This window comes from Lepidochelys kempii, chromosome 2, assembly GCF_965140265.1.
Source record: "Lepidochelys kempii isolate rLepKem1 chromosome 2, rLepKem1.hap2, whole genome shotgun sequence".
Taxonomy (NCBI): Eukaryota; Metazoa; Chordata; order Testudines; family Cheloniidae; genus Lepidochelys; species Lepidochelys kempii.
Window position 1 is genome coordinate 1,703,943 of NC_133257.1, and position 225,648 is coordinate 1,929,590.

Consider the following 225,648-nt stretch of genomic DNA (forward strand, 5'->3'; position numbering starts at 1 on the left):
TGCACTTAATGCACTTAGAGCATTTTCTGTGGGGACACACACACTCGAATATATAAAACCGATTTCTAAAAAACCGACTTCTATAAATTCAACCTTATTCCGTAGTGTAGACATACCCTAAGTTAGGCCCATGTACAGCCACCACAGTAATTACTGTGGTGATTCATGTCCACACTATGTCCCCCTGTCAGTGGTACATGTCCTCCCCAGGAGCACTTCCACCAACTTAGCTGTGTGGGGCATTGTGGGACACTGGAGCCCCCGGCCCAGGGATGTGTGGGTCAGGCTGTGAGCCCTGGGGCGCTGGGCTGGGCTCCCACTGAGAGCCCCGTGCAGGGCTGACAGCCAAGAGGCGATGTAAGTAAGGCAGCGTCCACACAGACGTTGCGTCACCCTAATGACAGCGACCTAAGCACTACGCCTCTCGCGGAGGGGCGTTATTAGGTCAGTGTAGTGGGCGACGGACATCAGCGGGAACAACGCTGTAGTGGAGACACGGATAGAGTTAGGTTGACGCAAGATGCCTTACGTCCACCTAACTGTAGTTCAGACCAAGCCCAAGGAAATCTGTGGGAAGAGCAGAAAACTAGACCTAGATCTCCCAAGTGGCCCCCTTAACCACTGCACCATCCTTCCTCTCAAAGGCGAGCTTCTGGCTAACATGCTGCTAGCTTCTAGCTAACATTATCAGCCCTCGGGCTCTTTCAAGATTCCAGCCTCCCAGGTGCTCCCTCCGGGTGAGTATGCTAGACATGAGCTGGCAGTGCAGGAAGGCACGAATGCAATACTGGGCTGTGTGTCACCGGACAGGGAGAAGATAGCTCCCGACCTCACAGTATGTGGAATATTGTGTTCAGGCCAGAGCCCCTCATTACTGGAAAGATGTTAGGATAGAGATATTCAGGCCTGTCTGTAAAGGCCCATACTCTAAGAATGTAGGTGTGTTCTTATCACTTGGTTAGTTAGAGGTATAAAAGAAAGAATCAAAATCACTGTCAGTCAGTGTAAGGTCCTTCTCCTACTGTGACAGTCTGAGGCCCAGTGCTTAGGCTAATATCTTTGGCTAAGCAGCAAAGGCAGCCATGAGCTGGGAAGCGACCGGTCACCTCCTCACATTGCAAACTAGTCACATTGAAATAAGGTGCCATTGGGCTGTTAGGGCTGACAAACCTGTCCTGATAGTGCCTGTCGCCTCCAGAGAAAGGGAAGTGCCTAGAAAATGTAAAAGGAAACTTAGTTTGATAGCATCCTGTCTGGCAAGAACTCACTTATCAATAGCTGGAATGTGAAATCCTCACTTCTCTATTGTTTTGTCATTATAGTTCCCACTTTGCCATTGTTTGTCTGTATCATCTCTGTCTGGTTCTGTGATTGTTTCTGTCTGCTGTATAATTAATTTTGCTGGGTGTAAACTAATTAAGATGTGGGAGAAAATTGGTTAAATAATCATGTTACAATATGTTTGGATTGGTTAATTAAATTTCAGTCAAATGATTGGTTAAGGTATAGCTAAGCAGAACTCAAGTTTTACTATATAGTCTGCAGTTAATCAGGAAGTGGGTGGCTGTGTGGGGGAGAAATGGGAACAGGGAATGGGGGTGGGGAAATTGGAATCATGTTTTGCGAAGGGGGAAATGGGAACAGGGGCACAGGCGTAAGGCTCTGTGGTGTCAGAGCTGGGAAGGGGGACACAAAGGAAGGAAACTGGAATCATGCTTGCTGGAAGTTCACCCCAATAAACATTGAATTGTTTGCACCTTTGGACTTTGGGTATTGTTGCTCTCTGTTCATGCGAGAAGGACCAGGGAAGTAAGTGGGTGAAGGCATAAGCCCCCGGAACAAAAGATAGTAAAGAATTGGAGGGAGCTCTGAGAAGAGGAACAAAATTAATCCAGAGGCTGGAGGGGGTCTGGTCTCTGAGGAAAGACTGGAAATGTGGTTCAATACATAGAACTGGGCTAAGGGAAGTCTAAAGTGGGGTGGGTGGGCATGAGGAAATGCTGCTGGTATCTGAAGGGTGTAAACCCCAAGGAAGGAAAGGGATTATTGAGCACAGTAAACAGGGAACACCCAGAGGGCGAGAGGAGGAAATTCAGAAGAGGAACGTTGGGGCTGAATATCAGTCAGTGGGAGCTGGGGATACTCAGCACCCTCGAACGTTAGCCCGAGGTGTTGCAGGATTGGTGCCCCAAAATGGCAACACCCCCCATCCGGGCACTTTGACAGTGTCTGGAGCCCCAGGCCCTTTAAATTGCCTCCAGAGCCCTGGTGCTGGAGCCCTGGGGAGCGGCTGCAGGGCTCCAGCGGCTGTTTAAAGGGCCCAGGGCTCCCCTGCTTCTACCACCCAGGCCCTTTAAATAGCCGCCGGAGCCCTGGGCTAGCGGGGGCTCCAGCTGCCTCTGCCGCCCCGGTCCTTTAAATAGCCGCTGGAGCCCACCGCTTCTCCTGGGCTCCGACAGCTAATTAAAGGACCAGGGCAGTAGAAGCAGGGGAGCCCCGGGCCTTTAAATAGCCCCCGGAGCCTGGTGCTGCTGCTGCTACCCTGGGGGGAGAGGGGTAGGAGGAGAAGGAGGGGGGGCACTTACCTTACAGGGTGGGCTGGGGGTGGCTCTGACCCTCTTCAGCCCCGCCCCTTCCGCCCTAGGCCCACACTGGAGTCCCTAGAGACCAACAGACAAACAAAGGGCTTTTGGACAAATAATCTGAATTTAAACTGACTTGGGGCCTTCTTTCTGATCCACCAACTGGCCAGGACCGTCTGACCAAGGGAGGCCCCAATCCTTCCTGAGACGGATTCGAAGGACTTGACCTATTGACCGGGTGGGCCCCACCCGGAGAGGCCGAAAGAATCACTGTATTATCTTTTCCCTCTTGCTTGCTTTACTTTCCAGGTAGACTAGTCCCAGTGGGACTTCGCCACACCAGCCCAGAGACAATCTGGAGGCTGCTCGGCATTCTGAAGTCCGGCTTGCATCAGTGGCGAGCTGAAAGCACTGGAAGGATCAGGCCCTATGCAAAGCAGTAATTGTGATAAAGTGGGATTATGTTCCGAGTATAATATCTACCGGGCAGAGGCAAGTGTGTATACCTCCATCCATTCTGAGTACCTGCTACCATGCTCCCTCACCACGGTCATCTACCACAAGCAGTGATATAGAGCTGAGCTATTTGAGCCATAATGGGGTCCCAATGATCTTGTATAGGCAGCAGGTTTAAAACGAACCAAAGGAAGTATTTCTTCATACGACACGCAGTCAACCTGTGGAACTCCTTGCCAGAGGATGTTGTGGAGACCCAGACTATAACAGGGTTCAAAAAAGAACTAGGTAAGTTCACGAGGGAGAGGTCCATCAATGGCTATTAGGCAGGATGGGCAGGGATGGTGTCCCTGGCCTCTGTTTGGCAGAAGCTGGGATTGGGTGACAGGGGATGGATCACTTGATGATTCCCTGTTCTGTTCACTCCCTCTGGGGCACCTGGCACTGGCCACCGTTGGCAGACAGGATCCTGGGCTAGATGGACCTTTGGTCTGACCCAGTCTGGCCGTTCTGATGTTCTTAAGTTGTATTTCTCCCACATTCCCCAGTCAAAACTTCCTACTTCTTGTGCTGTTCTGCCGTATGTGAATGCTTTTCATGGGCGGACGCAGCTCCACCCACGGATGGAAGAAGGAGAACTCCAGCACACCCCGTACATGTGACCTTACCCCCTCCCACCCGACTCACAACTGGGAAGTGGGATGGAGTTGTGCAACTGAGCAGGAGCCATTTACTCTGTAATTGCAGAGCTGTAACCCAGTGCTCATCTCCCCCCCTCATCGCATGATGCCTGGTCGTCCTGTGCCCATGTCAGCAGTGTCCTGTGCGGGACTCCGTGAACACCTCTTTGTAGGTCAGCGCGAAAAGCACTCAGTCCGTACCATGTGCCACTCCTCCACCATACTCAGTCTCATTCAGTCTCCGGAGAACCTTTCTCTGATTCGTCTTATTTATCCCCGGCCACGCCAAGCTTTCCTGTTCCAGCCTCGGTGGCTCCTGAGTTTTGGTATTTGCAGGGATGTCTTCCAGCCCCAGGTCGTTCTCATTAGATACACCTGAGAGCTCAGTTGCTCCGCCCTTAGTTGGTATCCAGCCAACAAGCCAACAGGCTCCTGTAGTCCAGCCGAGTGAAGTGGCATCTTCCTTTGAGTGTTTCTCACAGTAGGGAAGGAGCAGGATTCAGTCGTGATGACTATAAAAGGGATTCTTTGTGAGGTTCCTGGACACAATCAGATACTGTCGTTCTCTCTAGCTTCCAAGCGGGGGCTCCAGCTGCCTCTGCCACCCCGGTCCTTTAAATAGCCGCTGGAGCCCACCGCTTCTCCCGGGTGGCTCTGGCAGCTAATTAAAGGACCAGGGCAATAAAAGCAGGGGAGCCCTCTACCCCAGTAGAGGATGGGGGAGGGGAAGAAGGAGGGAGGGGCACTTACCTTACAGGGTGGGCTGGCTCTGACTCCCCTCAGCCCCGCCCCTTCTGCCCTAGGCCCCACCCCTTCCAGGGGCCAGAGCTGGCCCCAGCGTACCAGTAAGTCACTCAACTTACTTTCACCCCTGAGTTTATGTTTCATTGTGTGCCAGGGTCTGTGTTTAATTCCCTGGGGGAGAGGGACCACAGCCCCCCAGGAGCTCAGAACAGTGGGGACTGATGGGGCAAATTCACCTCCCAAGAGGTACCCCCACCTGGACAGGCTTACGTATACTGGTTCACACTGGAGTCCCTGGAGACCAACAGACAAACAAAGGGTTTTTGGACAAATAATCTGCATTTAAACTGACTTGGGGCCTTCTTTCTGATCCAGCAACTGGACAGGACCGTCTGACCAAGGGAGGCCCCAATCCTTCCTGAGATGGATTCGAAGGACTTGACCTATTCATGGGGGCTCTTGTTCTGAGCTAACAGCTGTTATGAACTTGTAACCATAACCCCCCCCTCCTCCCCCTATGGTGGAGTTTGAAGCACTGACTCTTCCCAGAGCCCGAGCTGAAGTTGGGGGTGATTTCTGGTCAGCTTATTGGCATGCATGGAGGTTCTTTTATTGTTTTAAAGTCTTTTCTCTGTCATGCTTTCACCTTAAGAATAAATGTGCTTGCTTAGAAAGAGCTGTGTGGTAACTTATAACTATAGGCAATTACACGGTGCATAGCCTCTGGAGGCAAAGCAGAGTAGCCTGTGTCGGCCATCTGACTTGCTCGGGCATTCACAGGATAGGCAGTGGACTGTGCCTGGAAAAACCCTGATCAGAAGGGAGAGAGACACAAGGAGGTGAAAGCTGAGGAGACGGTGCCCTTGCTGGACCACGAGTGAGGAATACAGATGTAGTTCGTGACACCTTGCACCACACAGGACACACAGGGTCCTGACTGGAACCATTAAACACTAACTCTGAATAATCCCAGGCAGGCCGTGTCTGCCTTACTCCCTGAAGCCCAACGGTCGATATCCCTAATACATGTGTGTCCTAACTGGTGGAACCTACACCCATTGTGTTACACGAGCATGTTTGGGAGTTATGGTGATTTGCTCCTGGAAAATTGGAACTTCCACCTCCAGGAGTTAAGATTCTTTTCAACCCTTTCTCTTCGTTCCCTTCTTGTCTGACGTCTGGCATTTAGGCTAAGCCCTTTGGACTTCTGATGGCAATTCCCACAGAGCGAGTTTTCTCCGTTAGTCTTTCCCATTATGGGGTGGCTCAATACTCTTTGGGAGAAAGGGTCTGATTTCCTGTTAATCTCCTTGAAACGGTTTGGGAGTGATGTAATTAATCCCTGGTACTGGGTCTCTTTTTTCATGTCCTCTGTGTTGTGAATCGCAATCACTGCTTGGGTAACTAACCCAACACTTGGATTTTTTCCCTCTCTCCAGTCCAAGCAGAACGAAGTGATGATCATCAGCAAATATGCACTCCGTGAGCACTGCTGTAGACACTCTTACTACCTGACCTTGCTTAAAGCTACTGTATGCGGCTGTTAAACACCTTTGGGATGATGACCCATGTGGTTATTTAATGATGTCACACTCACTTTGCTGTAACACGCAAGCTCCTCATGCAGCTGCAGAGAGCTTTGTAGACAAGCTGTGATGAAATAGAAACTTTCTGTAATATTTTTCTGCTTCCTATGGGTGCCTCAGTTTCCCTCTGTACTTTGCATTGTTACCCATTGCCGAAATGTTAAATCTGCTCTTGGGGCACGGCAGGAGAGATGAAGTGTTGGGTCACTGGGGTTGAACGAATGGGTGATTAAAGGGCTGGCTGCACCCAACCCTCGTCAATGGAGAGTCCACAAAGACAATGGAAGCCCCAAGGACTGAGCCACTGACACCTATCCCCAGGAATCTCCGGCAAGCAGAACAGGAGAGCTCAGCGTGGGTCTGCAGGACTTCGACGATGGACTCTCACCTGGGACTGACACAGAGAGGCAGGGCCAGAAATGGATTCCATAGCATCTTGGCTGGCTGATTATGCTGGCTTGGCGAGCATGGACTATGTTCCAGTTGCCTAATAAACCTTGCTCTGTTTTGAAAAAGCTGCCGGGTGTCACTGCCGATACTTAGAGCCCTGCAGATCTGTGGCGATATGCTCTATATCCGTGGACCATGTTTGCGGATCGGATGTGGACACCCATTTCATATCTATGCAGGGCTCTCCCAATACTTGCCGAGGTGCATTGGTCCCCGAAGAGAGTCAAAGTCTCTGTCCGGGAGTCTCTCTCAGTTGGGCTCACTGGGCAGAGCTCACGGTGTGAAACAGGAGTGTGGGAGCCCGCTCGATCTCGGAGGCATTGAGACCACACAGCCTCCCCTTAAGGGAGAGCGAGGCCCCTTAGGGGGCTGGCACACAGAAGGGGTTCCTCTAAAGGATTATTTAAATGCTGGGGCGTAGTACAGATCCTTTGGATGCATGACCTAGGGTGAATCATATTTCCGGATACAAGCGTATTATGTGGATCAGTTCTTCTTTTGCTCAGCACAGGAATTTGCAAAAAGGAATCGTGGGGTATATTAATTACAACTTCCAAACAAGGCCACGTGAGACCAGTGAACTGGTCCAGCAAAGCTCTGAGACGTGTGCTGAGCACATACCTTGTAGGCGTGGCCTCAGTGATGGGGGGCCCCCCCCTGTGGACTAAAGGTCAGGAAAAACAGGTGCTATTCCTCGCTCTGCCATAACCTACTGTACATCCTTGGATAAGTCACTTCACCCCTCTGGGCCTGTTTTCCCTCCCACCCTTTCTCTGTCTGGTCTCTAACAGACAGGGATTGTCTCTTATATGTGGATGTACAGCGCCTAGCGCCACAGGGTCCTGATCCTACTGTATTATGAACGATCAACTCTTAAAATCAATGGGATTACTCTTGTTCTCAAAGTTAAATGTGCTTCAGTGTTTTTCTGGGTAGGGGTCCATAACAAGTGCTTCACACGTGCTCTCAGAGAGTCAAACAGCATCTTACTCTGTAAGTGTTTGTGGAGTAGGGCACAACTCCATGTGGGTAAAGATACCACAGTCCAGTCTTATTCCACTGAGATCAATCCCAAGCTCATTTACAACAGGGGGAATGTAACGCGGACTCTACGTCCAATCCTCCCCTCCCTGCCCTATGCCCACTCTTACACTCTGTTCCTGGCTAAAATGTCGGATTCATTTCCCTGTAGGAAAACTGTATACCTGTGGATGTGGAGACAGTCTTGGAATGACAGATTGGGAGGAAACGAGTGCTGCTCGCCACCCAATGTTTCTGAATGCAGAGAAAGTCCTGAAGGATGCAAACAGAGTGAACATAAATACCCCGGCTGCTGGCATGTAAAAGATCCCCTGGTTTGCTCATAATCTTTGTGGCCAAGTATCTGGTTCTCCTCAGCAGGCCCAGTTCTTTTTAGCCTTGGAGACACAGGTTTGGGAAAGGCAGTCCGTCCAGGTGGCACACGGTCTGGCTATACCTTTCCACAGTCAGTCCCTTGGGCCTGTTTTCCTCTCCCCTCGGGGAGGGGATGCAGCCTCCCTTCCTGGAAAGGTTCAGAGTCTTGCTGCACCCAGCCTGCTGGCAGCTTCCCAGCTTGCTTCTTTCTTTTTTTTTCCTCTCTCTCTCTCTCACTCACCCCCCTCCCCTCCTAACAGGGGAGGGTTTAAAAAGGTCTCAAGCAGTTGGAGTCAGCTGAACCTCCAGCTTCAGATGTTCTCTCAACAGGTACCATTGCCGGGAGTGGCCCAGATGATACGTCTGGGGGAAGGGAGCAGAAGGAGACTCCACCGATTGGAAGGCATGAGATGCCCTTGCCTAAGGTTGGGGGTTCCACGACTGCCACTCCCAAGAGAAGGAGGCGGGTGGTGGTGGTCGGGAACTCTCTCCTCAGAGGGACTGAGTCATCTATCTGCCGCCCCGACCGGGAAAACCGAGAAGTCTGCTGCTTGCCAGGGGCTAAGATTCACGATGTGACGGAGAGACTGCCGAGACTCATCAAGCCCTCGGATCGCTACCCCTTCCTGCTTCTCCACGTGGGCACCAGTGATACTGCCAAGAATGACCTTGAGCGGATCACTGCGGACTACGTGGCTCTGGGAAGAAGGATAAAGGAGTTTGAGGCACAAGTGGTGTTCTCGTTCATCCTCCCCATGGAAGGAAAAGGCCGGGGCAGGGACCGTCGAATCGTGGAAGTCAACGAATGGCTACGCAGGTGGTGTCGGAGAGAAGGCTTTGGATTCTTTGACCATGGGATGGTCCATGGGATGGTGTTCCATGAAGGAGGAGTGCTAGGCAGAGACGGGCTCCACCTAACGAAGAGAGGGAAGAGCATCTTCGCGAGCAGGCTGGCTAACCTAGTGAGGAGGGCTTTAAACTAGGTTCGCCGGGGGAGGGAGACCAAAGCTCTGAGGTAGGTGGGGAAGTGGGATACTGGGAGGAAGCACAGGCAGGAACGTCTGTGAGGGGAGGGCTCCTACCTCATACTGAGAATGAGGGGCAATCAGTAGGTTATCTCAAGTGCCTATATACAAATGCACAAAGCCTGGGAAACAAGCAGGGAGAACTGGAGGTCCTGGCAAAGTCAGGGAATTATGATGTGATTGGAATGACAGAGACTTGGTGGGATAACTCACATGACTGGAGTACTGTCATGGATGGGTATAAACTGTTCAGGAAGGACAGGCAGGGCAGAAAAGGTGGGGGAGTAGCCCTGTATGTAAGGGAGCAGTATGACTGCTCAGAGCTCCGCTATGAAACTGCAGAAAAACCTGAGTGTCTCTGGATTAAGTTTAGAAGCGTGAGCGACATGGGTGATGTCGTGGTGGGAGTCTGCTATAGACCACTGGACCAGGGGGATGAGGTGGACGAGGCTTTCTTCCGGCAGCTTGCGGAAGCTACTAGGTCGCACGCCCTGGTTCTCATGGGAGACTTCAGTCACCCTGATATCTGCTGGGAGAGCAATACAGCGGTGCACAGACAATCCAGGAAGTTTTTGGAAAGTGTAGGGGACAATTTCCTGGTGCAAGTGCTGGAGGAACCAACTAGGGGCAGAGCTCTTCTTGGCCTGCTGCTCACAAACCGGGAAGAATTAGTGGGGGAAGCAAAAGCGGATGGGAAGGTGGGAGGCAGTGACCATGAGATGGTCGAGTTCAGGATCCTGACACAGGGAAGAAAGGAGAGCAGCAGAATACAGACCCTGGACTTCAGAAAACCAGATTTTGACTCCCTCCGGGAACTGATGGGCAGGATCCCCTGGGAGAATAACATGAGGGGGAAAGGAGTCCAGGAGAGCTGGCTGCATTTTAAAGAATTCTTACTTTGGTTACAGGGACAAACCATCCCGATGTGTAGAAAGAATAGTAAATATGGCAGGCAACCAGCTTGGCTTAACAGTGAAATCCTTGCTGATCTTAAACACAAAAAAGAGGCTTACAAGAAGTGGAAGACTGGACAAATGACCAGGGATGAGTATAAAAATATTGCTCGGGCATGTAGGAATGAAATCAGGAAGGCTAAATCACACCTAGAGTTGCAGCTAGCGAGAGATGTTAAGAGTAACAAGAAGGGTTTCTTCAAGTATGTTGGCAACAAGAAGAAAGTCAAGGAAAGTGTGGGCCCCTTACTGAATGAGGGAGGCAACCTAGTGACAGAGGATGTGGAAAAAGCTAATGTACTCAATGCTTTCTTCGCCTCTGTCTTCATGAACAAGGTCAGCTCTCGGACTGCTGCCTGGGCAACACAGCATTGGGAGTAGGTGGCCAGCCCTCTGTGGAGAAAGAGGTGGTTAGGGACTATTTAGAAAAGCTGGACGTGCACAAGTCCATGGGGCCGGATGAGTTGCATCCAAGAATGCTAAAGGAATTGGCGGCTGTGATTGCAGAGCCATTGGCCATTATCTCTGAAAACTCGTAGCGAATGGGGGAAGTCCCGGATGACTGGAAAAAGGCTAATGTAGTGCCAATCTTTAAAAAAGGGAAGAAGGAGGATCCTGGGAACTACAGGCCAGTCAGCCTCACCTCAGTCCCCGGAAAAATCATGGAGCAGGTCCTCAAGGAATCAATTCTAAAGCACTTAGATGAGAGGAAAGTGATCAGGAACAGTCAGCATGGATTCACCAAGGGCAAGTCATGCCTGACTAATCTAATTGCCTTCTATGACAAGATAACTGGCTCTGTGGATGAAGGGAAAGCAGTGGATAGCACCTTGGATAGTTCTTTTTGCAATTTCTGAGAACTGGGGTAAATGCGTGACAGGAAATGTGTGGATTTGCTTCTGAGTTAATGGCTGATGGGTTTCAACCAATTGGGTCGGTGGCCAAAGAAGCATCTGTGGTTTTGCGGCCTTTTCCTCATAGTGCCACAGTGAAGGGGGAGGGCACTTGATTGCACACGAGCAGGCCTGGTAGCCATAATTCACCGCCAGAGAGGCACCACTGGGAGTTGTACTGCAAACGGGACCCTGGTGTTTTCACCACCCTCCACGTCACCCTGCTGGAGCGAGAGACGACACGATGGTGAAAACCCCTGATCCCTGCTGCCACTGGCATTTTCCCATCGTTACCACCATGTGGCGTACAGGGGCCCTAAATGTGTGTGGCCACGCTATTCTCCTCCTGGCACCCCCAGCTTGCAGGGTGCAGGGCTCGGGCCAGGGTGACACCGGCCCACAGAGCACAGTCCTGTGGAGATTCTGGGCTGTGTTACAGCCCGTAGGCAGGCCAGGTGAGGGGATCCCAAAGGGGCCCATTTCCTACCGCAGACACAGCTTCGGCCAGCACGAAATCAGGGGGGCTGAGAGCCATCGAATGCCCTATAAACCCTGTATAGGATTGAAACCACTTCAAGCCAGGGGGTGTGGCAGCCCCCCAAGCACCCCTATTCCCAGCACCTGTGGGAACCCTAGAGCTGGCCCTGATCAGAGCCTGCCCCCCAGGCCCTCTAGTGCCATGGTCCCGATGAGGGAAATAAAATAACCATCACATTAAGGATACGCGTTGCACTCACCGCTCTGGGGTCTGTGCGGGAATCGCACCGTGCCCCGCACTCGGAGCGGGGGGGGGGGTCGAGGGGTTCCTCTCAGCGCCCTGGGGTGGGTCTGTGCGGGAATCGCACCGTGTCCCGCACTCGGGACGGAGGGGACCGGGGGTTGCTCTCAGCGCCCTGGGGTGGGTCTGTGCAGGAAACGCACTGTGTCCAGCACTCGGGGCGGGGGGAGGGTCCGGGGGTTGCTCTCAGCGCCCTGGGGTGGGTCTGTGCAGGAAACGCACCGTGTCCCGCACTCGGGACGGAGGGGGCCGGGGGTTGCTCTCAGCGCCCTGGGGTGGGTCTGTGCGGGAATCGCACCGTGTCCCGCACTCGGGGCGGGGGGGTTCCGGGGGTTGCTCTCAGCGCCCTGGGGTGGGTCTGTGCGGGAAACGCACCCTGTCCCGCACTCGGGACGGAGGGGGCCGGGGGTTGCTCTCAGCGCCCTGGGGTGGGTCTGTGCGGGAAACGCACCGTGTCCCGCACTGCGGCGGCTTTTGCGCTCCGCGCCGGGGCCCGGCAGGGGACAGCGCCCTGCAATGCGCTCGGGGAGAGCGGGCTGCACTCGGCGCCCGGGGCTGTGTATTGCACTCGGGACTCGGGCGTTTGCACTCCGCGCCCGGGTCTGTGCGGGGACAGCACCAGGCAACGCAGTGAGTGTGTGTGTGGGTGGGGGGGGACGGGGGGGAGACGTTTGCACACGGCGCCCTGCTGTGTGCGGGGCTCGCCCCACGCAATGCGCTCCGGGGGGCTCTGCGCGCGGCGCTGTGCGGGGCGCCCCGGGCCTTGTGCAGTCACGCAGCGCGGCTCTGGGCGGCGATAGGAGCCGCCCGCAGCCCCCGGCTCTGCTCGCTGCTTCGGGGCCCGTGTGCAGGGCGGCGGGGCGGGGGTTTTGCGCTCGCTTCCCCGCCTCCGCCGGGATAAATGGGAGGCGTCGGGCAGCTCCGCTCCAAGCCTCGTCTCCTCCCCTCCGCCTGGCTGAGCAGCGACCGCAGCGACCCGGAGAGCGATGGATCCCCAGGACTGCCCTTGCGCTGCCGGTGAGTGACTCCTCCCGCGGCGGAGCCGCCCGGACCCTGCTCCGAGCTGCTGCGGGGCCTTCGGGGGCTGCTCCCCCCTCGCTGGGAAACAGCCCCCCCCTTGCCGGGGAAGGGGAACGATCCCTGCGCCCGGGACGGCTCCGGCCCTGTGAAATCTCTGCGGCGGGAGCCTGCAAACCGAGCTCCCCGGCTCAGATGGCCCTGGCTTCTTTTGCCATGCTGGGGACAAAGTTCTCCCCTCGCCGCTGATCGTCCTCTCGGTTTTAGTCCAGCCGTGATGCTCATCCCCCCCCCTTTGCCCACCAGGTGGCTCGTGTTCCTGCGCTGACTCCTGCCAATGCACAAATTGCAGGTGCACCTCTTGCAAAAAGAGTGAGTATCCCCCCCCCCCCCCACAAAATGTTTCCTCCACAAGCGAGTTGCCCGCCTGGCTGAGCCTGCGACGAAGGAGGGTTTGTCACTGGCTCCCTGCAGCAGCCTGGAGACTGGAGACCAGAAGCTGGAATTTCTGGCCCCGATGTAGCAGAACCATTAAGCGTCTGCTCAAGTTGTGGTCTGGGGGAGTTAGGGCTGTGCTTTGTGGGCCTGCTGCAAAGCCCCTCAAAGGGAAGGTGAGTCTTGCCTCTCCTTTCGGGGGGATCTTGGGATCAGGCCGCAAGTGCTTTGCTGACTGGGGATGGATTTAAGCCTATGCTGGACAATAAGCAGGTGCTTTGCTGAAGCAGGGCCTCTGTTGTTAAACTGTATCCTTACTTTCCAAGTGTGGGCCTGAAAGGTGGAATCGGTGTCCTTTCCCTAAGAATAATTCCTAAAAACTTCTTCTGTTCTTTCCAACGCCAGCCAGTTGTTTCTTTTTCCTACGCTGAGTGTTCTTAAGAAAACCCTTGGGTCAGATGAAGGATTCTGACCTATATTAAGGTGGGAAAGGACTCAGGACTGTCCAGTCTTGACTTTTATGTGGCCTCTGTGAGGAATATGTATTAACAGTACAACTGAGATGTTGTAATATTTTATAAAGTACAGTTCACGGCATGGTTTTGCTCCTTGTCTCATCCATGTTGAACTTCCTTCAGTTCTGACGGGGGAGGGTTGTTTTTATTTTTTGTTGTCTGGCATCTCCAATAATCGTGTCTTGATTTTTATCTTTTCAGGTTGTTGCTCCTGTTGCCCAGCCGGATGCAAGAATTGTGCCAAGAGCTGTGTCTGCAAAGCTCCAGCATCCAGGAAATGCAGCTGCTGTTCCTAAAATGGCGATTTTCTGGTCTCCTGTAAAGATTCTGTACGAAAGGCAAAACTAATTTTGTTTGTAATGTCGCAATGACTGTTTTGTACCTTTCACGGAAATGTCGATTTGGGGTTGAATGAAAATAAAGGCCAGGACTGGAGACATGTAATGCCCGATTGACTCAGCCTGTTCATTCCATTCAGTGATTTCCCGCTTGCACGACTAATCCCCTCTTCCGAGTTTAGTTCTTGCACAGGGTGTTAGCAGCACATCTCATGGGAGCATCAACAAGAGCCCGGAGACTAAAGCTTCAGGCACAAGCCGCAGCACTGGCTTGGCTTTGCTTTTGCCAGCAGAGCTTCAGGCAAAAGGAGAAGTTTTCAAACACAATATTTCTTTAGTGGTGGCTCAGCGTTGTTTTTGCCTCTTGGTAGCAAGGGGAAGCAGCCCGGGAATCACTGTGTCTAGAACCCAGGGCCTAGTGCTGCAAGCTGCTGACCCTCAATCCATTGTGCCAAATTCAGATGTGAGTCCAATGCAGAGAGTTTATGGAGGGGAGGAGTGAAGTCTAAACTGCCGTAACATACCTTCATCCTGATTTCTTAACCCATATATTGCATCAACTTGGGGCCTGTCTACACTGCCACTTCCAAATGCATTTATAACCAGCTAGTGACAGGGCTGGCTCAGAACATCTCTTGTGTCTACATAACATGGGTAGTAGCTGCAGCAGCTTCCTCTGTCCCCCCAGGCTGGGACCGTGGCTGTCTTCCTGTAACCAGGCCGCAATGCTTTACAGTCTAGATAAGCTCCCCAGCTCTGCAGGGGTAACTGGTCTGGCTAGCCTTCCAGCTCGCTGCCCTAGGCCAGGATGTCCCAGAGGAGGTTGCTGTAGGTGTAGCTCTGTATGCATGTCCTGTAGGCACTCGATTCACATGAGGCCCCGTGGGCAAGCTGCCCAGAAGGCAACAACACAAATACAACCAGCCACAAGGGTAGACAGGGACATACAAAGGTTAAGGGAAAATAGCTGACTTAGCTACAGTCTCCCTAATTAAAAACCCGAGGCTCATTAGAGATTGTACACCTTTAACTGTGCTGGAAGGAACAGGGCTTAATGGCCCCTAGATCATCATATCAGGGCTTGTTGGCTTCCTGGTCGCTTGTCTGGGGCTTGCAGGCTCCGTGGGGGTCGCACGGGTACCCGTTTGTCAGCAGTGGGACTCACAAGATAAAATGACACAGCAAGTAGTTACCGTAGCCAGAGGAAAAGCCGTTCCCAAGGGCTGGTTTTTTACCGACATGGGAGAAATGACTTTGAGAATGAGAGGGGAGCTAGCTGAGAACGAGTGACCATGTGCAACGGCAAGGAATTGGAGGAGGGAGCAGGGCAGCACAAGGATATGAGATTTCAGGATGGCGGACTGGGGAATTAAGAAATCTAGTGAGGAGTGTGCACTGGGAGGAAGGATAAAAATCTACCACTTTAGAAAATGGCCAGCTAAAGAGTGTGCAGTGCTCAGATGCTCCAATAATGGGGGCCATAAAAGTACGTAAGATAAATAGAGCTTGAGCCTTGATGCTGCAGCAAAGAAGGCCTATGTCATTTTGGATTCCACATGTGGAGGGAGGCCGGGGCCTCCTTGCCCCCTCTGGGGCACTAGGAGTCTCTTGGGAAGCCACATTGTTGATTGTTGCTTGCACGCTCCCTTCTAAACTGTTAGATTTTAATACATCCTCCCATTGCACCTGGCCAGAATCCATCTCCTAATTCTTGCTGCTCAGCAATTCCAAAGCCTGGCTGGCCAAGCAAAGTGAGGTCTAACACTCAACTCTGGCATTGCTAGTCTGTTTATCTTCACAACATCCCTGTGAGGGCAGGGCTGTGCTATTATCCCCACTGTATAGATGGGAACTTGGGGCCCAGAGAGACAAAGTGACTAAGGCCTTGTCCACAGTAAAGAAATTAAGTCAACCTAAGTTAGGCCCATGTACAGCCAGATTTATGTCCACACTATGTCCCCCTGTCAGTGGTACATGTCCTCCCCAGGAGCACTTCCACCAACTTAGCTGTGTGGGGCATTGTGGGACACTGGAGCCCCCGGCCCAGGGATGTGTGGGTCAGGCTGTGAGCCCTGGGGGGCTGGGCTGGGCTCCCACTGAGAGCCCCGTGCAGGGCTGACAGCCAAGAGGCGATGTAAGTAAGGCAGTGTCCACACAGACGTTGCGTCACCCTAATGACATCGACCTAAGCACTACGCCTCTCGCGGAGGGGCGTTATTAGGTCAGTGTAGTGGGCGACGGACATCAGCGGGAACAACGCTGTAGTGGAGACACGGATAGAGTTAGGTTGATGCAAGATGCCTTACGTCCACCTAACTGTAGTTCAGACCAAGCCCAAGGAAATCTGTGGGAAGAGCAGAAAACTAGACCTAGATCTCCCAAGTGGCCCCCTTAACCACTGCACCATCCTTCCTCTCAAAGGCGAGCTTCTGGCTAACATGCTGCTAGCTTCTAGCTAACATTATCAGCCCTCGGGCTCTTTCAAGATTCCAGCCTCCCAGGTGCTCCCTCCGGGTGAGTATGCTAGACATGAGCTGGCAGTGCAGGAAGGCACGAATGCAATACTGGGCTGTGTGTCACCGGACAGGGAGAAGATAGCTCCCGACCTCACAGTATGTGGAATATTGTGTTCAGGCCAGAGCCCCTCATTACTGGAAAGATGTTAGGATAGAGATATTCAGGCCTGTCCGTAAAGGCCCATACTCTAAGAATGTAGATGTGTTCTTATCACTTGGCTAGTCATAGAGGTATAAAAGAAAGAATCCAAGTCACTGTCTGCCGGTGTAAGGTCCTTCTCCTACTGTGACAGTCTGAGGCCCAGCGCTTAGGCTAAGATCTTTGGCTAAGCAGCAACAGTCTGAGGCCCAGCGCTTAGGCTAAGATCTTTGGCTAAGCAGCAAAGGCAGCCATGAGCTGGGAAGCGACCGGTCACCTCCTCACATTGCAAACTACTCACATTGAAATAAGGTGCTATTGGGCTGTTAGGGATACAATCCTGTCCTATCGCCTCCAGAGAAAGGGAAGTGCCTAGAAAATGTAAAAGGAAACTTAGTTTGAGACCATCCTGTCTGGCAAGAACTCACTTATCAATACTGGGATGTGAAATCCTCACTTCTCTATTGTTTTGTCATTATAGTTCCCCTTTGCTATTAGAAAAGGAGGACTTGTGGCACCTTAGAGACTAACCAATTTATTTGAGCATAAGCTTTCGTGAGCTACAGCTCACTTCATCGGATGCATACTGTGGAAACTGCAGAAGACATTATATACACATAGACCAGGAAACAATACCTCCTCCCACCCCACTGTCCTGCTGGTAATAGCTTATCTAAAGTGATCACTCTCCTTACAATGTGTCTGATAATCAAGTTGGGCCATTTCCAGCACAAATCCAGGTTTTCTCACCCCCCCCCCTTTTTCCAAAAACCACACACACAAACTCACTCTCCTGCTGGTAATAGCTTATCCAAAGTGATACGTGGTAATAGCTTATCCAAAGTGTATCTCCTTACAATGTGTATGAAAATCAAGGTGGGGCATTTCCAGCACAAATCCATGTTCTCACCCAACCCCCCCCCACACACAAACTCACTCTCCTGCTGGTAATAGCTCATCCAAACTGACTACTCTCCTTACAATGTGTATGATAATCAAGGTGGGCCATTTCCAGCATAAATCCAAGTTTAACCAGAATGTCCGGGGGGGGGGGTAGTAGGAAAAAACAAGGGGAAATAGGCTACCTTGCATAATGACTTAGCCACTCCCAGTCTCTATTTAAGCCTAAATTAATAGTATCCAATTTGCAAATGAATTCCAATTCAGCAGTTTCTTGCTGGAGTCTGGATTTGAAGTTTTTTTGTTGTAAGATAGCGACCTTCATGTCTGTAATCGCGTGACCAGAGAGATTGAAGTGTTCTCCGACTGGTTTATGAATGTTATAATTCTTGACATCTGATTTGTGTCCATTTACTCTTTTACGTAGAGACTGTCCAGTTTGACCAATGTACATGGCAGAGGGGCATTGCTGGCACATGATGGCATAGATCACATTGGTGGATGTGCAGGTGAACAAGCCTCTGATAGTGTGGCTGATGTGATTAGGCCCTATGATGGTGTCCCCTGAATAGATATGTGGGCACGTTGGCAACAGGCTTTGTTGCAAGGATAGGTTCCTGGGTTAGTGGTTCTGTTGTGTGGTATGTGGTTGCTGGTGAGTATTTGCTTCAGATTGCGGGGCTGTCTGTAAGCAAGGACTGGCCTGTCTGCCAAGATCTGTGAGAGTGATGGGCCATTGCTATTGTTTGTCTATATAATCTCTGTCTGGTTCTGTGATTGTTTCTGTCTGCTGTATAATTAATTTTGCTGGGTGTAAACTAATTAAGGTGGTGGGATATAATTGCTAATAATCATGTTACAATACGTTAGGATTGGTTAGTTAAATTTCAGTCAAATTATTGGTTAAGGTATAGCTAAGCAGAACTCAAGTTTTACTGTATAGTCTGCAGTCAATCAGGAAGTGTGTGTGTGGGGGGAATTGGAACAGGGAATGGGGGTGAGGAAATTGGAATCATGTTTTGCTAAGGGGAGAATGGGAACGGGGCACTGGTGTAAGGCTCTGTGATCATAGAATCATAGAATATCAGGGTTGGAAGGGACCCCAGAAGGTCATCTAGTCCAACCCCCTGCTCGAAGCAGGACCAATTCCCAGTTAAATCATCCCAGCCAGGGCTTCGTCAAGCCTGACCTTAAAAACTTCTAAGAAAGGAGATTCCACCACCTCCCTAGGCAACGCATTCCAGTGTTTCACCACCCTCCTAGTGAAAAAGTTTTTCTTAATATCCAATCTAAACCTCCCCCACTGCAACTTGACACCATTACTCCTTGTCCTGTCCTCTTCCACCACTGAGAATAGTCTAGAACCATCCTCTCTGGAACCACCTCTCAGGTAGTTGAAAGCAGCTATCAAATCCCCCCTCATTCTTTTCTTCTGCACACTAAACAACCCCAGTTCCCTCAGCCTCTCCTCATAAGTCATCTGTTCCAGTCCCCTAATCATTTTTGTTGCCCTTCGCTGGACTCTCTCCAATTTATCCACATCCTTCTTGTAGTGTGGGGCCCAAAACTGGACACAGTACTCCAGATGAGGCCTCACCAATGTCGAATAGAGGGGGACGATCACATCCCTCGATCTGCTCGCTATGCCCCTACTTATACATCCCAAAATGCCATTGGCCTTCTTGGCAACAAGGGCACACTGCTGACTCCTATCCAGCTTCTCGTCCACTGTCACCCCTAGGTCCTTTTCCGCAGAACTGCTGCGGAGCCATTTGGTCCCTAGTCTGTAGCTGTGCATTGGGTTCTTCCGTCCTAAGTGCAGGACCCTGCACTTATCCTTATTGAACCTCATCAGATTTCTTTTGGCCCAATCCTCCAATTTGTCTAGGTCCCTCTGTATCCTATCCCTGCCCTCCAGCGTATCTACCACTCCTCCCAGTTTAGTATCATCCGCATATTTGCTGAGAGTGCAATCCACACCATCCTCCAGATCATTTATGAAGATATTGAACAAAACCGGCCCCAGGACCGACCCCTGGGGCACTCCACTTGACACCAGCTGCCAACTAGACATGGAGCCATTGATCACTACCCATTGAGCCCGACAATCTAGGCAACTTTCTACCCACCTTATAGTGCATTCATCCAGCCCATACTTCTTTAACTTGCTGACAAGAATACTGTGGGAGATCGTGTCAAAATCTTTGCTGAAGTCAAGATACAATACATCCACTGCTTTCCCTTCATCCACAGAAAGAACGAACGAACGAACGAACGAGCTTGCTTGTTTTCTTTTCTTTCCCCCCTCCCCTCCTAACAGGGGAGGGTTTAAAAAGGTCTCAAGCAGTTGGAGTCAGCTGAACCTAATTGGTTCTCTAGCAACCCCTTTTCAGCTGAACCTTATTAACCTGTGGTTACCTCTCCTCAGTGGATAGGGAGGGGCCTCATCCACAGAGCCAGTTATCTTGTCATCTAAGGCAATTAGATTAGTCAGGCATGACCTTCCCTTGGTGAATCCATGCTGACTGTTCCTGATCACTTTCCTCTCATGTAAGTGCTTCAGGATTGATTCTTTGAGGACCTGCTCCATGATTTCTCCGGGGACTGAGGTGAGGCTGACTGGCCTGTAGTTCCCAGGATCCTCCTTCTTCCCTTTTTTAAAGATTGGCACTACATTAGCCTTTTTCCAGTCATCCGGGACTTCCCCGGTTCGCCACGAGTTTTCAAAGATAATGGCCAATGGCTCTGCAATCACAGCCGCCAATTCCTTTACCACTCTCGGATGCAACTCGTCTGGCCCCATGGACTTGTGCACGTCCAGCTTTTCTAAATAGTCCCTAACCACCTCTTTCTCCACAGAGGGCTGGCCATCTATTCCCCATGTTGTGATGCCCAGCGCAGCAGTCTGGGAGCTGACCTTGTTCGTGAAGACAGAGGCAAAAAAAGCATCATGCTTGCTGGAAGTTCACCCCAATAAACATTGAATTGTTTGCACCTTTGGACTTTGGGTATTGTTGCTCTCTGTTCATGCGAGAAGGACCCGGGAAGTAAGTGGGTGAAGGAATAAGCCCCCTAACGAAAGACAGTAAAGAATTGGAGGGAGCTCTGAGAAGAGGAACAAAATTAATCCGGAGGCTGGAGGGGGTCTGGTCTCTGAGGAAAGACTGGAAATGTGGTTCAATACATAGAACTGGGCTAAGGGATGGCTAAAGTGGGGTGGGTGGGCATGAGGAAATGCTGCTCATGTCTGAAGGGTGTAAACCCCAAGGAAGGAAAGGGATTATTGACCACAGTAAACAGGGAGCACCCAGAGGGCTATAGGAGGAAATTAAGAAGAGAAACGTTCAGGCTGAATATCAGTCAGTGGGAGCTGGGGATGCTCAGCGCCCTGGAACATTAGCCTGAGGTGTTGCAGGATTGGTGCCCCAAAATGGCAACTATCCGGGCACTTTTTGAAAATGTTTTATATTTGATCCGTCAGTTGTGGCTTTTCCTTCATCATGCTGGGCAACCATGAGTAGGGTTACCACCTTTGAAATGCAAAAATCCAGCAGTTCCGCCACCCCCACAAAACAAGCCCTATGCAACCCCACCCACAAGGCAACTCCGCAATCTCCCTCCCCCTTCAACAGCCACTTACTGTGTCTAGAGAGCTAACGCATGTAGATAAGTTTGATGACATCATTTTCTTAAACTGCAGAAGTGGGAGCATTGCAGCATCATCAGCTGGACACAGAAACTTTTAATATCAGGTATCCCAATATACTGTGATAATAATGGAAATCTTTAGACCCATGTAAAAAAACCCCAGCAGATTAAATTATTTTTCTGCCAACTGGCCATGCCATAAAAAAACTGGCCAGACCAGTCAAATACTGGCCCTGCCAGGTGGTAACCCTAATCACGAGGGACTCAGTAATACAACTGTAAGAGTCTGGTTTCCTGTTCATCTCTCAGAATGCGGACAAAGGATGTAATTGGCTGGAGCAATTTATTTCCAGGTAATACAAGGTCCTCATTTTAATCCAGAAAGTCCATTCATTGGGATGGCTCCCGAGGAGTTCATTTTTCCACAGTGTCTGTGGATTTTAGAAACTTTGTGGCGACCTTTTCTGAAGCTTAGTGCTGTTCTTACTGGGACTCAGCTGTTGTAAGGCTTGTGACAGGAAACTGACCTCTTTGGGAGATCTTCCTGTGTTACAAAGTTTATGTATCATTGTGAGCCAGGGACTGGATGTAATTCCATTGGGGAGGGTGACCACAGCTCCTGCAGGAACTAAGAATGGGGGGCAATTTGGCAAATTCACTGAGGGTGTAACACCTTCAGAGAGGTGACCCCACGGGAGACACTCCAATATAGTAGTTCAAACTGGATTCTCCAGAGACAAAGAGACAAAGAACAGACTTTCGGATGAAAAGCCTGACTTTGAACTGACTCCGGGCCGTCTTTGCATTCACTGTTGTAGCCATGTTGGTCCCAGGATATCAGAGAAACAAGGTGGGTGAGGTATTGTCTTTTATTGTACCAACTTCTGTCAGTGAGAGAGACAAGATTTTGAGCTTACAGAGAGCTTTTCTTTGGGTCTGGGAAAGGAACTCAAAGTGTCACTGCTGAATACAAGATTTGAGTAGATTGGTTAGCAAAAGTAAACTCCTGTTGAACGGCCCTTTGAAATATATGTTACCTGCTTGTGCTAAACCATCTGTTCAAACCTTGTGACACTTTGAGTTAGTTTTCCAGACCTGAAGAAGAGCTCTGTGTAAGCCCCTAACTCAGGAGCAGAGGGAGGCCCAAGGAACAAGGAGGGGCCGCCAGGCCAGTTACTGTTTCCCAGGGAGTGCAATGCCCCACTGTGCCCGGATAGCCCTGGGGGGCGTGGGGCAGGGCAGCGTCCCAGCTCCCTGCACCCCGGCCCGGGGACTCTCCCCACAGGTGCACGGCTGCACTCGGGCCCAGGAGCCCCTGAGTCACGCTGGGTGGCCAAGCCCCGGGTTTGCGCATGGACCCGTAGACCAGCTCCTGGGGCTCAGGGCCCAGCTTCCACCCCGGGACAGGTCGGGGAGGGGAGCGATCCTGGCTCCTCCTTCCGTGCCCTGGGTGGGACGGGCTGAGCTTGAAAGGAGGGGCTAGAGGTGAAAGTAAGAGGGTATGCCCGGGTACGGCCTACCAGCAAGAGCAGCCCAGCTTCCCCGGGGGACAATTTAAAGGGCCTAGGGCTCCCAGCAGTGGCTGGAGCCCCAGGCCCTTTAAATTGCCTCCAGAGCCCAGCTGCTGGAGCCCTGGGGGAGCGGCTGCGGGGCTTGGCGGCTATTTAAAGGGACCCGGGCGCCCCTGCTTCTACCACCCAGGCCCTTTAAATAGCCGCCGGAGCCCCGGGCTGCTGCTGCTACCCTGGTGGGGGTGGGGGTGGGGGTGGGGGAGGGGGGGCACTTACCTTACAGGGTGGGCTGGGGCTGGCTCTGGCTCTGACCCTCCTCAGCCCCGCCCCTTTCGCCCGAGGCCCCGCCCCTTCTGGGGTCCAGAGCTCGCCCCAGCACACCGGTAAGTCACTCCACTTACTTTCACGCCTGGCCCCTGTGGGGTCTCGCTGGGCCCGTGTCGGCGGGGAACAGCGCAGCCAGCCGCCGGGGAGCTACTCGGCAGCGGGGCCAGCCCCGGCGAGCGGAGACTCTCCATGGAGACCCGGCCCCTTTGCCGGGCCACGTGCGCCGGCTCCGGGGTTTAGCCCCAATCCAGCGGGGGGGGGGGGGGGCTGTTGCCCTCTGGCTGCCCCCCCCGGGCTGCGTCCTCTGTGTGCCATCGGGACCGCCTGGGGCGAGCATCTCCGCCCCCTCCCCTTGCACCCCCATCTCCGCCCCCTCCCCTTGCACCCCCATCTCCGCCCCGCCCAGGAACAGCAGGGGCAGCCTGAGCGCAGAGCTGTGCCGGGGAATCTCATTTCCATATAGCCATGGTGCATTGCGTGCAGGGAAGCAAGTCCCTGGCCAAGGGGCTGATTTTGCTCCCAATGTCCCCGATTCCGACGATCAAACCCGGGATTTAAATCGGTTCAATTAAATCCCCCCCCGCGCCCACCCCCTGTGCCCACCCTCCGTGCCCTGCGCCCTGCACCCACCCCCTGTGCCCACCCTCCGTGCCCTGCACCCCCTGCGCCCACCCCCTGCACCCCCTGTGTGCACGCCCGCCCCCCGCGCCCTGCACCCAGCCCCCGCGCCCCCCCCTGCCCTGCCCCGCCCCGCCCCGCCCCACCTGGGCGCCCGCGCGCCCCCTCCCGGCTGCTGGGAGCGAGGCTCGTCCCGGGGCGGGTCCCCTCGGTGGCTCTGAGCTCGATTGCTCAGTGGAGCGGCCGCTCGGCGCTGGATTGAGCGGCCTGGGCCCTCGCGCCGCGGCCGGTAGGTGCGGGCCGGGTGCAGGGGACTGGCGGGGGGAGGGGCGCCCCCCCCCTCGGGCTGACCGCGGGGCTCGTGCTGGAGCTCGGCTCGGGGGGGGGGTCGCTGCGGCGCGACACCCCCCCCCCCGGAGACCAGCCGAGCGCGTCTCCCGCCAGGCGGGTTCCCGAGACCCCCCCCCGGCACTCGCCCCCCCCCCGGGGGCCCGGCCCCGCCCCCCTCCCGCCGCTCGGGGACCGGCCCCGCCCCGCTCTAGGGCGGAGCCCCCCCCCCCGTCCAGCTGCGGGCCCCGGCCCCGGCCCCGGCGAGCCACACGCCGCGGGGGCGGCGCCTGTAGGGCCCCGGGGGGGGCACGGACCGACCGGCGGCGCCTGTACGTCCCGGGGGGCGTTAAACGTACCTGCGGCCCCGGGGGGGGGGCACATGGACATGCCTGGGGGGGGGCGCGGCCCCGGGGGGGGGCACATGGACATGCCTGGGGGGGGGCGCGGCCCCGGGGGGGGGCACATGGTCATGCCTGGGGGGGGGCGCGGCCCCGGGGGGGGCACATGGTCATGCCTGGGGGGGGGGCGCGGCCCCGGGGGGGGCACATGGACATGCCTGGGGGGGGGCGCGGCCCCGGGGGGGGCACATGGACATGCCTGGGGGGGGGCACATGGACATGCCTGGGGGGGGGGCGCGGCCCCGGGGGGGGGCACATGGTCATGCCTGGGGGGGGGCGCGGCCCCGGGGGGGGGGGGGCACATGGACATGCCTGGGGGGGGGCGCGGCCCCGGGGGGGGGGGGCACATGGACATGCCTGGGGGGGGGGCGCGGCCCCGGGGGGGGCACATGGTCATGCCTGGGGGGGGGGCGCGGCCCCGGGGGGGGGCACATGGTCATGCCTGGGGGGGGGGCGCGGCCCCGGGGGGGGGCACATGGTCATGCCTGGGGGGGGGGGCGCGGCCCCGGGGGGGGCACATGGTCATGCCTGGGGGGGGGGGGCGCGGCCCCGGGGGGGGGCACATGGTCATGCCTGGGGGGGGGGGCGCGGCCCCGGGGGGGGGCACATGGTCATGCCTGGGGGGGGGGGTGCGGCCCCGGGGGGGGGCACATGGTCATGCCTGGGGGGGGGCGCGGCCCCGGGGGGGGCACATGGTCATGCCTGGGGGGGGGGCGCGGCCCCGGGGGGGGCACATGGCCATGCCTGGGGGGGGGGGCGCGGCCCCGGGGGGGGGCACATGGCCATGCCTGGGGGGGGGGGCGCGGCCCCGGGGGGGGCACATGTACAGCCCGGGGGGGGCACACGTACCTGCGGCCCGTGGGGGCGTTGTGCACATGTGGGGACGGTGCACCTAGGTGGGCAGGCAGGAGTCCGGGTGGGGGTCGGGGTGTCCCCGGGGGGGTCAGCGAGGGGCATGGGGGGGCTGTCGGGAGCTGGGGAGCAGGGGCTCGGCCCGGGCAGGGCCGCTGGCCGCATTGTGCCCTCGCCCCTCTGGCCGCGCCTGCCCCAGGGGGCTCCCGGGTCCCTGCCAGCTGGAGACGCTGCCCTATTCTCCGCAGTGCCCCCAGGAGTCCGTGGGCCCCGGCCGTCCGCCATGGGGCTCCTGTCGGACCCGTACCGCAGGCGGGCGCTGTCCCGGCTCATCCTCCGCCTCAACACCCCGCTCTGGTGAGTGCCCGGCCCCTGGCTTCCTGGGCTCCCTGCCGCAGGCTCTGTGGGGAGCTCTCTCTGTTTCCTCCCATCCCCACGCTCTGCTCTCTCCTTCCGTCCCTCTTCTCCTCTCCCTCAGGGCCACCCGTCAGCAGGGCGGGAAGTGGCACACAGCACGATCTCCCCCAGGGCCCGGACACAGCCCTCCTTGCCCTAGGAGTCCAGGGATGGGGGCCAGGCATTGAGCCAGCATTGCCTGCCTGGCAGTGCCAAGTGCTGCACCCCAGAGAGGGAGGGAGCCCAGCTGGGGCTCAAAGCCGTGGCCCCCACGTGCACAGATATCCTCCCTGTTAGACCTGACCCCTTCTCTCATGGGGCAATGGGGCCTGGGCAGGGAGTGCGGAGGGGAGCAGCCTGGGGTCTTCACCCCCTTGTGTTTCCTGTCTGCAGCATTCTCAGCTACCTGGCTGGACTGGGCTGGTTCTTGGGCCTGGCCTCCCCACCCTTCACCCTGCGCTCATACATGTCAGAGAACGCCATGGGCTCCACCATGGTGGAGGAGCAGTTCGTGTTTGGCGAGAGGGCACTCTCCTACGCCCGGGAGTTCGCTGGCCACAAGAAGAAGGTGGGGTGAGTTCAAGCCGCCAGTAGTCGGGGGAGCCCTGGCCAGGGTACAGGCCAAGCACTTCTCCGAAGGCCCCAGGCCAGCAGGGGAGGAAGGGTGGCACCCCGTGCCAGCTGCCTTTGTAATACACAGGAGTGTCCTGCCAGGGCCCAGCCTGCAGCACTCAAGGCAGGTGAACTGTATGCTGGGAGTTGTAGTCTCTAGGTGCTAATGGAGGGGGTGGCTCCGCAGGGCCCTGCAGTTTGCTCTCCTTGTGCATTGCGCTGGTGTGTCTCACTCTGCAAGGCCGGGCAGTGGCACTGGGCAAGTCTGTGCCTGTGGGTGGGTAGAGTGTGGCCCTGGGCTCTGAGAAGGACAATCTGGGGTTTGCTATGCGCGCTGGGCTCTAGCGTTACCCGTCCCCCCGGGCAAGAGGGCCCCGTTCCAGCCCATCATGCTTCCTGTCTCCTTTCCCAGGGGGATCCCCGTGGCCTGGCTGGAGAAGACCATGTGGAACCTGGGCCTGGAGGTTTATAAGCAGCCCTTCTCCCGCACTCTGCCCTTCCCCGACGAGACACGTGAAAGATACGTACGTGCCAGGCTGGGACCGCAGTCCCTGGGAGCTGCCCCATCTCTGTCCTGGGGGTAGGGCACAGATAAGCTGCAGGCACTGGGGGTTGGGGAGTTTCCCCCCTGGGCTGGGGGTTGGTGCAAAGGGACAGATGCAGCCCCTACGCCCCGTGGGCTAGCACCTCTCCACAGAGCTCTGGGGCTTCTCGCAGGATCCTGGCCCTTCCTCATCTCCATACCATGTGTGCTGATCCAGCAGGTCTGCTTCACAGAAAAGGGGTAGCAGAACTGAGGGGCTGACAGCACTTGAGGGGCCAGGGCCAGTCACTGGGCAAAAGGCAGGAGCTGAACTAGCTCGCTGCATGCAGCTCTGCACCCAGTCCCAACCCACAGCCTCTGCTATCCCAGTGCTGGGCTCCCCCCTCCTCAATCCCAACCTGAGCCCCCTGCTATCCCTGCCATGGACTTCCCCCCTGCCGCCAGTTGCTGGTGCTCCTCAGCCCCCTGCTCTCCCCATTCTGGGTCCCTCCTCAGCAGACACCACGATGCTGTGTTTGGCTCTGGGGTGGGAAGAAGCCCCTTCCAGGGCCTGGCTCCCTGCAAAGCCCACTTCTTTTGTGGGTGGGGCTCGGTTCCACTGTCCTGCTGAGCCCTGGTTCCCTCCCTGCAGATGGTGAAGGGTACGAATGTGTACGGGATCCTGCGGGCACCACGTGCGGCCAGCACAGAGTCCTTGGTCCTGAGCGTGCCCTGTAGCATGGGGCAGCACAACAACCAGGCCGTGGGTCTCATGCTGGCCTTGGCTTCCTACTTCCGGGGTAAGTGAGTACATGCCTGGGGGGTGGGGCCTGTGGGAGTGGCAGGGAGGTGCTGAGTCAGGTGCACCTGAGTGTGGCTTGCTGCTCAACAGTGCATGGGCCAGGCCTTTGTGTGACCTGGTGACGGAGGTCCTGTGGCCCAGGAATCTGGTGGGGTTCCTAGGGCTATATCAGGCTCCCGGGCAGGGCGAGGGGGGTTCCCGGGACTGTATTGGGCTCCCCCATGGCCTGACGAGAGGGTTCCCTGGCCCATATCAGGGTCCCTCCCACCCCTGGCCCAGTGAGGGGCTTCCTGGGGCTGCATTCCCCCCGGCCTGGTGAGGAGGGTTCCTGGGGCTGTCAGGCTGTTCAAATCAGACTCTCATGTCTCAGCCCCTCCCCTTGGCATCTGTGCAGTGTGTAGAGCACGGAGGCCTCTGCCCTGTTCACAGACGCCCGGGGGCCCAGCTGCAGGTAAGTGGCGGGTTCCTCCTGGGGCTGCTTCAGGCCAATCGCCCTGTGCAGGACGGGGTGTGTGGCTGACTAGGCTGTAGTCCCCAGGCATCTGCTGACACGGGCCCCGCCGTGGTGCATACTGCTCCCTGGGGCCGGCTGGCCTGGCCCTCGCTGACACGGGCAGTGCTTGTCTGCTTGCAGGTCAGATTTACTGGGCCAAGGACATCATCTTCCTGGTGAACGAGCACGACCTGATCGGCATGGAGGCCTGGCTGGAGGCCTACCACGATGTCAATGTCACCGGTGAGGCCAGAGGAGCTGTGGGGGCAGGGCTGGGTGGGGCGCAGCAGGGGGGCCCTGGGCTAGAGTGCAGCACTCTGGTGAGTCGCAGCCAAACACTCACTGAGCAGGCACAGCTGCTCGCTGCTCTGAGGGGCTGTTTCCAAACCGGGGAGCTGGCTGGGGCTTTCTCCCCGCAAGCTGGGTTCTGGGCAGTGGGGGCTGCCTGGTCTGAGCTGCTGCTGTGCTGGCAGAGGTGCTCTCCTCGGGGATGCTGGGCCGGGCCGGAGCCATCCAGGCGGCTGTCTCGCTGGAGCTGAGCAGCGACGTCATCACCAGCTTCGATGTGGCCGTGGAGGGGCTGAACGGGCAGCTGCCCAACCTGGACCTGGTCAACCTCTTCTACGCCTTCTGCCAGAAGAACGGGCTGCTGTGCACCATCCAGGGCAAGGTGAGAGTTGGGGGTGGGGAGCCCAGCACCATGCATGTCAAGGGGGTGGGGGGTGTTCCTGGCACCATCAGGGCAAGGAGGCAGGGGCAGCACCATCCAGGGCATAGTGAGATTGGGGGTGGGGGGAGTGTTCACAGCCAGACTCCTCTCCCTGCTGGTTTCTCCTGACCCCCTCCCCCACTTTCCCAATTGCACCCCCGGCCAGGCTCCTTGGCTGTCAGGGCAGGGGTGGGGTGGACTGCATGGGGGGGCAGGGGGCAGGCCCTGATGTCTCTGCCCTGCAGCTGCAGCGCACGGACTGGGACACGCTGCCGGCCTATGTGCATAGCCTGCAGACCCTGCTGCTCATGGTGCTGAAGCAGGGCTCCGGCCGGCCCCAGGGCGACCATGGCCTCTTCCTGCGCTACCATATCGAGGCCATCACTGTGCGTGGCATCAACAGCTTCCGGCAGTACAAGTACGACATGGGCACCATGGGCAAGTGAGTAACACCCCTGCGGGCAGGGGCCCCTGCTCCCCCAGTATGCAAGAGCCGGGACGGAGGGGCTGGCCTGGGCAGCAGGGGCGCTGCGGGTCAGGACTGAGGAGCACCAGCTGGGCTGGGGGATGGAAGGAGCCCAGGGTTGGGATGGCCGGGGGGCTGTGGATCAGGACTGTGGGCTCTTGGCAGAGCCAAGGCCTGGGGAGCCTAGGGGAATGCTGGTCTAGCTCAGTGTGGGGACTGGCCAGGGATGGGACTGAGAGGCTGTGCCCCCCGTTGTCCCACACTGCCACCCCTGGGCGAGGACGGTGCCAGCATCCACCCTGCTGAGGGCCTGCCCCGCAGGACGCTGGAGGGGATGTTCCGCAAGCTGAACAACCTGCTGGAGCGCTTGCACCAGTCCTACTTCTTCTACCTGCTGCCCTCGCTCGCACGCTTCGTCTCCATCGGCGTCTACATGCCGGCCGTCGGCGGCCTCGTCCTCGTCCTCGTCCTCAAGATATCCCCGGTGCCGCAGCTGCAGGGGGAGTGGGAGAGCTCTGGGCTGCAGCAGGGTCAGGCCTAGGGACGGGGGCGCAGGTGGAGTCTCTGCTCAGACTCAGGTTGGGGAGGAGCCGGCGTTTTCCACGAGGCCGCTGAACTGCGCAGCCCTGCCTGATGGGGGAAGGGGGCGCGTTCCCAAGGCTGACAGGAGGGGACCCCTCACCACTCTGCAGTGCCCCCTCTCCACAGCCTGGGTCCCGGTGAGGAGCTCGCTCTGGGAGGCAGGGGCTGCGCCTGTCTCTGGGGAGCAGGGATCTGCCCGTGGCTGGGTGAGGGTCGGCGCAGGGGCCCAGTGGGTCAGGGGGTGCTGTGTGGTTGGTTTCCTTGACTCTGCCCCACGCCCTCGACCTGTGGATGAAGCTGAGTAAATGTGATGCGGGTGCCGAGGAGCCGCTCTGCGATGGAGACAAGGGTGCTGCCCACGCTGCCGCCGAGGTGAGGGGTTGCAGGGCCCTGCCCTGGCCGCTCCTGGAGCTCTCCAGGCCCAAGGGCAGCTACTGCCTTCCTCCCCTATCCCCCATGGACTCCCCCGCCGTGGGTTCTCAGGTTCCTGGCCATCTAAAGGACGTCTATGGTACCTGCTACCGCAGTATGCAAGCGCCTCCCAATCTTTACCCTCATCACCCTGCACAGATCAGGACCGGGGACCTGCCCAGGGTCCCCAGGGCGTCTGGGGCAGGGCAGAGAGCTCCTAAGTCGAGCGATCACCCCACTGGGCTGCCCTGCTGTGTAACCCTCCCCACCACAGCTCCTGCCCCTTGGTTCGATGGGCCCAGCCCCTCAGGAGATGCTGCTTTGGGGCTGGGCTTGAAGTTGCCCAGGGCCCTTTCCCCGGGGCAGGGAGGAAGATTTGGGGTCCCCTTTGCCCCAGAAACTGGGATTCCTCCAAGGCTGAGGCCTGATGGGGTTGGCTCTGGCCCTGGTTCAGCTGCCCCTGCTTAGCTTCCTCCCTTCCCCGCCCCGCAGGAGTCGCGGCCTGGCCTGCTCACCCTGGTGCCACCTCTGCTGATCTGCCATGCCACAGGCCTCACCCTCTACTTCCTGCCTGTGCTGGGCCAGCACGTGGCCACCCAGCACTTCCCCGTCTCGGAGTCGGAGGCCGTGGTGCTGACGGTCACGGCCGTCTACGTGGCCGGGCTGGCGTTGCCACACAACACGCCCAGGTACGTGCGGGTCCCGGCAGGGAAAGGCAGGGCGATGCGACGAGATCCGGCGCTCACCCAGGGCCAGCAGCAGGTTGTGCTCTGGGGTGAAGTCAGTGGGCCAGCAGGAACACAAACAGGCCTAATACGCATACACAATGACTCCAGAGCTCTCTCCCCCAGCAGGGGGCGCTGTGGGGAGCAGGGCGCTGGCTGTGGGAGCCTGTCCCGGGGGGGGCCCTATGGCATTCTCCAGGGTACAGTCTGGACTGCTGAACAGCTGTCCCCCCTCAGTTCTCCAGCCTGGGGTGCCTCTTACACCGCCACTCCTGGTCTGCCCACACAGCCTCCAGCATGTAACTCACTCCCGGCTGAGTTACATGAGTGCTCTAGCCAGCCACTCCTGAATTATATAACAGAACAACACAAGCAAATTCCCAATCCCAGACTTTCCCCACAAATGTGCGTCTTGTACTGCCCAGCTCTTTACTCCTAGACAATACAAGCTCATAGAAAGTCTGTCATTTCATTAATAGAAAATGATATGCACAAATCCTGCTATCTCAAATGGAGTACCCCAGACACTTCAGTACAAGCACACACTGGTTTAGATAAAACAATAACACAAGTTTATTAACTACAGAAAGATTTTAAGTGATGAGGGATAAAAGTCAGAACTGGTTACAAAGAAATAAGATACCTAACTTAGCAAGCTATGCAAACTTAAAGCAAAAGGTTTTCTCTCACTATGTGTTCTAGCAATCTTACAGCCAGGATCTAGCTCCAGTCCAGTGATGCTTCCTTTGTCTTTCAGGTGTTGTTGGTGCTGTGAGTAGAGATGAAGGGAGAGATAATCTGGGGAGTTTGTTCCCCTTTCTTACAGCAATTCTCTTCTTTGAGAATCCTCTCCAGCTGGGGTCCAGGTGGCCAAGTCCCTGGGATGGGAGCTTCCAGCTGTGTCTGTGCCAAGATGTAAATTTCTCACTCACACCCTTTTTCCTGATAAAGAATGCCTGCTTAGCCAGGTGATAGTCCATTGGAGTTTGTTGACACCTGACTGAGGCATCAGTTGGCCTTTTATCTTTGAGGAACTGGTTTGTGCCTGCTTTTTTAAATTTGGAGCGTATCTCAGTAATGTCATACAGTAGAATTTTATAATCGGACTTTATATAAATGACTGCCTAGCAAGGAGTACTGCAGAAAGGGATCTGGGGGACACAGTGGATCACAAACTAAATATGAGTCAATAGTGTCACACTGTTGCAAAAAAAAGCAAATGTCATTTTGGGCTGTATTAGCAGGAGTGTTGTAAGCAAGACACACAACGTAATTCTTCTGCTCTATTCTGCATTGATTAGGCCTCAGCTGGAGTATTATGTCCAGTTCTGGGCATCACATTTCAGGAAAGATGGGGACAAATTGGAGAAAGTTTAGAGAAGAGCAACAAAAATGATTAAAGGTCTAGAAAACATGACCTCTGAGGGAAGACTGAAAAACTGGGTTTGTTTAGTCTGGAGAGAAGAGAAGACTGAGGGGGAACAAGAGTTTTCAAAAACACAAAAGGTTGTTACAAGGAGGAGGGAGAAAAATTGTTCTCCTATCCTCGGAGGTTAAGGAGAGGAAGCAATGGACTTAAATTGCAACAAGAGGGGTTTAGGTTGGACATTAGGAAAAACTTCCTAACTGTCAGGGTGATTAAGCACTAGAATAAATTGCCTAGGGAGGTTGTGGAATCTCCGTCATTGGAGATTTTTAAGACCTTGTCTACACTTACCTGAGGATCAACGCTGCGGCAATCGATGCATCAGCAGTCAATTTAGCGGGTCTAGTGAAGACCTGCTAAATCAGGGGCGGGCAAACTTTTTGGCCTGAGGGCCACATCGGGTTTCAGAAATTGTATGGACAGACAGTTGGGGAGGCTGTGCCTCCCCAGACAGCCAGGCGTGGCCTGGCCCCTGTTCCCTGATGGCCTCCTGCCCCTATTCAACCACCCCTTCTCCCTGACCGCCATCGGACCCCCCCGCCCCTAACTGCCCCCCACTGCCCCGTCCAACCCCCCCCGGACTTCTGCCCCATCCAAACACCCCTTCTCCCTGTCCCCTGCCTGCCCCCTGCCACCCCATCCAACCCCTCCTCTCATTCCTGACTGTCCCCCAGGGACCCCTGCCCCATCCAACCACCCCTTCTCCCTGACTGCCCCCCGGAACCCCTGCCCCCATTCAACCCCCTTGTTCCCCGCCCACTGATCGCCCTGACCCCTATCCACCCCCTGGCCTCTGACCACCTCCCAAACTCCCCTGCCCTCTATCCAACCCCGCTCCCTGCCCCCTTACCATGCTGCCTGGAGCACTAGGACAGGCAGCTGCGCCACCCAGCTGGAGCCAGCCACGCAGCACAGAGACCGGGTCAGGCCGGGCTCTGTAGCTGCACTGCCCCAGGAGCTCAGAGCTCCCCCGCCCAGAGCATCGCGTTGGGGGTGCAGTGAGCTGAGGCTGCAGGGGAGGGGGAACAGCGGAGGAGGGGCCGGGGGCTAGCCTCCCCAGCCAGGAGCTCAGGGGCCAGGCAGAAAGGGCCCGCAGGCCGTAGTTTGCTCACCTCTGTGTTAAATCGACCGCCAATCGCTCTCTGGTTGACTCCTGTACTCCACCTGATGGAGAAGGGTAAAGGGGAGTTGACGGGAGAGAGTGTCTCGTCAATGTTGCGTAATGTGGACCCTGCAGTAAGTAGATCTAAGCTACATTGATTTGAGTTACGCTATTCACATAACTCAAATTGCGTAGCTTAGATTGACTTTTCCCTTTAGTGTTGACAAGGCCTAAGAGCAGGTTGGACAAACACCTGTCAGGGATGGTCTAGGTAATACTCAATCCTGCTGTGAGTGCAGGGGACTGGACTAGATGGACCTCTCAAGGTCCCTTCCAATTCCATGATTCTATGAACTTTACCTACAATGTTGCCACACATTTTACCGGGACAATAATGATCAGCACATGATGAGTTTTCACAATACCTCATAAGGCATGCTTTATACAGAATTGTGTAAAAAGGGTGAACATAGCGCCCTGTGACAGTCTATAGAAAATGGTACCTTTGGTTCTCTGCTGTTTCTCAGCCCTGGCCAGAGCGGGGGCTAGGCAGGTGTCTGTGGGGCCTGACAGTCATTTCTCTGCTCTGCAGGGTGCTGACTGGCTGTGGGAGTGAACGCGGCTGGATGACCCTGAAGCTTCTGTCCCTGCTGTACCTGGCCATGCAGCTGGGCTGCATTGCCCTTATTAACTTCTCCCTGGGCTTCCTCCTGGCTGTCACCATGGTGCCCGTTGCAGCCATCGTCCAGCCCAAAGGCCCCAAGTAAGTGGCACCTGTGCATTTCCCATGGTATCCAGTGAGGCGGCCCAAGGTCACCTAAGCCAGGCCTGTCCATGAGTGGCCGGGGCTCCATGGCCAGTCTCATCCTTGGTGGGCTCGCTCTGCAGGTGCCAGGATCCTTATTCTTTATCCTTTATTCTTGCCAGTAAGTTAAAGAAGTATGGGCTGGATGAATGCACTATAAGGTGGATAGAAAGCTGGCTAGATTGTCGGGCTCAACTGGTAGTGATCAATGGCTCCATGTCTAGTTGGCAGCTGGTATCAAGTGGAGTGCCCCAAGGGTCGGTCCTCGGGCCGGTTTTGTTCAATATCTTCATAAATGATCTGGAGGATGGTGTGGATTGCACTCTCAGCAAGTTTGCAGATGACACTAAACTGGAAGGAGAGGTAGATACGCTGGAGGGTAGGGATAGGATACAGAGGGACCTAGACAAATTAGAGGATTGGGCCGAAAGAAATCTGATGAGGTTCAACAAGGACAAGTGCAGAGTCCTGCACTTAGGACGGAAGAACCCCATGCACCGCTACAGACTAGGGACCGAATGGCTCGGCAGCAGTTCTGCGGAGAAGGACCTAGGGGTGACAGTGGACGAGAAGCTGGATAGGAGTCAACAGTGGGCTCTTGTTGCCAAGAAGACCAATGGCATTTTGGGTTGTATATGTAGGGACATTGCCAGCAGATCGAGGGACATGATCGTTCCCCTCTATTCGACATTGGTGAGGCCTCATCTGGAGTACTGTGTCCAGTTTTGGGCCCCACACTACAAGAAGGATGTGGAAAAATTGGAGAGAGTCCAGCGGAGGGCAACAAAAATGATTAGGGGACTGGAACAGATGACTTATGAGGAGAGGCTGAGGGAACTGGGGATGTTTAGTCTGCGGAAGAGAAGAATGAGGGGGGATTTGATAGCTGCTTTCAACTACCTGAGAAGTGGTTCCAAAGAGGATAGTTCTAGACTATTCTCAGTGATAGAAGATGACAGGACAAGGAGTAATGGTCTCAAGTTGCAGTGGGGGAGGTTTAGGTTGGATATTAGGAAAAACTTTTTCACTAGGAGGGTGGTGAAACACTGGAATGGGCTCCCTAGGGAGGTGGTGGAATCTCCTTCCTTAGAAGTTTTTAAGGTCAGGCTTAACAAAGCCCTGGCTGGGATGATTTAGTTGGGGATTGGTCCTGCTTTGAGCAGGGGATTGGACTAGATGACCTCCTGAGGTCCCTTCCAACCCTGATATTCTATGATCCTTGCTTGGGTACAGGCAGGGTGCCTTGAGAACCAACAGCCAGTCCAAGGGATGGGCTGGAAATCCCCTCCCCAACCAGGGACCAGGCCCATATGCTGGTATTGGTAATCTGTCTACCACCAGCCTCTCCCAGCATGGGGAGCTGTAGGCATAGGCGTTCCCTGCTCCTCCATCCTCTCAGAGCACCCCCTGCTCAGGGGACTAGGGCAGGAGCACTGGGAGTTGTTGGGGAGCTCCTGGCCATTCCAGCCCCAGCCTCTCCCAGCAGGGGGCGCTGTAGGGAGTGGGGCAGGAGTGCTGGGATTTGCCCCTTTTCAGCCCAGCCCTGCTGGCTGGTGCGCCCCAGGCTGCCCCACTCTGATCCCTGCCTGCGTCTGTCTCCCAGGTATCTGTATGCAGTGCTACTGGTCCTGGTCACTCCAGCTGTCACCCTCCTACTCAGCATCATCCTGTACCAGGAGCTGATCGAGTACCCCGTCTCAGCGCTGGAGTGCTGGCAGCTCTTCCTGCAGGCTGTGTCTGAGGGCCTGCTGGACCACTACCTCTACGGCTCCATAGTCTTTCCCTTCATCGCCCTCTTCGTCTACCCCTGCTGGCTGCTGCTCTGGAATGTGCTCTTCTGGAAGTAGCTGGGCCCCTCTGCCTGGCCCTATGTCTCCTGGGGGAGGAGGCTGCTGACTGGGCCCCCGCCTGGCAACTGGATCCCAGGATCTGGGTCTTGCCCTGGAGCCATCCCATGTTCTCAGGCTGGAGCCTTGCACCTTTGTTCTGGAGGGAGAAGGCTGTTCTGGGGCCTGCAGCAGGAGTCAGTTCCCCTCCCTTGTGCTCAGTGGCCTCAAGAGGGCCTGGGGTGCCCACTGCCTGCACTCCACTGAACTCAGCTGTCCTTGGGCTTCGCATGCTGGGACCTTTGCCTTCGGGGGGCATCTGCCAGCTGGTGCACAGGGGAGGGGACACGGCACCGGGCTGCGGGCATGGGAGCAGTGATGCTTTGGCCTTGCTTGTTCCCACAGACAGAAGGCAGATGGCGGGGCTTAAGCTGGGAGAAGCAGGAGGCAGTACTGGAGAGGCAGGTCCCCTTGAGTCCACATAGGTAGGGGAGTGGAGGGTGCTCCCCACTCTTCCTCATGCATGGGCTGGATATGCCTTCCTCAGCATTGGGGGAGGAGAGGAGTGGGGCATTCAGGTTTGCATACTCCTCCACTGTATACAGGTGGGCCAGGCCCCCACAGCAGACTGGGCTGGGGGAATCCACAGGGATTGGAAAGGCAAGTGCGTGCCAGGAGTGTTCATCTTTGTAATAAAATAAGAAGAAAAGCCTTTGGCAAGTGTGGTGAGGGTGGTTCATAGCTGGTGCTGGCGGCACCCACAGGCCTCCATCCTTGGGCTGGGTCCTGACCAACTGTAGGTAAATAAGATGATCCAGCCTTGGGGAGCTTACGAGTTAGGAAGGGAGCTGCTCAGCAAGGGGGGAGAGAGTCCAATTCCGCGTACACTGCAAGTGAGGGGTAGGGGGTTAGGACAGCAGCGCTAGCTCTCCCCATCTGGCACGTGACAGCAGCATGGCAGAGGCAGACCTTGGAAGGACAGGTCAGGGAGGGGGGTTCCTGCGGGAGGTCAGGCAGAAGGCAAGGAGGTGGTTGTGGAGGTCTTGTGTCAGCAGAGGAGGCCGGGCCAGATGCAGTGAGAGACGTGGGGTGAAGTCAAGTTTAGGGGGCAGCCCAATTTACACTGCAAATCAACATCCCCCATGAAGCCACTGCTGTGGTGGTCCGAATGCAGCAACACCAATCTCTGTGCCCAGCTTCTCTGTGCCTGGTTGTGAACTAGGTCCACGCTGGGGAGTACAGGCCCCCCCTTCCGATGTTCAGAGCTTTCAAGGGCATTGGCCCCCTCTCCTCAGAGGACACCTTTCCCCCTGCTGCTGTGGCCTTCCCCCACCCTGGAACCACTGGCTGCGAGGGGGAGGTTCATGAGTGCAGGAGCCAGAACTTGCCCCGGAGTTGAAGCGAGGGAGTGGACTTCTCCCCAAGCCTCGGCGACACTGAAAACTCAAGTCGACCTTGAGTTGGTCAACTTACAGCCACTGCAGTTCGTGTGCGCACTGATGGTCTGTCGGGTGCCTGTCCGCACCTGGCGTGAGGGGGCAGTGTGGGGATGAGACCCGTGGCTCGCAGCTCCCCCCCGCCCCCGGAGCCTGGCTATCCCCCCCTGGCTGGCAGCTCCCCCTGGCTCATAGCTCTCCTCCTACTGTCCCAGGATCCTGGCTCTGCCCCCCGGAGCCTGGCTATCCCCCCCAGGTCGCAGCTCCCCCCCCCCCCCGAGCCTGGCTATCCCCCCTGACTGGCAGCTTCCCCCCCCCGACTGGCAGCTCTCCTCCTACTGCCCCGGGAGTCTGGCTCCGCCCCCCGGAGCCTGGCTATCCCCCCCCAGGTTGCAGCTCCCCCCCCCCCCAGAGCCTGGCTATCCCCCCCGACTGGCAGCTCCCCCCCTGGCTCATAGCTCTCCTCCTACTGCCCTGGGAGCCTGGGTCTGCCCCCCGGAGCCTGGCTATTCCCCCCCAGGTCGCAGCTCCCCCCCCCAGAGCCTGGCTATCCCCCCTGACTGGCAGCTCCCCCCCCCGGCTCATAGCTCTCCTCCTACTGCCCCGGGAGCCTGGCTCCACACCCCGGAAGCCTGGCTATCCCCCCCAGGTCGCAACTTCCCCCCCCCGGAGCCTGGCTATCCCCCCCGACTGGCAGCTCCCCCCCCCGGCTCATAGCTCTCCTCCTACTGCCTCAGGAGCCTGGCTCCACGCCCCGGGAGCCTGGCTATCCCCCCCGACTGGCAGCTCCCCCCCCCCGGCTCATAGCTCTCCTCCTACTGTCCCAGGAGTCTGGCTCCGCCCCCCCGGAGCCTGGCTATCCCCCCCAGCTTGCAGCTCCCCCCCCCAGCCTGGCTATCCCCCCCCGACTGGCAGCTTCCCCCCCGACTGGCAGCTCTCCTCCTACTGCCCCGGGAGTCTGGCTCCGCCCCCCGGAGCCTGGCTATCCCCCCCCCCCCAGGTCGCAGCTCCCCGCCCCGGAGCCTGGCTATCCCCCCCGACTGGCAGCTTCCCCCCCGACTGGCAGCTCTCCTCCTACTGCCCCGGGAGCCTGGCTCCGCGCCCCGGAGCCTGGCTATTCCCCCCCAGGTCGCAGCTCCCCTCCCCCAGAGCCTGGCTATCCCCCCCGACTGGCAGCTCCCCCCCCCGGCTCATAGCTCTCCTCCTACTGCCCTGGGAGCCTGGGTCTGCCCCCCGGAGCCTGGCTATCCCCCCCCCCAGGTCGCAGCTCCCCCCCCCCCGGAGCCTGGCTATCCCCCCCGACTGGCAGCTTCCCCCCCGGCTCATAGCTCTCCTCCTACTGCCCCGGGAGCCTGGCTATCCCCCCCCAGGTCGCAGCCCCCCCCCCCCGGAGCCTGGCTATCCCCCCCGACTGGCAGCTCCCCCCCCGGCTCATAGCTCTCCTCCTACTGCCCCGGGAGCCTGGGTCCGCCCCCCGGAGCCTGGCTATCCCCCCCCCAGGTCGCAGCCCCCCCCCCGCAGCTCCGCGCTCGCCCCCGGGCTCCCCAGCGGGGCAGCCCCTGGAATCTCCCCTCCCTGCCCGGAGCGGGGGCCGGGGCCGGGGGCAGGGAGCCGGGCGGGGAGGCCCGAGGACTCTGCTGGGGGGGCCGGGCCCAGAACGGCGCGGAGGGGGAAGGGCTGGGGGGGCGGAGTCCCATGGGGTAGGGGCGTGGCCCAGGCCCGACCCGGCCCAGCGCTGCCGCAAGGCTATGACCCCATGACCTCCAGCGCGGGGGCTGTTTCCGGTGGGGGCGGTGCTTCCGGCTCGGCGTCGCGATCCACGTGACCGGATATCAGTTGTGCCCAGAGGCGCTGCAAGCTCCGCCCTTTCCGCGTCTCCTGCCGAGCCCCGTCCCCTCCCCACTCGGCCGCCGTAGGCCCGGCCCGCGCGGTGCACCCTGGGAAGGAGGCGGACCCCGGCTCCTCTCCAAGATGGCGGCGCTGTCGGCGGCGCGGTGCCTGGTGCTGCGGACCCGGGGCGGCTCCCTGCTGCCGCCGCCACCCGGGCCCCGCCTGCGGCCCCCCCAGGTGAGACCCGCCGGCCGCGCCGCGCCCCGGGCCGCGCCCCCCAGGCTCTGCGCCCTGCCCGGCCCTGAAGGTCACCGGGGCGCGGCGCCCCCGCCCGGTCGGGCCCGGGGCCCCGCAGCTGGGGAGCGGCCGCTGGCCCTCGGGGCGCTCCGGGCTGGGTGTGGCCGGGCGGGGACCCCCGGCGGGCGCCTCTCTCGCCTCGGCAGGCCGCGGGGCGGGGGCGGGGGCGGGTCTCTCGGCGGGGGCCGCGCTGCGCGGATCTCGCCCCGCAGGCGGCTGCCGGGGGGCCCCGCAGGAGCGCGGCCGCCTCCTGCTGCGCGCTGGGGAAGCGGGAGCCTTCGGAGGGGTCAGGTCGCCGCCCTCAGCTGCGGGCTCCGGCTCCCTTTCCCTTCCTAAGCGTGTCTGCGAGCCTTGGCTGTCCCCTCCCGCACGGGCCTGGGTCTCCCCAGGGAGCGAGCCGCGGGGCTGCCCCTTTCCCGAGAGCCGCATCTGTTACCGGGGCATCGTCCCCTGTACGCTCCTGCAGCTCGTGAGAAGGCATTTGGCCTTCCCAGCACTGAGGAATTATGAACGAACCCTCCTCTCTCTACTAAGGTGTGTCAAGGTCATCACTCCCGTCTTCCAGTCAACAGGGTTTTATTGGAAACTGGATGTAATTAAACCTGAGTTTATTCTTTTCATCGATTCCAAGGTCCAAAAGGATTGTTGTGATCATGTGGTCTGACTGCCCGTGTAACACGGGCCAGACACCTGCCCCAAGATCATTCCTAGAGCAGAGCTTTAGAAAAACAGCCAGTCCTGGTTTAAAAAATCACCAGTGATGGAGAATTCACTGCGACCCTTGGGAAATTGTTCCAGTGGTTAATTACCCTCCCTGTTAAAAATTTACGCTTTATTTCCTGTCAGAATTTGTCTAGCATCAGCTTCCAGTGACTGGATCATGTTAGACCTTCCTCTGCTAGATTGAAGAGCCCGTTGTTAAATATTTGTTCCCCATATAGGTACTTACAGACTGATCAAGTCACCCCTTAAACTTCTCTTTGGGAAGTGAGATTGCAAGTTTGATAAAGGTAACTACATAGCTGTAATAGACTTAAATTTTTGTAAGGTTTTTGGCTAAGTAGCAGACAACATTCTGATAAACCAGCACTGTATGGGATCCGAGTACGTGTCCTGTGAAAACATACAGAGAAAGACAACAAAATGATTAGGGATATGGAACAGCTTCCATATGAGGAGAGATTAAAAAAACTGGAATTTAAAAAGTTAGAAAAGAGATGACTAAGGGGGGATATGATAGAGGTCTATAAAATCATGAATGGTGCAGAGAACATGAATAAGGAAGTGTTATTTACTACTTCGTATAACACAAGAACCAGGGGTCACTCAATGAAATGAATAGGCAGCAGCCTTAAAACAAAAGGAAGTATTTCTTCACACAACGCACAGTCAATCTGTGGAACTCGTTGCTTGAGTTGTTGTAAAGGGCAAAAGACTGACTGGATTCAGAAAAGAAAGAGAAGTTCCTGGAGGACAGGTCCATCGATGGCTATTGGCCAAGATGGTCAGGGATGAAACCGCATGCTCTGGGTGTCCCTAAACCTTTGTCTGCCAAAAGCTGGGGTTGGACAACAGGGATGAATCACTCAATAAATTGCCCTGTTCTGTTCATTCCCTCTGAAGCATCTGGCATTGGCCACTGTCAGCAGACGGGATACTGGGCTAGGTGGACCATTAGTCTGCCCCAGGATGGCCGTTCTTATGTTAAATGGACTAACAGCGGGCTAAGTGAGAGATCTAAGAAAGTAGTTGTTAGGGAGGGAACCACTCTTAAATGGGAGAGTCTGGTGGTGGTCCACAGGGATTAGTACTGGGCTTGATGCTATTCAACTTGTGGGGGATAGCTTAGTGGTTTGAGCATTGGCCTGCTAAACCCAGGGTTGCGAGTTCAATCCTTGAGGGGGCCATTTAGGGATGTGGGGCAAAAATTGGGGATTGGCCCTGCTTTGAGCAGGGGGTTGGACTAGATGACCTCCTGAGGTCCCTTCCAACCCTGATATTCTATGATAAGTGTAATATAAGATCACTGCTAATAAAACTTGTGGATGACACAAGGGTTGGCAGAGTGGTAAATAGTGCTGAGGACAGGCCAGTTGTACAGAGATCTGGATCGCTTGGTAAGATGGACCCATTCAAACAAAGTGCAACCAAATGGAAAGTTACACATTTAGGAAACAGCAATGCAGGCCTGACCTACAGGCTGGGGGATTGTATCCTGGACATCAGTAACTTTGGAAAAGATCACAGGGGATGAGCAACTGAACAGAAGTCTGCTGTGTCAGAAAGGGCTAATGCAATCCACGGATGTATAAATGGGGAGTAGAAGTGGGGAGGGGATTTTACCTCTAGCCATGGTGTTGCTGAAATGGACCCTGGAACGCTGCAGCCACTTCTGGGGGCTACGTTTTAAAAAGGATGTTGAAAAATTGGAGAGGTGCAGAAAAGAGCCACAAAAATGATTCACGGGCTGGAGAAAATTCCTTAAGGAGCTCAATCTGTTTAGTTTACAGAAGAGTGAGAGATGATTTGATCACAGTGGGTAAGGACTGTCACAGGAAAAAACACCAGGTGCTAACGTGCTCTTTGATCTAGTAGGGTGGCATCTGGAAGCTGGCGCAAGATAGTTAGATGAGAAACTAGGTACAGATGTTTAGCAGTGAGGGTGGTGAACCACTGGGACAGACTCCCCAGGAACGTATAGAGTCTCCACCTATGTCTAAGTCCTCACATCCATGCTAGTTGCCTTTCAGGAAGCATCAGCCAATCAGTTTACTGGGCCCAATATTGGGTAACTGGGTGGGATTCCCTGGCCTGTGCTATACGGGGGATCAGACTGGATCCCTTCTGGTCTTAAACTCAGAGAAGCAGCAGCATGGTGAGACACCATGACTTGTCCAGGTCCAGTGCTTAAATCAGCATGAACTGGGTTCCTGGCTCCCAGTCCCCATGCTCAGATTAGTGCTTTCTGCAGAGGTGTTGGCGTGTGGTGTGCTGCAACAGGCATCGCTGTAGTTAGTGTGGCTGCAGCTGGCTGTGAGGTGGTCCGAGTGGGTATTGAATGGTGCTGAACTCTGCTTTGTGGTTCCTTGTGTTGGCATGGCTGCTTCCCTTGCCATATTGGTGACAAGGCGCTGCAATCAAACAGCAGCAGCTGCCCCGGAGCTCAGTGGGACTTGCTGAGATGGGACCATGTGCACTCATGTGACACTCCCAGCGCTGGCCTCTCTGCCTGTGTCCACTGGCCTGCAGTCGGGGTGGGTAACAATCAGTGATGACAAACATTGGATTTTTTTATTTAAATTAAATACCTTTGTTTTAAAAAATCTATTTAAAATTAAATTTGAAATTGACAGTCTATGTTAAGGCTTAAACTTACTGTAATCTATTAATCGTTTAATCTAAATATAAAATATAGTGTTAAGCTGTACACATTTATCACTGAAGTTTTAAGGAATATCAAACCACTGAACTGGTGGAGTCTCTGGCTAAGCACTGGAAACCAGAGTTTGTCGAAGCGCTAAACCTGCTTTTGACAGCGGCAGCCTGTTTTGCAGGTGCAGAGGGAATATTGTCTTAATTTCAGTCTATTCCTCGAGTTCAGTTCAGTGACTAGTTCATTCAAAGGTAAGAAACCAATTGGGAGCTGAAAAAGCAGGAAAACTTTTCCCCTCTTCCAATCTATGAATAAAAACAAGGTGAGAGAGGATGAGATCTACTAGCTCTAAAATCCTGACTGTTTCTGGTCACCACATTCATCAGTTCAATTAATTAACTACAGATAATACGTCCTTTGTTTAACACCTGAGTTAGTTTTAAATACAACACATACATAAGGCAAACAATTGATCGAGGTGTCCACCACACTCAAGTTAGTTTTATTTAAACTAATAAAAAGATTAAAAGTACTGTTTTGTGCACTTCAATTAAATTCCAAATTCTATCCAAATCGAGCTTGATCCAAATCACAATACAAATGTAACCTAGTAAATAAATGCACCATTTGCAATTTTCTAATTTAATAAATCAGGAAAGGTAGGGTCTGTTCTGGGTCTGGCGTGGAGCATGGTGTAGTGGTTATAGACAATCTAGCCACTCCTGTGAATGTGGCACATGCCTTGTGAGAGGCTGTGTGGCTAAGAGTTGAGCCCGTCACCTGCTGTCCATGTCTCACCCCTTCACTCCCGCCGATGTGGAGGGCTCCACTGTGTGACACTGCCCACGAGATGCTGTGGGGCTGGGCCTGGTTACTGTCCTGCCCTGCTGTGGGAGCTCTGTGCCCCCTGCTCACTCCCACCATGGATGCACATGGGTCAGCTCCCTTGAGGGCTATTGGGCCTGGGCTTTCCGTAGTCCTGCCCACTGCTCCCCTTGTAGAGAAGAGGGGAAGTTGCTTGTCCCAGTGCCCCAGAGACCCCCATCTCTGTGAGGGGTGGGCTGAGAGGCCTGGACTCGCCCCATGTGCCTGGTCCTGGCTGGCTGGCTTAAACAGAATCCATCCAGCAGGGAGCTCTGGAGAGCCACAGCCCACCCACCTGCTGCTTCCCACCCGTACCCCTCCGGTGCAAGTGCTCCAGGGCCCCCGCTGGGGGCTGCCGCTCAGACAGCTGAAATTTCAGCTCCAGCTCCTGACCCCGCTGGGCCCTTCCCAGTCTGTGTGGAAGGGGGACTCTGCTTCCTTCTGCTCGGGCGGGAGCAGGCCAGTGTCTCCTGCCTGTCGGGGGAGATGGAGGCACCCGGCTGAGCAGGCTTGGAGGCATGTTGCATCCTGTGCGCCCACAGGCTGCTCCCCCACCCTCCTCTCCTGGGGCGTGGGAAGGTTCCAAAGGCCCCGCCGGCGTGGACTCTGGGGAGTGTGGCTGGGGGCGGGTGCCCCTTGCTGGAGCTGGCAGGCTGACCGGCGCTCGTCTGTGTTCCAGGCCAGCATGTCGTCGCTGTCGGGCATGTCCCGTGGCAGGAAGGTGGCGCTGTCCGCGCTGGGCGTGCTGGCGGCCGGCGGGGCTGGCCTGGCCCTGGCTCTCCACACGGCTGTGAGTGCCAGTGACCTGCTGCTGCACCCTCCCAGCTACGCCTGGAGCCACAATGGCCTGCTGGCCTCCCTGGATCACGACAGGTCGGTGAGGGGGGCGCCGGCTGTCCTGGGGATGGAGTGAACCCATGGCTGGAGGGAGGGCAGCCCGGGGGTGAGCTGCCAGCCCCCTGCAGGGGGTCAGAGCACAGGCAGGTGGGGAAGCTGCATCCCAGGGGTGACAGGTCAGCCCCACAACTCTTGGTTCTCGCTGGCCCTTGGCTGATGTTCAGGCTCCCCCAGGGAATGCTGGGGGCTTGGGGTCTGGCTATGGCACAGGGGCTTGCTGTGACTCTCCTCCTCCAGCCCCCTCCCACTCAGAGCCATGGGGAGCAGATAAGGTTAGGCCAGGCAGAGGGGCTCACGGCCTCCTCCCTCTTCCCAGCATCCGGCGCGGCTACCAGGTGTACAAGCAGGTGTGTGCCGCCTGCCACAGCATGGAGTACCTGGCCTTCCGCAATCTCATCGGCGTCTCCCACACCGAGGCTGAGGCCAAGGCCCTGGCCGAGGAGGTGAGACTGACAGCGGTGGGGACTCTCCGAGGGGGGATCCACACCCCAGTTCTGGCAGCTGGCTCTTGCTAGCTGGTGTGTGTTGGAAGTGGGGGGAAGAGCTGGACTCGCTGCCATGTGCCCTCCCAGGCCCTTGGTGATGGGAAGCTCGCCCCTCACAGTCATGCACTGTGGGCTGCCTGGGCCCCAGCCCAGTGCTCTGCGTCTGTGAGAGACAGAGGCCCCAGCCTGGTGCTCTGTCTCTGCGACCTGGTGGGATGCAGTGGGCCCCTGACCCCAGCTCAGTGCTCTCTGTGGGATGCGTGGGGGCCCCTGGGCCCCAGCTCGCTTCTCTCTGTGGGGTGGGAGGGCCCCTGGCCCCAGCTCCGTGCTCTCTGTGGGGTGGGCCCTGGGCCCAACTGTCTGCAGCCTGGTAGAATGCTGGGGCCCCAGGCCCTGGCTCAGTACTCTGTGGGGTGAGCTGGGCCCCAGCTCAGTGCTCTCTGTGGGACGCGGGGGCCCCTTGGCCCTGGCTCAGTGCTCTCTCGTGCCAGGCGGGACGCGGGGGCCCCGGGCCCCGGCTCAGTGCTCTCTGTGGGACGCGGGAGCCCCGGGCCCCGGCTCAGTGCTCTCTGTGGGACGCGGGAGCCCCGGGCCCCGGCTCAGTGCTCTCTGTGGGACGCGGGGGCCCCTTGGCCCTGGCTCAGTGCTCTCTCGTGCCAGGCGGGACGCGGGGGCCCCGGGCCCCAGCTCAGTGCTCTCTGTGGGACGTGGGAGCCCCGGGCCCCGGCTCAGTGCTCTCTGTGGGACGCGGGGGCCCCTTGGCCCTGGCTCAGTGCTCTCTCGTGCCAGGCGGGATGCGGGGGCCCCGGCTCAGTGCTCTCTGTGGGACGCGGGAGCCCCGGGCCCCGGCTCAGTGCTCTCTGTGGGACGCGGGAGCCCCGGGCCCCGGCTCAGTGCTCTCTGTGGGACGCGGGGGCCCCTGGGCCCCGGCTCAGTGCTCTCTCGTGCCAGGCGGGACGCGGGGGCCCCTGGGCCCCGGCTCAGTGCTCTCTCGTGCCAAGCGGGACGCGGGGGCCCCTGGGCCCCGGCTCAGTGCTCTCTGTGGGGCGTGGGGGCCCCTGGGCCCCGGCTCAGTGCTCTCTCGTGCCAGGCGGAGGTGGTCGATGGCCCTGATGAGAACGGCGAGATGTTCACGCGCCCAGGCAAGCTCTCCGATTACTTCCCCAAGCCCTACCCCAACCCTGAGGCGGCGCGAGCAGCCAACAATGGGGCGCTGCCCCCAGACCTGAGCTACATCATCAGCGCCAGGTGAGGCCCCCTCCAGTGCGCCCTTGGGGGGCTGAGCAGCTGGTAACAGGGCAGCCGGGGAGGAGCGCAGGGCCCAGCTGGCTGGGCCAGGTCTCAAAGAGATGCTGGAGCAGTGCATGCTGGGACTAACTCAAGCGGCTGGAGCTCCCATGCACAGATGGTGCTGGGGACAAGCTGAGCCCAGGTGGGTGCTCTGTGCTGCGGGCCCTAAGCACACCTAGTGAGGCCTAGGGCCCACCCCCAGGAGAATCGGAGGCTCCTTTCAGGCCCTCCCACTTCCTCCCCCATCTCGGGGTGTCAGTGGGTCGGAGGCCGGGATTTCACTGCCGAGGGCCCATCGCCCTGGCCTGAGGGGCAGGGCAGCCACACAGCATGGCTGCTCTGGCCTGGGGGCAGCTGGGTCTCAGCCAGGGCCTGGGATCTCACCTGGCCTTGTCTTTCAGGCACGGGGGTGAGGACTACGTGTTCTCCCTCCTCACCGGCTACTGCGACCCGCCCACTGGGGTGGTCATGAGGGAAGAGCTGCATTACAACCCCTACTTCCCGGGGCAGGCCATCACCATGGCGCCCCCCATCTACAACGAGATCCTGGAGTTCGAGGATGGTAAGAGGTGCTCTGTGCCGGGAGGCCCCCAGCCTGTCCCGGAGCGGGGTCCTTTCCAGCCAGGGGCTTGTGGAGGGTCGGCTGAGGTGCCTGTTGCCTGCACAGCTGCAGCACAGAGCCAGGGCCTCGTGCCCCAAGCAGCCTGGAGTCCCTTCCTTGTTGGCTGTGCTCTGTGCTTCTCCCCAGGGGCCGGCCCCAGCCTGCTCTGGGCCTGTGCTCGGGGCACCATGGACCCTGCTCTGGGCCTGCGCGCGGGGTGGGGCAGGGCAGAGCGCCCGCGGACCCTGCTCTGGGCCTGCACGCGGTGGGGCTGGGCACGGGGTGGGGCTGGACACCCGCAGACCCTGTTCCGGGCCGCACGCGTGGGGTGGGGCTGGGCGCCCGCAGACCCTGCTCTCAGCCTGCACGCAGGGGGTGCCCGCAGACCCTGTTCCGGGCCGCACGCGTGGGGTGGGGCTGGGCGCCCGCGGACCCTGCACACGGGGCGCTGCTGACTCTGCTTTGTCCCAGGGACCCCGGCCACCATGTCCCAGATAGCGAAAGACGTGTGCACGTTCCTGAGGTGGGCAGCAGAGCCGGAGCATGATCACCGCAAACGCATGGGAATGAAGGTCAGTGCCTGCCCCCAGGGTGCTAGGGACAGGGGCTCCTCTCTGGGGAGCCTGGGGAGTGCCCTGGACTGGAGGGAGGAGCCCAGCCTGGCCTGCTGGCAAGGCTGGGTATGTGTCTGAGCGATTCCTGCCGGCCCTCACCCTGGCCAGTGCCTTGGGTCCATGCACTACTGGGGGAAGGTGCTCGGAAGCAGGGCAGGGCCTGGCCTAACCCCTTCTCTTCCCTTCCCAGATGCTGATCATGGTTGGCCTCCTGGTGCCCCTCATCTACTACCTGAAGCGCCATAGGTGGTCTGTACTAAAGAGCAGAAAAATCGCGTACCGGCCCCCTAAGTAAGAACTGGACCGGAGCCTGCCACCCTGTGGGCCTTGGCCACCCAGCCGCCGCGCGGCACCTCCCTGGACAGGAATGTATGTACAGCTGGACAGACAGACGGGTACAGCCCACTCCTCATGACGTGTTACTCTTATTTAATGTCCTCTCCCTTGGACACAGCCGCTCGTCTGCTAGGCCTGGGAAAGGACTCTGGGAAGGGGGGCGGCTGCTGTCTGCACGTGCCCGCTGCGGGGGGGCAGAAATAAACCTTCAATCTTCAGTGGGGAGGTGTGGTGTGGTGTGTTGGCCTAGGCCCTGCCCGGGGGGCCCTCGCCTTCCCCTGGCCCTGTCACTCCCACCTGCTGCCCTGCCCTGCCTCCTTCCCACCCCCAGGGGAGCCCAGTACAGCCCGAGGGGAAGGCCTGTGCCCTGCAGCCCCAGCTTCCGGGGGGCCTGTGTGTAATGGTGGCATTTATTCAATGGTTCTGTCCCCAGAGCAGCATCTGTCTGAGTTGTGTGGGGGTCAGCGGGGGACGCAGCACTCACTTTACTGAGGGAGGTGCCTGATAGAGGCTGATTCTCCCCCCCCCCCTCCCCACACACACACATGGCAGTGTGGAGGGGCCCCTCTCCCTCCCTCAGGCTTCATGGAGAGCTGCCCTGTCCCTCTCCCTAGCATGCTGCATGGTAGGGCACTGCCCAGAGGCCTGGCTGGGGTCCTCCGTGCTCCCTCCCCGGGCAGTGTGGGTGGGGCAAATCAGTTACCCCAGCTCTTGGCCACTGCCGCTAGCATCTCAGGGGCTGCAGTGCCCTGCGGCATGGGCACCAGCTGCTGCCCCGGTGCCTCCAACAGATGTGTGTGTTGCTGTGCAGTGGCCCTAACTGCCTCCCCGAGCCAGACCAGCCTGGCACAGGCCCCATCTCCACAAGCGTGGGCTCTCCTGCCATGCCAGCTGGGGGTGGCACCGTTCACAGCCTGAGCTGCCCAAAGGGGCAGAGAGCCCAGCTGGGGCCTTTTGGGGCTGCTTCCTTGTACCAGCTCCGGCAGGCCACAGCCACCCTCAGGAAGTAAATCCTTCAAGCAGCCTGGCCATGAGCTGGGCAGTGCCAGGCTGCCCCCAACAGCTCAGCCCGAGGGGTGAGAGGGAGGCCAACCTGGAGCAGCTTGTGCTATGCTGGGCATGGGGGGACTGGGCCAGGGCCGAGGGATGTCTCTGCCCCCCACACATGACAGTAAGGGATAAGTGTGCAGCTTTCCTGGGCCCCGCGGGGCTGGTGGCTCCTGGACCTGCCCCTGCAACCCAAGGATCCTCCCAGAAGTGGGGAACAGCCAGCCTCTGTAAACCCCTGCCCCCCGAGGTTGTCACGGGGAGCTCCCTGTGTTGGGGGAGGCACTCAACAGCCACAGGAGAGGGTACAGGGCAAGTGAAGGCAAGGCCCAGGTTAAATTGCAGGGGGGCTGAGGACCTCTCTACACCAGGAGCATTTCCCCACCCCCAGTTACCCCAGCCCTGCATAGCTCCAGAAGCACAAATATAGCCCTGGGGCCAGGCAGGCAGGTGCAGAGGCAGCAGCTGCTCTGAAATCCTGACCCCAAACAGCTCCCTCCTGGGCCTGCCTGGAGCTGCAGAGACAGGTCCAGTCTAGGGCTCAGCAGGAAGAAGGCCCTGGGCCAGGTTCAGAGTGGGAGGTGAAAGCCCCCCAGAGCAGGGAGGAGCCCCTCAAGGCACTGCACGGGCAAGGGCTAGGCGCTCCCCCAGGAGCAAGGCACCTGCCTGACCTGTGCTGGGGCTAGGGGGCTGCTGCGTGGGGAGGCCCAGGCTTGGCTCCGCGTGCTCAGTGGCAATTCTGGCAGTGCGGGTGGCACCTCTGCCCATTGACGTTACAGCGGCATCCTCCACTGGTGTCACCAGGGCCCTGGAGGGGAGGAGAGTGTCAGGGGGGGACGCCGACGACGGACAACAGAGACACCTGCCCCCAGCTGCCTGTGGGGGGGAGGGTTCAGCAGCATCTCCCCACCTCTCCCTGGGGGGCTGCATTCAAAGGTAAGAGGAGCCAGAGCCAGCTGCCCCCCTCCAGCCCCCAGGAGCAGCATGCCAGGGCCAGGGAGGGTCCCACCAGCAGGAACAGCTCTGGAGCCAGGGTGGGGGCTGGGGGAGGGGAAGGCTGCTGCTCCCACATGCACGAGCCTCAGGGCTCCCTCCAGGGGGAGGGTTGGGGGCACCAACTCTAGTTCTGCCTGGCTCGAGGGGCGGCTCCCCTCCTGCCCAGAGCCCAGGCTTCTAGCCCATGTGCTGCCCTGAGCGCCCCTCTTCTAGCAGCTGGGGCAGAGCCTCGGGCACCGGAGCCCCATGGCCTGGCAGGGGGCCAGGTCAGCTTTTCCCTGCCTGGTGCAGTAGCTCACGGGAGGGGAAATCTCCCTCTGGAGCCAAGGGGAAGGGGCAGCCACACAGCCAGGCGGAGGAGCCTGCTCCTTGCACAACCTGCTACTCCCCCAGCCATGGCCCAGCTTCCCCCACATGAGCTCCTGGGGGAGGCAGCAGAGGCCCAGCCTGGCACGGCCGGTGCAGTTCCCTGCCCTGGGGACAGGCGCTCGGGGGCCAGGGCTGCCCGTCCTGTGACAGCTCACCCCAGGCCCCCAGCGTGGCCCCTTGGTCACCCAGCAGATCTCCGTCTGGCAGACGGTGCAGCGGATCCAGTCACAGCCGTCCTTCTTCTGCACGATGATCCGGCATACGGGGCAGTGCATGGCCTCGCCCATCTGCACCAGTGTCTGCGAGGGGAAGGCAGCAGTCAGAGGAGACAGAGCTGGGGGGAGCCCAGGGCTGGACAAGCAGGGGGCTGTGGGTTGGGATGAGAGGTGTTGGGAGAGGGGGGAGCCCAGGGCTGGGCTCGCTGGGGCTGCAAGTCAGGAGTGAGGGGCCCTAGTAGAGCTGAGTGACAAAGTGGGACTGTTCTTAATGTTTCCTCTGAATAGTGTGGGGGTGCCTCAGTTTCCCCTAGGCAGTTCTTAAGTATCTAGGTGGTGGGATAAGGGTGTATGATTGCTGCAGAGCCCTAGAGGGCAGGTGTGTGCAGGGGTCTGGACACAGAGAATGGCCGACAACCTGTTTCCTGACAATTGATGGCCTGGGCCCTTCCCCCTTGCAAGGTGAGAGCTAAAGGGTTGAAGACAGAGATCAGGTGACCTCCTGGCCCGAGAAAGGGACAAAGTCCAGAGGAGGAGGGGCTGGAGAGAGTCCGTTTGGGGCTGGCTGGGACATGGAGTGAAGGGCAGACGTGGTTGTCTGGCTCACAGCCCCCCAAAATGGACCCGGCTGAGGGGTCCTGTTCTCTGCACCTACAAGCTCTGTGTCAGACCATGTTCCTGTCGTCTAATAAACCTTCTGTTTTCCTGGCTGGCTGAGAGTCACGTCTGACTGCAGAGTTGGGAGGCAGGACCCTCTGGCTTCCCCAGGACTCCACCTGGGCGGACTGGCTGGGGGAACCGCACGGAGGGGCAGAGGAGGCCGAATGCTCCGAGGTCAGACCCAGGAAGGGGGAAGCCGGGTGAGCTGTGTGTCCTGCAGACAGGCTGCTCCCAGAGAGGAGACTTCCCCAGAGTCCTGCCTGGCTTCATGGGGGGCAGTTCCAGAGCATCGCCCGGGGATGCTGTGACAAGCTGTGGGGGTGCCCGGGGCTGGGCTAGCAGGGGCTGCGGGTTGGGAGTGAGGGGCACCGGCAGAGCTGTGGGGGTGCCTGGGGCTGGGCTAGCAGGGGGCTGTGGGTCAGGAGTGAGGGGCACCGGCAGAGCTGTGGGGGTGCCTGGGGCTGGGCTAGCAGGGGCTGCGGGTTGGGAGGGGCACTGGCAGAGCTGGTGGGGGTGTCCAGGGCTGGGCTAGCAGGGGGCTGCAGGTCGGGAGTGAGGGGCACCGGCAGAGCTGTGGGGGTGTCCAGGGCTGGGCTAGCAGGGGGCTGCAGGTTGGGAGTGAGGGGCACCGGCAGAGCTGTGGGGGTGCCTGGGGCTGGGCTAGCAGGGGGCTGCAGGTCGGGAGTGAGGGGCACCGGCAGAGCTGTGGGGGTGTCCAGGGCTGGGCTAGCAGGGGGCTGCAGGTTGGGAGTGAGGGGCACTGGCAGAGCTGTGGGGGTGCCTGGGGCTGGGCTAGCAGGGGGCTGTGGGTCGGGAGTGAGGGGCACTGGCAGAGTTGGGGGGCAGAGTGTAGGGCTAGGCTAGCAGGGGGCTGCGGGTTGGGAGTGAGGGGCACTGGCAGAGCTGGGGGGTGCCTGGGGCTGTGGGGAGCCCAGGCTGGGAGTGAGGCTGGGACCTGCTAGCCCTCTTTTACAGGTGGGGCACAGGCCTTCCCCAAGACCATACAGTAAACCATGCCAGAGCCGGGAAGAGACCCTCGGTGCCCCGCTCCCCCTTGACCTGCAGCACGGCCAGGGGGTCTCCTGGGCTGGGCCCGGCGCCCGGGGCCATGCTCCCACCTGCAGCATGTCGCTGGTCTGCCGGGCCGCAGCGTTGTCCTGGGCCTGGAGCTGCAGGTCGTCCTGGTACTGGCGGCAGTCCTTCCCCTCGTGGATGGCCTGGGCGGGGGATGAGATGGGCAGCAATCAGCCCCTGTTCCCCTGCAGCAGCCTCTGCGTGGGTAGGCCCTGGGCCGGCTGAGAGCCCCACACAGCAACCCCCTAGCTGGCCTGGCACTGCGCCATGGGCCCCTGCCTATGGTGCTTGGTGGGGGGGAGCCAGGGAGGCTGGGCTTTGACCCTGGGGCAATGGCCAATCCCCTCTCAGTCTCCAGGGCCCCCTCTGCCATGGGAGCTCGGCGCCCCGCCAGGGGATACAGCATTCTCCCAGCCACAGGGCAGGACCCAGGGCTTGGATATTAAGTGACTGACTCACCCCCTGCCCCCGCAACGCAGCAGCCCTTGGTTCTGCTCAAGCCCTCCCCCAGAACCTGCACCTCAGCCCCCCATGTCACCTCCTCCCATGCTGCACCCTGCCCCAGAGCAACCTCCCACCCTAAAATCCTGACAGGGCCCTGGGATGAAGTAGGAATTATTTGTATAATTTTATGATGCCTTTGTGTGCCTCAGTTCCCCTCTATACTTTGATTCACTCCCCAGTGGAGGAAGTGGGTGACGGCTGCTCATGCGGGGCAGCACAGAACAGGGTGGGGGTGATGCCTGGCTGTCTGGGCCAGGAACTGGACCTGCTGGAAGCAACCCCATGTCAATGCAGAAGCTCACAAGGCGACTAGGAAGCCCCAACGACTCAGAGGAAGGTGACATCTCCACTGCTCAGCAGGGAAGTGGAGCAGAGACCCCAGCTCCAGCCGTGAGCAGCAGGGGATGAAGCCTGGGGCTCTCCAGGGGCAGACTGAAGAGGTCAGAGAGAGACGGTCTGGGACGCAGCCCCTGCAGCTTGGCTAGCTGATTGCTCCAGCTCAGCAGACAGATGGTGCTTTTACCCTCAGTTCTTGGTGCTGAGCTAGGGCCAGCCCCAGCTGCGTCCCAGCTGACTAACAAACCCCGCACTGCCTGGTTACTGCAAACACTGGCTGGTGAACTCATCCCCCCCAGACTCTCTCCCAGGGTCTGTCTCAGTGGGACTTGCAGGCCAGCACTCCCGGCATGACGCAGCAGAGCTGGAGCCCCCCGGGAGCTCAGTCCAGGAGGTGGTGAGACTGCGGGGGACCCCATCACACTGAAGGGTGCCTCCAAGGGACTGTTCCCAAGCAGGGGCATAGCACAGAGCCTGTAGCTCCATGACAGTCCCAAAATCCGGAGATCACGAACCCCTCTGCGTTAGGAAAAAAGTCATTCTACTTTTTGCCCAACAGAAGGCGCTGGCGTGTTGTGTGGGGAGCCCACGGCTTTGCCCCGTTGGAGCGGCTCAGTGTCCCTGTTTCACAGCCGGCTGGAGCAGGCACAGCTCAGCTAGATCCTAAACTTGGTGGTCGTGCTGAGAGGACCCTTCTTGAACCCTATGAGCGTCTTGGCCTTCACAACATCCGCTGGCAAACAATTCCACAGGTTGACTGTGTGTTGTGTGAAAAAATACTTCCTTTTGTGTGTGTTAAACCTGCTGCCTGTTACTTTTACTGGGTGACCCCTCACTCTTGTGTTATGTGAAAGGGTAAATCACACTTCCTTATTTACTTGCTCCACACCAGGCATGATTTTATAGACCTCTATCATATCCCCCCTTAGTCGTCGCTTTTCCATGCTGAAAAGTCCCACTCTTATTAATCTCTCCTCATATGGCAGCTGTTCCAGACCCCGAATCATTTTTGTTGCCCTTTTCTGAAACTTTTCCAATTCCAATAGATTGTTTTTGAAATGGGGTGGCTACATCCGCACGCAGTATTCAAGGTGTAGACATACCATGGATTTATACAGAGGCAATAGGATCTTTTCTGTCTTACTCTCTATCCCTTTCTTAATGATTCCCAACTTTCTGTTCGTTTTTGGCTGCTGCTGCACAGTGAGTGGATGTTTTCAGAGAACTCTCCCCAATGACTCTGAGATCTCTTTCTTGAGTGGTAACAGCTAATTTAGAGCCCGTCATTGTATATGTATAGTTGGGATGATGTTTTCCAATGTGCATTACTTTGCATTTATCAACATTGAATTTCATCTGCCATTTGGTTGCCCAGTCACCCAGTTTTGTGAGATCCCTTTGTAGCTCTTCGCAGGCTGCCTGGGACTTAAGTATCCTGAGTAGTTTTGCAAAAAAGAAAAGGAGGACTTGTGGCACCTTAGAGACTAACCAATTTATTTGAGCATGAGCTTTCGAGAGCTACAGCTCACTTCATCGGATGCATACTGTGGAAAGTACAGAAGATCTTTTTATACACACACAAACCATGTATAAAAAGATCTTCTGTACTTTCCACAGTATGCATCCGATGAAGTGAGCTGTAGCTCACGAAAGCTCATGCTCAAATAAATGGGTTAGTCTCTAAGGTGCCACAAGTCCTCCTTTTCTTTTTGCGAATACAGACTAACACGGCTGCTACTCTGAAACCTGTCATTGAGTAGTTTTGTATCATCTGCAAATTTTGCCACCTCACTGTTTACCCCTTTTCCTAGATCATTTATGAATATGTTGAATAGGACTGGGCCCAGAACAGACCCCTGGGGGACACCACTATTTACCTCTCTCCATTCTGAAAACTGACCATTTATTCCTACTCTTTGTTTCCTATCTTTTAACCAGTTACCAATCCCTGAGAGGAGCTTCCCTCTTATCCCATGACAGTTTACTTTGCTTAGGAGCCTTTGGTGAGGGACCTTGGCAAAGGCTTTCTGCAAATCGAAGTACATTATATCCACTGGCTCCCCCTTGTCCACATGCTTGTTGAGTTCTCTGGACACCTCCCCTCCCCTCACTCTCCAGACCCCCTCCTCTCTTCTCTCCCCCTGTCCTACCCCCCACTGCTCTGGGCCACCCTACCCATCCTGTATGTCCCACCCCCACTGCTCTGGACCCCCTCCCCATCCCCTGCACAGCTCCAGTGCTCTGGACCCCCCCCCCATGCTCCAGACCCCCCTGCTTCAGACCTCCCCTCCCCAACCCCCTACTCTGCTGCCCTCTCCTCCCATGCTCCTGCTGCTCTGTATGTAGCCCTGGTACAAGGGCTGCTGGAATCTTGGGTCCAGTTCTGGTGTCCACAATTCAAGAAGGATGATGATACATTGAGGAGGGGTCAGAGACGAGCCATGGGAATGATTACAGGGTTAGAAACCTGCCGTACAGTGAGAGACTCCAGGAGCTCCGTCTGTTTAACATAACAAGGAGCTGGTTAAGGGGTGACTTGGTCACAGTCTATAAGTACCTACGTGGGGAACAGAGATTTGATCATGGGCTCTTCAGTCTAGCAGGAAAAGGTCTGACCCGAGCCAATGGCTGGACGTTGAAACTAGACACATTCACACTGGAAATAGGACGTACGTTTTTAACATAGAGGAATTAACCACTGGAGCAATTTCCCAAGGCTCATGGTGGATTCTCTGTCACTGGCAGTTTTTAAATCCAGACAGGCTGTTTGTCTAAAAGCTCAGCGCTAGGAATGACCTGGGCCTGTTCCCGGGCCTGTGCGAGGCAGGAGGTCACTAGAGCATCACAATGGTCCCTGCTGGCCTTGGAATCCCTGCTGCAGAAATGACCCATCCCAGCATGCACCGTTCCACCCAACTGCGCAGGGCCTGGCTGCTGGAGCACTGCGCGGCAGTCTCAACAGGATGGCAGCAGCTGCAGGCAGGGCCCCACGTCCATCCCCACCGGAGAGCAGAGCGGCCTGCCCCCCCGGGCCTCCCCCGCAGGGCCCCCGGGGGCTCACCTTGCAGAGCAAGCAGTTCAGGCCCCAGCAGATGGGGCAGCGGAACTCGTTGACGGCGTCCTCGTAGATGCACCAGCCCTGGCAGTCTGCGGTTTTGCAGTGATAGCTGTTCTGGGTGCGTCTCTCCGCTGCCACCAGGCCCCGCTCCAGGAACCGCTTGTACTCCTCTGCTGACACCAGCTGAGGGCCCAGAGCCCCGAGGAGGTCACGCCACTGCTGGCCATGCCCACCCCATCCAGAGCCGCCAGGGGCAGGGACAGGCTGCAGGGGCCCCTTCTGGGAGCTCTGCCCTGACAGAAGGTGGCTGTGGGGCAGGGGCTAGCCTGGCTTAAGTGTGCAGGTCCCCAAGATCCAAGGGGGGAGGGGAGAAGGGGGCCAGGCCTCTGGGATCTGATGGCGGCGCGGGGGGGTCAGAGCCTCCCAGCAAGTCCCTGGGGGCCCAGGCATTTGTCTGATAACATTTCATAGAATCATAGAATATCAGGGTTGGAAGGGACCCCAGAAGGTCATCTAGTCCAACCCCCTGCTCGAAGAAGGACCAATTCCCAGTTAAATCATCCCAGCCAGGGCTTTGTCAAGCCTGACCTTAAAAACCTCTAAGGAAGGAGATTCTACCACCTCCCTAGGCAACGCATTCCAGTGTTTACCCCACTCCCCCCATCTCCCGCTGTGCCTCCCCTCGAGCACTGGGGCTGGTCCTATGGAACCAGCCGAGATCCTGCCCCACACCCGCTCGCCCACCCGCTGGGGCCTGCAGGCCAGCTCTTGGAAGCTGGAGCCCTCCTTGCCCACTGCAGGGACTCACCGCCCGGACCTCCCGTTCCTGGAGCTTGCTGCTGCAGGCGTAGGTGTCATCGCGGAAGGGGCAGGACACCTGGGGTTCCTGGCTGTAGATGATCACCTGCCGCAGGCAGTCTCTGTGGGGACAGGGTGCAGTCACCCCAGGGAACCCCTCCCCTGACCCGGCAGCTGTGGCCCCATGGTCTGAGCTCTCAGCCCTCGCAGCCCCGCGAGGGCCCAAAGTCTGGCTCAGACGCAGGCTCCCAGCACAGGGCCTCAGGGATGGAGTCCAAGCGCTGCATGGCAGGGACCAGGGAATGGACACCAGGGAGGAGCTGGTGGCTCCGGCCCGATCCCACCCTCTCCATCCCCCGGCTCTGCAGCAGTCTCTGCCTCGCGGCGCCCACACACCGTGGCCTGGGGGTGCCGGCTGGGCAGCCGTACCTGCAGAAGTTGTGCAGACACTCGCGAAGCAGCACCCCGTCCCCTGGAGCCACGGGCAGGTAGCAGATCCGGCACTCCATGGCCTCCTGGCTGGGCACCAGCAACTCCTCCTCCAGCTGCAGCAACTGCCGGAAGTTCTGCAGCCGCTCGTCCTCCAGGGCCTGCAGAACAGAGCCAGGGAGAGGTCAGGGCACCTTGCCCAGCGGGGCCGGAGCTCCCCGCGAGAGGGGCCAGGCCGCCCAGCGGGGCCGGAGCTCCCCGCGAGAGGGGCCAGGCCGCCCAGCGGGGCCCGGAGCTCCCCGCGAGAGGGGCCAGGCCGCCCAGCGGGGCCGGAGCTCCCCGCGAGAGGGGCCAGGCCGCCCAGCGGGGCCGGAGCTCCCCGCGAGAGGGGCCAGGCCGCCCAGCGGGGCCCGGAGCTCCCCGCGAGAGGGGCCAGGCCGCCCAGCGGGGCCCGGAGCTCCCCGCGACAGGGGCCAGGCCGCCCAGCGGGGCCCGGAGCTCCCCGCGAGAGGGGCCAGGCCGCCCAGCGGGGCCCGGAGCTCCCCGCGAGAGGGGCCAGGCCGCCCAGCAGGGCCCGGAGCTACCCGCGAGAGGGGCCAGGCCGCCCAGCAGGGCCCGGAGCTCCCCGCGAGAGGGGCCAGGCCGCCCAGCGGGGCCCGGAGCTCCCCGCGAGAGGGGCCAGGCCACCCAGCGGGGCTCCCCACCGAGAGGGGCCAGGCCGCCCAGCAGGGCCCGGAGCTCCCCGCGAGAGGGGCCAGGCCGCCCAGCGGGGCCCCAGAGCTTCACCCCAGAGAGGGGCCAGGCCGCCCAGCAGGGCTCCCCGCGAGAGGGGCCAGGCCGCCCAGCAGGGCCCGGAGCTCCCCGCGAGAGGGGCCAGGCCGCCCAGCGGGGCCCGGAGCTCCCCGCGAGAGGGGCCAGGCCGCCCAGCGGGGCTCCCCACCGAGAGGGGCCAGGCCGCCCAGCAGGGCCCGGAGCTCCCCGCGAGAGGGGCCAGGCCGCCCAGCAGGGCCCGGAGCTCCCCGCCAGAGGGGCCAGGCCGCCCAGCGGGGCCCGGAGCTCCCCGCCAGAGGGGCCAGGCCGCCCAGCGGGGCCCGGAGCTCCCCGCCAGAGAGGGGCCAGGCCGCCCAGCGGGGCCCGGAGCTCCCCGCCAGAGAGGGGCCAGGCCGCCCAGCGGGGCCCGGAGCTCCCCGCCAGAGAGGGGCCAGGCCGCCCAGCGGGGCCCGGAGCTCCCCGCCAGAGAGGGGCCAGGCCGCCCAGCGGGGCCCGGAGCTCCCCGCCAGAGAGGGGCCAGGCCGCCCAGCGGGGCCCGGAGCTCCCCGCCAGAGAGGGGCCAGGCCGCCCAGCGGGGCCCGGAGCTCCCCGCCAGAGAGGGGCCAGGCCGCCCAGCGGGGCCCGGAGCTCCCCGCCAGAGAGGGGCCAGGCCGCCCAGCGGGGCCCGGAGCTCCCCGCCAGAGAGGGGCCAGGCCGCCCAGCGGGGCCCGGAGCTCCCCGCCAGAGAGGGGCCAGGCCGCCCAGCGGGGCCCGGAGCTCCCCGCCAGAGAGGGGCCAGGCCGCCCAGCGGGGCCCGGAGCTCCCCGCCAGAGAGGGGCCAGGCCGCCCAGCGGGGCCCGGAGCTCCCCGCCAGAGAGGGGCCAGGCCGCCCAGCGGGGCCCGGAGCTCCCCGCCAGAGAGGGGCCAGGCCGCCCAGCGGGGCCCGGAGCTCCCCGCCAGAGAGGGGCCAGGCCGCCCAGCGGGGCCCGGAGCTCCCCGCCAGAGAGGGGCCAGGCCGCCCAGCGGGGCCCGGAGCTCCCCGCCAGAGAGGGGCCAGGCCGCCCAGCGGGGCCCGGAGCTCCCCGCCAGAGAGGGGCCAGGCCGCCCAGCGGGGCCCGGAGCTCCCCGCCAGAGAGGGGCCAGGCCGCCCAGCGGGGCCCGGAGCTCCCCGCCAGAGAGGGGCCAGGCCGCCCAGCGGGGCCCGGAGCTCCCCGCCAGAGAGGGGCCAGGCCGCCCAGCGGGGCCCGGAGCTCCCCGCCAGAGAGGGGCCAGGCCGCCCAGCGGGGCCCGGAGCTCCCCGCCAGAGAGGGGCCAGGCCGCCCAGCGGGGCCCGGAGCTCCCCGCCAGAGAGGGGCCAGGCCGCCCAGCGGGGCCCGGAGCTCCCCGCCAGAGAGGGGCCAGGCCGCCCAGCGGGGCCCGGAGCTCCCCGCCAGAGAGGGGCCAGGCCGCCCAGCGGGGCCCGGAGCTCCCCGCCAGAGAGGGGCCAGGCCGCCCAGCGGGGCCCGGAGCTCCCCGCCAGAGAGGGGCCAGGCCGCCCAGCAGGGCCCGGAGCTCCCCGCCAGAGAGGGGCCAGGCCGCCCAGCAGGGCCCGGAGCTCCCCGCCAGAGAGGGGCCAGGCCGCCCAGCAGGGCCCGGAGCTCCCCGCGAGAGAGGGGCCAGGCCGCCCAGCAGGGCCCGGAGCTCCCCGCGAGAGAGGGGCCAGGCCGCCCAGCAGGGCCCGGAGCTCCCCGCGAGAGGGGCCAGGCCGCCCAGCGGGGCTCCCCACCGAGAGGGGCCAGGCCGCCCAGCAGGTCCCGGAGCTCCCCACGAGAGGGGCCAGGCCGCCCAGCAGGTCCCGGAGCTCCCCACGAGAGGGGCCAGGCCGCCCAGCAGGTCCCGGAGCTCCCCACGAGAGGGGCCAGGCCGCCCAGCAGGTCCCGGAGCTCCCCACGAGAGGGGCCAGGCCGCCCAGCGGGGCCCCAGAGCTTCCCCCCAGAGAGGGGCCAGGCCGCCCAGCAGGTCCCGGAGCTCCCCACGAGAGGGGCCAGGCCGCCCAGCGGGGCTCCCCACCGAGAGGGGCCAGGCCGCCCAGCGGGGCTCCCCACCGAGAGGGGCCAGGCCACCCAGCGGGGCCCCGGAGCTCCCCCACGAGAGGGGCCAGGCTGCCCAGCGGGGCTCCCCACCGAGAGGGGCCAGGCCGCCTAGCAGGGCCCCAGAGCTTCCCCCCAGAGAGGGGCCAGGTCACCCAGCGGGGCCCCGGAGCTCCCCACCGAGAGGGGCCAGGCTGCCCAGCGGGGCCCCGGAGCTTCCCCCAAGAGGGGCCAGGCCGCCCAGCGGGGCCCCGGAGCTCCCCACCGAGAGGGGCCAGGCTGCCCAGCAGGCCCCGGAGCTCCCCGCAAGAGGGGCCAGGCCGCCCAGCAGGGGCCAGGCCGCCCAGCGGGGCCCCGGAGCTCCCCCACGAGAGGGGCCAGGCTGCCCAGCGGGGCTCCCCACTGAGAGGGGCCAGGCCGCCTAGCAGGGCCCCAGAGCTTCCCCCCAGAGAGGGGCCAGGCCACCAAGCGGGGCCTCAGAGCTTCCCCCCAGAGAGGGGCCAGGCCACCCAGCGGGGCCCCGGAGCTCCCCACCGAGAGGGGCCAGGCTGCCCAGCAGGGCCCCAGAGCTTCCCCCAAGAGGGGCCGGACTGCACCGCCCAGCAGAATGGAGGAACTCCCCCCGAGAGGAGCCAGGCTGTCCAGCCAGATGGGGGAGCCTTACTGGCTGCTGGAGCACTGCTTGTCCTGTGCACGGGGACAGGATCCAGGCCAGGCTCTAGGGAGATGCTGTGTACAGGGGCCTGCCCTACTGCGAAGATATGGAGAGGACAAGGTAGGGCAAGTCCCCGGGGAACAGATGCATTTTGTGTGGGGGAAGCAGGACGTGTTGAAAGGCCCTAAGAAGAGCCTCACCTCTGGGCAATTGGACAGGAGCAAAGGGAAGTCTGGGGCCCCAGCAATAAGCAAACCTGGGGCTCCTGGGACATAGAGTCAAAAGTGGGAGAATGGCAGCAAGGTTTGAGCTCCCATTTGGCATGAGGAGGTACAACAATGCTGCTCTCAGCCCAGGAACCTGCCTGTCCAGTCTGGTAACAGGCTCATGACAGGTCCAGGAGGCAGCTGAAGAAGCCAGAGGTGCTCAGGAAGAAAAGGGTTCTCTGACTGTGGCTGCCGGGAAAGAACAAATTAGCCAAGAGGAAGACGCCAGGGCTCACGGTCCAGGCTGCAGAAGACAGATGAGGGACTGCATAGAGAGGCATGCAAGAAGCAGGATCTCAGGGCTGGGTGAAACACGGAGGCTGAGAAGAGCCACCTCGGAGAGCAGCTGAATAAAGGGAAGGAGAAAAAGAGGAACCCAGAGAACCCGATTTCTGCCCTTTCCCAGCGGGCAGCTCCAGAATAACGAAAGCTCAAGGCTGCAATGGCTCCGGCAAAGCACAGAAGTAGGTAGCCAGCCGCAGAAAGTCTCTAGCTCGGAAGAGAGGCAGAAAGAACTGGAGCTGTCACTAGCTGAGAAGACCCTCCCTGCCCAGTACACGGGGGGAAGACGACTGTGCTCAGGCAGAGGCTAGGAGAAGAAGCTACAGGCTTCTCCCAGAGCAGAGCAGGGAAGGAAGCTTTGGACCAGCCGGGAAGCTGGAGCAGCCCCTCAAATAGTGACAGGTGGGGGTCAAGGACTCAGCGGGGTCCAGAGCCTCACTGAGAGACAGCCCAGCAGCGAAACCGGTGAAATGGCCCCGAGGGCAGAGGAAGCCACACGGCAGAGAATGCTGGCCCTGAGCGGAGAACCGGAGCACACCCAGGGATGTACAGTGGAGCTGTGAGGCTAGGCTCAACGCCGAAGCAGCAAGGGACCAATAGGGACTATGGGAGACTGTTTCAAAGAAGGGACGTAGAGGGCCACCAATGGAAGGGGTGTCCCATAGCGCAATCGGGGAGACTGGGCAAGGTAGGCGTGGCCCCGCAGCCAGACTGGGGAGATCAGAGAGAAGGGTTAGTGTGGCTGATGAGCACTGGGCTGAAATCCTCTCACAAAAACAGCCAGACTCACTCGACAGAGTGCTGGCAAGCACAGGGAGGAACAAGGGATGAGATTTTGACCCAAGCCGTCCAGAGAGAGTAGGAAGTGACCTGCCTCAGAGGAGAGGAACAGGGGAGAGAGCAGCAGTTGCAAGAGGAGGTGCTGTCCAAGCTCCATACTGAAATGCTCCTGCAGAGCCAGTCCATTGCAGAGAAGAGGGGGCAGCTGGAGGGCAGGTGGCTGCCCTAAGGGAAATATCTGAGCTCTGGGGTATTTGCCGAGGAGGGGCTGTGCTGCAAGGCAGGTTGGCTGACAAAGGGGAGCCCCATTACACAGCTGATGCACATGCAGGGATCACATAGCAGGAGACCAAGGCCCCTTCCTGAAGTAGGACGGTGGAAGCCTGGGCACATCAAAGACCAAGAGGTCTACCACAACAGGAGAGAAGGGCAGGCTCAGCCCATGCCCGGGATCCTCGCGTGGAGGAGGGATGGCAGAGGGGTGTGCACATTCTGCAAACGTTAGGGCTTACACCCGCGCTTGACTGGGGGAGAAAATAAAGACCCAAGCATCTGACTCCAATTAACTACTCCTCTCTGATGCTGCTGGAGTGGGCAGGGTCTGTATACGCCAGAGCCAGCTCACTGCAGTGAGAGAGGAGGCTGAAGGTGCACCGAGGGGAAAACCACTCCAGAAGGGACAGGAGACAATCACCTTGAAAAGGGGCTGAGTTTGGGGAGCCTGGGTCCAGGCTGGGACCTGCCTCCCTAGCCACCTGGGGTGTGAGTGGTCAGGCCCACTAGTTGAAATGAGAGTTTGGCTACCAGGTTGAGCTGGCTCCAGGGTGGGCAGAGCCCTGGAACAAGCCAAAGGTCAGGGCCGGAGGGACAGAAGCCAGATCGGTCCACCTGGACTATAAGGTGGATAGAAAGTTGGCTAGATTATTGGGCTCAATGAGTAGTGATCAACAGCTTGATATCTAGTTGGCAGCCAGTGTCAAGCAGAGCGCCCCAAGGGTTGGTCCTGGGGCCAGTTTTGTTCAACTTCTTTATTAATGATCTGGATGATGGGATGAATTGCACCCTCAGCAGGTTCGCGGATGACACTAAGCTGGGGGGAGAGGTAGATACGCTGGAGTGTAGGGATAGGGTCAAGAGTGACCTAAACAGATTGGAGGATTAGGCCAAAAGAAATCTGATGAGGTTCAACCAGGACAAGTGCAGAGTCCTGCACTTAGGAAGGAAGAATCCCATGTACTGCTACAGGCTGAGGGCCGAGTGGCTAAGCAGCAGTTCTGCAGAAAAGGGGATCACAGTGCATGAGAAGCTGGATATGAGTCAACAGTGTGTCCTTCTTGCCAAGAAGGCTAACTGCTTATTGGGCTGCATTACTAGGAGCATTGCCAGCAGATCGAGGGAAGTGATTATCCCCCTCTATTTGGCACTGGAGAGGCCACACCTGGAGTATTGTGTCCTGTTTTGGTCCCCCCACTACAGAAGGGATGTGGACAAATTGGAGAGAGTCCAGCGGAGGGCAACGAAAACTATCAGGGACTGGGACACATGAGTTATGAGGAGAGGCTGAGGAAACTGGGCTTGTTTAGTCTGCAGAAGAGAAGAGTGAGGGGTGATTTGATAGCAGCCTTCAGCAACCTGAAAGGGGGTTCCCAAGAGGATGGAGCTCGGCTGTTCTCAGTGGTGGCAGATGACAGAACAAGGAGCAATGGTCTCAAGTTGCAGTGGGGGAGGTTTAGGTTGGATATTAGGAAACACTATTTCAGTAGGAGGGTGGTGAAGCATTGGAATGGGTTCCCTAGGGAGGTAGCGGAATCTCTATCCTTAGAGGTTTTTAAGGCCCGGCTTGACAAAGCCCTGGCTGGGATGATATAGTTGGGGATTGGACTAGATGACCTCCTGAGATCTCTTCCAACCATAATCTTCTATGATTCAAATGCCAGAGCCGGAGGGTAAACCAGAGTCATCAGCCAGAGACGGAGCTGCTGCTTTAGGAGCTGTGACCACTCTCAGTTCCAAGGCAGGGCAGCTGGGCTCATCAGTGGCCTATCAGGAAGCTAGTCAGGGAGCCAGCCAGCGGCTCCTGCACACCCAGGAATCTGCGGCCTTGCCTGAGCAGTAAGAGGCTTTATGGGGAAATGGGACTGAAGACGTGAGGTGTGTCCGTGTTCCGTTTATCAGTCGCCTACTGCAAGACCTCCTGCACTCTGGTGTCGTTTCCCCCCACCTCTCTGGGGCCTGCTGGCCTCCTGGCCCACCAGGCAACGGTGACACTTGAAGCTGTGGGATTAACTGAGAGTCAGTCACCTTAGTGACCATCTGCTAAATTCCCCAGGGCCGGTGAGAATCCATCAGGTCACAGGGGGAAGAACCCCTGGAGCTGCCCCCTGCTTGGAAGGGGACCCTTCTGCAGCCTACCACCCAGATCTGGGGGAGAGCCCCAAGAGGAGCAGAGAGGAAGCTGGGGAACAGAATTGCTGGAGGAGCAGGGGACAGGCAGATATGGGGGTGAGTGCTCCTGCAGCAGGGGCTGAAGTCCCCTTAGTACATTTGGGACCACTGGCAGCACTAATTGTCCCCCCCAAAATCATGACATCAACCCCTCATTCATCTCTTTCCATGAAGTCTCATGACTTCTGGGCCCCCCATGAGTCCTGGGGTCTGACTCGCAATCTTTGAGCCTTTCTGGTTGGCAGTACCATGTCTGTTGGGTCCCATAGGGCACCTGCCACATGATCAGCACTAGACATGGAGGCTTCCCAACAGAATGAGAGGCCAAGGAGCCAGGGGCTGAGACTGGCCCGGCAGCTCCCAGATCCCTTTCCAAGCCCCACAGAGCGCTGTCTTCTTAAAGCCAGTGTGGGGCAGCCTGGCCTTTCAAGGGCCAGAGGCTGGGAGCTGGCCAGCCCTGTCCAGTGATCCCTGCCTGCCACACCCGGGGTGGGGCCTGGGTTTTAATCAGTAGAGCCAGCTGGGGTCAGAGGAGCTGTTTCCCCTATAAAGAGCATCAGGAGGGGGGTGCTTAGGGGGAGAGACAGACAGAGTGAAGCCTCATCTTGCAACAACCTCCTCTTGGGACAATCCAATCAGGTCAATATCATGGGCGAAGCACAGCTGACTAGCTTGTTCACCTACGCGTACTCTCTCCTGGAGGTTTCCACCAGTGGGTCTTAAGATGTCTTCAGGATAACTGCTGAAGAGGATCAGTGATAACCAGCAGCCCTGTCTGACAGTTATCCTCAAGTTGAACCAACTACTTTGCTCATGCCCGGCACGCCCCAGAGCTGCTGAACTTCCACAGAGATTTTGTATCGGCCTTATTACATTTTCACCAGCTCCGAGCAGCCACCTCAAGAGGTTTGTGCCAGATGCTGACAAACGCCTTAGCAAAATCCACCGAAGCGTGGAGCAGCTTCCCATCATTCTCCATATCACATACGGACTGAACATTTGCTCCACTGTACTTCATTGGGATCTAAGTGCCGCTTGTTCTTCAGACAGAAACTGCCCTCTTCTGAGAGCCTTCTCTTCAGAATGATGCATAGCAGACTTTTTACTACGGGCGTCCAGAATGAGACTGTGCAGGAATTTCCAGAAGCAGCAGAGTTCCCAAGTCTTGGGCCATCTTCCAGGCTCCCAAATGGCACTGACAAGTTGGGATGGGGGCCGCTCCACCCCTTTGGATTTGTTCTGTTTGTATGTTGTCCACTTCAAGGACTTCACTGCTTTTCAGTGTCCACACTCCATCCACAACTTCTTCAGTTGCAGGAGGAGGTTCACAGGGATAAGTCAAACTTCTCACAGATATCCCCTCTGCTTTTTTCACTTCCAGCGTAACATTTGTTTGGGTTACAATATACAGTTCCTGGCACATGGGGGTGAAAAGGTGTGTTTCCTGTCAGAGAGAACTTTCAAGAGTGTCTTGACGTTTTGGCAGGCCTTCCTACTGGCATTTGCCACAAAGCCGTTCTGTATATCACTGCACTGTTGTTCAAGCCAATCTTCTTTTGCCACTTTAATCAGTGCATTTATTTCTGGCATCATAAGGGAATATTGATCTTTTGCTGTTTAATCCATCTTCCATTGTGCTCTTAGCTTCTTTCGTTGATCACACAACTCAATCTTCTCCGTGATCCAAGGTTTCTTCTTTAGGATCTGTTTCCCCAGGAATTCATCCACCATCTCTGTAGTGCAGCAGACGATGTACTCTATTTGATTTACGCTACTTGCGCAGAAGCTCAACTGTTTGCAGCTTTTGTTCAATTGTCTTCTTGAATTCCACTTGTTCATTGGACTTTCAGTTTGTCGACATTATAACAGAGCCTGAAGATACCTGCAGGTCATTCTTTCTTTGCTGTTTGATCTTAAGTTGGCTATTACTACGTTATGATCAGATCCTGTCTGCCTTCTAGAAGAATCAACTCCCCATCACACCGCCTGTTCGAAATTACAATGGAGTCAGTGTGGTTCTGAGTCCCCAGATACAGCACTGTCCACACCCACTGCCTGGACAGTTTGTGCTTGAACAAGGCATTTGCTAATTGCACTGAGTCGCAGTCCTCTGCTGCCTGGCCATGCCCAGCTTCCCGACACAGCGGCACCATTCTAGGGAACTCTCAGGACCAATGCAGGCATTCCAGTCGCCTGGTCCAATTAACTGGTCCGGTGAGCAGCTGCTAACACTGTCTCAGACTCTTCATCATCACAGTCAGTGGCAGGGCAGAACACTAGACAAGTCACATGATGAGGACAGGCTGCCAAGCTGAGGTCATTAACCTGCTGCTGATCAACTTATAGGGGCTGATCTACTTCCTCACCGGCAGTGCACCCCCATGCGCTCACATTCTGTCATCGCCACCCCAAATCAGCACATTTCCTTCCACTCCCAGTCCATCACAGCCCCTTACCAGGAGAGCTCATGTTGTAGTAGCAGGGGGCAGCCTGCTCTCAGGGCAAAAACATGCTACGGGCCAGTGGAGAACACTTGCTTGACCTCTTGCTAGCCTCCTAAAAGGGCTATTAGGGCCAGGATGGGGTTGGGGATAGGTGTCCAACTCCTATAAAATGTCCCAAATGGCCAGCGAAACCTCCGACCAACAGCCAAAGTCATCATCACTTGCCTTTGTGAAGCAGAGGGGTTTCTATTAAAAGCAGGGGTGTGAAAGGTCGGTGGCTGGCACCTTGAAAAGAAACCAGACCACTTCAGCTGGGTGGAGCTCTTCAGCCTGTGGGGGCAGCCCCCCCAAGCAGGAGAAACTCCAATTGCAAATCAGGAATGCCACATTGCTCCAGGCAGATGACTGTCCTTCAATGACAACCTCCGTGGATGTTAGACATGGATGCCACCAGCATTACTGTCCATAATCATTCACGACATCATCATTGGCGAATGCACCGAGGGGAACTGTGGTTTTGCCTGGGTAATTCCAGCAGTGCATTTGAGAAGGTGTCTGAACTACAAGTGAATTAAACTGGCCTCGCAAGTGTTCTCCACAGGCCCATGGTTAGTTACCCTCACTGTTAACGCCTTATTTCCAGTCTGAATTGGTCTAGATTCAAACTCCAGCCATTGGATCATGTTCGACCTTTCCCTGCTAGATCAAGGAGCCCATCACCAAATATTTGTTCCTGCAGGGATGGAAGCTCCGTGCGAATGGGGAGCCAGACAGATAAGAATGGGGAACAAGAGAGCTACTGAGCCTTGGTGGGGGTGGGGTGGGCAGCCTGCTCTAGGCTGGGAGGAAGGGTCCTGGGAGTTCCTACCCGCTCCAAGGCCTGTTCTGGCCTCTCCGGGTCCCACTTCCCATCCCAATACCAGATACTGCAGAGATAAAAGAACCTCTCCCCCCCTACTCAAGATTCCCTTTTATACACCCAAGTTAAGTATCCATCAGTGAGTTCTGGGTTTTGGTGTTTTATTCCCAGCACACATGCTGCTCAGCCTTTGCGCTGGCTGTACGACTGGCTCAAGGGCGAGGGCTGGTGGGTGAGATTCTGTGGCCTGCGTTGTGCAGGAGGTCAGACTAGATGATCATAATGGTCCCTTTTGACCTTAGTATCTATGAATCTATGATTTATTAACAAGCTTCCAAAAAGGATTGGGCATTTCTAGGGTTAACACAAACATCCAGAGTTAGAGTAGCAAATGCTAAGAGAGGAGCTTTAGGAGAGAGATGAAACTTGCTGCTTTTGGGGCTGAAGCCAATCTCTAACCAACAGAGACCAGGAGATGGGGCCGGGGGCAGATTATCTCACGTCTCCTCTTGCCAGTTCTTGCACCTTCCTCTGCAGAAGCTAGTGGGCCACCTGGAATCTAACATTCCTGCGTGTACCCCGAAACGTGACAGCACCGCAGTCAGCCATTTCGTACGTGCAGCACTGCCAGCTGAAAACCAACCGTCACATCGCTAGGAACAATCTTAGGCCTTTGTGAGACAAGGTCAGACAGCCGCATACTTGCAGTTTGTTAATCAGAATGGGAGGATGGGCGAGAAAGTTATGGAAGACAGTGAGTGAAGAGCCCATGGTTTTAGGTGCCCCTGACGTATTGTTGTTATGGCTGGAAATATTAGAAATGTTTGGAGATAATGAGTAGTTTGTTGAAATTAGAAGAATTGGTGACCCAGTAGAGGTTGTTATATACCGACCCACTAGGAGTCACTATAGGTTCTGTGGTTTGTTAAAGATAGCTATAAAAGATTAGGGACCGGGCAAGGAGCTGACATCTAAACTCCCTGTCAGCTGGACAGGAAGAGGGCCCCTGGAAGCCCAGCTGGTGATCACTTGACACCATCTCAGACTGTGGGTAACTATATCTGGGATGTCTTAAACCTATTGCATATGCGTGTGTGCGCTTAATATCTAATAAACAGTAGTTTTAGATAAGAGCACATTTGCTTTTATCAATTGTTTATCAGACAGAAGCGCTGGGTTCCCATTGATTTATTCCTGACACCGCCTGGAGAGAAACAGTCATGTTACCACTGCTTTGGGTTCTGAGAAACCCCAGGTAACACTGTGCGAGACTGGACCCCAGGCTAGATGGACCTCAGCTCTGATCCTATCTGGCTGTTCTGTGTTGCTAGGATTGGCTCCTTTTGAGTTAGCGTAATCCAGTAAAAAACTATTAAACTCATCCAAATCAGCCCCTCAAGGCACAAGAGCACCTAGCCAGGGCCAGCACCCCTTTGGAAACACCCCTTTAGTCCAGTGCTGCACATCTCTGTGCAGACCAGGCCAAAGTCCCTGCCGGCTGCCCAATAACACACTGGGACAGATGTGCTCTTTAGAGAAACCTTTAATAGACCAAGGAACTCAGGTGTGAACTCTTCCAGTACCTGCAGCTGAGCAATCACTGTCCACCACACTCCATACAAGGAACTGGCCACAGACTGCACCACAAGAGGTTACAGGAGAGGAGGGCAGCCACAGAGACTATGGGTTCCCATCCTGCTCCTCCATCATACTCCCAGCTGCCATGGCACTGAAGCATGGCCTGCTGGGAGCTGTAGTCTCTGCAGGCCAGACCTCCCCACGAAGGATTTGATGCCAAGGAGCCTCAGCCGGATCCCACATGGCGCCCCTGAGCGCACTGGTGTCAGAGCCAGGCTCTCCAGGCAGGGGAGCAGCATGTGTCTCACAGATGCTTTGGCCACGTCCATCCTACAGCCGGTGACTGGCTTTGGGCTGAGATTTCAAACACAACGTGCAACACAGAAGAAGTGAATCTGGCCCACCCGCCCTCACAGTATCAGTGCATGCAAGTAACGAGAGGGGCTTGCATCATCTCTTCCCCGAGTAAAGTGCTATTGGGATGGGGGCTCTTTGTTTCACAGAAGACACACAGACAAGGTGTGGCTGGACATCAGCACTGGGCCCACCACAAGAGGCTTCTGACTTTGGCCTGGGATTCCCATCCCATCTACACTGACAGCTTTGCATTGCTGCTTCCGTACCTCCAGCAGAGTGGCCACACCCTTCACCTTCCTCCGTAGTAAAACCATGACATCTGACAAACGCTGGGAGACCTCCAGGCCCGGCTTATCTCTGGTCTATTCAGCAGGTGGCTCCCTTACGCTCCCCACGCTGCAAGCCAGGCCAGTGTCTGACTGCAAGTCCTGTCACTCTTGGAGAGAAGTTCTGTCCAGTCCCTGTTCACATGACACTCTGCCACTCATATCCCCTAACCAGAGTCAAACCACATGCAGAGTCGCCAAGTCTCCTCTAAGCCGCAGCTCTAGCTCAGGGCTCTTTCGGGGGGAACTCCTCCTGCTCTAGCATTTGTCAAACCCTCCTTCCTTAAGCAGGAAGTCACTTAAGCACTCACCCCCCTCCCCAAGCTGAGTATGCATGCGACCCTGCACCAAAGTCCAGCCCCAAGGGCCTTACTAGATTGAGCACAGGAGGCTCTGCCTTTCCACTGCATGTGGGACTCCAGAACTCCGAAGGCAGGTGCAGGAGTTCCCGAGCTGGGGGGCTGGCTCCGTCCTGCATTTTTCCCGGAGGGGGTCCTGGAGCTGCACGCCAAATGGCTACGCAGGAAGTGTTTGTGCAGGTGTCCCACGCATGGTTGGCAGGGCAGGTGTAGCCCACAGCAGCTCCCCACTTTAATACAGCACTGCATCGCAGCCTCCACCTGCAGCGGTGGGACCCTGGACTGGCCAAGGGCTGCACCTTCAGCTGGCTTTATTCTGTGTCGGTTCAGCACAACTCTTGGCTGGGCAGTTTGGCTCCCGTGGTTTAGTGCAAGGCACTGCAATTCCCAGGGGCACAAGAGGCTTGAAGCTGGCCTGGCAGGGATCAGGCCCCATGCCCTGGGGAAATGGGCCCTTTTCTAGCTCCTGGCCAACAACCTCTGCAGTTTTTCTGGACTGGCTGGACGGAGGGCGACCCCAGCAGCACCCATCCCCCTTGCTGCCTGTAAGCCTAACGGAACAAGCAAGCACCCTGAAGCCTGGGATGAGAGTGGTTCTCTGGGAGGCGCACACAGACGCTCCCCTTCCTTCCCCCGCTCTCCCAACTTGCCTGGCAGCACTGACAACTGCAGTGTATAAAACAGGACGGGAGGCAGGGGCTTCCTGGGGAGAGATACCGGGGGGACCCACCCTCCCCTCCCGTCTCCCCATGCTGACAGAGGTCACAGCAACAGCACAGCAGTGACCGATGGCAGCAGCTGCCCAAGCGCGCTCCCCCACAGCGGCCAGCGCCGCTCGGCAGGGGCGTCAGATCTGCTTACGCTGCTCTCCCCTAAAAGAACCAGGCAGAGACCACAGAGCCCTCGCCCCACAGCCTCATGGCGACAGGGGAAGCGGCCTGGTCCCCCAGCCTTCCTAAGGAAGCCCTGTGGGGCAGCTGCCCAAAGCGCGTGGCCTGTACGCGCAGGAGAGAGGCAGCCCATTGGCGCAGGAGCTGTGCTTTGCCCACAGGCAGGGCCTGGGCCTCTGCAGAGACGGTGTTGCGGGTGAAAGCAGCCATTCCAGCCAGACAGGGAGGTCTGTGCAGCCCTCCTCGGCAGGGACGAGCAGGGCTGCCAGGACCAGCCACGGAGGGTGGGGAAGAGCTCTGCCTGCACCACCAAGGGCCCTCACCCCCCAAGCCATGGGAGGCAGCACAGCCGCTCCAAGCTGCAGCCTTCCCATGGCCTGGCCCTGGGCCAGCACATACTCCACTCGCTCCATCTCTCAGCCCATCTAAGCTGTAGAACCCGCAATGCGGTGAAGCACCATCGCCACACTCGTGCAGGGAAGACACAGACCGATGTGAAACTGCTTGAGAAAGCTGCCTCACTCCCGCCGGGCCAGACCTAGCTCAGCCAGAACCTCAGCCCTCCAAGCCACCAGGAAAGAGGCCTCTCTGCGCAATGAGACCCATGCTCTCGCTTGGGATCCAGCCCTCTTGGGGCAGGCCCTAGGCCAGTTGAAGTGGCTCTGCCCATGGCTTGGCAGCCCCACGGCACAGTCACCGGTGTCACAGTATAACGCCGCGGCCTGCCCGCTGCTCTCCGTGTGGGAAAACGACTACCATACTGATTCTACAGTCTGACCAAGTATGGTGACCCGGCACAAACAGACGCCCCAGGCCAGCGCAAGAGTGGCTGGGGTGGGGCAGCCCAGGGTGGCCAGGCATGAGACGTGGCTAGCAGAATTCCGAGGAGAGGTGGATGAAGTCATCCAGGGAGCCTGGGCTCCGGGTGTAGTGTGTGGCCGAGCCATCTTCTCTCCTTCCCTTTTCCTAGTGAGATTCCAGCACGAGAGAAAAAAGAAAGCAGAGAAGAGTTTTGTCAGTCGCTGAGCCTGACTCGCTGGAGCCCTGCGGCACTCCGGGCCTTGGCTGGGGTAGCAGGTGGAGACGCAGTTCCCAACAGGGGCAGGGCCCCTGGCTGAAGCCACAGCACAGCCGAGCCTTGCTTACACTGGGGCTTCTGCTGGTGCTGTCACCCCTATGGGAAATACAGCTCCACCCAACTAGCCCAGCCAAGACCTCGAGAGCCCAGCCAGCCCGACCGCAGCTCTTTCCACTCCTCACCATGCCGCACGTGACAAAGACGTGCCCGCCCCCGGGCGCTGGCGCATGGAGCTGAAAGAGAAGGGAAGGAGCTGCCAGTCCGTGTCATGCCAAGCTCCGGCTGCAGTGCCCACACCCACAGCTGGAAAGCCCTCAGCCCCTTTGAACGGGGCCCTAACCAAGGCCCTGCTGTAGAGGCCTGGGCGAGGGAAACACCGCCGGGGTCCCACTGTGGCATGGCCAGTGGCTGCCCTCACCTGGAACAGCCTGGCTGGAGGGGCCAAGGGCCACAGGCTCCCTGCGTGCTGGACCCTGCCAGCTCCCTGCCTGCCTTCGCTATTAGAGAGGAGGGCAGCTCTCCCTGACTCCACTTGGCGGGGCCCCTGGCGAGTAGATGCCCTTGCCAGGGCATCCATGCACCCAGGAACCACCACCAAGTGGCTGCTGGTAGCCGACTACTATAGATTCATCCTCCCCTGGTGCTGTCCCCGCACAGAGCGGCGAGGGCAGCAGGGCTGCCCCCCGGGGCAGAGCTGCCTCCAGAGTTACCTGCTGGTACTGCAAGATCCCCTTTTCCTCCTGCTGCATCCTCCAGAGCTCCGTCTCATCCGGTTGATAGCTGCCCGGCACCACGTATTCCACCGGCCGGTCCGTGCTGCACATCTCGCAGCCCGGCCGCGTGGGCTTGTTGATGTAGGTACATTTTGCACACGCCCAGCCTGTCTGCAGAGAACAAGACAAACCCTTCACCCACACAGCACTGAGCGAGCAGAAGAGGCAGAACCACACTCCCAGCACCCGTGGGAGCACACGGGTTAATGGTCTGCCCTGCAGGTTCCCGGGGAGGTGGACTCCGAAGTTGAAGGATGTGCAATAGACAAAGAAGCAGAGAAAATCCACCTCTGAAAGAAGGGGGTCAGTCCCCTGCCCAGAGTTGTGTGTGCACTTTCTCCCAGGGGACCAGGCCTCTGACCACGATGCCCCAAGGCAGCGCCAGACAGCGTCAGTGTCTGCAAAAGGCGGGCCTGGGAGCAGGCGGGTCTGTTACTCCACTGCACGAGGACTGTCCTCACTCACTGCTCTTCACACCTGCCCTGTTCAGGCCTGAGTCCATGGGCTCCTGAAGGGGAGGGTGGCGCAGCCAGACAGGGTACGAACCTTCACAAGTGAGAGCAGAGGAGGGACAGAGGGGGTGGGGTGGGCGGGTCAGATGGGTGCATACCACAGAGGTGAGGGCAGGTTGGGGGTAGGGATCAGACGGGTGCATACCTGCATTGGGAGAGGACAGGAGGGGGGAGGGTCAGACGGGTACATACCTGCACAGGGGACGGTGGAGCAGCGGCGGCTGGGGGGACTTTGGGCTGGCTGGGTAAGGGGTTGGTGAGCTGCAGCATGCCCAGCTGGCGGCTGATTTCTCCGATATTCATCTTCCCGCTGTTGTCAGCGACCCACGCTAGAGGGGCAGACACCAGCAAACAGACACGTTACGAACACCCCCACAGGATGATGTGAGACCAGGTCTGAAATGCACCAGGCTGAGGCAGTGCAGTTCAGCGTAACACAGGCGGTCGCCAAGGCGTGGCTGGGCGGGAGTGCAGGGAGCTGTGCCACCACAGACCACGGCACGGGGTAGGGGTCCTCTCATTTGCACCATGGCTGCACAGTGAGATGCTGGGAACAGCACCGTTTGCAATGCCCTGAGCTTCAACTGTCCCCCACCCCCACTGGGGGGCAGAGCACTCAGCCCAAGCAGGAGCAGCTCACTCTAGAGGGGAGCTGACAACTCCCCTTCCTCCCATTTCAGTGTTAGCAGCACAAATGGGGGGGTCCAGGGCCAGCCTCTCCCCAGCCCCCATCACTCACCTGGCAGTTAACTGTCAAAGAGACAGCTGTTAGTGAGAGGGGGAAGAGAGAGCTGGGGTAGGGCTTTGAAACTATCTGTACCGCTCCGTGGTAGGCTCTGCCTCAGACTTTTACACTTGACTTGCCAGAGTTTCAGCTCTTTTCTATTTACCTCACTTGGATTTGACTTCCCATTTTTAAAGGGTGCCTTTTTGCCTCTAACTGCCTCTTTCACTCTCTTGTTTAGCCATGGTGGCATTTTTTTGATCTACTTACCTTTTTTTTATTTGGGGTATAAATTAAGTTTGAGTTTCTATGATGGTGTTTTAAATAGTCTTCATGCAGTTTGCAGGCATTTCACTTTTCCTTTTAATTTATATTTAACTAGCTTTCTCATTTTTGTGTAGTTCCCCTTTTTGAAATTAAATGCTACAGGGTTGGGTTTGTTTGGGGTTTTCTTGGCATTTTCCCCCTACAAGGATTTTAAATTTAATTACATTATGGTCGCTATTACCAAGCAGTCCAGCTATATTCACCTCTTGGACCAGATCCTGTGTGCCACTTAGGACTAAATCAAGAATTGCCTCTCCCCTTGTGGGTTCCAGGACTAGCTGCTCCAAACAGCAGACATTTAATGTGTCTACAAATTTTATCTCTGCATCCCTTCTTGAACTGACATGTTCCCAGACAACATGGGGACAGTAGAAATCCCCCATTATTATTGCATTTTCTGCCTTTGTAGCTTCTCTAATTTCCCTGAACATTTCACAATCACTGTCACCATCCTGCTCAGGTTGTCAATAGTATATTCTGACTGGTATACGGTTATTGGTCAAGCATGGACTTTTTATCCATAGAGATTCAATGGTGTAGTTTGATTCATTTAAGATTTGTACTTTATTTGACTCTCTGCTTTCACATATAGTGCCACTCCCCCACCAGCATGACCGACTCTCTCATTCCTGTATATTTTGTACACTGGTATTACCATGTCCCATTGATTACTCTCATTCCACCAAGTTTCCACAATACCTATTATATATCGACATCACCATTTAATGCCAGGCACTCTAGTTCACCCATCTTAGTATTTACACTTCCAGCATTTGTATACAAGCACTTGTACATTCTGTCAATATTGTTAGATTTAAATGGGACTCTTACATTTGACTGTTCCTCACTAGCTCCTACCTGTGCTTTACAAACTTCCATCCTCTCCACCTTACAAGGATATAGGGAATCTCCATTAATAGATCCTCCCGTGAGGGCTGTCTCTGTCTGAAGCATACACTCCTCCGGACCTATCGGCTTTCCCCCAGCCCTTCAACCTTTCGAATTGTACACACCAGCAATCTGGTTGTGTTGTGAATTAGGTGGAGCCCATCCTTCCTGCGTGGGCTCCTTTCCCAGAAGGTTCCCCAGTTCCTAATAATCCTAAATCCTCCTCCCTACACCACCGTCTCATCCACACATTGAGACCCTGCAGTTGTTCCTGTCTCTCTGGCCCCACACCTGGGACTAGAAGCATTTCAGCAGTAACAAACCCCTGGCCCAATCCTCAGCTAGTCAGGGTGGCTGGCTCCCCTGTCTTGAGGGAAGCTGAGCCTGTTCACTCCAGTAGAGGATCTGGCCCCAACCACACCTAGGGTTCCCGTTTGTGAGCAGTAAGAAGCACATCAGACCTTTCTTTGGAGCCACGTTTGGCAAGGTGCTGTATTTGCGTTTCTCGTCGGTGCCAGAGCTGTCTGGGAGCGAGGGGGCCGGGGGCAGCATGACCAGCACTTTGTCCTCTTCGCAGCGCTGCTCGGACAGGTTGGCCCTCTTGGCTGACAGCAGATAAAGGAAGGCTGTGTCTCCATCCTTCCGAATGCCATACGAGCCTATCGTCCGATCATCCACGCACAAGCACTGGCCGATAATCCACCGCTGCACGCTGGGGTGGAACCCGTAATCCTGGAAAACCTGCAGGGCGGGAGAAGCCGACAAACATTCCACCATGAGGGAATCATAAGAAAGGCCATACTGGGTCAGATCAAAGGTCCATCAAGCCCAGAATCCTGTCCTCTGACAGTAGCCAATGGCAGGTCCCCCAAAGGGGATGAACAGAACAGGTATTCATCAAGTGATCCATGCCCTGTCACCTGGCAAACAGAGGCTAGGGACACCATTCCTGCCCATCCTGGATAATAGCCATTGATGGACCTATCTTCCATGAATCTATCTAGCTCCCTTTTGAACCCCGTTATAGTATTGGCCTTCACAACACCCTCTGGCAAGGAGTTCCAGAGGTTGACAGTGCGTTGCGTGAAAAAAATACTTTCTTGTGTTTGTTTTAAACTTGCTACCTTGTTCGTGTATTATGGCCCCTTGATCTTGTATTATGAGAAGGAGAAATAACACTTCCTTATTTACTTTCTCTATACCACTCATGATTTCATAGACCTCTATCATACCCACCCTTCATCGTCTCTTTTCCAAGCTGAAAAGTCACAGTCTTATTAATCTCTCCTCATACGGAAGCCATTCTATACCCCTAATCATTTTTGTTGCCCTTTTCTGAACCTTTTCCAATTCCAATGTATCTTTTTTGAGATGGGGCAACCATATCGGCACACAGTAAAGGTGTGCACGTACCATGGATTTATACAAAGGCAATAGGATATTTTGTGTCTTATTATCTACCCCTTTCTTGATGATTCCCAACATTCTATTCGGTTTTTGACTGCTGCTGCACACGGAGTGAATGTTTCCAGAGAACTATCCACAATGACTTCAAGATCTCTTTCTTGAGTGGTAACACCTAATTTAGACCCCATCATTGTATATGTATAGTTAGGATTATATGTTTTCCAATGTGCATTACTTTGCATTTATCAAAATTAAATTTCATCTGACATTTTGTTGCCCAGTCACCCAGTTTTGTGAGATCCTTTTGTAGCTCTTCACAGTCTGCCTGGAACTTAACTGTCTTGAGTAGTTTTGTATCATCTGCAAATTTTGTCACCTCACTGTTTACCCCTTTTTCCAGATCGTTTATGAATATGTTAAAATAGGACTGGGCCCAACACAGATCCCTGGGGGACACCACTATTTACCTCTCTCCATTCTGAAAACTGAGCATTTATTCCTACCTTTTGTTTCCTATCCCATGACTGCTTATTTTGCTTAAGAGCCTTTGGTGAGGGACCTTGTCAAAGGCTTTCTGAAAATCTAAATACACTATATCCACTGGATCCCCCTTGTCCACATGCTTGTTGACCCCCTCAAAGAATTTTAGTAGATTGGGGAGGCACGATTTCCCTTTACAAAAACCATGTTGACTATTTTCCAACAAATTATGTTCATCTATGTGTCTGGCAATTTTGTTCTTTACTACAGTTTCAACCAATTTGCTCAGTACTGAAGTGAGGCTTACTGGCTTGTAGTTGCCAGCCCCCACACAGCACGCCTCCCAGAAGCTTTCAGCTCCACCCTGTGGCTTTGCGCCAAGCTGGGTTCAAATTAGTGTCCACCAGCGTTCCTCGTACCCCAGTGAAGAACCACCAGCCCTGCTAGAGGAGAGGAGCAGACTGGATCCCCAGCTCTCTCTCCAGACATGGAGCCGGAAGCCGTTCAGCGCGGCTAACAATTTACGGCTGGAGCATTTCTGAGCAGCTCTGCTAAAAGGCAGGCGATGGACTCTGTGGGCCAGTGGGACTTGGCATCCCATGGCCCAGCTCCTCCCGGCAGTCACAGGAGGAGAAGTGCCTTAGCACTGCATCATACCTGCTGCCTCAGTGTCCCGATGGACATGTGCGCATGGACTCTGATGGTGATGTTGGCGGAGCACGTCGCATCTTCCACTCCAACCTTCATCCTGAGAGGAGAGACCAGGCCCGTCAGCAGGGTCTGTGTTAGTGCTCCACTGGCTCTAGAGGCTCCCTGAAGGCCAGGGACGACCAGGTTGTAGGGGGCAGAGAAAGCCCAGCGCTGCCTTGGCCAACACGTTACTCCCAGGCAGTACCTGTTCGTGGCGGCGCTGCTCCCACACACGGTGCCTGCACCAGGGCTTTCCAGGAAAGACGCAAGCGGCAAGGCGGAGGGGCCAAGGCGTGCTGAAGGTGAGCTCCCCGCATGCCCCAGCAGGGGGCAAGCTAGCTCAAAGTAAAACCCTTTGCTCTGCAGAGCATTAGGAGAGGAGAGAGGCTTACTGGCCGTTTCCAGTCTGGTGGCATCTGAAGGCCCCAGTCCGGCCAGGGCCCCAGGGCACCTTTGGAAGGGCTGGATGCTCAGGGCGGGAGTAAGGAGCAATGGCAGAGCGAGGGAGATCGGGCATTGGCACCCTGCAGGGTGCGAAGGCGCTCACCTGATCTCGTTGGTGGGGTAGCTGGATTCCTTCGGGAGGATGCGCAAGGAGGCCTGCTGCCGAGCCAGCGCCACGGCGCACTGCGAAGCTGCCTGTTCGTCCCCCAGCGCAATGGCTCTAGCCAGGCGGAGCGCTAACTCCTCTAGGAAAGGCAGGAGACACAGAGCAAGGGGGAGCCTGTGTCAGTGTGTCGCCACAGGGCACCACCCTGCCTTGAGGTGGGCACTGGAGTGCGGCTTCTGGCCTTGCGTGCAGGCGAGCGGCTAGTCCAGGAGCAGCGCTCAGGCTCCACGGAGAGACTGGGGACGCGCTCCTCCCACGGGGTCAGCCCGGCTCTAGCCACCCAGGGATGGGTGTGCAGCCCCCAGAAGGAGCAGCAGCCCACGGCTGCACTGCAACAACCCCTCTGGGTGCCTCAGCCGGCGTGGCCCTGGCCCTTGCTAGAGGGGCACACGCAGGGTGGTAGGAGAGAAAAGGGGACTTTGTGGGAGCAAAGAATGGCGCTGGCTGAAACAACCCATAGTTTAGTCATTTCTGTCAAGCTGAACTCGGCTGACCTGAGCGTCCAAACCGAGCCCCCCGCCACGGGCTGAGCGCCCAGGCTCTGATCTCTGGCCATTGTGTCCCAGGACAACAGAGCTGGCAGCATTCAGAGAAGAGTCTGGCAGCCTGAGCATGGGGAGCAGGCGGAGCTGGGCTCCTAGCCCTGGGCCTTCATGCCTGCGGCGTCCGTGCAATGACAATTCCTGCCCTACGCGAAGGGCCAAGGAATCCTCCACTCTTCCCTACCTTTATTGGAGAGCTCCAAGGGCTGAGATGCGTCCGATGGCGGCGCGGGCAGGGCATTCCCGCTGGCTGAGGGCAGGGGAGAGGGCTGGGACACCAGCACACTGGGACTCTCGGCAGCTGAAAGAGAACCAGGAGAGTGTCGGTGGGGACACTGTAGCCCTAGGAGACAGTGCAGCCAAGCCAGCACTATCCCTGGGAAGCAAGGAAAAGGTGGGTCAACGTGGGGGCTTCCTGGCGGGGCTGCAAATGGCAGGGGTGCAATCGCCATCTGCCCCACCCAGGTGTCCGGCAACCAAAGGGCTAATGTCAGCTCACGTGTGCACGGTCTGAAGTGCTTAGCCCGCCACGGTCACAGTTACCCCGACAATCACCGTACCCAAGGGAGCAGGCACACGTTTTTTCCCTTGGTCCTCAGGGCAACCCTTTGGGCAGCGACAATGTTTCTGCTCCTCCCGTCCTGGGGGAATCCGTGCAGTTACTCCCAGGCCCCTTCCCATCTCTCCAGACCTTCTCCCACCATTTCAATCTCAGATTCCCACTTTCCAGGTGATTCCCCTGGGATGCTACAACCCCCAACAGCACACGCTCTTCCTCCCCATCTCAAAGGGCCCCTCTGTAACAGACCCTTCCTCTAGACCCCCTGCTCCGCCCTGGCTTCTTCAGACTGCCTGGGGAGCAGTGGGGGAGAGGGTTGTTAGAAAGTGACATGGGATCCCTGCAACATTCCTTGTCCCACCAGCCCAAGCTCAGTCCCGAACTAACATGTGCAGACACCCCCCTTCTGCGAGTCTGCTTTGCCCTCAGCCTCTCGCTCCCCGGCTTTGTTTCCTCCCCACCCATAGCACTTCAAGGGGCAGACACCTCCTCTTGCACCCTGCTGAGGAAGTGCAGAGCAAGCCGTGCCGGGAGGTGCCCTCTCCTGGGGATGCCATGCGTCTACACTAGAAAAAAAGGTGTTTTCTTACCACAAGGTAACATCTAGTGTGGACACAGCAGTGCATCGCTTCCACACGGGTTAGCACTGGGGTTCATCTCAACCTGCTAACATGTATGAAAACTCCAACGGCCTCCTCCACCCTGGGATGTCACCACAAGTTCGCTCCCTCATGGTGAGGCTTATCTTCCCTCCTAGCAAAGGCAAGGCCAGGGCGGGAAGAAGAGACTCTGGGCAGCTGCTGGAACAAGGAGTCTCTCAATCTCACGCCAAGGCGCTGGCAGAGTGCTGCAGGGAACCAGCCAATGCCATACCCAGCCCCAGCAGTCCCTGGCTTGAATTGGCACTAAATCCACTGACCCATCTGTACTAAAATGTACAGACAAGGCAGTGAGTTCTCTCCATGGCTGACTGCAGCCCGAGAGAAGATACATGGCACCCTCACCCTGCTGCAAAGCTCTGGCACTCAGAGGTCAAGCAGAGCTGGCTGGTGGCTGCTCAGTTTGCCGGTACTCCTGAGGGCTGCCACCGTGGGCTCCAGAATCTCAGCTAGCATTACAAAAACACAGATATCTAAGTCTCTAGCCCTTACAGTTGTGAGGAAAACCTTTGAAACGTGAATCAGGAGTACACACTTCGTGGCGAACCGGGGAAGTCCCGGATGACTGGAAAAAGGCTAATGTAGTGCCAATCTTTAAAAAAGGGAAGAAGGAGGATCCTGGGAACTACAGGCCAGTCAGCCTCACTTCAGTCCCTGGAAAAATCATGGAGCAGGTCCTCAAAGAATCAATCCTGAAGCACTTGCATGAGAGGAAAGTGATCAGGAACAGCCAGCATGGATTCACCAAGGGAAGGTCATGCCTGACTAATCTAATCGCCTTTTAGGATGAGATTACTGGTTCTGTGGATGAAGGGAAAGCAGTGGATGTATTGTTTCTTGACTTTAGCAAAGCTTTTGACACGGTCTCCCACAGTATTCGTGTCAGCAAGTTAAGGAAGTATGGGCTGGATGAATGCACTACAAGGTGGGTAGAAAGCTGGCTAGATTGTCGGGCTCAACGGGTAGTGATCAATGGCTCCATGTCTAGTTGGCAGCCGGTATCAAGTGGAGTACCCCAAGGGTCGGTCCTGGGGCCGGTTTTGTTCAATATCTTCATAAATGATCTGGAGGATGGTGTGGATTGCACTCTCAGCAAATTTGCGGATGATACTAAACTGAGAGGAGTGGTAGATACGCTGGAGGGGAGGGATAGGATACAGAAGGACCTAGACAAATTGGAGGATTGGGCCAAAAGAAATCTGATGAGGTTCAATAAGGATAAGTGCAGGGTCCTGCACTTAGGACGGAAGAACCCAATGCACAGCTACAGACTAGGGACCGAATGGCTAGGCAGCAGTTCTGCGGAAAAGGACCTAGGGGTGACAGTGGATGAGAAGCTGGATATGAGTCAGCAGTGTGCCCTTGTTGCCAAGAAGGCCAATGGCATTTTGGGATGTATAAGTAGGGGCATAGCGAGCAGATCGAGGGATGTGATCGTTCCCCTCTATTCGACATTGGTGAGGCCTCATCTGGAGTACTGTGTCCAGTTTTGGGCCCCACACTTCAAGAAGGATGTGGATAAATTGCAGAGAGTCCAGCGAAGGGCAACAAAAATGATTAGGGGACTGGAACACATGAGTTATGAGGAGAGGCTGAGGGAACTGGGATTGTTTAGTCTGCAGAAGAGAAGAATGAGGGGGGATTTGATAGCTGCTTTCAACTACCTGAAAGGGGGTTCCAAAGAGGATGGCTCTAGACTGTTCTCAATGGTAGCAGATGACAGAACGAGGAGTAATGGTCTCAAGTTGCAGTGGGGGAGGTTTAGATTGGATATTAGGAAAAACTTTTTCACTAAGAGGGTGGTGAAACACTGGAATGCGTTACCTAGGGAGGTGGTAGAATCTCCTTCCTTAGAGGTTTTTAAGGTCAGGCTTGACAAAGCCCTGGCTGGGATGATTTAACTGGGAATTGGTCCTGCTTTGAGCAGGGGGTTGGACTAGATGACCTTCTGGGGTCCCTTCCAACCCTGAGATTCTATGATTCTAATGCACGCTGAGCCTACAGCCAACCTGAAACCACCGCCCGAAGATTATGGACTGCACCATTCATCATAGCTGAGTGTTAATTCAGAACCCTAATCCCTGCAGTGTAAATGTTAACCGTCTCTTGCTGATCACAGCACAGAGAGGAGTAGCCGCCACATGAAGAGCTATATAATCTGTGAGTGGCGACTCCTTCTGGTGTCAGAGTGGGTGGTGCTTGGGAGAGCATCAGTTCTGCTGCCTGCTTCTCCCCAGCTGAGTCCCGCTGACACCCAGCCTGTAAGCACCTGCCAGACTAGAACCTGGGACCATGGAGGTTCTGGGCTGCCGCAACTTCTGCCTTGCCATGGGACCTCAGGCCAGTTTCCTGCTGGGGGACCCTGTGAAACTAGGCACTGCCGGAAGTACTGTAGCCTCCTGATTGCCAATGCCGGGATACAAACCAGGAAGCCAATCAGGGGCTGTCTGAGCACACACAGATTGTGTGCTTACTTCCACTCCAGCCCATACCTTGCTTTGGCCCTGGACTCCAGCTCCTGACCCTGGTTCGTCTCTGATTCCGCTACTTGCCTCCTGTCTGTAACCTGGTGCCTGACGCTGACTCCTTGGTAGCCTGATCCAGCTCGACCCCGACTCCTGTCCCCAGCTTGGTAACTGACCAGTGCACACCAGCCGCCCATAGCCCTGCCCTGACACAAACACCACCTGCCTGCTTGCATCCCACCACAACCAGTGCACAGCCCAGCCAGAGACAGGCCCCTGCTCTCCTGGAGCCCCCAGCGAGCACTATTCACCGGATTGCCACCGCTGACAGAGCAAAGCCAAGCTGCTGCTTACCGCCAGAGACCCGCTGTGCACCTCCAACGACACGCACCTCACCGTCCGGACCCAGCGGGTGTGAGAGGCGGAGGCTGCAGTGATACCCAAGTGAGCCACTTTAACAGCAGCACCAGGCCTGCCTGCTGTCCCTATCCCCATATGAGAGGGTGTGACGGAATGGGGAGTATTGGCCTGGTGTGACAAAGTGGGAATGTTCTTAATGTTTTCTCTGAATACTGGCTGGGTGCCTCAGTTTCCCCTATGCATTTCTTAAGTATCTAGGTGGTGGGATAAGAGTGTGTGATTGTTGCAGAGCCTTAGAGGGCAGGTGTGATGCTGTCTGCATAGAGAATGGCCGACACCCTGTCTCCTGGCAACTGATGGCCTGGGCCCCTCCCCTGCAAGGTGCCATCTGAAGGTGTTGGAGAACAAAGAGATCAGGTGGTCTCCTTGCCTGAGAGAAAGACAAAGGCCAGAGGAGGGGCTGGAGGGAATTTCAGTTTGGAGCTGGCTGGGGAAACGGAGGGAGGCCCGGCATCGGGGTCTGGGCTCCCTGCCCCACAAGATGGACTTGACTGAGGGGGTCCTGTTGTCTGTACCTACAAGCTCTGTTTTGAACTGTGTTCTTGTCATCTAATAAACATTGTTTTACTGGCTGGCTGAGAGTCATGGTGAATCGCAGGAAGTGGAGGTGCAGGGCCCTGTCTCCCACACACTTCGTGACAACTGGTGGTAGCGATGGGATTAACTGCACACCGTGGATGGCGCTTCCTTCAGTAAGTGACTGGGAAGCAGTTAAAAGAAGGGGGATTAACGAGGACCAGACGTGCTGAAGGCTCAGAGAGGAGCAGTTTCGGGGGTCAGAGAAGCTACACTTAACCCCTGGGAGTGTATGACTAGTGAGAAGGACTGTTGCAGGAATGGGGTCCCCCTGTGGACTGCGGTGAGCAATTCCAGGGGCAGAGGAGTCTGTGGCTTGACCCTGGGAGAGAGAAGGACTGTTGCAGGAACAGGGTCCCCTTGGTGAGTGGTTCCAGGGACGGAGGAGCCTGTGGCTTGACCCTGGGGAGAGGTGGTTACCTGGAGAAGGGCTGGCACAGCAGGGGTTCTTCCTGGAAATTGTGGGGAGCTGAGAGCACACAGGCCTGCAAGTCCACAGCAACTTGGGAACAGCGGGAAGATGTATAACCATCTCCTTAGAGGGACCTAGTAGAGCTGTGCAGGCAGAGGGGGCTGCGCACTGGAAAGCTCACCAAAGAACAGCTGATTGCCCAGCCGGAGGAGGAGGATCACTCAGAGGAGCTGATCCCTGTCCCTGAAGGAAGAAGCCCAGCAGATGCAGCACGGGCACCGGTGCCTGTCCCAGCTGGAAGGGGTCAGACTGCTGCCGAGGGCCTTCCGAGGCCCCTCTTCCCTATGGATAGGGGAGGGACTGGAAGGAGCCCGGTGAGCACCGGGGGCACCGTGACCCACACGGCTAGCAGGGGGTCCTCACGGCGGAGCTCCCCATCGCTGGAACTGAGGCACCTACCCAGTATTCAGAGAAAACATGAAGAACATTCCCACTTTGTCACACCAGGTCAATACTCCCCACTCTGTCACAGAGGGATCTGCAATCTGCTCCTTGTTACATACAGCGGCTATGGCCGTGGGGCTCTGGGTGAGGTGCCAGCTGCCCTGGGCCAGGAGAAGCCTGGCATTGCCCCTGCATTACACCCCCTGCGTCTCTCTCTGTAACACATGAATGTTACCCGGACACAGCCAGCCCGAGAACCCGGCCTGCCATTGCTGACCTTTCTGCACCTCCCGCAGGGAGCTGCTGACAACAGTCCACCACTTCTGTGCCTCCCGCTCATCTTCGAAGTGAAACACCATCGGGTTGTCTGAGCTGCTAAGGACCGTCAGCTCGTGGCACGAGGTGTTCTTCACCGAGTACGAGATGTCTTTGAGGTTATACTCAGCAATGCTCTGGGGACAGACCAAGGAGAGGGTCATGAGGCCACCCTGAGGCATGAGCAAGGCAACATGCCTTCCCCCTCCCCGCCACATACACACTGCTCTCTGGCCCACATCTTTGGCCAGGGCTCCAGTAACCTGGGACATTCCAGAGACCCTCTTACCAGGTGTTAAGGGCTGATGCTGTACTACGTGCTTAAGAAAACTGCTGCAAGTGAAGTTAAGCAAGTGCCTAAGTCTGCAGGATCACGGCCAACAGCAGCTCCATCCCGAGAAGCTTCCATGCTGAGCGTACACGAGGACGTGCTACTAAAATACTGGCAGTGCACAGCTCACACGTTACCAAAACAGAAGTGTTCTGCAATCCTCCGCCTGTCCTGCACCACCTCAGCCCAAGGTCTCTCACAGGAGCGTATTTCAGCAAGACGCAGCTGGCTCCATCACCACACAGTGAGGGCACCACCCACTGCCACTTCTATTTGCTACCCTCTGGGCACAACAAAACCACAACAGGCATCTAAAAAGAGTGAGACCTAGAAATGCCCTGTGCAGTGGCTCTTAGAGGAGACCTCTCCCCCAATCCCGAGGCCCCTCTGTAACAGGGTGGCCTTCCCCTATAAGGGCCACAAGGCCTGGGGCTGGCCAGCCCTGTCCAGTTAGCCCCACCTGTGCCATAATTTAGTTGCCTCCCAGGACTAATTGGGGTCAGGTGACAGCCTGAAACACCCGGGCCTCATAACAGGGCCCAGAGAACTCAGTTTGGAGGAGGAGGAAGCCTGGGGGCAAGCTGAGTGGCTGTGGAAGGTCCTGAGGGAAGGGCTGGAAGAAGGAGGAGACTCTGGGAAGCAGCCTGGGAGTCAGCCTTCTACCCCAGAGCAGAGAGACTTCAAGGTAGTCCAGAGCGGAGTCTGGAGGTGGGTGGGAAGAAGCCCAGGCAGGGCAGAAGAACCTTTGCTTGTCTGGACTTGTATTACTTTGGAAGGGAGCTGGAACTTCAAGTGACTGAGCCACGTGAATCTCCCAGACAGACAGAAAACCCTGGTGAGGAGAAATTGAGGAGGTTTGCAGTGCCATGTTCTGCCAGCAGGGGGTGCTACAATTAAGGCCAAAGCAGACTGCAAAGAGTGCCACAGGGATCTCATTACAGTGGGTGACAACAGAGCAGATGAAATTCAGTGTTGATAAATGCAAACATGAGAAAGCACAAACCCAACTCTACATACAAAATGATGGGGTCTAATTTAGCTGTTCCCACTCAGGAAAAAGATCTGAGAGTCAGTGTGGCTAGTTCTCTGAAAACATCCACTCAATGTCTAGTGGCAGACAAAATAAGCGAACAGAAAGTTAGGAACCATTAGGAAAGGGATAGATAATAAGACAGAAAATACCATAATGCTGCTATATAAATCCATGGTATGCTCACACCTTGGACACTGTGTGCAGGTCTGGTTGCCCCATCTCAAAAAAGATATATTAGAATTCGAAAAAGTGCAGAGAAGCGTAACAAAAATGACAGGGGGATGGAATGGCTTCCGTCTGAGGAGAGATTAAAAAGGCTGGTGCCGTCCAGCTGGGGAACAGACGGCCCAGGAGAGAAGTGACAGAGGTCTATACAATCATGCCTGGGGTGGAGAAAAAGTGTGATTTACCCCTTCACCCAACAAAAGAGCCAGGGGTCACTCAGTTAAATTAACAGGCAGCAGGTTGAAAACAAAAACAAGTACCCCTTCACACAACACAGTCATCCTGCGGAATTGCTTGGCTGGGGATGGCTTGAAGGCCAAAACTACAACTGGGTTCAAAAAAGAACTGGGTAAGTTCCTGGAGGATAGGTTCATCAATGGCTATTAGCCCCATGCTCTGGCTGTCTCTCAACCTCTGACCGCCAGAACCTGGAACTGGATGACGGAATGGATCACTCAAATTGCCCCGGTTACTGTTGGAAGACAGGATACTGGGCTAGATGGACCATTGGTCTGATCCAGTATGGCCATTCTTTGGTTCTAGCCACACCTATGACAGCGTCTCCTGTTTGTCAGACTGTCCATGTCCAGTCATCCTCTCTTCTGTCTAACCTGAGACTGAACTCCAGGGGGCAGGGACCTCACGTCTATGGCCTCTGACGGCCCATGCACAGCCATGGCCCAATATAAATAACTTGTCTGGAAAGTCTCACTAGTCTAGCCTTACTTCAGGTTAAAGCTACCTTTGGTGAAAGCCAGGCAGCTCTGGAGAGCTGGCTGTCCCTGCTGCCTCTCTCAGAAAGGGGAGAGGAGCTCTGCAGGGCCTCACTGCTTTCCAGATCTACCAACAGGCCATGCATTGCCTCTCACAGTTCAACCAGGGGCAAGACAACAGGAGGGCAGTGCAGGCACCTGGCTGCGTTAGGTTTTAATGCTGCATGTAAAAATGGGGGAGGCGAAGGAGGTTCAAGGGACATTGTCTGTCTTTTCTTGTTTTAAGTTTCACTTTCTGTATTAAACACCCCCTACCCCAACAGTTACTAGAGTTGAACATTTGAATGTATTCCTCCCCGCAGCAATCCACGAAGCAGGGGTTTTCTGTTTCTTCTCAGTTGGGCCCATGAAATTAGACCCAGGCCATTTCACTTTCTGGCTCTTGCATGCAAGCCCAATGCTGGAGCCTCAGCCACCATGGATGCAGGTGGGGGAGATTAAAAGGAGGAGTGACCTGGGTATTAGCTACTGTACTTGGTGATGAAGTGAGCTGTAGCTCACGAAAGCTCATGCTCAAATAAATTGGTTAGTCTCTAAGGTGCCACAAGTCCTCCTTTTCTTTTTGCGAATACAGACTAACACGGCTGTTACTCTGAAACCTGTACTTGGTGAGTAACTGGAAGCTGTATCGTGCCTGAGCCAATGAGAAGCCAGAGAGAGCAATCAATGACAGCCACACGCACAGCACTTGGCAGCAGGATCCTTACAGTGAAGCCATCACACAGAAGAGTGGGCAGGAAGGAGACCTCCTCTGAGGAGCGTGAGAATTCACACCCCATGCAGTATGACTAAGGGGACTGTCAGGATGAGCACATGGCTGTCCTTCCTCATCCAGCCTCCTGGCTGCTTGTTACACCTGCTCCTAGAGCTGCCTCAAAGAGGAGACTAAGCGCTGGGGGGCAGGAAGCTCGTCTGTCCATTTGCTGCATTAAGGACCCAGCGCACCTCTGGGTGCTGTAAAAGGCAGGGAGTCCTGAGATCATTTCTATCTGCCTCTTAAGCAAAGTCTGTTGTGACGGCTGTAAAACCTGGCAAAGGCCCAAGATAGGGATCCTCCCAAGAGGCGATGGGCAGGTCTCCAACCTAGCAGGTGCTCTGAGCAGGACAGAGGTCAGATATGGGAGAGGAAAGGGCCTGTGGTTGGAGGGAGTGGCTTGAACTGGCTGTGAGAGGAGAGGTGTCAGAGGAGCAGCCGTGTTCGTCTGTATTCGCAAAAAGAACAGGAGGACTTGTGGCACCTTAGAGACTCACCCATTCATTTGAGCATGAGCTTTCGTGAGCGACAGCCCACTTCCTCGGAGAGAAGAGAGGAGAGAAGCCCTGCTGAGTTGGCCGGGCGGCCGGTAAGATCTGGGAGCGGCGAGCTACCCTTCCAAACCATGTCCGGTCTGAGCGTTACCCGGTGGTTCCACAGCCTGGCTGTGCTTGTGGTGGAAGACGGGCTTCCATGAAGTGCCCTCACATGTCTTTACATTCACTCCCAGTCCCACCAGCAGAGGAGAAAGTCGTTTGCCACTTGCTTGCAGCACTGGAGCTAGGTTCATTGCCCTGCAGCCTGACCCGGCAGTGTCACCAGCCTGATGTGTTGCACAAGCCAGGAAAACCTGTTTCTTTAAAAGGGCAGATGACCGAAGTGCCATTGTGGGGCGGGCGCTGAGCTACACTGACTCAGCCTGTGCATTTCAGCTTAGAAAGGGGGGCACTGTTAAGCCTAAGATGCTACAAAGGAGGGTTTTTAGTGCACTCCCCTGCTCGTCCTGTAAATAACAGTCCAGTAGCAGCCTTACAGCCCGAGGGAAAATACCCCCAGCCAGGGTTCTGCTGACGCAAACCCACCCACCCACCCTGGAGGTCAGCTGTGCCAAGAGATGGGGTAGGGAAGGGGATTCACTTAAGAAGGCTCTTTTTTGAAATCCAACCCCAGACAGAAGCGAACTTGTCCAGAGTCCCCAGGTAAGCGATCAGAGAGGGAGACCGAGCCAGCGGAAGTACAAAATGAAACTTGTCTCCTTTCCATTCACCCCCACTGGAAATACTGCAACACCCTCTACTAGGGGATGTCCCTTGCCCTCTATAATCCAGCACACACACGAGCCAGGCATGCAGCAGAGAGCAGGCTCCTGTCTCATGGAAGGTAAGGGGCTGCACAGACACAGCTAAGCTACCAACGCAGCACAGACAGCAGCGAGCAGGGAAGGTGACATGACCTCAGCTTGCCCGGCCTAGGGAACATTTCCAGTGAAAGCTGAGAGGCCCTGGCCTTTTCCAGATCACACTTCCTGTAGCAGCCTCCACACACTCAGCAGTGTCCAGAGAGCCCCCCACACACCAATGGAAATGGAAAGCTTAGAGAGTGGGAGGGACTTGGAGGCAGATGAGCATCAGGCAGATGAGACAGCATAAAGGAAAGCACCCCTCAACTGAGAATCCCAGGGGCACTCTGCCCCTTTTCGGGCACCAGAGGGAGCACTAGTGCAGACAGGGCACAAGCGTTTTTACCTGCTCTGCCCGCATTAGCGCTCAACATGACAATACTAGTGGGGCGGGGGTGATTTCCTATCGAACAGCAGTGCGCACGAGGCGAGCGGGGCAGGAGCCCCAGTCTGGAGCAGAGCAGTGCAGGGGAGGCAGGTGGCTAACTCGTTCCAGGCAAGCAGGGCGGGAAGACAGAGCTCTGGGAACAGGAGGAAGCTGTTTGATTGTATTTGGAGACAGGAGGTCAGGGAAGCGGAGAGAAGAGGTGAGGGGAGAGTGGACAGGATGCCCTGGCAGAGGCTGGAGGAGAGGTGGTCCTGCTCCCAGGCTCCAGCATCCTGGACCACCTGGAGTTGAGGGTGGGGGATTTAGGAAGAACGAGAGGGAATCCCAAAGCCCCCTTTACTGCTGGACCCAGCTCTTTCGCAGCTGACGTCCCATGGGAATGCCAGTGTGGATGTGCACGCACCAGCATGAGGGGCATATCTGCCCCCAGACTTGGGGCTTCGGCAGCAGTGAGGCAATCACCCTGAACGGGGATCTCCTCAGGAGCCACGGTTAGGGTGGATGCCCCGGCGTGTCCCAGTGACAGACAGACTGTCACGGGAGTGTTATGTGTCTCATTGTGGCACCTAGAGCCCTAGTCATGGACCAGAGCCCACTGCACTAGGCACTGTACAAACAGACCAAAGAGAGAGTCCCTGGCCCAAAGAGTTATAACCTAAGGATAAGATGAGACATTAGGTGGATACAGACAGACAGACTGACGGACGAGGAGGAAGAAACAACAAGAGTTATGCGTTGATCAGCATAAGCTGTGCTCTCAGCACATCATGCCCCACCTGTCAAGTATTTTGTAGGCATCAGGACAAAGGAGAGCATTAAGGATGTGGAGGAGGAAATGAGGTAGCTTTACAGATGTTTACAAGAAGCTCCTCCCCAGAGTGAAGGGCAGCACAGGAGAAAGCAGGAAGGGGCTTGTTTGAAAATTCAACAAGCGGGTGATGGAGGCTGGAATCCTGAGCTGACTGGAGGCAGGACTCAACCTTTCAGTACTGACTGAGAGGTGACAGGTAGTATGGGGACAGTCAAAAGGCCCTGAAAATGTAAACAAATAGCGTATGGTTGATGAGCTAGAGAAGGAGGAGCCAGTGTAAACATGCAGGTGGGTGGTGACACGGTCAGAGCTCCGGGCTGGGACAACGATCCTGGCAGCAGCATTTTGAGTGGACAGGAGCAGGGCAAGACCTCATGTGTGACGACAGAGAGAAGGCGGCAATGAGAGAGGACATGGTGAGAGCCTGGGTAAAAGTTTAGCTGTGTGGATGGAGAGGAAAGGCTGGATCTTAGAGACATGATGCAGAAATGTTGTGCATGATCTGTACAGTCTGGACGCGAGGCTCTAGAGAGAGGTCTGAGTTGAAGATGACACCCAGGTTACGGGCCTGCATGACAGGCAGAATGGTAGTGTTGTCCACAGTCATCAAGGAAGGAGGTAGCAGGGAGGGTTTGGGGAAGGGTGGAGATTAAGAGCTTAGTTTTAGCCAAGTTGAGCTCGAGCTGCCAGCTAGATAGCCAATGTAATAAGATGAGGCCCTGAAAAATAAACCCTTGGTATCAGAGGCCCGGTATGAGACCTAAGGCCTGAGCTAAAGTAATGGTCAAGACTTTGCTGACATAAAGCGAAGTTCAGCTCTGAGCCAGAGGCAGGCCCTGCTCACAGACGCTGGCAAGGAAAGGGCTGATGTTGCATAAGGATATGCTGTTGCATAAACCTATATCTAAAGTGCATTGGATACCAGAGCCATACACAAATGGTACAAGAACATTCTTATACCATCCACATAGATAACAAGGACAGGGGCAAAAGGCTATGATGATGGATAGGGTTGTTTTGTTCTAACCAACGTGTACAAGGTGAGAGGCGGCACCTTACTGCGTAGAAGGGTGGTGCATTGTTACGTAAAGGGGTTGCACCTCAATATGTCAGGAGTGTTATGTAACTTGTTTGTACCTGTGTATAAGAATACATCCCTGGGTCCGGCCTAGGGGGCAGTGGAGTGTCCCACCCCTGACTGAGCTGTGTCCATTACAGGGACACATATTCGTAGTACGTCCTGTAGAGTCTATAGGGAACTATTACTGTGTTTCGTTGGACAATAAACCGGGCCAGGTGCCTTCGTACCTTACCAGAGTCTGTGGTCTTTGGGGGTTCTCTCGGGGTCTGCTGTGCCAGCCTTCTGCACAGAGCTGGGGCAGCACACAGAGGGAACACACACGCAGCCGACTGTTATCATCAGTTGGGGGGAAGGATAGCTCAGTGGTTTGAGCTTTGGCCTGCTAAACCCAGGGTTGTGAGTTCAATCCTTGAGGAGGCCATTTAGGGATATGAGGCAAAAATTGGGGATTGGTTCTGCTTTGAGCAGGGGGTTGGACTAGATAACCTCCTGAGGTCCCTTCCAACCCTGATATTCTATGATCATCGAACAAGAGCAGAGCACCACACCGGTAGCTACTGACAACATCCATGAGAAGAGGTCACAGAGACAGGCCAAGATTTCAGTTTGGAAAGAGGGAAACAGGTTTGGGGCAGAGAGGTAGATGTCAGAGCGGGGAGGCTGAATTTGTGTTTGCAGATGAGGTTACCAGAGATAAGGTACAGAGGGAGGCAAGATGGGGACCAAGGACAGAGCCCACTGGAACTTCCACAGAAAGCTGCAGGCGGATGAGGAGGATCCCCCAAAAAACACGCAGAGGGAGTGATTAGAGAAGCAGGAGAAGACAGTCATGGAAGCCAAGGGAGGACACGATTTCCAGAAGTGCACGGACAACTGAGCTGAAGGCGGCCAACAGGTCAAAGAGAGGAAATGACTGTTCTGAGCTTTAGCTAGGAAGAGGTCATGAGAGACTTTGGGAATGCTGTTTCAGTGGAGAGTAAGGGGCAGAAGAGAGAGGAAAGGGTTCAACTCGGGAAGCTCTTCAGACTGAAGTATCCAGGGCTGGCAGAGAAGGGGGAGGAGGAGGCAGTCAGTGCAGAGGGAGATGGAGTCAGGTGGCATCTCCACAGAAACCATGTGATGGTTGAAGCTGGGAAAGTTCAAGTCCAAGTCGGTGCTCCCAGAGGATAGGAAGAGCGAAGATGGAGCCTTCTGACAGCACGCAGCTATCAGCACTCAGAGCTGAATGAGTAAAGCCTCCATCAGAGAGTTAAAAGGAGAGGTTAGAAAGGTGAGTTACAGCAGGAGAGGTGAGTGCTGTGGACACTGGCCTCTTGGCTGAGGCATTCATGGAAGACAATGGCCAAGATCTTGGTCCGTATCTTTAATGTGCTCCATGGCCTGGGCCCAGCGTAGCTAAAAGAGCCTAACGTTCCGGGATGAAGACCACAGTCGACAGCTCCACTCCTCTGGCACAATGGACTCTCTGCAATAAGGGTAAAACTTGCCTGTGCAGGAGACAGAACTTTCTCCGGGCCAGCCTGAGCCTGTGGCCTGAACTCCCCCACAACATACGGACCATCCTAAACCTCCCTACCTTCCACTTCAAGAGTCAGGCACATTTCTCCAACCGGCCTTTGCTGGCAGACACAGAGCAGTGAGTATGCTTAAACTACCAAAACAAAGCACCCCCCTGCACACACTTCTCCCCTGGAGAGAGGATGAGAGAACACACACCCCAGAACAGAGGCTGGTCGTGTCGTTTCATACAAGGCACTCAGACCCTACAGGCATGAGCACGGCATAAGAACGGACATAGAATACATGTCAGGCTGGGACCCAGAAGGATGTGAGGGGCAAGAGAGGGAAAGCTGACGTTCCTGTTTACCTAACAGAACTCTGCTTCTCCGATGCAAACGCAGCTCCTTCTCCTCACCAGCCTTGCCGTACACTGGGGGTGAGACAACCCTTCAGAATTCCCGTCCCACCAGACATCATCCTATACAACGGCCAGGAACTCAATCCCCTCAGTCAGAAATGCACACAAACCTCTGTTCTCACACACAGCAGAGACGAAGGACTTTATCACCTGAATTATTTTGCAGAACCCCTCAGGGCTGCCTCATCCTGAGTTACTGTACATGATCCACAGCCATACACAGGTGGGGGGAATGTATTTCTAGCCCAGCCTTGAAGCAGAGAATGGCTGCTGCCCATGACGCTCACAGGGAAACCTGACAAGTGTTTGTAAAGATTGTGTGTAAACATGGACACTTGTGACCAGTGATGGGGGAACACCTCTGGCCTCTGGAGGCCTCCCATCATCCCCAGAGCTGGGAGAGTGCAGAGCTGCCTTCCACACGGTCCCCAGTAGCTGCCTCGCCTGCCTTGGAGGAACCGAAGGCTGAGAAGAGAGTTCAGGCTCCAGGGTCTATTCAGTCCTTGGCTTTTCTGCTGACACTGCCAACAAGGGGGTCAGCGGGGGCCAGTCTAGGTGGGTCCCTGCTGGGGGCATCGGCTCCATGGGGCTAGTCCCACATGGGACCCCTAAGCAGCCACAGGATGGGAGATTTCAGTCATGAAATCCTCTTCTGGAAGCAGGGTCAGTAACCAGGTTCGGGCAGCACAGACCTGTGTAACTCCTGCCTCAAAAGCAGCTGAGCAAACGGGGCCCCTTCCTTCGGGGGGGTGGGACGAGTGGCGGGCCCTACCGGGGTGCAGAAACCCCAATGCTGAGGCAGAGAGAGAGGGGCTGGGATGGAGGAGCAGGCGCTGACTGACCCTGGAGAGGAGGGGGTAACTGTCCTCTTCAGACCCTTCCGGCCACAACCCCTGTAACCTCCAGTACCTGCCCTCTCCCCAACCCCTCAGTGCTTACCCCCTTCCTAGCTCCCTCACTATGTGTCCCCGCCCAGGCCCTCCGCTTCCTGCCTCAGTCTCCCCCCACCCCCTCTGTTCTTATTGCCCCCCAGCCTGCCTTGCCCCCACCCAGACCCCCACCCCTCAGGTCATACCCCTCCAGGTCTTACCCTCCTCACCCTGACTCCTTTGCCCCACCCCCTCAGGTCATACCCCACCAGCCCCCCAGGTTCTTACCCGCTCCTCACCCTGACTCCTTTGCCCCACCCCCTGAGGTCATACCCCACCCAGCCCCCCAGGTTCTTACCCCCCCTCCTCACCCTGACCCCTTTGCCCCACTCCCCTCAGGTCATACCCCACCCAGCCCCCCAGGTCCTTACCCCCCCTCACGCGGACCCCCTTACCCCACTCCCCTCAGGTCATACCCCACCCAGCCCCCCAGGTCCTTACCCCCCATCACGCGGACCCCCTTACCCCACTCCCCTCAGGTCATACCCCACCCAGCCCCCCAGGTCCTTACCCCCCCTCCTCACCCAGACCCCTTTGCCCCACTCCCCTCAGGTCATACCCCACCAGCCCCCAGGTCCTTACCCCCCCTCCTCACCCGGACCCCTTTGCCCCACTCCCCTCAGGTCATACCCCACCCAGCCCCCCAGGTCCTTACCCCCCCTCACGCGGACCCCCTTGCCCCACTCCCCTCAGGTCATACCCCACCAGCCCCCCAGGTCCTTACCCCCTCCTCACCCTGACTCCTTTGCCCCACTCCCCTCAGGTCATACCCCACCCAGCCCCCCAGGTCCTTACCCCCCCCTCCTCACCTGGACCCCCTTGCCCCACCCCCCTCAGGTCATACCCCACCAGCCCCCCAGGTCCTTACCCCCTCCTCACCCGGACCCCCTTGCCCCACTCCCCTCAGGTCATACCCCACCCAGCCCCCCAGGTCCTTACCCCCCCTCCTCACCCGGACCCCCTTGCCCCACCCCCCTCAGGTCATACCCCACCCAGCCCCCCAGGTCCTCACCCGGACCCCCTTGCCCCACCCCCCAGGCTCTTGCCCCCGCGAGCCCCCCGCCCGGCCCCCCGTACCACGCTCCGGCGGGCGTCCGTGTGGCGCAGGGCGAGGCGGAAGAGCGGCTCCCCGGCGGGCCCGGGCCGCACGCTGAGCTGCAGGCGGAGCAGCGCGTCCCCGGCGGCCGAGGCCCCGGCGGGCGGCGGCAGGAGGCCGAGCGGCCGCGCCGCCCAGACGCGCACGGACATGAGCACGGTGGGGGGCGGCGCGGGGCCGCTGGGGGGGCTGCTGGGGGGCCCGGGGGCCGGCGCGCCCGGCAGAGCCATCGCCGCCGAGCCGAGCCGAGCCGAGCCGAGCGGCCGCCGCACTTCCGCGCCGGCCGGCTGGAAACACGCCCCGGCCGCAGCGTTCCGGGCCGCGCGGGACACGGGGCGCGGGTGGGGCAGCGGGCGGGTGGGGCAGCGGGGACGGGCACAGGCGGGCAGCGGGGGGCGGGTGGGGCAGTGGGGACGGGCACAGGCGGGCAGCGGGCGGGTTGGGGCAGTGGGGACGGGCACGGGCGGGCAGTGGGGACGGGCACAGGCGGGCAGTGGGCAGATTGGGGCAGCGGGGACGGGCACAGGCGGGCAGTGGGCAGATTGGGGCAGCGGGGACGGGCACAGGCGGGCAGCGGGGACGGGCACAGGCGGGCAGCGGGCGGGTTGGGGCAGTGGGGACGGGCACAGGCGGGCAGTGGGGACGGGCACAGGCGGGCAGCGGGGACGGGCACAGGCGGGCAGTGGGCAGATTGGGGCAGTGGGGACGGGCACAGGCGGGCAGTGGGCAGATTGGGGCAGTGGGGACGGGCACAGGCGGGCAGCGGGGACGGGCACAGGCGGGCAGTGGGGACGGGCACAGGCGGGCAGCGGGCGGGTTGGGGCAGTGGGGACGGGCACAGGCGGGCAGTGGGGACGGGCACAGGCGGGCAGCGGGCGGGTTGGGGCAGCGGGGACGGGCACAGGCGGGCAGTGGGGACGGGCACAGGCGGGCAGTGGGGACGGGCACAGGCGGGCAGCGGGCGGGTTGGGGCAGCGGGGACGGGCACAGGCGGGCAGCGGGGACGGGCACAGGCGGGCAGCGGGCGGGTTGGGGCAGTGGGCGGGTTGGGGCAGTGGGGACGGGCACAGGCGGGCAGCGGGGACGGGCACAGGCGGGCAGTGGGCAGATTGGGGCAGTGGGGACGGGCACAGGCGGGCAGTGGGCAGATTGGGGCAGTGGGGACGGGCACAGGCGGGCAGCGGGGACGGGCACAGGCGGGCAGTGGGGACGGGCACAGGCGGGCAGCGGGCGGGTTGGGGCAGTGGGGACGGGCACAGGCGGGCAGTGGGGACGGGCACAGGCGGGCAGCGGGCGGGTTGGGGCAGCGGGGACGGGCACAGGCGGGCAGTGGGGACGGGCACAGGCGGGCAGTGGGGACGGGCACAGGCGGGCAGCGGGCGGGTTGGGGCAGCGGGGACGGGCACAGGCGGGCAGCAGGGACGGGCACAGGCGGGCAGCGGGCGGGTTGGGGCAGCGGGGACGGGCACAGGCGGGCAGCGGGGACGGGCACAGGCGGGCAGCAGGGACGGGCACAGGCGGGCAGCGGGCGGGTTGGGGCAGTGGGGACGGGCACAGGCGGGCAGTGGGCAGATTGGGGCAGTGGGGACGGGCACAGGCAGGCAGCGGGCGGGTTGGGGCAGTGGGGACGGGCACAGGCGGGCAGCGGGCGGGTTGGGGCAGCGGGGACGGGCACAGGCGGGCAGCGGGCGGGTTGGGGCAGTGGGCTGGTTGGGGCAGCGGGGACGGGCACAGTCGGGCAGCGGGCGGGTTGGGGCAGTGGGCAGATTGGGGCAGTGGGGACGGGCACAGGCGGGCAGTGGGGACGGGCACAGGCGGGCAGCGGGCGGGTTGGGGCAGTGGGGACAGGCAGCGGGCAGGCAGTACAGGGGACTGTGGGCTTGTTGAACAGGCCACGGGCAGGTACATGCAGCGGGACGCGGCTGATGGAGAAGCCACCACACCCCTTGGTAAATTGGTCCAATAGTTAATTACTCTCACTGTTAAAAATGTATACCCTATTTCCGATCTGAATTTGTCTGGCTTCAACTTCCAGACATTGGATCGTGTTAGACCTTCCTCTGCTAGATCAAAGAGCCCATTATGGTCTAGTTATTACTTAGTCCTGCCTTGAGTGCAGGGGATTGGACTAGATGACCTACTGAGGTCCTTTCTAGTCCTACGCTTCTGTGATTCTATGGTTATTAAATATTTGTTCCCCTGGTAGGTACTTATAGACTGTGATCAAGCCACCCCTTAACCATCTCTTTTATGCTATAACAGATTGAGCTCCTTGAGTCAGTCTCTATAAGGCAGGTTTTCTAATCCTTTAATCATGTTCATGGCCCTTCTCTGAACACGCTTCAATTTGTCACCATCCTTCTTGAACTGTGGGCACTAGGCTTGGACACAGGACTCACACTGGTGCCAAGACAGAGGTAAAATAGCCTGTCTACTCCTACTCAAAATTCCCGTTTATGCATCCACGAATCATATAAGCCCTTTTGGCCAGAGCATCAGACTGGGAGCTTGTGTTCAGCTGATTGTCCACCATGACCCCCAACTCTTTTCCAGAGTCCCTGCTTCCCAGGATAGAATTCCTGATCCTGTGAGTATGGCTGTGACAGTCTGTATCCTTATGTTCACCCTTTTTACAAAGCTATAATAGATTTTGTACAAAGTATGTCTTATGAGGTACAATTTGGAAACTCATAATGTGCTGATCATTATTGTCCTGGTAAAATATGTGTGACAACGTTGTTTGTAAAGTGATAAGACTCTACTATATAACATTACTAAGACATATTCCAAATTTAGAAGAGCAGGCACAAACCAGTTCCTCAAAGACAAAAGGCAAACTGAGGCCTCAGCCAGGTGTCAACAAAATCAAAATGGACTGTCACCTGGTAAAGTGGCCATTCTTTGGCAAGAGAAAGGGTGTAAGTGAGAAATGTACATGTTGGCAGAGAAACAGCTGGAGGTTCCTGTCCCACAGACTGTCGTCTCCTGAACCTCAGCTGACTTTCAAAGAAACAGAGCTATAAGAAAGGGGAACGGCGGCGCCAAAATCTCTCTCCCTTCATTTCTACTCATGGCATCAACAACACCTGAAGGACAAGGAAATGAACACTGAACTGGGGGAGGGGTCCTGACTGAAAGGATTCCAGCCAGCAAGACTGCTAAGGTATGTGGTGAGAGAAACCTTTGCTTTGAATTCACATAGCTTGTTCAGTTAGGTATTAGATACATTTTTCCTTTTATTTACTTTGTAGCCAATTCTGACTTTTATGCCTCGTTATTTGTAATCATTTAAAATCTATCTGTAGTTAATAAATTTGTTTTTGAAGTTTTACTCCATCTGCGATAACAAGGTTTGTGCCTTTCATTTTCTATTAATGAAACAACGGACTTTCTATGAGCTTCTCTTGTTCAGGAGGGCACTAGGCAGTACCAGATGCACATTTCTGGGGAAAGTCTGGGACTGGGAGTTTGCTGCCGTTGCCTGTAAGGTAATTCAGGAGTAGCTGGCTAGAGCACTCATACAGTGTAGCTGGGGGTGATTTACATGCTGGAGGCGTGTGGACGGACCAGTAGTAGTGGTTGTCACAGCGAAGCAGTGTAAAAGGCACCCCAGGTTGGAGAATTAAGGGACACAGCTGTCCATCAGTCCAGATTGTACCCTGGGTAATGTGACAGTGACCTACAGTCTTTGTTCCTAGATGTCTGACCTCACATTTGGCCATTTAAAAATGCATCATGTTTGCTTGTGCCCAGCTTATCATGTGATCCAGAGCACTGTATAACTGACCTGTCCTCTTCATTATTTACTGCTCACAAATGTTAGTGCACAAATGTTTGCCCAGGGGTTCCTTCCACCTGCCTCTGAAGCATCTCTGACAGGCTACTGTCAATGACCGGCTACTAACCTACCAGGACCACACTGGCTTTTATGAACTGCTTTGTCATTGTAATAAAAACATAAGAGTAGTTAATTGGCTAGCTTGTATGTGCACCACTGCCCAGGTCGAAGAGAAGCACAACTGCTCCAGTGTGTGTCATGGGCCCTACGCTGGTCTCTGCTAAAGGAGATTCTTCTGTAACTCAAGTAGTAGGGGCCTATGCAGGAGGAACTAGGGGTCTCCTTGCTGTTACTGCAAAGTTGTGAGTAGCCACACCATGTGCATGTTACAGCTGCATGTTCTCCATTAGGAGCTCACGGAGCTTGGCTGGGAAGCACGAAAGACCTGTCCAATGCAAGCCCTCAGAGTCAGCCTTGCAAACATTCATTCTTGCCTGTTTTGGTCTGGCAACATCCAAGGAAAATCATATTCGCTCAGTTGGGGCTGAAATCTCACACCTGCCCACCCCTATTTTCCCCAGGCAGGGTCATAACCCTCTTGATTTCTTGTTGGCAGAAAACAAAATAGAAAGTGCTTGGGCTTATCTCAACTGTGGGGTTTGACGTGGTATGCCAGGGTGCACAGCCCCCTACAGAGCTGGCAGAGAGAGGGTTAATCATCTCTTCCCAGCCAGAGGAAGGAGTACAGCAGCAGTACAAATGGACATGAAATGAATACGCCGTCCTCAGGGAAAAGAATGTCTAGGTTCTGATTTGCAGAGTGTCAAGCTCCCATCTAAGTGCCATACAACAATTAAAGATCACACCGAGTGGCCGTTTTCTCACAGTTTCCTTTGTTCCTGAAGCCATTTCTGGGTGGTTGGCTTTTTTCATTTATTTTTTAAAATTCTTTCTTCCCTTCTACTTCTTCCCCTCTAAAGTCCCCAGTTCTTGGCTGATCTGTTAGTGGGATGTGTCATGTGGTCCTTATCAAAGAGGCGGGCCTTGCGTTCAGATTGGGACATGGTCAGGTTCATTTTCAGCTGCTCTCCTAGGTGTCCCATAGCCGGGTCCTGCCGCTCGAAATCCTGTGTTCCATGCACCTGTCTTATCTCAGTTCTTGGTTTAGTGTTCCTGTCGAGCGCAGCTGTCTGTGAAGCTCATAAGTGTCTGCATAGTTTTTGAAGCAGCTCACACCATTGAGTACCTTTTAAATCAGGACCTAACTTTAAATTCACCCTGGAAAGAGACAGCCAGTTAGCCAGCCAGCATCTGTGCAGTCTGCACTCTGCTCAGACCTCTGTTGACTAACACAGCTGCTATGTGCTAAGTTTCAACTTCCTGATGTTACCCTATGGTGCAAAGGCCCTTATCCGAGAGCAAAGGGTGTGAGCTCCTACATCCTATGCCAGGGATAGGCCAGCCTGAGAGGCTGGGGCTGGTATCAGCTGCTGGAAAGGATGGGTCCCCCAAGGGGGGGAGAGGAGTTATTGGGCAAGAGGTGAAATAAGGGTGGGGAATTGATGGGGAATGTGTGCAACGGACCTGGGCGGGGGCAGATCTGGCTGGTGGGTGAACCCCCACTCTGTGGAAGGGGTGGGGGGAAGCAGTGCCTAGGCTGCTCCTGTCAAGGTAAGGAGGACAGGCCCCTCCCTGGGGTGCCGTGTGCCTAGGCTGCCCCTATGGGGGGTGCAGCAGACTGACCCCTCCCTGGGGTGCCGTGTGCCTAGGCTGCCGCTATGGGCGGTGCAGGGGCCTGGCCCCTCCCTAGGGTGAGGTGCCTAGGATGCCCCTATGGGGGGTGCAGGGGCCTGGCCCCTCCCTAGGGTGGGGTGCGTGGGATGCCCCTATGGGGGGTGTAGGGGAATGGCCAATCCCTAGGGTGGGGTGCCTGGGATGCCCCTATGGGGGGTGCAGGGGAATGGCCAATCCCTAGGGTGGGGTGCCTGGGATGCCCCTATGGGGGGTGCAGGGGAATGGCCAATCCCTAGGGTCGGGTGCCTGGGATGCCCCTATGGGGGGTGCAGGGGCCTGGCCCCTCCCTAGGGTGGGGTGCGTGGGATGCCCCTATGGGGGGTGTAGGGGAATGGCCAATCCCTAGGGTGGGGTGCCTGGGATGCCCCTATGGGGGGTGCAGGGGAATGGCCAATCCCTAGGGTGGGGTGCCTGGGATGCCCCTATGGGGGGTGCAGGGGCCTGGCCCCTCCCTAGGGTGGGGTGCCTAGGATGCTCCTATGGGGGAAGGCAGGGGACTGGCCCCTCCCGGGAGCCGGGGCAGGGACACGCCCCCTGAAGCCTGTCGCCCCCTCCCCCTCTGTCTCCCCGGCCGGAGCAGCGGGGCGAGGCCACCCGCACGGGACTGACAGCGGCTCCGGCTTTGTCCCAGCCAGCCAACCAGGGCCTGAGAAGCCGCAGCCAATCAGATGCAGGCTCTCTCCCGTCGGTAGGGGGGGCCTCTGAGTTTGATTTGCATCCGTTCTAGCCAATACGAGGTTACGAGTCCGATGATTGGCCTTTCTCTCCTCCAATAGGAATGGGCGGACAGAGGGGGCAGCGGGTCAAACGCGGCGGGGGGGCGGGGCTCTTGTTGTCGTCCGGCGCCTGAGGAGACGGGCCGGTGACCGCCGCTAGCCAGGGGAGTGCGCGCTCCGTCGGTCAGTCGCTCCACCCCGGTTAGCCGGGGACATGTCGAGGCGGGCGGAGGCCCGGCGGGCCGCGGCGAGGAGTCGGACGGCGGCCGAGGCGGAGGCGCCCTGCTCGAGCTTTCCCCGCCCGCTCTGCCGCTTACAGGCGCCCAGGGAGTGAGGGAGCCGCCGCCGCGGGGAGACCGGCCGGGACTGAGCCAGCGAGACGCGAGTAGGTCCGTGCCCGACCCCTCGGAGCCGCGGGAGCCCGAGGACTACAACTCCCAGGCTGCAATGCGCCGCACGGGACAGGGCGGGCGGAAGAGGCTGGGCCCGGGGCCACGCTTTGCATGCTGGGAGTTGTAGTCTGATCACTGGGCCTCAGGCTCCGGTGACGCACGGCGCGCTGGCAGGTGCATCCTCCCCCCGCCCCCCACCGTGAGGTTCGTAGCCTTCAGGGGCTGCGTTCCAGGGCCTCACGGCGTGGTGCATGGTGGGAGCTGTGGCCCCCTGGGGCTGCACCCCTGGAGGGAGGGGCTGGAGCGTTGCACGGTGGCAGCTGCGGACCTCCAGGCCCGAGGCGGTGCCCTCTGGGATGGAGCGCAGCATGCAGCTGGGAGCGCCTGGGGTGTGTGTGGTGGTGGGGGGGGGGTGCTAGGGTGGGATGGAGCATTGCATGCTGGGAGTTATGGGGCTGCCATGGGTGGGTGCCTGCCTGCTTTGAGGTGTGCCTCAATCCGGATCTTGTGGCACTGTTGGGATGGAAGGTCTCACGCCCCTTGCCTGCCACAGTGCAGTGAAATTTGCACTCGCTCTGGATTGTATCATCCTTGAGGTCAGTATCTCAGCATTGCCCACAGTGACTGCCCCCACTGACAGTATCCACAAACCAATTCTGCTTGTCTCAAGAGTAGGTTTTATTGGTAAGTGACAGAGAGCGGAAAAACGTACATTCAAGGATAGGTACTAGGTATTTAACTGGGAATTGGTCCTGCTTCGAGCAGGGGGTTGGACTAGATGACCTTCTGGGGTCCCTTCCAACCCTGATATTCTATGATTCTATGATTCTAAGTGAAGCTTTGTTGGGTATTTATGTGGCCCTATCACCATGCTAGATAGGGAGGCTCTAAAGTTCAGCTACAAAGTTTTGCATGCATCAGAAATCTTAGATGACAGGATAAAAGTAATCTCACAGCCTAAATGCTGCCTCAGCGTCCCTGCCAGTCTCCTGTCCCAAGGAAGTGTTCTGTCTTTTGGTAAGATAAGGCTCTTGCATCTAGGGAGGCAGGGTACCTGTTATATCAGCTACCAAAACCAATTTCTTCTGACCTCTGCTTCTCCCCAACAGGTATTGAGGTTGGGCAACATCCTTGTTAGATTGCCACTTCTGTTACCATGGGCAGAGCCATCCTCCTTTTACTACCAATAAACACACCTAAGGCACATCTGGGACAAATCCCTGAATGCGCAGTGCCTGTAATTAGACTTAGTCACATGTAAGATATATGGTATATTTTATGGCACTGTTGGCTCAGAGCTATCCTTGCTTGATTGAGTTGATTCCTTGGTTGTTAAATTTGACAGTAATGCATTTTAGGCACAGGTGTTTTTAGTAAAAGTCATGGACTGGTCACGGACAATAAACAAAAATTCACCGCATGTGACCAGTCCGTGACTTGTACTGTATACCCCTGACTAATCTTGGGGAGGGGGGCAGCCTGGGGGTGCTCAGGGGAGCCGGTGGACTTGGGTGCCGCAAGTGCTTGGGGGAGGGGGGTGGCCTGGGGTGTGTGCGCCATGGGCCCTCAGGGGAGGGGGCGACCTGGGGGACGGGGGCAACGCGCATGCTTAGGGAAAGAGGGGTGGCTGGGGGGTGCCCAGTGCCTGTGCTGGGCATGGGTGGTGGCCTGGGACCCACGCTGGTGCTGTGGGGGAGGGTGGGTGATGGTGTGCGGCCCGGGACCCACAGTGCTGGGTGGGGGCAGGTTGGCGGGGCTGACAAGCTCCCTACCTGGCTCTGTACGTCCCTGGAAACAGCAACATCCCTCATCCCCTAGGCAGAGGCGTGGCCACGCAGCTCTACATGCTGCTTCCTCCCTGACCGCTGGCTTCGCAGCTACCATTGGCTGGGAACTGCGGCCAGTGGGAGCTGTGGTGGCGGTGCCTACAGGCGGAGGCAGTGCGCAGAGGTCCCTGGCCATGCCTCCCCCTAGGAGCCAAGGGATGTCGCTGCTTATGGGGAGCCCTCAACCTATGCCGTGCCCCAACCCCCACTCAAACTCCTCCTGCTGTTGGGGAGGGTGCAGTGGCTGGTACAGAGGTCACAGAAAGTCACAGAATCCATGACTTCCGTGACAAACTCTCATCCTTAGTAATAAGTCTTCAGGACCAGATAGTATTCGCCCAAGAGTTCTGAAGAAACTCACATTTGAAATTGCAGACCTACTCACTGTAGTATGTCACCTATCTCTGAAACAAGCCTCTGTACCAGATGACTGGAAGGTAGCAAATGTAATGCCAGTTTTTAAAAAGGGCTTCAGCTGTGATTCTTGCCACTTGTAGGCTGGTAAGCCCAATGTCAATACCGGGCAAATTGTTAGAAATTATATTAAAGAACAGAATTATTAGGCAGACACACACACAATTTGATGGCTTTTGTAAAGGGAAGTCATGTTTCACTAATCTATTAGAATTATTTGAAGTTGTCAACAAGCACATGAATAAAGCTGATTCAGTGGATAAAGTGTACGTGGATTTTCAGAAAGCCTTTGACAAGTTCACTCACCAAAAGTTCTTAAGGAAACTGAGTAGTCATGAGGAATCTCTTCTCATGGATCAGTAACTGGTTAAGAGTTAGGAAACAAAGAGTAAATGTAAATTGTCAGTTTTCACAATGGAGAGAAGTAAACCATGGGGTTCCCCAAGGCTTGTACTGGGACCTGTGCTGTTCAACATATTCATTAATGATCTGGAAACAAAAGTGAACAGTGAAGTGGCAAATTTGCAGATGATATAAAATTACTCGAGGTAGTTAAGTCCAAAGCTGACTGCAAAGAGCTACAGGAGAATCTCACAAAACGGGTAACTGGGCAACAAAATGACAGATGAAATTCAACACTTAAAGTGCAAATTAATGTACATTGGAAAAAATAATCCCAGCTACACATATATAATGATGATGGGTTCTAAATTAGTCGTTACTGCTCAAAAAAAAGATCTTGGAGTCATTGTGGACAGTTCTGTGAAAACTTCAGTGCAATATGCGGTGGCAGTTAAAAAGGCCAAGAGATTGTTTGGGACTGTTCGGAAAGGAATAGAAAATAAGACAGAAAATACCATAATGCCACTGTATAAATCCATGGTGTGCACACAGCTTGAATACTGTGTCCAGTTTTGGTCACCTCATCTCAAAAAGGAAATTAGAACGGGTTAAAAGAACGGAAACAAAAATGATTTAAGGGTATGGAACAGCTTCCATATGAGGAGAGACTGAAAGGATTAGTGCTGTTCAGCTTAGAAAACAGATGACTAAGGCAGGGTGTGTGTGTGGGGGGAGGAAATTGTACACGGTGTGGAAAAAGTGAATAGAGAAGTGTTGCTTACTCTCTCCCACAAGACAAAAACCAGCAGTCAACTGATGAATTTAATAGGCAGTAGGTTTAATATAATCAAAAGGAAGTATTTTTTCACACAGTGCTCAGTTAACCTGTGGAACTTACTGCCATGGGATGTTATGGTGACCAAAACTGTAACTGCTTGGTTCAAAAAAGATCTAGATAAAGTTAGTGGAGGATAAAGCCATCAATGGCTGTTAGCCAAGATGGTCAGGATAGCAACCCCATGCTCCAGGCAACCCTAAATCTCTGACTACCAGTCAGAAGGGGAAGACTGGGTGGATCGCCAACTGACCTGTTCTGTAAACTTCCCTTGACGCTCTGGTACTGACTACTCTTGGAGACAGGATACTGGTCTAGAAGGGCCATTGGCCTGACCAAATAGGGCAGCTCTTAGGTTCTTAGGAGTTCCTGTCCTGGGAGTCTCCAGAGTTTTGCTCACTGTAACTGAATCAGCTGTTTTGTAGTTGGAGGCATCTTCTGCTATTCCTGATTCTGGACAAGCTAACTGAAGATTTAGGGTGAAAGGGGTTGTCATAAACATACAGCTAAGGGTAGCATAAAATCCCTTCTTTACCTGTAAGGGGTTAAGAAGCTCAAATAACCTGGTTGACACCTGACCAAAAGGACCAGTAAGGGAAGAAGATCCTTTCAAATCTGTGGGGGGAGGTTTTTTGTTTGTGTTTTCTTTGTTGCTCTCTCCGGGACAGAGAAGGACCAGAGCAGGAAAAAAACATCTCCTAAAACCCTACGTGAAATAAGCATCTAAGATTACAAAAATTGTAAGGAATAGCAAGGAAATGCGTTAGCTTATCTTTTGTTTTAGCTTGTGAATTTCCTTGCAGGACTTAACTACTCTGCCTGCAGGCAAAGAAAAAAAAAACAAAACTGCAGCTGCTCTCAGCTAAAAAAAAAACAACAACAAAAAAAAAACCAATCCCCTCCCTGGCTTTCAAGCAGCCAAAAGAAAAAATGTGTCCTTTTTAAAATACTAAGGTCTGTGCTTCTGATTCAGAATTATCCCACCGCTCTGCCACCATGTGAGGGTTCCCTCCCCACTCTGAACTCTGGGTTACAGATGTGGGGACCCGCATGAAAGACCCCTTAAGCTTATTCTTACCAGTTTAGGTTAAAAATTTCCCCAAGGCACAAATTCTTCTTTGTCCTTGGATGGTATCGCTGCCACCACCAAGTGAGTTAGACAAAGATTCAGGAAAAGGACCACTTGGAGTTCCTGTTTCCCCAAAATATCCCCCCAACCCCTTCACCCCCTTTCCTGGGGAGGCTTGAGAATCATTTACCAACCAAATAGGTAAACAAGGTGAGCACAGACCAGACTCTTTGGTTTTTAGTGTCCTAAAAGTCCATCAGATTCTTAAAAACATAACTTTATAATAAAGAACAGTAAAAGAAGCACCTCTGTAAAATCAGAATGGAAGGTAATTTTACAGGGTAATAAGATTTAAAACACAGAGGATTCCCCTCTAGGCAAAACTTTAAAGTTACAAAAAAACAGGAATAAACCTCCTTTTTAGCGTAGGGAAAGTTCACAAGCTAAAACAAAAGATAAGCTAACACATTTCCTTGCTATTCCTTACAATTTTTGTAATCTTGGATGCTTATTTCAGGTAGGGTTTTAGGAGATATTTTTTTCCTGCTCTGGTCCCTCTCTGTCCCGGAAAGAACAACAAAGAAATCATCAACAAGAAACCTCCCCCCACAGATTTGAAAGGACCTTCTTCCCTTATTGGTCCTTTTGGTCAGGTGCCAACCAGGTTGTCAAGGTTCCTTCCCCACTCTGAACTCTAGGGTACAGATGTGGGGACCTGCATGAAAGACCCCCTAAGCTTATTCTTACCAGCTTAAGTTTAAAAACTTCACTAAGGTGCAAGCTTTGCCTTATCCTTGAACAGTATGCTGCCACCAGCAAGCATTTTAAACAAAGAACAGGGCAAGAGCCCACTTGGAGACGTCTTTCCCCAAAATATCCCCCCAAGCCCTACACCCCCTTTCCTGGGGAAGGCTTGATGATAATCCTCACCAATTGGTACAGGTGAACACAGACCCAAACCCTTGGATCTTAAGAACAATGAAAAATCAATCAGGTTCTTAAGAGAAGAATTTTAATTAAAGAAAAGGTAAAAGAATCACCTCTGTAAAATCAGGATGGTAAATACCTTACAGGGTAATCAGATTCAAAACACAGAGAATCCCTCTAGGCAAAACCTTAAGTTACAAAAAGACACAAAAACAGGAATATATATTCCCTCCAGCACAGCTTATTTTACAAGCCATTAAACAAAAGAAAATCTAATGCATTTTCTAGCTAGATTACTTTTACTAACTTTACAGGAGTTGTAAGGCTGCATTCCTGATCTGTTCCCAGAAAAAGCAGCACACAGACAGACCCAACCCTTTGTTCCCTCCACTCCAGATTTGAAAAAATCTTGTCCCCTCATTGGCCATTTTGGGTGAGGTGCTAGTGGGGTTATCTTAGCTCCTTAACCCTTTACTGGTGAAAGGCTTTTGCCTCTGGTCAGGAGGGATTTTATAGCACTGTATAGAGAAAGGTGGTTACCCTTCCCTTTATATTTATGACACAGGTTATTTGAGCTTCTTAACCCCTTACAAGGGGAGTGATTTTATGTTACCCTTAGCTGTACATTTATGACAGGGGTCCAGGAGGTGGGGAAGTGGGGAGGGGAATCCCTGCTCTGATGAGTAACAGCTGTACTGAAAAGCAAGAAGTCCAAATAGTGGATTTTGGTATCAGGGAAACCACAAGAGCAGTTCCTGTCAGACGAGTCCATTCCTATTGCCTGACTAAAAGATCAGCCTTTACCCATTCTCTAACTGTTACATGTTCCCTTTGCTTTCTGCCTTTCCTGGTCTCGTCTAGTCATGGTTGGGCTGTTTGCTAACTTGACTTTATCAAGGTTTGGCTTCTGTCCATTCCTGTATGGGGTTAACTTCCATTGTTTCCCTTTTGCCCATGAGTTTGCTCATGAATCTCTTGGTGTCTGAGCAGATGGTATCTTTCTCTGACAGACAGTTTGGACAATGGCTCTGGCTGGCATCTGCCCAGAATGAGTGGCCTTGGTCCTGCTTCACCCCCTTCCAAACTCTCTCTCTCTTTCTCTCTCTCATTATTCGGTGTCTGGTAACTCAGTGGGGGTACAAATTCCATGACATGCTCCTGGTACTCGGATATGAAAAACTAGTGCAGACTTCTGGGCTATCTGTTCTCCAAAGTCCCATATATGCTGCAGTAATGAGATTACAGCTCCCAAAAATGGATCTACATTAAATATTCACTTATATTTCATGGAAAGTTTAACAAAACGCTTCAGTTAGGGGTGACTTGATTTCAGTTTCCCAGTGTTTCTCTTTCTTGCTCTCTTACTGGGGTTATAAAAGATCCTTCTCTCTCATGGGTGACGAAGTTCTCAGATGTGAGATTTTCAGCCTTAATGCTTCACTAATGTAGCACACTGAACTGCGTAGATATTTGGACTGTAGAATTTCTCTTCTCTCAGAATCTCACTCCTGTCTCACCATAGCACCATTTTTCTTAGTTTCCTGAATCAGCTACATGTCTAGTCATTTAGCAAGATAGTGATCATGTGACCTTTATTAGTTTCCTGTTCCATTACCTAATTGGTCTTTTTTGGGAAGCATTTCCGACTATTAATTCTTAATGTTTCCTGCTTTCGATCTGATTGTTCTGTCCTTGTTTACTACATATAAATGGTCCTCATAGCAGGGAGCCCTATTTCCCTCGATGCTTGATGGAGGTACTCTCACAGCTGTCTTTCTGTAGTGGCAAAATTAACTGAGGCTCTTTCAGAAATTTGTGGAAGTGGGTCATAGTCCCACCAGCTCAATGCAGGGTTGCTGGAATCCCATCTGTTCCTCTAGTCTGGACATCTTCACTGTTCCTCTGAGGGACAATAGCATTTTGCCCCTTCTGCCTCAGGAGCACTTCTCTAGCAGGAGAATGGAACTGACATGGCTGCTCTAACCGGTGAAGGGCCTGTTCTTGAAACTAGGGATGACAGATGCCCCGGCCTCCCCCATTCCCCAGGACAGGGACTGGATGATGGGCATGGATGACTGCACCAACTGAGGATTTCCCCATGCTGTGGGAATCTTCCACTGGTGGCAGCTTTGTGCTGCTGGAGGAGAGCTGAGGATCGGGTCTCTAATCCTTTTAAATGAAAGAGAAGGTTCTTCAGGAGGTGCTGGGGAACAGCTGCGCTCCAGGGAGAGCTTTCTGCTTGGCCCCAGAGAAGGGATTTACCAAGACCGGCGAGAAAAAGAAACTAGTTCTTAAATCAAGTCTTCAGGTACCGTATTTACAACTAGCTGTGTGCCTGGCTTCATGACCTGGCTGAGGTGGGGAGCGGGGCACCTGCACCTTGTATGCTTTATTGTCCGCAGTAAAATATCTCCCTGGCTGGAGGCTAATTGGTCTGTGCAGTGAGCTCAGAGCTCAAAGGTTCCTTTTGGGACTCTGCCTACAAATATTTTTAGCCTCTTTTTGCCTTTGGCACAAATTGCTCATTCTCAGATTTTACCTTCTGAACAGCTTCTTGCTCTCACTTACTTCCTCTGAGAGAGAGAAGGGGACGAGGCAGTATTTTTTTTTTTTTTTCCCTGTTGGTGAAAGAGACAAACTTTTGAGCTACCCAGAGCTCTGTGGGTCTGGAAAAGAGACTCTGGGAGTATCACAGCTAAACACGAGGTAGAACATAGTGTTTAGCATAGGTACTTACCACATATTTAGGGTCCGTTGTTTTTCAGTTCTTATTTTATTTAATTTTTCCCATGAATTTATTGGTGTTTATTACTACAACAACAAAAACAAGTGAAAATTGGTGGAAAAAACTATTAATATTTCTTGGTAAGTATTGAGGTTTATTTGGTGGATGGAAGTACAAGGGGAAAAAAGTATTCAGTAGATTAATGCTTTGATGAATGGAATTCAGTGTGGTTTGTTGCAGAACTAAAACAAACACCACCTCTGGGTTTAAGAAAACAATACATCTCTAATCCCCAAATAACTTTTCATTTGAATAAAAAAGTTTACTGTTGTAGACGCAGAACTATTAGCCTGTAAATATTTAAATTGAATAATTGGGCCACACCATTTGCAGCACATACACTCAATGTTGTCCTTTTCTCCTGTGTTTTTTTAACTTTCGAATACTTCCTTGTGTTCTGAAATGTATTCTGATACAGATTTTTGTTTTCTTCCCATTTTAGCATGTCATATCTTTAAACCATTATCTGCTAATAGCTTAAAATGTGTACGTAGTGGGTGTGAGTAATCAATACGTTCAGATGCACACATACTTCAGAGCTTGCGTGCGTGCCTGTTTGTTTGTATCTTCTAGCCTTACTTCAGCAGGCAGCTTTGCATATACACACACACTAATGTATTATTGAACTACAATACATTGCATGAGATATATGTATTTTCCTAATAAAACAACTTATTTTTATATATTTGAATGATACAAAAGTGGGGTGAAAATCAGAAATTTTTTTTTTTGTAAAATCTGGGATTTTTTTCGGTAAAAACAAGTTTAAACTGAAAACTAAGGGGCTTACACATGTTGTAAAAGACCATTCAAAGTGAAGATCATTCAATATTGTTGCAGTCAGAAGACAAAAAAGGAAGGTTAGTGGATTACAGGTTGTTGTAACGAGCCATAAATCCAGTAAAAAGAAAAGGAGTACTTGTGGCACCTTAGAGACTAACAAATTTATTTGAGCAGAAGCTTTCGTGAGCTACAGCTCACTTCATCGGATGCATTCAGTGGAAAATACAGTGGGAAGATTTATATACATAGAGAACATGAAACAATGGGTGTTACCATACACACTGTAAGGAGAGTGATCACTTAAGATGAGCTATTACCATGGGGGGGGGGGAGGACCTTTTGTAGTGATAATCAAGGTGGGCCATTTCCAGCAGTTGACAAGAATGTCTGAGGCACAGTGGGGGGGTGGGTAGAGGGAAATAAACATGGGGAAATAGTGATCTTCCTGAAAATACTATCCTGGCCACTGTGGATGTAGAAGCCCTCTACACCAACATTCCACACAAAGATGGACTACAAGCCGTCAGGAACACTATCCCCGATAATGTCACGGCTAACCTGGTGGCTGAAATTTGACTTTGTCCTCACCCATAACTATTTTACGTTGGGGACAATGTATACCTTCAAATCAGCGGCACTGCTATGGGTACCCGCAGGGCCCCACAGTATGCCAAAATTTTTATGGCTGACTTAGAACAATGCTTCCTCAGTTCTCGTCCCCTAACGCCCCTACTCTACTTGCGCTACATTGATGACATCTTCATTATCTGGACCCATGGAAAAGAAGCCCTTGAGGAATTCCACCATGATTTCCACAATTTCCATCCCACTATCAACCTCAGCCTGGACCAGTCCACACAAGAGATCCACTTCCTGGACACTACAGTGCTAATAAGTGATGGTCACATAAACATCACCCTATACCGGAAACCTACTGACTGCTATTCCTACCTACATGCCTCCAGCTTTCATCCAGACCAGACCACACGATCCATTGTCTACAGCCAAGCTCTATGGTACAACCCCGCATTTGCTCCAACCCTTCAGACAGAGACAAACGCCTACAAGATCTCTATCAAGCATTCTTACAACTAAAGTACCCACCTGCTGAAGTGAAGAAACAGGTTGACAGAGCCAGAAGAGTACCCAGAAGTCACCTACTACAGGACAGGCCCAACAAAGAAAATAACAGAACGCCACTCGCCATCACCTTCAGCCCCCAACTAAAACCTCTCCAACGCATCATCAAGGATCTACAACCTATCCTGAAGGACGACCCATCACTCTCACAGATCTTGGCAGACAGGCCAGTCCTTGCTTACAGACAGCCCCCCAACCTGAAGCAAATACTCACCAGCAACCACACAACAGAACCACAAACCCAGGAACCTATCCTTGCAACAAAGCCCGTTGCCAACTGTGTCCACATATCTATTCAGGGGACACCATCATAGGACCTAATCACATCAGCCACACTATCAGAGGCTCGTTCACCTGCACATCTACCAATGTGATATATGCCATCATGTGCCAGCAATGCCCCTCTGCCATGTACATTGGTCAAACTGGACAGTCTCTACGTAAAAGAATAAATGGACCCAAATCAGATGTCAAGAATTATAACATTCAAAAACCAGTGGGAGAACACTTCAATCTCTTTGGTCACTCAATTACAGACCTAAAAGTGGCAATTCTTCAACAAAAGAACTTCGAAAACAGACTCCAAGGAGAGACTGCTGAATTGGAATTAATTTGCAAACTGGATACAATTAACTTAGGCTTGAATAGAAACTGGGAGTGGATGGGTCATTACACAAAGTAAAACTATTTTCCCCATGTTTATTTGCGCCCCCCCCCCCCGCACTGTTCTTCAGATGTTCTTGTCAACTGCTGGAAATGGCCCACCTTGATTATCACTACAAAAGGTACCCCCCCACTCTCCTGCTGGTAATAGCTCCTCTTAAGTGATCACTCTCGTTACACCCATTGTTTCATGTTCTCTATGTATATACATCTCCCCACTGTATTTTCCACTGAATGCATCCGATGAAGTGAGCTGTAGCTCATGAAAGCTTCTGCTCAAATAAATTTGTTAGTCTCTAAGGTGCCACAAGTCCTCCTTTTTCTTTTTGCAAATACAGACTAACATGGCTGCTACTCTGAAACCCATAAATCCAGTGTCTCTCTTGAGCCCATGATTTTTATTGTCTAGCAGAGTTATGGATTTAAGATCCCAAGCTTGTGTCTGGAAGGTGTGCAGATTTCCTTGTCCTTGAGCACAAGGACTGAGAGGTCAGACATGGAGTGATCATTTTGTGAAGTGTTCGCCCATAGGTGATATGGTGTTTTTTATCTTTCTGTCATTTTCCTGTGCAAGTTTATTCGAGAACATAGTGATTGTCTGGTTTCACCCACATAGTTGTTGTTGGGACGCTTCGTGCACTGGATAAAGTATATGCATGTTGTGATAGGCATGTGTAGGATCCATTGATCTTGAAAGGTGTGTTCTAGGGAGGTTGATCTTCACAGCAGTGGAGGTATGTCTGAAGGTTTTGCATTGGTTATTCTGGCCAGGTCTGGTTCCACTTTGAATTGGTGTGTCCTGGTCTGTGGGGAGCTTGCTTCTGATGATATTGAGTAGTTGTTTGACGGCCAGAAGAGGAGGTTCAGGAAAATTTTCTGTCAGAATTTGGTCCCTGTCAAGAATGGGTTGTAATTGTTTAATGATACCCCATGTTTTATTTCCTCTTAACAGCCTAAGTGCCTCCATAATGCTCTGTCACCTGGCCAATACTGCCTTTTCAGATGCTAACCCAGTCCCTCTGTGCTTGGATGACTGGGTTTATGGTAACTCAGGGTATGGCTGAAGTGCAGCCCGTTGGCTAGATTCAGCCCATGGGGCAGTTGAGGGCAGTCTGTGGGTGTGGAAAAAAATGGGGGCGCTAAAGCCTTGGCTCTCTGAGCATATGTTACCACTTAAGAGGTAGGAAGACCTTTCACCTTTGGGCAGATTATTCCCTGTCTCCAGCAGGGTTCAGTGCTGTCTCTTCTGCAGCAACGCATACTGTCACCGTTGGAGACGGGATATGGTCACGTGAGGTCCATGTTCCTTGAGGTCCCAATGTCCAGAACTCTGCTGCTCGATCGTCATTGCCTGGTGCTGTGGAGCTATAAAATCTTGTATAACTACACCTCCAGGACTGAAACAAAGGCCCTTTTGAATGAAGTTAATGTCGTGACTTAGGATTTCTCTCTGTGGTGATGCCATGTCTCTCAGTAACTTCATGAGATTAGCAAGTCTTTTGGAAGTCTATCCCTTCCCTGCCGATTCCATTGCAGGAGTCATGAGCCACTAAATGCTTTCAAAATAGAACACGGCTAGGGAGCATGCGTAGGATGCTATCCCAAGCAATGCTTGGGATGCTATTCTGGACCCAAGGCTATAAAAGCCCTATGCTGCTGTTTACTTATCCCTTCCCCCTCCTCTATGTCAGAATTAGGGTTGGCTTTCACTTCCATAGAGGCTGTGTGTGCATTAGGATTTTTTTGCTAGACTTTCCACTGCTGTCATGGATGTGGTCAGTGGTTGGAGAGTTAGTGTAAACAGGGCTCCAGGTGTCTGCTGGTATTTTAAGCACCATGTTCCTTAACGCAACTGAGGACGGGTGTTTGCAGCATGAGCACCCAAAAGTATGCATCAGGAGCAAGGTGTCGGAAGAAAGCTAATGTTGGGCCAATTTTTAAAAAGGGTCAACAGTATAACTAGGGTGATAGGCATTTGATCCTGTGCAAAATAATGGAGCGGCTGTGGGATTTGATTAATAATGACCTAAAGAAGTGTAATGTAATTAATAAAAAGAAAAGGAGTATTTGTGGCACCTTAGAGACTAACCAGTTTATTTGAGCATAAGCTTTCGTGAGCTACAGCTCACTTCATCGGATGCATACTGTGGAAACGGCAGAAGACATTATATACACAGAGACCATGAAACAATTACCTCCTCCCACCCCACTCTCCTGCTGGTAACAGCTTATCCAAAGTGACCACTCTCCCTACAAACCCAACCCCCCCACACCCCACCCCCACACAAACTCACTCTCCTGCTGGTTGGGTGAGAAAACCTGGATTTGTGCTGGAAATGGCCCACCTTGATTATCATACACATTGTAAGGAGAGTGATCACTTTAGATAAGCTATTACCAGCAGGAGAGTGGGGTGGGAGGAGGTATTGTTTCATGGTCTCTGTGTATATAATGTCTTCTGCAGTTTCCACAGTATGCATCCGATGAAGTGAGCTGAAGCTCACGAAAGCTTATGCTCAAATAAATTGGTTAGTCTCTAAGGTGCCACAAGTACTCCTTTTCTTTTTGCGAATACAGACTAACACGGCTGTTACTCTGAAATGTATTGTACTGTACTTAGACTTCTCTCAGGTGTTTGACTTGGTACCTCCCAACGTTCTGATGAAAAACCCCAGAATGATATAAAATTCACAAGGCACATATTAAACAGATTAAGGCCAATGTAATTGTAAACAGGGGATCGCCATCAAGCAGATTGTTTCTAGCAGGGTGCTCAAGGGAACGGTTTTTAGCCCCATGCTATTTAACATTTTTATCAATGGCCTGGAAGAATTTGCAGAAGACCCAGGTGGACTGGTAAATCATGAAGAGGACAGGTCACTGACCAGGGTGGATTTGAGTTAAATCAAATTGATTTAAATCATGATTTAAATGGAGTCTTCCTGTCTAGTGATTTAATCATGGATTTCTACATAAAAGTGCATTCTTGTTGGTTGTTATAACCTTAATACATATTCTTCACAACTCAGAGAGAGAGGTAGGTTTCATTTTTAGAAGGTACACACTATACATTTTTAAACAGTGATTTATTCTGAAAACTCTTCAGATTAGTTTTACAGCTATATCAGAAAATGAATGATTGGTTATTTCATTTACCAAAGGTAATTGAAGCAGATAGTTCACCTCCCAATGACTTCATAAATATCTCCAGTTCAACAGGTTAATCATTAATATTTGGAGGATTTTCTTGCCATGCTGTATTAGGAAGAGAACATCACCAGACAGACATTTAAATTGTTTTATTTAACTAAAACTACAATGTTAAGTATTCTGGATCTTTTTCTTCAACAGCAAACATATAATATTTTAACAAAAAAGCATATGTCCCTCGCTTCTCACATTTATGTCAGGACTTCTCCTTCTCCAGATCTATTCCGCCCCCAACAATCTTCTATTCATTGAACTTTTTGAAACTTTGCACTTTTAAAGAGAGGTAAGGGATTGACTCTGTGTACACACATTTGCAGAGGAACAATAGAGTTGAGGTCTGTTATTTCTCCTCTATATATTATTTATTTATTTTAAAACATTTTTGCTGTTAACAAGTGTGTTGTCTCTGGAGACACAAATCCACAGTTTGAGAACTGCTAAACTAAGCATCTCTGATGGTATCTTCTAGACTGAGCAGGAGTCCCATTGGGTAGATAGAAAGATTAACCTAAATAATCTATACAGAAGCCCCTGGAACCCCATAAGATTGGGTCACTAATCCATAAACTATTGGAACTCATTTACAAAACTTTTCTTAAACATTACATGAATATATTGTCTCAAACTATAGAATTAGAATTTATAATCCCTATTCCATGATGATATATTTGAGCTATAATGTATCTTAATTAAAACTATCTTTAGATAGGTGTGTTTTTCCTCAAAAAGCATTTTATCAAAAAATATCTGATTTAATTAAAAATCAGATTTTAAAAATTAAAAAAAAAAATCATTGATTTTTATCCACACTGACACAGAGCAATCTGGATCTCTTGATAAGCTGGAGGCAAGCACACAATATGTGACTTAATAGGCTAAATGGCAATGTCTGCATCTAGGAACAAAGACAGTAGGCCATGTTTACAGGATGGGGAATTCTATCCTGGGAAGCAGGGACTCTGGAAAAGATTTGGGGGTCATGGTGGACAATCAGCTGAACATGAGTTCCCAGTGTGACGCTGTGGCCAAAAAGGCTAACATGAGAACGGCCATACTGAGTGAGACCAGTGGTTCATCTAACCCAATATCCTGTCTTTTGACAGTGGTCGGGGTCTGTGTGCACTAATGTAGCAATGTTACCCAAGTATCTTCTCTGTGCTTGAGGCCGCAGCGTCTCGTCTGCAACACTCTATTTGTTAGGTTTTTTCCCCTGATGGTTGTTTCCTGTGGTAGCACCTGTCCCAGTAAGGGGAAGTCTGCTTTTGTTCAGATTGATGCTGCCTCCCTGCCCTGCAGTAGCCATTCTCACAGTCTGTCCGAGACTAGGTTTGTAGGTGCTTTGTGACTCTCCCCGATCCTGGAGTTGACAGTCGAGGTGGTGCTCCTGCAATCTGAACCAGGATGTAGCACATGGCTTGATTTGTTTTTGACCCTCCCCCTGATGGTGCTGCTGAGGGATTGTGGGAGCTCCCTTTCCTGCTTCAGCCCCTGTTGAGCCAGGGACCAAACTAGTCCCAGACCAGTGTGAATGTTTGGGGTCATTAGAGCTCTGGTGCTTCTTACTGAGTTAGCAGCTTCCTCTCCACCTGGAAGTCTGCCCTCCCCTCCACAGGGGCTCGTTCCTTTCTTCTGGCCCAAGCTCCACGGGCACCATTAGGAAGAGTTTAGGTAGGACTGATCCAGGCACTGCTGGGAAATGCAGGATTCCCCTTGTCGGGGACTGACGGGGTGTCTGCATCCACGTGAGTCTGAAGAGACTGGGCTGGGGGAATCCAAGGGGTCAACAGGAAGAACTGGAGTTCCTGAGGACTTTGTTTTCCATCCTGGCTTGGCCCCTTTGTAGGTAGCGGCTGTCACAGTAAGGGGAGTCTGCGAGAGTTCCCAATCCCACCTTGGGAGGCTGTGTTACCTGCTGGGGCAGTCAGTGTTGGTGTGGGGCAGGGAGCTGTCGAGTATTTGCTGCATCCTGGAGTGTCTGCACTGAGGCCATCTGTTGCCCTTCCCTAATCCTGGTGCTCTGTGGCCCCCTGTAATGCTGGGGCTGGAGGCTGGCTGTTCCTTGCAGGGTCCTTGGGGCTGAGGCGATGTGACGAAGCGGGACTGTTCTTAATGTTTCCTCTGAATATTGTGGGGGTGCCTCAGTTTCCTCTATGCAGTTCTTAAGTATGTAGGTGGTGGGGTAAGGGTGTATGATCATTGCAGAGCCCTAGAGGGCAGGTGTGTGCAGGGGTCTGGACACAGAGAATGGCCGACACCCTGTTTCCTGGCAACTGATGGCCTGGCCCTTCCCCCCTGCAAGGTGAGAGCTAAAGGGTTGGAGAACAAAGGAATCAGGTGACCTCCTGGCCCGGGAAAGGAACAAAGCCCAGGGGAGGAGGGGCTGGAGGGAGTTTCAGTTTGGGGCTGGCTGGGACACGGAGTGAAGGGCAGACGTGGTTGTGTGGCTCACTGCCCCCCAAAATGGACCCAGCTGAGGGGTCCTGTTCTCTGCACCTACAAGCTCTGTTTTAGACCATGTTCCTGTAGTCTAATAAACCTGTTTTCCTGGCTGGCTGAGAGTCACGTCTGACTGCGGAGTTGTGGGGCAGGACCCTCTGGCTTCCCCAGGAGCCCCGCCTGAGCGGACTTGCTGTGGGAAGCGCACGGAGAGGCAGAGGATGCTGAATGCTCCGAGGTCAGACCCAGGAAGGTGGAAGCTGTGTGAGCTGTGTGCCCTGGAGACAGGCTGCTCCCAGAAAGGAGACTTCCCCAGAGTCCTGCCTGGCTTCATAGGGAGCAGTTCCAGAGCATCGCCCGGGGACTCCGTGACAGGCTCCACTGGGGATGTCTGGGGGAGCGGACTCAGGGTTGTGTGGCTAATGCTGAGGCAGTCCCTCAGATGGCTGCTCAGCATGTCAGTGCAGTAGCATGTGCCTGTGCTAATCTCCTCTGGGTTATGTCAGGGAAAGAACATCCAGCAGCCTCAGTCCGGGAGCAGCTGACCTCCCTTTGACCTTGCTGGGCGGACAGGTTCCCTAGCCTGGTGCTTCTTCTCTATCCAACTATACTCTGAGCCCAGCAGAAGCAGCTGTCCTATCTCGGGGCCTCTCCTTCTGCCCCTCCACCCCCACGAACATGATACAGTTCTGTGGTGACCTACAATCCTATTTTCGACATCTCCGACTCAAGAAATATTTCCAACATACCTCTGAACAACATACTAACCCACAGAATCCTTCCTACGAACACTGCAAAAAGAAGGATTCTGGGTGGACTCCTCCTAAAGGTCGAGACAGCAGGCTGGACTTCTACACAGAGTGCTTCTGCCGACGTGCACGGGCTGAAATTGTGGAAAAGCAGCATCACTTGCCCCATAACCTCAGCCGTGCGGAACACAATGCCATCCACAGCCTCAGAAACAACTGACATCATAATCAAAAAGGCTGACAAAGGAGGTGCTGTTGTCATCATGAATAGGTCGGAATATGAACAAGAGGCTGCTCGGCAGCTCTCCAACACCACTTTCTACAAGCCATTACCCTCTGATCCCACTGAGAGTTACCAAAAGAAACTAGAAAAGGAGTACTTGTGGCACCTTAGAGACTAACCAGTTTATTTGAGCATAAGCTCACGAAAGCTTATGCTCAAATAAATTGGTTAGTCTCTAAGGTGCCACAAGTACTCCTTTTCTTTTTGCGAATACAAACTAACACGGCTGTTACTCTGAAACCTGTCAAAAGAAACTACAGCATTTGCTCAAGAAACTCCCTGAAAAAGCACAAGATCAAATCCGCACAGACACACCCCTGGATCCCCGACCTGGGATATTAGAATCATAGAATATCAGGGTTGGAAGGGACCCCTGAAGGTCATCTAGTCCAACCCCCTGCTCGAAGCAGGACCAATTCCCAGTTAAATCATCCCAGCCAGGGCTTTGTCAAGCCTGACCTTAAAAACCTCTAAGGAAGGAGATTCTACCACCTCCCTAGGTAACGCATTCCAGTGTTTCACCACCCTCTTAGTGAAAAAGTTTTTCCTAATATCCAATCTAAACCTCCCCCACTGCAACTTGAGACCATTACTCCTCGTTCTGTCATCTGCTACCATTGAGAACAGTCTAGAGCCATCCTCTTTGGAACCCCCTTTCAGGTAGTTGAAAGCAGCTATCAAATCCCCCCTCATTCTTCTCTTCTGCAGGCTAAACAATCCCAGCTCCCTCAGCCTCTCCTCATAAGTCATGTGTTCTAGACCCCTAATCATTTTTGTTGCCCTTCGCTGGACTCTCTCCAATTTATCCACATCCTTCTTGTAGTGTGGGGCCCAAAACTGGACACAGTACTCCAGATGAGGCCTCACCAATGTCGAATAGAGGGGAACGATCACGTCCCTCGATCTGCTCGCTATGCCCCTACTTATACATCCCAAAATGCCATTGGCCTTCTTGGCAACAAGGGCACACTGCTGACTCATATCCAGCTTCTCGTCCACTGTCACCCCTAGGTCCTTTTCCGCAGAACTGCTGCCTAGCCATTCGGTCCCTAGTCTGTAGCTGTGCATTGGATTCTTCCATCCTAAGTGCAGGACCCTGCACTTATCCTTATTGAACCTCATCAGATTTCTTTTGGCCCAATCCTCCAATTTGTCTAGGTCCTTCTGTATCCTATCCCTCCCCTCCAGCGTATCTACCACTCCTCCCAGTTTAGTATCATCCGCAAATTTGCTGAGAGTGCAATCCACACCATCCTCCAGATCATTTATGAAGATATTGAACAAAACCGGCCCCAGGACCGACCCTTGGGGCACTCCACTTGATACTGGCTGCCAACTAGACATGGAGCCATTGATCACTACCCGTTGAGCCCGACAATCTAGCCAGCTTTCTACCCACCTTGTAGTGCATTCATCCAGCCCATACTTCCTTAACTTGCTGACACGAATACTGTGGGAGACCGTGTCAAAAGCTTTGCTAAAGTCAAGAAACAATACATCCACTGCTTTCCCTTCATCCACAGAACCAGTAATCTCATCCTAAAAGGCAATTAGATTAGTCAGGCATGACCTTCCCTTGGTGAATCCATGCTGGCTGTTCCTGATCACCTTCCTCTCATGCAAGTGCTTCAGGATTGATTCTTTGAGGACCTGCTCCATGATTTTTCCAGGGACTGAGGTGAGGCTGACTGGCCTGTAGTTCCCAGGATCCTCCTTCTTCCCTTTTTTAAAGATTGGCACTACATTACCAGTCAGCCTCACCTCAGTCCCTGGAAAACACACTATCAGAGGCTCGTTCACCTGCACATCCACCAATGTGATATATGCCATCATGTGCCAGCAATGCCCCTCTGCCATGTACATTGGTCAAACCGCTCCTATCTGAAACCAAATTGGCTCCCTGTGTCTGGGGCAGTGGCATGGCTGGGCCTCCCAGATTAGTCCTGTGAAGGAATACTGCTTCCCAAGAGCCCTGGCATGTCCCTGCTGCTGCTTGTTTACAATCTCTCCTGTTACAAGCCAGGATGGCGCAACAGGTCCCAGCTGGAGAGAGGGTGGGGCACGGAGCTCTTGAGCAGGGACTTCTCCTTTGTAGCCAGCAAAGATTTTAGGGATCCCCTCGCTGAAACTGACAAAGTCTATATACTTCAGAGAGAGCCTGTCCAGGGTGAAACTGCACTGATGGAAATAGGTCTCTGTCTGGCAGCACTGTAGAGTGAGACCCAGAGCCCTCTTCAGCTGCCATCTCAACCAAATATCCTTAGGAATGTGTCCTTAAAGGCCCCATAAGGAGTGAATTCTGGAGCCAAGACCCTTTGCTGGGGCTGCCCTGTCACCTCCAGGAGCATTTTGGCTGGTTAAAGCTGGAGCCAAACTGGGGACAGAGCCAGGACGGGGATAGGGGCTGCACTGGGGGCAGCGAGGCTGGGGGCCTCCATCAGAGACATCCCCAGGGGGTGAGGACAGGCCACTGCCCTTCCCACTGCGCCAGGCGGTGCAGGCAGCAGGCAAGGGCCAGACATGGCACCAGTAGGGGGATGGGGAGGTGTGTTGGGTATTGGGAGCGGGGGCAGGGTGCATGGATGGGGGATGGGGCAATCATAGAATATCAGCGTCGGAAGGGAACTCAAGGAGGTCATCTGGTCCAACCCCAACTAAATCATCCCAGCCAGGGCTTTGTCAAGCCTGACCTTAAAAACTCCTAAGGAAGGAGATTCCACCACCTCCCTAGGGAACCCATTCCAGTGCTTCACCACCCTCCTAGTGAAAAAGTTTTTCCTAATATCCAACCTAAACCTCCCCCACTGCAACTTGAGACCATTACTCCTTGTTCTGCAATGCATGGGGGAGGGGAGTGCATGGAGGGCAGAGAGGGGCAGGATGCATGGACAGCAGAGGGAGGTGCATGGGTAGGCAGGGTGCATGTTGGGGAATGGGGGCAGGGTGCACCAGTGTCGGGGTGGAGAAAATAGGGGCATGACATATGGGTCTCTGAGAATCTGGGTGCTGCGTGGGAGGGCTGCAAGGGGGCTGGGTGCATGGACAGCAGTGTGGTTCATGGGCACTATCAAGGTTCCTTCCCCACTCTGAACTCTAGGGTACAGATGTGGGGACCTGCATGAAAGACCCCCTAAGCTTATTCTTACCAGCTTACGTTAAAAACTTCCCCAAGATACAAACTTTGCCTTGTCCTTGAACCCTATGCTGCCACCACCAAGCGTGTTAAACAAAGAACAGGGAAAGAGCCCATTTGGAGACTTCTTCCCCCAAATATCCTCCCAAGCCCTACATCCCTTTTCCCGGGGAAGGCTTGATAAAAATCCTCACCAGTTGGTACAGGTGAACACAGACCCAAACCCTTGGATCTTAAGAACAATGAAAAATCAATCAGGTTCTTTAAAAGAAGAATTTTAATTAAAGAAAAGGTAAAAGAATCACCTCTGTAAAATCAGGATGGTAAATACCTTACAGGGTAATCAGATTCAAAACACAGAGAATCCCTCTAGGCAAAACCTTAAGTTACAAAAAGACACAAAAACAGGAATATATATTCCCTCCAGCACAGCTATTTTACCAGCCATTAAACAAAAGAAATCTAACACATTTCTAGCTAGATTACTTACTAACTTTTTACAGGAGTTCTGAGCTGCATTCCTGATCTGTTCCCAGCAAAAGCATCACACAGACAGGCAGAGCCTTTGTTCCTGCCCACTCCAGCTTTGAAAGTATTTTGATCAGGTGCCAGCAAGGTTATCTTAGCTTCTTAACCCTTTACAGGTAAAAGGGTTTTGCCTCTGGCCAGGAGGGATTTAAAGGTGGTTACCCTTCCCTTTATATTTATGACAGGCACCAAGGTGCTGAAGGGGGTGTGGAGAAGCTGGAGACAGGGGACAGATGGAGGTGCTGCTGAGTGCATACAGATGGAAGTTGGGGAGCTGGGTGTATGGCAGTGGTTTTCAAACTTTTTTTCTGGTGACCCAGTTGAAGAAAATTGTTGATGTCTGTGACCCAACAGAGCTGGGGATGAGGGGTTTGGGGTGTGGGAGGGGCTCAGGGTTGAGGTGTGGGGGTGAGGACTGTGGGGTAGGGCTGGGAATGAGGGGCTCAGGGTGTGGGAGGGGATCAGGGCTCTGGGCTGGGGGTGCAGGCTCTGGGGTGGGGCCAGGGATGAGAAATTTGGGGTGCAGGAGGGGGCTGTGGGTTTGGGAGGGGCTCAGAGCTGGGGTAGTGGGTTGGGGCATGGGCTAACCTCAGGCGACTCCTGATCAGTGGCATAGTGGGGGTGCTAAGGCAGGCTTCCTGGCACCGCGGACCGTGCTGTGCCCTGGAAGCGGCCGGCAGCAGGTCCGGCTTCTAGGTGGAAGCGCACAAGCAGCTCTGCGCAGCTCTTGCCTACAGGCACCGACATCTTCCCCCCTCCCCCAGCAGAGCTGGTGATCAGGGTGGGAACAGCGCACGGAGCCCTGTGGCCCCCATGCCTAGGAGTGGGACTTGCTGCTTGCCACTTCCAGGGCACAGCATGGTATCAGAACGGGTAGGGGCTAGCCTGCCTTACCCAGGCAGCACCGCCAATGGGACTTTTAACGGCCCGGTCGGTGGGGCTGACCAGAGCCTATGCGACCCAATGCCTTACATTTCGCGACCCAGTACTGAGTCGCAACCCGCAGTTTGAAAACCACTGGTGTATGGGAATCAGGGGTCAGTGCAGGGGTCGGGGGGACTAATCTTTGAGGCAGAGTGTGGATGCAAGCAGGGGCCCTTTTTGGGACTGTGAATAAGGGGATGTTCTTGCGTGTGAACAGCCACTGGGGGCACCAGGGAGGCTGCTGACGCAGATGGTGAATGGGGGCTGCTGGGGCGGTTACATGATTGGCAAAGTGATTCCTTCAAATCTGTTTCTTCAGTCTTTTGTGGTGATGTTGGGGTGGGGGTGAGCATGGGGGGGTTCATTGTGCCTTTGAATTTGCAGGGCTGGTTGTGAGAACCCTCTCCCTTAGGGTCCTAGTGCAGGTAGTGTCTAGGCACAGGAAGCTGTTCTTGTGCCAAATCCTGCTGCCCTGCTTTGTATATGGGATGGGCGTGTACTTGGGACCAGGTGTGCACCTGGCCTGGGCAGGAATGTTAGCTAGTGGTTCAGCCATGATGAAAACACTGTCCTCGGTTTGTGCCCAGCAGTCACTTGGGTTGGTCTGTTGAGTATGGAGGTGAATTTGTTTAGCTGCAATGCTGCCTCTGTAGAGAATAATAAAAGAGAGGAGGAAACTCCTTTATATGGAAGCGTGGTGCTTTAAAACAGGGAGAACTTGTCATGAAATTACCTGTTCTGTTAGCCACTGTCAGAAGACAGGATACTGGGCTAGATGGTCCTTTGGTCTGACCCAGTATAGACGTTCTTATGTTCTTATATTGGAGTGTTGGGTGGAACAGGTCAGAGGTAGCTTCACAGAGCACAGACTCTTGCTGAACTGGGGGAAATGATTCCCTGTGGGTTAGGGGTGGGAGAACTAGCCTTTGGGTCTGAAGGGGGAATGTATAGCAGCCGTGCCCTCCCACCCCCCTCGTGGATTGCAAGCTCTGGGTGCTGGCAAGGAGCCTATTGCTAGGGGGTGAGAATGCGGTTGGCACACTGGTGTGAGGGTGGATGTGGAGAGCTGCAGGCCAGCTTGCCCTCCGCAGGGAATGGTACATCAGTCACCTGAGAGTGGGATACCACAGTGTGCGATAGGGTTAGCCTGGGAGGCTGCCTGGCTCCTTCCTAGGAACGTGAGATCTGTTCTTGTTCTCCCCACTTAACAGGGTGTCTGCCTCCTGACCTCTCCTGCCCCTCCCTGTCTCTGTGTTGGCTTATCACCTCCCTGCCAGACTAGCCAAACCCATTCCATGCTGCAGGGGCTGGGCTCACCTGGAATCAGGGCCATTCTCACCTTGTCTGCAGTCTTGCTGTGCTGCTCTTGGGATGGGCAGCTGATGGAACCTGTTTCTCTGTGCTAGGTCGTACCAGCTTTGCAGCAGGTGTTGCACTGAGAGTCGCTCTGCAGCCGAAGGTGGGACAATGAAGCTGTTGGAGAACTCAAGTTTTGAAGCAATAAACTCTCAGCTGACAGTGGAGACGGGAGATGCTCACATCATTGGCAGGTGAGTGTTGTCAAAGCTTCCTTCTGTGCTTCCCCAGGGACTTGAGCCACCTCTTCCCGTGCCCTTCCTGTGGTGCAGAAAGTCCCCCCACAAGGGGGACCAGACAAGCTTGATAGCTCTGGCAGTGAGATCTATTCAGCTGAGGAGCACCCCACCGCCAGGTGAAACACTTCAAGCTAGAGTGGCCAAGGCACTAGGCACCATACTGACATGGGTGAGTGGGAGAGCATCGCATGGGTGCTCTCCAGGTACTTGCCGCTCGCATGTGTGTGGGGGGCGGAATGGACTATGTAGACTTTACAGGCCTTTGCTCTCTGCCTCTGCCCAGCTGTCTGTGAAGTTCCAACCTGCCACAGGCTTTGCAGTCTCAGGGCACGCACAGCTCAGCTGTCTGCTTCCAGGCCCTCCGCAGTCACCCTAGGGAGTGTCCCCTCAGCTCCCATGGACAGTCCCATCTACCAGGATTGTTTCTGCTCTAAATGTCTTGACAGGTGGAGTGAGTGGGAAGAGGAGTGAGTCAGTCTGTGTGCACAGGTACCACAAACCCCACCTTGCATACATGCTGCAGTGCAGGGCGCAGGTCTCTGGGCTGAGCCTTCCATCTCCGGCTAGGGGGATCCCAGATGTGGGAACAAAAGGCTACCGCTGTGCTCCCCTGTCCTTAGCGCCTCTGCCTGCCTAGGTGTTGCTGTTTGCCTGGGAGGTCCTGCTCCTGTCAGAGGATGGCTGGGAAGGAGGTGGCAGGGCTCATCCAGCACTTGCTCTCCAGGCATGTTTACAGGAGTCATAAAAAGCAGTGATGTGAGACTCTTGGCTGGGCCTCTCTCCACTTAGCCTGGGAGAGCAACTGGAAGGTGCTCCAAGACCACTCAGCTGAGGACTCCCTGGCCATTGGATCAGCAGAGGCAAGCCTGAGCACCTGTAGCCCCTGGGTGTCTCCTTTCTGAGCCCCATCTAGCTGTGGGAGTGGGGAAGGCAGGGCAGAGGTGCCAGTCCATCTCCTCTCCAAGCTTATGAACAGTGACTTGGGTCCTAGGTACAGGCTGTGACTTTTGTTTTTGCCAGTGGGTGCTCACTGCTCTCTGCCCCCTCCCCACTGTGCAAGTGGTGGGCAGGCCCTCAGGGGGAAGAGGCCAAGCAGGGGTGGGGCCTCAGGGCAGAGCATGGGCAAAGTGGGGAGCGGGACCACAGCCCAGGGGCTGGGGTCCACAAAAGATTAATTCAGCCCTGCTGTGGGTGCGGAGCACCCCCTATTTTTTCAGTGGGTGCTTGATCCCCAGAGCACCCATGGAGTCAGCACCGATGGTCCTAGACACTTGTGCTGCAGAAACTTCCACCCAAGTGCAAGCTGTGGTATGCAGTGTAGGGGTGGGGATAGGTCAGCTCCTGTGGGCTCCCAAGCTCTGGTTCTCGTGCTCTCACTGGCCCTGCACGCTTCCTCCCTTTGAATCTCTCCAGTGGGTGGAGCAACGCACTTACCCTCAGCCTGGCGTCTGTGCTGTGAAGAGACATCTGCTCTCAAGGCAGGATGTTTTGAGCTGCAAGAATGGAACCAATCGGCCAATGGCTTCCGTTCTTGGGCAGCTGCACAAGTGTGACCAGGCTGAGAGACTGGCTGGACCAGCCTGTGCTCATCACACCCCCATCAGCTGTGGAGCATGAGCTATGCAAGGCCTGTGCTGGGACAGTGATGATGTGGAACAGGAGGAGGAGATGGCAGTTCTTTGGGCCCAGCAGGGGCTCGTCCATACAGCAGCCTAGGGCATCTAGGCTAGTAGGCATCTCCGTTGTAGACTGCTGGGATGGAGCAGCCAGACCAGAGCTCCATATGGGCTTTTCCCTGGTCAGTGCTGCTTGCCCAAGGAGGTTAGCTTGGGGGCAGGAGACTGCCCCTTGCCCACAGCTAGCAGGAGTCTGACAGTGACATGCCCCTTTGTATGGCAGGCTAGCGTTGCTTCCCCATCAATTGCTCACTGGTTCAAGCAAAGAGCTAGGAATCAGGACTCCTGGGTTCCATCGCGAGTCCTGACCTTGGTTCGCTCTGTGGGCTTGGTGCTTCCCTTTCTGTCTGGACCGAGGAGAACTCCAGCCAGGGGGTGAGCTGAGCAAACTTCAGGAGACCATTGGCAGTTTCCTGAATCGGTGTTTCCAGGTTTTGGGCTTTATTTGAAACCCATAGTTGGCCAGGAATGTGAAGTTTGGGAGTTGAGGTCTGATTGACTGTGGGGCTGGCTGGCATTGCCCAGCAGGGTAGGTTTGCTCAGTCTGTTTCTGACTGTGGCTGGGCTGCTCACATGTGGCTGGGCTGCTCACAGGCTCTGACTGTGTCTGTATTGGAGCACGTACCAATGAAATGAAACTCCATCTTGCTGCACCATGCGGAACCCTAACCCGTGTTTAGGGCGCTTTAAATGGCATTGAAACCTGGATAGCTTGATCTGGTCAGTTACTGCTTTCGCTGGCTGATCGAGACAAAGCCGAAGTGAATCTGTTTCCCAACTGGCCCAGGCGTAGGGTAGGGGGTGCTCCACACGCTCTCTGACCGGCTTTAGCATTGGGCTTTTCAAGCACTTCACGAAGAGCTGGCGTTCTTGGCTGACAGCAGCTAGAGAAGGGCAGAGTGGTCAAGAGGGTGCTGCAGACATTCCCCAGAACGTGCCCCAATCCCCGCTTCTTTTTCGGTGTGACCATGGGGCGTAGGCTGCTGCTGCCCTTCAGGAAGCGTGTTTGCGTTACCTCTGTCCCAGCCGATTGTGGGGGCCATGGGAGCTGGACAGGACCATGTCTGTCTTTTCTGCCTCTGTCCAGGCTGCTGGTGGAACACATGCTGCAGAGTTGAGGGGGAGAAAGCCCTGCTCTGGGCTGGGTCTCCTGCCCTTCCTGAAAGGCTTAGTCTGTGTGGATTTGGTTTGTGAACTGAGGGCACAGTCTAAGAGTCGGGGTTTGCAAACCGTCTCACATCCTTCCTGCAAGCCCCAGGAGCACACTTCCTGCTCACGCGCTCACCTCCTGGGCAGCGTCTGGGAGCCCTGGCAGGGCCTGGGTGTAACTTCTGACTGGAGGCTGCCATTACTGGGGCCTTGTCACCCTGCTCTCGTGATGCTGTCAGTGTCCGCAGCTCTTTCACAGGGGAGCCAGAAGGTGGGGTCTGCCCAGAGTTTCTAGGGGGGCCTATAGGAATGTGTCCATGAACAGATGACAGTGGATGTGTCTGCCTAACAACCCTTCCCCCACCCCCCTTGAGCCCAGACACCACAGCCTGGAAGTGACAGAATCAGAAGTGAAACTTACTAGCCTGTTGTTACACAGGATAGAAAGGCGAACAGGAAGGAGTGGCGTGTCAGGGCCAGCGATATGTGATGTGTGACTGATCTCGGTGTTGGCGGCCCTGGCAGCGGCATGTCTCCAAGGCCATGTCTAAGCGACAGCTGCTACAATGGCACAGTTAGAGCCCTGCAACTGTGCCCGCCATGCCCTGGCATGAACACGTCAGGGGAGTTAATCCACCTCTGGCAGGTGGTAGCTAGTTCGATGGACGAGTTCTTCCAGGTCCTGACCAGGAGTTAGGCCGACCTAACTATGGCACGCCGGGCACAAAAAGCTTCACAGCCCAGAGCAATGTCGCTAAGATGATCACAGGGAGCTATGGGATGCCTCCTTGCCACTCATTCACCCTTGAGCTGAACCTGGGGAATGGGACCCACAAGCTTTCCCAGGGGCCCTGCCTGGCACGTCTGCTCTGTTGTACCAGGAACTGATGGGTCAGTGGCAATGGCTGGTCAGTCATCGTCCCCCTGAACCAGAGGTAACGCTGGCTAGTTGCCAGTGCAGAGGGACTGAGCCTGTTGGGGGGAGGTGTGTGCAAGGGGGGGCCTCAGTCCTGGGGGCAGCATGGCCATCAAATCATTTCCAGCACTGGCTGGGGAGCCCTTTTCTGACAACGTTACTGGCAGCAGGTGAACTCCCTGGTACGGGCAGAACCCTACTTTGATCAGGATGCTGCAGTGATTAGCTGGGTTTCCTGCGCCTTCTTCTGTACCCTTGGTGAGGCAGGCCAGGAGCGGCGGAAGGGGAGGGAGGGCACATAGGAGCTCCTTAGAACAGCTCGTGGGCATGTTCGTGGTCAGAGTTCATGGAGAAAGTTTGCTGGATCCTGTTCAGCCCACCTCTCCTCCCTCTCCCATGCACACTCCAGACCCGGCAGCCAGTTCTGCAGGGTGTTGTGGTGGTCACATTTAAATTTCTCTGAAACAGCAGTCCCTGTAGCTCTGGGCAGAGCCGGAACAGCCTGGCAGAGAACATTAGGCTGCCTTGGGGATTCCCAAAATCCCTGTGTCTGTGCTGGACATGTCTCCGCTCCTGTTGGCCTGTCCCTTCTCAGCACTCAGTGCCAGTGTTGTGAAGGGTGATCTCTGTCTGCGCTGGGGCTGGGCACCCAGTGTTGCTCCTCCACTTGTCGCTTGTCATGCTTGCTCTGAGGAGCAGGCGTGGGCCCGGGGGCCTGCTGTGCTGTTCCCCGGCGGGCCTCACACATGGTGTTGTCTCTCTGCAGGATTGAGAGTTACTCATGTAAGATGGCGGGCGATGACAAGCATATGTTTAAGCAGTTCTGCCAGGAGGGCCAGCCGCATGTCCTTGAAGCCCTGTCACCCCCTCAGACCACAGGAATCAGCCCCAGCAGGTACGTCAGCCCTCCACTCTGGGCTGGGGACTGGGCGGCATGGGACTTCTGCATGCTTCAGTGGGGCCCCGCATAAGAGGTAGCCATGGGCTGGAGCCAGAGCCCACTGAGGGAAGAGAAATGGGGGGTTGGCCTCAGGATGCCCCATACATTGCAGCTGGCCTCGCCCCAGTCTGGGCCAGCAGCCTGGGGTTAGTGCTCTCTGTTCCTGAGCCTCTGGAGCTGAGATGCAGCAGTGCACGCTGGGACTGATGATCTCCCAGGCCAACCCTCTGTGCAGGTGAGGTGCTCTGTCATACCTAGCTGCCCCTGGATTAAGTTGGGTGTGCGTGTGCATTCCCTCCTGTGCCTGTGTGTGCATTTGGTTAGGGCCGTGTGGCACATCCCCACTGGGAAGTGTCCCTGCCCACTTGCCCATCCTAGGGTGTGTCTGAGCCCTGTTTGCTGGGTTCTGGCAGTATCCCTGGGGCTGAAGCTGGTTTCCACAGGATTCCTGTCCTGGGGTGTGGGGTGGGGCTGCCGGGGGCCTCCCTCCAGTGTGTTGCTTCTGGGCAGCTGGTAGCAGCTGCCCGCCTAGCTGTCTTGTGTGTGCAGGCTCAGTAAGAGTCAGAGTGGAGACGAGGAGGGGCCTCTGAGTGACAAGTGCAGCCGCAAGACTCTCTTCTACCTGATCGCTACCCTCAACGAGTCCTTCCGGCCCGACTACGACTTCAGTGCTGCCAAGAGCCACGAGTTTAGCAGGGAGCCGAGCCTCAACTGGGTACGGGATGGGCTCCCTTCAACACTGCACAGGAGCCAGCTACTGATGGTGGCTGGGGTCAGAGTGCTCCTTGCCATGGAGTTTGGCAGGGACCTTCTGAGAGCAGCCGAGATAGGGCTCCCTCCAGCTCGGTGTGGTGGGGGACCCCAGGGACCCAGCCAGTGGGGTTTAGATCTATGAGGCCCACCTGCTCCGAGAGGGGCTGCAGCCAGACCCTTCCCCAGGAGATGCTCTGCCACCTCCAGACCCACCCTCCAGTGAGACACCCTCCCCTTCTGCCCTCTCAGCCACTGGAGTGAAGTCCGTCCCCCCCCCCGTCCCGCGCAGGCTATCAGGATCTGTCCTGCTGCCCATCACTGCAGAATCTGAGCACTTCCCACATAAAATCAGCAGCCTCAGAACAGCCCCTGCCAGGCTCCAGGGCCCCTCTGGCCCTTCTCCTTTGTGGGATGCTGTGCCTGTGGGTGGGGTTTTGACTTACCCTGGCTGTGCCAGCTGGGCTGGGTTGTTTCATGGTGGTGGTGTTGGGGTTGGTTGTGGGGTGGGGGTATGGTACTGCTTTTCGTTGGGTAGAGGCAGGGGCAGGGTTTGAGCATTTTTCAGCGTTTTGAGAGCCACCCAGACTGGGTTACCCTGTCCAGCCTCCCAGGCACCATGCTGAGGAGTGGGCAGAGCTCCATCCTGACTAAGCAGAGGGTGCCCAGAGCTGTGCCTGCTGGCAGGAGGCCGCCTTCCTCGGCCTGCGGCAATGCTCCCTTCCCAGACAGCTTCAGGGGAGCCACGTGCAGCTGTAGAGTCTTTTGAACTGGCGTCTGTGGGATCCTGTGGCAGGTCCAACCACCCCCACCTCTGCTTCTATTGCCCCACAATGCATTTCTGTATTTCTCCTGCTTCTCCCCACGTTTTCCTGAATCTAACGCTGGGTGCCCATTGGTCTGCATCTGTTCCACACACACACTTGTGTTCTAGGTTAGACTTCTGTTTTTCCTCCCATCCCAAGAGTACCCTTGCAGCAGCTTCCCCTTCACGGAAGGGCTGTGCGACAAGCGAGGGCTTTGCCAAAGCTGTTAGCTTATCACTTCCGGCGTGTGCCATGGGAAACAATGGCTCCTTCCCGCTCAGAGGAGCGAGCCTTTGGGCAGGGCTGGATTAACTCTCCTGTGGGGGCCGGGGCTATTAGATTTTGTGGGGCCCCTGTATACAAGTCTCTTTCCTAATTTAAAACAAAATTATCACAATTATGGCATCAAAGCTATTAACGCTATACTAAACTTGCCTTTTAATTAACATAAAGGTGTTCTGTGGTTACATTTCACTCTTAAAACATGTAGAATATAGTTAAGTTAATTCAAAATAGCCTAACAGAACAGCTGTTATATTTGTTTTTCTGGGAGGGAGTTTGGGTGCAGGAGGGGGCTCCAGGCTGGGGCAGAGTGTTGGGGTGCAGACGAGGGTGAAGAATACAGGCTCTGGGAGGGAGTTTGGTGCAGGAGGGGATTCTGACCTAGGACAGGGGGCTGGGGTGCAGGCTCCGGCTGGGAGGCACTTACCACAGGCGGCTTCTGGCCAGTGGCCCAGCAGGGCTCAGGCAGGCAGGCTGCTTGTGTGCCGTGGCCCCACACTGCTCCTGGAAGCAGCCAGCTGCTGGCATGTCTCTGCGCACCCCTGGGAAGAGGGGGGACAGCGTAGTGCGTTGCCTGCAAGCGCTGTCCCCGCAGTTCCCATTGGCCGGTTCCCAGAAAATGGGAGCAGCAGGAACAGTGCTGGGGGCAGGAGCAGCACACAGAGCTGCCTGCCCCCCTAGGGGCCGCAGAGATGTGCCAGCAGCCAGCCGCTTCTGGGAGCAGCCTGCCTGAGACCTGCTGTGCCCCTGGACTTTTAGCAGCCCGGAGATCACAGTCGACTGGCAGAGGCTCCAGGTTCGACCAGTCAATCGCAGTCAACAGGTTGGTGACCACTGAATTGTATATAATTATGGATTTATTTTTGCAGGGCTCCCCTTAGCCCGAGGCCCTGGGCTGCACCCCCAAAGTCCCTGCATTAATCCGGCCCTGCCCTCGGGGCCAGCCAGTGTTCCAAACCCACCCTTCCAGACTCTCTGGACTCCCATCTGGCCTCCCCAGAGCAGAGGAGTTGGGCCCTGTCCCAGGCATCGTGGACACAGCACAGGGCCCCTGGGGAGGGGCTGCCTGCTTCCCTCTGGAAAGCTGCAGGGTCCTGACTCCCGTGTGTCCAGCCCAGCCCAGAGTGTGTCTTGGTCTCCTCCAGGTGGTGAATGCTGTGAATTGTAGCTTGTTCTCAGCGGTCCGGGAGGACTTCAGAGCCCTGAAGCCTCACTTGTGGGATGCTGTGGATGAAGAAATCTGTCTCTCGGAGTGTGACATCTACAGGTCTGTTCTGCCTGCCCGCTCGGCATAGGGCAGCCCCACGCCCTGGAGCAGCCAGGCCATGCGCCGCTGGGGAGTACAGAGCCGGGGCTCTTCCTCAATGCTGGGCCGACATAGTGTGGCCAGTAGTGGATCTGGGGAACATCCTACTGATTCTGGCCTGCCCTGCCTATAGGGGTCCCTTTGCCAAGGCAGATAAAAGGGACGATCCCATGCCTTCCCCTTCCCACCCTGGGCACACCATGAGCTTGCGGCTAAGGGAGCTGACTGCCTCACTCCTGGCTCTGCCTGGGGCTGCTGGCCCAGTGGGCTAATAGCCTGCCTCCGTTTCTCCCTGCACATCGTTGATTCTTGCACCCGCCTGCCTTGTGGGGTGTGCTGGGTTGGCGGCTGGGTCATTACCATTTGTGCTGCGCTCTGACCACCAGGTGCCAAAGGTCGGTTCTGCTCTGTCACGCTGGTGTCAGGCCAGAGTGAGCAGCGTGCCTGGACTGAGTGAGAGTCTGGGTGCTGGGAGCCCTTCTTGCACAGGCAGCTCTAGGCAGGGTGTTTCTCACCCCGCCACTGGTTTTGCAGCTACAACCCAGATCTGGACTCGGACCCCTTCGGCGAGGAGGGCAGCCTCTGGTCCTTCAACTACTTCTTCTACAATAAGAGGCTGAAGAGGATTGTCTTCTTCACCTGCCGCTCCATCAGGTCAGGCTGTGGGACCGCGGGGAAGTGCGACCTGTCTGAAAGCTGTGCCTCCTGCTGGGGGAGCCCCCTCGACCCAGCACCCCCAGCAGTGCCCTGAGCTAGAGCTGCACTCCGCCTAAGTTCCCTGTCAACTGTGTGGCCGTGCAGCAGCCTGTTAAGTGCCACGCAGGCGCTCAGGGAACCTACCCAGCTGGGACCTGGGCGCCCCTCCTCTAGCCCCAACCTAGCCTGGCCCCCAACCTTCTGCAGCCAGGGGAGGGGCGCCTATCCCATGTCCCCAGCCCCGGAGCTGCCATGGCAGGGAGAGGCACCCCTGCCCAGGTGCTGCCGTGGGGAGAGAGACAGCTGGGGGGAGTCCTCTCTCCCCGCCATAGCCCTGGGGCAGCCTGCACCCCAAACCCCTCATCCCTGGTCCCACCCCAGAGTTCGCACCCCCAGCTGGAACCCTCTGCCCCACCCCTGAGCCCCCTCCCACACTCTGAACCCCTCGGCCCCACCCCTCCCACATGAATTTTGTTATGTGCACCAATATGAAGGTGATGTGTCACACACTACCTCCATATAGGTGCACATAACAAAATGCATTCCGCACATGGGTGGGAAAACTTAGAGGGAACCCAGAGCAGCCAGGCCCCTTTGATCTGCCTGCAGCATACAGCTTCGCTTCCACACTGACGTACAAACTGGATGGGAGCCGCGGCCTGGCAGCCTGACCCTCCCTCTCCTAATGGCATGGGTGCTTGGCCTCCCACAGGGAGGGTCCCTGCAGCCCCTCCTCCCTCTGGCCGCTGGGGGGTTGAGTTGGCCGGATTGGGAGCCCTTGCTCAGCGTAGCCAGGATTCGTAACGGGAGGCCAGTGCCTTAGACTGGTGCCAATGGGGCTGTGCCTTAGCTGTGGGGAGCTGGCTGATGCTCACTGCTGCCCTTTGTCTCTCCAGTGGGTCCACATACCCTCGCTCGGAGTCAGGGAACGAGCTGGACATGGATCTCGGTGAAGAAGACCAGGGGAGGAGCATGGATGCCTATGACAAGGAAAGCAGCAATATTGAGGAGGACAGGTGTGTGAGCTCGGCTGGCAGGGACATGCCGAGTGGGGCGGGATCCTGGCTGTCCCCTGCCCACAAAGCATGACTGTACCCGTTTCTCTCCAGCCCGTCTGCGTGATGGAAACAGAGCTTCTGGCCCTGGCGGGCCCTGGGAGCACGGGGCCTGGCCCTGTTGAATTGAAACTTGTGAAGGTGTCACCCCTTCTGAGAGGGACTCGAGGCTGCCTGGCCATGGCCAGTCTCTGTGGAGCCCCAGCTGGTGTGCGCCCGGGGCGGGGTGCCCGGCTCTGAGCTGCAGCCAGCTGTGCTTCCCCCAAAGCATGTTGGGCAGAGCTGTGACAGCTGTGCTTGTTTGCAGGGTGCAGGTTATCTGCATGTGAGTGTCCAGATGAGCTCCAAGAAGTACTCAGCCCTGCTGAGCCAGCCTTCCAGTCTCCAGTCCATCAGCATTGAGGATGGGCCAGCCCTGGCCGCTATGTGAACTACCCCATGCCCAGAGCCTGCAGCATTGCTCTGCCCTTTGGCGCTGGGGGCTCCAGAGTGCCCCAGCTTCTGCCCCACAGCACTGCATGTGGAAAGCAGCTGGTGCTTCTGGGCTGCAGATGTCCTCCAGCTGCAGGTGCTGCCCGAGAGCCCGTTCCCTCCAGACAGGTGCTGCGTGATTGGTCAGCAGAGGCCACGCTCTCACTGCCGGCCTGGGCTCCAGCTTGCCAGATGCTTGCGCAGGGCCTTTGGGATGGTTCAGTGCGCTTTAGGAATTGATTTGCTGGCTGCACTGATGTCCTGCTCCTGCTGGCTCTGAAGCAGGGCAGGCTGCTCCTCGGGCACTTTTCTTTACCGATGGCGACGCAGCAAACTCCGTCCGGCCATAGCAGCGGCAGGGCAGGGCATCTTCGCGTCCTGGATCTCCTCTTTCAGAACTGTTGGTGACCCACCCCTCCCCCCACGTCACTGGCCCGCTCCCTGTTTTTTTGGGGGGGAGAGGGGTTGCTTGGCTCCTGCTCACCTCACGGGCTCAGTTTGCTCTTTTCCAAGGCTGTAGCAGCCACCCTGTGGCCCCATGCTGAGCACTGCTCCCCTGTGCAAAGGAAGTGGCTGGGAGAGCGAGCTGAGGCCGGAGGGGCTGTTTGGTGGTTGGTTTGTTTGTTTTTGTTTTGTTTTTAAACCACAGATGACTTTTGGCATCAGCTGTGCTCGAGCTGGGCAAGAGCGCGTGTGGGGCGGGGCGGGAGGGGGTGGCTGCTGCTGGGAGCCTGCTCCATCGGGGAGGGCTGCAGAGCCTGTTTTCCTCTTGTTGGCAGCTCAGCCCTGTAGGCTCTGACTCATGCTCTGGTTTAACTGCATCCTCCCCTCCGTCCCCCATGGCCAGTTCCACAGCACTGGCCCTCCTAGTGCAGGCTGCTGGGCCCGATGCCAGGATGAATATACGCTGTCCCAGGGCCATAGCAGGACTGGGGTGCAGAGCTGCATGGGCACTGGATCATATGGGGGGGCGGAACCTGGCACTAGCATGGTGTCTGCAGAGGGCAGCAGCACCAGGTCTTGCTCCCTGCAGCTCCTCCTCTGGCCTCACTCGCCCTGGCAGGTTGCACCGGGTAGCTGGTGTAGTGCAAACCCCTAGTGGAGATGTGCTGGCAGAGGATCTGGGCCCAACTTCTCTGCTGCAAGGGAAAGGTGGAGAGGGGCCAGCCCAGCACAGTCAGGGCCTCTACATCTCAGCCAGCCGAGGAGGGCTCCGGGAGCTTGCCTGTGGAGCCGCACACTGCTAGCCTCAGGCCTGCGGAGGGACGTGTAGCTGGCCCATGCACCAGCCTCGTCCACCTGAGCCTGCTCGTCACCCAGCCTTCTTCACTGCTGGAATCTGCCACAGGAATGGAGTTGGTGCCCCAGGGGCTCTGGGGTGAGCCATAGCTTTCCCTACAGCTAGGGGACCGTGTGGGGTTGCCAGCTGCCCCCAGAGCCTCCCCTTCGCTGTGGGGCATTGTCCCTTCACCTGTCCCCCATGGGCATTTGGTCCAAGGCGAGCTCGTCACATCTGCCCAGCTCAGTGCTTTAAGGGCCAGCAGGTGCCTGTACATCGGTGCTGGCAGGAGCTGTCTTGGCAGTAACCATCTGCCTCCTTGAGCGTGCAGGGTGTGCCCAGGGCCCTTGCTGGCCTGTGGAGGATGAGGGGAGGGGAACCTTAAGCTCAAAGCATCCTGTTTTACCCACCTGTGGCCTAAGGAGGCTGCTCTCCCCAGCGCTGGGAGCCATGGCTATATCCTTCTACCCTTGAGCAGGGGGCCTGTGTGCATTGACCGTCTCTGCTAAAGCGCTGCAGCCCCAGCTAGGCTCTGGCTGGAGCTCGCAGCATTTGGGGCTCGTTGGCAGGGGCTCGTGAGCCTCTGAGCTGTGCCATGGCTGGCCAGCAGGGTGAAGGGCACCCTGGTAGCTTGGACTCCTGCCAGAGGCTCCGCATGACCTGCGTGGGTGTCTGCAGTGGTGCCCGGGCAGAGGGCTGGTGAGCACAGCAAGCTCCACCGCATTGCTCAGTCTAGGCAAATGTGGCCCGTATCCATGGTTGAGATGGGGCCCTGGCCAGGAACCATGGGGCCAGATCCCAGCCCAGCTACCGAAGACCTGGCATTCCCGCTCCTGCCTTTGCCCCTATGTTCACTGGCCTGAGTGGTGCATAGCCGGCCTCTTGGCAGGGAGCCCCTGCTCCAAGGGGAGGGCACAGCTGCTGTTCCCCTGCGCTGCTTCAAGAGTTTGTGCCTCTAGGCTCCTGCACGGCGGGTGGGGAGCTGGGGCCAGTTTCATGTTTGAGTCCCTGTGAGGTTTGACTTTACTGCATAGCAATGTATCGTTACACCAATAAAGTTTATCTGTGACTGATGCCCCTTCCTTTAGAGAATCCATCCCGTCCATGGGGCTGGAAGAGGGAGCCTCTGCAAGTTGAGGGGGCAGGGGCCGTACCAGAAAGGTGCTGGCCGTTCCTGCTGCTCGGCGGGTTCCCAGCTGGGGAAATGGCAGCTACGCAGGCAGGGCTGGCTCCTCCTTGGGGCCTGCTCGAGTGTCCTTTCTGCACTCACTATCCCCCTCCCAGCCCTGCGCAGCCCCTTCCCCAGCACGTGCTCAGGAGCCTTTGGAGAGTCAACCTGAACGTTCAAGTGCACCGTGTCCTCCCATTCGCCGGTGTCCTGCCTCCTGTGTTTGCACCTCTGCAGAAGCTGCCCTGGGCTGCTCTCCCCTTTCTACCCTTTACGTGTGGCTGGGAGCCGCAGGGCCCCGTTTGCGAGGTGGTGTGCAACCAGACCAGAGCTTGCTGTTTATGTGTAAAACAAGCTGCCAGCGAGAGCTGGCCAGGCGCCAAAGTAGACGCGCACACAGCCAAGCAGTGGGCTCTCACCCCCGCAGCCCAACCCTTGTCAAGGTTTGTGACCATCCCCCCAGGAGGGCTGTGGCGGGGACAGTGAGGTCGGTTTGCAGTCTGGGGCGGGGCAGCAGTGGAGAAAGCACAAAGGGAGCTTGTTTGCAAATGTTAATTTCTGCGCCCCCCCCTCCCCCCCCAGCTGCTTCTCCGGTCAGTCCCTCCTAGGTGCCAGCATGGAGGGCCCCGTGCCAGGTGCTGCACCTGCCTATGCGGGTGGGGTGGGATAAGGAAAGTGGGCCGCTCAGCAGAGTGGCGGGGTTGGGAAGTGCAGGGGTCAGGGGGTGACCAGCTGGGGGCGATTAGGGGGACAAATCTAGGCCGTGGTCTCAAGGCACAAGCGCCTCTGCAAGTGCAACCAGCTCAATGCCAGGTCGATACAATCCAGCCCCCACGGTCCTAGCACAGGCCCCTGGGGGCTCCAGGCCCCTTGGCAGCTGGTGTCTGCCCAGGATGGGACTTCCTGGTGTGTGTTGGGGGCTTGAGCCCAGGATGTGGCGTCCACTCTGTGGGCTCCAGGCTGGTCGTGGAAGCTGTGACGGGAGCGGTGCCGTGGGCAGGGGCCTGGGCGCTGGCTCTGAGGCTCTCCTTGCTGGCTGTGGGGCGGGCGGAGCTGGGTGGGAGGGTGGCATCTGATAGCCGGGGACTTTCCTTGTCCTTCTTGGATGATCTCTGCCTGAGGCCTGGAGGTGGCGGCCTGCCGCTGCTGGGGGCTGGGCTCGGTGCCGCCAGCCCCCACCTCCCCAGGACAGTCTGCGGCTGCAGGTGGGGATCTCCTGGGTGTGGGGTGTTTCCCTGGGGTGCTGGGGGCGGTTGTGATCATTGCTGTTCGTACAGCCGCTGCCTCGCACGGGCCCGTGGCCAGCCCTGAATCAGTTCCTGCTTCATGTCCCATAGCGGCCGGGGCCTCTCTCCCCTGCCCCCAGGGCGGCCAGTGTCTCAGCAGAGGGCTGCTGCCCCGGCTCACAGGGATGGGGTGAAAGGCGCTGGACCGAGGGCCGGATTCCTGTTAAAATGGCAGCCTGGGACTGGTATGAAGACAGGGCTGCGTGGCCCCCACCCCGTTCCACAGCAGGTCTCCCCTGATGCCAGCGAGGGGCCTTCTGTTCCGGCATCCCCGGACGATGCTCTGGGACTGCTCCCCATGAAGCCAGGCAGGACGCTGGGGAGGTCTCCTCTCTGGGAGCAGCCTGTCTGCAGGACACACAGCTCCCCCGGCTTCCCCCTTCCTGGGTCTGACCTCGGAGCATTCAGCCTCCTCTGCCCCCCGTGCGCTTCCCCCAGCGAGTCCGCTCAGGCGGGGTCCTGGGGAAGCCAGAGGGTCCTGCCCCGCAACTCCGCAGACAGACGTGACTCTCAGCCAGCCAGGAAAACAGAAGGTTTATTAGACGACAGGAACATGGTCTAAAACAGAGCTTGTAGGTGCAGAGAACAGGACCCCTCAGCCGGGTCCATTTTTGGGGGCAGGGAGCCAGACAACCCCGTCTGCCCTTCACTCCTCAAAAAGAACAGGAGGACTTGTGTCACCTTAGAGACTAACCAATTTATTTGAGCTAGTCGCTAAGGTGCCACAAGTCCTTTTCTTTTTGCAAATACAGACTAACACGGCTGCTCCTCTGAAACCTTCACTCCTCGTCCCCAGCCAGCCCCAAACTCAGTCCCCCCCCAGCCCCTCCTCCTCTGGGCTTTGTCCCTTTCCCGGGCCAGGTGGTCACCTGATTCCTTTGTTCTCCAACCCTTTAGCTCTCACCTTGCAGGGGGGAAGGGCCCAGGCCATCAGTTGCCAGGAAACAGGGTGTCGGCCATTTATGTACCCTGGCCCTTCGCTCCCCCCAGCCCCCGCGGGCACTGAACCCCCCGCCCCCCGGCCAGACACCCGAGCCCCCGCGGGCACTTACCCCCCCGCCCCCCCGGCCAGACACCCGAGCCCCCGCGGGCACTGACCCCCCCCACCCCCCCGGCCAGACACCCGAGCCCCCGCGGGCACTGATCCCCCCCCCCGCCCCCCCGGCCAGACACCCGAGCCCCCGCGGGCACTGACCCCCCCCCCGCCCCCCCGGCCAGACACCCGAGCCCCCACGGGCACTGACCCCCCCCCCCCGGCCAGACACCCGAGCCCCCGCGGGCACTGACCCCCCCCGGCCAGACACCCGAGCCCCCGCGGGCACTGACCCCCCCCCGCCCCCGCGGCCAGACACCCGAGCCCCCACGGGCACTGACCCCCCCCCCGGCCAGACACCCGAGCCCCCGCGGGCACTGACCCCCCCCGGCCAGACACCCGAGCCCCCGCGGGCACTGACCCCCCCCGCCCCCCCGGCCAGACACCCGAGCCCCCACGGGCACTGACCCCCCCCTGGCCAGACACCCGAGCCCCCGCGGGCACTGACCCCCCCCGCCCCCCCGGCCAGACACCCGAGCCCCCGCGGGCACTGACCCCCCCCGCCCCCCCGGCCAGACACCCGAGCCCCCGCGGGCACTGACCCCCCCCCGCCCCCCCGGCCAGACACCCGAGCCCCCGCGGGCACTGACCCCCCCCCCCGCCCCCCCGGCCAGACACCCGAGCCCCCGCGGGCACTGACCCCCCCCGCCCCCCCCGGCCAGACACCCGAGCCCCCGCGGGCACTGACCCCCCCCCCCCGGCCAGACACCCGAGCCCCCGCGGGCACTGACCCCCCCCGGCCAGACACCCGAGCCCCCGCGGGCACTGACCCCCCCCGCCCCCGAGGCCAGACACCCGAGCCCCCACGGGCACTGACCCCCCCCCGGCCAGACACCCGAGCCCCCGCGGGCACTGACCCCCCCGGCCAGACACCCGAGCCCCCGCGGGCACTGACCCCCCCCGCCCCCCCGGCCAGACACCCGAGCCCCCACGGGCACTGACCCCCCCCCGGCCAGACACCCGAGCCCCCGCGGGCACTGACCCCCCCTCCGCCCCCCCGGCCAGACACCCGAGCCCCCGCGGGCACTGACCCCCCCCGCCCCCCCGGCCAGACACCCGAGCCCCCGCGGGCACTGACCCCCCCCCCGCCCCCCCGGCCAGACACCCGAGCCCCCGCGGGCACTGACCCGCCCCCCCGGCCAGACACCCGAGCCCCCGCGGGCACTGACCCCCCCCCGCCCCCCCGGCCAGACACCCGAGCCCCCGCGGGCACTGACCCCCCCGCCCCCCCGGCCAGACACCCGAGCCCCCGCGGGCACTGCTCTCGCCCAGCCTGTCAGTGCCCGCAAATCCTGCAGCCGTAAACAGAACCGTCTCCACGGCGACCTGCCTTTCCCCAGCACTGGGCGCTCTCTGCCCGCCGGTGCAGGGTGGGTGGCATTGGCCTTTCCTGGGCCTGCGGCCTGGCAGGGTCCAGCTAGAGAGGCCTGACTGCTGAGGGGTTTGGCCGTCTGGCCTGGGGGGCGGGTGGCACCGGCGGGGGCTGTGGGGGGAGCTCGGGCGTCTGGCCTGGGGGGGGGTGGCACCGGCAGGGGCTGTGGGGGGAGCTCGGGCGTCTGGCCTGGGGGGGGTGGCACCGGCGGGGGCTGTGGGGGGAGCTCGGGCGTCTGGCCTGGGGGGGGGTGGCACCGGCGGGGGCTGTGGGGGGAGCTCGGGCGTCTGGCCTGGGGGGTTGGCACCGGCGGGGGCTGTGGGGGGAGCTCGGGCGTCTGGCCTGGGGGGGGGGTGGCACCGGCGGGGGCTGTGGGGGGAGCTCGGGCGTCTGGCCTGGGGGGGTGGCACCGGCGGGGGCTGTGGAGGGAGCTCGGGCGTCTGGCCTGGGGGGGGGGTGGCACCGGCGGGGGCTGTGGGGGGAGCTCGGGCGTCTGGCCTGGGGGGGTTGGTGACTGTGGGGTCTGTCAGGCGGCAGGCGGGGTGTTGGGGGGCAGCTTGGTTGTCAGGCCCGGGGGGTGGCATCTGTGGAAGATGGGGGGTACAGTGGGCAGGAGGCTCCAGTTGTCCCGCTCTGAGCATCCCTGGCAGGAAGGGGCTGCCAGGCAGGGAGCCGGAGCCTGGACTGCGCCGGGGCAGGTGGGTTAGAGGGGACCCAGCGCCCCTGATCCTGGCGAGTGAACAGCGGGGAGGTGGGGAGATGCTGATCTGCCAGGGCCCCTCAGGTGAGCTGGGGAGGGGCTTATCTGGGGGACGGGGGTTGCCAGTGCCACCTCTCGGCAGGAGGGACTATCCTGAGCTCAGCAATGGGTTCCCTCTTGCCCCTCAGAGCCCTGTGGGTGGCCGAGTTGCCCCTGGCCTAGCAGAGCCACCTGCGGGGGGCTGAGGCGCGGACAGCCTGACCTGAGGAGATGCTGCTTTCCGCCACGGCGGAGCAATGGGAATCGCAGGACAGTGGCTGTAAGTTGCCCCATGGCTGCCCTCGCCTCCACCTCCTCCCCGTGCCCCCCGTCACCCACTGGGCCTTTGGCTGCCCTGCCCCCCAGCATGCCTCCTCCGAGACCAGGCGGCTGCCTCTGCCGGCGCTGTCCATGCCCAAGACGATGCCAGAGGAGGATGCAGCCAATGCCCCCTCTGTACACAGCTGCTAAGCAACCTCCCGGCACAGAGCTGGGTCCCTCTGAACCGGGGCCTCCTCTGTGCCCAGGACGGGGGCAGGTGTGTTTGTGCCGCCTTCCTGCTGCCACGGGTCAAATGTCCCCTGTACACGCCTCTTCCCAGCTGTTGCCGGGAGTCTTCCCTGGGCCTTGGCCCTCTCTCGGTAGCGGTGAGAGCAGGGTTTGGGCATGGTGCGAGGCCGAGGGACAGCGGGGGAACGCAAGCACTGTACTGGGGGATAGGGGCTGCATGGGCACCAAGTGGGGGTGAATGAATGGGGAGGAGGTTTCCCAGCCTCTCTTTCCACAGCAGCGACCTCGACAGGGGTGGCCGCCACTCCCAGCGCCATGTGTCACCTGAGCCCCCTGCCGGCGGCGAGGGAGGAGGAGACCCAGCTGAAGAGCGCCCGCCGGCTCTGGGCCTTGCTCCGGGCGGGCATCCAGGCCACTATGGAGAAGGTATGTGGTGGGGGAAGGAAGGAGCTGCCCGAGGCCTGGTGTCCCTTTAGACGCAGGAGAGGGCGGTGATGAGCATGGCCTGACCGTGGTGGCTGCTGCCCCTCCCCGGCCAGGCCACGGTCACATCACCACGCCAGCCCACCGGCAGCGCATCCATCGGGATCCTTGCTCAGCTCGTTCTACCAGACCCAAACGCCAGCCTTCTCTGGAGCCCCGTGGAGCCGTGCCCGAGCAGCAGCTGAACCCAGAGGTCTCTCACTAGGGCCCCACGCTTCCCTATCCCCACATAGCTTCTTGCCGAGCCAGGCTAGCTTTGCCCTGTCCCTCCCCACCCGGAGCCGGGGCTGACCGTCCCCTACAGGCCATTCCCTGGAGGTTTCTCCTGCTGGCTCCATCAGTGTCTGCTCTCCCGCAGTCGGCATGTGACAGGAGGTGCCTGAAACCATCTGATACCCAGACATCACCCGCAGCATTCAGGTGCCCCGTCAGTGTGCCTCGCACGCAGCCACCCTCCCCGTGGAGCCGTCAAGCACCAGCTTGCACCGCTCCACTTGACTCGGGTTGCAGCAGGACATGCTGGGACCTGCGGGCCCCGAGTGGTACCTGGGGGCCAGCCCTGCCCTATGCCGAGTTACCTGCTGAGCAGCGCGGTGAGGGCAGTGGATCGTGGCGTCGCGTGACTCCTCCTCCTCCTCCTCCTCCTGGCAGATGAAGAAGGAAGAGCTGAAGGCTGCTCAGCTGACCCACGGTCTCCAGCACCTGCGTCACCTCAGCTTCCCGCAGCCCGTGCGCCGCGTTGCCCACAACAGCAGCGCCAGCCTCTTCGTGGTCCTGGACGCGGAGAACCAGCTGCACCTGCACAAGGAGGACGGCTGGTTCAGCCACAGCACCCAGGCCCCGGAGCCCATCGCGGGCTTGCTCTACGCCACCCAGGTCAACAAGTACGTGGCCTGGGACCAGGGAAGCCTGCAGGTGCTGAGCCCTGACTTCGAGGTCCTCTCCAAGGTGCTGGCTCCGCATGGCATCCGTTGCTGCCACTACGGCCCAGAGCTCAATCAGGTGGTGACAGCTGGAGCGGGCAGCCTGTCCGTCTGGGCCTTCCGCTATGGATTCCGCCAGCTGCAGTGCCAGGCCACCGTGCAGCAGGGCCTGTCCCCTCGCGACACCTTCAGCCGGCTGGCCCTGGACACCGGCATCCCCCAGACATGCTTTGCTGCCTGCGGCACCGGGGTTGCTGTCTTCAACCTCTCCCAGGGGGAGCTACTGACCTTCCAGAGGGACCTTCACAACAGGTGACAGCTGCTCTAGGGAGTGGGGCGCTGCCCTGCCAGCCTCAGGTGTCCCAGTGAAGAAAGAGCGCCGGCTTTCCACCCTAAGGAACTTCACGCTCTTGTAGGAGGGCCTGGGCCCTGGGCTCCTGCTCCATGGGGAGGGGAGGGGAGGGGCAGGAGGCACTGGGTGGGTTCCGGGTTCCCCTCCCTCGCTAGCTGTGCCCAGCGTTGGCATGGGCGTGTGGACAGATGGGACTGGCCAGTTCTGTGTGTCACCGCCAGGACTCCTCAGTGCATGCGGGGACCTCTGGTCTCTCTGACGCTCACGTTCAGAGGCTGCTCTCGTCTCTATGTTTGTAAAGTGAGACGGGCCCATGCGCTGCTGGGTCGAGGGCTGCGCTGGCAGCTGCTGCCTCTGCCTGGGCTGGGGCAGGCTGTGGGACCCTCTGTGAGCCCTCCCTGCCCATCCCTGGGTGGTGGGGCTGGAGTTTCGTAGACACTGCAGCTGAGAAAGCCCTGCCTGGCCCCCAGGTCTGTGCCCCCAGGCCCAGCCACCAGTGCGACTTGCCATGTGCCCCAGGGCTTGTGCAGTCATGGGGTGACCCTGCCTGGTGCCCAGCACCCTGCGGCGCCCTGGGAGGGGTGGGGCACCGGAGCCAGCAGGAGCACTCATGGCTGCCTCTCTCCCAGGGCCATCACTGACATCGCCTATTGCGAGGCGGGGGGGGTGTGTGGTGACCGCCTCCCGCGACACCACCATCAAGGTCTGGGACAAGAAGTGGCTGATCCAGACAATCTTCGTGGGACACACCGGTGAGGGCCGGGGGCTGAGCCCAGTCTGCCACGAGCACCCTCCCCAGCTGGGGGGCAGAGTGGGGCGCTGTCTGAAGCTGCTGGTCCCTGCCACGGGCCCCTGCCTTGCAGGGAGAGCCTCTGCTGCCCTGGGGCTGCACCTGACACCTGGGTCCCTGCTGGCTGCCCACTGCCCGGCCCTGGAGATGGGGGAGGAGACTGCCCTCACACTAAGCGTGCTCCTTGGCTCCCATGTGGCCCTCGACTGGGGACTCCTGTCTGGGAGCAAAACTGCCCCTCAGACTGGCAGTGCCCCCCGTGGGCAGCCTGGGCATTGCTCTGACTCTGCCTTCCTTCCCTTCTTCTCCGGCAGGGCCTGTGACCGCTGTGACCATCTACCCGCAGGGGCCCTTCATCCTCTCTGCCTCCCAGGACGGCACCATTCGCACCTGGAACCTGCAGACCATTGACCAGGTGGACGAAGTGCAGGTGGCCGAGGTGGTGGAGCAGCTGCAGACGCACCCGGAGGGGGGGTACGTGGTCTCGCTGTCCGGCTCCACCATGGACCTTTGGAAGGTCAACCAGCTCTATTCCCTGCACACCCGGCTGGGTGCCGCCGTGACGCGCCTCTGTACCGTCGACCTGAGCGCCGTGGGCAGCTTCCCGGTGCGAGTTGCGTGCGCCTGCCAGGACTCCACCGTGCGGCTCGTGGCCGCGCACACCGGCCGCATCCTCTCCACGCTGCTGCTGGACAGGCCCTGCCAGGCCGTGGAGGTGGCCTACTGCCTGCCCAAGGAGACCCTCTTTGTGCTGCTGGAGCTGGGCCAGCTCCTGAGGGTGAACACCGCTGTCAACCCCATGAGCGTCAAGAAGACTGTGGTGCCCTGGAGCGAGTCGGCGCGGCCCCGCTGCCTGCTCCTCTACAGCCACCTCGTGGACCCCGAGAAGGCCTATGCCCAGTGGCGGGAGATCATGGAGCAGAAAGGGGACAAGAAGTCCTGGACACATCTCCCGCTAAAGCTGCAGGACAAAAACAGGTAAGGATTAGACCCAGCTCCGCTCCCCACCCTGGCCCCTCAGAGATGGGGTGTTGTGGGGAACGGGGCAGGGAGTGCTCAGCAGAGGACGCTGTGGGGAGCGGGGCAGGAGCACTGGCTGGGGCAGGGAGCTCCTGGCTACCCCAGTCCTGGTCGCTCCCAGCAGGGAGCGCTGTGGGGAGCGGGGCAGGAGCACTGGCTGGGGCAGGGAGCTCCTGGCTACCCCAGCCCTGGTCGCTCCCAGCAGGGAGCGCTGTGGGGAGCGGGGCAGGAGCACTGGCTGGGGCAGGGAGCTCCTGGCTACCCCAGCCCTGGTCGCTCCCAGCAGGGAGCGCTGTGGGGAGCGGGGCAGGAGCACTGGCTGGGGCAGGGAGCTCCTGGCTACCCCAGCCCTGGTCGCTCCCAGCAGGGAGCGCTGTGGGGAGCGGGGCAGGAGCACTGGCTGGGGCAGGGAGCTCCTGGCTACCCCAGCCCTGGTCGCTCCCAGCAGGGAGCGCTGTGGGGAGCGGGGCAGGAGCACTGGCTGGGGCAGGGAGCTCCTGGCTACCCCAGCCCTGGTCGCTCCCAGCAGGGAGCGCTGTGGGGAGCGGGGCAGGAGCACTGGCTGGGGCAGGGAGCTCCTGGCTACCCCAGCCCTGGTCGCTCCCAGCAGGGAGCGCTGTGGGGAGCGGGGCAGGAGCACTGGCTGGGGCAGGGAGCTCCTGGCTACCCCAGCCCTGGTCGCTCCCAGCAGGGAGCGCTGTGGGGAGCGGGGCAGGAGCACTGGCTGGGGCAGGGAGCTCCTGGCTACCCCAGCCCTGGTCGCTCCCAGCAGGGAGCGCTGTGGGGAGCGGGGCAGGAGCACTGGCTGGGGCAGGGAGCTCCTGGCTACCCCAGCCCTGGTCGCTCCCAGCAGGGAGCGCTGTGGGGAGCGGGGCAGGAGCACTGGCTGGGGCAGGGAGCTCCTGGCTACCCCAGCCCTGGTCGCTCCCAGCAGGGAGCGCTGTGGGGAGCGGGGCAGGAGCACTGGCTGGGGCAGGGAGCTCCTGGCTACCCCAGCCCTGGTCGCTCCCAGCAGGGAGCGCTGTGGGGAGCGGGGCAGGAGCACTGGCTGGGGCAGGGAGCTCCTGGCTACCCCAGCCCTGGTCGCTCCCAGCAGGGAGCGCTGTGGGGAGCGGGGCAGGAGCACTGGCTGGGGCAGGGAGCTCCTGGCTACCCCAGCCCTGGTCGCTCCCAGCAGGGAGCGCTGTGGGGAGCGGGGCAGGAGCACTGGCTGGGGCAGGGAGCTCCAGCCCCATCCTGTCCCAGCAGGGGGCAGGGGGGGGGCGGGGCAGGAGCGCAGGTGGGGGCAGCTCCTGGTGACTCCAGCCCCTGCCTCTCCGGTGGGTTCGCTGTTGTGGTGCTGTGGTAGTTTGTGGCTATGCCAGGGGTGATGTGCGTTGCCCGCAGGTACCTGCCAGTTCTGGGGCAGGAGGACGGCTCACTCTGCGTGCTTCAGTGGTTCACCGGGCGCGTTCAGTACCAGGTGAAGGCTCATGGCTCAGAGAGGGTGACCGCGCTGGCTGCCTGCCCCCACGACAGCTGTATCATCTCAGCTGGTGAGTGCACTGAGCGCCCGGCAGCCGGGCTTCCTGTGCAGCCCCAGTGACTGCCGGCCCGGGGCAGGGATCCCCACGGAGCCCTTGGAGGGCAGAGCCCTCCCTGTGCAGCGATGGCATGGACGGGGCTCCAGGAGGCAGGGACCAGGTCCTCGGGGGGCTGGAGAAGTCCTGGCCCCAGAGCTCACAAAACCCAGTCGCTAAAGAGGGAGGGAACCACAGGGCAGAGGGGTCAGCAGGAGAGTCCATGGACCTTGGGCATGGCCTGGCAGGGTGTTCCCCCATCCTGGGGGCGGGAGGGGAAGCGCAGGCAAGGCGTTCCCCCATCCCCAGAAGTCAGGGCACTCCCCCATTCCCCAACCCCGGGGGGGTCAGGTGTTCCCCCCCATCCTGGGAGGAGGGCAGATGTTTCCCCCGTGACCGGGGGTGGGCAGGAGCTGAGGGATTGTCCCTCCATTTCCATCCGTTTCACGTGTTTCATCAAACTAATGAAAAGCTCCGTGGTGGTGGCACCTGAAAGGCGAAGTCTGGGAGTTTGCAGCAAGGCCCCTGTGAGCCGACTGCCCCAGCCAGGCCATAGGCCAGAGCTGTGGCCTGCTGCAGCCCAGCGTGGGGCCCAGTGGGAGCAGCCTGGCAGTGTCCCTCTGCCTGGCCCGGTGCAGGTGGCGATCGCACGGTGAAAGTCTGGCGCATCTTCCCCTACATTGACGAGTGCCTGACCCTGCTGCTGAGCTTCTCCTGCCAGCACCCCGTGCTGCACATGTGCCCACTGGGCTCCACGCTGGGCACCGCCATCCAGGACCCCGAGACCGCCACCTACAGCATCGTCCAGTACAACCTGCTGGCCCAGAGCTGCCAGGAGCACAGCCCCGAGGATGACCCACTGGACGAGATCACAGGTAAGAGCCCTGCAGCCCAGCGGCTTCTGCTCCTCCCATCAGGGCCTGCGTAGGCACCCAGAGCAGGAGCCTGGGACTAGAGGTGGGTCTGGGCATCCAGAGGGTTAGCGGTGCCCCCTAGCAAGTGTCCAGCCTTGGGGTGTGGGGTGGGGAATGGTGCTCCATGGAGGTGTCCAGCCCCAGCAGAGGGATAGCAGTGCCTGATGGGGAGTACCCAGCCCCAGATGGGGTGGGGTGGAAAGGTGACCCCCAGGGAGTGTCTGGCCCTGGGAAGGGGGGACATGCTCAGTGGGGAAGCAGTGTGTCAAGCTGCCTGCCATGACCCCAGGGCGTGCATGCCAGCCTCAGGGCAGAGTGCTGGGAACCCGGCACCAACCCCCCATTGGCTGTGAGCTCTGTATTCGATTTCACCAACCAGTTACCAGGTGTGAGCTCCTCAGGCCCTACAACAGCCTAACCTGGGAGTCACAGACAGGCCCTGTTGGTGCTCCCATCTGACCTGCCACCCAGGGGAGCTGCCTGTGTGATAGCTGGGCCCTTACCCCAAGGATACGGCAATAGGCAGGTTACTCCCTGTCCCAAGGGACCCGTCACTCACCCCAGGTCAGTTGCTGTGACGAACTGGGACTGTTCTTAATATTTCCTCTGAATAGTGTGGGGGTGCCTCAGTTTCCCCTAGGCAGTTCTTAAGTATCTAGGGGGTGGGATAAGGGTGTATGATCATGGCAGAGCCCAAGAGGGCAGGTGTGTGCAGGGGTCTGCACACAGAGAATGGCTGACACCCTGTGTCCTGGCAACTGATGGCCTGGGCCCTTCCCCCCTGCAAGGTGAGAGCTAAAGGGTTGGAGAACAAAGGAATCAGGTGACCTCCTGGCCCAGGAAAGGGGAAAGCGAGAGGAAGAGGGGCTGGAAGGAGTTTCAGTTTGGGGCTGGCTGGAGACATGGAGTGAAGGGCAGATGTGGTTGTCTGGCTCACTGCCCCCCCAAAATGGACCCAGCTGAGGGGTCCTGTTCTCTGCACCTACAAGCTCTGTGTCAGACCATGTTCCTGTCGTCTAATAAACCTTCTATTTTACTGGCTGGCTGAGAGTCACGTCTGACTGCGGAGTTGGGGGGCAGGACCCTCTGGCTTCCCCAGGACCCCGCCTGAGCGGACTCGCTGTGGGAAGCGCACGGAGGGGCAGAGGAGGCTGAATGCTCCGAGGTCAGACCCAGGAAGGTGGAGCCGGGTGAGCTGTGTGTCCTGCAGACAGGCTGCTCCCCGAGAGGAGACTTCCCCAGAGTCCGGCCTGGCTTCATGGGGAGCAGTTCCAGAGCATCGCCCGGGGACTCTGTGACAGTTGCACCTTAGCTCTCACAGCAAAGCCCACGCTTGTAGCCTGTCCTATAACAAGCTGTCTAAAGCTTGATTACATAGGAAAAGGAAACGAGCGTTATTGACAAGGTTAAAGCAGATGAGTTACAATCTTAATTTCAAAAGGGAATAAAAGCTTCTATACTAAACTATACTATACGTCCTAAGGGCTAGCCTGGGCTGAGCACTGGGGATCTCTTGCTTATGCCTAGAAACCTGCCCCCAGATCCTGAGCAGCATAGAGATAATCAGTTCCTCCCTGTCAGGGGTTTTTATTCCCCTCCCCCTGTCACGGAGTGTGGGGGAGTCCAGGCCCTGCACCCCTCTTCCTGGGATTCACTGAGACTCTCAGCCAGCCAGTAAAACAGAAGGTTTATTGGACAACAGGAACACAGTCCACAACAGAGCTTGTGGGTACAACCAGGACCCCTGAGTCAAGTCCTTCTGGGGGAGCAGGGAGCTTAGACCCCAGCCCTGGGGTTCCCTGTGTTCCTCCACCCAGCCCCAAACTGAAACTAAACCCCCCCAGCAGGTTCCCTTCTGCAGCCTCTGTTCACATTCCTGGGCAGAGGTGTTACCTCCCCCTCCCCCTCCTGGCTCAGGTGACAGGCTCTCAGGTCTCCCATCCCCAGGGCACACTCCCAGGTCAACACTCCCCCCTCCCTGCTGTGTCACATCGTCACACCCCCAATGTGCTCTGAGCTGCCAACTCAGCTGACGGGAGGAATTCACTTGCAGGACACATCTTTAGGGCTAGGAGTAGGAGGGCAGAACAAGAAACATCTGGTGTCCTCTTTATTGTCCCACAATGGTCCCTCTGGTGTCAATGGGCCTTTCGTGTGGGGCAGAACTTAACACCTTCTGCTGAAGCCAGCACTTCACACTGGTTAATGTCTCTGCCCTGCCTGGTGAGTTACACGGTCACAGAGGCTCACGCTCAAACATTCCCTTGCACTGGGGGATACAGAGGTGATACGTTGTCACGGAGTCCCTGGGCGATGCTCTGGAACTGCTCCCCATGAAGCCAGTCAGGACTCTGGGGCAGTCGCCTTTCTGTGAGCAGCCTGTCTTCAGGACACACAGCTCACCCGGCTTCCACCTTCCTGGGTCTGACCTCGGAGCATTCAGCATCCTCTGCCCCTCCGTGCGCTTCCCCCCAGCGAGTCCACTCAGGTGGGGCTCCTGGGGAAGCCAGAAGGTCCTGCACCCCAACTCCGCAGTCAGACGTGACTCTCAGCCAGCCAGTAAAACAGAAGGTTTATTAGACGACAGGAACATGGTCTAAAACAGAGCTTGCAGGTGCAGAGAACGGGACCCCTCAGCTGGGTCCATTTTGGGGGGCAGTGAGCCAGACAACCACGTCTGCACTTCACTCCATGTCCCAGCCAGCCCCAAACTGAAACTCCCTCCAGCCCCTCCTCCTCTGGGCTTTGTTCCTTTCCTGGGCCAGGTGGTCACCTGATTCCTTTGTTCTCCAACCCTTTAGCTCTCACCTCGCAGGGGGGAAGGGCCCAGGCCATCAGTTGCCAGGAAACAGGGTGTCGGCCATTCTCTGTGTCCAGACTCCTGCACACACCGGCCCTCTAGGGCTCTGCAATGATCATACACCCTTACCCCACCACCTAGATACTTAAGAACTGCCTAGGGGAAACTGAGGCACCCCCACACTATTCAGAGGAAACATTAAGAAGAGTCCCACTTCGTCACATCTCTCCCCCCTTCGAGATCGAACTGAGCGGGGTCACTTTAGCCGGTGACCTGGGGAAGTTCGAAGCCACCAACGTTCCCATGGATGCCCCAGCCTTCCTTGGTAGGAGTTACACCAGGCCCTTCCAGTTTCACGCCCTGCCTTAGGTCAGGGGTGGTCGATAGCACTCGCAGGCCGCATGTGGGAAGGTTTATGCAGCCCATGCCCTTTGGCCACCCCAAGAATGTCTCCCCATTGACCATCACCTTCTGCTCCCACTGGAGATCCGAGGGGCCTGGCCCCAGGAGACTCCAAACAGACATATAGGTTGGGACCAGGAGTGGGAGCCTGTCCACATCCCCAACCATCTGGATGACGGAGTCTATGGCCTTGGGACCCAGCAAGGGAGCTAGACACCGGGGCTTTTCCGCAGGGTCCCCTTGGTTCAAATCGCCAGCCTGCTCAAAGGCAGTGAGGTGGCATCCACATCCCCCCCTCCTTAACCAGGGGCAGCAATTTAGTCTCGAGGTTCCCTGCGGAACTGGCCCCCCGGGGTCTATCCCCACTCACCCCGGGGAGGTCCCCTAGGCCTCTCCGCTCCCCCACCGCCAGTTCATGCTGCTGCTGCTTCTGCAGCTCTTTCTCGGGCTCTCGCTGTCTCCCACGGTCCTCTTGCTCTCTCGGACTCAGCTCCAATCCCGTCCGTCTCCGATCCCCGGATGGGGCACCCAATCGTGAAGACCCCCGTCTGGTCGGGGACAGGAGTCTTGGCGATGCCTGGCTACCACTCCAGCTCCTCCCAGATCCTGCTATAGCCCCATTGGGGGTCAGGAATCTGTTCCTTAGAGCGGTCATCCTCCTCCAGCTGCACGATTAACTGTGCTTTGGTGAACTTTCCAACGCTCAACCCTCTCTTTTTGCACAGGGTTACAATGTCCTTCTTAAGGAGACGGTGACAGACCATCACTCCGCTCCTCCCAAGTTGTTGTGGACTCACAGGCCCGTGTGTTCTCAGCTCCCCACGGTTTCCAGGGAGAACCCCTAGTGTGCCAGCCCTTCTCGAGGTCACCACCTCTTTGCCAGGGTCGAGCTGCAGACTCCTCCGCCCCTTGGACTGCTCACTGCAATCCCCAGGGGAACCCTGTTACTGCAAAAGTCCTTCTCTCTCCCCGGGCCAAGCTGCAGGCTCCTCCGCCCCTGAGACTGCTCACTGCAGTCCCTAGGGGGACCCCATTACTGCACAGTCCTTCTCGCTAGTCACACACTCCCAGGGGTTAACCGCCCCCCGAAACCACTCCTCTCTGAGCCTTCAGCATGCCTGGTCCTCGGCAATCCCCCTTCGTGTTACTGCTCCCCAGTCACTTACTGCAGGAAGTGCCATCCACGGGGTGCAGTACATCCCACCGCTGCCACCAGTTGTCACGGAGTCCCTGGGCGATGCTCTGGAACTGCTCCCCATGAAGCCAGTCAGGACTCTGGGGCAGTCGCCTTTCTGTGAGCAGCCTGTCTTCAGGACACACAGCTCACCCGGCTTCCACCTTCCTGGGTCTGACCTCGGAGCATTCAGCATCCTCTGCCCCTCCGTGCGCTTCCCCCCAGCGAGTCCACTCAGGTGGGGCTCCTGGGGAAGCCAGAGGGTCCTGCACCCCAACTCCGCAGTCAGACGTGACTCTCAGCCAGCCAGTAAAACAGAAGGTTTATTAGACGACAGGAACATGGTCTAAAACAGAGCTTGCAGGTGCAGAGAACGGGACCCCTCAGCTGGGTCCATTTTGGGGGGCAGTGAGCCAGACAACCACGTCTGCACTTCACTCCATGTCCCAGCCAGCCCCAAACTGAAACTCCCTCCAGCCCCTCCTCCTCTGGGCTTTGTTCCTTTCCTGGGCCAGGTGGTCACCTGATTCCTTTGTTCTCCAACCCTTTAGCTCTCACCTCGCAGGGGGGAAGGGCCCAGGCCATCAGTTGCCAGGAAACAGGGTGTCGGCCATTCTCTGTGTCCAGACTCCTGCACACACCGGCCCTCTAGGGCTCTGCAATGATCATACACCCTTACCCCACCACCTAGATACTTAAGAACTGCCTAGGGGAAACTGAGGCACCCCCACACTATTCAGAGGAAACATTAAGAAGAGTCCCACTTCGTCACATCCGTGAGATTAATGCCGACAGGAACTCACCAGCTTTCCATACAGTCTAAGCACGAATCACATTCTGATGATCCCTGTCTGAATGATGCTCACACTCAGGTGGGCCAGGCTGGTTCCAGTGACGTATTTGTCGGGGTTCCCTTGAGACAAGGGGACCTTGGCAGGAGTTGGCACCTGGTCTGGCAGTGTCACACTGTGTCCTGTGGGCCGTGCCCTGCCTGGGTGGGACAAGGGACTGTTGGTGCCCCATGGGGTATAGCCAGTTCATGGCGCTTCTACTCCCCCCAGGGCATGCTGCATGGGGGGCCAGCCCCAGGCTGGGGGGGGGCGCTCCCTGTTTAATGGCAGCTCTTTCCTGCCCTGTAGGCCTGTGCTGCTGTCCCACGCTGAAGCTCTTTGCATCGGCCAGCAGGGATGGGTCGGTGAAGGTCTGGAACGCCCAAAACCAGCTACTCAGGTGAGAGGCAGACGCTCCTGCCAGGCCAGCCAGCACGGCCTGTCAGGGACTCTGCCCAGATCCTGCCCATACCGCAGTCACTGTGGGGGCTTTGCGTGGATCTCACGGCCCTGGGGTGTCACGGAGTCCCTGGGCGATGCTCTGGAACTGCTCCCCGTGAAGCCAGTCAGGACTCTGGGGAAGTCTCCTCTCTGGGAGCAGCCTGTCTGCAGGATACACAGCTCACCCAGCTTCCACCTTCCTGGGTCTGACCTTGGAGCATTCAGCATCCTCTGCCCCTCCGTGCGCTTCCCACAGCGAGTCCGCTCAGGCGGGGCTCCTGGGGAAGCCAGAGAGTCCTGCCCCCCAACTCCGCAGTCAGATGTGACTCTCAGCCAGCCAGGAAAACAGAGGTTTATTAAACGACAGGAACATGGTCTAAAACAGAGCTTATAGGTGCAGAGAACAGGACCCCTCAGCTGGGTCCATTTTGGGGGGCAGTGAGCCAGACAACCACGTCTGCCCTTCCAGTTTCATGCCCTCCCTTAGGTCGGGGGTGGTCAATAGCGCTCGCAGGCCGCATGTGGGAAGGTTTATGCGGCCTGTGCCCTTTGGCCACCCCAAAACCCCAGGGGTCAAACTGGGATTGGGTCTTCTCCCCAACAAGCTGGCCAAACACAGCCACTTGGTTATAGGACTGTTAAGAAAGTTAAACAGCTTTCACTTCATCTGAGACCTTCTCAAAGCTATCCACACTGGATCTTTCAACAGGAAAGTCAGTGGATCCATTCACAACAGAAAAGTTCTGGCTGTTAGGAACTGAAACTTTCTTGATTAAATCACTTTCACACCCTTCAGTTGCAGTAAACTGCTTGCAAAGACTCCATGAGGATTCCTTTCCCTAGGGCTTTTCTATGTAACAATTCACCCCTCACAGAAATTCTGCTCTTACCCTCTTTACCGAGGGCTTGCTCTAGAGGAACACTTTCCTGAGCAACAACAGACTCTTTCTGGGTCTCCCTTACATCCAGAATTACCTCTGGCCCATCCGGCGGATTCCTACACAATCCCCTTTCAGGCAAACTGACAGACTTCCTAGATAAAAGGTCAGAAGCATTCTCCTTCCCTTTGCCACATACAAGTTCAGGAATCTTTTCCTTCTTGCTACAGGTTTCCACTCCCTCAGTAGGTAACACAATCACACACCTTCATGCTCTCCTTGTGCCCTGGCTAGGATCTCACCCTGATTAGACAAAGTTGCTCCACCCTTTCCCAACAACACACTAGCAACAGGCAAAATACAAGCACCAGAATTGTCTGGGCTCTGGGATTTTACATAGACACTAACTGGATGTGACCTAGTTACAGGGCCATTCTCCCGAGCAGACACAAACTTAGGGCCCTTCCCTTCCTGGGCGTTAGCTGAATCCAGAACCAGCTCTGAGACAACTGCACGACCCTCAACCATCACAGGCTGAAAGGCCCCTTCTGTCGCTCCACAGACAAAGAAGAGCCGGACACGCTTTCTCCTTTACCAGACACACAGCTTGGGATCTCATTCCCCTTGTCCCAGCACACAGGGCTGGTCACAGACAACTGTTTGGAGACCAGGGTAGCTCCCTCCATAGGCAAGTCAATACCCCTGACAGACACAGGCACGTTTCCTTCACTGTCCCAATTCTCCCCCCAGCTAACAGGTAAGGTCCAGGGACACTCATCTTCCACTCTCCTCGCCTTCCCACCCTGCTGACTAGACAAAGCCATCAGCTCACAAGGCTGCCTGGGCTCATCCAGACTTTCCTTACCCAGCACCTTGCCACTCCCCACAGATCCCCTGCCCTGCCTGTGTCTCCCCCAACTCAGCTGGGGTCTTATCTCCCCCCTTGCTCAGCACTGCCCTTGCTGTCCCAGTGGGGGCAGGCAGCGAGCTTGCTGCTTTCCTCACAGCATCAGAGCCAGCATGAGCCCCCTCTTCGGTGCTCAAGGGGGCGGGGAGCCCCAGGGGTCTGGTTACCGACAGGCAGGTAGCCTGAGACTAGCGGCTCCTCCCTGCTGCCAGCCAGGTCATCTGCATTTTCACTGACCATTTCCCTCTCCACTGATTGGTTCCTTGGATTCAAATTCAAACCCTTGGGAGTTACAGGAGCAGGGCCTGGATCCTGTCCCAAAGAGACACAATCACCCCACAACAGGGTCTCGCAGCTGGTGTCCCCAACAACCAGCCAGCCCCACCCCTCCTGGGTCTGCACAGGGATCTGGGCCACAGGCAGGGCGAGGGGCTTCGTCCCTGGGACCCTCACACAGCTCACACAGACCCTCAGCATCAGAGGCTGCACCACCCAGGGCCTGACAACAGTTCTCTCTGTCTCAGGATCTTGCCACCCCAGGAACGTCTCGCCATTGACCATCACCTTCCGCTCCCACTGGGGGTTCGAGGGGCCTGGCCCCAGGAAACTCCACACAGACATATAGGTTGGGGTCAGGAGTGGGAGCCTGTCCACCTCCCCACCCATCTGGCTGACGGAGTCTATGGCCTTGGGACCCAGCAAGGGAGCTAGACACCGGGGCTTTTCCGCAGGGTCCCCCTGGTTCAAATCTCCAGTCTGCTCAAAGGCAGTGAGGTGGGCATCCACATCCCCCCCCTTAACTAGGGGCAGCAATTTAGTCTCGAGGTTCCCTGTGGAACTGGCACCCTGGGGTCTATCCCCACTCACCCCGGGGAGGTCCCCTAGGCCTCTCCGCCCCACCACTGCCATTTCATGCTGCTGCTGCTTCTGCAGCTCTTTCTCGGGCTCTCGCTGTCTCTCACAGTCCTCTTGCTCTCTCGGACTCAGCTCCAAACCATCCATCTCCGATTCCCCGATGGGGAACCCGATCGTGAAGACCCTCGTCTGGTCAGGGACAGGAGTCCTGGCGCTGCCTGGCTACCACTCCAGCTGCTCCCAGATCCTGCTGTAGCCCCAGTTGGGGTCAGGAATCTGTTCCTTAGAGCGGTCATCCTCCTCCAGCTGCACGATTAACTCTGCTTTGGTGAACTTTCCAATGCTCAACCCTTCCTTTCTGCACAGGGTTACAATGTCCTTCTTAAGGAGACGGTGACAGGCCATCACTCCGCTCTTCCCAGGTTGTTGTGGACTCACAGGCCTGTGTGCTCTCAGCTCCCCACTGTTTCCAGGGAGAACCCCTAGTATGCCAGCCCTTCTCGAGGTCACCACCTCTTTGCCAGGGTCGAGCTGCAGACTTGTCCGCCCCTGGAACCGCTCGCTGCAATCCCCAGGGGAACCCTGTTACTGCAAAAGTCCTTCTCGCTGGTCACACACTCCCAGGGGTTAACCACCCCCTGAAACCGTCTCTCTCCGAATCTTCAGCACGCCTGGTCACCGTCAATCCCCCTTCGTTTTACTGCTTCCCAGTCACTTACTGCAGGAAGCGCCGTCCACGGGGTGCAGTACATCCCACCACTGACACCAGTTGTCACAGAGTCCCTGGGCGATGCTCTGGAACTGCTCCCCGTGAAGCCAGTCAGGACTCTGGGGAAGTCTCCTCTCTGGGAGCAGACTGTCTTCAGGACACAAAGCTCACACAGCTTCCACCTTCCTGGGTCTGACCTCGGAGCATTCAGCCTCCTCTGCCTCTCCGTGCGCTTCCCACAGCGACTCCGCTCAGGCGGGGCTCCTGGGGAAGCCAGAGAGTCCTGCACCCCAACTTCGCAGTCAGACGTGACTCTCAGCCAGCCAGTAAAACAGAGGTTTATTAAACGACAGGAACATGGTCTAAAACAGAGCTTGCAGGTGCAGAGAACGGGACCCCTCAGCTGGGTCCATTTTGGGGGGGCAGTGAGCCAGACAACCACATCTGCCCTTCACTCCATGTCCCAGCCAGCCCCAAACTGAAACTCCCTCCAGACCCTCCTCCCCTGGGCTTTGTTCCTTTCCTGGGCCAGGAGGTCACCGGATTCCTTTGTTCTCCAACCCTTTAGCTCTCACCTTGCAGGGGGGAAGGGCCCAGGCCATCAGTTGCCAGGAAACAGGGTGTAGGCCATTCTCTGTGTCCAGACCCCTGCACACACCTGCCCTCTAGGGCTCTGCAATGATCATACACCCTTACCCCACCCCCTAGATACTTAAGAATTGCATAGGGGAAACTGAGGCACCCCCCCAATATTCAGAGGAAACATTAAGAACAGTCCCAAGACGCTCCTGCCAGGCCAGCCAGCACGGCCTGTCAGGGACCCTGCCCAGATCCTGCCCATACCGCTGTCGCTGTGGGGGCTTTGCGTGGGTCTCACGGCCCTGGGGGTCTGGTGTCTGTGGGCCTCCGGTGTTAACCTGCTCCTGTCACTGACTGGAGCTGCACAGTGTTAAACAAGGTCTGGGATCCAGGGAGCTGAGCCAGCTCGGTCCCGTGGCAGACGCCCCAAGAAATGTCCCTTCACCCTGCACAGGGAAGTCGTCACATCGGGGCGAGCGCTGGAAACCTCAGGGGTTCCGTAGGGCTGGTATGTTAACAGCACCCCTGGGGCCCTTTCCCTGGGAAACCCCCTGGCCAGGCAGCCCCTTAGCTGGGGTTAAGATGGTAAGAACTGTCCTAGGGGAAGGGAAAAGAGCTGGGAGGGGCAGGGGCTGCTGCTAAAGGCTGATCCCAATTCCAGAAAGACAAAACCAGACAAACACGCGAGGGGAATGATGAGCAGCAAAGACAGAAAATGCAGCGTCCGTCTCTGGTGTCCCCGACTCTCACTGCCGGAGGGGCACAGGCCCAGCCCCGCCGACTGATAGGTCACTCTGGGACCTGGCAAACTTGTACCAGCCTCGGGCTGTTCAGGGCATGGAAATTACCTGCCCCTGTGGTCCTGGGCTCCCAGCCATGTGCAATCGAGAGCCTTGGCCGGCTCAGCCGTGGAACCCCCAACCCTAGGACAGTGCATCTCATGCCTTCCAATCGGCGGAGTCTCCTTCTGCTCCCTTCCCTCAGACGTATCATCTGGTCCACTCTCCGCATTAGTATCTGTGGAGAGAACATGAAAATGCTTGCTTACCTGTATCTGTGTTGCTGGTCCTTGGACGCTCCCCTTTCTTCTTCTGGAGGTCACATGCTGCCAAATTTCTTCACCATCCTCCTGTCTCCGCTGCGCAGCCTGCTCTGAATCTTCAGAACATTGTGCCCGTAGAAGCATATCCTGACGTCTGTCCAAGAAATCTTCAGTTTCTCTTATGCAAAGCAGGGTCGATACCTGTTTCTCCAGACCTTGAACCTTCTCTTCCAATATGGAGACCAGCTTGCACTTTGTACAGACAAAGTCGCTTCTGTCCTGTGGAAGAAAGACAAACATGGCACCTCCAGTTCAGGTCACAACAGTTGAACACTCAGCATCCATATTACCTTCCTTCTACGAGCTGCCTCAGGAGTTGTAGTAACTACACTGAAAAGCCGGCCAGATGTAAGCCTCAGTGGGCTCTCCCCAGGCAAACTCCCTCTGTTAGCCGCTCTGCTGGTCGCTGCTCAGCGGGTTCGCAGCTGACTGGCTTTTTAGAACAGTCAGGCCCACTCAGGGCTCACCTGGAACAAAGCGCTCCCAATTCACTCTTTTCAAACCACCAATCAAGCACACGGTCAAACTGTCCCCACAACAGATGCTCAGATACTCACCAACACAGCCTCCCTAGGGCAGCCCTTAGCGTACCTCCTCTCAGACAGATCCCAGGCAAACTCCCTCTGTTAGCCTCTCTGCTGTACGCCGCTCTGCTGCTGCGGGGGGCTGTGCCGATCGACGCTCCCCCGCCACGCGACCTCTCGCCTCTCTCCTCAGGCACCTCAAGCTGAACACGATCCCGGAGAGCCTGGCCTTTGGGAACGAGTGCGGGGACCTGCTGCTGGGTGTGGAGCAGCATCTGCACCGCATACATCACAGCAAGTACCTGCCCAGGCTGTATCTCACCAAGGTACGGACCGAGCTTGGGCCCAGCGCTGGGGGCAGGGCAGCACGGGCTGGGCAGGGCCCTGTCACAGGTACACACGAACCAGGCTGCTCAGGGATACCTGCCCCAGGGGCCTACTCTGTGCACAATGTCTGCCCGGACTAGCCCTGTACCTAGCAACCACGCCGCCATGGCTGGAGGACCTCCCCTCCCCCCGGTGCACCTGCTTTGCTGTGGCTGGAGAACCTCCCACCCCCCCGGGTGCACCCACACCGCCATGGCCGGAGAACCTCCCCACCGTGAGTGCACCCTCTCCACCATGGCTGGAGGACCCCCCAACACTCGGACACAGTCTGCTGGGAGAGGCCGGGTCTGGAGTAGCCGGGAGCGCCCCCCATAGACAGTGCCCTGCCCCACTCCTCACAGTGCCCCCTGCTGGGAGAAGCTGGGGCTGGAGTAGCCGGGAGCGCCCCCCATAGACAGTGCCCTGCCCCACTCCTCACAGTGCCCCCTGCTGGGAGAAGCTGGGGCTGGAGTAGACAGGAGCTTCCCCCCCAGCCAGCTCCTGCCCCACTCCTCACAGCGCCCCCTGCTGGGAGAGGCTGGGGCTGGAGTAGACAGGAGCTCCGCCCAGCCAGCTCCTGCCCCGCTCCCCACAGCACCCCCTGCTGGGAGAGGCTGGGACTGCAGTAACTGGGGGTCCCCGGAGATGCAGTTAGACACTGAGTGGATGACGTGGGGGGACCAGTTCTCTTCCATCAATGCCATGTGTGCTGCCCTCCCCTAGGAGCCCCTGCCCCTCCGCAGCTGGCTAGACTCAGGGCCTCTTTCTCCTGCAGCTGCTGTGCATGAGCCTCCTAGACCCCGTGCAGGACGCTCCTTTTCCCATCAGCGAGGGCTCACTGCGGCCCCTTAACAAGGACGCCAGACAACGGTTGCTCCTGGACCCTCGTTCCCTCTCTGTCAAGTGAGCCCAGCCAGGGGTCTGCCCCACGGTCAGGCCGGGTGCTCCAAGCTCCTGCCAAATACACGGTTCCACACCGCCATGGCCAGAAGACTTTCCCCCCACTCCCTGGGTGCACCCCCTCTGCCCTGGCCAGAGAACCTCCCCCCCGGCTGCACCCACACTGCCATGGCCAGAGGACTTTCCCCCCACTCCCTGGGTGCGACCCCTCTGCCATGACCAGAGAACCTCCCCCCCCCGGCTGCACCCACACCGCCATGGCCGGAGGACTTTCCCTACACTCCCTGGGTGCGACCCCTCTGCCATGACCAGAGAACCTCCCCCCCCTGGCTGCACCCACCCTGCCATGGCCAGAGGACTTTCCCCCCACTCCCTGGGTGCACCCCCTCTGCCATGGCCAGAGAACCTCCCCGCCCCGGGTACACCCACGCCGCCATGGCTGGAGGACCTCCCCTCCCCCCCCCGGTGCACCCGCTTTGCCGTGGCTGGAGAACCTCCCACCCCCCCGGGTGCACCCACACCGCCATGGCTGGAGAACCTCCCACCCCCCCGGGTGCACCCACACCGCCATGGCCGGAGAACCTCCCCACCGTGAGTGCACCCTCTCCGCCATGGCTGGAGGACCCCCCAACACTCTCCCCTGCTGTGCTCCATGTTGTGAGCTCTGCAAGCTCCATCCCTCATCCCCAGTGTCCTCAGGAGGAAGAGAAGTTTTCCGCCTGGACCGAGGGATTCTCTGTGGATGCAGAACGCACAGCCTCAGAGCTGGGTGTGGGGAGGGGTCGAGGGCAGTGGCTGCAGATCTGCCTAAGAGCAGTGTAATGGGGGGGCACCAGCGAGATACATGGGGGGAGTCCTCACCCAAAAGCAACTGTGGGCACACCCCACACACTCATGTGGTGACAGGCGGACGTGGGGACACATACACGTGGGGACAGACAGACAGATGGACATACCCACAAGTAGGGACAGATGGATGGCCAGACACACATGGGGACAGACAGACGGACACACAGACAGGCCCACCCCCCCACACCCGACGTTCCTGACCCGCGTGGCCCTCGTTGGGGCAACGCTGGGCGGCCCACCGGCGGCCCTGGGTCATGTCTCTTGGCTCGGGCAGCCCCTCCCACCCCTGCGGAGTGCAGCCCCAGGCAGGCTGCTGTCGCCCTGAGAGCGAGGGGAGGGGCAGCCCAGGGTCTGCTGCCCCAGGTGCGCTCAGGCAGGGGAGGGGACGTGCGGTGAGTGGGGGTGTTCTGAGATCCCGGGGGGACGCTGGTGCTAGTTTGCACCCGATGAGCCGTCTCTTGCTTCTGTGAGGATTTAGGGCCACGTGTCGGGGGTTGCCGCCCTGGCTGTGGCGGGCAAAGGCCGGTGGATGGCCTGGGGGCCATGAGCCTGGCTCTTGACAGGCGTGTCCCTCTCTGCAGGCTGTGCGTGCCGCTGCTCCCCTGGAAGCTCAAGAAGGATGAGGACTACTCTTGGGTGCGCCAGGAGAAGGAGGAGGTGACGCCTGATGGTGGGACGGCAAGCTGCTGGCCCTGCCTCCCCCAGCGCTGGTCTAGAGCACTTGAGTGATAGGCCAAAGCACCAATCCCACTGGGCCAAAGATTCTGCCCTGTCGGAGCTTGCTCGAGCAGGGATGCGGGGGGGAGGCTGGGAGGTGGCCCCTGTTAGTCAGTAAGGACATGGACGGCCCCTGGGCCTGCAGGGGCACGAAATCCAGGCACCAGACACTGGACACCAGGCCCCCAGTGTGGGTCCTGACCTCAGACCGTGGGAAAGGGCTGGCACCAAGCCCTGAGCCACAGGCACCTCTGGCCCATGTGCAGCCTCTGGCCCTCCAGTCCCTGCACAGCCCCCGGATCTGGGCAGCCGTCTGCTGTTCCCAGCCCCCCACCACAATGGCTGCTGTCGTGGGTGGGCTCTGCTGCATGCCAGTGGCTGCCTGGCAGCTGCAGACCCGCTTCCCAAGCCCTGCCACTTCCCCAGACAGTCATTGGGCTTCTCAGCCTGCCTGGAACGACTGTGAGCCAGGGCCCCTTTGAACGTTGCAGGCCTGTGCCCAGCTGGCCGCGAGGGACCAGGATCTGCTCCTCATTCAGCAGGGGAAGCTCTCCGCCGCCAGGAAGCCCAGGCTGCACAAGAAGCTGCAGGACGAGGCCTTTGAACGCTACATGCATCTTGTCTACAGGCAGCCACCGAGGATCCAGGTGACGGTGTGGATGGGGAGGGGGCTGGCAGTGGATCATGGGGCCCGGCCAGACGTGCTCTGTGTTCTGGGATTAGCAGGAGCTCTGCCTAGGAAAGGGCTGGCTGGGGGGCTCTGAGACAGACATAGCAACAGCTTGGGGGCAGGAACTACCCCATAGGTGGGACCCTCCTTCCAGATGATGTCATGGTGTCCTCTTGCACTGAGGAGACCTGTCCAGGGGAGGTAATCCCAAGTAGTAGGAAGAGACCGGGAATAGCAATGGGGAAATCAGTCATTAGAAATAAAGAGAGCTGGGCTTGTGGTGACCGGGAGAACCACATGGTGACTTGCCTGCTGGGTGCAAAGATTGCAGGTCGCTCAGACTTATGTGCAATGCTGGGGAGGAGCCCGTGGTACATGTAGGTACCAGTGACATAGGGGAAGGTGGGAGAGAGGTCCTGGAGGCCAAATGTAGGCAAGAGATTAAACTCTGGAATCTCCCTGGTAACATTCTCTGAAATGCTTCCAGATCCACGCACAGGGCCAGTTCAACAGAACTGTGGGGTCTCAGTGCATGGATGAGAGGATGGTGTAGGGCGGTGGGGTTTAGTGTTATTAGGAACTGGGGAACCTTTTAGGAAAGAAGGAGTCTGTATAGGAAGGATGGACTCCACCTAAACCAAACCGGAACCAGACTGCTAGCAAGAAAATTCAAAAGGTCAGAGGCATTTTTAAACTAAGAGCGGAGGGAAAGCTGACAGGTGCAGAGGAGCACATGGTTTGGACAGACATTCCTTAGGGGAGGATTTATTAAAGGGGATACTCTTTGGCCTAGTAAAGAGGAGAGGATGGAACTTGATAAAGTACAGGGAGGAATTGAAGAGAAACAGTCAAATGAAAAAAAGGCCCATTCAATTCCATCACATGAAGGCAGACAACTCAAAAGTGACAGATGTAATAAGTGCTTGTATACAAATGCAAGAAGACTAAATACTAAGATGGGTGAACCTGAGTGCCTTGTATTAAACAAGGCCTGGCAGAAACTTGGTGGAACACGTATAATCAATGGGACGCGGTAATAGCAGGGTATAAATTATACAGGAATGACAGTCGGTTGTGCTGGTGGGGCACTATATGTGAAAGAAAGTTTAGAATCAAACGAAATAAAAATCTTAAATGAATCCACATGTTCCATAGAATCTCCATGGATAGTAATTCCAGGCTCTAATAAGAATATAACAGTAGGGATCTATTATCGACCACCTGACCAGGACAGTGACAGTGACGATGAAACGCTAAGGGAGCTTAGAGAGGCTATTGAAATAAAGAACTCAATAGTAGTGGGGGATTTCAGTTATCTCCATAGTGACTGGGTACATGTCACCTCAGGACGAAATGCAGAGACAAAATTTCTCGATACTTTAAATGACTGCTTGGACACTTTTCAAAGACACCATAATAGAGGCTCAACTTAAATGAATACCCCAAATTAAAAAACAGAGTAAAAGAACTAAAAAAGAGCCACCGTGGCTTAACAACCATGTAAAAGAAGCAGTGAGAGATAAAAAGGCATATTTTAAAAAGTGGAAGTCAAATCCTAGTGAGGTAAATAGAAAGGAGCATAAACACTGCCAAATTAAATGTGAAAATGTAATAAGAAAAGCCAAAAAGGAGTTGGAAGAACAGCTAGCCAAAAACTCAAAAGGTAATTGTCACGGAGTCCCCGGGCGATGCTCTGGAACTGCTCCCTACGAAGCCAGGCCGGACTCTGGGGAAGTCTCCGTTCTGTGAGCAGCCTGTCTTCAGGGCAAGAAGCTCACACAGCTTCCACCTTCCTGGGGCTGACCTCGAAGCATTAAGCATCCCTTGCCCCTCCGTGTGCTTCCCACAGCGAGTCCACCCAGGTGGGGTCCTGGGGAAGCCAGAGGGTCCTGCACCCCAACTCCGCAGTCAGACGTGACTCTCAGCCAGCCAGTAAAACAGAGGTTTATTAGACAACAGGAACACGGTCTAACACAGACCTTGTAGGTACAGAGAACAGGACCCCTCAGCCGGGTCCATTTTGGGGAGCAATGAGCCAGACAATCCCATCTGCCCTTCACTTCTCATCCCCAGCCAGCTCCAAACCGAAACTCTCCCCAGCCCCCCCTCCTCTGGGCTTTGTCCCTTTTCCAGGCCAAAAGGGCACCTGATTTCTTTGTTCTCCAACCCTTTAGCTCTCACCTTGCAGTGGGGAAGGGCCCAGGCCATCATCTGCCAGGAGACAGAGTATCGGCCATTTATGTACCCTGGCCCTTTGCTCTGCAACAATTACACCCTCTTATCCCACCCCCTAGAGACTTAAGAAATGCCTAGGGGAAACTGAGGCACCCCTACAGTATTCAGAGGAAACATTAAGAACAGTCCCACTTCGTCCCAGTAATAACAAAATGTTTTTTAAGTACATCAGAAGCAGGAAGCCTGCTAAACAACCAGTGGGGCCCCTGGACGATCGAGATACAAAAGGAGCACTTAAAGACGATAAAGTCATCGCAGAGAAACTAAATGAATTCTTTGCTTCAGTCTTCATGGCTGAGGATGTGAAGGAGATTCCCAAACCTGAGCTGTCTTTTGTAGGTGACAAATCTGAGGAATTGTCACAGATTGAAGTGTCGTTAGAGGAGGTTTTGGAATTAATTGAGAAACTTAACAGTAACAAGTCACCAGGACCAGATGGCATTCACCCAAGAGTTCCGAAAGAACTCAAATGTGAAATTGCAGAACTATTAACTATGGTTTGTAACCTGTCCTTTAAATTAGCTTCTGTACCCAATGACTGGAAGATAGCTAATGTCACGCCAATATTTAAGAAGGACTCTAGGGGTGATCCCAGCAATGACAGACCGGTAAGTCTAACATCAGTACTGGGCAAATTAGTTGAAACAACAGAAAAGAATAAAATTGTCAAACACATAGAAGAACATGAATTGTTGCGCAAAAGTCAACATGGTTTCTGCAAAGGGAAATCATGTCTTACTAATCTATTCGAGTTCTTTTGAGGGGTCAACAAACATGTGGACAAGGGAGATCCAGTGGACATAGTGTACTTAGATTTCCAGAAAGCCTTTGACAAGGTCCCTCACCAAAGGCTCTTACATAAATTAAGTTGTCATGGGATAAGAGGGAAAAACCTTTCATAGATTGAGAACTGGTTAAAAGACAGGGAACAAAGTGTAGGAATAAATGGTAAAATTTCAGAATGGAGAGGGGTAACTAGTGGTGTTCCCCAAGGGTCAGTCCGAGGACCAATCCTATTCAACTTATTCATAAATGATCTGGAGAAGGGGGTAAACAGTGAGGTGGCAAGGTTTGCAGACGATACTAAACTGCTCAAGATAGTTAAGGCCAAAGCAGACTGTGAAGAACTTCAGAAAGATCTCACAAAACTAAGTGATTGGGCAACAAAATGGCAAAGGAAATTTAATGTGGATAAATGTAAAATAATGCACATTGGAAAAAATAACCCCAACTATACATACAATATGATGGGAGCTAATTTAGCTACAACTAATCGGGAGAAAGATCTTGGAGTCATCGTGGATAGTTCTCTGAATACGTCCATGCAGTGTGCAGCAGCAGTCAAAAAAGCAAATGGGATGTTAGGAATAATTAAAAAAGGGATAGAGAATAAGACAGAGAATATCTTATTGCCCTTATATAAATCCATGATACGCCCACATCTTGAATAGTGTATACAGATGTGGTCCCCTCATCTCAAAAAAGATATACTGGCATTAGAAAAGTTCAGAAAAGGGCAACTAAAATGATGAGGGGGTTGGAACGGGTCCCATATGAGGAGAGATTAAAGAGGCTAGGACTTTTCAGGTTGGAAAAGAGGAGGCGAAGGGGGGATATGATAGTGGTCTATAAAATCATGAGTGGTGTGGAGAAAGTGAATAGGGAAAAGTTATTTACTTGTTCCCATAATATAAGAACTAGGGGCCACCAAATGAAATTAGTGGGCAGCAGGTTTAAACCAAATAAAAGGAAGTTCTTCTTCACTCAGCACACATTCAACCTGTGGAACTCCTTGCCTGAGGAGGTTGTGAAGGCTAGGACTATAACAGGGTTTAAAAGAGAACTGGATAAATTCATGGAGGTTAAGTCCATTAATGGCTGTTAGCCAGGATGGGGAAGGAATGGTGTCCCTAGCCTCTGTTTGTCAGAGGGTGGAGATGGATGGCAGGAGAGAGATCACTTGATCATTACTTGTTCTGTTCGCTCCCTCTGGGGCACCTGGCATTGGCCACTGTCGGTAGACAGGATACTGGGCTGGATGGACCTTTGGTCTGACCCAGTCTGGCCGTTCTTATGGGAGAGGCACTATATGTGAAAGAAAGCATGGAGTCAAGTTAGTAAAAATCTTAAATGAATCTAACAGTACTATAGAATCTCTATGGATAGTAATTCCATGCTTGAATAATAAGAACGTAGCTGTAGGGATCTATTACTGACCACCTGACCAGGTTGGTGAGAGTGACTATGAAATGCTCAGGGAGATTAGAGAGGCTATAAAAATAGAAAACTCAATAATAATGAGGGATTTCAACTGTCCCCATACTGACTTGGGAAATGCGACCTCAGGACAGGATGCTGAGATAAAGTTTCTAGACACATGAAATGGCTGCTCCTTGGAGCAGCTAGCCCAGGAACCCACAAGGGGAGAGGCCGCTCTTGTGGAGCACAGGATCTGGTCCAAAAGATGACTACAGCTGAACTACTTGGTGATAGTGACCATAATGTAATTAAATTTAACATCCCTGGGGGGTGGGGGGAGGGGAAACACCACAGCAGCCCACCATGGTAGCATTTAGTTTCAGAAAAGAGAACTACAAAAAAATGAGGAAGCGAGTAAAACAGAAATTAAAAGGCACGGTCCCAAAAGTGAAATCCCTGCAAGCTGCATAGAAACGTTTTAAAAAAACAACATAATAAAGGCTCAAATTAAATGTATCCCCCTACTTAAAAAAGTATGAATAAAAACCAAAAAAGTGCCACCGTGGCTAAACAACAGAGTAGAGGCAAAAAGGCATCCTTTAAAAGTTGGAAGTCAAATCCCAGCGGGGAAGATAAAAAGGCGCATGAACCCTGGCAAGTTAAGTGTGAAGGCTACTTAGGCCGGCCAAAAAAGAATGTGAAGAGCAACTAACAAAAGACAAAAAACTAATAGCAGGTTTTTTTTAACAACATCAGAAGCAGGAAGCTGCCAAACAGCCAGTGGGGCCACTGGACGATCGAGGTGCCAAAGGAGCACTCAAGTGGGATAAGGCCATTGCAGAGAAGCTACACGAATTCTTTGCATCGGTCTTCACAGCTGAGGATGTGAGGGAGATTCCCACATTTGAGCCATTCCTTTTAGGTGTTAAATCTGAGAAACTGTCCCAGATTGAGGTGTCAGTGGAGGAGATTTTGGGAACAAATTGATAAACTAAACAGGAATAAGTCACCAGGACCAGATGGTATCACCCAAGAGTTCTGAAAGCACTCAAGTGTGAAATTGCAGAACTATTAACTGTGGTATATAACCTCTCATTTAAATCAGCTTTTGAACCAGATGACTGGAGCATAGTTAATGTGATGCCAATTTTTAAAAAAGGCTCCAGAGGCGATCCCAGCAATTACAGGCCAGTGAGCCAAACTTGAGTAGTAGGCAAATTGGTTGAAACTATAGTCACGAACAGAATTATCAGACACACACATGAACACGATTTGTTGGGGAAGAGTCAACATGTTTTTTGTAAAGGGAAATCCTGCCTCCCCAATCTACTAGAATTTTTTAAGGGGGTCAACAAGCATGTGGATGAGGGTGATCCAGCTCTTCAGCAAAGTAAGCTCTCATGGGATAAGAGGGAAGGTCCTCTCATGGATCAGCAGCTGGTTAAAAGACACGAAACAAAGAGTAGGAATAAATGGTCAGTTTTCAGAATGAAGAGAGGTAAATAGTGGTGTCCCCCAGGGACCTGTACTTGGCCCAGTCCTATTTAGCATATTCATAAGTGATCTGAAAAAAGGGATAAACAGTGAGGTGGCAAAATTTGCAGATGATATAAAAGCACTCAAGATAGTTAGGTCCCAGGCAGACTGCAAAGAGCTACAAAGGGATCTCACAAAACTGGGTGACTGGGCAACCAAATGGCAGATGAAATTCAGTGTTGATAAATGCAAAGTAATGCACATTGAAAAGCATCATCCCAACTATACATATACAATGATGGGGTCTAAATTAGCTGTTCCCAATCAAGAAAGATCTTGGAGTCATTGTGGAGAGTTCTCTGAAAACATCCACTTAGTGTGCAGCAACAGGTAAACAAGTGGAAAGAATGTTAGGAACCATTAGGAAAGAGTCAGATAATAAGACAGAATATATCATAATGGTACTATATAAATCCCTGGTACGCCCACATCTTGAATGCTGTATGCAGATCTGTTCACCCCATCTCAAAAAAGATATACGAGAACTGGAAAAGGTTCAGAAAAGGGCAACAAAAATGATTAGGGGTATGAAACAGATTCCATATGCAGAAAGATTAAAGACTGGGACTTTTCAGCTTGGAAAAGAGACGACTAAGGGGGGATATGATACAGGTCTGTAAAATCATGACTGGGGTGGAGAAGATGAATAAGGAAGTGTTATTAACCCCTTCTCATAACATACAAAACAGGGATCATCCGATGAAATTAAAAGGCAGCAGGTTTAAAACAAACCAAGGAAGTATTTCTTCACACAACACACAGTCAACCTGTGGAACTCATTGTCAGGGGACATTGTGAAGCCCAAAACTATAACTGGGTTAAAAAAAAATAGATAAATTCGTGGAGGACCAATGTCTGTTGACCAAGATGGTCAGGGATGCAACCCCACGGTCTGGGTGTCCCTAAACCTCTGATTGCCAGAAGCTGGGAATGGGCGACAGGGGATGGATCACTTGATGATTCCCTGTTCTGTTCATTCCCTCTGAAGCCTCTGGCCCCCACCACTGTTGGAAGACTGGAAACGGGGCTGCCTGGCCATTGGTCTGACCCAGTGTGGCCGTTTGTACTAAGCATAGTTACTTGGGACTGAAACCGATGGCTGTGTCGTGACGGTGACTGCCCCCCCGGGGAGGGGGGAGAAAGAGATGCTCTGGTGCGAGCCCACAACATGCAGGCCAGCTTGCACTTTACAGAGTCTGTGTGTCGGGAGCACAAGGCTCGCTGGGGAGCTGGCCCCATTGTGCTCAGCTGGAGGTATTCGAAACACCCTCCATGGGGAAGCTGAGTGTGTGGTGCATGAGGCCCGCTTGCAGGGGGTGGCGCGCTCCGCAATGAGCGCCTCGAGGCAGTGCCAAGCCGACGTGTGGGGCGTGGAGAGCACAGGGCGTGGGTGGCCGCCCGGGCCCCCTCCAGGCTGAGTACCTCACCATGCAGCCTGGTGCTGCAGGCAGATTTCAGCTGGTGCCCGTGGCGAAGGCAGAGCTGGCTGATGGCTCCCTCCCTGCCTTTCCACGCAGATCCCCCACACCGATTCCTTTGATGCAGACGTGATTCTGGAGGCCTGTCTCCTTGGCCCACTGGTACCGAAACTCTACGGCCTGGCTGCTTCTCACATGTTCCTAGGGGCCTTCCCTGAGGGTGCCGAGGAGGACGCGGAACGTCCGCTGATCAAGGTAAACACATGCCACCATGCCGGTGGGTCGGCTGAGTGCAGCCCTGTCCCTGCCAAGGGCCCACAGCTCTCCCACAGGGCTGGCGCCATGGCACAGATGGGCGCGGTGATGCATGGGCTTGTTGGAGCCATGCCAGGACTCCGGGAGCGCTCCTGTCTCCCAGGCCTGTGCTCCCAGCACCAGGCTGCGCTGTCTCCACTCTAAGTGGAGAGGTGACCTGCCCCAGTGCACTGAGCATGGGGCTACGCAGGAGCTGGGCGCCCCTGGGTCCTCAGAGCCTTCGGGGCCCCCTGGCTCTTTCCAGTCCCTGCCCCCCACTCTGCTTTTCTCACCACGATTCCTTTCCGGCTCTCTGACTGTGGGGGGCAGTGGCTGTGTCTGCCTCAGGCAGCGCAGCGGGGTGATGTCTTTGGAGCGGGGCAGTGGGGCTGCGGTTGTGGGGCCGGGCCGGTGTGTAGACGGCCGCGATTCAGTGTCTGGCAGTGCCAGTGGGGCCGGGTGCGTCAGGCAGGGGCTGGCTGGGGTGTCGTGGCCGGGCGAGCGCTGGCAGGGGTGTGTGTAGCAGCCGGTCACGGGATCAGGAATAGACTCTGCCGGCCACAGGCCCAGGGCCCCACAGCCCACCCCAGCCAGTCGCCCCGTTCTGGGCGGGTCGGACCCATCTCTGGCAGAGACCTGAGGGGCTGTCGCTTGGTTGCCCTCTGGGGTCTCCTGTGGGGCTGGTCGTGCCAAGAGTCCCATGGAATTAAAATATATTGGGGGGTGGTAGGAGTGAGGGGGGTGTGGGGGGGGGTGTGAGTGAGGGGAGGTAGGGTGTGAGGGTGACAGGTGGGGGGGTAGGGGAGTGAGAATGAGGGTGTGTGTGTGTGAGGGGGTACGGGTGTGAGGGTGAGGGGTGTGATGGTGAGGGGGGTAAGGGTGTGTGTGAGGGGGTAGGAGTGTGGGGGTAGGGGCGTGAGGATGAAGGGTCTGTGTGTGTGAGGGGGTAGGGATGTGTGTGTGAGGAGTGTGTGAGGGGGTGGGGTGTGAGGGGGTAAGGGTGTGAAGGTAGGAGTGTGTGAGGAGGTAGGGGTGTGAGTGTGAGGGGTGTGGGGGGGTAGGAGTGTGAGGGAGGTAGGGGTGTGTGTGAGGGGGTAAGGTTGTGAAGGTGAGGGGTGTGAGTGTGAGGGAGTAGGGTTGTGGGGGGGTAGAGGGGTGTGAGGGTTGTGTGTGGGGGAGGTAGGGGTGTGTGGGGAGTGGGGGTGTGAAGGTGAGGGGTGTGAGTATGAGGGGAGTAGGGGTATGTGGGTGTAGGAGTGTGAGGGTGAGTGTGTGAGGGGGTAGGAGTGTGAAGGTGAGGGGTGTGGGGGGGTAGGGGTGGGGGTAGCAGTGTGTGTGTGTGGAGGGGGTAGGGGTGTAATGGGTGTGTGTGGGGCTAGGGGTGTGAAGGCGAGGGATGTGAAGGTGAGGGGTCTGTGTGTGAGGGGGCAGGGATGTGAGGGGTGTGAGTGTGAGGTGTGTGTGTGGAGGGGTAGGGGTGTGAGGGGTGTGGGGAGTAGGGGTGTGAAGGTGAGGGGTGTGTGTGTGAGGGGTAGAGGTGTGAGTGTGAGGAGTGTGGGAGGTAGGGGTGTGAGTGTGAGGCGTGTGTACGTGAGGGGGTAGGGGTGTGGGGGTAGGGTTGTGTGGGGTGTGTGTGAGGGGGGTAGGGGTGTGTGGGGTGTGTGTGAGGGGGTAGGGGTGTGAGGGGTGTGGAGGGGTAAAGGTGTGTGGGGATGTGTGAGGGGGGTAGAGGTGTGTGGGGTGTGTGTGAGGGGGTAGGGGTGTGGGGGCTAGGGGTGTGAGGGGTCTGTGTGTGAGGGGGTAGGGGTGTGAAGGGTGTATGGGGGTAGGGGTGTGGGGGGTAGAGGTGTGAGTGTGAGGGGTGTGGGGGTGTGAGTGTGAGGCGTGTTTGTGTGAAGGGGTAGCAGTGTGGGGGGTAGGGGTGTGTGGGGTGTGTGTGAGGGGGTAGGGGTGTGAGGGCTGTGTGTGCGGGGGGTAGGGGTGTGTGGGGGGTAGGGGTGTGAAGGTGAGGGGTGTGGGGGGTAGGGGTGTGGGGATGTGTGAGGGGGGTAGGGGTGTGAGGGCTGTGTGTGCGTGAGGGGGTAGGGGTGTGCGGGGGGTAGGGGTGTGAAGGTGAGGGAGGGGGGTAGGGGTGTGAGGGCTGTGTGCGTGAGGGGGTAGGGGTGTGCGGGGGGGAGGGGTGTGAAGGTGAGGGAGGGGGGGGGAGGTCCGGTCCAAGCACCATCCCCGAGCAGGTGTCCCGTGGCTCCCCCGCTCTCTCTGCCCCCGTCTCCCCCTGGCCCCCCCGTGGCTGTGCTGTGGACACACAACCCGTCACGAGCCCCACTGCACAAAGCTGCAGCTGCTCCCCGGAGCGCGGGCGGTGCCGGGCGGTTTGGCCCCGTGGGCTCTGCGTGTCCCGCAGTGGAAGCTCCTGCCGGGTGCCTGGCGGTGGTGCACGAGGCAGCCGCACAGGTGCAGCGCGTGGGACCTGGGACGTGCACGGTGACAGCGAGCTCCTTCGTCCCCCAGGCTCCCGCGGCAGATGGGGTTTGCCGAGAGGACGCCCTGGAGCCTCCCGCAGGCCGGGGCTCACCTTTAGGGCTTCCGACCCCCAGCACCTCTCGAGGGCTGGAAGACTCCCTGCGCCGCACCTCGCTGGCAAGGATCCGGAGTCAGATATCCCAGGTAAGGGCTTGGGTCGACGCCGAGCAGGCTGGGGCAAGGCAGCAGGTCTGCTGCCGGATTTGATCTCGCCTCGGGCCTGGCTGGGGGTCGGGGGATACACCTGATCTCACCTCTGGGCTGGCTGGGGGAGGAGGTTCCAAAAAGAATGAGATATGTTCAGGGAGGATAGATCCATCAATGGCTATTAGCCAGGATGGGCAGGGACACAACCTGCTGTTCTGGGTGTCCCTAAACCTCTGACTGCCAGAAGCTGGGAGGGGATGACAGCGAATGATCCCGTGATAATGGCCCTGTTCTGTTCATTCCCTCGGAAGCACCTGGCACTGGCCGCTGGGCCTGCCGGGCTCGATGGACCATTGGTCTGACCTGGTGTGGCCCTTCTTTGATTCTTACGTTCTCTAGCCTCACAGCTGTTCGGCGGTGGGGGGGAGAGCGGCAGGACAGTCCATAAACCACAGGGAAAGAGAGGGACCAGTCCTGGGGTGACTGGCAAGTTATAGAGGAGAAGGGAGAATCTGGCTTGGGGGTACTGACTGGCTGGGAGGGGTCTGTCTTGGGGGGATTATTCTCCTTTACAAACTTGGCCTCCATGTGCCCACTGCCAGAGCCCTGCGTCAGGCCCCGCGGCTGCCCCGCAGGAGAGCAGCGCAGCCAGGCCCGTGTGCTGATCCCTGCCCTGGCGGAGGTGATAACGTGGCTCACAACGCAGCTCCCTTTGCTCCTGTCCCTTCCCCGCCAGGCGCTGGGCCCTGGCTGGGGGGTGCGTGGCCAGGCTGGGGAGTTTGCTGTGTCTCCCAGCCCGTTACTCGCCACGGGGCCGTGCCGGTGCTCAGCCTGGTCCCACCTGGTTGGAATGTCAGTTTGTTGCCTCCCAGGTCTCTGGGGAGGTTCCCGGGGGGAGTCGGTGCTCCGAAGCTGGAAGGTGTCGCCACGGACCCCAAACCCACCCGCCTCGCCCCTCTCCGCATGTCTGTCGGACAGCGACGTCCCAGAGACGCCCGAGTCCCTCCCTTCCTCTCACCCTGGTACTCGCCTCCCTAGGGAGCACCCTGGGCCGCTGACACCCGTAATGGAGCCCGTCTTTGGGGAACAGGCGTGGGGAGGCAGGCTGTGGGGCCGGGCCGGTGTGTAGACGGCCGCGATTCAGTGTCTGGCAGTGCCAGTGGGGCCGGGTGCGTCAGGCAGGGGCAGGCTGGGGTGTGGTGGCCGGGCGAGCGCTGGCAGGGGTGTGTGTAGCAGCCGGTCACGGTGTGACGATGTGACTCAGCAGGGAGGGGGGAGTGTTGACCTGGGAATGTGCCCTGGGGATGGGAGACCTGAGAACCTGTCACCTGAGCCAGGAGGGGGAGGGGGAGGTGACACCTCTGCCCAGGAATGTGGACGGAGGCTGCAGCAGGGAACCTGCTGGGTGAGTTTAGTTTCAGTTTGGGGCTGGGGAGAGGAACACAGGGAACCCCAGGGCTGGGGTCTAAGCTCCCTGCTCCCCCAGAAGGACGTGATTGAGGGGTCCTGGTTGTACCCACAAGCTCTGTTTTTGGACTGTGTTCCTGTTGTCCAATAAACCTTCTGTTTTACTGGCTGGCTGAGAGTCTCAGTGGATCCCAGGAAGAGGGGTGCAGGGCCTGGACTCCCCCACACTCCGTGACAACTGGTGGCAGCGGTGGGATCTACTGCACCCCGTGAACGGCGCTTCCTGCAGTAAGTGACTGGGGAGCAGTAAAACGAAGGGGAATTGACGGGGACCAGGCGTGCTGAAGATTCAGAGAGAGACGGTTTCGGGGGGCGGTTAACCCCTGGGAATGTGTGACCAGAGAGAAAGACTTTTGCAGTAACAGGGTCCCCCGGGGGATTGCAGCGAGCGGTCCCAGGGGCGGAGGAATCTGCAGCTCGACCCTGGCAAAGAGGTGGTGACCTCGAGAAGGACTGGCACACGAGGGGCTTTTCCTGGAAACCGTGGGAAGCTGCCCGGCCTGCGAGGGGCCAGCAGGGAGATGTACGCTAAACGCCTGAAGAGCGACCTGGTGGAGCTGTGCAGGCAGAGGGGGCTGCGCATCGGGAGGTCCACCAAGGAACAGCTGATTGCCCAGCTGGAGGAGAGGGATCGCTTGGATGACCCGATCCCTGTCCCTGAGGGAAGCCGCCCGGCAGACGCAGCGTGGGCCCTGGGGCCTGACCGGGCTGGGAGGGGTCAGACTGCTGCTGAGGACATCCCGAGACCCTTCCTACCTATGTCCGGGGGAGGGGTTGGGGGAAGCCCAGCGAATACCGAGGGCACCCTGACCCCGGCACCCAGCAGGGGATCCTCCCGGCGGAGCTCCCCATCCCTGGAGCAGAGGCGGCTGGAATGGGAGGGGGAGATGAAAATGAGGGAGCTGGAGGATCATGAAAAACAACGTCAACATGAGCAGGAGGAGAAGGAGAAACAACGTCAACATGAGCGTCAGGAGAAGGAGAGGGAGCGTCAGGAGAAGGAGAAACAAAGACAGCATGAACTGGAGCTGGCCAGGCTGAGGAGCAGTGGGGCCCCGGCTGCGGCTGCGGTGAGTGCGGGGGGACCCAAGACTGCAAGGAGCTTTGATAAGTGCTTCCTGGCCCAGCGGAAGGAGGGGGAGGACATAGATAGCTTCCTGACGGCCTTTGAGAATGCCTGTGAGCTGCACAGGGTTGACCCTGCAGACAGGCTCCAGTTTCTCACCCCCTTACTGGACCCCAAAGCCGTGGAGGTGTACAGCCGAATGACAGGGGCAGAGGCAGGGGACTATGAACTGTTCAAGCAGGCCCTGCTCCGTGAGTTTGGGCTGACCCCCGAGATGTACCGGAGAAGGTTCCGGAGTCAGCGTAAAACGCCTGAGGTCACCTACCTACAACTGGTCAACCGGATGCAGGGGTATGCCCGCAAGTGGACAGCTGGGGCCCGAGCTAAAGAGGACCTGCTGGACCTAATCGTACTGGAGCAGCTGTATGATCAGTGCCCGTCCGACCTGAGGCTGTGGTTGGTGGACAAAAAGCTCGAGAACCCCCAGCACGCAGGGCAGCTGGCCGACGAGTTTGTGAACAGTCGGTCAGGGGGTAGCCGGGAGGAGTCCCAAAAGAACAGGCCCCCCCCGATGCAGAGAGAGAGTCACCAGGGGGCCTCCCAGCGGGGAAATAGGGAGAACCCCCTCCCACGGGGAACGCCTGGCGTCGGGCCCCTCCGACCCGCTCAAGGGGACCAACGTGACCTGAGCTGCTATCACTGTGGCCAGAGAGGCCACGTACGGTCCCAGTGCCCCGGGCTCAGGGACAAACTGAGCAGACCCAACCTACCCAGGGTTAACTGGGTAGGGACTCAGCTGGATGAGGGGCAGACGACCCAGGAAAGGGGGCCTACCAGTTTACCACCTGCCCCGGAGGGAAGAGTACCCCAGGCCAGCTCCACCAGAGGGCTGGAGGCTCTGGACTCAGGGTGCTCGGTTTACAGGGTGGGCGCGGGGCTGTCCCTCCGGAGAGAGTGCCTTGTTCCCCTGGAGGTGGATGGGAGGAAGGTCAATGGATACTGGGATACGGGCGTGGAGGTGACGCTGGCCCGGCCCGAGGTGGTGGCCCCAGATCGGGTGGTGCCCAACACCTATCTGACCCTGACAGGGGTGGGCGGGACCCCATTTAAGGTGCCCGTGGCAAGGGTACACCTGAAATGGGGGGCCAAGGAGGGCCGCAAGGATGTGGGGGTACACCACCATTTGCCCACTGAAGTTTTGATGGGGGGAGACCTAGAGGACTGGCCAAGCACGCCCCAGGCTGCCCTGGTTGTGACCCGTAGCCAGAGCCGGCGAGGGGCACTGCGCCCTGACCTCGGGGAGGGTATCACACCGGAGGCGCAGGACCCTACCCTGGTGGGGAGGGAGGGCCGAGGGGCACGGCTCAGAGAGGCGGAGGCCTCGGACCTGGCCAGCGAGAGGGAACCGGGCCCCATCCCTTCCCCAGCCGCTGAGTTCCAGGCCGAGTTGAGGAAAGATCCCTCCTTGCGGAAGCTCCGGGACCTGGCCGACCTCAGTGTGGTACGGACCATGAGGAGAGGCTGCCAGGAGAGGTTCCTGTGGGAGAAGGGGTTCCTGTACCGAGAATGGGCTCCCACAAGGGAAGTAGAGTCCTGTGGGATCAGGAGGCAGCTGGTGGTCCCCCAGAAGTATCGCCGCAGGCTCCTGTCCCTGGCCCATGACATCCCCCTCGCAGGGCACCAGGGAATCCGGCGCACCCGGCAGAGGTTGCTACAGAACTTTTACTGGCCCGGGGTCTTTACCACGGTCCGGCAGTATTGCCGATCCTGTGACCCCTGTCAGAGGGTGGGGAAGGCCCGGGACAAGGGGAAAGCGGCTTTGAGACCTTTGCCCATCATAGAGGAGCCTTTCCAGAAGGTGGCCATGGACATCGTGGGGCCTCTCAGCAAGACGACCCGGTCGGGGAAGAAATACATTCTGGTGGTGGTAGATTTTGCCACCCGCTACCCCGAGGCAGTGCCCTTAGCTTCCATTGAAGCAGACACCGTGGCCGATGCGCTCCTGACCATTTTCAGCCGAGTGGGGTTCCCCAAGGAAGTCTTGACAGACCAAGGCTCCAACTTCATGTCGGCCCTGCTCCGGTGCTGGTGGGAGAAATGTGGGGTCCGGCACGACTGGGCCTCAGCTTATCACCCCCAGTCCAATGGGCTGGTGGAGAGGTTTAATGGGACGCTAAAGATGATGCTGAAAACCTTTATGGACCAGCACCCGCAGGATTGGGACAAGTACTTACCTCACCTGCTGTTCGCGTACAGGGAGGTGCCCCAGGAGTCTACCGGATTTTCGCCTTTCGAACTGTTATATGGCAGGAGGGTGAGGGGCCCCCTGGACCTGATGAGAGACGAGTGGGAGGGGAAGGCCACTCCCGATGGAGAGACAGTGGTGGAGTATGTCCTGACCTTCCGAGAGAGACTGGCTGAACTCATGGGCCTGGCCAGGGAGAATCTGGCCAGAGCCCAGAGGAAGCAGAAGGTCTGGTATGACCGCACGGCACGGGCCCGTGCCTACGCCACCGGGGATCAGGTGATGGTTCTCATCCCAGTGAGAAAGAACAAACTACAGGCCGCCTGGGAGGGCCCTTTCAAGGTCGTCAAGCAGCTCAATGTGGTAAACTATGTGGTGGAGCTGTCGAACCGGGCGCACCACCGCCGGGTGTACCATGTGAATATGATGAAGCCATATTATGCCAGGGGGAATGTGGTGTTGGCCGTGTGTGGACAGTGGGAAGAGCAGGGAGATGACCCTTTAGTAGATCTATTCCCTGGGACCAGAGCTGGTTTCCCCCTGGAAAGAATTCCCCTCTCGGATCAGCTAACCCCTGCCCAGCAAGCTGAGGTCAGGGGGGTGCTGCATCCGTACCGACAGCTGTTTTCCAACCAGCCTGGACGCACTAATCTGACTGTCCACCGGGTGCAGACAGGGTCGCACCCGCCGATAAGATGCTCCCCCTTCCGAGTCACAGGGAAAACTGCTCAGGACCTGGAAAGAGAGGTCCGGGACATGCTGGCTTTGGGGGTGATCCAGCCATCGGCCAGCCCTTGGGCCTCGCCGGTGGTGCTGGTCCCCAAAAAGGACGGGTCGGTCCGGTTCTGTGTGGACTATCGGAAGCTCAATGCCATCACTGTATCTGATGCCTACCCCATGCCCAGGCTGGACGAGCTCCTAGACAAGCTGGGAGGAGCTCGGTACCTTACCACCATGGACCTTACAAAGGGCTACTGTCAAGTGCCGCTGGATGCAGATGCCCGACTGAAATCGGCCTTTATCACCCCTCTGGGGCTCTATGAGTTCCTGACCCTGCCTTTCAGCCTCAAAGGAGCACCGGCCACCTTCCAGCGCCTGGTGGACCAGCTCCTGAGGGGGATGGAGAGTTTTGCCGTGGCGTATATTGATGACATCTGTGTCTTTAGCCAGACCTGGGAGGACCACGTGTACCAGGTTAGACAAGTGCTGGACCGACTCCAGGGGGCTGGGCTGACTGTAAAAGCGGAGAAGTGCAAGGTGGGGATGGCGGAAGTATCTTACCTGGGCCATCGGGTGGGGAGCGGCCGCCTAAAGCCGGAACCAGCCAAGGTGGAGGTGATCAGAGACTGGCCCGCTCCCCACACCAAAAAGCAGGTCCAAGCCTTTATTGGGATGGCAGGATACTACCGAAGATTTGTGCCCCACTTTAGCGCCATCGCCACCCCCATCACGGAGCTATGCAAGAAGGGGAAGCCAGACAAGGTGGTCTGGACCGAGCAGTGCCAGGTGGCTTTCCGGGCGCTGAAGAAGGCTCTGGTCAGTGGCCCAGTTCTGGCAAACCCAGACTTTGACAAGCCCTTTGTGGTGTTCACCGACGCCTCAGACACGGGGACTGGGGGCGGTGTTAATGCAGGAGGATGAAAAGGGGGAGAGACACCCCATCGTGTACCTGAGCAAGAAGTTGCTACCCCGGGAGCAACACTATGCGGCCATCGAGAAGGAGTGCCTGGCCATGGTGTGGGCCCTCAAGAAACTAGAGCCCTATCTCTTCAGGTGACACTTCACCATCTACACCGACCACTCTCCCCTGACCTGGCTGTACCAGATGAAAGGAGCCAACGCCAAACTCCTGAGATGGAGCCTGCTCCTGCAGGATTACGACATGGACGTGGTCCACGTGAAGGGAAGTGCCAACCTGATAGCGGATGCGCTGTCCCGGAGAGGGGGCCCCGAACTTCCCCAGGTCACTGGTCAGCGTGACCCCGCTCAGTTCAGTCTCGAAGGGGGGAGAGATGTGACGATGTGACCCAGCAGGGAGGGGGGAGTGTTGACCTGGGAATGTGCCTTGGGGATGGGAGACCTGAGAGCCTGTCACCTGAGCCGGGAGGGGGAGGGGGAGGTAACACCTCTGCCCAGGAATGTGAACAGGGGCTGCAGCAGGGAACCTGCTGGGGGGGTTTAGTTTCAGTTTGGGGCTGGGGAGAGGAACACAGGGAACCCCAGGGCTGGGGTCTAAGCTCCCTGCTCCCCCAGAAGGACGTGATTGAGGGGTCCTGGTTGTACCCACAAGCTCTGTTTTGGACTGTGTTCCTGTTGTCCAATAAACCTTCTGTTTTACTGGCTGGCTGAGAGTCTCAGTGGATCCCAGGAAGAGGGGTGCAGGGCCTGGACTCCCCCACACTCCGTGACACACGGGATCAGGAATAGACTCTGCTGGCCACAGGCCCAGGGCCCCACAGCCCACCCCAGCCAGTCGCCCCGTTCTGGGCGGGTCGGACCCATCTCTGGCAGAGACCCGAGGGGCTGTCGCTTGGTTGCCCTCTGGGGCCTCACTGGGTTGAAATGGATTGGGGGTGAGGGGTGGCAGGAGGGCGGGTGTGTGTGGGGAAGGGATGAGGGGGTTGGGGTTTGTGTGTCTGTGGAGGGAGGGAGGGTGTGGGCTGGGATTGATGAGGTGAAGGGGGTGTGGGTGGTGAGAGGAGTGGGGGTAGGAGTGAGGGACATGGGGGGATGAGGGTGTGGAGCACGTGGGGGGTGGGGGCAAGGTTAGGAGCAGGTGTGTGCAGTGTGGGGGTGTGGGTGAGGGAAGTGGGGGTGAGGTGTTTGTGGAGGGGTAGGAGTATGCGGTGGGGAGGTAAGGCTGTGTGTGAGGGGGGAGGGGTGTGTGTGAGGTGTGTGAGGGGGTAGGGGTGTGTGTGTGGCGGGGTAGAGGTGTGTGAGGGGGAGGGTGTGGGTGGTACGAGTGTGTGTGAGGGGGTAGGGGTGTGAAGGTGAGGAGTGTGCGTGTGAGGGGAGTAGGGGTGTGTGGGGAGTGGGGGTGTGAAGGTGAGGGGTGTGTGTGAGGGGTGTGAGGGGTATGGGGTGTGAAGGTGAGGGGTGTGTGTGAGGGGGGGGAGGGGTGTGAGGGGTGTATGGGGGTAGGGCTGTGGGGAGTAGAGGTGGGGGTGTGAGTGTGAGGCGTGTTTGCGTGAGGGGGTAGGGGTGTGGGGATAGGGGTGTGTGGGGTGTGTGTGAGGGGGTAGGGGTGTGAATGTGAGGGGGTGGGGGGTAGGGGTGTGTGGGGATGTGTGAGGGGGTAGGGGTGTGGGGGCTAGGGGTGTGCGGGTTGTGTGTGCGGGGGGTAGGGCTGTGTGGGGGGTATGGGTGTGAATGTGAGGGGGTGGGGGGTAGGGGTGTGTGGGGATGTGTGAGGGGGTAGGGGTGTGGGGGCTAGGGGTGTGCGGGTTGTGTGTGCGGGGGGTAGGGCTGTGTGGGGGGTATGGGTGTGAATGTGAGGGGGTGGGGGGTAGGGGTGTGTGGGGATGTGTGAGGGGGTAGGGGTGTGGGGGCTAGGGGTGTGCGGGTTGTGTGTGCGGGGGGTAGGGCTGTGTGGGGGGTAGGGGTGTGAAGGTGAGGGATGTGGGGGGTAGGGGTGTGGGGGGATGTGTGAGGGGGGTAGGGGTGTGGGGGCTAGGGGTGTGCGGGTTGTGTGTGCGGGGGGTAGGGCTGTGTGGGGGGTAGGGGTGTGAAGGTGAGGGGTGTGGGGGGTAGGGGTGTGGGGGGATGTGTGAGGGGGGTAGGGGTGTGAGGGCTGTGTGTGCGTGAGGGGGTAGGGGTGTGCGGGGGGTAGGGGTGTGAAGGTGAGGGAGGGGGGTAGGGGTGTGAGGGCTGTGTGCGTGAGGGGGTAGGGGTGTGCGGGGGGGAGGGGTGTGAAGGTGAGGGAGGGGGGGGGAGGTCCGGTCCAAGCACCATCCCCAAGCAGGTGTCCCGTGGCTCCCCCGCTCTCTCTGCCCCCGTCTCCCCCTGGCCCCCCCGTGGCTGTGCTGTGGACACACAACCCGTCACGAGCCCCACTGCACAAAGCTGCAGCTGCTCCCCGGAGCGCGGGCGGTGCCGGGCGGTTTGGCCCCGTGGGCTCTGCGTGCCCCGCAGTGGAAGCTCCTGCCGGGTGCCTGGCGGTGGTGCACGAGGCAGCCGCACAGGTGCAGCGCGTGGGACCTGGGACGTGCACGGTGACAGCGAGCTCCTTCGTCCCCCAGGCTCCCGCGGCAGATGGGGTTTGCCGAGAGGACGCCCTGGAGCCTCCCGCAGGCCAGGGCTCACCTTTAGGGCTTCCGACCCCCAGCACTTCTCGAGGGCTGGAAGACTCCCTGCGCCGCACCTCGCTGGCAAGGATCCGGAGTCAGATATCCCAGGTAAGGGCTTGGATGAATGCCGAGCAGGCTGGGGCAAGGCAGCAGGTCTGCTGCCGGATCTGATCTCGCCTCGGGCCTGGCTGGGGGTCGGGGGATACACCTGATCTCACCTCTGGGCTGGCTGGGGGAGGAGGTTCCAAAAAGAATGAGATATGTTCAGGGAGGATAGATCCATCAATGGCTATTAGCCAGGATGGGCAGGGACACAACCTGCTGTTCTGGGTGTCCCTAAACCTCTGACTGCCAGAAGCTGGGAGGGGATGACAGCGAATGATCCCGTGATAATGGCCCTGTTCTGTTCATTCCCTCGGAAGCACCTGGCACTGGCCGCTGGGCCTGCCGGGCTCGATGGACCATTGGTCTGACCTGGTGTGGCCCTTCTTTGATTCTTACGTTCTCTAGCCTCACAGCTGTTCGGCGGTGGGGGGAGAGCGGCAGGACAGTCCATAAACCACAGGGAAAGAGAGGGACCAGTCCTGGGGTGACTGGCAAGTTATAGAGGAGAAGGGAGAATCTGGCTTGGGGGTACTGACTGGCTGGGAGGGGTCTGTCTTGGGGGGATTATTCTCCTTTACAAACTTGGCCTCCATGTGCCCACTGCCAGAGCCCTGCGTCAGGCCCCGCGGCTGCCCCGCAGGAGAGCAGCGCAGCCAGGCCCGTGTGCTGATCCCCCGCCCTGGCGGAGGTGATAACGTGGCTCACAACGCAGCTCCCTTTGCTCCTGTCCCTTCCCCGCCAGGCGCTGGGCCCTGGCTGGGGGGTGCGTGGCCAGGCTGGGGAGTTTGCTGTGTCTCCCCAGCCCGTTACTCGCCACGGGGCCGTGCCGGTGCTCAGCCTGGGTCCCACCTGGTTGGAATGTCAGTTTGTTGCCTCCCAGGTCTCTGGGAGGTTCCCGGGGGAGTCGTGCTCCGAAGCTGGAAGGTGTCGCCACGGACCCCAAACCCACCCGCCTCGCCCCTCTCGCATGTCTGTCGGACAGCGACGTCCCAGAGACGCCCGAGTCCCTCCCTTCCTCTCACCCTGGTACTCACCTCCCTAGGGAGCACCCTGGGCCACTGGCACACCCGTAATGGAGCCCGTCTTTGGGGAACAGGCATGGGGAGGCAGGCTGCGGGGCGGGGCCGGTGTGTAGATGGCCGCGATTCAGTGTCTGGCAGTGCCAGTGGGGCCGGGTGCGTCAGGCAGGGGCTGGCTGGGGTGTCGTGGCCGGGCGAGCGCTGGCAGGGGTGTGTGTAGCAGCCGGTCACGGATCAGGAATAGACTCTGCCGGCCACGGGCCCAGGGCCCCCACAGCCCACCCCAGCCAGTCGCCCCGTTCTGGGCAGGTCGGACCCATCTCTGGCAGAGACCCAAGGGGCTGTCGCTTGGTTTCCTCTGGGGCCTCACTGGGGTTGAAATGGATTGGGGGTGAGGGGTGGCAGGAGGGTGGGTGTGTGTGGGGAAGGGGATGAGGGGGTTGGGGTTTGTGTGTCTGTGGAGGGAGGGAGGGTGTGGGCTGGGATTGATGAGGTGAAGGGGGTGTGGGTGGTGAGAGGAGTGGGGGGTAGGAGTGAGGGACATGGGGGGATGAGGGTGTGGAGCACGTGGGGGTGGGGGCAAGGTTAGGAGCAGGTGTGTGCAGTGTGGGTGTGTGGGTGAGGGAAGTGGGGGGTGAGGTGTTTGTGTGGGGGGGTAGAGGTGTGTGTGGGAGGGTGTGGGGGTGTGAGTGTGAGGCGTGTTTCCGTGAAGGGGTAGCGGTGTGGGGGGGTAGGGTGTGTGTGGGGATGTGTGAGGGGGGGTAGGGGTGTGGGGGGTAGGGGTGTGAAGGTGAGGGGTGTGGGGGGTAGGGTTGTGTGGGATGTGTGAGGGGGTAGGGGTGTGAGGGCTGTGTGTGCGTGAGGGGGTAGGGGTGTGCGGGGGGTAGGGGGGTGGGGATGTGGGGGGGAGGTGTGTGAGGGCTGGGGTAGGGGGTGTGAGGGCTGTGTGGGGGGGGTAAGGGTGTGGGGGGTAGGGTGTGTGGGGATGTGTGAGGGGGGTAGGGGTGTGAGGGCTGTGTGTGCGTGAGGGGGTGGGGGTGTGCGGGGGGTAGGGGTGTGAAGGTAAGGGAGGGGGGAGGGGTGTAGGGCTGTGTGCGTGAGGGGGTAGGGGTGTGCGGGGGGGAGGGGGTGTGAAGGTAAGGGAGGGGGGTAGGGGTTGTGAGGGCTGTGTGCGTGAGGGGGTAGGGGTGTGCGGGGATGTGTGAGGGGGTAGGGGTGTGCAGGGGGTAGGGGTGTGAAGGTGAGGGGTGTGGGGGGTAAGGGTGTGTGGGGATGTGTGAGGGGAGGGTAGGGGTGTGAGGGCTGTGTGCCTGAGGGGGTAGGGGTGTGCGGGGGGGTAGGGGTGTGAAGGTGAGGGAGGGGGGGGAGGGGTGTGAGGGCTGTGTGCGTGAGGGGGTAGGGGTGTGCGAGGGGGTAGGGGTGTGAAGGTGAGGGAGGGGGGGTAGGGGTGGTGAGGGCTGTGTGCCTGAGGGGGTAGGGGGTGTGCGGGGGGGGGAGGGGTGTGAAGGTGAAGGGGGGGGAGGTCCGGTCCAAGCACCATCCCCGAGCAGGTGTCCCGTGGCTCCCCCGCTCTCTCTGCCCCCGTCTCCCCCTGGCCCCCCCGTGGCTGTGCTGTGGACACACAACCCGTCACGAGCCCCACTAGCACAAAGCTGCAGCTGCTCCCCGGAGCGCGGGCGGTGCGGGCGGTTTGGCCCCGTGGGCTCTGCGTGCCCCGCAGTGGAAGCTCCTGCCGGGTGCCTGGCGGGTGGTGCACGAGGCAGCCGCACAGGTGCAGCGCGTGGGACCTGGGACGGTGCACGGTGACAGCGAGCTCCTTCGTCCCCCAGGCTCCCGCGGCAGATGGGGTTTGCCGAGAGGACGCCCTGGAGCCTCCCGCAGGCCAGGGCTCACCTTTAGGGCTTCCGACCCCCAGCACTTCTCGAGGGCTGGAAGACTCCCTGCGCCGCACCTCGCTGGCAAGGATCCGGAGTCAGATATCCCAGGTAAGGGCTTGGGTCGACGCCGAGCAGGCTGGGCAAGGCAGCAGGTCTGCTGCCGGATTTGATCTCGCCTCGGGCCTGGCTGGGGGTCGGGGGATACACCTGATCTCACCTCTGGGCTGGCTGGGGGAGGAGGTTCCAAAAAGAATGAGATATGTTCAGGGAGGATAGATCCATCAATGGCTATTAGCCAGGATGGGCAGGGACACAACCTGCTGTTCTGGGTGTCCCTAACCTCTGACTGCCAGAAGCTGGGAGGGGGATGACAGCGAATGATCCCGTGATAATGGCCCTGTTCTGTTCATTCCCTCGGAAGCACCTGGCACTGGCCGCTGGGCCTGCCTGGGCTCGATGGACCATTGGTCTGACCTGGTGTGGCCCTTCTTTGATTCTTACGTTCTCTAGCCTCACAGCTGTTCGGCGGTGGGGGGGAGAGCGGCAGGACAGTCCATAAACCACAGGGAAAGAGAGGGACCAGGTCCCCTGGGGTGACTGGCAAGTTATAGAGGAGAAGGGAGAATCTGGCTTGGGGGTACTGACTGGCTGGGAGGGGTCTGTCTTGGGGGGATTATTCTCCTTTACAAACTTGGCCTCCATGTGGCCCACTGCCAGAGGCCCTGCGTCAGGCCCCGCGGCTGCCCCGCAGGAGAGCAGCGCAGCCAGGCCCGTGTGCTGATCCCCCGCCCTGGCGGAGGTGATAACGTGGCTCACAACGCAGCTCCCTTTGCTCCTGTCCCTTCCCCGCCAGGCGCTGGGCCCTGGCTGGGGGGTGCGTGGCCAGGCTGGGGAGTTTGCTGTGTCTCCCAGCCCGTTACTCGCCACGGGGCCGTGCCGGTGCTCAGCCTGGTCCCACCTGGTTGGAATGTCAGTTTGTTGCCTCCCAGGTCTCTGGGGAGGTTCCCGGGGGGAGTCGGTGCTCCGAAGCTGGAAGGTGTCGCCACGGACCCCAAACCCACCCGCCTCGCCCCTCTCCGCACGTCTGTCGGACAGCGACGTCCCAGAGACGCCCGAGTCCCTCCCTTCCTCTCACCCTGGTACTCGCCTCCCTAGGGAGCACCCTGGGCCACTGGCACACCCGTAATGGAGCCCGTCTTTGGGGAACAGGCATGGGGAAGGCAGGCTGTGGGGCCGGGCCGGTGTGTAGACGGCCACGATTCAGTGTCTGGCAGTGCCAGTGGGGCCGGGTGTGCGTCAGGCAGGGGCTGGCTGAGGTGTCGTGGCCGGGCGAGCGCTGGCAGGGGTGTGTGTAGCAGCCGGTCACGGGATCAGGAATACGGGATCAGGAATAGACTCTGCCGGCCACGGGCCCAGGGCCCCACAGCCCAGCCCCGTTCTGGGCGGGTCGGACCCATCTCTGGCAGAGACCCGAGGGGCTGTCGCTTGGTTGCCCTCTGGGGCCTCACTGGGTTGAAATGGATTGGGGGTGAGGGGTGGCAGGAGGGCAGGTGTGTGTGGGGAAGGGATGAGGGGGTTGGGGTTTGTGTGTCTGTGGAGGGAGGGAGGGTGTGGGCTGGGATTGATGAGGTGAAGGGGGTGTGGGTGGTGAGTGGAGTGGGGGTAGGAGTGAGGGTCATGGGGGGATGAGGGTGTGGAGCACGTGGGGGGTGGGGGCAGGGTTAGGAGCAGGTGTGTGCAGTGTGGGTGTGTGGGTGAGGGAAGTGGGGGTGAGGTGTTTGTGGGGGGGTAGAGGTGTGTGTGTGGGGGGGTAGGAGTATGCGGTGCGGAGGTAAGGGTGTGTGTGAGGGGGGAGGGGTGTGTGTGAGGTGTGTGAGGGGGTAGGGGTGTGTGTGTGGCGGGGTAGAGGTGTGTGAGGGGGAGGGTGTGGGGGGTATGAGTGTGTGTGAGGGGGTAGGGGTGTGAAGGTGAGGAGTGTGCGTGTGTGGGTGTAGGGGTGTGAAGGTGAGGGGTGTGAGTGTAAGGCGTGTATGTGTGGAAGGGGAGGGGTGTGGGGGGTATGGGGTGTGAAGGTGAGGGGTGTGTGTGAGGGGGTAGGAGTGTGAAGGTGAGGGGTCTGTGTGTGGGGGGGTAGGGGTGTGAGGGGTGTATGGGGGTAGGGGTGTGGGGGGTAGAGGTGGGGGTGTGAGTGTGAGGCGTGTTTGTGTGAGGGGGTAGGGGTGTGGAGGATAGGGGTGTGTGGGGTGTGTGTGAGGGGGTAGGGGTGTGAAGGTGAGGGGTGTGGGGGGTAGGGGTGTGTGGGGATGTGTGAGGGGGGTAGGGGTGTGAGGGCTGTGTGTGCGTGAGGGGGTAGGGGTGTGTGGGGGGTAGGGGTGTGAATGTGAGGGGTGTGGGGGGTAGGGGTGTGAGGGCTGTGTGTGCGTGAGGGGGTAGTGGTGTGCGGGGGGTAGGGGTGTGAAGGTGAGGGGGGGGGGAGGGGTGTAGGGCTGTGTGCGTGAGGGGGTAGGGGTGTGCGGGGGGTAGGGGTGTGAAGGTGAGGGAGGGGGGGAGGGGTGTGAGGGCTGTGTGTGTGAGGGGGTAGGGGTGTGCGGGGGGTAGGGGTGTGAAGGTGAGGGAGGGGGGGTAGGGGTGTGAGGGCTGTGTGCGTGAGGGGGTAGGGGTGTGCGGGGGGTAGGGGTGTGAAGGTGAGGGAGGGGGGGAGGGGTGTAGGGCTGTGTGCGTGAGGGGGTAGGGGTGTGCGGGGGGTAGGGGTGTGAAGGTGAGGGAGGGGGGGAGGGGTGTAGGGCTGTGTGCGTGAGGGGGTAGGGGTGTGCGGGGGGTAGGGGTGTGAAGGTGAGGGAGGGGGGAGGGGTGTAGGGCTGTGTGCGTGAGGGGGTAGGGGTGTGCGGGGGGTAGGGGTGTGTGGGGATGTGTGAGGGGGGTAGGGGTGTGTGGGGTGTGTGTGAGGGGGTAGGGGTGTGAGGGCTGTGTGTGCGGGGGGTAGGGGTGTGTGGGGGGTAGGGGTGTGAAGGTGAGGGGTGTGGGGGGTAGGGGTGTGGGGATGTATGAGGGGGGTAGGGGTGTGAGGGCTGTGTGCCTGAGGGGGTAGGGGTGTGCGGGGGGGAGGGGTGTGAAGGTGAGGGAGGTGGGGGAGGTCCGGTCCAAGCACCATCCCCGAGCAGGTGTCCCGTGGCTCCCCCGCTCTCTCTGCCCCCGTCTCCCCCGGCCCCCCCGTGGCTGTGCTGTGGACACACAACCCGTCACGAGCCCCACTGCACAAAGCTGCAGCTGCTCCCCGGAGCGCGGGCGGTGCCGGGCGGTTTGGCCCCGTGGGCTCTGCGTGCCCCGCAGTGGAAGCTCCTGCCGGGTGCCTGGCGGTGGTGCACGAGCCGCACAGGTGCAGCGCGTGGGACCTGGGACGTGCACGGTGACAGCGAGCTCCTTCGTCCCCCAGGCTCCCGCGGCAGATGGGGTTTGCCGAGAGGACGCCCTGGAGCCTCCCGCAGGCCGGGGCTCACCTTTAGGGCTTCCGACCCCCAGCACTTCTCGAGGGCTGGAAGACTCCCTGCGCCGCACCTCGCTGGCAAGGATCCGGAGTCAGATATCCCAGGTAAGGGCTTGGATGAATGCCGAGCAGGCGTCGGGGGTTCAGTGGGCTGGCTGGGGGGCAGGGGCTCTCTAGCCTCGCAGCTGGCAGGCTGGCTGGGGGGAAAGAGAGAGCGGCCAGGCAGCTGTTGAGCTGCAGCCTCCCCTACCGCGGCCGGGGTACAGGTGCATGAGGTGGGCCGGGAACAGGAAGGAATGAGAAAGGGGCAGATGCAGCCAGAGCAGCGGAATAACTCCCTTCTGCGTCCGGGTCCCCCAGGCTCGCCAGGAGGCCGCGGCAGCCAGTGAGAGCCAACGCACCGGCAGCCACAGCCGGTCACCTTCACAGCAGATCACCAAAGTCAACAGCCATGGCCCCTCCGCGTCTCAGGTCAGCAGTCAGACGTCCAAGGTGAGCCCATGTGAGCTGAGCAAAGCCTGCTGGGGATCCCACCGCAAACTCCTGCCCATTTTGCCACCGCAAGCAGTCGCCACCGAATTGCCGCGGCAGCGGGAAGAGTGGCGGGGCTGCCGCCGAATTGCTGCCGCAGGACACGGACTGCCGCCCCAAGCACCTGCTTGGAAAGCTGGTGCCTGCAGCCGGCCCTGCACCTGCCACCATGGTCCTGAAGACCCCCAGGTCCCAGCTCAGTGTTTCTCAACCTCCGGCCCAGTCAGCACACAGCTGCGGCCCATGGGGCATCCTCAGGGCCATACAGGTAGTATTGGATGCAGCCCGCAGTGGTCAATGGTTGAGAACCACTGCCTAGCTCCTCTCTGATCTCGACTGTCGAGGCCTGGGCATGTTTCCTTCCCCTGTCTGTGGCTGTCTAGCTCACTGACCTCTGCGTCCTCCAGCTCTGAGTGCCACGCACGCTGTCCCGGCTCAGGGTAGCCCGTTACCCCAGCCGGGATGCAGCGGGCATCCGAGCACCCAGCCCTCCAGTGAAAGGTGCTGATGTTGTCTCCTGCCAGAACCTTCCTCTCCAAGAGCCCTGCAGAGGCGTGCGGATCGCTCCGGAGCTATCCGCACTGCCCAGGGAGCCATCCACACTGCTCAGGGAGCCATCCGCACTGCCCAGGGAGCCATCCACACTGCTCAGGGAGCCATCCGCACTGCTCAGGGAGCCATCCGCACTGCTCAGGGCCTGCCCTCTCCACCTGATCTCTTCCCTTTCGTGCCTGTCCTGCTCTGGGGAATAGCTCCTCCCTACTTAGCTGTTTCCCATTTACTGCTCTGGGCCTGTCAGCCCCTCCCCTGGGCCGCCCAGGCCTTGGTGCCCCCCCAGTGGGTGAGGGTCTGTCACAACCCCCTGAAGAATTAGGCAGGGGAGGAGGAGCCGCTATGCAGCATTCCCCGGCCCTCCTGGGTGCCCTGCACAGACCATGCAGTGCACGGGGACAGGCCTCCAGCTCAGCTCTGGGAGGCTTATTTTGGAGCTGGCCCAGAAAGCCAGTTCTGCTGGGGATGGACTGGCTCTTTAAGAGAACATGTCTGCATGTTGTGACTGCTGACAAGTAGACTAGAACACGAATGGCATGCAGGCCAGTGTAGTTCCCCAGGGGCGTGGCAGGATCCTCCGTGGGCAGTGATTACACAGCAGCCGCGCTTCCTGGCCCTGTTCACGGGGGGGCAGTGGTTGTGCCTGGCCTGGTTCCCCGTGGGTGGTGGTTGCAGCCTGACTGTGTGGCCTGGCCTGGATCCCCCGTGGATGGTGGTTGCAGCCTGGCCGTGTGGCCTGGCCCGGTTCCTCCAGGGATGGTGGCTGAGGCCCAGCTGCGTGGCCTGGCCCGGAACCCCCGTGGGTGGTGGCTGTGGCCCAGCCGTGTGGCTGTGGTTTGCCGTGCCCCTGGAGCGCGAGCTGCTCTCTGATATGTTTTGTTTCTGTTTCTCAGGAGTTGTCCCATCTGCAGGTACGCAGGCTGTCATCCGGCTTCCTGCCCAATTCGGTGGTGATGCAGCAGTTCCGGAGCCAGGATGACATAGAGTCTTCGAGGGAATCGCTGCAGGCCATGTGGCTGGAAGTGCAACAGGTAGAGGGGTGCGGATGGTCCAAGAGAGAAAGCGCTATCCATAGGCAGAGATCTCCTGACACCTCTCCCCAGCGCTCTGCTGCTCCTCGCTGTTTCTCAGGGGAGCCTCTCCCCTGGGCTCCGGTCTGGAGCCCCCGTTGTGTGTCCTGCTCTAGATTGGGCCAAAAGGAATCTGATGAGGTTCAATAAGGATAAGTGCAGGGTCCTGCACTTAGGACGGAAGAACCCAATGCACAGCTACAGACTAGGGACCGAATGGCTAGGCAGCAGTTCTGCAGAAAAGGACCTAGGGGTGACAGTGGACGAGAAGCTGGATATGAGTCAGCAGTGTGCCCTTGTTGCCAAGAAGGCCAATGGCATTTTGGGATGTATAAGTAGGGGCATAGCGAGCAGATCGAGGGACGTGATCGTTCCCCTCTATTCGACATTGGTGAGGCCTCATCTGGAGTACTGTGTCCAGTTTTGGGCCCCAGACTTCAAGAAGGATGTGGATAAATTGGAGAGAGTCCAGCGAAGGGCAACAAAAATGATTAGGGGACTGGAACACATGAGTTATGAGGAGAGGCTGAGGGAGCTGGGATTGTTTAGCCTGCAGAAGAGAAGAATGAGGGGGGATTTGATAGCTGCTTTCAACTACCTGAAAGGGGGTTCCAAAGAGGATGGCTCTAGACTGTTCTCAATGGTAGCAGATGACAGAACGAGGAGTAATGGTCTCAAGTTGCAGTGGGGGAGGTTTAGATTGGATATTAGGAAAAACTTTTTCACTAAGAGGGTGGTGAAACACTGGAATGCGTTACCTAGGGAGGTGGTAGAATCTCCTTCCTTAGAGGTTTTTAAGGTCAGGCTTGACAAAGCCCTGGCTGGGATGATTTAACTGGGAATTGGTCCTGCTTTGAGCAGGGGGTTGGACTAGATGACCTTCTGGGGTCCCTTCCAACCCTGATATTCTGTGATTCTGTGAATCTCCTGGGGATTCCCTGCGCTGCAGTGCAGTGATCTGCAGGCTCCAGCAGGGAGACTGCTCCCTGCCTCTTGGTCTGCTCCTCCCGCAGGCAGGCCCGCTGGGTGCTGGGGCAGTGGCCTGGGCCCCACTGCAGGCAGGCCAGTGGTGCTGCCCTCTCCCAGCTGCGGGGCAGGCAGATGTTGCAGGCATGGGGGTTGCAGGCTGAGCCAGGAGACCTGCTCAATACACACAGCATAAAACCTACCCCCTTGCCGAGTGAGAGTATCTCCCGGCCTCCCTGTCAGTGGAAGGAGCTGAGCTGCAGCCAGAGGCGTGAGGTGACTGAGGAGGAGCCTGGAGGAGTCTCTGCAAGGACCAGGGCAGAGGAATCAGGCAGGAGCCCAGCCTCGCTCCTGGAGAGTCGCTGTGGTCAGTGCTGGTCTCCACACTCCTGTCCCACTGCTCCGTCATCCCACCCCAGGGCTTGGAATCAGGGCAGCCTCCTTGAGCAGAGCAAGGCCCCAGACTGGCCTGGCCATGGGCTGGGCTTACGGCGGGAGCCCCAGGGCCTCGTTTTTGTCCGAAGGTCGGAGTCACGAGAGCAGAGCAGTGAGTTCCTGCAATGACACCGTTCCCACGGCTCTTAGATTCATAGATTCATAGATACTAAGGTCAGAAGAGACCATTATGATCATCTAGTCTGACCTGCACAACGCAGGCCACAGAATTTCACCCACTCACTCCTGCGAAAAACCTCTCACCTCTTCCCACAAGTCTTGTGTCAGCTCACAGCCAGCTGCCCTCCCTGGGCCAGCATTATACCCTGGGGTAAGCCAGGGAGCACGGGTGTCACCCTACGCCCTACCCCGTGGCACTCACAGCCGGCTGCCCTCCCCGGGCCAGCATTATACCCTGGGGTAAGCCAGGGAGCACGGGTGTCACCCTATGCCCCACCCTGTGGCACTCACAGCCGGTTGCCCTCCCCGGGCCAGCATTATACCCTGGGGTAAGCCAGGGAGCGCGGGTGTCACCCTACGCCCTACCCCGTGGCACTCACAGCCGGCTGCCCTCCCCGGGCCAGCATTATACCCTGGGGTAAGCCAGGGAGCACGGGTGTCACCCTATGCCCCACCCTGTGGCACTCACAGCCGGTTGCCCTCCCCCGGGCCAGCATTATACCCTGGGGTAAGCCAGGGAGCGCGGGTGTCAGCCTACGCCCTACCCCGTGGCACTCACAGCCGGCTGCCCTCCCCGGGCCAGCATTATACCCTGGGGTAAGCCAGGGAGCACGGGTGTCACCCTACGTCCTACCCCGTGGCACTCACAGCCGGCTGCCCTCCCCGGGCCAGCATTATACCCTGGGGTAAGCCAGGGAGCACAGGTGTCACCCTACGCCCTACCCCGTGGCACTCACAGCCGGCTGCCCTCCCCGGGCCAGCATTATACCCTGGGGTAAGCCAGGGAGCGCGGGTGTCGCCCTATGCCCCACCCTGTGGCACTCACAGCCGGTTGCCCTCCCCGGGCCAGCATTATACCCTGGGGTAAGCCAGGGAGCATGGGTGTCACCCTATGCCCCACCCTGTGGCACTCACAGCCGGTTGCCCTCCCCGGGCCAGCATTATACCCTGGGGTAAGCCAGGGAGCGCGGGTGTCAGCCTACGCCCTACCCGTGGCACTCACAGCCGGCTGCCCTCCCCGGGCCAGCATTATACCCTGGGGTAAGCCAGGGAGCACGGGTGTCACCCTACACCCTACCCCATGGCACTCACAGCCGGCTGCCCTCCCCGGGCCAGCATTATACCCTGGGGTAAGCCAGGGAGCGCGGGTGTCACCCTACGCCCCACCCCGTGGCACTCGCAGCCGGCTGCCCTCCCCGGCATTCAGACACTGGGAGATCCCACCTCTTGACTCTCAGAGCCCAGGGGGATGTGGGTGCAGCAGCAGGCAGAAAGGGGCAGCTCCTCCTCCTCCTCGCTAGGGTCAGGTGGAGAGGGCAGGCCCTGAGCGCGGCAAGGAGCGGCAGGGCGCCGAGGAGGAAGAGGACGAGGCGGCCAGGACAACGGCGATTCTAGAGAAGATATCCGTTTCCCTGCCCGTCCCCAAGTGGAAGGAGGTAACTTGTCTGGGATCTGCCAGCTGGCCCCTCTGTGCCCAGATTGATCCCAAGCTGGTTTTTACTGAGCTGGGATGTTTCCTCTTGAAAACCAGGTGCCCTGAGCATGCACCCTTTGCCACCCCCGGGATAGCTGGTGAAGGACACGTGTTCAGGGAGAAGAGAGGATGTGTCGCAGGGGGAGGGGGGAGCGTTGACCTGGGAATGTGGCAGGGGAGTTTCAATGGGAGACCTGAGAGCCTGTCACCTGAGCCAGGACGGGGAGGGGAATGTGACCAGAGGCTGCAGGAGGGAGCCTGCTGGGGGGGGGTTAGTTTCAGTTTGGGGCTGGGTGGAGGAACGCAGGGAACCCCAGGGCTGGGGTCTAAGCTCCCTGCTTCCCCAGAAGGACTTGACTGAGGGGTCCTGGTTGTACCCAGAAGCTCTGCTTGAGACTGTGTTCCTATTGTTCAATAAACCTTCCGTTTTACTGGCTGGCTGAGAGTCACAGCGAATCCCAGGAAGAGGGATGCAGGGCCTGGACTCCCCCACACTCCATGACAGAGGCCTGTAAAGGGCCTCTTTATGCTGCCCCAGGCTCTCGTCACCTCTAGCAAGCTGGCCTGCATGGCTCTGGGCAGTCTCTGGGCTGGCCTGCATGGCTCTGGGCAGTCTCTGGCTGGCCTGTGTGGCTCTGGGCTACCTTTGGGCTGGCCTGCATGGCGCCGGGCTGGCCTGCGTGGCTCCGGGCTAGCTCTGGGCTGGCCTGCGTGGTTCTGAGCTGGCTCTCCTGGCTCACCTTTGCTTTTGTTTCAGAGTGTGACGAGTTTTTTCCTGACGCAGCCGGATGAGTTTGAGCAGCCCCAGGCCTCTGCCTCCGGAGGCGAGATACCATCCTTCATCCTCCAGTTCGAGGACACAGAATGGTTCAGGCAGATCTACCCCGTCCTCAGCTCAATGGTGAGACGCTGCCTCGGTCTGTGTCACTGGCCAAACACAGCAGTGTGGCCGAGTGAGCAAAGTACAGGACTGGGAGCTAGGAGCGCCCGAGGGTTAACCCCGTCTGTGGCACAGGCTTGCCGTGTGACTGAGCGCAAGCCAGTGCCCCAACAGAGTGGGTAATAGACGGAGCTATTTCATGGGGCTCTGAGGTTTAGCCAGTTAACAGTGGCCCGGCACTGGGAGGCTACAGAGCTAGCAGAGTGCCAGGTATTGTTATGATGTGTGCTTTAGAAGCTGTCCATCGATGGACTGGCGTTAACCCCGGCGCCAGGAGTTCTGACTCTTCAGCCCTGGCAGCAGGCAAGAAGGGCCCATGCCAGCACAGCATGGGGAGGGCTCTCTGTGCACACACAGCACTGGCTACCGCTTCGCATTCTCCCGCCTCTTGCGAGAGGCTGAAAGGCCATTTTGCTTTTCCCCGGGAGACCGCAGAGGTTAGCTTAGTAAACTTTAATTTCTGTGGCTTGATGAATTTCACTGCCTCGTTTCATAGGATCATAGAATCATAGAATATCAGGGTTGGAAGGGACCTCAGGAGATCATCTAGTCCAACCCTCTGCTCAAAGCAGGACCAATCCCCAATGAAATCATCCCAGCCAGGGCTTTGTCAAGCCTGACCTTAAAAACTTCTAAGGAAGGAGATTCTACCACCTCCCTAGGTAACGCATTCCAGTGTTTCACCACCCTCCTAGTGAAAAAGTTTTTCCTAATATCCAACCTAAACCTCCGCCACTGCAACTTGAGACCATTACTCCTGGTCCTGTCATCTTCTACCACTGAGAATAGTCTAGAACTATCCTCTTCGGAACCACCTCTCAGGTAGTTGAAAGCAGCTATCAAATCCCCCCTCATTCTTCTCTTCCGCAGACTAAACATCCCCAGTTCCCTCAGCCTCTCCTCATAAGTCATCTGTTCCAGTCCCCTAATCATTTTTGTTGCCCTTCGCGGGACTCTCTCCAATTTTTCCACATCCTTCTTGTAGTGTGGGGCCCAAAACTGGACACAGTACTCCAGATGAGGCCTCACCAATGTCGAATAGAGGGGAACGATCATGTCCCTCGATCTGCTGCCTATGCCCCTACTTATACATCCCAAAATGCCATTGGCCTTCTTGGCAACAAGGGCACACTGCTGACTCCTATCCAGCTTCTCGTCCACTGTCACCCCTAGGTCCTTTTCAGCAGAACTGCTGCCGAGCCATTCGGTCCCTAGTCTGTAGCGGTGCATGGGATTCTTCCATCCTAAGTGCAGGACCCTGCACTTATCCTTGTTGAACCTCATCAGATTTCTTTTGGCTCAATCCTCCAATTTGTCTAGGTCCCTCTGTATCCTATCCCTACCTGCCACCGTATCTAACACTCCTCCTAGCTTAGTATCATCCGCAAATTTGCTGAGAGTGCAATCCACACCATCCTCCAGATCTTTTATGAAGATATTGAACAAAACCGGCTCCAGGACCAACCCTTGGGGCACTCCACTTGACACCGGCTGCCAACTAGACATGGAGCCATTGATCACTACCCGTTGAGCCCGACAATCTAGCCAACTTTCTACCCACCTTATAGTGCATTCATCCAGCCCATACTTCTTTAACTTGCTGACAAGAATACTGTGGGAGACCGTGTCGAAAGCTTTGCTAAAGTCAAGAAACAATACATCCACTGCTTTCCCTTCATCCACAGAGCCAGTAATCTCATCATAGAAGGCGATTAGATTAGTCAGGCATGACCTTCCCTTGGTGAATCCATGCTGACTGTTCCTGATCACTTTCCTCTCGTGTAAGAGCTTCAGGATTGATTCTTTGAGGACCTGCTCCATGATTTTTCCGGGGACTGAGGTGAGGCTGACTGGCCTGTAGTTCCCAGGATCCTCCTTCTTCCCTTTTTTAAAGATTGGCACTACATTAGCCTTTTTCCAGTCATCCGGGACTTCCCCCGTTCGCCACGAGTTTTCAGAGATAATGGCCAATGGCTCTGCAATCACAGCCGCCAATTCCTTTCGCATTCTTGGATGCAACTCGTCCGGCCCCATGGACTTGTGCACGTCCAGCTTTTCTAAATAGTCCCTAACCACCTCTTTCTCCACAGAGGGCTGGCCACCTACTCCCAATGCTGTGTTGCCCAGGCAGCAGTCCGAGAGCTGACCTTGTTCATGAAGACAGAGGCGAAGAAAGCATTGAGTACATTAGCTTTTTCCACATCCTCTGTCACTAGGTTGCCTCCCTCATTCAGTAAGGGGCCCACACTTTCCTTGGCTTTCTTCTTGTTGCCAACATACCTGAAGAAACCCTTCTTGTTACTCTTAACATCTCTTGCTAGCTGCACCTCCAGGTGTGATTTGGCCCTCCTGATTTCATTCCTACATGCCCGAGCAATATTTTTATACTCTTCCCTGGTCATCTGTCCAATCTTCCACTTCTTGTAAGCTTCTTTTTTTATGTTTAAGATCCACAAGTATTTTACCGTTAAGCCAAGCTGGTCTCCTGCCATATTTACTATTCTTTCGACACATCGGGATGGTTTGTCCCTGTAACCTCAATAGGGATTCCTTGAAATACAGCCAGCTCTCCTGGACTCCTTTCCCCTTCATGTTATCCCCGCAGGGGATCCTACCCATCAGTTCCCTGAGGGAGTCGAAGTCTGCTTTTCTGAAGTCCAGGGTCCGTATTCTGCTGCTTACCTTTCTTCCCTGTGTCAGGATCCTGAACTCGACCAACTCATGGTCACTGCCTCCCAGATTTCCATCCACTTTTGCTTCCCCTACTAATTCTTCCCGGTTTGTGAGCAGCAGGTCAAGAAAAGCTCCCCCCCTAGTTGGCTCCTCCAGCACTTGCACCAGGAAATTGTCCCCTACATTTTCCAAAAACTTCCTGGATTGTCTGTGCACCATTGTATTGCTCTCCCAGCAGATATCAGGATGATTAAAGTCGCCCATGAGAACCAGGGCGTGCAATCTAGTAGCTTCTGCGAGTTGCCGGAAGAAAGCCTCATCCACCTCATCTCCCTGGTCCAGTGGTCTATAGCAGACTCCCACCACTACATCACTCTTGTTGCTCACACTTCTAAACTTAATCCAGAGACACTCAGGTTTTTCTGCAGTTTCATACCGGAGCTCTGAGCAGTCATACTGCTCCCTTACATACAGTGCTACTCCCCCACCTTTTCTGCCCTGCCTGTCCTTCCTGAACAGTTTATACCCATCCATGACAGTACTCCAGTCGTGTGAGTTATCCCACCATGTCTCTGTTATTCCAATCACATCATAATTCCTTGACATTACTAGGACCTCCAGTTCACCCTGCTTGTTTCCCAGACTTTGTGCATTTGTATATAGGCACTTGAGATAACCTGCTGTTCGCCCCTCATTCTCAGTTTGAGGTAGGAGCCCTCCCCTGTCACATGCTCCTGCCTGTGCTTCCTCCCGGTATCCCGCTTTCCCACTTACCTCAGGGCTTTGGTCTCCTTCCCCCAGTGAACCTAGTTTAAAGCCCTCCTCACTAGGTTAGCCAGCCTGCTCACAAAGATGCTCTTCCCTCTCTTCGTTAGGTGGAGCCCGTCTCTGCCTAGCACTCCTTTATATAACATCATCCCATGGTCAAAGAATCCAAAGGCTTCTCTCCGACACCGCCTGCGTAGCCATTCGTTGACTTCCACCATTCGACGGTCCCTGCCCCGGCCTTTTCCTTCCACGGGGAGGATGGGCGAGAACACCACTTGCGCCTCATACTCCTACCGAAACCCTGCAAAGCTGCACCTGCGCGTGCCTTGCCATGGCAGAAAGTCGGGCAGCTGGCGTGGGATTGGGGGTGTGACCCCCCCCAGAGCCCCAGGGGGAGGCGGCTCTGAGCAGGCTCATTTTCTCCCCACACATAGAAAGGAGGAAAGGGGAAAGGAGTGTCTCAGAGTGTCCCCTTTGCCCCTTGCCAGGATTCCCTGCAGGGACTGAGCATGAGCGGATTTGTGCGCCAGCTCCTGGAGGCGCTGCTCTCCGTGGATTACAGTGCAAAGACTTACATAGTCCAGGCCATCCTAACGCTGCATGAGCAGGTCGGGGTGGAGAACGGCCGTGAGGTCTGCAAGGCCCTGCTGCTCATCCTGAACAAGAGCGACCCACCCAAACTACAGGTAAGGATCCCGGGGTTCAGAAGGGTTAGCATGCCCCAGGGCCGTGCTAACTGCACCCCTGCACACCAGTGCTCTGCAGCACTTGGGTGGGAAAGGGCAGTGGTAATCCTTCCCCACCCGCTCCCCAGGATGGTCTGAAACGGCTCCCTCTGGGTTAGGGTGCCCAGATGTCCCAATTTTATAGGGACAGTCTCGATATTTGGGGCTTTATCTTCTATAGGCACCTATTACCCCCCACCCCCTGTCCTGATTTTTCACACTTGCTGTCTGGTCACCCTACTCTGGGTATAGCTTGGAGCCCTCAGAACTGATGGGGATTGGTTGCTAGCTCTGGAGAACCTGTAGTTTCCTGGCCACCCACAATGATCTCCAGGGAGCTGGAAGCAGAACTAAAAGGAGTGGCTGTGTAACGGGGCTCATCTGGAGCACAGTCAGAGGGGAGGAGAGCATCTCTCCTGCCTCCAGCCCAGCAGTCTGATCACAACCCACGCAGCTGCCAGAGCCACCAGTCATGGAGACAGGCACCCACCTCTGCCACCAACAGAGAAAACCAGACCTGCTACAAAGGGGAGAGGCCAGAGACGGGGCGAGAGGCAGAAAGGCCTGAGACAGCAAGGGGGTAACACACCAGATTGCCTCCAGGAAACCAACCAGGAGACCCAAGGAAGCTGCAAGTCCTAGAATTGAGGAGCTGAGAGTCTCAGTCTGAGGTGGAGCTCAATGAATTGATCAGATTGAGAACAAAGTGGTGAAGGGTCAGTTAGGAGAAGCCGAGACCCGTAGAAAGGCCACAACAAGTGGTGGTGACAGGCTAGTTAGTATTGTTCCCACCCAGCCCTGAGGAAGGAACGAGGCAGGGTGCTGACATCAAACCAGGAACTGTTCCCTTTGCCCATGGGTATGGCTGACCAGAGGCCATGCATGGCAGTGTCTTGTGCCTTTGTGCTGGGCACACGCCCTGGTACGTGTGGTGCAAGGTATGTGCGTGGAGCTCTGCACCAGGTGTTTGTGCTTGGTGCACGCATGGGGATAATATCGCCTGTCTCACCAAAGGATCTCAAAGCACTTCACAAACTTCAGGCACGACCCCCCCCACCCCCAGCGTGCAGCCCCCGGACGTAGCAGGCGCCATGGTCAGGATCAGATCCAGCCTTCACTGAAGGCAATGGCAGACTGTGATGGGGTAAGGTCCTCGGTGCACGGCAATGGTGCGCAGTGCGTTAGGAGAGGAAGTGAGGAATGTGTCCCGATGGACCCGCGGGGGAACGTGGACCCCTCCTCATACAAACTGGTATTTGATGTGCTTGTGCGCGTGCACCAAGCGCAAGTGGGATCTTGTATCAGCCTGCTGAGGGGCGGCCTGTGCCGGTTCGGGATGGAGTGTAGCTGTGTGCTCGTTAGCATTTGCAGTGCATGGCTGTGTCTATTTACCTAGTGCCTTCTGTCTGCGCTGGGTCATGGACAGGGCATGACAGTCCAGCCGCCTGCTGCTTCCTGGCTCTCTGCTACAGGCCTCTGAGAGAGGGAGGGTCTCAGCAGCCCTGACTCAAAGGTCTTCAAAGGGAAGAAGGAGAATTCCCCCCACATGCCCCTGCCCTAGGGGCCTCCTGAACTCCTGTGCTCCGTACCATATCTGGCTGCCACTTCGCCATCAGCCAGCATGCTACCACGTGAATAGGTTTTTCTCGGTCTTCGGTTGCTAGTCCCAGCCTGAGCCTCCGGGCATCCCATGGGGGAAGCTTCTTCCTCGCTGGGACTGGGGCAGGCTAATGCTCTGTCTTCTCTCTTCACAGGAAAAGATGCAGAAAAAGTTTGTCCTGACCTCCCTGAATGCCCTCATGGCCTTCTGCAGAGACAGTAAGGAGCTGCTGCTGGAGCTTATGGCATACTTCCTGCACAGTCCCATCTCCAGCAGGTGAGGGGCTGGCTGCGTGCAGGGATGACCAGCATGCAGTGTGAAGGGTGGGCTGGGGGCACGGAGCCACGCACTCCGTCAGTGACCTCAGACTCCTGGCCTCCATGACAAGGGTGAGCTTTGGGCTCCATTGCTGGGGGACACTGGTTGCTCTAGATGAGGGAAGTCTGGGTAAAGTGCCCTGCACCAGGGCTGTGCTGCACTCATAGGCTATCCCCGGTCAGTACTAGCCAAACCCCTCCCGTGACTGTTCCCCCAATCAAAGGGCTCTGTCGGAGATCCCGGGGGTGCGGCACTCGATCCAGTGAGCGGGCAGGGAGCACAGCCAAGACCAAAGCTGAGGAGTAGCCAGTGCTGCTCAACATGGTAGCACCTGTCATGAACATATTCCAGTTGTGGCTAACTCTGCGCCCCTCCAGGACAGAATGAGGGCAGGCCCAGGTCACCTCTTTTCCCTCTGCTTCCTCTCTGCACAGTCTCCCCACCCTTGGCGAGAGGGTCCTGTGCAGCCCTGGCTGTCTGCGCCCCTGCATCGAATCCTGCGTCTCCCTCTCGCTATCACTGATCTGGCGGGGAGGGTCACGGGCGTGCAGGTGCTCCTGGACGTGCTCGCACGTAGGAGATGCCCATTGGACCCTGTCGAAAGGAGAAGAGTCCGTGCCTGGGAACTCAGCGTCTGTGGTGGGGGGCCTAGGGGCCCTTCACTTCTGTGTTAGCCCCCGTCCTTAGGGGAAGCCAGCCAGCCCCAGAGCGAAGGAGAGCCTGCAAACGGCTGGGCACGTTGCAACGTGCCGGGATGCTTGGGGCTGAGGGTTCAGGCTCTGGCCAGCATGTAGTGAGAGAGGGACTTGGAGACCCCCTGACACGCAGTGACAGATTTAAGCCCACATCCCCTTGGTCTGAGGATCTGAGTTCTGGCTGGCCTGGGGTCCAAGAGCACTTTGGTTCACATTTCCATCTGTCAGGAGGAGCCCACCACTGGGGAATGGGGGCAGGCGGTGCAGGAAGGAAGTGGGGATGCAGGCAGGGCGTGAGGCTGGCCCCCGCTGCCCTACACTGCCCGTGTGTTTGAATTTAGCACGCTGCCATGTTACATGCCAAGGTGTGATCTGAGACGTCCCATAATACATAGTGTGGCTCGGGGCTAAACTCAACCCCCTGCGGCAGGGCGTGGGGCACAGAGCAGGCGGTTGCTGCGGGAGCTGGGCCCACCAGCCATCACTGCTCAAGGCAACAGAGAACCACTTCCAACCCCCTCATCTAAAGGGATGAAAGGCCCCCCCCCCGTCCCGGGCCTGTCAGCTGGGGCGTACACACAGCACAAGCCGCTCGCAGCTCGTCTGTCCCTGGGGGCCTGTCACGGAGTGTGGGGGAGTCCAGGCCCTGCCCCCCTCTTCCACAGATTCACTGAGACTCTCAGCCAGCCAGTAAAACGGAAGGTTTATTGGACGACAGGAACACAGTCCAAAACAGAGCTTGTGGGTACAACCAGGACCCCTCAATCACGTCCTTCTGGGGGAGCAGGGAGCTTAGACCCCAGCCCTGGGGTTCCCTGTGTTCCTCCACCCAGCACAAAACTGAAACTAAACCCCCCTCAGCAGGCTCCCTCCTGCAGCCTCTGGTCACATTCCTGGGCAGAGGTGTTACCTCCCCCTCCCCCTCCCCCTCCTGGCTCAGGTGACAGGCTCTCAGGTCTCCCATCCCCAGGGCACATTCCCAGGTCAACACTGCCCCCTCCCTGCTGCCTCACATGGTCACAGGGCGTCAGTCTGATGCTGCCAGAGGCTCGCACTGCAAGCCAGCTCGCCTGGCCTCCAGGGGACACACTGGGGAGCTCGCTGAGCTAGCATCAGCTTCCAAGGGGAGGGACAAATGTCTTCCCAAGGCTGGTTTCCCCCGTGCTCTCAGGCAGTCCATTAAGGCTCTTTTCATAGAGCTGGGCCTGGAGGATCCACATCGCTATTTCTACCAGGAGATGGACTCTTGGGACCTTTCCAGGGAGAAGCCTGTCACCAAGGCAGCGCTGAGGAGAATCTGCGCACAGTGGCTTGAAGGAGCGATGCAGGATTTCCAGGTGCTGTCCCTCCCTCCCTCCCAATCCCCCCTTCCACCCCTCCCGCCAAGGGCTGGGCCTGGGCTGCCTGGAATGACAGCACACTGGGAGTTTGGCTCTTCAGCATGGGAGGGTCTGTTCCTGCCAGTGGGAAGCAAGTAACCACTGCCCGGCCCCCCAGGGGCTGTGAGCACTAGTGCAGGGGGCTCAAAGCAGCGGCCAGGCAGGGACCCCAGTGGGGTCGTCGTCTCTTCCCTCTAGCAATTATGCATGTGTAAAGACCAGCAGGCCGGGGCTGGGGAAGGCGCTCCTGGGGAGCGAGGGAGCAGGCTAAGCCTTGTCTACACTTGAAATGCTGCAGTGGCTGAGGGGAGGGGCCCTTATTGTCGGAGTTAATTCACCTGCCCGAGAGGTGTAGCTAGGCCAAGGGGAGAATTCCTCAGCCGACCTCGTGCTGTCTACGCTGGGGTTAGGTTGGCATTGTGACGTCTCTCCAGGGTGTGGGTTTTTCACACCCCGACTGACATGGCTAGGCCAGTGCAGGTTTTAAGTGTAGACCAACCCCTAGAGAGAGGGGGGCTAGTTCAGAGAAAGGGGAATCTGCAGAGCTTGGAGGCCTGGCTCACCCTCCCAAAGCGGCTGTGCTCACAGGCTGCCCTCCTTAGTCCCTCCTCAGACGAGGGTCCTCACCTGGAGGCTGAAAATCTTATTATAGAAACGTGCCCAGCTGAGTCCTGCTGCCACCTCAGACTCCCCACCCCCGCTCCATTTGGATGCTCTGTCCAGCTCGGGAGCTTCTGCAGCAGGGCCCTTCTCTTCGGGCCTCGGGCTGCAGCCCAGCACGTTGCTGGTGTGATACGAATGCTCATCACGGTAATAACGTGTCAGGCAGCAAAGCAGAAAGGGGCTGGAAAGTTTCTGCTTCAGGCTCTCCCAGCTGCTTCCTTCCTGATCCTGGCCTCCTCCTGCCTGCTCCGGTGTTTGCTCCACCGCTGCCTGCCCGCAGGTTGTGGGATCAAAGCAAACCAGTCCCAGGTTATATGAAGAGATTCTGCGAGTTTGGGGGTTGGTGGGAATGGGGAGGTTCAGGTTTGACTGGTTACGTCTGTTTGCTCCAGGATCACAGGAGCAGCATGCTGGAGCCGTTGCAGGCCCGGGTGGGGAAAAGGCGCTTCTCTGACAGCAGCCCAGAGGTGAGGCCAGTGCCGTGGAGGCGTCTTCAAGCCAAGCTCCTGTTGCATGGCCCAGGGTCTCCCAGACCATACGCCTCAATGCCAGGACGAGGCCACCAGCTCTCTGCTCCAGCTGCTTCCTCCTCTCCCCAAGTATCTGCAGCCTTGGCCCTGTAATCAGGGCTGGCGCAACCAGCAGGCGAACTAGGCAGTCACCTAGGGTGCCAAGTGGTTGGGGGTGGCCAAGAGTGTGCTCCGGGGCGGCGGTGGAGCGGAGGTGAGCTGGGGCAGGAGGGCAAGGGGAGGGCCGCCTGCAGCAAGTAATAGGGGTGTGGGGGCTGTGCGCAGGGGAACCGCTCCCTGCCCCAGCTCACCTTTGCTCTGCCTCCTCCTCTGAGCGCGCCGCCCTGCTCTGCTTCTCTCCCTCCCAGCTGATGGGCGCCGCAGGCCTGGAAGGCGGGAGAAGCAGCGGTGTGCTCGGGGAGGAGGCGGAGCAGAGGTGAGCTGGGGCGGGGAGTTGCCGCATGGCTCCCCGGGCCGAGGGGACGGGGGGAGTAGCCACACGGCCCCCGAGGGGGCAGCGGGGAGCTGCCGCGGGGGGGGGCCTCAGGGCGGGGTGGGGGTGGGAGGTGGAAGTTTCGCCTCGGGTGCAAAACATCCTTGCACCGGCCCCGCCTGCAGTGATGTAGTTACAGCTCCTGGGCAGAGCTGGCACAGGCGGCTCCCGCAGAAGAGAGGAGCCGTGACCCCACCGCCCCAGTTGCTGGCCGGGTGAGCAGACCCACAAAGCAACGTCCAGAGCTAGTGCCCTGGCCGTCAGGGAGGAAGTGTCCTGCGGGCTCGGATACCATGGTGAGGGTGCAGTCTATTCGTGTGGCGAGGCTTCTGCAGGATGGATTTTCCTGTCACTTTCAAAGGATCTTTCTCCTGTATAACAGAAACAGCCCTTTATACCGGGTGTAACCACTGCAGTGCCGAATGCACCGGGCAGAGGCTCGGGTGCCTGTCCGTCTCCCACGTGCAGCATGTCATTTTGAAGCACTGTCATGCCCGCGGCAGCTCCTGCACGAGGCAGGCAGCCCTTGCTGTTGTTAATCGGCGTCTGTCACTCCTTTTGCAGGCTAAGACAGCTGCAGGGAGGAGCAAGGTTTTTCCATCTGCTGGCAGCTCAGAGCTGTCACTGGGGCCAATAGATGCAATAAACCATTTCTGTAAAGTGCAAATGAAGAGGGATTTGGAGAATCTGAAACAGCCAAACTCTGCTGGAGCACAGGAAACCAAGAACACAGTGATGGCCTTGCCTTTCATTGGGAGGTAAGTTATGCAACAGGAGGTGACCAGATAGTAACTGTGGAAAACCAGGACATGGGGTGGGAGGTAATAGGCGCCTATATAAGAAAAAGTCCCCCCAAAAAGGGACTGTCTCTATAAAACGGGACATCTGGTCACCCTATGCAACAGGAGGAGGTATGTGAACTTAGGAGGCCAGTGCAGGCTGCGTGGTCACAGTGGCTTTGCTCACAGGGCTTTGTGTGGTCATTGCAAAGGACTGCAGCAATTTGTTCTTATGAACCCTGTAGGCAAAGTAAGTCACATGGTGCCAAGGATTGTAGCATGCTCTTTAGGGTGCTGGGAGGAGGTGGAGTCTGGTTGCTTTGTACTGCTCTTATTCTTACTTCTATCAGAACAATGCTGGGTGTGTTACAGAGCAATAAAACAGAGCCTGGCTTCAGAAAATGTGCCAGGAGTTGGAGCCACACCCCATTCAGCCCTAGGGTTAAATTTAAAAGAAGTCTAAACTTGTTAAGATATTAAGGCACCCAAACAACCTTCACTGTACCCTGCAGGGATGCAGTGCGATAACTGTCTAATTATTAGTGTCAAATAGTGTTTGAAGCCTTAAGCTACATCTACAATGCAGCAAAACATCCACAGCTGGCCTGTGTCAGCTGACTCGGGTGCATGCCGCTTGCGGGGCTATGAAATCGCAGGGGAGACGTGGGCTCTAGGACCCTGCCCCCTTGTGGCAGCCCAGAGCCCAGCCCGAGCCCTGCAGCCCGAGCCCAAGGCAGCTGGTGTTATTGCAGGGTAGATGTGAACTTAGGTTAGATTAAACTGATTTTAAAGCAATATTAGATTGTTTCATTTTATTTTTGTTCACGTTGTGCTGTTCTCCTATGAGCCCCATCCCATCAGCTCTAAGCAGGCACATGACAAGGGGAATTTAACCAGCTCAACTTCCCTGTGGGGCCAGCTCTTCTTGGTACGCTACCTGGCTCTGGGATGGTGAGCCTAATGCTATCTCATCCCTGTTTCTTAGCGACTCAGCTGCTGTCACTTCTTGAATGAGCTCCTGTGTGTATCTTAGGTCCAAGTGAAGAATATCTCCTCTCGCATGTTCTAGCTTTTCCATGAAACAGTCACTCACAGTAGCAAGAAATTGTTTCTCTAAACTTTGTCCCGTTGTGCCACGGGATCAAAGTTCTCCTTGTCTCCGATCACAAAAACAAGTGAGCATGCAGTGAAATGAAAAGGTGGGACATTCAAAACCGAGGAAAGGAAATACTTATTCACACCCCATGTGTGAACAGCCTGTGGATCTCCCTGCTACAGGAAGTCATTGAGGCCAGGATTAAAAAAGGGATTGGACATCTATATGGCATAGAATCATAGAATTTCAGGGTTGGAAGGGACCCCAGAAGGTCATCTAGTCCAACCCCCTGCTCGAAGCAGGACCAATTCCCAGTTAAATCATCCCAGCCAGGGCTTTGTCAAGCCTGACCTTAAAAACCTCTAAGGAAGGAGATTATACCACCTCCCTAGGTAACGCATTCCAGTGTTTCACCACCCTCTTAGTGAAAAAGTTTTTCCTAATATCCAATCTAAACCTCCCCCACTGCAACTTGAGACCATTACTCCTCATTCTGTCATCTGCTACCATTGAGAACAGTCTAGAGCCATCCTCTTTGGAACCCCCTTTCAGGTAGTTGAAAGCAGCTATCAAATCCCCCCTCATTCTTCTCTTCTGCAGGCTAAACAATCCCAGCTCCCTCAGCCTCTCCTCATAACTCATGTGTTCCAGTCCCCTAATCATTTTTGTTGCCCTTCGCTGGACTCTCTCCAATTTATCCACATCCTTCTTGAAGTGTGGGGCCCAAAACTGGACACAGTACTCCAGATGAGGCCTCACCAATGTCGAATAGAGGGGAACGATCACGTCCCTCGATCTGCTCGCTATGCCCCTACTTATACATCCCAAAATGCCATTGGCCTTCTTGGCAACAAGGGCACACTGCTGACTCATATCCAGCTTCTCGTCCACTGTCACCCCTAGGTCCTTTTCCGCAGAACTGCTGCCTAGCCATTCGGTCCCTAGTCTGTAGCTGTGCATTGGGTTCTTCCGTCCTAAGTGCAGGACCCTGCACTTATCCTTATTGAACCTCATCAGATTTCTTTTGGCCCAATCCTCCAATTTGTCTAGGTCCTTCTGTATCCTATCCCTCCCCTCCAGCGTATCTACCACTCCTCCCAGTTTAGTATCATCCGCAAATTTGCTGAGTGCAATCCACACCATCCTCCAGATCATTTATGAAGATATTGAACAAAACCGGCCCCAGGATCGACCCTTGGGGCACTCCACTTGATACCGGCTGCCAACTAGACATAGAGCCATTGATCACTACCCGTTGAGCCCGACAATCTAGCCAGCTTTCTACCCACCTTATAGTGCATTCATCCAGCCCATACTTCCTTAACTTGCTGACAAGAATACTGTGGGAGACCGTGTCAAAAGCTTTGCTAAAGTCAAGAAACAATACATCCACTGCTTTCCCTTCATCCACAGAACCAGTAATCTCATCATAAAAGGCGATTAGATTAGTCAGGCATGACTTTCCCTTGGTGAATCCATGCTGACTGTTCCTGATCACTTTCCTCTCATGCAAGTGCTTCAGGATTGATTCTTTGAGGACCTGCTCCATGATTTTTCCAGGGACTGAGGTGAGGCTGACTGGCCTGTAGTTCCCAGGATCCTCCTTCTTCCCTTTTTTAAAGATTGGCACTACATTAGCCTTTTTCCAGTCATCCGGGACTTCCCCGGTTCGCCATGAGTTTTCAAAGATAATGGCCAGAGTTGTTTTGATTAACGATAACAAATTCTGGAGTGGGCATTAGACTTCCTGCTTCAGGGCTTAAGTCAATCTCTAGCTTAGGAGTCGGCAACCTTTGAGAAGTGGCGTGCCAAGTCTTCATTAATTTCAGGTTTCGCCTGCCAGTAATAAATTTTACATTTACAGGGGCCCCCTGACGGAACCCCAGACTGGCAGCGGGCAGAGCGGTACCAGCGGCTGGGACCCCGGCTGGCAGGGGCCGGCGGCCAGAACCCCAGGCCAGCAGTGCGGGCGGCAGACGGAACCTCAGACCAGCAGCGGGCTGAGCAGCTCAGCCCACTGCCAGTGTGGGGTTTCGTCCGCCGACCCCTGCCAGCCGGGGTCCCGGCTGCCGGCCCCGCTCAGCCCGCTGCTGGCCCAGAGTTCCATTCACCCAGGCCGGCAGCGGGCTGAGTGAGGACAGCAGCTGGGACCCCGGCTGGCAGCAGAGTGCCACTAAAAAGTGGCTTGCATGCCGCCTTTGGCACGCATGCCTCAGGTTGCTGAGCCCTGCTCTAGCTAACAGAGACCAGGACAAGACCGAATGGGGGGGCAGATTATCCCACGTCCGCTTCTGCGGGATTCTTATACCTTCCTCTGAAACATCCAGTGCTGGCCACTGTCGGAGGGAGGATACTGAAATATCAGGTGGGCCTTGGGTCTGATCCAGCCTGCCAATTCCTATGTTCCCAGGCAGGCCTTCACCTTATCCTTTATTCTGGGCCACACCATCCTCCATTGCATCCCCCTTCATTTGCCACTAAGGACCATGCCTTGTGAGCATAAAATGGAGCAGGTTGTAGCCACCCTGATCTTTAATTCAAAAGGTGTGATCGATGACGCCTACTGGTCCCAGCATGCAATGCTGCATCTGTATCCAAGAGGCAAGGTTGGAGCATTATGTGCTGGGGCCTGTGGTCACTACAGTGCACACGTCATTAATAGGATAACAGTGGTTCACATTACACCATAGGATTCTATGGGTTGCACTTTGGACACCCCCATATTGCACGCCGTTTGGTAAAACTGCCGTGAGAAATCACACCTAGCAGCTTTACGGGGCGGGATGTCATACTGCCAGCCAGGAGCAGGCCGGCACTCGTGGGTTTCCCTTCACACCCACCTCCATGTCTAAGAAAAAGAGTTTCCAGCACTGCAGAGTGCAGAGAATAACGACTGTTTCTGTGCCAGGAGCCAGGCCATCTTGCGGCTAGGAGAGACCAACACTATGGCGCGAAGGAGACCATCCCAGCGTAAGTAGTGGCTCTCACCACCTTCTCCCTGATTTTCTCTGCCTCTCCCCTCCTTGTAGCCTGTCTCTCTCCCATGTTAATAGTGACCTGAAAAACTTTTCACCAGTCAGGTGCAGGGCTCTGTATTTAGTATTGTAGCCTTAATCAAGATCAGGGCCTTGTTGTACTGGGGGAAGTACACCTAGAGGGACACAACTCTTTCCCCAACGAGCTCACAATGCAGGTTAAGACCAGACATGACAATGCAACAAACCAGCCAACCCATGGGTGTGGAAGGGGAGATAAAAGGGTTCCAGCGATAGTAACAATTCAACAAGTGTTACTTACGTAGACTCGCTGGGTCACAGCTGGATAAGTTAGATTTTTTTTAAAGAACATGTGAATAAACAAACAAACCAGATGTTGACAGTTCCCCGCTGCCCAAGTGACCCACAGCTGGAGCGGGAGTCACATCTGCGGCTGGTGTCACACACTCTCTCAGGCCAGCTGGAATGTCACTTGCTAGCAGGGCTGCAGGCAATGAACAAAAGTTTCCCATTCAGCTCCTCCTCCTGCCCACTGGAGTCTGCTTCTCCCTGTTCCCTCAGTGCAGCCCAGCCCAGGGAGGGCAGAAGGTGGGGAGGAATAGGTGACCAGCACAGCTCTCCAATGGTCCTTCTTTCAGCCCCTCTGCCACGCAGTGAATTTCACTCTTTCTGAGTGTGTTAGGGCATCAGTGTGTTATAACTCATGGTTAGGAACAGTGTTACTTACCCTTCTGAATTGTTTTATGCTGAGTTTGTTTGGGGGGGGGCAGGGAAGAACCAGTTAAACGGTTGCTCCTGTGGTTGTGTCTTTGGATGGGTGGCTTCGTAACTATGTAGAACCTTAATACAAAGAACATGTTGAAAAAAAAGTTTTCACAAAACAAATTGCTTCATATCTGACCTCTTAACTATTTAAGAACACGAGAATAGAGGTTCAAACTAAACGTATACTCCAAATATAAAAAACAGTCAGAGGACCAAAAAAATGCCACTGTGGCTCAGCAACAGAGTAAAATAGGTGGTTAGAGGCAAAAAGACATCCTTTAACAATTGAAAGTCATATCCTACTGAGAAAGAGAGAAAGGAGCATAAACTCCGGCAAGACAAGTGTAAAGTCTACTTAGGCAGGCCAAAAAAGAATTTGAAGAGCAGCTAGCAAAAGACTCAAAATCTAACTGCAATTTTTTTTAGTACATCAGAAGCAGGAAGCTGCCAAACAACCAGTGGGGCCACTGGATGATCAAGGTGCTAAAGGAGCACTCAAGGAAGACAAGGCCATTGTAGACAAGCTAAATGAATGCTTTGCATTAGTCTTCACTGCAGAGGATCTGAGGGAGGTTCCCACATCCAAGCCATTCTTTTAGATGACAGTTCTGACTAACTGATCCAGATTGAGGTGTCAGTAGAGGAGGTTTTGGAGCAAATTGATAAATTAAACTGTAATAAATCACCAGGACCAGATGGGATTCACCCAAGAGTTCTGGAGGAACTCAAATGTGAAATTGCAGGACTACTAACTGTGGTCTGTAACCTCTCATTTCAATCCGCTTCTGTACCAGATGACTGGAAGGTAGTTAATATGACACCCAATTTTTAAAAAGGCTCCAGAGGTGATTCCGGCAATTCCAAGCTGGTGAGCCTTGACTTCAGTACCAGGCACATGGGTTGAAACTATAGTAAAGAACAGAATGATCAGACACGTAGATGAACATGAATGTTGGAGAAGAGTCCACATGGCTTCTGTAAAGGGAAATCCTGCCTCACCAATCTACTAGAATTCTCTGAGAGAATCAACAAGCACGTGGACAAGGGGGATCCTGTCGATGTAGTGTACTTGGACTTTCAGAAAGCCTTTGATAAGGTCAAAGATTCTTACCCAGAGTAAGCTGTCATGGGACGAGAGGGAAGATATTCTCGTGGATCAGTAACTGATTAAAATATAGGAAATAAAGGGTAGGAATAAAAGGTCAGTTTTCACAGTGGAGAGAGCTAAATAGTGGCGTCCCCCAGGGGTCTGTACTGGGACCTGTTCTGTTCAACATATTCATAAATGATCTGAAGAAGGGGGTGAACTGTGAGGTGGGAAAATTTGCAGATGATACAAAATTACTCAAGATGGTATCAGGGACTGTGGATCATGAGCCCTGGTCCACTGTGGCTAGGCACTTCCGCCTGCCACCCAAGTGACCTGCTAACTGCTTCTGGAATAGCAGTGAACTCTGACAGAGTACTCCAGTCCAGAGATCTGATTGGTTGGACACTGCGGGTCTTGACTGGTCCCCAGCTTCTCTTTAACTCAAGCACAGGAACAGGAAGTCTGTGCAACTGGGTTCTCCCTGCTTATGGCTGTTTCCCCTGAGATACCTGCTCCTCCTGCCTGCTACTGATCTCCTGACACCTGACTCCTGGTTTGCTCTTTGGCCTGTCTCAGAGCCTGATGTCCTGGTAACCTGACCCTGTCTGCCTCCATACATCTGACTCTCGGTTTTGCCCTGTCGTTTGCCTTGGACTCTGACCTCCTGGGGTCTGATCCGGCTTGACTCCTGACTCCTGCTCTGACCACTTGGTCAGACCACCCACACCCCAGTTTACATATTCCACTGAGGCTACAGGAATGGGCCCGGTCAGTGGAATGGACCTCGCTAACCCTTCAGGAGCACTGGATGTGTTCAAGTGGGCCATCCATCTTCAGGCAGACAGCTAAGCCCTGCAGGCCTGGGTCATCCAATGGACCTTGGAGAACCAGCTCTTGCAAGAGCAAGTCATGCAGTTGTGTGCAGAAAACGCTGCACTCCAGACAGGGCTCGTGCTGCCCTGTTCCCTGATACCACTGCCGGAACGGTTTGATGGTAATTGCCGGTGATTCCGGGGATTTATAAAGCAATGCTGCCTCCTATTCATGATCTACCCTCAGTCCTATAAAAAGAAAAGGAGGGCTTGTGGCACCTTAGAGACTAACAAATTTATTAGAGCATAAGCTTTCGTGAGCTACAGCTCACTTCATCTGAGGAAGTGATGGGGTGTTCACCCCGCACTTGCCCTGAAGGGGTTTATGTAGATTGAGAAGGGGGCTAATTAACCCAACAGGCCACAGCTGAGGGGAGTCAGGTACCTAAGCAATCCCCTGACTGAATAAGGAAGCCCAACTGAGGCAGAAGGAGCCAGGGTGGATTTATAAATGACCGGGCAACAAAATGGCAGATGAAATTCAATGGTGATAAATGCAAAGTAATGCACATTGGAAAACAGATAATCCTCAGTATACATATACAATGATGGGGTCTAAATTAGCTGTTCCCACTCATTGTGGATAGTTCTCTGAATAATCTGTTTAAGGTTCAGTGGCAGTCAAAAAAGCTAAGAGAATAGTAGGAACCATTAGGAAAAGGAGAGATAATAAGAAAATATCATAATGCCACTATATCAGTCCCTGGTACGCCCACATCTTGAATACTGTGTGTAGTTCTGGTCTCCCCATCTCAAAAAAGGTATACGTGAATTGGAAAAGGGATGGCAAAGAACAAGAAAAACGATTTGGGGTGTGGAACAGCTTCCATACGAGCAGAGATTAATAAGACTGGGACTTTTCAGCTTGGAAAAAGAGACGACTTGGGGGGATACGCTAGAGGTTTATAAAAACATGACTGGGGTGGAAAAAGTGAAGAAGGAAGGGTTATTTACCCTTCACATAACACAAGAGCTAGGGGTCACCCAATGAAATTAACAGGCAGCAGATTTAAAACAAACAAAAGGAAGTATTTCTTCACACAACGCACAGTCAATCTGTGGAACTCGTTGGCAGGGGAGGTTGTGAAGTCTGAAAGTATAACTGGGTTCAGCAAATCATTAGATAAGTACATGGAAGATAGGGCCTCAATGGCTATTAGCCAAGATGATCAGAGACACAACCCTATTCTCTGGGTGTCGTTAAACCTCCGACTGCCAGAAGCTGGGACTGGACGACAGGGCATGGATGACTTTAGACAGTCATTTTTGGGGGACAGGGGTTCTCTTGTGTGAAAGTGCAGTTCCATTAGGTGCACAATTGGCAGTCTTAGGTATACATCATATATGTATATATGAACATACGACATTTGGGTAACACACCGCCATCTATTTTGGCCATAGGTAGGAACACACATGATGGAAAGAAATAGCAGTCACACAGCACTATTCAGAACTATGGCATTTCTTTTTTATTCTTAATATATTTTTGTTTCTCCCCTTCAAACCCAGGTTTCTACCTTCCGCGCATTTTTCCACTCCCTTTGTTGACGGGATTTGTACATGCTATTAAATTGCCAGTGCCAAGAATCAACCTGAACCCATTTCCACCTGATTCTGACACGCCAGCTTCACAAAATACATTCATCTCCATGCATCAGAAAGTCCAGAAATATTTCATCCCAAAGTTCTCACTTGCAGATAGCTATCCCTGAAGACATGGCTACCCAAGATGGCTCTGCATCGGCCTGACTCCCAGACTTGATAATGAGCAGAGGCCATTGAATGCAGAATGATAATGGGCTCTTCTAGGTCTGGCTATAAGGAAACTAAATAAACTGTAGTCTATATGTATGGTAAAGATGGGAGGCCCAGCTGAGAGTTATACACCAACAACTGGATGGAGCAAGCCACACAAAACAAAACGCACTGGGGAAATAATAAATGTGGAATCAGGATTGTTCTAGTCAATAGCTTCAGACTCCATTACTGTCTCCTCTTCCCTTTTCTTGAAATGTGATGAAGAATCATTGATTGGATAAAGCTCTGTTCCAAACTCCTAGTTCCATCAGCAAAAGGGACTGTGGAAATATGTGGGAAATTAATCTCTGCTCCCATCCCTGCTCCCGTCTGCAGGAAGGGGAACCCCGGGGAGCAGGGGAGGCAGGACCTTCATGCGTAAGAAGACAGGAGGGAGGATGAAAACATGCCCTGGCCAGTGGGTGAGTGGAGGTTACAGAGGAGGCTTGTTGAGGCGCTAGATCTTGAGCAATGTTCAAACTCCACTGAAGTCAACGGAGCTACGCAAGGGGTGAATGGCCTTTCAGCGCTGGCCTGAGCATTTTTTCTCAGGATCAGATCCCTGGAAGGAAGTGTTCTCTTATCCCCTCTTGAAACCATGATCGCCTTTGTCCACGCGAGTACAACGTCAGTTCTGGAGAGGGGAAATGGTACAATATCTGCCCTGAGGGGGTTGTGGGGGGGGCAGTGTCTGCATGGTTTGTCTCCGGGGGTAGTGTTTGCTCTGGGAAGCAGGGGTAATTTCAGGGAGGGGGCAATGGTGAAGCGGGGGAGTGGCACAGCAGCTACTCTAGAGGGTACCACTTGGAAAAAATGGGGCATGAGCCACGTAAGTGCCCTTTGTCCCTTTGAAAATTTACCCCCGTGACTGCTCTGGCCATGCTTTGAAATCTGGATTTCACAAATTCTCCAGGCAGTTCAAAGTAAGAAATGGTTAGTAGTTAAATAAATGTGCCAAAAAGATCAGGGAAAAAAGTAATAGCCTGTCACGGAGTGTGGGGGAGTCCGGGCCCTGCACCCCTCTTCCTGGGATTCACTGAGACTCTCAGCCAGCCAGTAAAATGAAAGGTTTATTGGACAATAGGAACACAGTCCAAAACAGAGCTTGTGGGTACAACCAGGACCCCTGAGTCAAGTCCTTCTGGGGGGCAGGGAGCTCAGACCCCAGCCCTGGGGTTCCCTGCATTCCACCATCCAGCCCCAAACTGAAACTAAACCCCCCCCCCCCCGCTCCCTTCTCAGCCTGTCTTCACATTCCTGGGCAGAGGTGTTACCTCCCCCTCCCGGCTCAGGTGACAGGCTCTCAGGTCTCCCATCCTCAGGGCACATTCCCAGGTCAACACTCCCCCCTCCCTGCTGCGTCACATCGTCACATCTCTCCCCCCTTCGAGACTGAACTGAGCGGGGTCACACTGACCAGTGACCTGGGGAAGTTCGGGGCCCCCTCTCCGGGACAGCGCATCTGCTATCAGGTTGGCACTTCCCTTCACGTGGACCACGTCCATGTCGTAATCCTGCAGGAGCAGGCTCCACCTCAGGAGTTTGGCGTTGGCTCCTTTCATCTGGTGCAGCCAGGTCAGGGGAGAGTGGTCGGTGTAGACGGTGAAGTGTCGCCCGAAGAGATAGGGCTCTAGTTTCTAGAGGGCCCACACCATGGCCAGGCACTCCTTCTCGATGGCCGCGTAGTGTTGCTCCCAGGGTAGCAACTTCTTGCTCAGGTACACAATGGAGTGTGTCTCCCCCTTTTCATCCTCCTGCATTAACACAGCCCCCAGTCCTGTGTCGGAGGCGTCGGTGAACACCACAAAGGGCTTGTCAAAGTAAGGGTTTGCCAGAACTGGGCCACTGACCAGAGCCTCCTTCAGCGCCTGGAAAGCCTCCTGGCACTGCTCGGTCCAGACCACCTTGTCTGGCTTCCCCTTCTTGCATAGCTCAGTGATGGGGGTGGCTATGGCACTAAAGTGGGGCACAAATCTTCGGTAGTATCCTGCCATCCCAATAAAGGCTTGGACCTGCTTTTTGGTGTGGGGAGCGGGCCAGTCTCTGATCACCTCCACCTTGGCGGGTTCCGGCTTTAGGCGGCCGCTCCCCACCCGATGGCCCAGGTAAGATACTTCAGCCATCCCCACCTTGCCCTTCTCCACTTTTACAGTCAGCCCAGCCCCCTGGAGTCGGTCCAGCATTTCTCTAACCTGGGACACGTGGTCCTCCCAGGTCTGGCTAAAGACAGAGATGTCATCAATATACGCCACGGCAAAACTCTCCATCCCCCTCAGTAGCTGGTCCACTAGGTGCTGGAAGGTGGCCGGCGCTCCCTTGAGGCCAAAAGGCAGGGTCAGGAACTCATAGAGCCCCAGAGGGGTGATAAAGGCCGATTTCAGTCGGGCATCTGCATCCAGCGGCACTTGACAGTAGCCCTTTGTAAGGTCCATGGTGGTAAGGTACCGAGCTCCTCCCAGCTTGTCTAGGAGCTCGTCCGGCCTGGGCATGGGGTAGACATCAGATACAGTGATGGCATTGAGCTTCTGATAGTCCACACAGAACCGGACCGACCCATCCTTTTTCGGGACCAGCACCACCGGCGAGGCCCAAGGGCTGGCAGATGGCTGGATCACCCCCAAAGCCAGCATGTCCCGGACCTCTCTTTCCAGGTCCTGAGCAGTTTTCCCTGTGACTCGGAAGGGGGAGCATCTTATCGGCTGTTGGAAAACAGCTGGCGGTACGGATGCAGCACCCCCTGATCTCAGCTTGCTGGGCAGGGGTTAGCTGATCCGAGAGGGGAATTGTTTCCAGGGGGGAACCAGCTCTGGTCCCAGGGAATAGATCTACTAAAGGGTCATCTCCCTGCTCCTCCCACTGTCCACACACGGCCAACACCACATTCCCCCTGGCATAATATGGCTTCATCATATTCACATGGTACACCCGGCGGTGGTGCGCCCGGTTAGACAGCTCCACCACATAGTTTACTTCATTGAGCTGCTTGACAACCTTGAAAGGACCCTCCCAGGCGGCCTGTAGTTTGTTCTTTCTCACAGGGATGAGAACCATCACCCGATCCCCGGTGGCGTAGGCACGGGCCCGTGCCGTGCGGTCATACCAGACCTTCTGCTTCCTCTGGGCTCTGGCCAGATTCTCCCTGGCCAGGCCCATGAGTTCAGCCAGTCTCTCTCGGAAGATCAGGACATACTCCACCACTGACTCTCCATCGGGAGTGGCCTTCCCCTCCCACTCGTCTCTCATCAGGTCCAGGGGGCCCCTCACCCTCCTTCCATATAACAGTTCGAAAGGCGAAAATCCGGTAGACTCCTGGGGCACCTCCCTGTACGCGAATAGCAGGTGAGGTAAGTACTTGTCCCAATCCTGCGGGTGCTGGTTCATAAAGGTTTTCAGCATCATCTTTAGCGTCCCATTGAACCTCTCCACCAGCCCATTGGACTGGGGGTGATAAGCTGAGGCCCAGTCGTGCCGGACCCCACATTTCTCCCACAAGCACCGGAGCAGGGCCGACATGAAGTTGGACCCTCGGTCTGTCAAGACTTCCTTGGGGAACCCCACTCAGCTGAAAATGGTCAGGAGCGCATCGGCCACGGTGTCTGCTTAAATGGAAGCTAAGGGCACTGCCTTGGGGTAGCGGGTGGCAAAATCTACCACCACCAGAATGTATTTCTTCCCCGACCGGGTCGTCCTGCTGAGAGGCCCCACGATGTCCATGGCCACCTTCTGGAAAGGCTCCTCTATGATGGGCAAAGGTCTCAAATGCGCTTTCCCCTTGTCCTGGGCCTTCCCCACCCTCTGACAGGGGTCACAGGATCGACAATACTGCCGGACCGTGGTAAAGACCCCGGGCCAGTAAAAGTTCTGTAGCAACCTCTGCCGGGTGCGCCGGATTCCCTGGTGCCCTGCGAGGGGGATGTCATGGGCCAGGGACAGTAGCTTGCGGCGATACTTCTGGGGGACCACCAGCTGCCTCCTGATCCCACAGGACTGTACGTCCCTTGTGGGAGCCCATTCTCGGTACAGGAACCCCTTCTCCCACAGGAACCTCTCCTGGCAGCCTCTCCTCATGGTCCGTCCCACACCAAGGTCGGCCAGGTCCCTGAGCTTCCGCAAGGAGGGATCTTTCCTCAATTCGGCCTGGAACTCAGCGGCTGGGGAAGGGATGGGGCCCGGTTCCCCCTCAGTGGCCAGGTCTGAGGCCTCCGCCTCTCTGAGCCGTGCCCCTCGGCGCTCCCTCCCCACCAGGGTAGGGTCCTACGCCTCCGGTGTGGTACCCCCCCCAAGGTCAGGGCGCAGTGCCCCTCGCCAGCTCTGGCTAAGGGTCACAACCAGGGCGGCCTGGGGCTTGCTTGGCCAGTCCTCTAGGTCTCCCGCCATCAAAACTTCAGTGGGCAAATGGTGGTGTACCCCCACATCCTTGGGGCCCTCCTTGGCCCCCCATTTCAGGTGTATCCTTGCCACGGGCACCTTAAATGGGGTTCTGCCCACCCCTGTCAGGGTCAGGTAGGTGTTGGGCACCACCCGATCTGGGGCCACCACCTCGGGCCGGGCCAGCGTCACCTCCGCGCCCGTATCCCAGTATCCATTGACCTTCCTCCCATCCACCTCCAGGGGAACAAGGCACTCTCTCCGGAGGGACAGCCCCGCGCCCACCCTGTAAACTGAGCACCCTGAGTCCAGAGCCTCCAGCCCTCTGGCGGAGCTGGCCTAGGGTACTCTTCCCTCCTGAGCAGGTGGTAAACTGGCAGCCCCCCTTTCCTGGGTCGTCTGCCCCTCGTCCAGCTGGGTCCCTACCCAGTTAACCCTGGGTAGGTTGGGTCTGCTCAGTTTGTCCCTGAGCCCGGGGCACTGGGTCCGTACGTGGCCTCTCTGGCCACAGTGATAGCAGCTCAGGTCACGTTGGTCCCCTCGAGCGGGTCGGAGGGGCCCGACGCCAGGCGTTCCCCTTTGGAGGGGGTTCTCCCTATTTCCCCGCTGGGAGGCCCCATTGTAACTCTCTCTCTGCATCGTGGGGGGCCCTGTTCTTTAGGGACTCCTCCCTGCTACCCCCTGACCGACTGTTCACAAACTCGTCGGCCAGCTGCCCTGCGTGCTGGGGGTTCTCGAGCTTTTTGTCCACCAACCACAGCCTCAGGTCGGAAGGGCACTGATCATACAGTTGCTCCAGTACGATTAGGTCAAGCAGGTCCTCTTTAGCTCGGGCCCCAGCTGCCCACTTGCGGGCATACCCCTGCATCCGGTTGACCAGTTGTAGGTAGGTGACCTCAGGCGTTTTACACTGACTCCGGAACCTTCTCCGGTACATCTCGGGGGTCAGCCCAAACTCACGGAGCAGGGCCTGTTTGAACAGTTCATAGTCCCCTGCCTCCGGCCCTGTCATCCGGCTGTACACCTCCACGGCCTTGGGGTCCAGTAAGGGGGTGAGAAACTGGAGCCTGTCTGCAGGGTCAACCCTGTGCATCTCGCAGGCATTCTCAAAGGCCATCAGGAAGCTATCTATGTCCTCCCCCTCCTTCTGCTGCGCCAGGAAGCACTTATCAAAGCTCCTTGCAGTCTTGGGTCCCCCCTCACTCCCTGCAGCTGGGGCCCCACTGCTCCTCAGCCTGGCCAGCTCCAGTTCATGTTGTCTCTGGTTCTCTTTATGCTGCCTCTGTTTCTCCTTCTTCTCCTGCTCATGTTGACGTTTCTCCTCATGCTGATGCTGCTTTTCACGGTCCTCCAGCTCCCTCATTTTCATCTCCCTCTCCCATTCCAGCCGCCTCCGCTCCAGGGATGGGGAGCTCCGCCGGGAGGATCCCCTGCTGGCTGCCGGGGTCATGGTGCCCTCAGTATTCGCTGGGCTTCCCCCAACCCCTCCCCCAGGCCTAGGTAGGAAGGGTCTCGGGATGTCCTTGGCAGCAGTCTAACCCCTCCCAGCGCGGTCAGGCCCCAGGGCCCAGGCTGCATCCACCGCGCGGCTTCCCTCAGGGACAGGGATCGGGTCATCCAAGCGATCCCTCTCCTCCAACTGGACAGTCAGCTGTTCTTTGGTGGACCTCCCAGTGCGCAGCCCCCTCTGCCTGCACAGCTCCACCAGGTCGCTCTTAAGGCGTTTAGCGTACATTTCCTTGCTGGCCACTCGCAGGCCGGGCAGCTTTCCACGGTTTCCAGGAAGAATCTCTAGGGTGCCAGTCCTTCTTGAGGTCACCACCTCTTTGCCAGGGTCGAGCTGCAGACTCCTCCGCCCCTGGGACCGCTCGCTGCGATCCCCCGGGGGACCCTGTTACTGCAAAAGTCCTTTTCTCTGGTCACACACTCCCATAGGTTAACCGCCCCCTGAAACCGTCTCTCTCTGAATCTTCAGCACGCCTGATCCCCGGCAATCCTCCTTCGTTTTACTGCTCCCCAGTCACTTACTGCAGGAAGCACCGTCCACGGGGTGCAGTAGATCTCACCGCTACCACCAGTTGACACAGAGTGTGGGGGAGTCCGGGCCCTGCACCCCTCTTCCTGGGATTCACTGTGACCCTCAGCCAGCGAGTAAAACGGAAGGTTTATTGGACAATAGGAACACAGTCTAAAACAGAGCTTGTGGGTACAACCAGGACCCCTCAGTCAAGTCCTTCTGGGGGAGCAGGGAGCTTAGACCACAGCCCTGGGGTTCCCTGCGTTCCACCACCCAGCACCTAACTGAAACCAAACCCCCCCATCAGGCTCTCTCCTGCAGCCTCTGCCACATTCCCGGGCAGAGGTGTTACCTCTCCCACGCCCTCCTGGCTCAGGTTACAGGCTCTCAGGTCTCTCATCCTCAGTGAAACTCCCCTGCCACATTCCCGGGCCGGGGGTGTGATGGTGCTGCCCGTGGGAGCCAGCTGAGGTCACTCAATCAGGGTGAACTGCAAACAGACAGGGGCAGACAAACCCCAAACGCTGATGGATATTGCAATGGTTAGATTTACCCGGCCAGCCCAAAGCAGCTTCTACAGCACCTCCCTGGGTACTCAGACGTCCAAACAACGCAGTTCCCTTAAAGTAGCCAGCCTCAGGCCTCCATCCAGACACACCTGTCAACCATAGGATGATAAACTCTGAAAATCTTATTTCATCCTCAGAAAGGTTCTTCTGACCCCAAGGGACCAAGCCCCAGACCCAGGTCAAATGATAACTCAGATCTTACTCGAAATACACGCTTACAGTCAATCCTTGTTATCTAAGCTAAAATTTATTAAAAAAGAAAAGAGAGAGCTTGTTGGTTAAAAGATCAATATACAGAGAGACTTGGATTCAATTCTTGAGGTCCAGATACAGAGCAGAGATGAGCTTGTAGTTGCCAAAAGTCCTTTTAGAACTATTCCAGGGGTTATAGTCCAATGGCCATGTTCAGGGTGACTCCTGTCAGTAACTGGGGATCTCAATCCTGATGGCTTAAGGTTTCCCCCTCCTGAAACTCAAAGCAGAACTGAGATGAAGAAGGATGGTGTCCCAGGGTTTTATACATTTCCTGCAGCCTTATGGCCTGAGAAAACAATCGGCTTGACTTTCCTTCTCCCAAACATCCTGGCAATTAGCCCAGGGTCATTTATCCATTAAACAGTTCAGACACAGGTTACCACAACCTTCAAAGAGACATAGACAATAATACTCTGTCACTCCAGTGTCTTCCTAAATGTCAATATTCCCTTTTTGATCTTTGAATCAAAGCCATAGCCATAGACAAGGCTTGTTTGTGGACATCACAAGACCTGAGCAAACATCTCCCCTTCTCTCTCTAACAAGCCGGCTGCAGTTCACGGCTCTGTTCACAACCAGTCTCTACAGTCTGGCCGCGGCTCAGCTCGCCCTGGGAGTTCATTGGCTCTTTCTGGCCCTGTCACCTTTCCATGAGAAATTATGTCACGCTCAGAACGTCACAGGGGGTCAGAGGCTGCTCGGGGGCTGCGGGTGATGTGGGGGGCAGGGGTGATGTGGGGGTGGGGGGGTCAGAGGCTGCTCAGGGGCAGAGGTGATGTGGGGGCGGGCGGTGACATTGGGGGCAGGGGGTGATGTGGGGGGTAGGGGGTGACATTGGGGCGGGGGATGATGTGGGGGCAGGGGGTGATGTTGGAGGCAGGGGTTGATGTGGGGGGCAGGGGGTGACGTTGGGGGCAGGGGGTGATGGGGCGGGGGGTGATGTGGGGGCGGGAGGATGACGGGGGGCAGGGACTGATGTGAGGGCGGGAGGTGACGTGGGAGGCGGGGGTTGATGTGGGGGGTGGGGGGTGACATTAGGGGCGGGGGATGATGTGGGGGCAGGGGGTGATGTTGGAGGCAGGGGTTGATGTGGGGGGCAGGGGGTGATGGGGTGGGGGGTGATGTGGGGGCGGGGGGATGACGGGGGGCAGGGACTGATGTGAGGGCGGGAGGTGACGTGGGGGGCGGGGGTTGATGTGGGGGGTGGGGGGTGACGTGGCAGGCGGGAGGTCAGAGGCTGCTCGGGGGCAGGGGGTGACATTGGGGCGGGGGGTGATGTAGGGGTCAGGGGTTGATGTGGGGGTCAGAGGCTGCACGGGGACGGGGGATGACGTGGGGGGCAGGGGATGTGAGGGGTGATGTGGGGTTGGGGGGTGATGTGGGGGGGGTCAGAGGCTGCTCGGGGGCGGGGGGTGACGTGGGGGACAGGGGATGTGGGGGCGGGGGGTGATGTGAGGGGTGACGTGGGGGGCAGGGGATGTGGGGGGCGGGGGGTGACGTGAGGGGTGACGTGGGAGCGGGGGGTGACGTGGGGGGGTCAGAGGCTGCTCGGGGGCGGGGGGTGACGTGGGGGGCAGGGGATGTGGGGGGCGGGGGTGATGTGAGGGGTGACGTGGGGGGTCAGAGGCTGCTCGGGGGCGGGGGGTGACGTGGGGGGCAGGGGATGTGGGGGGCGGGGGTGATGTGAGGGGTGACGTGGGGGGGTCAGAGGCTGCTCGGGGGCAGGGGGTGACGTGGGGGGCAGGGGATGTGGGGGGCGGGGGTGATGTGAGGGGTGACGTGGGGGGCAGGGGATGTGGGGGGCGGGGGTGATGTGAGGGGTGACGTGGGGGGGACAGAGGCTGCTCGGGGGTGGGGGGTGACGTGGGGGGCAGGGGATGTGGGGGGCGGGGGTGATGTGAGGGGTGACGTGGGGGGCAGGGGATGTGGGGGGCGGGGGTGATGTGAGGGGTGACGTGGGGGGTCAGAGGCTGCTCGGGGGCGGGGGGTGACGTGGGGGGCAGGGGATGTGGGGGCGGGGGGTGATGTGAGGGGTGACGTGAGGGGTGACGTGGGGGCGGGGGGTGACGTGGGGGGGTCAGAGGCTGCTCGGGGGCGGGGGGTGACGTGGGGGGCAGGGGATGTGGGGGGCGGGGGTGATGTGAGGGGTGACGTGGGGGGGGGGGTGATGTGGGGGCAGGGCTCAGAGGCTGCTCGGGGGCGGGGGGTGACGTGGGGGGCAGGTGATGTGGGGGCGGGGGGTGATGTGAAGGGTGACGTGGGGGGCAGGGGATGTGGGGGGCGGGGGGTGACGTGAGGGGTGACGTGGGGGGGTCAGAGGCTGCTCGGGGGCGGGGGGTGACGTGGGGGACAGGGGATGTGGGGGCGGGGGATGATGTGAGGGGTGACGTGGGGGGCAGGGGATGTGGGGGGCGGGGGGTGATGTGAGGGGTGATGTGGGGGGCAGGGGATGTGGGGGGC

The 225,648-nt window shown here is 57.1% G+C and overlaps 5 protein-coding genes across 13 annotated transcripts; 4 read left to right on the forward strand and 1 right to left on the reverse strand.

The window, feature by feature from the left end:
• The first annotated feature begins 22,878 nt into the window (after positions 1–22,878).
• On the forward strand, positions 22,879–36,676 carry GPAA1 (glycosylphosphatidylinositol anchor attachment 1). Of its 3 annotated transcripts, none has more exons than XM_073329816.1 (13): positions 22,879–22,944; positions 25,335–25,443; positions 25,876–26,055; positions 26,507–26,618; positions 27,270–27,417; positions 28,054–28,155; positions 28,386–28,582; positions 28,867–29,063; positions 29,409–29,562; positions 29,946–30,041; positions 30,573–30,769; positions 33,926–34,096; positions 35,742–36,676. In XM_073329816.1, the coding sequence occupies exons 2-13, from the start codon at positions 25,370–25,372 to the stop codon at positions 35,983–35,985; spliced, it is 1,872 nt and encodes a 623-aa protein (XP_073185917.1). In that variant the 5' UTR covers positions 22,879–22,944; positions 25,335–25,369; the 3' UTR covers positions 35,986–36,676. The 3 variants fall into 3 exon arrangements, with proteins under 3 accessions (XP_073185917.1, XP_073185916.1, XP_073185918.1); XM_073329815.1 differs by lacking the exon at positions 22,879–22,944 and adding an exon at positions 23,689–23,795; XM_073329817.1 differs by lacking the exon at positions 22,879–22,944 and adding an exon at positions 24,084–24,165.
• Positions 36,677–39,336: 2,660 nt separating this feature from the next.
• Positions 39,337–48,205, forward strand: CYC1 (cytochrome c1). Of its 2 annotated transcripts, XM_073329821.1 has the most exons (8): positions 39,379–39,467; positions 40,469–40,537; positions 44,444–44,637; positions 44,978–45,104; positions 46,237–46,394; positions 46,838–46,998; positions 47,509–47,609; positions 47,842–48,205. In XM_073329821.1, the coding sequence occupies exons 3-8, from the start codon at positions 44,450–44,452 to the stop codon at positions 47,944–47,946; spliced, it is 840 nt and encodes a 279-aa protein (XP_073185922.1). In that variant the 5' UTR covers positions 39,379–39,467; positions 40,469–40,537; positions 44,444–44,449; the 3' UTR covers positions 47,947–48,205. The 2 variants fall into 2 exon arrangements, with proteins under 2 accessions (XP_073185921.1, XP_073185922.1); XM_073329820.1 differs by lacking the exon at positions 40,469–40,537 and having other exon boundaries at positions 39,337–39,467.
• On the reverse strand, positions 42,923–96,438 carry SHARPIN (SHANK associated RH domain interactor). 3 transcript variants are annotated; one of them, XR_012157050.1, is made up of 15 exons: positions 96,134–96,438; positions 85,377–85,551; positions 79,749–79,865; positions 78,960–79,101; positions 78,380–78,470; positions 76,297–76,576; positions 74,089–74,225; positions 73,322–73,495; positions 57,474–57,634; positions 57,055–57,166; positions 56,250–56,429; positions 52,393–52,491; positions 50,555–50,698; positions 49,706–49,842; positions 42,923–44,657 (listed from the first exon to the last, which is right to left on the reverse strand). XR_012157050.1 is itself a non-coding variant. In XM_073329819.1 (15 exons), exons 1-15 carry the CDS (start codon positions 96,380–96,382, stop codon positions 49,762–49,764), a joined length of 2,193 nt encoding a protein of 730 aa, XP_073185920.1. In that variant the 5' UTR covers positions 96,383–96,438; the 3' UTR covers positions 48,064–49,761. The 3 variants fall into 3 exon arrangements, 2 of the variants coding, with proteins under 2 accessions (XP_073185920.1, XP_073185919.1); XM_073329819.1 differs by lacking the exon at positions 42,923–44,657 and adding an exon at positions 72,794–72,844 and having other exon boundaries at positions 48,064–49,842; XM_073329818.1 differs by lacking the exon at positions 42,923–44,657 and having other exon boundaries at positions 48,064–49,842.
• A 2,621-nt stretch (positions 96,439–99,059) lies between these two features.
• On the forward strand, positions 99,060–138,869 carry MAF1 (MAF1 homolog, negative regulator of RNA polymerase III). 4 transcript variants are annotated; one of them, XM_073329825.1, is made up of 8 exons: positions 99,060–99,315; positions 126,286–126,429; positions 130,982–131,110; positions 131,705–131,870; positions 134,139–134,260; positions 134,834–134,953; positions 135,892–136,011; positions 136,358–138,869. In XM_073329825.1, the coding sequence occupies exons 2-8, from the start codon at positions 126,347–126,349 to the stop codon at positions 136,377–136,379; spliced, it is 762 nt and encodes a 253-aa protein (XP_073185926.1). In that variant the 5' UTR covers positions 99,060–99,315; positions 126,286–126,346; the 3' UTR covers positions 136,380–138,869. The 4 variants fall into 4 exon arrangements, with proteins under 4 accessions (XP_073185926.1, XP_073185923.1, XP_073185925.1 ...); XM_073329822.1 differs by lacking the exon at positions 99,060–99,315 and adding an exon at positions 102,523–102,829; XM_073329824.1 differs by lacking the exon at positions 99,060–99,315 and adding an exon at positions 102,523–102,825.
• Positions 138,870–144,283: 5,414 nt separating this feature from the next.
• WDR97 (WD repeat domain 97) lies at positions 144,284–216,131 on the forward strand. The gene is given in 28 exon segments (XM_073335044.1): positions 144,284–144,394; positions 145,103–145,686; positions 146,356–146,383; positions 146,385–146,478; positions 146,831–147,494; positions 148,923–149,071; positions 149,734–149,970; positions 155,525–155,615; positions 161,404–161,536; positions 162,352–162,479; positions 163,907–163,982; positions 164,534–164,689; positions 172,200–172,355; positions 174,906–175,061; positions 184,081–184,236; positions 187,082–187,237; positions 190,563–190,718; positions 190,974–191,105; positions 192,590–192,727; positions 195,649–195,783; positions 196,579–196,722; positions 200,691–200,888; positions 202,682–202,803; positions 204,712–204,877; positions 205,975–206,049; positions 207,149–207,342; positions 211,368–211,429; positions 215,692–216,131. Coding segments are annotated over 28 exon segments (4,800 nt in total). The 3' UTR covers positions 215,895–216,131.
• Positions 216,132–225,648: the final 9,517 nt, after the last annotated feature.

Coding starts and splice junctions, on each gene's coding strand:
- GPAA1 (XM_073329816.1), top strand. CDS start 25,370: ATGGGGCTCCTGTCGGACCCGTACCGCAGGCGGGCGCTGTCCCGGCTC. Junction 28,156..28,385: donor CCACGATGTCAATGTCACCG/GTGAGGCCAGAG, acceptor CTGTGCTGGCAG/AGGTGCTCTCCTCGGGGATG. Junction 29,563..29,945: donor TCCTCGTCCTCGTCCTCAAG/ATATCCCCGGTG, acceptor ACTCTGCCCCAC/GCCCTCGACCTGTGGATGAA.
- CYC1 (XM_073329820.1), top strand. CDS start 39,372: ATGGCGGCGCTGTCGGCGGCGCGGTGCCTGGTGCTGCGGACCCGGGGC. Junction 44,638..44,977: donor GCCTCCCTGGATCACGACAG/GTCGGTGAGGGG, acceptor CCCTCTTCCCAG/CATCCGGCGCGGCTACCAGG. Junction 46,999..47,508: donor GATCCTGGAGTTCGAGGATG/GTAAGAGGTGCT, acceptor GCTTTGTCCCAG/GGACCCCGGCCACCATGTCC.
- SHARPIN (XM_073329819.1), bottom strand. CDS start 96,382: ATGGCTCTGCCGGGCGCGCCGGCCCCCGGGCCCCCCAGCAGCCCCCCC. Junction 50,699..52,392: donor AGACCAGCGACATGCTGCAG/GTGGGAGCATGG, acceptor TTCCCCTCGCAG/ACACTGGTGCAGATGGGCGA. Junction 49,843..50,554: donor GGCCACGCTGGGGGCCTGGG/GTGAGCTGTCAC, acceptor CCTCCCCTCCAG/GGCCCTGGTGACACCAGTGG.
- MAF1 (XM_073329825.1), top strand. CDS start 126,347: ATGAAGCTGTTGGAGAACTCAAGTTTTGAAGCAATAAACTCTCAGCTG. Junction 126,430..130,981: donor GATGCTCACATCATTGGCAG/GTGAGTGTTGTC, acceptor GTCTCTCTGCAG/GATTGAGAGTTACTCATGTA. Junction 131,111..131,704: donor ACAGGAATCAGCCCCAGCAG/GTACGTCAGCCC, acceptor TTGTGTGTGCAG/GCTCAGTAAGAGTCAGAGTG.